The 288,358-nt window shown below is 36.0% G+C and overlaps 1 protein-coding gene, 2 long non-coding RNA genes and 1 pseudogene across 4 annotated transcripts; 3 read left to right on the top strand and 1 right to left on the bottom strand.

Moving 5' to 3' along the window:
- Positions 1 to 57,103: 57,103 nt before the first annotated feature.
- LOC149530872 (uncharacterized) lies at positions 57,104 to 58,240 on the bottom strand (annotated as a pseudogene).
- Positions 58,241 to 78,225: 19,985 nt separating this feature from the next.
- HDA08 (histone deacetylase 8) lies at positions 78,226 to 247,550 on the top strand. Its single transcript, XM_089808878.1, is given in 4 exon segments — positions 78,226 to 78,588; positions 198,616 to 199,196; positions 246,886 to 247,159; positions 247,162 to 247,550. Coding segments are annotated over 4 exon segments (1,128 nt in total). The 5' UTR covers positions 78,226 to 78,350; the 3' UTR covers positions 247,197 to 247,550.
- A 6,176-nt stretch (positions 247,551 to 253,726) lies between these two features.
- On the top strand, positions 253,727 to 260,542 carry LOC149530870 (uncharacterized). Of its 2 annotated transcripts, XR_016359107.1 has the most exons (4): positions 253,727 to 253,785; positions 253,909 to 254,072; positions 260,100 to 260,169; positions 260,268 to 260,542. It is a non-coding gene; the product is annotated as an uncharacterized LOC149530870 (long non-coding RNA). The 2 variants fall into 2 exon arrangements; XR_016359106.1 differs by lacking the exon at positions 253,727 to 253,785 and having other exon boundaries at positions 253,836 to 254,072.
- Positions 260,543 to 260,663: 121 nt separating this feature from the next.
- Positions 260,664 to 261,603, top strand: LOC149530869 (uncharacterized). The gene is made up of 3 exons (XR_016359175.1): positions 260,664 to 260,737; positions 260,845 to 260,984; positions 261,260 to 261,603. It is a non-coding gene; the product is annotated as an uncharacterized LOC149530869 (long non-coding RNA).
- The last annotated feature ends 26,755 nt before the right edge of the window (positions 261,604 to 288,358 follow it).

Below are 288,358 nucleotides of genomic sequence, written 5' to 3'. Positions count from 1 at the left end.
TTTATTATGTAATTTTGTACCTAGATGGACGTGCAACATGTAAAGATTCTCATGGAATATTCTTGATGAGTTGTATTATAACATTATGATAATATTTCATGTAATTATTTAATATTGGGGAAAAGAATTAAATGCCCAATATTAAATGTGGGGTCAATGGCTTAGGTAGCACATGGTTTATGTAATACCACTTAGTGGTTTTGTGGGACTTGCTACTATATAAGCAGCCACAAGGGTAGTTGTTGTAAAGAGTAAGAGTGAGAAAGGCAAGAGTCGAGCGGGACAAGGCTTGACAGGTTAGCCAATGGAGCATTTGTGAATGTTGGAATCATGGCATGGGATGTGTGGATTCATGCTTGTTCACATAGTTTGCTCAGTTGTGGCTATGGCCATGAAGGCTTCCATGGTTGTATGGCAATGGTATTTTTTGCTAAATAATACATGTTGATGGATGCTTTTGGAGGTTGGGTTTTTCCCTCAATGAGGGTTTCCCAGAGTATATCTTGTGTCACAAATTTGTGGGTATGTTGTCTATTCTCTTGCATGTGGATTTTAATTCCGTGTTTATTTCAGATCTATAATGGGTTATGTGGAAATGGTTATATTCTTTATTGTCAAGTTTCCTTACAATTTACCTGCATATTTGAGTTTAAATTTAAAAAGAAAAAAAGTCTTTTAAACCCCAAGGCCACTTACTTATACTCTTCTCTTGTGCCTTTGGGTGATCTTGAGTGCACACGAAATAAGTGGTCTTTTTTTTTTTTAGGAGGCCTACTTGGGGATTTCATCACCTTAAGGAACAACCTCAAGTCCCATATTCTAGTAGAGTATAAATAGTGGGAGGTAAATCAAAAGACACCTCTCTTAGAAGTAGAATCCTATCACTCTTGGCTAAGCCCCAAAGAATATTATACTTTTGGGAAGTGAAGGTGGAGATTTGGGTTACCATATCCTCCTAGCTATATGGAATTATTCTCTTTCATCTATGGATTTGGGCCTCATGTACCTTGCATATATCAAGGACATCCCTTAGTTGAGCTTGTATAATCCTAGTTGAAACATTATAGAATTGTTGGAGTGTTTGATGTGCTTGAGTGTTTATAACCTTTCCCATTTTCAGCCAAAAGGGAACATACCCTCCAAATCAAACCTTAGAAGTGTGTCTTGTATATATTTCATTACGTACTTTTCATTTTAAATTTGAAAAATCCAAAAATGTGATAAAATTTCTAAATATACAAAACATTTCAAAAAAATTAAAATCCAAAAAAAGCATAAAATTTTAAAACTCAAAAACATAAAATCCAAAAACATCATAAACCATTTAAAATTCATTGTTTTTAGTCCACATAGTAAGTTGTCCACATTATTTCCAGTTCTTCTATCTATCATTTTCATCATCTTCATCATACAACTCTTGTCTTAATCATCCTCTTAATTACTAAAATTATTCCTCTAATAATCTCTAATCATTTCATTATTATTGTAATTATTTAATCAATTCCTAATCTTCATCATATGCATATTTTAAAATCTATATGAACATCTAATTCTTCATCCAAACTCATAATTTGTCTTTAATCCATTTTCAAATCATCATCATTCTAATCCAATCCCTTTTCAAATTCATTTATTTCTAATCAATTCCTAATTCAATACATTTACATCTTCATCCAAAATCTCATCTATTCAAATATTCCTCTAATTCAACATCTCATAAAAACAATATGCTTTAGACTTAGGAGCACCATCAAAATCCTTGGACTTCAATCCTAGATTTTTTTATTTATCCACATCCAATCATAGTCAAGCTTAAATCAAATCAAGATCATCAACATTTGTAGTTGCACTCTCTCACTTGGTACCATTTGTCCATCCCCAAGTATTGAGTCATCTATTTTATATCCTATTCCAAATTGGGATCATTTTTCCATCTCCATGTGGAAGAAGACACCATCATCCAAATCCAACATCTAATTTGTTCACAATATCATAATATCTTTATCTACATCAAGGTTATCTCAAACCTTCATCCAATATCAATATCAAATAATAAAATAAAACCCAATCCAATTTAAATAAAATCAACACAAAGTCCAAAATTTCTCCTATTCCTAAGTTCATATTTCATCCATTATCCAATATTTCACTTCCTTCATTTGTGATTCAAATATTTAATTCACACTCATCATCCAAACTTCATGGATCAAAATTGGATTAATCAAATTGTTGGGGACCTTTAAAGGCACTACGAAGTCATACTCCACACCAATACATGTACCAAATAAATCGTCAAAGCTACATGTCCAATCCTATTTCATCTCACATTTCATATGCTTCATCTACACTTGACAAGGGAAATCTATTGAAATTACAATAGGAAAAGTAAAATTTGGGGGGGGGTGGTCAATCAGTAGTTTAACCTTGGACCCATAAAAATTTCACCAACACATCCATCTCATGCATTCAATGAGTAAATTGAAATAAGATATACATCTAAATCATGAAAACATGTAAGCATTCATAGACATAACACCAGATTTGATTATCCATAAACCCTTCAAGTGAGAAGGTAAAACTGGGGTGCAGATGACACCCATAAATCTTCACTACTGTAGCAATAAAGTGTATCCAATCAAGGTTACAATGTTTTCACCATGAAACATGATCTACCCTATGAAAGGTCTGCCATGTTAAAAACTTACAACAACTATTAGGTTTCACCTTGTTAGAGGATTTCAACACCCTGTTAGAAGTGTGCCTTATTAGAGGACTTCAACTTACAACTAAGTAAGTACCCTATTAAAAGATTTCATACAACATGTTAAGACTAATCTGTTAAGAGATTTGACTGAAATCACCTATTAAAATGTCTTGACATAGATCTAGTGGTTAGCACTTGCTTGCCTAATAACAGATCATCTCTATACAATTCTTCTTGATCCTTATTGGTCATATGTCTTAATGTTGTATCCTTTTCTCTCTCCTCTGTTATGCTCTAAATAACTCTATAATTCACTCTCTCTTCATAACTTCTAAGTTACCTTGAATGCTCTATCTGCACATGCAAACTATCCTCTTCACACCTTCAATTCCTTATACACTCGATAGATAGTTTAGGGTTTTCATCCTCCTTAAGAAGGCTTTGGTGGCTTAGGGTTAGGTATGAATCTACAGCCAAGATTCATCAATTTTTCCACTTAATCCTTCCCTTTTTTTTGATTGGCTACATGTAACTGCACAGGGAATCCAATTAGATATTCATCCTTATCTCCAAAATATTGTAATTTACCTTTAAGTTAGCTCAGAAATGGTTTACATAGTTGTTTGTGCCATTACAAACAAATATGTCAAAACTGTGTCACTCAACATTTGAAGTCTCTGATACTCGACATGCACTAATCTTTATACTATGACTCGACATCCACTATTTACTTAGCTCCTAAATCACTTGGCATGGTCTATCTGCTCAACACTTGAGTGACTTAGCACATGAGTGGCTCGACATTCACTATAGCTCAGCATGGTCTAATATTTATATGTTGTTCTTGACATTTATTACTAGTTCAACATGAACTAAGTAAATAACTTAAGTGTGTTGAGACTCACTTGTCAAAACCAATTTGAGATCAACAATCTCCCCCTTTGACATGAGTGTCAAAAACACTTGAATATACATTATTGTCCTTAATTTCTCGAGCATAACATATCCATGAATCAGCTTACATAGAAAACTTCAAAATTTCAAAATTTTACAATAACTTGTATACCTCAAAATTTGATAACTCCCCCTAAGTTGATATGTCTATTCTGTAACCAAAATTTTGTGCTTGTTTTGAGTAAACGTGTCTCTGCCAATACACTTTGACTTCAATGCCCTATTTTACTGATACTCTTTCATCTAATATGATCTCCCTTAGCTGATATATGCCATTTTTCTCTTTCTCTACTTTATTTCTCCCCCAAAAATGTATATCTCCCCCTTTGTTCTTATTCTCCTCAAAAACATTTCTCCCCCTACTACGATGCTCCCCCTTTCTATTTCTCCCCCTTTTTGGCACTTATGTCAAATGGACTATGCACTTATTGTGTATTTTTCTAGAAAGGATTTATGGAGATCCAATATAATCTTGAGGATAGCATCCCAGTTATCACATGCAACATCCAATGACTTGAGTTGAATTGCAAGCTCGGTGGCAAGGTGGACTAGACCATATAAAGTAGAAAGATTGGGGTCTTTCTTCAAAAGAGTTTTAGCATAGCCTAGCTCCTTGTGCAATATTTCCATGTGTGGGGTGAAGGTTGCTCGTATGCTTGTCAGTTTGGCCCTTATGTTAGCTTCATTTGCTGTCAATATAGCTAACTAACTTTCTATGTGAGGTAGTGTCCTAAAATGCTTCTCACTCTAAGCTAGATTTGTTGGTAATCTTGCACCTCATGTAAAAATTTGGCTTTCTAGGCTCAGAATGTGACTCTTGGTCTCTTGGGTGAAGAGTGTTGGATTGCATAGTTTTGTGTACACTGAGAATATGTTCTCAAGTACCTTCTTCACATCCTCAACCTTAGTTGCCAATACAACTTGTGTTAGTGCTATCTCACTAGATATTTTCTCATTGACCTTGCTTTGAAACTTCTCTTCTAACCATTCTAATAATTTGGCATTTGTATAAAGGTCTTCATTATTGACCTTTTCCACTATATATGTCAGTTTTTTCTATTAGTGGCTTGGTCTCTTCAAGAGTTGGCAAACTAAATGCATCTAGAAAGATGTCTTTAATATCTTGAAGTGCTTGCTTTGGCCTATGTTCTCTCCTAAGAATTTCTTGATGCTTTTTCCTTTCTAAGGCATGTCATAATATACTTATTTGTTCTGGTGTCATAGTATCATAATCATACTTTGGTATAATAATTTCTTCATCAAGGCTTATATCTCCATAATGAATTACTTTTTCAACCTTTGATGAGCTTGGGCTTGGCACTAAGATCTGCAATGGAATAGCTTTTGTGCTCGGCTTCTAAGGAGTTTGTGTAGAAGAAGTGTCAAATGCTGGTAAAGCTATGAGTGCTTGAATGGCCACTTATTCCCTTCACCTTAGGTGTTTGATCACTCTCTTCAAGCTTGCCCTAGTTTATCACTATGACTTGACTAGCACCTTGTCCTTGACATGTTTCTTTCTAATCTATAGTGATGGCCTGCTTTGCTGAATTCTTCTCAACAATATCAATTTTGACAATTGTATCAACCTTGGTAGATGTAACTTTAGGCATTTGGACCAAAGGTTGTACATTGGTAACTGAAGGGATGATGGAAGGTGGTTCTTATGGATTCACCTTTTCCCTTGGAACATCAGTTATTGACTTTTGTAATTCATCTACACTTACTAAAATAGGATTGCCATAAAGTTTGGCCTGCAATGTAGATTGATCTAGTATTTTCTTCAAGTCTTCTATAGTAAGAGGATTGATGTTCCAAGCTGATAGATTAGAGACATCCTTGATAGTTATAGTTTTAGTAGTCTTGTTTGTGTCATGGGGAGGATTGGCACTCAAAAATTGTGTATCTTGCACACTCTATTCTTCTTTCTACTTAGGTTCATTTTTTGCCTTGTCATCTTCTTTCATTTCTATCTCTCCTCCAACTATGTTATCTTTGTCATCATCTTTAACCTATGAAGGTTCAGCTTCTCCTTTCTTAACTATGGTTAACCCATAAATGAGTTTCCATAATTGTTTTGATTTCTTTACAACATCCTCAATATTGTTTTGTAGAATGTTAAAGGCTCTGTATTTAGGTGTAAACCTAACTGCATATTTCTTTACAACCTTTGCAATTTGTGTCTTTGTTAGTTTAGGTATCACTTGGGCTAGTGTTGTCTCCCTAATTTGTCTTTCCACATTTAGATAGTGATGCCATTTTTTCTCAACTATGTCTAATAGAATTTTATGTACCAAGTTGGAAAATTCTAAGGGTGTTGTCTTGGATTTTGACATTATGGCATATAGAGCCTCTTCCACTTGGTTTTTCTCTTCTTTACCCAATTTATCAAAATCAACTTGACTAAAACTTGATAGATCTACATTATTGTTAATATTTTCACATAAATTCTCAAGATCTGAGAGAGGATTGTGACTTACCACCTTAAATTGGTTTTTGTCGTCTGACTCTATCTTCTCTTCATCAAAATCTAGTTGTGCCACATATTTCCTTCTCTTTTTTTTCTACTCCTAACCTCCTTGTTCTATTTGCTTTGTCTTTTCTTTGGCCTTTTGTGTTGTAGCATGTGTGTTGGCTCTTGTTGTAGGTGTAGTGGGCTTTGGTTGACTTGGTTTGGCAAATTTCTTTTTCCTTTCCATAGGTTGTGCCTTGGCCTTCCTCTTCTTTTTCTTGGTAGGAGTAGGGCTTTCCTTGGATTTTTCTTCATTGGAACCTTTAGTATCCTCCTCTTCTTAATCTTCTCCCATGCCTTATGTTAGTGCTAGAGGTTCTTGAGCTTGTGTTCCTTCTTCCTCTTCCTCCTTAGCATCCTCTCCAAATTTTGCTTTCAACTTCTTTATGAGATTTTCCTTCTTTTTGATTATAGAGGTAATCTTCAATTCCATGGTAAACTTTAATTTTACCACCTCATAGTTTCCAAAAAAAATTGCAGTCTTATCTACTTCTTCTATTAGTAGAGTTGTTATAGCTATTGAAGCTTCATCTACATTTACCTCATACCCTAAGGGTCTCAAAGATCTTACCCTTGGTGTGCCAGCTTGCACAAATGTATAATCAGCATCCACAAGAAAACATACATCATTATAATGTTTATCAACCAATGATACTAATATCCTTAGTCTTTACTTCATTGACTTTTCCAAATCTTCAAAGTAACTAGTCATTAAGGATTCAAAATTCTCTCCTAGTTGCTCAATGTATTCACCAATCTATACTACAACTAACCTGTTGATCTTCCATCGAATAGTACCAAATGAGGGGAATGTATTTTGTACATAAAATAATATACAAATCAATATCAAACCAGTTTTGCATTGTGTACACTTGGTTTTCCTGATTGCTCCAAGATTCATCATCAGTTGTTGCAATTCTAGTTCTACTAGATTGATAGAACTTGTGTGATATAACCCTTACAAAAAAGTTAATAAGAGGATCAGTGATTGTGTCTATAGTCATACCTCTTTTATTCCAGACAGCTCCAGTATTCTTTTCAATCACTTCCTTGGAATCACTTCTTAGTGTCTTAGTCTGATCTAGGGTTGGGTAGCTAGTAACCCTATGAATTATCCTCTTTATAATTTTGATAGGTCTACCCTCCAGTCATAAGGAAACATCATGAATTTGGCTCAACACTATTTGTATCCACTCTACCTTAAATACATTTGGAAAATCTAGGGCTCGTGTTAAACCCTTTTTCTCAACAATTTTGAATTCTTCCTTCAAAACACCATTTTCACATAACTTTTTGTATGCACCTCTAATTTCCATGTCACCAATGCTTCCTATCTTGCAGTTATAAAATTTTCTCACATCTTGTACCATTATTACATTTGGTGGGATCATAAACAATGCACTAGAAGGGTCCTATTTATATGTGATGTCAAGAATGGCTTTAAAAATGGGTTGTTTAATTTAATTACTCACTAAATGAATGTTTAAAAATTCCTTCCCTTCAACATTTCTTGAAATCGATGCCATTGTGTGAAATTAGGGTTTTCAAAAATTAAATTGCAAAGCTTGGCTCTTGATAAATACCTTAGGAAATCTGATGAACTGGCATGAGCTTACTGCTAGAATCTTTTGCAAATGCTTTGAATAGATTTCTAGATCACCTTCTACTCTACTTTCTCTTGCTCAAATTTTAAATGATGAAGAATGAGCTAAAAATTATCAAATGCCCTTTAAAGCCCTTACATTTAATGCTAAGTTCTTACACAGCTATAAGCTCAACATCAACCAATTTCAAGCTCACTCAGTATCCATTGACATTTCCTCCACTCGGCAACCACTATGAGTATGGAATCAACTAGCTAGAATTCTAGCTTGGCATCTTCTAGCATTCCACTCGACACATAGGAAACTTTTCATGCTCGGCAACAACATGAAAAAATTAAAGATTTATCTTGAATTTCTCACAATATCTTGCATCTTTATTCATGATAATGTAGCATTTTTAGTACTATCTCCCTTTTTGGAACTGATGTATGATATAGCCTTTAAATATCAATCCCACATACCTCTTAATTGTTTAGTTTGATGAGGTGTGATGACCTGACCCATTCGGTGAAGTTCCCTTCTCCATTTGATGTGTTACAATCAACTTTCTTTTTCCATGTCTTATTCATCTCATCTCTGATGTGTTCAAAATCTACCTTGCTTTTGCCTTTATTAAATTCACAACTTGGTGCCTTTGACCTAGTTGGACAATATTTACTGATGTGACCAATCTTCAAACAACTGAAACATGTAGTTTGACTTAACCACCTTTTGCAATTACCACTAAAGTCTATCCTAATATAATTCTTAGGAACATGTCCATATTCTTGACAATAATGATAGCTATATCTTGTTTTATAATCCTAGTTATAAGAGTTACCATTGTTCCTTACCTTTGTTTGCTTTTTTGGTGACCACATGGGTTTGGATCTGCATTCAAAAGCTCTATGTTCATACTTCTGATAGTTGTAGCAATATCCTTCAAATATTTTTGTGTACATGGCCTTGGTTTTGCATTCATGTGCCTAATGACCTTGCTTGTTGCACTTATGACAATGAATCATGTTCTTAGGCTTGACATTTTAATTTGTAATCTTGCTCCTACACACATTACTAGTATGTCCTTTTTTACCACAATTATAACAAGTAGGTTTGGAATTCTTATCTTTGGTGTTCCTTTCTTCTGCACTTTTGGATGACTCTCCTTCTTCAATGCTTGTATATCCTAGTCCAGATGTATCATTCTTGGATTTAGGGGATCTCAATAATTGCTCAAATTATATGATGGCTTCATGGCTTGTTGAAACTTTCAGCAAATTCCTTTTCTCTCTTTAGGTCACTTTGCAATTGTTCATTCTGTAACTTAAATGTAGTTGTCTCAATTTCCTTGACATTTAACTCATAGTTGGCATTCATTATTTGACTTAGAGTATCCAATTGCATGTTGGAAATCTTGGTTAGCTCTAGCTCTATTGACTTCTCTTCTAGTCTATTGGCTAGAATTCTTTTGTCTTCTTCAATCATGGCTTTATCTTCCAAGGCTTTCTTCTTTTGCTCAACCACTTCACATAGTAGTATTGCTTGTGATTCTTGCTCTAACTTGAGATTCTTGAATTCCTCAGCTTGGACTCTATTATTTTCCATTAGATTTGCAACTTCTACATCAAATTCGTTGGAGTTTCCATCTGCAAATAGCTTAGTAGTGTCTATCTCTCTGTATTGTGTGTCATTCTCCACAATAGCAATTTCTTTCCTTCTCTTCAAGGATTTCTTTAGTTCCTCTCTTACTTCATTCAGTTGATGTAGTATGAGATGTATTTCAATTTCTTGGTTCTCAATGGTCTTTCCCAACCTGTAGACTTCCATTTCAAGATCTTTCCTCAAAGCTGCAAAGCTTCTCTTTTAGAGAACAAAGCTTTGATACCAATTGTTGGAATTACAATAGGAAAGGTAAAATTGTGAGGGGGGGTGGGGGGGGGGGGTAAATCAGTAGTTTAACCTTAGACCCATAAAAATTTCACCACACATTAATCTCATGCATTCAATGAGTAAACTAAAATAACATATAAAATGTATACATCTAAATCATGAAAACATGTAATCATTCACACACATAACACCATATATGATTACCCAAAAACCCTCCAAGTGAGAAGGTAAAACTAGGGTGGGGATGACACCCAAAAATCTTCACTACTATACCAATAAAGTGTATCCAATGAAGGTTACAATGTTTTTACCATGAAACATGATCTACCCTATAAAAGGTCTACTCTATTAAAGGCTTACAAAGACTATTAGGTCTCACCTTGTTAGAGGATTTCAACACCCTATTAGAAGTGTGCCTTGTTAGAGGACTTCAACTTACAACTAAGTCAACACCCTGTTAAAGGATTTCATATAGCTTGTTAAGATTACTTTGTTAAGAGATTAGACTAAAATCACCTGTTAAAATGTTTCAACATAGATCATGCGGTTGACACTTTCTTGCCTGATAATAGATCACCTCTATAAAATGTCTTCTTGACCCTTATTGATTAGATGTCTTAATATTGTATCCTTTTCTCTATCCTCTATTTTGCTCTAACTGATTCTACAATTCAATCTCTCTTCATAACTTCTAAGTCACCTTGAATGCTTTGTCTGTGCATGCAAACTATCCTCTTCACTCCTTCAATTCCTTATACACTCGATAAATACTTTAGGGTTTTTTTTTCCTCATTAAGAAGACTTTGGTGGCTTAGGGTTAGGTATAAATCTATGACTAAGATTCATCCATTTTATCGCTTAATCCTTCCCTTTTTCTGATTGGATGTATGTAACTGCATAGGGAATCCAATTAGAGATTCATCCTTATCTCCAAAATATCATAAGTTACTTTTAGTTGGTTCAAAAATGGTTTACATAGTTATTTGTGCTATTCCAAACAAATATGTCAAAACTATGTCACTTGACATCTGAAGTCTTTGATACTTGGCATGCACTAATCTCTATCTCAGCATCCACTATTTAATTAGCTCTTGAATCATTTAGCATGGTCTATCTACTTAGCACTTGAGTGACTCAGCACATGAGTGGCTCGACACTCACTATAGCTCGACATATATATATATATATATATATATATATATATATATATATATATATATATATATATATATATATATATATATATATATATATATATATTGTTCTCTACATGTATTACTAGTTTGGCATGCACTAAGTAAATAGCTTAAGTGTGTTGACACTCACTTGTCAAAACCAGTTTGAGATCAACAAAATCCTCCTCATTATCCTTTATCTAGGTATGATTCACTCCATAACCCACATAATTCCTCAAACATAAACACAATTTTCCAAGTAACTTAGGAACTTAGAGGTTACGTCCTTAGTCTACCCAATGAGGCTCAAAAGAAAACATCCACCTTTTAAAATATATGTCCTCTTCCCCCATGTTTCTAAGATTATAATCATCATATCCAATCTAACCCAAATCCTCCATGCAATTCTCTACACTTTGAGATTAATATCCAAAACCATCATCCCAATCCCCTACCTAATCCTCAACCTCCACATAATACTTATCCTCCAAAATCCATATCATCCCCACTTTGTAACAAGTATGAATTTATCCTAGAATCATTGGTACACAGGTTTTCTAAACCAAAAGCTAAAAATAAAGTAATCCAATCACCTAAAGTCATACACCCACTACCATGTCAAGACCTTGTTCCAAAGTAGGCTACCATGGATTCCTCTTCTCCTCTAGCTACAAGAATTCCTCCATCTCATAATTCCCTTATCCCTCAAGATCTATTTATCCCTCCAAGTCCATCTCATGATCTCCTTCCTAATAAAAACCAAGACATTCACTCTACTACATCCATTATTCATCCCCTTCCATCTCAAGAGTTAACATCCATTGATCCTCCACTTCATTAATATGTTATTTTCACTCCATCCACTAATCCTCTTATAGGTCAAGATCATATTTCTCCATATCATGATATCATTCCCTCTACTCCATTATATGATCCTATTCCAGCTCGTGTTCCTTCTATTCCACCACATAATCCTCTTATAAGTCAAGATCAAAGTACCCCCACATTTTTATTTCATGACCCCAATCCATATCATGATCCTATTATCCCTCATAATTCCCCTCATGATCTTGATCCTTGAAAAGATCCCATAAAACTAATCCAATCCATTCATGAATACCATATACATGGTCTCGCGTCTTGTATTGAAATTAATAAGTATCCTATTGAACAATGAATGTCTCAAGATGTTGGTACACCTTCCACTCCTAAATCCAATATTCCTCCATCCAAACCTAAATGTTCCCCATCATCCATATTGGGCCCTTATATCCATAATTCCCTTCCTTCCTCATTTCAATCCATTTTGGGTCCTTATGTTTCAAAGACAAACCCTTCATCCCTTCCATCCATTTTGGGTCTATACATATATCCATCCACCATATCCATGTTTTCCACCTCATCCCTTCATGTTCCTAATAAAGATCAAAAAAAGCACACATCCTTGAATTTCTTCCAATGTTCACCATCCATAAGGCATCCATGTCATTTATCCTCATGCACCTATACCATCACCAATGGAATCAAATTGGATGAAAAAGTTAAAGTGAATAAAGCCAAAAATCCAAAAAAATACAAGGATCAACATGTCCCCTCTAAAAGACATGTTCAACAAAAGAAAAATATGATCCAAATAAAGGAAAAATACAAAAGACACAAAGGATCAAAATAAAAATTCAAAATTCATGTGGATTCCCAGGCTACTTGATGAAGTAATGACTCTCAAAGAAAAAATAAAAATGGCATCTAATCTTGCTATTATAAAATCTTCCTTTATCCATAAAACCTCCAAGATTCCATCTTATAACTCCATTTTGGGTCCTTATGTACCCAAATCCACTATCCTAAATCCATCATCCACTTTGGATCCTTATATCCTAAAATTCAAAATTTCTCCTTGATATTCTTTGAAATTCCCTTATTTCCATCACCCTTCAATTTGTGTGACAACAGTGATCTTCACACCTCCCTCATCCACTCATTCACAAATCTTCAAGCGTAACATCCATCAACTGCATTTCATTCCCTAACATTCCACCCCATTAGTCCAAACCTTTTCAGATATATTTGTGCTTTATCCCCAAATCCATTTCATCCTTCTTTTCACCATCCTACCAACATCTATGATAAAATAGTATATATCTCTTGAAAAGAAAAAATATCAAGTGATACCATCCATGTAACTAGATGCTTGATTGCTCTCTTCATTTACTTATCATTTATCCATTGTATTCCAAGTACACTTATCCATCTATTCACTTGTTCTCTTCCAATTACACTCTATACTTGGGGGCAAGCTTCATACATCCTTTGACACATTACATATCTTCCATATTGCATATCTGCTTCCACTAATACCATCTATATACGTATTCCTTTTCCATCTTTCATCTTGACTATACTATCATATTCCTTCCATCCATCCATATGCACCTACCATATTCATTATTAGTTATCCACCCATTATCCTACATATTTTCATCTACTTTCACATGATTTATCTTGAAATCCTATACATAGCTTGCATCCCATAGTCCTTGTCATTTTCATTTCATCCATCATCTATCCATAATCCTACATAATTCCATTCTTATTTCCTATGTCCTAATTATCCCATGGATTTCATCTATTTCACATTCCACATTTTATACATATCCTTCATATCATTGTCCCTATCATATTCATTCCCTTCCACTTTCATATTTTTTCTTGTTACCAAAACTAGAGGCATAAAAATAAATAAATAAAATCCATGCATGCTTTGAACAATACACAAGCATTCATTTCCTCTATGTATCCTTATGCCATATTTCCTTCCATTTTCCTACCCTTAGTGTGGGGAATTTCAAATCCTTTGCAAAATGGTCCTTGCCCTCCATCTCCCTATTCCCCATAATTTTTTCTTCCATATCCTTTTGCCATTCCTTCCATTCATCTATCTTTCATCCATCATATCTCCTCGCTTCCTATCCATTTACCATGTCTTGGTTCTCCCTTGTCATTAGTCCCAATCCATTATATCTCCATCCTTTCATATCAAATTCCATCCAGGTCTTCCAATCAATTCAATAAAATCCATTTATTCCCTAATTCAATCAATTTTCCCTTCTTCTAATTCCTTTCACATTAAATCACTTTATCTTCTACTCTAATCAATTTCCATCATATCAAACCATTCTTCCAATCTCAATGAATTTCATTCTTCCAATTGTACTTCAATTAAATATATCCACCAAAACCATCTCCACATAATTTTTAAAAATAATAATATTAGAAAAAAAAAATTCCCATCAAGTGCAATCAATACTAATCCAATCAATCTAATCTTCAAATCTTGCACATTAATCCTTAGTTTCCAAAATTAGTTGATAATCCATTAACCATATTTAAACATAATCATGGGATGTTTCCTTCTCAGTCCTTGGATTTTGGTTATTCTTATTATTGAATTTTCCATCCTTAATAAATCATCATAAATCAATCCATTAATTATTTTTTAGCTTGATTAGGGATAAAATTTTGGTTTATTGTGCATGATTTCTTGTTACTTGTATGCATTAGCATTTTTTGCAGCTATCATGGTCTTTCCATCCTATTGTTCCAAAGCATCATGGTTTTACATATCATGGTATCATGAGAAATATGGATTTACTAAACCATTTTTCTCATTATTTGACACATTGCCATCTTAGTTCCTCATTGGTGCAAAAGTGCCTAGGTAGGGCTACATGGTGACCTAGTGTTCTTAGTCAAATTTTGGCTTGTAGTGGCCTTAGCCAAGCCAGTAGTGTAATAAAGGTTCTAGTGAGTCCTAGAGGGTGATTTAGTAATTATGAGGTCTAATTAGGTCCTTGGAAGCATTCAATGTTATGGCTTTGTCCAATGTTGCTAGGTCTTGTGTAATTTTTGTCATCATTGTTAAAGGTTATATTCGTTCATCTAGAGGGTGAAATTGGACAAAGAAGAGGTGGAATGATGATTTTGTTTCCTAAGGGTCATTTTCAAGAATTTGGTAGAGTTTAATGAGGCTTTGATTAAGTTAAGTATAGTTATGCAAAAAAATTATCAAGTTGCATGACAACTTTGCAAAAATTGCAAAACTTGTCATGACAACTTTTGCTGCAAAAAGTGCAACTTCGAGCATTGGGTGGAATAACCACCTCAAAGTGGTTAGAACATATTTTTTGGTCCCATAGAAGGCATACCTTGACCTATAAAAAAGGTTGGATGGCATTTTGATGAAAGTTTGGTTAATGAATAAGCATTTTTTTGTGTTGTTTTACCACAATCATAACCTTTTTGCTTCATTAGGACACTTAATGGATTGAAATCCATGTGGTAACTTGTGTATAATTTAGTAGATGTATTTAATTAATTTTTTGTGTGATTATATAGGTTTTTGATTCCATTTCATTGCACTTTTGTAAATATTTTGGTTCTTGCCCCGTTGTTGGTCTAAACTAGACAATTTTGGAAGATGGAGTCACAACTCACCTTTCCAATTTGGCATCTATACAATATATTAGAATGTGTGAGATGAATATTTGTAATATATTCATAAAATATCTTGGGCTCTAGAAAGAAAGTTTGGCCTTTTTGCAGTGATTCCTTCGGCAAGCCAAGTGAGCATGGTTAGTAATCACAACATTTAAAACAATAGTTGATGGGGCTAGATGTATTGATTGCTTCAATCCAAGTGGATTGAGAGAAGAAAATGAAGGTGGAAAATTCATATTCCTAAGGAGAAGGTTTGATGACATGTTTTAATAGGTATTTGAGAAAACCCTTGTGAGTTTTGTCAGCATATTGGTGAAACCCTTAATTTTAGGCTTAAAAATAACATCCCATTATACAGACATGTTGAGAAAGTGAGACTAGATGAATCTCAAAGTTTTTCCAAAAGGGTATTAGGATATGGAGTTTTTTTGCTAGTTTGATAAACCTTTTTCTAAATTGTGTGCCAAAAGGTGAGTTTGTAGGCCTAATTCCTTGTAGCCTTATTAGGCTTAGTTTGGAGCAACTTCTTTAAATTGATAGAGATTTCTATGAATTTTTGGTTGATGAACATTATAATGGTCCCAATGCCCAATAAATAAGCCTATCTTACCATTGTGGGGTATTTTTGATCGTGTGTGGTCATTTGGTGTGGGTGATCCAATAATGCACCTAAAGAGCATTGATTGGTAGAGTTGATTTCATCATTAGTGTGGGCAAGTTGAAGAGTAGGAGGATTGGGAATCTGATCCTCTTTAGATAGGGTTAGTGGAAGAACCCTCATAGGCTAGATAAGTGGCCTATAAAAGACCCTAAGGGAAGGTAGGGTTAGAGAACAAGACGTGTGCTTACATCAGAGTGATATCAGAGCCCCAAAAGATTTGGGATTCTGGATAGATGTTTCAAACTACAGAAGAATCAATAGGTGAAACAATAATGGTGAATAATTAATAGTTAACCAAAGAGATGGGTGAGAAAAAGGAGAAAAACAAAATCCTTGAAGAAGCCCTAAAAGAAATGAAGAGAAAACTAGAAGAAGTTGGTGAACCAGACAAGAATAAGATGAAGAATCTGAAAGTGATGATAAAGGGAAAGAAAAGATTGATGAGGAAGAAATGAACTAGACCCTCCATTAAATGAAGAACCATTCTTTGGGCCACCAAGGCCCTAAGAGGAAAATCCCTAAAATGAATTCCATTATTTAGTGGGAGGATGGACACTGATATAGTGATGGAATTGATTGAGGGGATGGAGAATCATTTTGAGTGTGAAGGTGTCATAGAGGCACAAAAGGTAAAGGTTGCAAAATCAAGACTCAGAGGTTCAATGTTGACATGGTGGAAATACTTACAAGATGAAAGGGTCAACATGGTTAAAAAGCCTATCACTAACTAGAATGCCATGGTGACTAAAGTGAAAGAAAATTATTTGCTAGAAGATTATGAGGTACAATTACATAGAAAGAGACAAGGTCTAAAGAAAAAAGACTTGTATGTGGCCTCCTATATAGAATAATTAAAAAAAATTATGCCTAAGGTCTAAGATTCTAGAAGAGGAACCTATTAAGGTAGAAAGATACTTGGGTGGACTAAAGTGGAGCATCCAAGAAGAGCTAAGTCTATGGACCACTAGTACATTTTAGAAGTGTCATTAATTAGATGTTAAGGTGGGAGAAAAGAATAGGAATAAGGAAGACTTAAGTTTGAACTGTAGAGGAAAAGGAAGGGACCAAAAAGGGCATAGAGATGGATACCAAGGCAATGGTAATGATCAAAGAAACCAAGGTGAATCTAAACTAGTTGAACAGGGTAGTGAAGCTAATTCAAGGGGAGGATATACTATAGGAAGAGGCACTAAAGGAAGCTCTAATAGAGGGATATGTGTAGGTAGGAGTAATTCATACTTTGCCAGTATGAAATATTACACTTGTGGTAAGTTGGGTCACCTTGCGTATGGATGTCCTGACAAGCCTACTTCTTCAAACAGTAACAAGAGGGTTGCCTATGCTCATGAGGACACAATGAGTGCTAAAGCATCTAAGGTGGACCATATTGAGTCAAAGAGAGGAGATAGCTTAATGTTAAAGATAGTTTTGATTAGACAACTAGCCAAGGATGAACCCAATCATAGAAGAGCCTTGTTTAGAATTAGGTGCAAGATTTTGGGAAAAGTGTCTAAAGCTATTGTGGACTTAGGATCCATAGATAACATCATATCAACAAAAGTATTGGATAAGCTCAAGTTGGTAAAGGTACCTCTTGTTAATCCATACAAGGTAACATGGTTTAACAAAGGGTAGAGTGTGTTGGTGAATGAGAAAACTTGGGTTGAGTTTTCAATTGCATGCTATAAAGACAAGTTTCTCTGTGATATATTTCCTATGGATGCATGCCACCTACTATTGGGAAAACCTTGGCAATATGACAAAGGTGTTTTCTATGATGGGAATGAGAATTCCATTTCTTTCAAGAAAAATGGGAGAACTTTCAAGATTCAGTCCTTATTAGAGGAGGATGAATCACAACCCAAAACTATTGGTGTATTGTTGAGCAGTGGGAAAGAGTTCATCAATTCCCTTAAGAATGAAGATGATGAGGGGTATACTATTCTTCTTAAGCCTAAGGAAGAAGAGAAATCTAAGAAAGAACCATTAATAACTGAAATCCAAGAGATGTTGTGAAATATAAGGATATTGTCAATGATGGAACTCTTTCAACATTACCTCCTAGAAGAGTAATAAGTCATCAGATTGACTTTGTATCACATGCATCATTAATAAATAAAGTAGCCTATCAGATTACTCTAGAGTAGAACAAAGAATTAGCTAGGCAAGTGCAAGAACTTCTAGGCTAGGGTCTAATAAAGAAGAGCATCAGTCCTTGTGTAGTGCCAATAGTTTTGGCATCTAAGAAAGGAAGAAAATGGAGGCTTTGTTTAGATTCAAGGGCCATAAACAAGATCATTATAAGGTATAGGTTTCCCATACCTAGAACTGAAGACTTGATGGATTATCTTGGAGGAGTTCAATATTTGCCAAAATTGGATCTCAAAAGTGGTTATCATCAGATAAGAATAAAGGAGGGGGATGAGTGGAAGAGAACTTTTAAGACCACAAATGGATTGTATGAATGGATTATGGTTCCATTTGGGCTCTCAAATGATCCTTGCATATTCATGAGACTCACAAATGAAATTTTGAAAGATTACATTGGAAGATTTGTGGTAGTATATTTTGATGATATACTCATCTTTAGTAATACAAGAGAAGAACATCTTAAGCATCTAGAAATAGTACTAAGGAAGTTGCATGAAGAAAAGTTAGCAATAAATTTGGATAAGTGTGAGTTTATGAAGCAAGAACTTGTCTACTTGGGATTTGTACTATCCAAGGGGTCTTTAAATAAGGACCAAGGCAAAGTTGCAACTATCCTAAACTGACCGACACCTACCACAGCTACAGAAGTAAGAAGCTTTTATGGGTTAGCTCAATTTTATAGAAAATTCATTAAAAAAATTAGTGGTATTTGTGCACCATTGCTAGACACCATAAAGGGTGGAATAAAAACCAATTTTAGGTGGACTTCTAAAGTAGGAAATGCATTTGAAAAGTTGAAAGAACAAGTAGCCACACAACCTATCCTTAAACTGCCTAGTTTTGACAAAATGTTTACCCTAGAGTGTGATACAAGTGGGATGGCAATAGGAGGTGTGTTAAACCAAGAAGCTAGGCAATTAGCCTTCTTCAGTGAGAAGCTAAATGAATCCAAGAAGAAATACTCTTCTTATGACCTAGAATTGTATGCTTTAGTTCAATCTCTTAGAAAGTGGAGACATTACCTTCTACCCAAGGAGTTTTTAGTTTTTACTAACAACCAAGCCCTTAGCTATATCAATACACAAGAAAATTTAAGCAATAGACATTTGAAGTGGATGAAATATCTTCAAGCATTCACATTCACCATCAAGCACAAGAAAGGATAGTTAAACAAGGTTACAAATGCACTAAGTAGAAGAATGTTGACCATCCAAGAAGCTCAATTACATAGCATTTCTATAGAGAGTTTAAGGGAACTCTACAAAGATAATAAGGACTTTGTTGAAGCTTATAAGGTATGCTCTAAATTTTATAATCATTTTCATAGTTCCTTTTCTAATTATACTTTACAAAGTGGGCTATTGTTCAAAGGAAACCAATTGTTTGTTCCAAAGGGTTCTATGAGAGAGAACCTTTCCCAAGAAAAGCATAATGGAAGCCTAAGTGGTAATTTTGGCATCAAAAAGACCCTAGAGCTAGTTCAAAGGTTCTACTATTGACAAAAATTATCAAGGGACATGACAAGATATGTGGAACAATGTGTAGTTTGCATGAAGGCAAAAGAGGAGCTAGTAATGCAAGTTTGAACCAACCTTTACTAGTTCCTAATAGGCCTTGGAAGTTTTTTAGTATGGACTTCATCATGGGGTTACCTAAGACAAAACAAGGTTGTGATAACATCTATGTTATGGTGGATAGATTTGGAAAGATGGGTCACTTTATACCTTGTAAGACTACCCATGATGTTAGCCATATAACACATCTATTCTTTAAGGAGATTGTGAGCATCCATGGACTATTCCTAACCATTATGTCAGATAGGGATGTCGAATTTATGAGCCATTTTTGGAAAACCTTTTAGAGTAGGTCAAAAATTAACCTATCTTTTGGTTCAGCTTACCACCCTCAAACTGATGGCCAAACTAATGTAGTCAATAGGGTGTTGGGTAATTTATTGAGATGCCTAACTAAAGAATATGGTCATACATGGTATGTGATTATTCCTCATGTAGAGTATGCATACAATGAAAATGTGAACAAAACAACATGTAGAAGCCCATTTGGGATTATTTATGGGATGCATCCAAGGGGTGTGTGTGAACTTAGAGATCTTGGAGCTATGGAGTATAGGAGTGGTCTGGATGAAGACTTCACTCAAACCATGAAGGAGATTCAAGAATAGGCAAAGAAGACCATATAAGAGACTTCACAAGGATTGAAGGCTAAAGTAGATGAGAAGAGAAAAGATGTTTAATTTGCAGTAGGAGACTATGTCATGGTACATTTAAATAAGTCCAAGTTTTAGAAATGGGTACCTACTAAGCTACAGATGAAGAGAGTGGGATCTTGTAAAATCATAGCTAATTATGGAACTAATGCCTATAAACTAGATCTACTCAGTGATTTGAACATTTCACCTATCTTTATTTTAGAAGATTTGGTAAATTTTAAGGGGCCTTTAACTAAAATAGATGTTAATAAACTGAGGGTTGGAAAAGATATAGAATCTAATGTCTTACCTCCCAAGATGGAACTAGAAGTAGAGAAAGTACTAGATTCAAGGGTCAAGAAGACTACTAAACACAAGGTGTACATGAAACACCTCATCAAGTGGAAAGATAAGCTAGAGTTAGAGGTGACATGGGCAAGAAGTTTGGAATTTTTTAAGAGATCTTTCCTATTGGAGTGACATGATTTGATTTTGTGTGGAGCATGGTGTAGGAGCACCTAGGTAAGACTACATGGTGACCTAGTGTTCCTAGTCAAATTTTAGCTTATAGTGGCCTTAGCCAAACCACTAGTGTAATAAAGGGGCTAGTGAGTCCTAGAGGGTAATTTAGTTATTAGGAGGTCTAAGTAGGTCCTTGGAATCATTCAATGCTATGGCTTTGTCCAATGTTTCCAGGTCTTGTGTAATTATTATCATCATTGTTAAAGGTGAGATTTGTGCATCTAGATGGATAAATTGGACAAAAGAGAGGTGGAATGGTGATTTTATGTCCTAGGGGTTATGTTCAAGAATTTTTTAGAGTTTCATGAGGCTTTGACCAAGTTGAGTACAGTTATGCAAAAAGTTGTCAAGTTGCATGACAACTTTGCAAAAATCATAAAAGTTGTCATTACAACTTTTGTGATTTTTGCAAAAAGTAAAACTTCAAGAATTAGGTGGAATAACCACCTCAAAGAGGTTGGAACATGTGTTTTGGTCCTATATAGGACCTCCCTTGACCTATAACATAGGTTTGGTGGCATTTTGATGAAAGTTTGGTTAATGAACAAGCATTTTTCTATGTTGTTTTACCACAATCATAACATTTTTGCTTTATTAGGACACTTAATGGATTGAAATCTATGTGGTAGCTTGTTTATAAGTTATTATCTGTAGTTAATTAATTCTATGTGTGATTAAATAGGTTTTTTATTCCATTTCATTGCACTTTTGTAAATATTTTGATTCTTACCCTATTATTGGTTTGAGCTGGACTATTTTGGAAGATGGAGTCATAACTCAACTTTCCACCATGGAATTTGTACTGTATCTTGGAATGTGTGAGATGACTCCATTTAATATATGCATACAAGATCTTGGGCCCTAGAAATCAAGTTTGGGCCTTTGCGATGCCCTAGGCAAGGCAAGTGAACATGGTTAGGGATCATAACATTTACAACAACAGTTGATGGGGTTTGATGGATTGATTGTTTCAATCCAAGTGGATGGAGAGAAGGAAATGAAGGTGAAGAAGCATTATGCCAAAGGAGAAGGCCTGATGACATGTTTTAATAAGTATTTGAGCAAACCCTTGTAAGTGTTGTCAGCATATTGGTGAAAGCCTTAATTTTAGGCTTTAAATAACATCCCACTATATAGACAGGTTGGGGAAGTGGGACCAAGTGAATCTCAAAGGTTTCAAAAAGGGTATATGAATATGGAGTTTGTTTCCCACCTTGTTAAGCCTTTTTTGGAATTTTGTGCCAAAAGGTGAGCTTGGAGGCCTAATTCCTTGTAGCCCTATTAAGCCTTGTTTAGAGCAATTTCTTGAAATAGATAGAGATTTCTATAAATTTTTGGTTAATGAGCATTGGAATGGTCCCAATGACCTAGGAATAAACCTCTCTCGCCATTGTGGGATAGTTTTCATAATGTGTGCTCATTTGGTGTGAGTGATCCAATAAGGCACCTAAAGAGAATTGATTGGTAGAGTTGATTTCATCATTGCTATTGGAAAGTTGAAGAGTATGAGGAATGGAAATAAGATCCTCTTGAGATGGGGTTAGTGGAAGAACCTTCATAGGCTAGAGAAGTGGCCTAGAAAAGAACCTAAGGGAAGGTAAGGTTAGAGAGCAAGACTTTTCCTTGCATCACTCATACCTTGGTGCATAGTGTTAACTAAAATATCAAACTTAGGTTATTATTCCATTACAACATAACTTTATCAATCGTATCATTTTCCCCTCCCTTCCATACTCCTATCCATTTTGAGAGAACATTCATGTTCTCCTAACCTGGATGTACTCTTGAGGGGGCATACCTCTCCACCTTCATCATCCTTTTGTAGATGGGCATCATGCTATTAGTCTTATCCCTTTATCCACTATATTTTTATTTTCTTTGATATAACATCAATGATGCTATATCAAAGAGGAGAAAAATGTAGACACCAAAAATTGTCCAATTGAGCACAATTACCCTTATCTTGACAAGTTAATTATATATTTATTATTTATTTGATTTTAGCCTTATCCTATCTTAAATTAAATAAATTTCCATTTATTTAATTACTTTCATCTTTATCCCCTATCCTTAATTTAAATAAATTTACTTTATTTAATTTTATCCTTTTTCCCTTTATCCCTCTTACATCTTAATCCTTCACTTAAATTAAGTAAATTACTTATTTTACATAATTAATTCATTTTTATCCCACTTGGAATTAAATATTAAATTTAATTCTATTTGAGCACATGGATCCTAACTTTAACCCTCACCTATCACTTCCTTAACCTAACTCATCCTTCTAACCTAGGTCAATCGACTTACCTACTAATTAATCCTAGTTTCCCAACTAATCATATCCTTAATCATTTTCACAATCCTAATCAAAGGATTAGCAAACCCTAGTCACATGTGACATGTGACTCTTACACAATTATACATTTGTCCCTCTTCACATGTGAACCAAAGGTGGCTCATACATGTGTGAGAAACCTTGAGCTTCCAACCTCTTACACATGTCATTAATCCTTTACATCAAAGGTTTCTCACACATGTGTGAGCATCTTTCCCCCTTTGAATGGTCAAAACCCTAATCCACATGGAGTCCACTTGGCCTCCACCTCATGGAAACCTCATTAATCCTGAGTAATCCTATCCATTTATCTCAATTTTAATCTCAACCATTAGTTTCATCTTATTTCCTATAAAATAATAACCCTCTCCTCATTTCCATAAGCACTCTTTAGCCCATCGTTATGTTGTGGGATTTGAAAGCAACCACATACCCTCAACAACAACGACATTAATCCTTCTTCATATTGAGAAGGTTTTCATGTGTTGTATTGAGTATATTGTGTTAACTTCTTACTTTTATTTCAATATATTTGCATGCTTTCTCCATGTTTTTCATATTTGAGGTTTTCATGAATATGTAGGAATATGCTTTACTTGCTTATTGTTTATTCCTTAGTTACATTTTTGAATGCTTGGTGGGACCCACTTCATGGGTTCGAAGTAACTTCTAACATTCTTTTGAGTAGTTTTTTGGAGTTATTGAGATTGTATGTTGAAGGCTTGCATTGGGCTATCAAATCCAAAGAAAAGCTTCAAATCAAGACACAGAGCTCATCATTGTACTTAAAGAACTCAAGAGGCACTTAGCTCCTAATTATATTAGCAACCAATAGCTTTGATATCATTTTCAACTCTCTTCCCTCCAACATGTGGTCACATGTGACCTAAGGACCAGCATTTAGGGGCTTAACTTAGCCCCTTTCCTCTTTGCAAGCCATAAAATAACACCTTTACAAAAATGCTTATAATTTTTTCATACAAGCTTTGTTTTGAAAAATTCAAAAAAGTGTCAAAAAGATGGTTCTAAGTTATTTCCATATATGCACTTCATTTTATTAGATTCATTCCCTAAAATGAGGTTCAAGCATTCATAGTCACTGTTTCTTTTGCAACTTCAAATGCTTATAAATTTTGCAAACGCAATCATTTTTCATGAATTTTTTTTAAAAATTTATTAGAAAAATTTAAGGAATATATTTTTGAAGTCAAATTAAGCCTTTGGTGATATGTTTGAATTTTGTTCCACGCATTTTCATATTAAGGCTTAAAATTTACCTGCATATTTGGGTTTGGATTTAAAAAGAACAAATGTCTTTTAAATCCCAAGACCACTAATGTATTCTCCCCTCTTATGCCTTCGGGTGATCTTGAGTGCACAAGAAATAAGTGGTCTTATTTTACCTTTTTAGGAGGTCTTCTTGTGGATTTCATCACATCAAGTGATGACCTCAACTCTCGTGTTCTGACAAAGTCTAAATAACGAAAGGTTGGAAGTAGAATCTTGTTACTCTTGGCTAAGCCCCAAAGAAATTTATACCTTTGGGAAGTGAAGGTAGAGATTTGGGTTACCATTTCCTCCTGATTATGTGGTAATATTCTCTTTCATCTACAGATTTGGGCCTCACGTACCTTATGTATATCAAGGACATCACCTAGTTGAGCTTGTATAATTCTAGTTGAAACATTCTAGGCAAAAGAGGACATACTCCAAATTAAACCTTAGAAGTATGTCTTGTATATATTTCATTTTTTACTTTGCATTCCAAATTTTAAAAATCTAAAAAGATTGTAAAATTTCAAAAAAATTAAAATCCCAAAAAACAAGCAAAAATTTTCAAAACTCAAAAACATTGAAAAATATAAAATTCCAAAAACATCATAAAGAGTTCAAAATTCAAAAACATCAACACATTTCAAAAACAACAAAAACATCTTATTTTAAGACAACTTATTCAGTTGTCTAGATCATTTCCAATTTTTCTATCTATCATTTTCATCATCTTCAACATACAACTCTTGTCTTAATCACCCTCTTAATTATTCAAATTATTCCTCTAATCATCTCTAATTATTTCATCATTCTCATAATTATTTAATCAAGTCCTAATCTTCATCATGTTCATCTTTCAAAATCTACATCAATGTCTAATTCTTCATCCAAACTCATAATTTGTCTTGAATTCTCTTTCAAATCATCATCATTCTAATAAAATCCCTTGTCAATTTCATTTTCTTCTAATCAATTCATAACTCAATCCATTTACATCTTCATCCAAAATCTATCTTTTAAATCCCATCTATTCAAATATTCCTCTAATTCAACTTCTCATAAAAAACAATATACTTTGGAATTAGAAGCACCATCAAAATCCTTGGACTTTAATCCTAGCTATATTGATTGATCCACATCCAATCATAATTAGTATTAACTCAAATGAAGATCATCAATCATATTCCTCCTTCATCATGATTCAATCCAATCTTTAGGCAAAAAATCTTTCCAAAAGTGTGATATTGGACCTTCATCCTTAGCTAACATTTGTAGTTGCACTCTTTCACATGGGATCATTTGTCCATCCCCAAGTATTGAGTCATCTATTTTATATCCTATTCTAACTTAGGATCATTTATACATCACCAAGTGCAAGAAGACATAATCATTCAAATCCAACATCTAATTTATTTTCAATTTCATAAGGTCTTTATCTACATCAAGGTTATCTCAAACCTTCATCCAATATCAATATCAAATAATCAAATCAAATCCAATCCAATCCAAATCAAATCACCACAAAGTCCAAAATTTCTCCTAGTCTAAGTTCATATTTCGTCCATTATCTAATCTTTCACTTCGTCCATTTGCAATTCAAATCTTCAATTCACACTTCTCAGTGGATCAAAATTAGATTAACCAAATTGTTGGGGACCTTCAACGACACTATGGAGTCAAACCTCCAAACCAATCCACATACCAAATCAGTCCTCAAAGCTACATGTCCAATCCTATTTCATCTCACATTTCATATGCTTCCTTTACCCTTGACAGGGGAAATCCTCCTCATTATCCTTCATCCACGTATGATTCCCTCCATAGAACACATAATTCATCAAACATAAACACAATTTTCCAAGAAATTGAGGGACTAGGAAATTATGTCCTTAGTCTACCTAATAGGGGTCAAAAAAAATATCTACCTTTCAAAACATGTGCTCTCTTCCCCCATGTTTCCAAGATCATAATCCTCATATCCAATCCAATGCAAATCCTCCATGCAATTCCCTACACTTTGAGCTTAATATCCAAAACCATCATCCCAGTCCTCTACCTAACCCTCAACCTCCACACAATCCTAATCCTCCAAAATCCACATCATCCCCACTTTTTAATTAGTATATCTTTATCCCATAATCATTGCTAGAAAGTTTTTCTAAATCTAAAACTAAAAATAAAGTGATCCAATCACCCAATGTCATACACCCACTACCATGTCTAGACCTTGTTCCAAAGTAGGCTACCATGGATTCCTCTTCTCCTCTAGATACAAACATTCCTCCATCCTATAATTTATTTATCCCTCAAGATCTATTTGTCCATCTTAGTCCATCTCATGATCCCATTTCTAATCAAAACCAAGAAATTCCCTCTACCACATCCATTATTAATCCTCTTCCATCTCAAGAGTTAACATCCACTGATCCTCCACTTAATGAATATGTTCCTTTCACTCCATCCACTAATCCTCCTCCATGTCAAGATCAAATCACTCCATATCATGATTACATTCCCTCTACTCTATTCTATGATCCTATTCCATCTCATGTTCCTTCCATTCCACCATGTAATCCTCTTATAAGTCAAGATCAAAGTATCCTTGCATTTGTATTTCATGACCCCAATCCATATCATAATCCTATTATCCCTTATAATTCCCCTCATGATCTCAATCCTACACAAGATCCCATAAAAAAAATCCAATCCATTCATTAACCCCATATACATGGACTCACATTTTGTATTGAAAATAATAAGTATCAGATTGAACAAAAAATGTCTCAAGATGTTGGTACACCTTCCACTCCTTCCAAATCCAAAATTCCTCCATCCAAACCTAAATGTTCCCATCATCCATATTCCAAAACCATATTGGGCCCTTATGTTTATAATGCCCTCTCTTCCTCATTTCCATCCATTTTAGGTCCTTATGTTCTAAAGCCAAACCCTTTATCCCTTCCATCCATTTTGCATCCATACATACATCCATCCACCATATCCAAGTTTTCCACCTCATCCCCACATGTTTCTAATAAACATCAACAAAGACACACATCCTTGAATTCCTTCAAATGTTCACCATCCATAATTTTATCCATAATCTCTCCATACCATTTATCCTCATGCACCTATACCATGGCCAATGGAAGAAAATTGCATGCAAAAGATAAAGTGAATAAATCCAAAAATCCAAAAAAAATACGAGGATCAACATGTCCCCTCCAAAAAGACATGTTCAAGAAAAGAAATATATGATCCAAAAGAAAGGAAAAATAAAAAAACCGCAAACGATCACAATTAAATATTCAAAAATCATATGGATTCCCAAGCTACTTTATGAAGTAGCAACTCTCAAAGAAAAATTCAAAATGGCATACAATCTTGCTAATTTAAATATATCATTGATAAATCCTCCAACATTATATCTTCCAACTCCATTTTGGCTCCCTATGTACCCAAATCCACTATCCTAAATCCATCATCCACTTTGGGTCCTTATTTCCAAAAATTCAAATTTTCTCCTCCATATCCTTCGTAATTTCCTTATTTCCATCATCCTTCAAGATGTGTGCCAAAAATGATCTTCACACCTCCTTCACCTACTCTTTCGCATGTCTTCAATCCTAGCATCCATAAACCATGTTTCATTTTGAAATATTCCACCCCCTTACTCAAAACCTTTTCATATGTCTTTGTGCTCTATCCCAAAATCCATTTCATCCTTCTTTTCAAGATCTTATGACCATCTATGAGAAAATAGTAAATATCACTTGTAAAGAAAAAGAAAAAGAAAAAAATATCAAGGGATACCATCCATGTAACTAGATTCTTGAGTCCTCTCTTCATTTACTTATCATGTATGCATTATCTTCCAAGTACACTTATCCATCCATTCACTTGTTCTCTTCCACTTGCACTCTATACTTGGGGGCAAGCTTCATACATCCTTTGATAGATTACATATCTTCCATATTATATATCTACTTCCACTCTCCATCATCCCATCTATGTACATCATCCTTTTCCATATTTGATCTTGACTATACTATCATAGTCCTTCCTTCCATCCATATGCACCTACCATATTCATTTATTAGTTATCCACCCATTATACTACATATCTCAATCCACTTTCACATATTTTATCTTGACATCCTATCCAAAGCTTGCATCCTATAGTCCTTTTCATATTCATTCCATCCATCCTTCATCCATAATCCTACATAATTCCATCTTTATTTCCTTTGTCCTAATTATCCCATGCATTTCCTCCATTTTACGTTCCACATTTTGTCCATATCCTTTATATCATTATCCCTATCATATTCATTCCCTTCCACTTTCATATTTTCGCTTTTGATAAAAACTAGAGGGATACAAATAAAAGAAATCCATGCATGCTTTGAACAATATACAAGCCTTCATTTCCTATATGTATCCTAATGCCATATTTCCATTTTCATGCATCCTTTCGACCATATTTCCTTCCATTTTCCTACCCTTAACATGGGGCATTTAAAATCCTTTACAACATGGTCCTTGTAATCCATCTTCCTATCCCCCATCATTTGGTCTCCCATATCCTTTCACCATTCCTTCCATCTATCTAAATTTCATCCATCGAATCTCCTCACTGCTAATCCATTTTCTATGCCTTGGTTCTCCCTTGTCATTAGTCTCAATCTATTATATCTACATCCTTTCATATCAAATCCAATCCAAGTCTTCCAATCAATTCAATCAAATTCCTTTAACCTCTAATTCAATTAGTTTTCCCTTATTCCAATACTTTCACATCAAATCACTTTATCTTCTACTCCAATCAATTTCCATCCTATAAAATCATTCTTCTAATCTCATTCAGTTCATTCTTCCAATTGTAATTAAATTCAATCGATCCATCAAAAAAATCTCCATCAAAATTTAAAAATAAAAAATAAAAATCAAAAAAATCAAAAACAAATTTCCTATTAAGTGCAATCAATACTAATCCAATCAATCCAATCTTGTAGTCTTGCACATGAATCCTTAATCAGTACATCATTTTGACCTAAATTAGTTGATTTTCCATTAACCATATTTGAACATGATCATGGGATATTTCCTTTCCAATCCTTGGATGTGCATTATTCTTATTATCAACTTTTCCATCCTCAATCAATCATCATCAGTCAATCCATTAATTAGTTTTTAGCTTGACTAGGGGCAAAATTTTGGCTTTCTTTAGGTTTATTGTGCATGATTTCTTGTTACTTGTATACATTTGCATTTTTTGCATTTATCATGGTCTTTCCATCCTATTTTCCTAAGGCATCATGGTTTTCCATATCATGGTGTCATAAGACATATGGATGTACCAGACCCTTTTTCTCAGTGCTTGACACATTGCTATCTTGGTTCATCATACCTTGGTGCATTGTGTTAACTACAATATCAAACTTAGGTTGTTCACACCATTGCAACATAATGTTATCAATATTATAATTTTCCCCTCCCTTCCATACTCCTACCCATTTTGAGAGAACATTCATATTCTCCTAACCTACATGTCCTCTCGAGGGGGCATACCTCTCCACCTTCATCATCCTTCCTCATCCTTTTGTTGACTAGGGCATCATGCTACTAGTCTTATCCCTTTATCTACTATATTTTTATTTTCTTTGATATAACATCACTGATTTTATATCAAAGAGGGGGGAAATGTAGACACCAAAAATTGTCCAATTGAGCAATCACTTTCAAAGGTGGCTCGCACATGTGTGAGAAATCTCGAGCTTCCAACCTCTTACACATGTCATTGACCCATCACATCAAATGTTTCTCACACATGTGTGAGCATCTTTCCCCCTTTTAATAGTCAAAACACTAATCCACATGGAGTCCACCTGACCTCCACCTCATGAACACCTCATTGATCATGAGGAATCCTATCCCTTCATTTCATTTTGAATCTCAACCACTTGTTTCATCTTATTTCCTATAAAATAAGAACCCTCTCCTAATTTTCATAAGTACTATTTAGCCCATTATTATGTTCGAGGATTTGTGAGCAACAACATAGCCTCAACAACAATGTCAACACTTCTGCATATTGGGGAGGTTTGCATGTGTTGTATTGAGTATATTAAGTTAGCTTTTTTTTTTTTTTCAATACATTTGCATTCTTTTGCCATGTATTTCATATTTGAGGTTTGTATGAATATGTAGGAATATGCTTTAGTTACTTATTCTTTATTCCTTAGTTACATCTTATGCAATACAAGGGGATGTCACAAAAGTTAACGAGGAATCACAAGAGAAGAATAAGATGGAGAAATATCTAGAAAGAATAGAAGAGGCATAGATGTTAATTTTATGGCAAGATATATTGTCAATTAGTGCCAAAACACTTAGCCATTATGAGAAGCTAGTAATGACTGAGCTACTAGATAGAAGTGTTAACTAAGTTCATGAATGAACCGAGTTGACAATGTCTACGAAGCTCTAGTGTGAACCAAGTTAGCCTAGCATTCTTGTTTTAGAATTATAACCAAGCAAGCAGAGTAGTGTGAATGTCCCCAACCGAGTTTGCTAAGTGATCAGTATAAACTGAGCATCTAGTATCAATCGAGTGTAAGAGTTAGCCAAGGTGAGAGTGTTTCCTAAGTGTCTATAGTATCACCTAAGTAAGCCTTTGGACCCGAGTCTCAGCCCTGAGCTTACTTGGTAATTATTTTTGGAAGTATTGAAGTTGTAGTTGACATGTGAATGTAATTATTAGGATGGATATAAATATAAGGTACTTTGATTATCCAAATGAAGTACTATGAGTTGAAGAACATTACAAACAAGTGAATATGAAAGAGAAGAGTATTTAGAAGGCTACAAGTAGTTAAGAGGAAAGGAAGAGATTCATCTATAATAGTCAGGTGATCAATTTACTTCAAAGGATCTTCATTAGAAAATAAAGTTGCATAGCAAATATCAATCCACGGATTCATCCTAACATGTACATTAGTCCCAAATCCTTTAATAGGGTGGACCTAATAGTCCTTTATAGAAACTCCTAATAGGTGCATTGGTCCCAAATCCTTTAATACGATGGACCTAACAGTCCTTTGAATAAAAATCCTAAGAAAGTACATACTTAATTATATTGTATAAATCCTTTTACAAGGTGAACCTAATAGTCCTTCTTACTCTTAACAGAGTAGATCACCAGAAGTGATATAGGCCAACTTTATTACTACAATAGTGAAGTATTGTGGGTATCATCCCCACCCTAGTTTTAACTTCTACTTGGAGAGCTTCTGGGTTACCAAATATTCTGTTATGGTGTTGTTACTTTATTGCTTTATGTTATATGCATGGAAGAATATTAGATAACATAAAAAAGTGGATTAAGTGAATGAAGTTTTAAGTGGTTCTTGGTTCACCCCCCACCCCCAACCTCTTAGTAGCCTAGCTTGCATTATATTTCCAACAATTGGTATCATAACAAGGTTCTCTTATCAAAAGTTGAGCAAGTCGAGAGAAAAGATTAGAGACAATGGAAGTATACAAGCTAGAGAAAGCAATTGAAAATGAAAAGTTGGATCTACATGTGGCCATGGAACAAATCAATAAATTGAAGAATCAACTCCCTTAATCCCTAAAAAGAAGAAAAGAATTGGTAGTATAGATGAATGAAAATCTATACAATGAAGAAAGAATTGAAGATATTGGAAGAGAAAGAATTTCAGATGAAGTAGATGAAACTATAGAAGATTTACATGGAAGGAACCTCATTCTACAAGAAGAACTTAGAAATTTGAAAAGAGAACAAGAGATTCATTTAGTCAAGATATGTGAAGTTATGGAAAAGAAGATCAAAGTTAAAAATGATAAAGATATAGTAGAAGAAGACCAAAGACGACTCAACACTAGACTAGAACTAAAGGACAATGAAATCCACCAAATTTCACTACATTAGGAAGATATGATAAATTAGGTGAATAACATAAATCAAGAAGTCATCAATCTAAGGATAGAAAATGAAAGACTCTTAAATGATCTTAGAGCAGAAAAAGAAACCAATGAAAGAATGATGAGATCACAAGAAAGCATGGATTAATTGGCTAAGCTATCTCATAATAGACCCAAAGGGAAGACATGATTTGACTACATTGAACAAGGAGAATCATCACAAAAAGGAGCTCAAAACAACAAAAGACCTACATGCAATTATTGTGGAAAGTTAGGGCATACATCAAACAAATGTTGGAGCAATGGAAAGTCAAAATGTAATGGAAAATGTTATAGTTGTAACAAGCATGGACATAGAGTAAGTGAATGCACAAATAAAACTAAGTTTGAAGGAAAATGCTTCACATGTAACAAACAAGGTCATAAATCTCTAGTGTACAGAACCAAGAAATGGAATCTTGTTGAATAGCTTGCTAAAGAAATCTTTGGTTGGGATTACAACACTTGGTAAAAATGTTATTATGTGGAGAATATGGGCACATTGGAGCTAACTATATGAGGAATCACTTTAGAAAGATGAATCCTACCAAAAGATGCTATGTATGTAAAGAACTTGGTCATCTAGCAAAGAACTATATGAATCGAGATATAGTTGAAGATGAAAAGAAAAAAAAGGCTGATAAGATTAGGACTGAAATGAAGTAGCAATGGGTGAGGAAATCTCTAGAGAGTTCAAGTCAAAAAATCAAGTTATTGAAACCAAAGGCAATGAGTTGGATGATTCAATTACCTCCACATAAGCATGCAAGGAGACCACTGGAGCTATGTAAAAATCATATTCTACATTAGTTCCAATCATCCAAGCAAGAAAGTCCAAATCAACATAACAAATGCACTAGGATAGATGGAAGTTTTAGTTATAACCGAGTTGCAAGTTCTAACTGAGTTACTCCTTCAGGCTTAACTGAGTCATAGACTCAACTGAGTGTGGTCAGCTAGTCCTAACCGATCTTCAAGGCACAATCAAGGTTTGAAGACCTAACTAAGCATCCTTCACCAACTTAAGTATGAAGCATTAATAAGGCCCTAAAACTGAAAATTTGATAAAAAGGAGAAGTTAAAGATTCATTTCTTCATTGTGAATTTAGAACATTTGCAAAGCATAGCATTCTTCAAGCCCCCAAGTGATTCAGAGAGAATTTGTATTGAAGGAAAATTATAGGTGAAGTTACCATCTATAATCCTTCATTAACCAAGTGATATGGCAACCTCTTTGAGTGAAAAGGTTAAAAAAAATTCTAAAATGTTGGTCAAAAACTCAGATTGCATTCCACCAAAGTTCAAGCTTTATCCCATGATTGCTGAAGAAAATGATCCTCAAGGAGCGCATTCAATTATTCCTCCCAAGATACTTCTTATTCATGATATAAGGTCATTTAATCACTGTTTAATTCAAGAATTGAGTAATTTCAAGTTGGATCAAGCATATAGTGCATTGGGTGAAAACGATATGTTGAAACTAGAATACAAGCATCTAGAGTTGAAGGGTTTGACCCACATCATTCATTTACTGAGGAAATTTTGAATTAAGTGGATTAGGTTTATATTGAGATGAGTCCATGACATGACATTTTGGCTTGAACAATCATTTCCCATCACCAAGAATATGATCCATAAAATAATAGGGTACCCAATGTTGGAGAAGTCCAAGGCAACCAAAACCCTAGGATGGGAAGAACTAGTGAAGCTAACCCTAGCTAAATGGGATGACAGAGGCATAGAATTGAATGATGTGATTGACATGGAGATAAAGTTCAACATTCATGGCATAGCTCATAAGATTTATAGTTCAAGATGACCAAACAACGCATCTTGTTAAGCAGTATACTTGGCATACAAGACTATAAAGAAGAACCTATCTTTTTACCTCACTGAGCTCCAATGCATCCAATCAAGAAAGAACATGGAGAGCATCCAAGCCTCTAAGAACACTTCATGTAAGTTTGATTCACTCTTGGTCTATTTGTTCTTTTATGTGCAAAATTTTTTACTATCAAAAGGAATTGTTGTATGGAAGGACACCCTGGTGCTATATCAGATTAATGAGTTCATAGATGAAATGGGTGAGAATTTCGAAGGCATCATGGATGCATATTTGAAAAATTTAAGGAGAGTAGGTTTAGGGTCCCTAAGAAATTAGCAGATGATTATGAGCAAGACATATGCTTCCTAGTTGATTGTGGAAAAGTACATATTCAGGCAGTCAAACCTAAGATTGCATGGGTGAAACCTCTGGCGTATGAGCTGAACATTCATGAAACTAGAGATATCATTGAGGCTCTCATAAATGAGCTTGTAGATCCTAGGGCTACATACTTTGGAACATATGAAAAATCAAAGACCAGAATCTCACTTGAGATTTAGATTCCTCAAATCTTGGAGAGAGGAAAGAAAAGGTTGGAAAACATTGAGAAGAAGCTTGCCAAATCAGATTCCCCTCTCATGCTTACTAAAGGGAAAGATGATGATGCAAAAGATGAAGAAGAAGAGGAAGCTAATTAAGAGGAAGAAGAGGTAGATGAACCTCCAAAGAAGAAGACAAAGAATCCATCAAAGAAACCAACAATATCCTCTACTCCTATGATCACTACCACCAAGCCTAGGAAGCCAAGAAAGAAATTAAGGCTTGAAGATGAGGATAATGATGAAGATGAAGATAAAACCCAATCATCTCTCTAAAAAGGCCCCCATATTCCTTTGAACAAATATTGAAAGCATTAAAGGAAGGTAGTGGGATGGCAAATTTCAGACTCCTCAAATATGAATCCAGAAGCAAGGATGAACAAAGGCAAATTGAAGATGCAATAGTTGAGAAGATAGAAAAATGGAAGTATGATCCTACTGAACTCAAAGAGCAAGCTCCTAAAGCCCTACTAAAGTTTGTATCTCACCATTGGGAAAATTATATCAAGATAGAGAAAGACATCAAAGAGTAGACTGTAAGGAAAATAATGCCAAATCTCTCTCAGAAGGAAATAAAGGAGGAAATGTCTAAACATGAGAGCCAACAAACTCCAAGATTTAAAGCTTTTAAAATTTTAATAAATAAGGTAGGGGATGTTGTGTAGTCCATAACCAATATGTGGAAAATATTTTTTGATATTAAAGAAGAGGGAGACCTACTAGGGGTTCAGACAATTGAAGAGTTTGATCTTGAGAAAATTGTTGCAGAGGTCATGACATCTCTCCCAACCACTCCTCCCAAGGTAGCAATTGAGCTACATTCTACTGAGTTGAACCTAGTTGAACTAAGTAGTGAAGTGAAGACTATTACATCTTCACCAAGTTCTCTTCTAGTGGTAACTAAGAAACCAAATCCCATAGTATCAACCAAGCAGCAACCAAGGAAGGATTTGGTTGACAAAGGAAATCAAATCATACCTTCATCAACTATCATGAGCAAAGGAAAAGGAGGGATTATTGATGATATTAATCTGGATAAAGATATTTCCATCCCAAATTTGGACCAATCTAATTTGTATGCTGAGAAAATGGATATATTGGGAGAACTATGGAAGAAAAGATCAAAGCAACAGATGCCAAGGATAGAAAGAGATAGAAGCAAAGCCCTTGAGGATATCAAGGAAATATTTGTGGATGCACTATCTATTGAGGTAAATGAGAAAGCATCTATCATTGAACAATTGATTAAAATTGTGCATAAGCTTAATGAAGATATAGATGGATAAGACAAACTCCTTGAAAAAGTTGAAAGGAAGTTTGAAAATAAAGTGCTACGAATGTAGCACAGAAAATAAAAATTGATCAAGTAGAATTATCTATTTTAGTTTCTTCTTTAGAAAATGTTGTGAATAATATTGTATCTCTATTTATAAAGTTGAGTGATACAACCAATTTTACCAAGGAAATAAAAGGTAAGCTAGCTAAGATTGATATGGATTTGAAGTCTAATGCAAGTTAGTTGGCACTCAACCCAAGTTCTAGTTCAAATCATTTTGCAAAAGTCAATTCTTTGACAGATCTCTAGGTAGAACTTTTAAGAGAAGAGGCCATAAAAAGGGCAATCTTGATAGATATATAGAGTAAGATGCTTTCCCATATGGACATTATGTAGAAGAGAGTGGATCATGCAAAGACACTAGTTAAGGACACAAACCTTTTAGTGGCAGAACACATGTTAGAGTTATCAACAAAGCTTCAAATTGATCTACACATACTAAAGGTGATACAAGATAACTAGGATAAGACTACGTATTTGATTTTTAAGGTACATCATGGGTTTCTCTCTCATTTTGGCATCACCTTGTAATTTTTTTGGAATTTGTAACAAAAAGAAGGGGATAGCATAAATAAAAAGGGGAAAGTCTATTTACATGTATATATAAAGGGGAGATATGTATAGAATGAAGGAAATATGTACAACAAAAGAAATGTAAAAAGAAGATAAACAAAAACAATTTTGAAAAATTAAAGCCAGATTTTTCAGTTCAAACCGAGTTGTATGTTTTTCAATGCAAACCGATCTACAAAACATAGCACACTCAAAAGGGGAGTTTGACTAAAGAATTTTGATTTCAAATTTTGTGCATGATAAGTGTTTTTGTCACTAATGCCAAAGGGGGAGATTTTTAATCTTATGAAAAGACATATTTTCAATTAGTTCCAAAACACTTAGTCATTATGAGAAGTCAGTAGTAACTGAGCTACCAAATAGAAGTGTTAACCGAGCTCATGAATGAATCAAGTTATAGTGTCAACCGAGTTGACAATGGCTACTGAGCTCCAGTGTAAACTGATTCAGCTTAGCATTCTTGTTTTAGAATGATAACCAAGCAAGCAAAGCAGTGTGAACTGATCCAATCGAATTTGTTGAGTGATTAGTATGAATTAGGCATCCAGTATCAACTGAGTGCTAGAGTTAGACAAGGTGACAGTATTTCCTAAGTGTCTACAATATCACCCGAGTAAGCCTTTGGACCCGAGTCTCAATACTGAGCTAACTTGGTAATTATTTTTGGAACTATAAAAGTTGTAGCTAACTTATTAATGTAAAATTTTGGATGGATATAAATATAAGGTACTTTGGTTATCCAAATGAAGTACTACGAGTTGAAGAACATTGCATACAAGCGAATATGAAAGAGTTGAGTATTTAGAAGGCTACAAGAAGCATAGAGGAAGGGAAGTGACTCATCTATCATAGTAAGGTGATCAGTTTACTTGAAAGGATCTTCGTCAAAAGAAAAAGTTGCATAGTAAAGATCAATCTACTAATTCATCCTAACAGGTGCATCAGTCCCAATTCCTTTAATAGGGTGAACCTAATAGTCCTTTGTTGAAACTCCTAACAAAGTACATAATTATATTGTATAAATCATTTTAAAATTTGGACCTAACTATTCCTTTTTCCTCTTAACTGAGTAGATCACCAGAAGTGATCAATTGTAAGTGTTATCAAGACAACTTTATTACTGTAGTAGTGAATCATTGTGGGTGTGATCCCCACCCTAGTTTTACCTTCTACTTGGAGGGTTTCTAGGTTACCAAATATTATGTTATGGTGTTGTTACTTTATTGCTTTATTTTCCATGCATGCAAGTAGATTAGATAGCCTAACAAAGTGGATTAAGTGAATGAAGTTTTAAGTGGTTCCTAATTTACCCCCCTAAGTCAGCTAGCTTGCATTACATTTCCCACAATTGGTATCAGAGCAAGGTTATCTTATCAAAAGTTTAGTAGATTGAGAGAAAAGATCAGAGACAGTGGAAGTATACAAGTTAGAGAAAGCCATTGAAAATGAAAATTTAGATCTACAAGTGTCCACGAAACAAATCACAAAACTGAAGAATCAACTCTCTCAATCCAAGACATCTAAGGAATAAAATGAAGAAGATATACTGGTAAGTTTTGCCACACCTATCATAGAGGACACTTAAGAGAAGGTGGAAACACCAATAAGGAAAGCCTCATAGGAAAAAGAAAAATCTCTTGAGCTAGAAACATAACTAGACAAAGAAGACACATTTGTCAAAGAGAACACTCCAGTAAAGGAGGTCACACAGGAGAAGGTACAAACTCCTAAGAAAGACTAGGCACCAAATAAGGAAGGAACTCTAGAGATGGAGTATGTACCAACAAGAGAGAAACTCCTAAGAGGTAGAAAATACATAAAAACAAGAAACCTATAGAAAAGGAGAAAACATTAGTAAGGGAAGATACTCTAGAGAAAGAACAAATTCCATAACTAGAGCATGAAGGTTGAAGAAGGGAAGTCAAATTATCTAATAAGGAAAAAACACCAACAAAATCCAAAGTGTTAGGAAGAATTTCCAAAGGATAGAAAAGTGTAAGAAGAACTAAGTCAACCAAGTGAAATTTAAGCTTATAAAAGAAGATAGGAAAGAATAAAATATAGAAGGGCTTACAGGTGACACCTCTAACATCCTCACCATCTAGCTTAAAGGATGAAGGAGAGCTATTTGAATATGATGTTGAAGAAGATATTGAAATGAAGTAAATCAAGAAGGAGATTGAGAAAATAAAGGAGAACTTTTGGAAAATGATTTCAAAAGAACTTAAGAAATACTCCAAATTGGTTCAATAGTATGAACTGTTCAATCAAGAAAGAAAAAGGTAACAATAGGCACATACAGTGGTTGAAAATAGAGATTTGATGATTGAGTTAGTATCAAAAGTTGTATATAGTATAGAAATTGGTCAAATTAATCAACTTGCACAAATAGTTGACAATATTGAAGGATAGGTTGAAGACATAGAAAAGTTTCTAGAGAAGAAAGCTGAAGAAAAGTGATGGGAAAAGCTCATGAATCTTACTCAACTCATAAAGATTACTCTAGCATGAGTAAAGGATGAAATGAATAAGGTTTTAAAATGCATTACCCCTATGCTATAAAAGGTCTTTGACTAAAGTATCTTTACAATCAACCTTGAATAGAAGCATGGAACAAATCAACTAAAGCTTCACAAAGTCATCAAGACTTTTGATCTTCTCATAAGTTCAACATCATAATATACAATAAAGGCTCAAGAAACCACTGACCCGGTTCATAGGCTAAGGGTTGAACAAGACCAAAGATCTCAAGCTCTTAGAAATTGAATGTTTCCTGTCACCCTTGGTAGGTATCATTCAAGAACACATAAAGGATGAAGACATACTATTTGCCAAGCCACTGGTCAGTACCCTAGATGGTATTGAAGAACATATAGTAGACATTCGTAGTGAGATAATTGCTCTCACTGATCTCAAAGAGTCCTAGTAGGTGCAACTTGAAAGTCCTCAAGCTCTATACAAAGAGGTGTTTGATAGGCTACAATGCATCATTTTACCCTTTGTCATTGTTGAAAGAAAGGGGGGAGAAGACATGAATAATAAAGTAAAGGGGTGGAAGATAAAAAGAGAAAAGAAAAAGGAGAAAACATAGAAAGATAAAAGGGGAGAAAAATGTGAGGTAGAAAGGGTGGAGAATTCAAAAAAGATCAAGGAAAGAAAAGGAAATGTTAATCTTAGATTGGTTTTGACATATGAGTTACAATACACTTAAGTCATTTACTAGATAGAACTTAGTTCATGCCAAAAAAGTAATGTATTCCAAGCATAATTTGTCAAATAGTGTATGTCAAGTGAGATATACAATATGTGTTGAGTAAATAGTAAGTGTTGAGTCACTCAAGTGCTGAACAGACAATTGATGCTGAGTGATTCAAATGTCGAGTGATCAAGGGATGCTGAGTCATCCAACGGCTAAGTTACAAAATTGAAGATATAGTGAATTCTGAGCATCAAAGACCTCAAGTGCCAAGTAAAACAATTTTGGACATAGTTGTTTGTAATGGCACAAACTTCTATGCAAACCACTTTTTAGCTAACTTAAGGATTGTTTTGCAATTCTAGATGATAAGAATGAATCTATATTGAGGATCCCTATGTAGTACATGCAACCAATCAATTAAATGGATGGATTAAGTGATAAAATGGATGAATCACCATCATTGATTCATACCTAACCCTAAGTCACCTAGGTCTTCTTAAGGAAGGTAAACCCTAAAACATTGTATGTGTGAAGAGAAAATATTCCATGCACAAATAGAGCATTAATGGTGACTAAGGAATTGTGATAATCATCAAGTTATAAATTGCAAAATGAGTTAGAGGAGAATAGAGGAAAGAAGTTAGAGGACATAAGTGATACATCTGATCATAGACGATCAAAGATACATGAAAAGAGGTGATTTGTTATCTAGTAAGCAAAGTGCTAACTGCAAGATCATTGCTGAGACGTTCTAATAGGTGAATTAGTTAAATCTCTTAATAGAGTAGTCCTAACAAGCTACTGTAAATCCTTTAACAGGGTGCTTACTTCATTGTAAGTTTAAGTCCAGGTTTAATTAAGAATACTTCTAATAGGGTGTTGAAATCCTTTAACAGGGTAAGATCTAACAATCTTGTAAGCCTTTAACAAGGTAGATCTTTTATAGGGTAGATCATAGTTTATGATCAAACATTGTAACCTTCATTAGACACACTTTACAAATGTAGTAATGGAGATTTTTGGGTGTCATCCCCACCCCATTTTTACCTTCTTAGTGGAGGGTTTCTGGGTAACCAAATATCTTGTGTCATAAATGTGTTCAATATCAGTTTGGTATTTCAGTTTACATGCAAATTGTGACATGGATGTGTGGTGAATGTTTTAAAGGGTTAAAGATTTGAAGATCTAACCCCCCCCCCCCCCCACCCCCCTCTTAGAATTTAATTTACCTATTGTATTTCCAACAATTGGTATCAGAGCAATGTTATATGGGAAGGAAAGCTTTGCAACTTTGAGGAAAGATCTTGAAGATGCAAGTCCACAAGTTGGGAAAGACTATTGAGAATCACAAGATTGAAATGCAACTTTCCCTACATCACCTGAATGAAGCAAGAGACGAGTTGAAGTACTCATTAAAGAGAAGGAAAAAGACAAATATTGAGGAGAATGACACACATTACCAAGAGGAAGACACTACTAAATTGTTTGCAGATGGAAACTCAAGTGAATTTGATACAAGAGTTACAAATATGTTGGAAAAGAATAGTACCTTAACCAAAGAGATCATAAATCTCAAGATAGAACTAGAAGTCCAATTAGTATTGCTATGTGAGGTGACCGAACAGAAAAAAGAAAGATGAGGAAGACAAAGTCATGATTGAAGACGAGAAAAGGATATTGACCAACTGAATAGAAGAGAAGACATCAGAGGTAAATAGGATTTCTCACATGCAACTAGAAACAATGAATCAAATGATGAGTACCAATCATGAATTGAATGGAAAGGATGTTGAGATCATAACCCTAAAATTATAGAATGAACAACTAAGGAATGACCTGAAAAGATAAAAAGAATTAATTGAAAGTTTTAACAAACCTAGTGAAGCCATCAAGTATTTTGAGAAACTGATGAGATCTCCTAGATTTAATGATGATACTACTGGATTGGGAGTCACCAACATTGAAGAAGGAGAATCATCTAAAAGTGGTGAACAAAGAAACAAAAAAGGTAAGAACTACAAAATTACTTGTCATAATTGTGGAAAGATGGGTCATACAACAAGTGTTCGTAGGAGCAATACTGCATATCAGAACCTGAAGAAGAAACTCATGGGTAACTGTCATAAGTGCAACAATCAAGGACATTAAGAACATGAATGAAAGAACAAGACTACAAGCACACAAAGATTTGAAAGTTACTACTACAACTGTAAGAAGTATGAACATAAAGCATATGAGTGTAGATCCAAGCCTAATTGGTCATCAAACAAGAAAGCTAAGGTAAACCATACTGAAAGATCCTATAATTGGGATTACAATACAAGGTACAATTGTCACTATTGTCAAGAGTATGGACATGTTGCTGAGAAATGCATTAGAACACATTTCAAAAGTGAGTATAGTAGATGGTTGAGCCAAACTACATGTTTTAGTTGTTTGAAGACTGGTCACATTAGCAAACATTGTCCAACAAGGTCAAAAGCACCTAGAAGTGAATTCAATAAAGGCAAAGGAAAGGCTGATATTGAAGAATTCAAAGTGGAGATGAACAAGACATGGAAGAAAAAGGAAGATTGTAGCACATCAAGTTCAGATGGGATGACTTCATCTAATGGATCAGGTGATCACACCACCCCCAACTAAGTAATCAAGAGGTATGTGTGGGACTAATATTTCAAAGTTCAATTATACATTAGTTCCAAGGATTCAGTTCTGAAAAGATCATATATGCATAAATTAAGATGCAAAGTATTGGTTAGAACCTAGAAGAAATCTATAAGTTTTCATGTTGTTGTTGAACATGAAAAGTTCCATTGTTGCTGCTGAGTAAAAATTTGGTTGATGTCGAGCTACCAAAAGTGATAGTGTTGTTCAATCTCGATGTGGTTGTCGAGCATGATAGAAATTATATGGAATCCAAGTGAGTCAAAATTACTATTGGAGCCAAGCTTACAGCTGTGTAAGAACTGAGGATTTATTGCGAAGTTTCAAGGGTTATATGGTCATTTTTTGACTCATTTGCAATCATTTGAGATTGAAGAGAGTACGAAGAGTATAAGGTGAATTGGAAAAATCAATTCAAGTATTTGTAAACTAGATTCAACTGCTAATTACCACCAAACATCATGTTTTTCAAGGTATTTATTGTGTGTTGAACTACATTGTTTGAATTTACACAAAACCTAGATAGTTGTAATGGTGTCTAGCTCTTCTACTACTATGGTTAAGGAAAGAAAATAGGTTTTAAATGTATAGTTAATTATTAATGAGATTATACAACCATATTTTTGAGCAATTCCTAATATTGCATACAAAGGAGACTGGTTGGTGCATTATCTATGATACCACCACAATTTTTAATGATATAAGATGTAAGGTGTTGCTACACTTGTAAGGTAGGGAGTATAGGAGACATGGAAATCAAAGACTTGAATGGAAAATTGCGTGAAAATAGAGTGCTAAAAGAGGAAAACAAAAGTTTAGAGAGAAAAGGGTTAACTCGTGCCCTAGATTTTCCTAATGTATTCAAGACAAAGTGGATTAAGATAGCTCTCAACATAATACATGACAAGTCTATATGGTTAGAAGATGACCCTATCAAGATCACACAGAGGATTATTCAAAGAGTAACAAGGCATCTTACCCTAGATAGATCAAAGACTATGAGGAGCGATGCAAAAGAGGCAATTGAGAAGAATACAGGGGCAATATGGAATAAGAGAGGGATGGCCATTGACACCTATGGAAGTAGGTGGAGACAAAGTTGAACAAGAGTATAGTTGAGATAACAAAGGAAAAATTTTTAAGGGAAGGACATGAGGAAGGCACTGTGAAAGAAGCAGATGCAAAGGCTACAACTAAGGAAGAGCAGATCAACAAGCAAAAATAGTAAAGATCAAGGATGTCTCTAACAACACCACTCAGAACACAAATCCCTTAATAGAGGAGGATATGAACAAGATATTGATTGATTCCATCACCAAGGCAAAACTATGCAGCCATCCTATATTAGTGAGTGTGGATGAGATTAAGAAGGTAGAATTGGCATCTGTAGGGTAGAAAACTCAAGAATTATCTATTGCCTCCCCTTAATCTACATAAGTACAACCTAAAATTCCTATTGTAGTATATCAAAGTAAGGACATAGTGAAATCACATGTCATCACACTAGTGCAAAATGTTTTAGTACAAATAGTTTCAATAGTTGAGAAAGAGAGGACACAAATCTAAATAGGTCAGGAAGCCAATCCTACACCCACAACACAAGCACAAGGTGAAATAGATATCATAGAAAAGGAGGAGGATAGAACTGAAGATTCAATCTTGACTTTGAAACTAGAGGAACATATAACAATTCAGACATTGGTTACCTTACCAGGTACTGATACTCCTATTCCTAGTCAAGCACTTCATAGGCCAAGTGTAGAAGCTACACCATTACAGTCATCACAGCCTAGTCCTAGTACATCTAAGGTTGATGAAGTTACATATTATGGTGATATAAACTTAGATAAGGTTATTGAACTTCCAAATTTTAATCTTGCATCAATCGCCATAGATAAAATGAGCATATTGCAAGATGCTCTAGCTAGAAAGAAACACCAAGATCTACTCAAAAGGGAGCATAGGCATGAACAGCAAGCACTACATGACATCAAGGACATATTTCTTGATGCATTTAGCCTACTTGTGCCTGATGAAGACTTAGTAGTTGGAAAACATTGTGGATAAGATAAATGATGAAGACCTAGACACAAATGTAAAATTACTAGAATGGTCTGAGAAGAAATTTCAAGCAAAGGTAAATGAAAAGGTATCTAGTACCATTACACTATGTCAGGTTGAGTTAGCAATTAAAATTGATGGTGTGAAGAAGATGTTGGAGAATAGTTTCTCTCTTTACACCAAGTTGTGTGATGTAACTCTATTCACACAAGAAATATAAAGACACATTGACCACTTGGAGGGAGATTTGAAGTCAACAAGTAAAATCCTACAACAATTTCTTTGTCAAAGTTAGTCTCATTTTATAAATTTGCTTTCAACACAAGGTCAGTTAGCAATATTACAAGCTCAAGATGCTAACATTTAGGCTACACTAATCATCATCTAGTCCATGTTGACCCCTTACATGGATGTGTTGCACAAGGAACTAGCCTTTGCAAAAATATTGATGAAGAAAGATCCCCATCTTTCTACTCACGAAGGCCTGGTTAACCTTGCTACTGAGTTAGACATTCAAATCAAATCACAAGAGGTATCATGTGACAACTGGGATGCAACACTAAAGATTATAATGGAGGTCCATAAATCATTCTCGCACAAACACACTATTCATGTGCCACCCATGACATAAGTCTCAAAAAGGGAGAGAATGAATTTTGAAAAAGACAAAAGGGGAGAATGAATAAGTTTTGGGGGAGACCATACTAAGGGGGAGTCAGTACAAAAATAGATACAATAGTACAATAGATTTACTCAACATGAGTATTCAGATTTAGAAAAGAACAATAAACTCATGGAGAGTTATAAAGTTTTAAGGTATGACTGATAAGTCACAAGTTTTGCAAAATTTTGAAGTTTTGAAATTGTGTATGCAAGCTGAGTACTGAATAGAGATTATCTAAGTTATGCTCATAAGTTAAGGTTATTTATGCATGACCAAGTGTTTTTACCACTCATGTTAAAGGGGAAGATTGTTAATCTCAGATTGGTTTTGACATATGAGTAGTAATACACTTAAGTCATTTACTAGATAGAACTTAGTTCATGCCGAACAAGTAATATACATCGAGCATAAGTTGTCAGATAGTGAGATAGTGTAATATATCCTTAACTTTAGTTACAGTCATGATATGGGTGATGCACAACTGCCTCCTGGATTCACGTTCCATCCCACTGATGAAGAGCTCATAACACATTATCTCATTAGAAAGGTTTTCGACAAAAATTTCACCAGAAGGGCCCTTACCAAAGTGGACCTCAACAAGTGTGAGCCTTAGGAAGGGTTCAATTCCCTCCTTTATTATTCACTATGTGTATAATCCCACACACCCATTTGATCTTGAATGATGATATGTACTAAATGCTGAGTGTCTGTGCTGAATGCTCCAAAACCATCCATTTCATGCCTTCAACTATACACAATGTCTTTCTAGTTTCTTTCTACTCACACACCCATTTCATTTCATATGATCATCTAAAAATTGTGTCACTCTAAGCTCTCAACTGTTTCCTCTTGATTGGCCATCTCATAATTGTTGAATGAGAGCTTTGGGATAAGCTATAGACATCCATCAAAGCATAAAGGATTTTGTCAGACGGTATAGATGAAGTAGTGGCATTTGCCTTGGGAGACATGCTTGCAAAATGGAAGCATAGATAAGTCATGTGAACTGTTTGACAGGATGCCTGAACGTAATGTGGTCATCAAAAGCCATGGTTGTTGAATATGCACAAATTAGATATATTGAGAGAATATATCTGTTTAAGTTGCAACTACCCTGGTAGACATGCATGCAAAATGTGGAATCATAGGTAAGGCATTTGAACTATTGTATTGATTGCCTCCATGAAATGTCGTCTAATAGCAAGCCAATATTGCAGGATATGCATATTGATTTTTTGAATATATCCAGATGATGTAGTGACATTCTTGTTACTACAACCAATGCCACATACATATAAAACTGGGATTCCAACTCTTGTTGAGGTTGTAAATTATGTTGAACATAGTCTCAAGCCATAATAGTTTTCTGTCTGCCAAAATTAGAAAGAGAATCATACAAACTTGTGCGAGCTCTTTGTATTTTCTTTGATATGATATTTAGGAAAAGGATGAGAAACAAAACTCTAAATAAGCAAGCAATCTCTCCATGTGCTCTACACCCCACAGGAGGCAATCAAAAACCAGTTCACTTTGCATTTGTAACCTTGGGTAGGCTCTTAGCAACATGCTCACATTGAACCTTTGATGTAAAGGAAAAATAGACAAGCTCGTAACCCTCAGGAAGGCTTTCTTAGATAAGAAGTTTCTAAGCAGACACAAATCCTCAATAATAATGTTGCTACAATTTTCTTGTTTAAATCCAAGCAAAGTTGTATTATCTTGGGTAGAGGAGACTACTATTGTTTGTGGTTAAGGATCCTTTAGGTCAATAGAATCACATGCAAAGTAGATGTGACATTGCAGTAAGTAAACTGTAATAAGAGCTAGGAGCTTTCCTAGTGATTAGGGCTCGAGACTAGACACTGCATGAAGCATTTGTAGGCATTTGAGTCTGAAGTGTCACCAGCACAAAATCAAACTGAAAAGGAAACTTGGCCAATAAAACTAAATAAAAATAGTCCTCTTGAGTAAATATCAACATTGTATGAACAGTACCATTATAGTGCACTATACTTGGTACAAATATATTGTTGGCTGAGTCCCATGACATAATGCCAGTTCCTAGGTATGTCAATATGCCTACTTATCCAGGTATATCATTTTCTTATGGATAAAGGACAATCTACTGAAAAAAGAAAAGACCACTTTTTACAAATTCACACAGGTATAAACCCATTCCTTGTGGGAAATTAGAAAGCAAATCTAAAGTACTAGTGATGCAAAAAAAAGTATCTAGCATCCAATCAGGCAATTCACCTTGAACATCCATCCAAGTTGCTCAACACACTCCATAACAAGTTGTTAGTGTGCTAAAACTTTTCTACTCTTCATAATTCTTACAATTGACGCATCAATTGCATAACGTCTATCTTTATCCACATCCTCAATCACCTTTTTTCCCTCATCCACTAGTTAAGCATTGGCCCTACATCAGAGATTTTGGTGCTTGATCACGAGATTGAGAAGCGTGAAGGCAAGAACAATGAGACTACAAGGTTCTCAAGGTTAAGCACTCGCCACTTGCTGAATAAAAGAAGCACCTTGAGGTCTAGCAACCCATGTGAAGTACCAAATAAAGAGGAACCTACTAGAGAGTTGGTCAACATATTCTTTTTCATTGTTGAGATATTTTAGAAACCCAGAACCCCAAATAGCAAAAGCAAACAAACAAATTCAAGACCGTTTAAGTTTTACCCAATAATAATATCCCAGGAGTCCAAGAACAACATTTGACTACAAGGATGGTAACGAGAAGTGTGGGGCAACATACCTTCAGACCATATAAATTCTTCTACAGTTCATGTTTTGAATGCCATTAAAACCTAGAATTAACATTAGAATCCATGGTTTGAATAATATAAAGTCTTAGAATCAATACAAAATCCATAGTTTGATTGCTATGAAAACTTAGAACCAGTACTAAATTTCATGCTTTGAATGCAATAAAGACTCAGAGTAGTCATATAATGTTTTGTAACTCAACAAATTAAATGTGTTGCAGTAATTACCAATTGTGATGTAGCAAGATGTGCATGAACCTACAATGTTCATCATACCAATGGCAATCATCTCTTTATTGCCATCAATATTGTAGTTCTTGAACAGTGCAAAAGTTCTGCCAACTGCTATTCCTTCCTGCACGGGACTCATTTAAATCAGCTAGAGGTAATAAATTACCAGCCAATGAAAATAATTCAAGGGATTAGCTCTTACAGTGAGTGTGATGATGCCAATTATCAAACCTGCCTTCACAAGGGTCTTTAAATATTTGGCCTCAAAAAAAAAGAATTCAACAGTTAATGGGATCAAACCACTTTTTAAGTGACCAACCTGTTTCAAGCCACCCACAAAAACATTAGCAAAAGAAACATGCATTTTAGGACCAAAAAATCATGTTTAGAATAGCAATTAGACATAATATCAAACAAATTGCTCCATACCCATCGTGTTTCAAACTTGCTAAATAACTAGTATCTTTTGGGTAGTGATACTAAACATGTATAGATCATAATAATAAGTGATTCATTCTACCATACTTAGATGTGAGTGACTTGAACACATTGTGCAGAAATGAATACAAGACAATATAGAATAGTTGGTGATAGAAACTCATACAATCTCAACCCCGTGTTTATCAGCATGTGTAGCGAACACCAGCATGCTACTAAGAATTACACATGTCAGAGGAGTAGCTGTTGATATCCAGATTAGCTTAGAATTTTTCTTACTCCGTCAAATCAACCCACAAGAATGAAAAAATAGATCAACACCATATCAGACATCAGTCATTCCATGTTGTTTCTTCTTGTCATTATAAAGGCTAGGTATTATATGGATAGAAAAATGAAAGAGAATCACGAAGTTATGTTATAATACTAACAATTTGACAAGTGATGAGTAGAAAAGAGAGAAATCATATTCCAAGCACTATGGTCTCCCACCTCCACTGCACATCGATACAATTACAAGAAGACAATAACAATAAGTTGGCAATATAGTTTATTCAAGAACAAATTCTTTACTCCAGATGTATTCAAATCATGAGGTTGCTGATTCATTGCATATAAACATACCTTGTGAGTTTGTCCCCATACTGATCTCATGGTAGACACTATGTCTGTCTCTGTAGTAAAATGTTGAAGACCAAGAATGTCTTTTAGCTATTGGAGAGAAACAATAGTGGCTGCTCCAGCCATGAAACCCACGATAGTTGCATGCAATAGAAAGTCTATAATGAATCCCAACCTGTAGTAGAATCATAAATGATGTGACACATACTATTAGTGACCAAAATCTAGCTGTTTGGCTCCACTGAAAAAAATTCTAGTGTTGTCCATGAACTTTAAATAGTTATATAAATCAGTATGACTTTCTCATGCCATCCCAAATAAGCATAATTACATAACTAAAAATAAAAATATGGGACTTGTTAAAACCATTGAATTACATGAGTTTTTAGTGTAAGCCTCGCACTCAATTATGTACAGTCACATGTATCTTCTCTATAAAAGAAGAATCCTATGAAGGGCAGACATTGAGAGGCTTGCATAGTGACATTATTGCATTATTAGACATGTAAATCATCAACCTAAAAATGCCCATGCTTGCTTGAAAAATCTCAGCAAAGAATGTTGCAGTCAGGGCCAAGTGCAAAGCCAGTTGAGGATTTTGTGTTGGGGAGACCTCCTTGGCAATCAATGATCCTATAAGAAGTGACACAATCACCAATGATCTATAAGATGGTTTATAGCCTCTTCCAAATCACCTGAGAAACTCTGAGATTAGAACAAATGCAAAAGGTAATCTATGTGATACCCTTCTAGAAATAATATATGACAACCACTCTACGAATTCTATTAGCAAAGAGTTATACCATTTGACATTTCCTCCATTGCTTTGCCCTTGGCTTCTTAGGTAGAATCTCATTGCTCTTCAATTACTTCAACCGAGGGATTTCCCATATGTCAGTAACTACATATGTTAATTAAGGAGTTGATGTTAACAACATCAATCATGTAGAAGCTCCAAAAGCAATACTAACTCAGACTCAGAATGTACTATGACATACATATTTTAGTTTTCAATAGAAAATATTATCAATCAAAACCTTACTTTCTGTGGGGGGTCATTGTCTGGTTCATCAACTCCTTCATTGTCAAGTTCAATGTCTGATTCAACAATCTCATCATCACTGATGTTTTCTTCTGGCACTTTTGGTGTAGCGCTTGAAGTACAAATTGTTCATCCAGATCTATATCATCATCACTTTCATCCTTGAAAGTACTTTTTTGGAGCACATTTTATAGAAATTCAGTTAAAAAAACTATAGACATTTTGGATTCTCATGAATGTTATAATTCATATTAGTATAAAACTCCATAGAAACTGATAAAATAGATTCAAAACATGCTTGCTTTGTTACAATTCCTACCTGAAACTCCTTGGAATAACACTAGTGAGTTCTCAGGTGAGAATAAAGTTAAATATGGGAACAGATTTTTATTTAGAAAACCAACTAATACAGCACAAAATGTACACAAAAGAAAACTTCAAAAGCACAAATACCAACAAAGATTTTTGGGACTCAACTTTGGAGTACAAATGTATGATATTAAGATATTTTATAAACTGTAATTCTAATATAAACTTGCCTGCTAAATCATAATATGCTTGTTTGCCTCAAAAACACATAACTGAATCCTAATAGTAAGATCACAATTTGACTTCTTGTGTAAAATATCTCCTACTTATCAAGCTTCAAATATCTTAATCTTTTTCTACTTTACTTCTTCCAGTAATGCTTGAGAATTCAATGGGACTTAAATGTTTCAATTTGAAACAAGTACAAATTTCCTAATATCTAAGTGTCCAAGTCATTTACTATAGTCTACACTAATGTAATGTCTTTCTTCCTCATATATTTTGCCTAAGAAATTAATTAAACTAACTAATTAATATCAAATTGTCTTGATATTACTAATATTCTTTCATTCCATCACTGAGTTTCTTTCATTCCATTCGTCCCATATGATGATTATCAGGAGAATTTTCCAATAGAATTTAAAGGTTTTCTTTCAATTTTCAATGTCTATCCTTCTATAAGGGACTTAGTAAATTTGGACAAGGTCCTTTCTAGGTTCAAGTATTTTCACAAAGAGGAACATGAGAAAAATTTGGTCATTGAGGGGGGGTTCCAGATACTTCTATGCTGTGAAAATAGTATTAACTATTTAAGTTATTACAAGCTCAACACAGTAACCACAAGTACACTTAGCTAGTTTGCTAAAGTCTTGATTCCCAATTAATGGGTTGCATTAAATGCAAGCATGGCACAATTGATCTTAATATTAGCGTTAGTAATGATTTGTTGTATTGAAATCATAGATTGGTGAAGCCAATGGCAAGAGCTATTTATTAATGAATTTTTAACTGAAATCATGTATCACTGAAACCCATGGTAAAAGCATTCAAGTTACTAGATGAAACTTATTCTGTGAGCCTGTATATTTGAGTTGCAGAGTTTTGCCACACAATCTTTCTCCATCATCATATATTGACCATATCAACTTCATGCAAAATTTATACAACTGTGGTACTCGATAAATAACATTCACTCCTTTGCATTTTCTTCATCTTCTGCTTCATTCACATTGACTGTGAAAGTGTACTCTTGATCACACCCAAGCTATCAATCACACATGAAATATAGTGTATATGTCTTCTCTCCAAGCTCTGAAGGTGCAGTAAACCCAAGCTTGACTTTAGTCTTCCTTTGGAGCAATACCCTCTTAATGGCCAATAGTTGATTGCTTTTTAAATCCCCAATTACTAGCCACCATACTTCTTCCTTTGCTTTGGGATACCTTGGTGCATCAACTGGACCCAACTCATGTCTACCTTCAAGATCTCTTTCTAGAGTGGCCTGTACTATTACATTCTCTCCAGCCCTCACATCATCACTATCAACTATGTCATATGCCAAATCAATGTTTGGGAAGTGATTACAAAAATGAGCAATGTCTAATAGCTGTGAATCTATCATTTGTAACAATTCACGCCTTTCATCATCCTCCATCTCAACTAAATCAAAAATAGTTTCAATGTTTTTCCCTATATTTTCATGGCACTTTTTAGCAAGTTCCTTGGTGAAATGTGGAAGCTGTAACAAGACAAAATCACAGTCCCAAAGACCTTGTGTAACCATTTGGCTCAATTCCATTACTACAAGAGCTGGATTGAACCAACCATTACTAGAAATATCATCCACCATAGCTTGAAGAAGCTGGTTAGCAAAAAGAAGCTCGCTGATCTAGTGTTAGGTTGCCAGCTATGACATGCCTTGAAAAGTGAGCTTACAACAATGCATTTTCCTTTACATGTGGATCAGTATATTTTGGTTTGTCAATAGCAAACTTTTGATGATTTATCAATTTTCTTATTGTTTCTTCTTCACCTAGCCGTATGGGAAGCTGTGAATACTTTGACCAATACCCTACGACCAAAATAAAATATGCAATTGACCATTAACCCAAAAAAATTTTGCACCTTGGAACAACAAAGCAACTAAAATCACCATCCAATCTTCTACAACCTCCACAAGGTTATACAAGGCTTGACTCACCTTACAAGGAGGACCTTACTGAGGTTTGTTGCTGCTGCTCTAAGTCACAGACCCAACACTTCATGAAATGTTGCAACTCTTCTTCTTCTCACTTATACAACCGAAGCATCATGCACCAACCTTGGCACAAGGTGATCAAGCAACCCCAACATTCCTAACATCCAAGGGAACCCAAACAAACATTAACACACCCAAAAAAAATTAGGTATATGGCATACCTATTGTTACTAGTCATAAGGTAAATTGCAGCACTTTACTCTTATACCATACACACAACCAAGAATGCAATTGGATCCTCCAGGACTCCCAAGCACCAAGGATAGTTTGGAAAAACTCATATATGAACAAAACAAGGTGTAACAAAGGTTGGAAACCCTGCCAACCACTTACCAAGCAAACTGTTGCAACCAACCAAACAAGCACTTAGGTTTATTAACACTGTTTTCCACCAATAACTCAAAATGTTTACAAAGGACTAGGAAAACAAAAGACAAATTCAAACACCCTTTTCAAAGTGCCAAAAGACTCCAAAGTTTCAAAACTAACTCCACTCCAGCATACCCTAACCTTAATCTTGCACACAAGCCTAATTAGCAACTTTAGGCTTGGTCTAGAATGAAAAGGTTAAAAATATGGGTGCATGGATCAAATTCTTCAATGATAGTGTGTCCTCCTGGTCAAATTTAAGATGCCTTGCCTCCACACCAAGTCCCAAGTTCCTTTTATCACTCTAACTCATCAAATTGCAAAAACAAGGTCTAATACATGAGTCTTATTAGACCTAGGGCTTGCTCTTAAAAATGCTTTCTGCAATCTCCTACCTCCAGGATTTTGATATTTGATAATACAATGCCCTAGTTTGCTCCATACCAAATTGGAGAAAATTCCAACAGTGGGAATTCAAACTAGGGCCATTCCTTTGGCAAAAACCCTTATTTTGAGGGTTTCACAGGCAACAAGGAAGAAAAATATATAACTTGCAAATGAAATCAGATCTCTCCTTGAAACCAATGCCAAAACTCCATAAAATTCAACCTCCAACTTTTCAATGCAAAATAGCCACCGTACAACCTTTAGGAGTCCGTACAGTACAGAAAAAATAGTCAAAAAAGCCCAGAAACAACAGATTTTATTAATTTAAAAGCAAGTACAATGGTTAATAAACTAATACCCTATGACCAAAATTTTGAAGGAACAATAACATGCAATTAGACTTCTTGATGTATAAATTGGGTCTTAAAAAAATCAATTTCCTTTGGGGAAAGTACTTATTTGGTTTTGAATACTAATATCATGGAGTTCATTTCAAATCATATAGTGTCTTTTCAAGTGACATACCATGTGTTCCTTTTCTTTTCTAACAAAATTGGGTTTTTAGATCTTCATTTAGGAATGTACTTCATATCTATTTGGTGGATATTCTAACTATGATTGGAAACAAGCGTTGTTAACATTCTAATCATAATTATCTTTGCAACTAGAGCAAAGATTCCTCAATCTTCAATGTGTTGCTCTTTAGCTCTAATCTTGCTTTGTCCTTGTCAATTAAAACATTATTTTAAAACTTGATCTTAATACTTTTTATAATCAATGGCTTTCTTTCCAATGTCTATCTCTCGACTCAACACATTTTTTCATTTTTCTTTCCTTCTCGCTTCATCATAAATACTTGGTTCACAAGCGCTTATGATGTTCTTCTTGCTAAGATTATGAAGTGGAAAATGACTTTCAATCTAGATAATCCATTTCTTCTCTTCCTTCTATAGATTCAATGGGACTTTCAGAGTTTGGCTCAAATTTTTTGGGTAAGTGTGATGATATGTAGTGCACTATAAATTTTCGCTTCAATGAAAGGATTAACACCTCTAATTTTCAAATGGCAATCAACTAGAACTAGCTGACAATCTAACCTTAAAAATACATTTTATGCCAAATTCCAATCATAGTTAAAGACATTTAGCTATTGGAAAATGGCAAGATTATGTCTTATTTCAGATATGCAATAAAATGGGCAAGAAATGTGGAAGAATGTTAAGTTTTTATCCACCAAAACATGAGTAAAATTGTGTAAACTTAATGTATTTTTAAAAATAATGTCAATTCCCTTCAAAAGAAATATTTTGCATGCAACTTACTTGCTAAAGATGTTTCAAGTTCAGCAACTCTTTAATCACAGGATCCACAATAGTTGGAAGCTTTGACCTGTCTGTCAGCTGTGGCTTGGCCTGCAGCAACAAAAAAATCATTAGTATATGCATCTCAACATTTAAAAAATACATCAAGCAATTCAGGTCAGTTCCAGTCTGTAAATTAACTGGCATTTGTTTCTTCTTTAACATATTCAACAATCAAGTATAAGGTTTTTTAGTTTGGACTCTACCTTGACGAGCATTCCCTTACAATCAAATTTACTTACTTTGGCATTGTAGTTTGCATCAAGGAGAACATTTGATGATTTCAAATCACAGTGAATGATAGATGGATCGCAGTGCTCGTGTAAATGCTTCATTGCTCTGTAATATTTAGGGCATAATGACTTTAGATTCTGTTGCACTATCTTTCTTTTTACAAAAGAAAAACATGGAGAATATGCTCTTGGCTCAAATAATTATCACTATTGACTCAAACCATTTTAACTCAAACTAATTGAATAGGTATTAGAAAAGAGATAGAACAATGCCAAAACAAAGGATGGTCTATTTAGAAGTTTTAACAGCCCATAACCGCTTTAGGAGGCTTATTGAACCTATTTAGAATTAAAAGTGAATAAAAATGGGATAAGGTTAGTAATTGAAAAAGAATAATAAATGAGTATAGAATCTCACTTGAAAACAAATATAACTAAAGATTTAATGTGATGAAGAAGACTGGAAAAGAAAATGCCAATGAATAGAGCAGATCAGGATGTAATGATTGTGTGGACAAAAATACAATTAACCCATTACTCTTCCCATCAGAATAAATTCTGAACAAACCCTTGTAACCGCTTCTCACTATTTTTGTTAACACCACAATGGACAAGAAAATTGACTGTGTGGAAAACAAGAAAACTCTTTGACAGGAATCTGTCTCAAGACAAAAAAACCCAAAGTTGTTATGTGTTTTCCACAGCTGCATATATTTATTATAAGTATATGTTGTTGCATAAAAAAATTGAACTATTAATGTCAGATAGAAATGGTAGATTTATTCCGATCCATGGCATTAGTCTCAAAAGAGGAATTTACTACTAAATCGACAATCTCAACAGTAATTTATTGACAAAAGATGCAGGGATGCAGGGTTTCACAGATGAGAACGAGGGTTTAAATTTGGAGATGGCAGAGGGACAGTGGGTGAACAATGGTGGAGCACTGGTAGGGGTGGTGCTGTTATATAATATAACATCTTTGTGAGTTTTCATGAAGGTGACATTCTTATTAGAAGTGGTTAAATAATGGTACAAATTCTGAGGGAAGTGCTTACCAATTTGTTACCAATCTAGCCTTTGACATTAATCGAAAGGACTCAAATGAGATCGAGCTCTGATACCACTTGTTACAAATTTTGTTGCCATTACACCAAAATATCGACCTATTAGTGCTTGATACAACTAGACTTATAAAATCTACAAGAAGTAGTTAAATTGGATTTTGAAAGAAACATTGACGAATTTGCCTAACAGATTTTTCTAGAGTACACATTGGAACAATAATTTCTTACATATATTCAAAAGTTATTTCAATTGAAATTTGTAGTTAGTGACTCAATGTGGTACATTTGAAGTAACATTCCATTAGAAAAGAAAAATGTTAGCCATGGACAACATGAAAAAAATTAGTAACATAGACACTTCAATACTATTGAAGCATTCAAAGTCGACATGAACAACCAAGTCTGTATATTAAGATATTTGGACAAATGATATAAGAAAAGGGATCCCAGAATTATTAGTCATTAAACCAAAAAGTGAAACAAGAAAAGAGATATCAACATTATTGAATCATCGATTCAAAAGCGAAACAACAAAAGTGACTTTAGTATTATAGAAAAGTTAAGCCGTGTCATGAATCCCAAAGAAAAACATTAATAGAACAGGGCTAATGTAGACAATTAGAATTTTAATTTACATATCTAAAATTCTTCCTTTGCCTGTTGTCTATTGCCATTCAGCTTCTTCATAGCAACACAAAATCCATCATGGAACTGAGCTTGATTTACACAACCAAAGCTGCCCTTTCCCAGAAGATTATAACTACTGAAATTATTTGTTGCCTCATGCAAAGCAAGCTAATCGATTGCTGATGCACATTCTCTCCTCTTTGTAATTTGGAACGAGCTCAATGATTAATCAATGGCCCAAGTGATATTCCCTTACGGCCATCTAAAAAGACAAGTTCGTTCAAAGTTTTATTAGTAAACTACTTTTAATTCCATTTGGGACCAAAAAAGGACTGCAATAAGAATGCCCAAAACGTCCTTAAATGGATGTATCTACGGCCCTGAATCCCATAAAGAGATTATGATGATGCTTATTCGAACTTCACAAATTGTAAGCTTAACGTCTATAGAAGAGGATCCCATAGGAAGTTTTTCAACCATTAAGAAAAGAGAAGAAAACCTGAACCATCAATGTGTACTCGTCTTTCATATGCTTCAACTTGAGATGGTGGATGAACTAGATATGAATTTCTCTTGTGCACCCAACTACAATATGAAAATAGCAAGATGGATCCAATAAGGAATGGTGCAAAGATGATAGCCGCAAGGATTAGAACTCTGAGATGGTGGCTTTCATGGCTTGCTGAATTTTTTTGTTCCATTGATGTTGCTGAAACATTGTTTTGGAATAATAAAAAACATAATATCTATCATATGGCACAAAATGTGTTACTAGATTCAGGTTTCTGTAATATCTACACGACTTGAAATGTTAAAAAAATAGATAAAATTAGAATGCTCCGACTCTTGGAGCACCCATAATTCAATTTCATTAAATGAAAGCTCCTAATAGAGAATGAATATGTAAGTTCATTTACCCATTGTAGAAGAATGGTAAAGAGGGTGTGAACTGGGAGCATGCAATGGTGCATATGACAAGGAATGAGTCCTCTACCTTTGAGGAAGATAAGATTTTCCTGATGATCTCTTGCCATTAACATACTTGAATTGAAATGTTCCAATGACACAACTTCCCCAAAATTAAATAGCCATCAAAGCTAATTTTGCCATCATATCTGATTGAATAAACTAAGTAGAAATAAGATGCATTCAAACAAGTCCAAACACACCTTGAGAAGAAACAAATAATTTCTTGTGCTATAATACCCGCTTCATGCAATCTCTGCACCTTCAAGTACACAATTGAAGTTCTTCAAAGTTGTATCATAAGTTCAGTTCCTTCTAAATTCTTATGCATGGAGATGTGTATGTGTGTAAAAAGATAAAGATATTGTTAAGAAGTGGGGGGCATTGAGAAAGACTGGATGGATAAGTAATGCCTTCATTTTCCCAATCCAAGCATTGTTACAGAAACCGATATGTATGAAAAGTGGCAAATTTGGAGAGGACCCATTTTTGAAACTTCAAGAATTGATTCAGCTCACCATAAAATACCCAATATCTACCATTAAATTTTGGGTTGCCCAATTCAAGCACGCTTATTGAAAGGCATTATATTATCGACATAGGGCTCTCAAATTGCCAAGTCAAATTTTTTATAAAATTTGACTGAACTTTGTTAAACAAAATCAGATTGCACACAACTGTTAAATATTAAGAACTTTTAGTGATGCAAAAATATTTGAAGAAGGTTACATGTATCAATTTATATATGGTCATTGGCAGATGCACAACTATCACTATAGGGACCCCTTCTTAAGCCTGCGTTTCTAGTTGAGCAACAGAAGTCAAGGTACAATCTGGGTATGTCAATTCAAGATGTGGAATAATGGGAATGTACCAAAGAACCTTGTGAGGCACTTTTTTTGTTATTTGATTTGACCGATATCTACTAACATGACAATCAGGGCATTCTGTTGCAAATTCATGTTGTTTATGATATAGAATGTGATCATTAGGACATGCATGTATTGTCTGATACTTCATTTCAATTTGATCCATAATGTTAGATAATTCTCGGTACAAACAAGGCAAAATGTTTGATGGTGGTAACAAAAACTCACTAATCAACCTACAACAACAAATATGCATTGTTAATAGAATAAATAGTAATTGTATGCTAACATTAAAGATGACAAAAATGACATACCTTAGCATACGTGACATTGCTACATTGGATATACTATTCATAACCTTTAAGCTCACCAACAACACTATAGCTGATAGTAGAGTTGTTTGGGAGCCTTCGTATAAGAGCTCGTGTGCCTTCTCAAGTAAAGGTATATCAAGACCATCTTCATCATTATTATCAGATTCACTAGTACCATCATTGTGAGCCTCTTCATCACCTGCCCCAATACCATCTTCTTCAATCACATCCTCTGGTACATTATCATCTTCTTCCATGGGAGTGTTATCCTTAGCTTGGATATTCACACCTCCATGTTCCTCTAGTAGGAAATCCACATTCAGTAATGGACAAAAATCGTGGCCCCCTTCAACATGACCATATTGCCTACAATGACTCTGGGCTGTTGTGATTAGAATTCTTCGATTCTTTAAGCCCTTACACTTTTTGCAAGGACAATAACATTTATCAGGTTTTCTTCGAAACTAAGCCCACAATGCAGCCATTGTCTCATTATTTTGTTCTAGGTTCATATTGTCAGGCGTGGTCTTTCTTCAAAGGAAAATATACCTGCAAATAAATTGGACATGTTGTAGTTAATGTTTATATCTGCACATATGGAAATTGTTGATTAATGTTTTCAAATGTAACTAAAATGATCCTATAATTTCTAGAAGGCCTAGATGTTTGCAAAATGTGGATTTATAGACAATGTATCTTAGTTATTTGCAAAATGGCTCAAAGAGATGTCACAAGCTGAAAGTTACTTAGGTGCTAACATCAGTATGCCATGACTAATCCTGATAGCAATGACTAATTTGATTAATGCATCAACTAATGAAGATGACTAAAAGATTGAAACATATTAATGTAATCTTCAATCAAGAACATGTGAGCTCAAAAGATGGGTAAATCTTAAAAAATCGTGAACCTAAGATCAAAGCGCCATTGTTTGATAAATTGTTGCATTGAAATATGATCTAGAAACGGCCTTTCCACATAGTATGTTGGCACTATTTGGCAATCATCGATCATGTGGTTATTACAAAGAGGCTAAGGACCAAACATGGAATCATGGAGATAGTGCACAGATATACAAAGAAAATGCAAGAAACATCAAAGAGATTGTTAACCGTTCAATGGCCTTAGTAAAGACAAAGCTTGGCACTTGAAATGCATAGTGCAATGGGATTAGTAAGATATCAAATTTTTTGATAGAATACCCAAAATAGAGCTTGGAATGCTGATTGATGGACATGCATATGGGAAAGCATGATATGTAATGTTTTATGTCAAAAAATGGCTTTGACTCTATTGGCTCAGTGCATGAGATACACCTGCAACTTCTCTACACAATCAGCTTGCTATGAAATGTTTTAATCCAGATGGTCAAAACATGTACAAAGAACATGAATTGTTTGACTGAAGGCATTCATGACATTGGTGTCAATGGGTCTCTATGAAAGGCAAAGAAAGGATACCAATTCATTTAACAAAGTGCCAAATATCATACTTCCATCACAATTCAATTATGAAATATAACATGCAACACCATGTCTAATTAGATTGCTTCAAGGAGATATTTGATCAAGGATGAAATGAATGATCACACCTAGTGTGCACCACTTGATGCACTTTACTTCCAAACTTCTCAAATAACCTAGTAACCTCTTCATCTTTTCAAATACCCTTTATTGAGTTCTTCAAATCCTATGAATCTTAGTCCTTCATCCTGTGACTGATGAACCTTTCTATGACTGTTCCTATTTGTAACTAGGCCTAATTAGCCCTCCAATTACAAAGCAACTACATTTTACACTTGCTACCAACATTCCAAACCTTGAAAAAATCTTAAGGAATCTATTAAATAGCAAGATTCCTAAATTTTTTTGAGCATTCTTTCATCAAACCCTCATTTTAAGGGTTTCTAATCTAGGGATCTCTAGAAAAGACCCTTAATAGTTACACAAAACCATTCAGATGGTTTAGACACCTTAAACTATACTCCTCTAAATGTTTCCAATCTTCATTTATCCATTCTAACCCTCAGACCTCTTATATCCACCATGTGGTGCTTCCAAATGCACGCAGGCAGACTGTTTCCAAGCCAGGGGGGGCATGATTACTGACTTGATGTAATACTAAATACAGAAGTGTTTTGAATTAGGAAATATATTTGTTCCTAATTTCTATGCTTTGTCATTTTCTAGTTGTGACCTTCAGCTTTTTGTTGTATGTGCACATTGACAACAAAAACAGAGAAATTTAGTTAATTTGTTTGTCAACTTGTGTGAATTCTGAGTTTAGCTCTAATGTTATGTGAGACATTTATATAATGCATATGATGAATGAATTATTATATAAATACTTGACATTCTAATATTTTAAAATTTTCCTTTTTTTATTGATGTCCCTTGTTGTTCCACACAAAAAAGGCCTCCTGCCCTCTGGAGTCACCAAGGACACGTTCCCACATTTCCTGCCATTCCAATATTAGAAACACCATGGGATGTGGGGAAAAAAACAAAGTCGTGAATAGAGGCTTGGAAGTAGTAGATAGAGGCTTGAAAGCCTGTTAAGGAATATAATCAGAAGATGAACAAAAAATGTGAACAAATCCCAAAATGATGATTAATAATTTTAAAACAATACACCGTTAATCAATTTAGATGACTCCATTCAAAGCGATTGTTGGTTACAATTCTCCTTAACTAGAAGATTTGACCATTGAGTTATAGAAATCTCCAACAACTCAAAATATAATCTAGAAAATTGAAGATATCAATATGTTGAAAGATAACTGAGTTGTAGTCATAAATATAATGAAGGAACCAGTGTACTAGTGTCGAAGTAAAATGAGTTTTGAAGTTACAGTCATATGCCTTGCGTGAATGCCAAAAACTTATATGCAGATAACATTAAAAATAAAAGTTGAAACCTGAACAAAAATTCCTAGATGATGAAACGTGCAACTTATCAACTCCCAATCAGACCTTGTTGATGCTCTGATGCCACCTGATGGATTTATACAAAGTCATGTGTGGTGGCACATGATAAAACAGAGACTAAAAATTATATTCCTACCAGTTTACTGCGAGTGAGCTCAACTGTTGCTTTCACACTACCAAGACGATGAATATTTGAGGCAAATTGTGTAGTAATAACTCTTCCTTTTGCAGAAGCAATCTTTCTCAATAATGCTTTGGCAACATCTGTTTGACTGGTAGTTCTTCCAGGTGAAAGAATGTGTAGTCACTCATCATCTTGCAACAGAAAAAATTTCAGCAAGGAGCATAATCTAACAACTATCAAGTACATTTGATATTCCAAGCACTTTGATGGACCATAGAGAAGCTGATCAATTCCTGAGCATGACAAATAAAATAGCAGTTTTATAATTCACGGATACAGATTAAATAATAATTATCTAAGAAGTATTCAATTATATTAGACAAAAAACCTTAATCCTTGGGAAACAACCATCTATTCATTGATTTTCTGCTAAGACACTAAGTCAAAGGTATTCTATTTCCATTTTTCATTTGACACCCTACTAACAAACAAATAGAAAATATTTTTAAAACTATATCCACAAAAATACTCATCAAATGGGTATATGAAACTTCAATAGAACAAATGCTATGTGAACTGTAGTTAAATAATACATCTCTAGTTTTTTATTAAGATTTGCAACTATTATACCCCATTAAAATTTTATTTTCAAGCTTCTTATGCAAAAGGATTTGCTAGAAAATGGTCAGGGGTCATTCAGTGAACTAGAAATTGAAACCGACCTGAAATCCAGTCAAAAGATTGATGTTAGATATTTTCTAGGGAAATTGAGGGATACGAATCCCTATAATCATCTCAATCCACATATATGATGTGGCTTTGAAGTTTTGAATGGTTCAGAAAGATATATATTTAATAAATAAGCTTCTCAAATACAGAGTAAAGAATTGTTTGGTCTGGCATCTCAAAATTCTCCCTTGATCCCCTAAAATCAACAACATTCTCATCTTCTAGGGAGCATATATGTTGGCAATCATATCAAGCCCTAAAACATAGAAGACAATAGCATAACATTGCTAAGATACATGTCGGTAAGGATAGATGGGAGAAGGGTGTGTAGAGATAACAAGACCTTTTATTAGACTGAGATACAACACCCATCCAGAAAAATGTCGCACTCTTAGAGTGGTGTAGGATATTTGTGGAGTTTTCTACTTGTATAAGATTCCCAAGCTTCACCATTCATGGATTTTGTTATCTTTTCATTGCTAAAACTCATTAGTTGTTTCTAAGATTTTAATGCATTCACCTTCAAGTGCACAATCAAAGTTCTTCAAAGTTGTATCATAAGTTCAGTTCCTTCTGAGGGATTCCTTCTAAATCCTTATGCATGGAGATGTGTATGTGTGTAAAAAGATAAAGATATTGTTAAGAAGTGGGGGGCATTGAGAAAGACTGGATGGATAAGTAATGCCTTCATTTTCCCAATCCAAGCATTGTTATAGAAAATGATTTGTATGAAAAGTGGCAAATTTGGAGAGGACCCATTTCTGAAACTTCAAGAATCGATTCAACTCACCATAAAATACCCAATATCTACCATTAAATTTTGGATTATTAAATTTTGGGTTGCCCAATTCAAGCACGCTTATTGAAACGCGTTATATTATCGACACATGGCTCTCAAATTGCTAAGTCTACAAAAATATTTAGGAGTCTGCAACATAAGAATTCATGCTCAAGATGTTAAATTTTGGATTACCCAATTCAAGCATGCTTATTGAAAGGTGTTACATTATTGACACAGGGCTCTCGAATTGCCAAGTTTGCAAAATATTTAGGGGTCTGCAATATAAGAATTCATGCTCAAGATGTTAATGTTTATACTTCACTTTGATAGCCTCTCTTCAATTTTTATCAACATAAACTAAGGTAGCAAGGGTCTAAACCATGAACAGTCCATGACAAATAAGAGTTTTTCCAAGAGATATTGGGAAGTTTTGGATCTCTACAAGTTGTGTTTCACTGTCCCCGTCTCTTGTTGCACGAAGAAACAATCTTCAAGGCTGCATCATTGGCCCCTCATACAGCCCAAGATCAAGCATCAAAACAACATTTTGTCTCATTGGAAATCCATTTGACAATTACAATGCAGTATATCTCAGATCATATTAAATCCTCCAGCAATCGATAGTTTGGCTTAAAATTAAGTATTGCCTAAATATGAAATGTCAGATACTGGTAAAACCTAAGATTAATTGTTTACGTTTAGCCTACAATAATTTCATTGCAAATGTGGGTTTCATGGAGTAAAATTGATCTTCCTTACCTCCTTAACCATTTGGAAGTATTTGGAAGTAAGAGATATACTGATGAAGAGTTTGTTTGCTTTCATTGTTCTTTAATTAAGACCATTAATGTTTGGTAACTTATGTAGGAGAGAAATAGATTTAGGTCTTATTTTCTCTCTAATCTCTATCTATCGGATGAGGGAAAATTCAATATGACATAGATGGAGGAAAGAAAGATAATGTTGATGAAAGATCAAGTAATACTACCCTTAAGGCAAAACGGGGAAATACTGAAAAGAGAATCTTCCAAGGCTCCATCTACACGTACATAATATAATGGGCATAAAGATACCATAACAACTAAGTTACATATGCACAACTTAACTACCAATCAAGGCATCTTTGATCAATGTCCTTGTTTTTGTATTCATTCTAAGTTACTCTTTGGTCTAAACTAGTTATAGGTGAGTAAATTGCTCCATTTGTAGGGTTATCAAAAAGAGTTATAAAAGTGAATTAAAGATGCATTTAGTGTCTCTGTTAGAAGGTGTTGTGATGATTATGAACTAAAGATAACAGTGGAGCCTCACAGCTAGTGAGCTGAGTTCCCATGAAGACACTAAGAACTCACACCCATGTGACTTAAATAATCAACTCCATATTCATGCATTGTGATCCTCGTGACTGACTTAACTACCATTTGCTACCCAATTTTTCTTATAAAATAAAATTAGGGGCAATAAATGTTCATCATCAGTACAACTATACGTCTAAACTTTTAGGGTTGGAACAAGGGACTAAGTAGTAGAAATTTATGTTACAGAACATAAGTCAAGATTGTTACTAATATTGAGTTGGCTGCATTTTGAACTCTTACAAATTCTGAAAGGTATTCTCCCTCTTATATTGACAACAATTTGAGTTATAGACACATGATAATATCAAGCACACACTACAAATTTTATTTATCTTTTACAAAACTGTTCTATTAACTATTACTTATGCACTAAACTACTACTTTACAGGGTATAGAATTCTGAATCCATTCCCTATATTGATTTCCATTTCTATAAATTGACACAAATAGAACAAAAATGTCCAGCTAACAATCTATGAATTGCAATGTCATAAAATATTTTGAATCTTTGAAAAGGCCTGGGTCAACATACCTATTTTAGCAAATAACCCTTCAACATCTTTAACAGATCTCTCCAAATCAGAGAGAGGTGTACAGGCCTGCTCGGTCAAAGTGTTTCTGCTCACCATACAACATCCCAAATGTAAGTCTCATCTAAGAATATCATGTAAACTACATCTACTAAATAACACTACATGCATACAAACCTACTTTATTATGGTTTGATATTATGTATTCTCTTTCTTTAATTGCAAATTTTGCCTATTTGTAATCTTCCTTTAAAGCTGATATTGTTTTCCTGGATTGCTCAAGAATTTTCTGTACACTTTCAGATACAGTTCAAAAAGGGGATCTTCCAAAACTAAGTTACTACATAGTGAAACACAATCCTCCCTTAATTTATGACCATTCAATTATTAGAAAACTCAAATAATAAGTGTCTTGTAATGACATTAAAAAACACAAACTATATAAAATCACCTTTTTAGCATTACAATAACTATCTTGAGCTCCAATAGATCATACACCTCTACCATAGGTGGAAATTGTCATTAATTGTTGCAAATCAATTTTTATGCAAGCAAAAATGAAGATGGAAAAGTCATATATCATCTAAAACATCATTTAGAATGATTCTGTACTTGCAGAGCTGAGTAAAATGAGATTTATAACAGTGAGAAAGAAATAATCCTCAATGTATCTTTGTCTCGATGATAAAGTAATATTTTTGTCAATCAAATTACCTAATCGGTGCAACTGAACAATTCATTTTGTTGGAAGCTACCAAAGAACTTAAACAAAAAAGAGAGCATAATAGTTGAATATAACTATCCTGCAATGTTGTCATTCTGTCACTATCACTCTCATTCCAATGGTTCATGCCTCCTTCAAGAACTCTCTTAGGATAAATATGAAGATCTCAATAACTTTGAAGCCCATGAAACTTAGAAACCATCTGAACAGTTTTGATCACATTCACATTATCCATGAGCAATGGAGCACACAACTTCATAGAAACTAAACAATAAATCAATACAAGATTTGAGGATTGTACTTCTACAGCTATTAGGAAGTAGTTTATATATGTGAAAGAGAGGGACTTCCAAAAATTGTCATTGATCACGAATCGGAAAATCATAACAACTTTCTACACAACTACTCTCCACACATCGCTGTCGGTACCAGAACACAAGATTTGAAGCAAATATTTAGTATTAAATCTTATTCATCTATTCTACAATTCTTAGTCTTTTAAGAAATAGCTCACAGTGGGCATATGTATCCAAGAAAAGTGCAAATGAAATTTAACAAACAAGAGCAGTAACTGTAAAGATGATAATGCATTTCCAAAAAAATTGATTTTGAGCACACAATAATCCAAGTTTTATCAAACATCAAGAACTCAAGGCATTTGTCTATGGCCAAAACATTAACAATGGAGAAGCTAGCCAAAAACTTTTTGACACTTCACTGTTACAAAAAACAATTTTGTCTTTCAAGTCTTTTCCTACCAAGCAAAGGATGGGATTGCCATCTCTACTTCAAATTTTCATTATAGCTGAAGAATTAATAAAGGAGAAGAAAACCAAAAAATTTCAAGGCTTCACTGGAACAGAAAACTATTTCAGTATTTCAAGACTTTTACCAAGTAAAGTATGTGCTTACTAACTTCTAGATTTGTGAAGCTTGCTAAAAAAAAGTCTATTATCATCCATTAGTATGAATTCAATATTTGGACATAGATCTAAATGGGTGAGAGAAAATCTAAGCCGCAAAAGGGACAGGGCCTTATAGAGAGAATACAAGTGTCCAATGAACTAAACTTTAAGATATAACCAGTGATATCAGAAATATAAATTTTCCAAGCTTTATCCTTGCACTTAAATATATGCTAACCCTGAACCTAAACATCATCTATAAAACAACATTGTGACCTGAAAGAATTAACAGTGGCTCTATTTTTTAAATTGCGATGAGTAGAAGAGAAAGTGAAAATGTAAAGGCATTGAATAGCTTTGGAATCCACCTCTGCAACTTTCTAATAGATAAAAAACTTGGAATAATATCTAATGACTAGATTTAAATATGTGAATATAGTCCTCATTTTGCTGCTAAATTGGACAATGGAGGCTCTTGCTTGAAGAGGCATAATCAGTAATATAGTTTTGGCCTGTTTTGCACTAAAATTATTCCAAAGTGGGGTATAAGGACAACATGACCAGTCAAGGAAGTGTCCATGGAATTATCTTCAGACAGGCCGAGATTGGGATAGAGCAATCTCAGCTAGTGAAAAGTACAGTGCAGTTGATGTTGCACCCACTTACTATACCAATTCTTCCAAGTCAAAACTAATGGATAGTGAGGCAACTGTGGCAAACAAAAAATTACCCCCCATAGAAAATATTAAATCTCTTGAGCCCCGTGAGTGTAAAGTTCCCATTAGATTAAGCAATCATGGCCACACACTTTCTTTTCAGTCACCAACAACAAGATAATACTGGAACTATAGGGTGGTTGATTCTTACCTCCTTCTCCTCTCATGCTGACCTTGCACCAAACTCCTGCCCACTGCAGTCACCGCGCGTGCGAAAAAAAAATTTAACACTACCGTGACCTTTTATTATCACATATGTTCTAAAGGTCGAAATTTAACCAATTTAACCATGGTCAAAATTTCGACCATATTGGGCCTATTTAAAAAAAAAAAATGAAAATAGGCCTTTGGTCAAAAATTTTGGTCGAAAATGGGGGCCTAATGTACTAGTGAGCTATTATCAATCATTGGCTTGTTGATCACTTTAATGTCATAAACATTTTGGGTGCTCCAATCAAAAGGCTCTAGAAGAATACTTCCCATTTTCTTTTTATTGAAGTGTGAATCCAAGATCAATGTGTCGTCGATGTATTTCTTTGAGAAAGTCCTCAACCTAAACAACTTCATGTTTTCTATTTTAATTTGGTAATGCCTCCATAAGAATGCATCAAAGTCATCTTGCCAATCTGCTTATAAAACCTCAAGGCAAGGGAGGTGACCACCATGGCTAGTGATAAATGTCTTGTTTAACTTACCTCTTGGTGTCAAAATTGGGCCTCAACAAGTAGAACTTTCTTAGTTTAAGGATTTCCAATTTGGCACTTGCATCTTTAGAAGTTGCCAAAGTTCACTTGTATCCTCTACATGATAATGAGAACCCCACAACTTTTACCTTTTCTATGGAAAATACATTATGTACATCTAGGATTTACTTGTAGAACTCGAGCATGATGATTTGATCACTATAATGTCGAGGTAGTAGATAGGGATGTCATTAGAACCCAAACACATGGATATAGGTGTGTCACCAACTCTTTATGAACCACATCCCCCATGGCTTGATAAAGGTTTTATCCTTCTTGGACAATTAAAATATGGGGTCCCTTTGTAGGCATATTATTGTGTTGTATAGGAATGTACCATTAGCCTTGCAAAATATTGCAAAACTTATTTCAAAATGGAGCCCCCATGTGGTCTTTAGTCTCCAACGCTTCATACTGTCAACACAAATCTATCATCCAAACTACTTAAGATGTCATATAAAAATTGTGAGTCTGCTACAACTCTTTTAGTTGTCAACCAATATTTTCAAAGATCATTTGTGCCTAGTCAAAAAAGGTAGTAGATTCAATAATGTTGAGATTAGATAATAAATCGTTGGGGAATATTCCTTTACATTTAATTCCATAAATATGCAGCATAAAATAATGATGATCCCTTGGATGGGTAATATGACTTTTTTCCTAGAGATAGTGGGTGAGGAGGATTATCCACTATGTGTTCACTTATTGCTTGCATTCATGCTCCATGGATTGATACTCCCTAAGGGTAAAGATCTTATTGTTCAAAGTCATGTATTTTCTTCTAGGAGTCTGGAAGACTATGGTTGTGTTGATAGAATCAAAGGCAACAATGATAGTATTGTCTGGTAGGGAACAAAAACATGTAGCTGGTGAGTAATTATTGTCCAAGGTGTTGTTGATTTTTGGACAGTGAATGGATGTAGGAAAGAAGCATTTCTAAACTATCCTAGACTAAGAAGGTTGGTATAGTATTCCTATTGAGAAACATTTCCTTGATTTCCTCTTAAGTTGCATTCTTTGATGTCTATGTCCATTAGAAACCAAACCAAGTTCTCTATCTTCAACACTTGGAGCACATCATCCTTCATATATTTCATTGTTAGAACTACCTTTTCAAATTCTTTGATCAACTTTTCTCTTCTTTCCCATGGGTTTCATGATACTTGTGTCGGGTTTTCGCTGGTGTGGATGATGAGGAAGCTATGCTCTCGACTCTATCTTTTCCTACAAGATAATATTTTATTAGTATACAAAGCCAACACAATCTTGGTAAAACCCAAATTGAATTATTACTTGTGTCCAAGCCTCGGGGTTTCTAACTACTCATTCACAAGTTACTTAACGAGGATTAAGGAAACTTGAAGCTTTGATATTGAAATCCATAATATGTTCTTAAGTAATTGATGTTGGAGTAGGATTAAAGACGAAAATATTCCCCCAAAAGATAATCACTTGATGAACATTATAACAAGGGCTTGGGTATGCAAAAATCATTTCTTTAATACCAACTGCGAGAAAAAGAGTAAGTGGTAGAATGAGATCCTAGAACCTAACGATCTAATGTCTAGTTTTGAATAAAGGGTGTCAAACCAAAACTAACAAGGGTACTTCTGATGTGCGACCTGTTATTGGGCCAATGTTAAAGAGGTTTTCAAGGGAAACCCTCTTTTCAACTACAATTTTGGACAATGCACTTGGGGGGGGGGAGTACTTCAAACATCAAGGCAAGGATCATGAAAGGCCAAATTAGGGCATCAAAAGATAAGTTCCAAGGGAACTTCCTTCTACACATTTCTGACACAAAAATTGCTAACCTTTCAAAAACCCTTTCAAAGATATGCCCCAAAGGTGTCTTAGATCCAAGAGGAAGAAGCCCAAAAACAAGACCAAATTTAGGCAAGGTAGAACACTCAACAACCTATGACTAGGATACACACCAAAGGAAAATTGCTTGTGAGTGAGGAAATGGGAGGACATTTTTGCCTTGTAAAAAAGGTGTTCTGTTCAATGTAGTTCTGCAAGCATTGGACATCTGCGGAGCAATCTTCAGGGGGTTCGTGTGTTGAAAGAAAAATGTGAAGCATCTCCTTCAACTGGCCCTCTATAAATGGGTAGTATGGTGCGAGATTGACAAGAGTAGGGGATGCAAATGGCATTTTGTGATAGTAAAATGTGCAACGTAATTTAGTCTAATGACATTACACCAATGGCATTACTGGTGGAAGGCTTTAGGTTTTCAATAAACCTCATGAAAGAAGAGCATGCCATATTTAGTGTAAGCGCCTAAGCGTGAGACAACTCAAACCACTGGAAGAAATGAAATAATCAACCAAACATATGAAAACATAAAAAATGTATGAGGTAAATACCAGTTTAATGCAAAAAGTGCTAGATTTAGAGCTAGATGTGAGAGATGGAGTCCAGTGTTCCAGATGAGAAGCCAGCGACGGGAAAGCAAGCAGCATTGGCATGGGTCGACCCAAGGTTCTGTAGCTCCAGCTACTTCGTGCGCTCAACGTCAATAAAATTGAAAACAATTTTGCATGTTAAAGTTAAGCCCGTGCTTAGATTTTTAAAAATTAGAAAATTTTCTTTCTACAATCGGACCAATCAAAACCTTATTAATTGATGGTCGAAATTTTTGGTCGAAAAATGACCTCAAATGTACTAGTGCTTGAAGTTGAGTGATCAATGGATGTCAAGTCATTCAAAGGCTAAGTTACAACATTGAAGATACAATGAATGCTGAGCATCAGAGACTTCAAATGCCGAGTAATTTTTTTTGGACATAGTTGTTTGTAAAGGCACAAACTTCTATATAAATCATTTTTGAGTTGACTTAAGGATTGTTTTGTGATTCTAGATGATAAGAACAAATCTATATTGAGGATCCCTATGTAGTACATGTAACCAATCATTAAATGGATGGATTAGGAAGAAAAATGGATGAGTTAGAATCGTTGATTCATACCTAACCCTAAGTCACCTAGGTCTTCTTAAGGAAGGCCAACCCTAAAACATTGTGGTAATCATCAAGTTATGAATTATAGAATCAATTAGAGGAGAACAAAGGAATGAAGTTAGACGATAGAAGTGATACATCTAATCCGAGAGGATCAAAGTTACATGCAAAGAGGTGATCAGTTATCTAGCAACAAAGTGCTAACCGCAGGATCATTGCTGAGACATTCTAACAGACGAATCAATTAAATCTCTTAACAGAGTAGTCCTAAAAGGCTGTTGTAAATCTTTTAAAAGGGTGCTTACTTCATTATAAGTTTAAGTCCTTTAATTAGGCAGACTTCTAACAAGGTGTTGAAATCCTATAACAAGGGAAGAAATAACAATATTGTAAGCCTTTAACAAGGTAGACCTTTCACAAGGTAGATCATAGTTTATGATCAAACATTGTAACCTTCATTTGATATACTTTACAACTGCAATAGCGAAGATTTGTGGGTGTCATCCCCACCCCAGTTTTACCTTCTCATTGGAGGATTTTTGGGTAACCAAATATCTTGTGTCATATATGTGTTGAATGTTTATTTGATTTCATGCTATGGATGAACATGCTTAGTTTGGTATTTCAATTTACATGCAAATTGTGAGATGGATGTGTGGCGAATGTTTTAAAGGGTTAAAGATTTGAAGGAATGATTCACCCCCCCTCTCATAATTTAATTTCCCTATTATATTTCCAATAATTGTTGGAATTCTTTAGAATAACTGGGGGGAGGTGGGGTGAATTAGTTATCCAAGGTCCAGATGTACAAATAAAACTTTTTATAGTTTAGTGAACCCATATCCATAAACCATATTCATGCATGCAACCATTAGATCACACAATCACTTAAGCTTGTAGATTACTCTCCTAGGTCAAAATAACTTTGCGCAAATGTAATCTTGAAACATAACAGATTCAATAACACATTTGACACAAGGATTTTATGTGGAAACCCAATTTGGAAAAAACCACTAGTAACATGCTACTCATTCTCACTCTTTTGAAATGATGCCCTGTGAAAGGCCAACCCTGTTAAAGGTTACAATACACATTGTTAAATGTGACCTGGTTAGAGGATTTCAATCACCCTATTAGAAGTGAGCCTTATTAGAGGACTTTAGATCATTCACTTGGAATGTCACCTTAATAAAGGATTTACAAATGACTATTAGGTCAAATTTAATCCAAAGGATTTATCCTATACTAGTACAATGATTAGAAAGTAACACTAAGGCTTGATCTAATAACAAATTACAACTCACTTGTAGATTAAATGGCAAAAGGGGGAGTTGATGTAGAAAAAAATAGGGACATAACACTAAGCCCAACAAGGGGAGATGAATAAAGAAGTTCAAAATGGAAAAGGATGTAGAGACTGCACTTAGGAGTGTTTTATTATTTTTCAACTAGGTCCACACTGACATAAAGACTTCCATTTGTTCACTTAAAGAGAAGGAGAACAAAATAATGCAAAAAGTTATGTCAAAGAAGGTCAAATATGGTCAAAGGTTTTTCCATCAATGCCAAAAGGGGAGATTGTTGGACCTATCAATCAAATTGACATGATGAGAAGAGAAAGGTGATGATTAATACTTTGCATCACACACTTATTGTTGTCATCAATTGGCAACTAGTAGTAGAGAGAGACAAAAGACTTGGAGTTAGAATCACTGTTGGTAGAGTCTCATATTGGTCTAAACAAGTGAGTGTAAGGAAACATGTAACCAAAAATATCACATTTCCTCATAACCCATAATAGATCTTATTAAATAAGCAATTATAATCCACATGCAAGAGAATAGACAACATACCCACAAATTGTGGCATAAGATATACCCTAGGAAACCCTCATTGAGGAGAAAAATCCCAACCTCCAAAAGAAACCATCATCATGTATTATTTAACAACACACCATTGCAATACAACCATGGAAGCCTTCAAAACCATAGCGACAACAAAACAATCTATGTGAACAAGCATGAATCCACACATCCTATGCCATGATTCCAACCTTCGTATAAATGTTCCCTTGGCTAACTTGTCTTGCCTTGTCTTTCTCAACTTTTCTTGCCTATACAACTACCCTTGTGGTTGCTCATATAGTAGCAAGATCTCATAAACCATCAAGCGGTATTACATAAACCATGAGCTAAAACTATGTGCTACCAAACCCCAATTGACACACATTTAATATTGGGCATTTAATTACTTTTTCCCAATATTAAATAATTACATCAAATATTATCACAATGTTACAATACAAATCATCAAATATATTCCATGGGAATCTCTCCATATTGTATGTCCATCTATGTGCTCCTTGGTGCAACATTAAATAATACAATATAAACAATATTATGCAATATGTGCAACACACATAATCTCAATAGTGAGAAGCTATGTCAAGTAACATGAGCACAAAGGTGTAATAAAATACTCATAAAAAAAAAGAAAGTATGACGACTCACCATTGATGTGACATGAAAAAAGGCTAAAGGTGAAATGTATTGTGACAAGCTTCCATGATTAAGTGTTTGCAAATAAAAAGGACTGAAGCTACATCATAAGACCCTAGGTAGATTTGGAAGCCTACCAGTTTATGTATCTACTCATAGGTAGTCATAGGTGTTCTGTGAATATCTTGTATGTGGTATTCAAATTTTTAATACATCATTTGACCAATATTTTTTTTAATTATGGTTTTGGTACCCAGATATTGAAAAGTGTAAATAGGTTTTGTATACCTAATTATTGTGTATTGTTAAGATCCTTTTTGGCAAGCGAGTGAAGAAGTGTAGTCGTAGAGCAAGAAGTTGAACAATAGATAGGTTATATGATACACCAAGGAACATGCAAGAGTGATACGTGACACAACGGTGTTCACAAGGCAAGATAAGGAAGAGGAAGGAGATTAGAAATCTTCAAAGATTGAATAAAATATCTACAAGGCAAGTTTTGTCTCTCACAAGGTAGCTTTCATAGGCTAACTATAATTCTAACATATTGCTAACATTCTTAACATAATGGGTTCTTAGAAAGAACAATTTTAGCCTTTAATCGAGCAACCTTTTATCCACAATAAAAGGCTAGTGGATATATTACCCCCACCATGATTTCATCCTCCCACTAAGAGTTTCCACATATAAAAATCTATGTGTCATTCAAATCTAATTTATTATGTGATCTTGCATGGTTCTATTGTGTTACATTTGTCATTATATTATTGTTTAAGCAAATGCCATTTAAGTTATTTAATACAATGGCTCAGGTAACCAATTTTAAAGTAATTATTGATTCACCCCCTCTCAGTACTGATTTGTGACAATATAATATATCATGAGATCTCAATTTAGAATAAGTAATACAAAATGTGTAAATCAATGGACATTAAAAGTTCAAAGAAAGTAGGATGGAAGGAAGAGAAGGTGAAGTATGGTTTCATTCGTAAAAGTAATAATGATTTGATTAAGGTACGCAATCATAGGGCATGCTTCTAGGGTTATAAGTGATCAAAATAAGAAGGTTCATGCATTTAGGAGCAGTTTTATAAAGAGTGCCGCTATGAAAATCATAATAATGAAAATGAATAATGACCATCATTCACAAAACAATGATAAATTACACAAAGATAGAGGTTAGAGATGTCATGGTTACTAGCAAGAAGACATAGAGAACAGTAAAGGGTTAATAAGGTATGTGACATCAAAAGTTAATGATGATAATGTTCAATTGTGTTCTAAAAGAGATCTTATTGTTCTTTTAAAATGATCGCAGTGAGAAAAAAAACACTACTTTGCACTTGCAACTAAAACAAGAGAATATAAAAAAAAACCTTGTACAATCCTCCATAATGAAATCAAGGAACCAACAATCCAATGCTTGAGAGAACATGACAATAGAGTGGATTTCCTCTAAAAAAAATATATGTATATACTGAAACAAACCACAAATGTAGGAAAATGTTTTAAGGGAAAATGCTTCGTTGCACAACACACATTTTTTGCCTAGGGTAGTTGCAATATCTGTGAACAAAATATACATTTATAAATCAAACCCCAACTTTTGAGCTTCAATAAAGAATCAACAAAAAGACCCCTCAAAAAATTATTAAATACAATGCAGGCACTAAAATAGTAGAGCGACCAAAGGCCTAGCATAATAAGTGAATAGTAATAGTGTTAATCCTTGTGTGACTTACTTGGGTGAAATCTCACTGCCTTTTATTTCTCTTTGGAATAAGAAAGTTAAAAAAACAAATCCTTGACATCACCTTCAACAACTACCAAAACAATTGATATGAGGCAAAAATTATTGGATTAGACTAGTATAATTTAGAATAACTTTGTATACTATTCCTCACATCTATTGATCATGGTATATTCATGCTTTACTCTAAGAAAAAAGAAATCAATGGACAAAAATTTGAAAAAGAGATTAAGGCTGAGAAAAAGTGTAAAAGAATGTGGTAAAGTTTTCAAAACCCTCATTCCATAAGAGGGTCAAGCCTTCATGATGACAACTTACATATAGATAAACTCTTAGTAGCAAATAGAGTTGAAAATGCATTAGAGAAGCATCAATACATTTAAGCAGAGTTCCTCATGAGCAATTTTTTTTTTTGAGTGTTTAAACTTTCAGAAGGAATGTCCATGAGTAGTTACATAATGAATACAATGGGTCACAACTAACATAAACAAAATAAATGGAGAATGCAACCTACATCAGTAGGGTTTTTGTTACATCAAATCTCAAGAATCTAGAAAATATTATTAAAAAATTAGTCATATGGAGGTTGAATGCACATAAATGACAAAAATAGAGAGAAGGTTGGTTTCTTTTAAAATGACTCCATCCCACAGAGTTAGCCATGGTTGTCAAGATTTAATTCATATATTTTTTGCAACTCATTGTGATGAAAATGTAGATGGAAGGCTTCATGGAGAAACATATGAAGCCTTGTTGGAAGTACAAAGCCATAATGTGTTAAAAAGAAACTCCAAGTGATCAATATAGAAGGGACAAGAGGTTTCCTACAATTGCTCAAATGATTGCTTACTTTATTCTTTATTTTAAACATTGAAGGAACCCTCTTCGATCACTAATGTGAATGAATCTTCAACTTTGTTTGCGATAAGTGCAACAAAATATAGATTTGAGTGGGAATTAAAAAAGTGGACCTTTTCTAGACAAAGTATTATATCGCATGAGGTGAGAGATAATTTGGGTGGCTACAAAAGTGGGTTTTTGCTCACTAGGCATAATAACCAACATATACCCCCCCTTGCTTTTCTTCATCAACTACTATGGCCTCAACTTTACCACACTCATCCTATCTTGTACTTTTATTTCCCCCAGTGTGAATATTTGCAAGCCTTAAAGTGGAGGCAAGGTAAGGAATGGAAGCCATAACCTTGAAAAAAGAGAAAAATTGAAGCCCAAAAAACTAAACATGTCTCTTCTTTGCTCAATAGAAGGTTTCTAACATTTTTCCTAACATTCAAACCACAATAGATATTAAATTATTGATTGCCAGATGAGTAATCTCCATCTATTTTTATGGCCATAATACTTTTAATGGGTAGCATTGTGCTTCTAATTTCACTTGACACAAAAATTGAAGGATTTGTAAACAAAATAAAAAACTACAGATAGGGTTGCAGAGGAACGATTAGCCACAACACATTAAAAAACCCTAACCGAATTACAAGGCATTCTAAACCTTATGACCCTACACATCCCAATATATGAAATGGGTATGTCTCAAATAAAACTCGCATACCTAGGAAGAAACTTTGCATCAAACAAAAATTCCAAATTTTTGCAATTTGTACCTAGATGAAATTTCATGAAATTTCAACGTAGGGTAGATAGAACTATTAGAATTGTTGCTTAACAGAGATTTTGTAAACCATAATATCAATTGCATTTCACATTTAAAACAATGAAATAACATGTGAGTCATACATAATATTTATTTAATGTTTCATAAATATAACATATAGATTTTTGGTATCAGCTGTACTTTCATTATTTTTTATTTTTATTTTATAAAAATATATTAAAAATAGAATTTCAAATTATTTACATTATGTTAACTTTTAAATACATTGAAATTAATAAAACTTTGCGAACATAAATAGATCTCTTTTTATATTACAAATAGAATTTTAAATTATTTACATTATCTTTCCTTTTAAATACAGTGAAATTAATAAAACTTTTGCAAGCATAAATGGATCTCTGATAGTTTTTCTAATAGATCTAATGATTCCATTTGTTAGCTACCAAAACATGAACTACTAATAATAATAATTTTTTATTTTTATTTTATAAAAATATATTAAAAATAGAATTTCAAATTATTTACATTATCTTAACTTTTAAATACATTCAAATTAATAAAACTTTTGTAAACATAAATAGATCTCTGATAGTTTTTCTAATGGATCTAATGATTCCATTTGTTAGCTGCCAAAGCATGAACTACTAATAATAATAATTGGAAAAAAAGAGTTGACATCGCAGTTTTCGGAGTAGACCCTGAACTTCTACTCACTGAAACTCAAACAATGGAGAAATTACATGTATTTTGGCATGAAGGAATGCTCAAACATAATCTTGGCCGTGGCGTATTTGATACTCTGCACAATCCTGGATTCTTGGAGGTGCTCGAAAATCATCCCGAGAATTCAGATAGGGTGAGGAATATGATTTCAATCCTCAAAAAAGGACCCATTTGTCCCCACATTCAGTGGCACACTGGCAGACCAGCTATCCTCCATGAATTGCATTTCTTCCATACTCCTGGTATGATCATTGCCTTCATGTTTTTATGTTTACAACCTTCCGAAATGAAGTCATTTGTTGTCTTTCGTCGTTAAATATACTCTTTATGGAGGAACCTGTTACTTAGATGTCATTACCCGCTGTCAAGGATTTTTATTAAGCCCAATTCAATGGAGGCTTGCACTTGGACCTTTTGTTGAAATATTAGACCCCAGCTTGGCCTCTTCTCAACATACCACACCCTATAATTGGACGTGCTATATTACTACGTGGCTCCCAGGATTGTTTTCTATATAACAGAGGTTTACGCCAAGCTGAAGTCTGCTCTTCACTCAATGCAGATGCGTTCAAGCACATTTTGCTTTCAACTTCTCACTGATTCCACACATTCAACTTCTCACTGATTCCACACATTCCACTGATTCTATGAAAATTTTTAATTGGTACATATTTGAAGTATACGATAGGAGTGGCAAAAATTTGAGGTAGCTTTCTGCCGAGATTTCTCTCTCTGTAGGCAGAACCTTTTGCTTTAGATATCTGTAGTGTTAGTGGAAGAGAATCGTTCTGGTTTGATGTACCATCTGGTTTGGTCTTAGGTTCACAAGAGTACACTCCGTAAATACAAGTCGAAGGCTGTATTTTATGTCTGCTGTCCGAATGTCTTCGTGAGGATTTTTGAAGTGGATTTTGTTGCAGCTTCCATTTCGGAAATTAGTATCTCGTAGGGTTTCGTGTTATTTTTCCTTCCACATTCTGCCTATTGTGCCAGTCGCAGGAGGAAGACGGGGGAAATAAAATAACCGCATGGAATAGTAAATAAATGATTGCACTTGGAGCATTGGGTAAAAGGGAAGGATATTCGCCGCGTCATTATTATACGTGATGAAATTGATGAAATGGTAAAGTTTATAGTAATGGGGGTAGAAAAGATAGGGCACTAAGCAGGTAAGGGCACAGTGGGACCAGGACATCACACCGGAGCATCAGAGTGGGACTAGGCAGCAGACAGGCTCGTTTCCAAAGGAAAAACAACGGCTGGGCCCAGCCCACAGCAAAATAGGGGTAGGCTTTTAAGCCAGGGGTTTCCAGGTGCACTTTTCGACTTTTTTTTGTTTTATATATTTGCTCTTGTTAGTTTTGTTTCGTCCTTCTTTCTTTTGATCAATGGAAAAACCAATTGTGGATACACAAACAATGGGAAAACAAACGGTGGATATGCAAGCATTGAGAAAACAAACCATATCATTAATAAAAAACGGTCAAGAAATTCTGGTGCACTTTGAAACTAACCATTTAGGTCAAGTCAAAATGGCATCACTCGGCAAGACAGGGAAATATATTTGGGTCAACATTAAACAGTTCAAGGGCATTTTAAAACGTAGACTTGCTCGCTTGAAAGGGTCACATGAAAAGCAGAAACACAGACAGAGATTGCATAAACCAGAGAAGAAACAAAAAGATGTTGTCAAAATGTACCCCCCTCCACACTTAGATGGTGACAGTCATTTGCGTGGTAGCAACAACTTTGTCGATTCTGTCACTTACAGCCCTACCTCCACACCTCTCGCATGGTGCCCAGATCTTTATGTGCAAGAACTATTGAGGGCCAAGAGGAGGTTGGAATTCCTAGAGGCTAAGGAACAAGAAAGTTATCGTAATATGCAGGGGTTAATTGCAGCAAATAAAACTCTTGCAGATAATAACAACATTTTAAAAGCTCAAATCTCAACGCTGCAAGAAACACTTTTAGCAGAGAAGCTTGAATGGCAGAATATGAAGGATGAATGGAAAAATCTGAATGCTACATTGGAAACAAACAAGGTCACAACAAATATTGAGTCATCTCATTATAAGGAGAGACCGATTTTTCACACTAATTCGTTGGGAAAGGCAGGGGTTGAAGAGGAGAGGAGAAGTTTTTCAGAAGTCACCAAAACTTGGGACAAAAACAGCAAACACCTTGATATGGCAAGAGAAGAGGCAAAGATTCGTGTGAACACACAAGACGGAGAGGTCAAGGAAAGACAGCGTACGGCATCCAATATAATTATCAAAGGGATAAAAGATTATGGGGAAGGCGAACACACCCTCGACTTAACGTGGGATTTCCTACAAGATGTGTTGTTGTGGCAAGGACAAATCTGTCAAGCTTGGAGGGTTGGCAAACCAGAAGCTAAGAGAAATAGGCCAATCAAGGTAGTCATGCCCAGCATTAGCGACAAAAAAAATTTACTTAACAAAAAACAGCTCTTGAGGGGTTCTCGCTTTGTTATAGAGGAGGATTTAACCATGAGACAGCAAGTAGAAAGAAGAATGGAAATGGAAAAAATAAGAACAGCTAGAAATGAAGGCAAAAGAGCTTGGATGTTCAAGGGAAAAGCAATTATTGCTCATTTTGGCTACCGCTCCAATGAAGGGCAGCAAGAAGGCAACAAAGGTGTGACAACAAACACATTAGCATGCAGCGATACAACAAGATCAGCAATCATGCTTAGCGATAATAACTCAACTTCGAGTCTTTCACATCAAAACAAATAGCAATCAAACTTAACCCAGGCGTCCTTAAGTTTAGTTTGTTGGAATTGCAGAGGTTATCCATGGAGACGTGGGCCTGGGTTAGGACCTATTGCGGAAGGCAAAGACATTATTTGTCTCATAGAGACACATGAGCATGAGGGATGTAAGACCCCATTGTTTGAAGGCTACTGGAAGATGGCAGTGTGGAATGAGGTAGTGGGAAATGGTAAAGGTTATGGAGGTATAATGGTTCTAGTAAAAGAAAGGGAAGGTCGTGCCATTCAGTTGGAAAAGACTGATTCTAATAAACAATTCATATGGCTCAAAATTGTGGAAAATAACACTCTTATCAGGATTGTAGCCTGTTACTTTGCTCCACAAGTATCTAAAACTTATAAAAAGTGTGGCTTAGATCACAATGACCCCTATGCTGTGTTAAAGAAAGATGTTGCTATTTTTTCGCAGCATGGGGATGTTCTTCTTGTTGGAGATTTCAATGCTAGGACAGCAAATTGGCAAGCAAGTATTTTCAGCTCCAAAGTAAATGATAACTCTATTTGGCTCATAGAAGAAAGAAATCATCAATGGGAAAGAATATCCAAAGATGCTAAAGGCTGCAATCATTTTAGGGAAGAATTGATCACTCTATGTGGCACATTTGATCTCATAATTTGTAATGGTTTGGCTAGATGGGCTAAGTCAGGCACTTTCACTTGCAACACATACAATGGAGCAAGTGTGGTAGATTATGTAATTTGTTCGCAGAATTTGTATGAAAATATTGAAGAAGTTGCAATTGGAGAACACATTTGGGATCTCAAATCAGATCATAGACCGTTGTACGTAAATTTGTATTGGGCAAAGGATAGGCGGATTGGAGCAAAAACCCAAGGCCCTCAATACCCCCCTTCTCAGGGCAGAATTTTGTTAACTTCAGAAAACAGTAACACTTTTAGAACTACTCTTGAGGAACTTTGTATGGGACACCCTATGTATAAACATGGTGTTAACAGTTATGATTTATCAAATTTGATTCATGAGGCTCTTTCAAAATGCAAAAGAGCAAAAAATAGAAAATCTGAAACTAATTGTTTTCCAGCCAATGCTTGGTTTGATAAGGAATGCAAGAGGGCTAGAAGAAACCTAAGGGAGTCAAATAAAACTAACCTTGACATTAAGGCCTACAAACAGATCCTAAAGAAGAAAAAAACTGATTTTATGTTCACAAGGAGAGAGGAGTTAATTTTCTTGGGTAGAAATAACCCCAAACGTTTTTGGAAAGAACTCCAACCAAGGAGAAAACAAACTGAAAATAATAATATTACTGCCACCCAATGGTTTGAATATGCTAAGAAACTTTATGAACAAGAGGGTGGAGTGGGACAGCCACCTTTGGTCAATGATGATACAAATCTTTTCACTGTGCAAGAGATAGAGGCAGGGATTAAGAAGTTAAGTGGAGGTAAAGCAAAAGACCTTGTTGCGTTCCAAGCAGAATATCTGAAGTGGGGTATGAAAACTCTTGCACCGCACATCACTAAAATTTTCAACAAAATTTGTCAAGAAGGGTTTCCAAAAGATTGGACAATCAGCCTTGCAATACCACTTTTTAAGAGTGGTGATGTTAACAATCCCTCCAACTACAGGACTATAATGATCAATCCCCTCTTTGCTAAACTTTTTGGCAGCATGATAGAAACTAGGATCAGCAAATGGGCAGAAGAAAACCATAAACGTGCTAAAGGGCAAGCTGGTTTTAGGCCAAAGCACTCGACAGTGGATCACTGTGTCACTTTGAGACACATTATTGAAAAAGAATGGGAGAAAAAGGAAGAGGTATTTTGTTGCTTTGTCAACTTTAAAAAGGCTTTTGACACCGTCCCGAGAGACAAGCTTTGGTTTAGGATGGAAGAATTGGGGATTCCTATGCATCTCAGAGCTGCTGTTCATAGGATGTACGAAGAGGTGAAAGTTAAAATCAGAACTTCAGATGGCATTTCAGAATGTTTTAGGAGCGATATCGGGGTCAAACAAGGCTGCCTTTTATCTCCTACTTTGTTTGGTTTATATATTGACAAACTGGAAGAGTGGTTAAACATGCAAAAGGGTGAAGGCATTCAGCTAGGTGAATTTGTTATAAAGCTGCTCCTATATGCGGACGATCTCATTTTAATTGCCAAATCTGCCCATGGTTTGCAAGATCATCTATCTTCTCTTGAGCGCTTTTGCGGAATGGTGGGGATGCAGGTCAATATCAGCAAGACTAAGGTTATGATTTTCTCTAATAATAAAAAACAACACCAACATGAATTTTATTACAATGGAAGTGTTCTTGAAGAAGTTGCGGAGTATAAATACCTTGGCATCGATTTCAACAAAAAACTAAGCTGGTCTAGCTGCAGTTATAAAAGGATATTAGGTGGGTGGAAGGCTTTTTATGCTCTTCAGAATAGGTGCCGTGAAGCAGAGTTGTGGGATTGGAAAACTATTCAAACCTTGTTCGGTCTTCTTGTGCTGCCAGTTGTTCTTTACGGGTGTGAATTATGGGCCAGCAACACTACTATAGCACAATGGAAACAAATCGAAGGAATCCAAAAGCGCTTGATCACAAGCAAGTTTAAAATCAAAAGCACTGTTCCATATGATATCATGCTAAGTGAAATGGGGGCTGCTCCTATTGAGGCACTTGCTATGGTTCGCCTTCTAAGTTATCTAAAGAGAATCGAAAAAATGGAAGAGGATAGATGGCCTAAAGTGGTCTTTAGTGACACACTATGTCAGTGAAAAAGGACATGGATGCAACAAAACATCAAATGGACGAGTAAATGGAATATTCAATTCAATATGTGCCCCACAAATAATAAAGAAATAAAGGTCTTTGTCATGGAGAAATTCTACAAGAGAAATTGGAGAAGCGAGATCGGAAGGAAGAAATTATATTATATAAATGAGTTCAACCCCGCTTGTGATCAACTCCAAAAAGCATACATAGGAGCCAACATTTCTTGGAGGGCTAAAATTCTTATTGCTCAGCTGAGAACCAACTCTCACCAACTTCGTTGTGAGACCGGACATTGGAAGAGGCCAAAGGAGGTTTGAGAAGAAAGAATTTGCAGATTCTGCAATTCTGGGAAAGTGGAAACTGAACAGCACTTTATTTTAGAATATGAAGCCTACAAGAGTAGTAGAGATAAATTTGCGGACACTATATGTGACTGTTCTTGGCATAACCTATTCAACGAAGAGTACATTGAGCAATTGGGTGGACTCATCATCATCCTACACAAGCAACGAACATTGTTACTTAAGTCTGCTTGAGTTGTCTTGCTGTCCCATAGGCTATTTTTAGCCTCGTGGATGTTAAAATTTTATCTATCTATCTATCTATATCAGGGCATCATAATAATACACTGCACCTGGGATCTGAAATTGTTACTAGTACACGACAACCAAGAATGGAAGTGGTACAGTAGTACACAACTCGAAATTGGATGTATTATATTACTCAAATTTTACTTGTGTACACGCCTTTCGGGGATTTAGACGAGGGGCTTCATTGGGCAACCCTTTTGATTTACCAATTTAGTTCATCTCAAGACAGTTTTGGATTGAGTTTGGTATACACGGTCATGCAAATTTCATATTGAAAATACCCATACCCATCAATAAATTTACTCTTGATATTCTTCCTTTGTGTTTTGTTCTCTTTTAATTAGAAATCAGTTTTGAGAAGAATAAGCTGCTAAGCAATGAGGACATGTTTTTCATGGAGTTTACAACTTACTAATTACATTAATACATTTCATGTGCCGATCGCTACCCTCATGTATGAAAATATTATATGCAAACTTGGTCAAGCAATTAAGTGTAAATAAATATTAAAATTCTAAGACATTCCAACACGAAAAAAACCAGTCATTAATTTTTGAAGGCCGCTCTGAAAATCACCACTTTATAACCATAAATGAGAGAATTCAGAATTTGTAATGTAGAATGATAATTTGTTTTAAATTTTGGTAAGTAGGAATATCTTAAAAATGTGCCCTTGTGTCATTTCCATCAACATTCACAAATAACTTGCATTCGGCCTTTTCCACTGATGGTTCATTTAATCACCAAGCATTATAAGAGTCATCATCAGGAAAAGCTGTTCCAAACTTACCACCAGACCATTGCATGAGGCTCGACAGATACTAGGAAATTGGTTTGAATGTTTTGTCAACCCTTTTTCTTAGTTGGGACCTGGAACACAATCCTGGAGGAATATATAAAGACCAAATGAATTTCACCAGTGGATCATAGATCAATTATTAGATAGAAAGTTATATTCAAAGAGTTAGTCACTATTAAATTTTCTGTATAGACACAAGTCTTCCTTTGGAATATATTATTATTTGCTAAACATGTCTTGTCCACTTTCCTAAGAAGGGCTTTGCTGACATGCACTGCCTTCCCCATTTGATTGATCGCTTGATATATGGTGACTGTGATGTTCTTTCATGACATTATGTCGTCATGAGAAATTAGAATTGCAATAGGTTCTGAAGCTGAATTATAATTGTCTTGTCACTTGTGCACTGACATTACATTTTCATGAGAATAACATAACCCAACTTCTGTTAATTCTCCGAATTTGAGCAGCAGGATTGATGATTGTCGAAGTACCGTACCTTGACCAATTTCTGCAGAAGAGGTTGGAAGATTTAGACTTGCAGCATCTTTCGGACAAATGCAATAGGCAGCCTTCCCTTGCAAGTATACCCAAGATTGACTGGAACTTGAGCCAACGACAAGTTTTCAATTATCACAGAGCATTTTCCCTCCTAGAAATAATTCTGTTTTTTTTCATTTCCTCGTTATTTTTTCCTTCATGTTTTTTCTTTTTTTTTTTCAATTATGAATCATACACCATTGAATGATTGCTTGCCTTTGTCGGTAGTGTGGTTCCTGAGCTAGCAGTTTACCTTTTGTTTTCTCACAGAGTATTGACAATTAGCAATGTCAGTGGCTCTGGCAACTGAATATCAAAAGGCATCCGAGCCATGAAGTACAGTTAAGATGGAGATGTATTTGTCAATGTATCCATCCACATCTTAAGGCTGTTTGTTGTTTCTTTAGCTCGTCTTATTATTGTTCATTCGTTCATATAGATGTGAATTTCTGTTTAGATATCTTCTGCATTATGTAGAAGCAGTGGTCTAACAGGAATTACCCTGAGAACTATCGTGAGAAAGCAACACTTGAGCCCCCTTGTTTGTATTTTGGAACTTAATTATTTTAGGAAATATCTTTTCCATTTATAGGTTCTAAAATTAATAAATCCTTTGGCGTTTTACATGACTAGAGACTTTTAAGAATTTGTTACATCTTAAATATTTTCTTAAACGTGACATGAGAAATGGCTTTCTAAACAATTATATATTGCAGAGGTACCCAATAATTTATGCCCTTAGTCACATGATTGTACAGAAGTAACTTTCCTTCACCAATTTAAATAAAAACTACCAATTACATATAATTTTAGCTTGTGCACTAGTCACACAGGACATTCTCTTGTGCATTTGAAATATACCCGGTATTAGTTTTTGGCTAGATAAGATGTGGGATCTATGGGCACACATCCTCTTAGAAGGAAAGTAACTATCTAGCATATTGCTGTAAAGGAATACAAATAAGGAACCTCCACTTTCACGAGCGAAAATCAGTTACAGTGAGAAACATAGCCTCCAAAACCAAAATGCTCAAGAACCAGAGAGAATCCAACTAAAATCTGAGATCTAAAACCACAATTCTTCTCTGATCAGAGGTCTGTTTAACACAGGGCTCTGGGATAGGATGACTGTTGGCTATGATTTAATAGGTGACACTTCCAGATTGCTGATAGAACCCAGAACATCCACTTCCCTTTCCTGTGATCCAGTAAAAAATGCAACAACCCAATTGTTGAGCTTACCTTCAGAACCCTTCACAATGGCCCTCCTATGTTCCACAGTGTTTCGGGGACAGGGGACACATTTCTGGGATGTTTCCTAAAGGGCCAAAAATAGGGGACGGCGGTGTGTGGGTGTGTGTGTATAAAATGTATATGCATATATATGCATATGTATATGTATATGTGTGTGTGTGTGTGTGTTTGGACATACATACATACATATACATATACATACATACATATACATACATACATACATACATACATACATACATACATATATATATATATATATATATATATATATATATATATATTCTAGATAGAGAGAGGGGAAGAGAGATGTCAATATTTTGACAACAACAAGACAACATTGCATATAAATCTTGACTTACAGCAGTAGTATAATAACATAAATGATTATAGCAGCAATATAAATCATGAGCAGTAGTATAATGGCAATATAACAATAGTCCAAGCATCAAATTCATGGTCATTCCATATGAATATCCCAATTAAGATGTCTCAAAACATGTATGAAGAAGTCTCAAACATCAACATATAACAGGCTAAATGCACAATCTATGAAACTAAGCCTCATTATGGCCTGTGAAACACAAATTCAAACCTTGTGACATAGGTAAAATGTAATATGTTTTTGCTTCGATCTCGTTTTATTAATTTAGGGTTAAGAAGACAAACACATGCCCTTGTGGTCCCTTACGGTGCTGCTATTGTGAAATGATTTTTCTACAAAAGTATTTTTTGTTTTGTTTTTTAATGTCCAAAATTGCCCCAAGGCAAAGGGGACAGCAAGTCCTCCTGGGGATGGGTAGGGGACGTTTGAACATTCCCTAGCCATTTTGGGAACAACTAGCCATCCCCAAATGTCAAGGGGTATTTCCTAGCATTGCTGGCAATCAAGAATGTCTAGGAGGTTTTTCATTTATGTCCCCCTGTCCTCAAAATAGGGAGGGGATGGGGGATAGGAGATGCATCACTGCATAACATAGTAGCCCTAGTAGAGCTCCAGAATTTGCTGTGTTTTCCTCACCCAAGGTTGATTTCACAAAGCTCAATATGAAATTATCTCCATAATTAGCTATATTGTTTTCTCCTAAGCCTAATTTCACAAAGTTTAACGTGAAATCATCAGGATAAATGAGGAGTTCCTCAGATGGTGGTTTGAAATAGCACAAGCAAAAGGTGGATCTCTATTAGAGGGAATATGCACGACTAGAAGCTTTTTGGATTCCATAGCTAGATAATATTTGTAATCAAAGTTCCTAGCCTTGCATGGACTCACCCAGACTTTGCGAGTTCTGGGCTGGTTGACCCTGGGGATTTGTAGGGGCTTGGACTCGAATTCAATCAAGTTTGGGGTCTGAATCACCCTGATTCACCAACTCACGAGTCTGCATATGGTCAGCAAGTCTCGATGGTGGGACTCAATCGGCAATGCAAAGGTAATTTGCAAGAAGAAATGTAAAATTAGAAAGTTTTAAGTTATGTTTTTTTGTTCTATTGAAAGGGATCTCATTTCATTCTATTGGCAAAAAAAGAGAAGAGTGAGTTGTGAAGAAAAAAAATAGTCCATAGAAGTGCAACTAGCAAGGAGGAAGAGCAAAAAATCTTCAACAAATCCATACCAAAATTGGAAAGAGCTTTCTTCTCATTTCAAGTTTGTTGTAAGAGTTAAGAGAGAAAATTTATGGATTTTTTGGCTCTACTATTTTGGTATTTTCTAAACTACAATCTTAATTGTTTCTTTTAAACTCACCAATCCTTGAATCTTTTCCTTTCAAATTTAAACTTCAGAGTTCAACAAAAGAACAATCAACAAACCCTACATTTTTTATAATTTCTTCTAAAAAATATAGGGTTTGTTGATTGTTCTTTCTTTGAACTCTCAAGTTTGAATGTGAAAGGAAACGAATCAAAGATTCAATAATTGAAAGATTTTTAAAACCTTACATTTTGTTTTGAGACAAACCCTTTTTTCTATACTAGTATATAAAATACAATGCACAAATGTTAATTTTCTGTAATATTGTCTTATTGCAGCAGCCTTGAGGTTTGGAAATTATATCTTTTCCTATGTTACCCAGGGATGCGTTTCCACCCCTAAGCCCCAAGTTTTGGAAATAGGGACGGTTTTGGGGATGGGGGGATAGCAGGGGATGTTTCCAAGCTGTCTCTTCCAAGCCAAGAAAACCAGAAATGCGACCCCGAAACTTAGGAAACAGTCAACAAGTTTCCAAATCTCATTCACCATTCCGGGGACTGATTTTCTGTTTCCCAGCCATTTGGGGGATTGCTAAAAGTTTCCAATTAAAAAAAAACATTGATCCCAAAAACATTAAAAAATGATTTTTTTCCCCTGTTAGCCCAGGTATTGGAATGAGGACTTGAAGTAATTTATAATTTAAAAAAAAAATATTTTATAAAACTTTAAGCTTATAACTTAGTTTATAGAACATACTTTTAATTTTAATTTTAATTGTTACTTTGCAATCTTGTGTCTGACACAAAGACAGATGACTGTCTTGAAGCATAATGTAGGTGTTAAAAGGTTTTAAATTTTTTAGCGCAGGTTGAAAGGCAACTGTTAAACACTGGCTGAACATAGTTGTTCAACGCTTATCAGGTTGAGGCTTACTATTGGTATTCTTAGATGATGATTGAAAATGATGCTATTTTGTATGATGACTTGATTAGATGCTAATTGTTATGCTCTATGATCATTGACGAATCATTATTTGATGAATGAAATTGATAATTTTAAAGTTTTAAACTATGTTTCTGTGATGAATGTGAAACTGATGAATATATATATATATATATATATATATATATGGTCGTCCCTTGCTCTGGCAAAAAAACTGTCTCTGCAACCTGTTTTCTTGTCCCCCCCAGCTTGGAATCTTGGGGTAACATAGACTTTTCCCAAATGTTTACACTCCTACACCTAAACCTAAGACTAAGAAACCAATTCAAAATGATGAGGCTAACTTGATCTCCACGTGTGACCCATTGCCTTGACCTTGTACTGAAGGATATTGGCAAGCCCAACAAAGTCATGACGTGCATTGATAAGGCTAAAAACTCTTGCAATAATGAGGAAATATACAAAGCAGATTTAGTTGGATTGTTCAGGAATCAAAAGATTTGCCACAAATTTTATCACATTAAAATCTATGATGCGGTCAAAGGCAGCTTTGAGGCCCATGTTTTTTGGTGAGGAGTGGACTTCCTCAACCTATGTTATGATCCCTGCAAGGATTGATGTGGGAGGTTGCATATAACAAGGCAGGTTTTTGGACTCTTTGTTTAGAGATTGTGCAGGCAATTTTTCATAAATTCTACGTTATATTTTGCTTTTAAATTATTTTCATATTTTTCTTTTGCTTGCAATTTTGCTTATTTTTATTTGCACTTCACTATTTTTAATATTTCACAATAATATTGAAGGAAACTGAGCCCCTGGTACTTCTCCTACAAGTTGTTGACGTGGAGAAGCCCACTACAGACTAATATATGAGGGCATAGATAGGGCCAAGGAGGCCATTAGATCTATCTAAGGAGGAGATGAGAGTAAGTTTCATCCTATTTGGGTGATAATTGATAGGAGATGACACCTCTAGCTTCACAAGCCCATCTATGCTGTCACTAATTACCTCATTCCAAAATACCATCACCGCCCTTATTTCAAGGTAAATGAGGAGGTTCTTACAAGGTTCTATTTAGTGTCAGAGAGGATGTCTACTAGTGATACTAATTTCATAATTACATTCTATGAGATAGAGACATTGGATAATGCACAAGGGGAGTTGTTTAGTAGTCAAATGTGCAAAACTGGTTGAGTAGAATTGCAACTAGGTACAAATTTATGTTTAGTACATAATTTGTTATTGTATTTTTAGCCTTAAAGTTGGAAATGAGACTAATTTTTTTCTTTTTTCTTTTCTCAGATAAATGGCAGCTAATGTTTGGTGCTAAAACATCCAACCTTTAGAGAATTTCCACCTGCATATTAAGCCAATTGTGCAGCTTCAGGTTGTGAGCACAACTGGAGTACCTTTGAGAATATTCACTCCCTAAGGAGTAATAGGCTGTCTACGGAGATGTCGAACGATCCAATATTTATTTATTACAACCTTCATCTTCGAACGAAACAAATTTTGGCTAGTGACTCCACCTTGATCATGCTAGAGGAGGTTGATGCAAATTTCAAGTGGATCACTGAGTCTATGAATCCTATCTTTACTAATGAGGACCTTTAGTGGATTGACCGTGTGGATAGAGAGGTTGAGGCTATAGCGATGGTAGAGGATAGAGCACGATCAGATTCGATTTAGCTTGGCAGGTCTTGTCAATTATACTGTTACAGGAGCAAGTTGGTGATCATAGCGACATTACACAATTCTACCTTTGGGATCTAGGTGGGCTGGTGTGTTATCTGTTTCTTAGATTGCTTGGGGACAAGCAATTTCAGGAAGGGTGGACTCTAATGTCCTCTTTTTAGCTCACCTCATAGTGTGGATTAGCTTATCAGTGGCCCTTGAAGGCTGAGTTAGGTGGTTAGGGGGTCCAAGTTGGCAAAACCAGAGGCCAATTCCCTTTTCAGCGAATAGGTTGGTTTAGGAGTGCTCTAGATCAGAGAGTTGGGATTCCTATCATGTTTAGGATTACCACTTTTGGCAGGGTACTCTGGTGTTTGGCTTTGGCAGTGAACATTTGGTTTCAGAGTTGACCTCTTGGAGAAATTTAATGAGCTAATCCCATGATTATTTGATTGTTAATTAAGTCCAATTTAATTAGAATAATGTTAAAAGCTTATTATATAGTTTTGGCGCCAAGTTCATTTAATGATTATTTATGAGTGATGCAGAGGACCTTGAGACTCTAACAAACCTATATCATGATCAAAACTGTATAGAGAACCTTTTTGTATTAATAATAATAGCAGTCCACTTACAATGAATTGAAAGGGTGATTTCATAATTAATAAATAGTAGTGTGTTTCAATTTGGAAGCAGGTTATTGTTCATGTTGCTATTGAAAATGAATTCTAAATTATGTTCTTGGGTACATTTCAAATTTTTATGTTATTATCTTAATATTACATCTACATTTACAATAATTCCAAATTATGAATGCATTATAGCATATTGAGCATTGAGTTTGATTATTGAAATGTTGTATGTTAAGGTTCGATGATGTTTAAATAGCATGGTTTGTCCATGTCTTCATATGAACGTAATATATATATGCAAATTTCCCTATATATTTAATATTTTTGAATTTTCCCTATATATAGTCGTCTCGGCTATCCCTATAACAGCAAAGTTTTTTGCCGTCCCAACAACCCATCCCATTGTCCCCCACTGTCCTCGTTTTGGAAACTCGGGGGATTATAGTATTCATCCATTGAGCAAATGCATATGAAGCAATTGTCAACAAAAGTGACCATTTGATATCAGTGTCACTATTTGGGCAATTATGACTCTCTTATTGTTACATCCCAAAATTGTGACTTAATTAGAATAAGTTATAGTTGTTGAGATGATTAGTTAAAACTGTCACTTTCTTAATCATGTGAAAAGGGAAGTTATAATTAACCGTTTATTTCATGTAGAAGTGGTTGTTATAATGGAATTGGTTATCAGTTATCATGCCTACTTGTTTATGGAAAATGGTAGTTAACCATTGCTACAGTTATTTTGTGAAATGTTCTAATATTGACTTAAATGGGAGAACTTGTTATTATTGTGGAAATGTTGCATTGGTGGTTGTAGGACTAGACGAAGGGGAGAAAGCATTGCTAAATGAGATTTAAGGAATGGGGCACTATTCTAGTCCATTTGTTCGATCACCAGGTATGACCTCTAACTACCTTGGTAAGGATCTAGCGACTTCACAACAGGGTGCACACATTGGACACACATGAGCTACTTGGACAAACGTGTATATATATATATATATATATATATATATATATATATATATATATATAATCATAATCAAAATTCATGTTCCAAACCATTACCTTTGTTGTTTCGTGATGTCACCTCTATTTTTCTTTTATCATCACCTATATATATATATGATACCACCAGGATATTAAAGTAATATCTATAGTTCGTACTTATTAATATAAGTATATATACACATGCATACATCAAGAGGATATGATATTATAATAAACCATATTCTTTGAACTACGCATGTATATAGTTATACATATTTTAATGAGTGTGACTTTAGATACAATAATAGCATGATGCAATCATTAAAAAAAAAATATATATGTATATATATAAATGTTTTTCAATGGAGCTCTTCATTAAATCAACTTATAACTCTTCATGAGAGGCGACCCTATACACTTGGCACCACCTTTTCTGTTAAATTAGTGAACTTGAAACCGATGGTCTTGATCGAAACTACCACCTTGAGCTGTGGCTGGCTTGAGCCTAAAGAATATTTAAAACATTTCATGTTTGGTGGAGATGACACTCTTCTCCTTATCTATGCTCTTACTATTCTATCTATGCACTAAGCATAATGCCTCTGATTCAACATGGGCTTCTCCAAACAGTAATCACATTTCATTCATAGTCAAGTCGGCTTGAGCCACTTGATAGAGGCTTCTATAATCTCACAAAGCATTTGTTCAAATTATCTTGGTGTTTATATTTCTTTTCTTCATACCTCTTAATTGATGCCATTGTAACCTAGAGACTCACACCCCCTCCCAAACCTTGAAGTACCCATCCCCGAGATGTCTTTGCACCGAGTACTTGAGTACCCAAGCACTCCCACCTCCGCCATTCCACAACCATGTCACCACTGGGATGTGTACTTGAATTTCTATTTGAACTTTGATTTTTGAATGTCACTATTGGGTATGTAATATGTTACTATGTTGAATGTCAATGGTTCTAATTCATGTTGAAATTTTGCTATGTTCAAGTATTTTATATTGGTAAGTTCTAGTGAACTACTGAAACATCATTTCATAGCTAGCATTTCAAGTTCTATATGTATACTATACAACACCCCTCTCTGGCCCGTTCTCCCCTTGCCGCCATCCCCTGGCCCTCCCCCCACTGTCTCAAAAATGAGGCTCATTTTCCTTGTGTCTCGGAAACTCGTCCCAGTGTTCCGAAGTACCCCCGTACTGGTGTAACATTGATTGATGCAAATATTTCTTGATGGATAAATCATGCATCCAACTCTTATTAATTATGCATTAGTTGTACGTTCATTGACTATACACTTGGCTTATGTTCTGTCGACCCTTTTTATTTTCATTCAAGATCAATGCAAATTGTCAATATCATATTGGGGCCGATATACTGTATGAGAGATTTTCTTAAAGAACTCTGTGCCTTTTTGTGATACATTTGTGATTTTGTCTTTGTTTAAACAAGTATGGTTCTCAATCATAAGAATGACATGATGCCTGATTTGAAGTACATCTTTCCATTAGTTGTTACTAGCGGTGTGCCCACCAATGGATAGAATTCCATGATTAACAAAGTTGAACAACACTAAGGACTCACCCTAGCTAGAAAGGCCAATGAAAGGGGGCAAAGAGGCAAGGAAATCCTTGCAAAGGAAGAACAAAAATCAGAACTACCATAGATGATAACATGATAACTTTTATAATAAACTTCTACAAATTTCCCAAGTAAACTCGTTTGTCCAATTCATATACCCTATTGTCAAGTTGAGCGGTGGTGATTGAGTATTATAAACCCATCTAAATCCTTGGTCAAGGTCGTTTAGAGGCATGCTTGCCTTCCATTTGATCACATGATGTCGTGCTAGTTAATCAAGCATGCCCACTTATTATTGAGCGAACATTCTAAACATCGATATGCTTAGATGGTTGGACTGATAGTGCCCCAAGCCTAACCCTAGGGTAGGGCCTTTCTTGTCAAAATATTGTTTGGGGATTAAGAAGGTCTGTGGTTGGGAGGTTAAGCCTATGTCAGTGCTTCTCCTCTTACCAGAAAGCTGAGGCTTGCACAATGTCTTCAGATACCTCATCTCTAGATTCTATATGTTTCTTTTTGGATTCTATCTTGCAAGTTCATTTCTTGTAATTATTATATAATTCATTGAATATATGGAAATGATTTAATTTCTCTTGAATTGTTATAGAAATGAGTTAATTAGTTGTTTCAGTTTGAAAGGTTAATTCAATTATTTTCACATGAAATGGATTGTAAGGTGTAAAAGATGTTTACTTTGGTAATATGGTTGTGTTTTTTTCCTAACCATTTTACATTCTTTTGGTTATTTGGTTCTAGTTAGGAATTTCAGAATCAAGCAATATTTTTTCAGTCTATAAATTTGATATGTTACATATGGTATCAGAGCGCTGGGTTCGACATTGAACCTTGGGCACATCACCTAGCAAGATTAGTAATCCTGAGATTTCTTAGATTTAAATGTAACAGGATGTATACACGAAAGACTCCTTGCAAGAAGACACAACATCCCATCTTTCCATACTTGATTAAGAACATGCCAAACTATGATTATTCTTGTTGTTCCATGCCTTGGGACAACGAAACTTTAAAACAAGATCTGTAATGAATGAGAAAGGAAAAGGTCAGATGGACTCCTGCTAGGAAGGCAACTTATAGAAACAAACTCATTCAAGTTTGGGATGCTTGCTAGGCCAACCCTCTTATGCACTTCCATAGATCTTGGATGGTGCAAGATATGTATAAAACCGTAATTGAAATTGAATAAGAAGTCGAAATAAAATTTTAGAGTGATTGAATCTATAATCTAAATGTAACACCCTTAGTAGAGGGAGTTTTGTAAATAAAGGCTATTGTAAATGTAGCTGAAAAGTTTAGTGTTGAATAAATAAAGTAGTCAAAATTCTGTCTATTCTTGTGTATTCCTCCTCTTCTCAATTTTGTTTTTGCTTTTGTATAAATGTGTATAAACCAAAGAATTTGACGTAAAGAACTTTCAATTACTTTTAAGACAAAATAATTAAGAAACATGAACAACAACAGGAATGTCGCAAACCACGAAATGGTCCATGAGAACAATCCACTCCCTCCCATTGATTTGCTACTTCAGGTTTTGCAAGACATGCAAACGAAGTTAGACAATATGGAGAAGCGGATGAACAAATTAGTAGCCTAGATTGGGCAAAGTCAAGAGGAAATGCATTCCTCGGCCCCTCCCAAAACAAGACCTGAAATCTCTGAGCACAGTGAGAGAAATGCTCAAGCCTCACTTACCCAAATTGAGAAACAAAAGAAACTTGAAATAGTTAGCAACTTATCCGTAGACATTAAAAAGATCAAACCACCCAAGTTCTTTGGTTCCAAATTCAGAGAGGATGCAGAGGCCTGGTTAACGGAAATGGAACAATATTTTGAGATTAGTAATTTCTCGGAATCCTCAAAGGTAGTTTGGGGAATATACCATTTTTCAGGAGAAGCTGCTACTTGGTGGGGAAACACCAAGGTTGAACTGAATATTAAAACAACTGAGATTACCTATGAGAAGTTCGTGATCATCTTTAAAAATCATTGGTTACTCCAAACTTTCTACGACCAAAAGCTATTGGACTTCCATCACCTTAGGCAAGGGGATATGTCTATACACAAGTATTGGGAGAAGTTCACCCATCTGCTAAAGTATGTACCTCCATATCAGTAAGATAGAAATCTAAAAGTGAGAAAATTTATCATGGGACTAAATAATAGGATTGGTGGGGCAGTTAATGTTCTCACTCCTCGAACCATGGTAGAAGCCCTAGAAAAAGGTTGTTCGACAAAAATGTAAAATCAAAGAGATGATTCTATTCGAGATAACAAAAGGAAAACGAGTTGGAATTCCGAAGGGGCAAATACTGGATCCCACAAGAAACAATTTAAGGACTACAAACCAAACAAACTAGAATGAAGAGGAAATGGTAACAAGGATCTCAAAAGTAACTCCAATACAAATAAGAATGGCAAGGGAAATGAAAGGAGGGTGCCACCAGTAGGATGCTACAACTGTGGAGGGGATCACTATGCTAACAAATGTCTTGGTAAGACAAACACCAACAAACCATCTCAACGTAACTCCAATACAAATAAGAATGGCAAGGGAAATGGAAGGAGGGTGCCACCAGTAGGATGCTACAACTGTAGAGGGGATCACTATGCTAACAAATGTCTTGGTAAGACAAACACCAACAAACCATCTCAACCACCACTACCACCACAACATGTCTACCAGCATAGGATTCACATAGCACTAGACAATTAGTAGGCTGAACAATAGCTATGCCTAATCAAAATTTCGGGTAAGATCTATGGAAACCCTATTTCTATATTAATTGATATCGGAGCCTCATAATGTTTTACATCTCCAAAATTATTAAGTAAATTTTCAAAGAGATCTAGTTACATGGGAAAACCATGGATTATCGAGTATGCAAACCTATCAAGGGCTAAGGTAGAGCAGTGCTTGTTTGAGGCACGGGTTGACTTCCTTGAATTCTCTACAGAACTAAACCTATATGTAGCACCTCTTGGGTCCTATCCCATCATCATAGGTATTAATTGGCTTAGTGAGCACAAGGCCAAGGTTGATTGTCTTGCGAAAACTGTAGAATGTCTAGATGATGAAGGCAACCTTGTAAGCATCAAGGGAGTTCTGCATGAAATAAAACCATGCCAGATATCTACCATGCAACTCAAGAAATGTGGAAGAAAAGGCTGCGAGATTTTTGCGATTAAGATTGAAAACTTGAGAGAACCTATAGATACTACTTATGGTGATGACTACATCTTTGAACATGTATAATTAGAGAAAAATTGAGGGAATCCTTTGAGGAGAAGTATCCATACCTCAAGAAGTTTCAGGATGTTTTTCTAGAAGAACTTTAAGGACCACCTCCATCTAGAGCTTTTGATTTTGCAATAGATTTAATACTTGGGGTAGAACCTATATCCTGAGCTCCTTATCGGATGACCATGACTGAATTGATGGAACTACAATTGCAGTTGCAAGATATGTTAGATAAGAAACTTATTCAACCCAGTGTTTCACCTTGGGGAGCCCCGATATTGCTTGTCAGGAAGGACAGAACTATGAGACTGTGTATAGAGTCTAGACTATAGGATGCTCAATAAGGTCACCATCAAGAACCGATACCCACTTCCTAGAATCGATGATCTGTTTGATCAAATTAAAGGTGCTACAGTATTCTAAAAAATTGACTTAAGGTCAAGATACCATCAACTCCGCATCAAGGATGAAGATATCCACAAGATTACGTTTAGGACTAGATACAAGCATTATGAGTTTACGGTATTACCCTTCGGGTTAACTAACGCCCCGAGAGCCTTTGTGAACCCGATGAATAATATTTTTCAAGACTATTTGGATAAGTTTGTATTGGTCTTTATAGATGATATCCTGATCTACTGAAGAAATGAAAAAGAACATCAAGAACATCTAGAAAATGTTCTACGGAGGTTGAGAGAACATAAGCTATACGGGAAGTTGTCTAAGTGTACTTTTTATCAAAAGGAGATCCAATATCTAGGACATGTTATATCAGCTAAAGGGATAGCTGTAGATCCTTCAAAAATCAAAGCAATCAAGGAATGACCCATACTTAAGAATGTGATAGAAGTCAAAAGCTTCATGGGGTTAGTGGGATTCTATAGGAAGTATGTTAGAAATTTTTCCAAGATAGCTTACCCGATCACTTCACTGTAGAAGAAGGCAAAGAAATTTATTTGGACCGAGAAATGTCAGAGACCTTTGAGTACCTGAAGGAGAAGTTAACTAATGCACCTATACTAAGAGTACTAGACCCCCAAAAGGAGTTTGTGGTTATAACCGATGCATCCGGGGAGGGATTAGGAGGCGTACTAATGCAAGAAGAGCAAGTTGTTGCATATGAGTCAAGGAAGTTAAAGAACTACGAACAAAACTATGCTCCTCATGATCTAGAATTAGCCGCCATTGTGCATGCCCTTCAAATGTGGAGGCACTACTTGATAGGGAAGCCTTTTGAACTTTGATAAGATCACCGCGGCCTAAAATCATCTTTACTCAACCCAACCTTAATGCCAGGCAGAGTAGATGGTTAGAATTTCTAGTAGATTATGACTTTGACATTAGTTAGATTAAAGGTAAAGAGAATAAGGTAGCAAATGCCTTGAGCTGATAGAGGCATATTTCCGCTATGGCCATCATAAATATTAGATTAAGGGATCAAGTATTACAACATTTAAAGCAAGATGAATTCTATGCAGAGATCAATCACCCACTTCTTAGGGATCCACAGGACCCTAGATACAAGGACTTCAAAATGGAAGTAGATGGATTTTTGAGGTATGGTGGTAGGATGTACATTCCTGAAGCACCAGAAATCCGAAGAATGATTTTAGAAGAATTCCACTCAGCGCCCTATTCAGGACACCCTGGAGTGACCAAAATGATGGCAGATATAAAAACACTATATTTTGGAAAGGGATGAAAAGAGAAATAATAGATTATGTGGTAGGATGTCTAGAATGCCAAAGAGTCAAGGCAAAACACCACTATCCTACTGGCCTCCTATATCCAAATGGAGTATCAGAATGGAAGTGGCAGATAATTACCATGGATTTCATACAAGGACTACCCATGACTCGAAGCAAACACAACACCATTCTAGTAGTGGTAGACAGACTAACCAAGGTGGCTCACTTCATACTTGGTAACCTAATCAATGGAGCACCAGAAATTGCTCACAAATTCATGAGAGAGATTTTTAGACTTCATGGAGTCCCAGAGAAGATTATCTTGGACATGGATGTCGGAATAACCTCCAAATTTTGGCAAACACAATTCTTGGCTTTAGGGACTAACTTAAATATTAGTTTGGCTTATCATCCTGAGATAGATGGTCAAATAGAGAGGGTAAATCAGGTTTTGGAATATCTTCTAAGAGTTTATTGTATGGATCAGCAGTACCAGTGAGAAATGTATCTACCCTTGGTGGAATTTGTTTATAATAATTCCTATCAATTCACCATTAAGATAACACCCTTTGAGGTCCTATATGCCCGCAAATGCAGATCCCATGTAAGTTGGAATCGTGTTGAGGAAAAAATTGTTATTGGACCATAAATGCTGAAAGAAATGGAAGAACAGGTAATTCAAATCCGTCAAATATTGAAAGAAGAAAATGATAGACAGAAAAGTTATGCAGATGCAAAAAGGATACCTAGGGAATTCTCAGTAGGAGAAAAGGTGCTATTAAAAGTAAAACCCCAAAAGAGTACCATCAAGTTTAGTAAGAATGCCAAGTTGGCCTCAAATATGTAAGACCCTTTGAGGTGTTGGAAGTCGTGAACCTGATAGCCTATAGAATCGCACTACCTCCAGCCCTTGCCAGGATGTATGATGTCTTTCATGTGTCATATCTTAAGAAATACATCACTCATCATGAGCATATAATTGATTGGAACCTATTGCAAGTACGAGACCCAGGGGTGGTGGAAATAGAACCACTTAGAATACTCGAGTTGTGTGTAAGCTTTGCTTACGAAATCGAGACATAACTCAATGCAAGGTCCAGTGGGACCAATATGCAGAGTACAATGCTACCTGGGAGGACTATGATGACATCTTTCGAAAATATCTTCATCTTTTCTCTAGGATCGGAGCCTGATCCTTTTCTTTTGTTTCTCTTTTTTCTACAATGATGAAAACATTATGTATTTGCATAAATACTGCTTCAAATTTTTAATTGTCAAATTCATCGAGGCCGATGAAAACATAAGGGGGAGGGTATGTTACATCCCAAAACTTTGACTTAATTAGAATAAGTTATAGCCGTTGAGATGATTAGTTAAAACTATCACTTTTTTGATCATGTGAAAAGGGAAGTTATAATTAACTGTTTGTTTCATGTGGAAGTGGTTGTCTAATGGAATTGGTTATCAGTTATCATGCTTACTTGTTTATGGAAAATAGTAGTTAGCCATTGCTACAGTTATTTTGTGAAATGTTCTAATATTGATTTAAATGGGAGAACTTGTTATTATTGTGGAAATGTTACACTAGTGTTTGTAGGACCAGACGAAGGGGAGAAAGCATTGCTAAACGGGATTTAAGGAATGAGGCACTATTTTAGTCCATTTGCTTGATCGCTAGGTATGACCTCTAACTACCTTGGTAAGGATCTAACAACTTCACAGTAGGGTACACACATTGGACACACATGAGCTACTTGGACAAACATATAAAATATACATATATCTAATCATAATCAAAATTTGTGTTCAGAACCATTACCTTTGTTGTTTTGTGATGTCACCTCCATTTTTCTTTTATCATCACCTATATATATATATATATATATATATATATAAATATATGGTACCACCAAGATATTAAAGTAATATCTATAGTTTGTACTTATTAATATATGTATATATATACACGTGCATACATCATATGATGTTATAATAAACCATATTGTCCGAACTACGCATGTATATAGTTATATGTATTTTAACAAGTGTGACTTTAGATTAGTTTTATAGGACTCGGACTCGCCTCTAACTTAGAAAGTCAAAATTGGGCTCAGACTCAGACTCGACGAACAAACATGGCTAGGACTCGAATATTCAAAAAACCCATGAAATTCAAAGATTTTTTCATGCATCATTTAGTCAATTAACATCAAATACACAATAATTGAGATAAATAGAAGCTACTTGTTAAGAATAAAGGATCTCTGATAGACAAACAGTTACAAAATGTTTGTAGATAAATTCTAATTCAAATATGCAAAATGAAAGTACTTATCTTTCACTGTGATTGCAGCAAGGTCTTTGATAGTCTTCCTTCTTCAACAACGATCATTGTAATACAAATGATGTAAATAATAACAATAATATTCAATAATGTTGATCTTATACTGCAAGTACTCGAATGCCTGTTATTGATGCTTTCACTGCAGTTGAATGAGCGCACACACACACACACACACACACACACACACACACACACACACACACACACATATAAGAGGAGATAGACATGACTTTGAAGAGTCATGTCTCTATGTGGCCCAAAGGCCATGTAGGTACATGCCTCTTCGGAGGCATGTTTAGTTAACATGAAACTGTTTCAACATTTGTTTAAATATTGTTGCCCGATAACAACACAAGAGCACAATAACAATATTCATAATCAAGGTTAGAAACCCGACATAGGCCATGAAACTTGACGCGGGTAATATGGAACTCGACAAAGCAATAATATCTGTCTCAAATAATATGAAACCCGACCAATTAACTTGGTCAATCATTATGCATATTTATTGTCAATTATTCCATATGTATAACAGAGGTATATGCATACGTATATGTATACATAAATAAGTATGAATACATGTACATATAAATATGCCTTTGTGATGCATATTAGACAGTGGCATAGTTATATCTCTGTAATGTATGGCAGATATCAGTGATAGAATACAAATGCTTATATCTTTGAAATTTATTTGCAAATAACAACACATAGAAGATTCAAGTATTGCTTCTCCTGACACTAAACATCAACACTACTTAACACCTATACACAATTTTGCTTAGATTACATAAGTATAAAAGCGAATTTCTTAAGGAAACAAAACTATACAACGTAATATAAAGTTAAACATAATGTCACTGTCAAATGTCTACAATATATGAAATCCACGGAATCAAAAGTTCAAAACATATATCAAAATATCAGCTAGAGTGTAGAAGACTAAGGCTCATAGTAGCGTATGCCCTCCTACAAATACGCCTAAGATAAGTAATGGAAGACTCTAGAGCCATCCTCTCTCCTTGTGTTCAAGGCTGAACCTCAGGGGCATCCTCATCCTCATCCACACCCACATAATCTTCATCATCAGACTTGAATCCATCACTCCTAGCCTCAAGGTCCTGCACTCGGTCTCCTTTCGTTGTAGCCTCCTCAACTGCCATCGCTACTGCCTCTGCCTCCCAATCCACCTAATCAACCCACTCCACGTCTTCATCAATGAAGACAAGATCAACAATCTCTGTGTTCCACTCTGCATGTGGATCAATAATCTCTAATACAATCGGTGATATATCGGTGCCATGGATCTGTCTATGGAGAAGGCGAAGGTTGTAATGAATAAACTACAAAGACAAGATCATTCAATTTTTGCACAAACAATGGAAATGCAAGTAAGTTTGTAGAAACCTCCTCCAATGCTTCCTTTAGCTCCTCTCAATACTTAAGTGCAAGCTACAAAGTTGCACAAACAATCAACTCTTGAAATGAGAGAGCCAACTGGTTTGCTAATTTCTCTCTCAAAACCCCAATACTCTTCTCTAGCTCTTTTTTCTCTATCACATGCATTAGCAAAGGATGGAATGACCTTTTTAGGTAAATTTGATATTATACAAAGCACAAACAATTCACTTAATGCTTTATTTATTATTTTTTGCACCTTATGAGTCATGCTGCCAGAGAGAGTCCAAAGCTCGAGACTCTGCGAGTCAGTCGAGTCCTTGGACTCGGTGAGTCTAAGTTGACTTTGCTAGGACTCTGTTGAGTTCGAGTCCAGAGGCCATTTGCCTCAGAAATGTGGACTCTGGCTTGGACTCACAGAGTCCTGTAACTATGCTTTAGATACAATAATAGCATGATGGAATTATTTAAAAATAATATATAGATATGTATATATGTGTGTGTGTGTGTGTGTATAAATGTTTTCAATGGAGCTCTTTATTAAATCAACTTATAACTCTTCATGAGAGGCAACCATGTACATTTGGCACCACCTTTTCTTTTAAATTAGTGAACTTGAAACTGATGGTCTTGATTGAAACTACCACCTTGAGCCACGACTGCTTGAGCCTAAAGAATATTTAAAACATTTCATGTCTGGTGGAGATGGCACTCTTCTCCTTATCTATGCTCTTATTGTTCTATCCATGCATTGAGCATAATAACTCTGATTCAACATGGGCTTCTCCAAACAGTAATCTCATTTCATTCACAGTCAAGTCGTCTTGAGCCGCATGGCAAAGGCTCCTTTAATCCCACAAAGCATTTGTTTAGGTTATGTTGGTGTTTATACTTTCTTTTCTTCATACCTCTTAATCGATGCAAATATTTCTTGATGGATAAATCATGCATCCGACTCTTATTAATTATGCATCAGCTATACGTTCATTGTCTATACACTCGGCTTATGTACTGTCGACCCTTTTTATTTTCATTCAAGATCAATGCAATCTATCAAATATCATATTGGGGCCGATATACTGTATGAGAGATTTTCTTAAAGATCAAGTCTGTGCCTTTTTGTGATACATTTGTGATTTTGTCTTTTGTTTGAACAAGTATGGTTCTGAATCATAAGAATGACATGATTCCTGATTTGAAGTACATCTTTACATCAGTTGTTACCAGTAGTGTGCCTGCCCATGGATAGAATTCCATGATTAACAAAGTTGAACAACACCAAGGACTCACCCTGGCTGAAAGGCCAATGAAAGGGGGTGAAGAGGTAAGGAAATCCATGCAAGGGAAGAATAGAAATCAGAACTACCATAGATGATAACATGATAAATTTATAATAAACTTCTACAGATTTCCCAAGTAAGCTCATGTTTGTCCAATTTATATACCTTGTTGTCAAGTCAAGCGGTGCTGATCGGGTATTATAAACCCATCTAAATCCTTGGCCAAGGTCGTTTAGAGGCATGCTTGCCTTCCATTTGATCACATGATGTTGGTGGTGCCAGTTAATTAGGCATGTCTTCCTATTACTGAGCGGACATTCTAAACACCTGTATGCTTAGATGGTTGGATTGATGGTGCCCCAAGCCTAACCCCACGGTAGGGAGGGCCTTTGTCAAAAGATTGTGTGGGGATTAATAAGGTCCGTGATTGGGAGGTTAAGCCTATGTCAAGGCTTCTCCTCTTACTAGAAAGCCGAGGCTTGCACAATGTCTTCGGATACCTCAGCTCTAGATTCTGTATGTTTCTTTCTGGATTCTATCTTGCAAGTTCATTTCTTTTAATTATTATATAATTCATGGAATATATGGAAATGATTTAGTTTCTCTTGAATTGTTATAGAAATCAGTTTATTAGTTGTTTCAGTTTGAAAGGTTAATTCAGTTATTTTCACATGAAATGGATTGTAAGGTGTAAAAGATGTTTACTTCGGTAATATGGTTATGTGTTTTTCTTTTCCTAACTGCTTTACATTCTTGCGGTTATTTGGTTCTAGGTACGAATGTCAGAATTAAGCATCCATCTTTCAGTCTAGAAATTTGATATGTTACACTTATGGTGATTTGATCCCAAAAGAACAGTATATGTTTGTTGATCCAAGTCCCTAGAGGATGGTTTGGGTCCTTTTCAACCCCCTTCAATCATATACAATCATTAAAACCTTCTATTAGATCATTCACTTCCAAAACAAAAGGAACTGTAGTCACAGTCATATATTTTCAATTGATTATCATGCTAGGGCTCATTGGTTTTCATTCCATGCTCAACCAATTGATCTCAAACAAATTCCAAGTGAAAGATACCTCAGAGTACAAGCAGAACCTAGAAGATTAGCATTTTTGAACAGTTAAAACTGAGATATCATCCAATCTGTGTTCATACCCTTGACAACGAGGGTTTTGTGACAGTTTTTACAAAATGGAATGGATCTCCCTCTATAAAGAATGGAAGAGCATAAAACTTGAACCAAGGGAAAGGTAATTCATTGGTCTTCATCATCAAATTGGTTTTAAATCAAAATACATCATCATCTTGCAATTGCAGGTGACTGTTCACACAATTTGCAGTAAAAATGTCAGTAAAATGCATTCTCTTCACTAAAACTTTCATTAAATCTCCAGTTCTATATCTCTTCGACCCAAAGAGGGATATTTGAATCATTACAAAGTGGTTGTCAACTATTCTTTACCATATATAACTAATTGGGCGTTCGTTGCTCATTAGACAACTTGTTTTTGCAAATGTTGCAAAAGTTGTCAATGCAACCTTTGCAACATTTTTGCAACTTTTGACATTTCTACAACAATGACTCCTAAAACTCTGCAAACATGGTCAAATTGACCAAAATAAACTAAAAACACTATTTCCATGTCCTATCCACCTATTTTTATTGGTCTGACCAATTTGATCCACCCTTGATCAATAGGGCTTAATAGGCCAAATGGGTACATTATGGCTCAAATGGCCTTACATGTGAAAGCCAAGCCATGAAATAACATCAACTAACCATGAAAATGAAATGAATGGCCTTATCATGGCCTTATTACAAAAGTTTGATCATTCATGGCCATAATTGCATTGGTGCACCTGCACAAATGAATTTGAATTGTGGCGCCTAGCTTTCGAGGGATATATAATTTAATATTGTATTTTAAACTCAACAAAAAAAATACGCTTCTAGTTTATATGAAGTTTATTCATGAAGATTCAAGGTCAGTTTTGACTTGGGAAATATATAAAGCAAAATAGGCTAAAAATTGACCCATTCCATGCATTTGATATTATTGATTTTCTGTGAAGAGAATTTGAGACAAGGGTTTGCAGAGTTTCAGCTGGCAGAATTGGAAATTCTTTATAGTTTTTAGCACTCTGAATTGGTGCGAGATCCGATGAATTCTGCAATTGGCTATGGCTTTACTCAAAATGCCATGATTGGGCCTATTGGTGAAGAATTGGTGTTTGATTCCATAGTTTTCATTAAATAATTGTCTGCAGAGGTTAAAGAAACAGTTGTAATTCAAATCGCTACCCAAGACCAGCATTTTGCATTAAGGCATCCATACGATTCCAAGGAACCGCATGAGACATAAAAAGTGACGTTAGTGTTTGTGGAGGCCATGTTTGGGGTTTTAGGCTTCATTGGCTCATTATAATTTGGCACCAAGGTTCAATTGCTTTCAGATTTAACTTGTGATCTGTTTGGGCCAATAAATTCAGAGCTGCGATATTATTCCAGATTTTTAATTTGCAATAAATTTATCCTTCAATGCATTGTTGATCATTGTAAGTAATTCAATTTTTTGAATTGTATTAACAAGAGTTACTTGTTTATTGTTTGCAAAGATTGTTTGAATTACATGCATTGTATCATAGATTGCAAACTCTCTGAGTACTGTGCTAGGAGATTTGCACAATCCATCAAATAAAGATTACAGTTTTTGGTTTTGATTGTGTGTAAGTTTTTACATCAACATTTCAAATCACACTCCATGATCCATCATCTGAATGTTAAGAGCTGAAGGAACAAAAAATAATAATTATCCTCTACTTTGCATGCTACGGAAAAATACTCATTAGTATAGTTAGTATTAAACATGCATGTAAGATTCCCTGCCAGCTCTAACTCCAAACACCTTGGTGATTGATAGACTTCTTTGGGTATTTTTGCAATGATAAATCTCTCTTTGTGTTTTCTGAATATTTGCTTTTTATATTTATTTGAAAATATAAATATACAATACATAGTTTGCAAACTCAAACTCAAAGAGAATTTTCAACTTGACAAAAACTCGGCAAATACTAGACGAAAACTCGGCAACTTAAAAAGTACTAAAAATTAAAATCTCCTAAAGAAACATTTTTTTGTAAAGTTAAATTACAAAATGTATTTTAAGCTCTCAATTTTTTTTGCTACGCAATTATTCACAAGTTAACTCTCACATTTTTATAGGCACAAAAAATTGTGGGTAAAAAGTCGATGCAAGTAAAACATTGGTTAAAATGCATTTTTCACATGTTTGTTATTCTATAAAACCATGTGTTTTCTCTTTTGGGGTGTTAATATTCAATTTAAATTGCATTTTGTAATTGAACTTTACAAAAATAATGCTTTTATGAGATTTTAATATTCAGTACTTTTTAAGTCACCATGTTTTTGTCTTGTATTTGCCGAGTTTTTGTCAAGTTGAAAATTCTCTTAGTGTCCGAGTTTGTGAAGTATGCATTGTATATATTTATATTTTCAAAAAAAAAAAAAAAGCAGATGTTCAAAAAAATAAATTATCATTGCAAAAAATACCCAAAGATTATCAGTCACCAGGGTATTTTGGAGTCAGATACAGCAAGGCATCTTACATGCATGTTTAATGCTAACTATACAAATGAGTCTTTTGTCTTAGCATGCAAGGTAGAGGAGAAATTGTTATTTCTAGAAAGCAAGGGGCTAGGGGGACCTCATCCTACTAGATTAACACCACAATAAATTGAGGAGAAGACAGCAAAAGGTTTATGCTTTAATTGTGCTAACAAATATGGTTGAGGATATTAATGCAATGAAAAAAAGTTATTATATACTGAAGGTCCAATTGAGGAGGAAGAAAAAGAACTAAGATGAGTAAGTGACAAGGCATCAAATGAGAAATTGCAAGATTCTCAATCAATCATTTCTTGGCATTTACTTGCTAGTTTTACCTCCCTACAAACTCTCAAAGTTGGGGATTTCTTAAAGGATAGAGTAACAATAATGATAGACTCAGGTAGTGCTTACAACCATAGTTGGAAAACTCTCACTCGGCAACAACTCAGCAAGCTCCAAAAATTTATTTGGAAAAAAATCGGCCAATGTAAAAAAAATCTCGGTAAAACTCGAGAACCTAAAAAAAGGCTAAAATTTAATTAAAAATACTTTTTTTTACAAATTTCAATGTGAAGATGCATTTAATGAGTTAATTAAAGAGAACACAAAAGAAACAAGCTTAGCTTATATATATACCTCCTGTGGAATGTTGATGGCGGGAAGTAAAATAGTAAATAGTTTCTATCAAACCAGAATTAAATACTAAATAGTAAATACATCAATACAATCACATCTTCCTCTTCGCAGCTCTACTAGCATAAAAGAGAGGGGGTATAGTCCTCGAAGAGCTGTCCCGCACTAGGAGTGGGCATGAGCTGCATGACTGTGAAGCCTCTAAATGCTGAAATGAAAACTGGTAATGAAAAAAATGATTTTTTTTGCCTATATCTTTGGTCTGTGCACGCGGGCAAGTCGTAGGTAAAAAATTATGAGTTTTTGTTAAAAACTTGCCAAATAGTCTGCCATTAATCGAAAGTTTTTGCAGGGAGGCTATTTTTTGAAATGACAATTTTTTCCAGGAAAAACTTGCTGATGGGAAAAACTTGGCGATTTTTGGCTAATTGTAGAGTAGTCGGTGATATGTCAACTTTGCTTACAACTTCATTAACAAAAAAATGGCTACAAATCTAAATTGGTTTTTATATCTACCTAAAAAGTTTCAAGTGTTAATTGAGATGATAATATGATTAGTTCTTATGGAAAATACCACAACATAAGATTATCCATGGGAGATTATCAACATGATTTCCCAACAGATGCTATCTCCATGGGCACAACAAATATTATTTTGAGAGTACATGGCTTACTACTTTGGGAACAATAGAGATGAATTTTCAAGAACTATTTATGAGAGTTCAGTCAAAAGGAATTATAGTAGAACTAAGAGGGTTGTGTGCAACGTCCCCACAAATGGTAAGCTTTCATTAACTGCAGAAGTTCCTTAAGAAAGAACCCAATGGATTTGTGGGCTGATTATGCTCATTGGAAGCCTCTCAATCAAATGCCCCTACTAGTACATCCCTTCTTTATGAACTTTTCAAGTAATTGTTTTAATTTCTTAATTGGAGATAGGATGTTGATGTTGAACTATGTTTATTGTGGTTATCGATAATATTTATTCAATTTGATGAATATTGAAACTTTGAAACATATTGACGAATATTGATGTATACTGATGAATGTTGATGAATGTTAATGAATTATGCTTGCGATAAATGTTTAGCTTATTTTTACCAAAAAGGTAAGAAGATTTAAGTCTAACTACCTCACAAGTCAACGGATGTAGGAGAATGAATCACCCTTGAAAATGGAGGGAGAGAGTAACATTAGAGAGAAAGGATGTAAAAGCGAGGAAAGGTGAAAGTTTCTATCCAAGCTAGAACCAATGTATAAGTAATTTTGGCCATCTAGTCGTGTAGAGTTGTAGGGTTAAGTGTGGTTGTTAATCCTTAGTTGTCAAGGGTGGGAATAAGAGATCCTTTGCTCATCTTTAAATTAAAATGATTTAATTTTTTCCAATAGGAATATCATCCTCGTGCCCGTGAGTGGGAATAGATAGGTTAATCCATTGACTTTGATTATTAGTGATGTTGTATGGGAAAAACTAAGTGAAGGATGGTGGAAATGTAACTTTGATGGTGCAGAAAAAGGCAACCTAGGGCCTTCAGGAGAAAGATTTATCATTTGAGACCGGGATGGTAATCTAATAGCTTGCGGGAGAAAAAGATTAATAAAGGAACAAATAATGTTGCTAAAGCAGAGGCAGCTTTATTAGTAGTTAGGGCAGCAAAAAGAACGAGGGTCAAAAAACTACATGTAGAGAAAGATACACAAATCGTAATAAATGCAATAATTAAAGGAGCCATGCATTCTTGGCATTTACAAAATTACATAGATCGGATTATTGATGAATTGGAAACCTAGAAGACTTTGAATTAACACATGTTCAAAGACAAGGGAATAAAGAGGTAGGCACACTTTCAAATTGGGCATTAACTTTCAAAATGGAAGAGACCATTATTGAGGATTTTTCAGAATCTAGTAATGGATGAGGAAGGCTAAATTTAATAGTCATCACTCTTTTTTCATTCTTAAGCAACAAGTAACAACATTAAAGGAGAATTTGTGTTTGGCACCAACATACATGGTTGGCAATGTATTTTGGTTGAAGGAGAAAGTGCCATACAAACATTGAACGACATGGCATTTATTGCGGAGGATGGCCGAATGTTTAGCCTCCAGAACATGGCAGTTTTCCATTTAATTCACATATTTTTGAGTAATTTGGAATAAGAGTTTTGGCTGGTGAGAGAAAGGATGGATACAACTTTCACATTCACCTCTCCCAAGCAACAAAACCCTTATCATGGACATATAACCAAGAAAAGGATAGACAAGATGTTTATTTTTGAAGATAAAAGACTTCTTGACAGTGTGATGATCATTTTTGGGGGAATGTTTAACTAGGTGGAGAATTGACATAGAACGAACACATATTCTCAACGATCATAGCACGGGGTTTGTAGTTTAGAGAGGATAAAGACATTATCAGAGTGGTAATGTACACCATTGTGCCAAGTGAATTCCTTGGAGGTATGGAGGAAATCCTGAAGAAATCAATTCCAGGGCTGGGGATAAATTTGGGTGAAAAACAAAGTGGACTGGAGAAAATAGATGTAACTAAGTACACCCCATTTATGTGGAGATTTGAGGAGAGACAAGAGATGACGATTCAAGGAGGTGCGTAATGGATGGATAGCACTAAAAATGGTGGTGATGATTCATTTGCTAGACAAGGACATTGCAGATATGAAATGGGCATCAGAGGATGAGGTGAATATGAATGAGCAGCTCCAGAGGCCCAGAGAGGTGAGTGGTGAAGAAAATGCAGATGGGGAATCCAAATTAAGTAAAGTAAAATTGAATGAGTGGCTCCTAGAATGCATTGGTGGAAGAAATGGGCACTAGGAGGTGCTATTTAGCTAAGAAAGCAAATTGTAAGGCCCCAACGTGGACTCTGGTCTCTGGGTGTAGGGTTAGTTTGTGATTTTTGTTGTTGTTTAAAGAAATGTGTGTAATAACTCTGGTTTTTTTTGTAAAGGCTGCTGTGGTTGGGCTGGACAACATGGAAAATGCCAAATTTATTTTTGAAAACTGTGTAAATCTTTAAGTGTCATGTGAAGACTGTGAAAGGTCTTGAGGGTGGTCAGGTTGGTTAATTTGCAGAGAAATTGTACAACTGACTTTAGAGATGGAAGGTTGGTTAGGGTTTTTTACTCTAGAATGTCCTTATGTTCCACTTTCTATGAAATGAAGTCTATTACTGAGAAGAAAAAAGAATATCATCATTGGGTTATTGAAAATTAAATTCATCATCTAAGTAACTCTTTTAGATTCTATCAATTTTAAGTGTAACAACCTCATGATTACCTTACTATATGTATGTATGTATATGCATATACAACACACACATACATGTATATACATATATGTATATATACACATGAAAAGTACATAATAATACTACTATATGTGTATGAATGCAAATAGATAATTATATATGGACACATATACATATATTTGTGAAATATTATGAACGGATATATGTATGCATTTGCATATATGTAGACATATATGTATACATGGTAATATGAAATTATGCCTTGGATAAACATAAACACACGTAACACATAGAAGTGTGTAATCTTCATATCTTATTAATAATTAAAATTCATGATTTTAATTTCACCTCATATTAATCTCCTTTAGACTGAATATTCCATCGTCAGGATGGCAAGGAGCAACTCTTGCCGCCAAAGTTGACAAGGAATTACCTTGTGTATCGTGGGAGGAGTACATAAAGAAGTCATAGGGAGTTACTTTTTCGTGGGCTGCATAATTCTTGAAAGCTTTTGCTATCACTCCATTGGGTTTCATGCATTTTTCATGCATCTTAGTCATTCTATTCTGTAAGAATATCAAGATGTTTCTGGGATAATTCTACGTACTTATGTGAACCAACATCTGCAAGAGTTATGATCCTCAAGGATCTACTACATTGTTTAAATCTCATTCCTTCGTTAACACAGATGGGGCATCTGAGACAGAGAGAGGATCGCTAAAAGGATCTGATTCTATCACAACCACTTCAAGAAACTTCATTGACTGAAATACTAGACAAGCCGATCCATTTCTATACTTTTATCCAAATGAAAATGTTGGTATGAATTGAGTAAATGATCTTGATTCATTATATTTCTGCATTATCATTGATAAACTGTGTCTTTCTATAATAGGAAAGGGTATGAAAGAATCACTGTCGTGTATATAGGTCTTTTGAATTACACTGTAGAATGTGATACTTGCCATTCGCATTTATTAAAAATTTGCATAGTAGGCAAAAACACTCTCATATTCAGTCATCTATAATCATTTGATATCTGCACAGAACTGTGTGATCACTATCATTTAATGCATTGTTATTTATTAAATCTTCATGTCAGTTGCTATTGTACTCATCTATGACTACTGGCATACATTGAAATCTGCATATCAGAAAGTGATATCTGTATACATAATCTTCATCATTCCAGTAATTCTTCATTTCATGAAAAGAATAATGATATCTATATTCATTGACATCAACTCCACATAAGAATAATGTGAATACCATAAGTTATGGTGGATACCTCAGACTGGAATATACACAAACGGGACCTAGTTATGCCAGCATGTCAATATTGAAGAATCTTTATCTTCGTACTTATGTATCTGTTATCAACTCTTTATGATCAGGAAGTAGTTAAACCTTGATCAGGAAGTAGTTATGATCAGGAAACTGTGAAGGAAATAATCTGTATGAAATAATAAGCCAGAAGCATGCATACGCTTAATCTTTTATTTAAATTCTGTCGATTCTATGTCTGAATCCGAACACAGTACAAGCCTTTAATCTAGACTCTAGAGCCAATGCTAGCTGAAACGACAGCAAGGAAAGAAAAACTATATCATAACCATGCAAGAGTAAGAAAGGTTAATCATTCACATTCTTGGAAAAGAAAAACCAAAAGAATGAAACATATACTGTCAACTCCAAATTGGGATAATGAAAGTAGATGTGTAATGTCCCAATTTTTGAGTTACATCAGAGTTGATGGATTTAGCCTATCATTGGGTCCTTGTCGGCTGATACTGGTATTTAGAGGACCTTGTTGTGGAGTTATTTGGCTTTCCAGTGGCTAGTTGTGAGTTTGGTTCCGTTTCGAGGGACTTACTATTTCAAATGATTTGGAGGAGTTATACGATGCTTCCAGGTGTTATTTCTGACTTTTGGTTTGGGCTCCAAGAATCTTGGAGGGAGCATCTATTTTTAGTAAGTCACCAATCAGGACCATTCATCATATTTTATCATTGGTATCACTTCCTATTCTATCAGATTTTTTATTCTGGTGTTGTTAGACCCTTTTCGCAAGTTGGGTGCACTATTGGTTATAATTAGTTACTTATATTTACTAAGGTTGCTATTTTAGTTGAAATTGTTTAATGGGCAACTTAGTGTTATAGCTCATTGGAATCAGGATGAAAAGTTTCAAATCACAGGCCTATGAAATAAGAACCTTGTGTGTCAGGACACCAATTTATTAGTGAAAAGGCTAATTTTGGAGCAATAGGGGAGTTCAATTAATAAAGTGACTTTATTATTTGTCAACTTTAAATTATAACATAAAGTTGCTGTTGGTGTAAATAGATATTTACTATTTAAACTTACTTTTATATGCATGATGGGTCCTGGCTACGAGGCCATGTAAGGTACCCTTGTACAAAAGTAATACTCTACATATAATGATGCAATGCAATCTCATAAAGTGGAGAAAGAGGGAGAACCTCATGAGAAAAACCCTCCTCCAAAAAGAGAGATAAGTACAATAAAGAAGATGAGAGAGAAAAATACCTCAGATGAGGAAAAGATCCCTCCTAGAAAAAGAAGAAGAGAGAAGTCAAGGGACTCCCCTTTCTGCAACATCCTGCATCCCCAAGAGATCTCGCAAATGAATATACTTGACCTCGGTGAAGGGTTTGGTGAAGATATCGGCGACCTACTTTGCTGTAGGACAATACTATAGTGCAATGATATGCTCATGTATCAGCTCTCTGATGTAGTGCATATGAACCTCTATGTGCTTTGTCCGTTGATGCTAAACTGGATGCTTAGAGATCTCAATAGCACTCTGATTGTCACAATGAATAACTGTAGGTTTAGGTAGATCAAATCCAAACTCTTTTAGGATGTGCTGTAACCAAAGAGCCTGTGTAGCTGCATTGACAACTCCTTGATACTCAGCCTCTGTGGAAGAAAGAGCAATTGAAGTCCTATACCTACTGCATAATGTATCCCATGTGTATGTGTATTCTTTATGTAGTGCAAAATGCACTTGGTGGCCTTCCAATGAAGCTCATGTGGTTCTTGCATAAAGCGTGAAACCATGCCAACTGCAAAAGCTTTATCAGGGCGTGTATGTGTCAAGTAGATAAGGCTCCCAACTAACTCTCTGTATAATGTAGCATCAACAAGTGGAGTGGTGCACTTGGCCTCTAACTTGACACCTGATAGAAAGGGAGTAGGACCAGGCTTGCAGTCACTCATGTGAAACCGAGAAAGCAAGTCAAGAGCATACTTGGGTTGAGAAAGTGTGATCCCTACTGAAGATTGTGTGATCTCAATACCAAGGAAGTAATGTAGCAAACCCAAGTCTGTCATAGCAAATCTGTCCTGTAGAGAGGTCTTGACACTGGTAATGATGGATGAAGTGCTCCCTGTAATGATCAAGTCATCTACATAAAGCACTAGTATCAAGTGTGAGTCATCCTTCTGAAGAATGTAGACATTCGAATCAGAATGACACTAGGTGAATCTTGCTAAGAGTAGGAAAAAATCCATCTTGGCATACCAAGCTTGAGGAGCCTGCTTAAGACCATAAATAGACTTTTTCAATCTGCAAACCATAGTAGAATCTTGTACGAACCCCTGTGGTTGCTCCATATAAATCTCTTCATGAAGATCACCATTCAAAAAAGTGCTCTTTACAACCATCTGGTGTACAACCCAACCATGAGCTACAACAATAGCTAGTGTTAGGCGAATGGAGTTCATCTTGGCAACTGGTGCAAAAGTCTCTGTATAGTCAATACTTGGAACTTGCGAGAAACCTTTGGCTACCAGTCTGGCCTTATGCTTATCTACACTTCCATCCGTTGCAAATTTGGTTTGATAGATCCACTTACATCGAACCACCTTTCTTCCCTTAGGAAGGGGGACTAAGTCCCAAGTGTCGTTCATCAAAGAGTTATATTCTTCCTCCATAGCCTTGTCCCATTCTAGAATCCCTGATGCTTCCTTAAATGACTGCGGATTTGAAGCAATGGCTATATATGCATGTGGAAATGACTTGTGCTATTACCTTGTCCTCCAAGTGTCTGAAGGATTTCCCACCAATGAACCTACTGCATCAAGAGTTTGCTGTGCCCAACGAGGTTTAGTGGAAGAAGAAGGAATGTCCTCAATTGTTTGTGGACCCTACGAGGGTGGTGTCTTGCGAGTCAAAGTTGGAGGAATCTCATCTTCCAAGTCACTATCATCACTATGATCACTGTCCACAAAGAAGGAAGGAGGAGTTGAAGAAGCCAAACTTGGACAAGTTTCTTCAAAGTGAACACTCCTTTCATAGAATATTTCATGAGTCTCTGGATCCATTAGTTTATATGCATTGAGATGGTCAGGATATCCAACAAATATACATGGTTTGCTTTGTGGTTCAAATGCCTTTCCCTTTTGTGGAGGTATCCTTGCCCATGTTGGACAACCAAAAACTTTGAAATGCTTTACACTTGGTTTTCTTCCACACCATGCCTCAAAAGGTGTAATTCCATCTAAGGCCTTATGCGGACTTCTATTTTGGATGTAGTTGGCACAACACATGGCGTCAACCCAGAACACCTGGTCGAGAGACTTATGTTGAAGCATACAAGTGGTCATTTCCTTAAGGGTTCTATTCTTTCTTTCAATGACACCATTCTACTGTGGCGTGTATGCAATTGAATGTTGAAGATCAATACCCTCATGAGTGCAAAAGTCTATGAGCCTAGTGTTGACATATTTCTTGCCATTATTTGTTTGTAGGATCTTGATGGCTTTCCCTGATTTTTTCTCAACTTGAGCTTTGAAGGTGATGAAGTTATCAAATACTTCACTCTTATGAGCAAGAAAAAAGACTCAAGTGTACCGTGAAAAGTCATCAATAAAGGTTAAAACATAGCGGGCCTTACCAAAGGATGGTACTGGAAATGAGCCAGCTACATCACTATGAACCAATTCAAGGACAACAGTTGCCTTCCAAGACTTCCCCTTGTCATATTTCTCTTCGCGATGCTTGCCCGCTTCACAACTTGGACATACACCCTCTGAATACGTGACTTGAGGTAGACCAATGACCATATCCTTGCTGCTGAGTTGTTGAAGGTAGCGATAATTAAGATGTCCAAATCTCTCATGCCATAGTTTACTTTGAGTATTTGAATGAGTTAACAAGGCAAGGGAAGTGGACTTAGGCACAAAATGTGAGAAAGAATAAAGACTTGTCTCATGATTAGCCTTTCCAACCGCCACCATAGAATCATCTTGGAGATTTTTCACCACAACTGTATCGGGGAGGAACTCTACTTTGTTGCCACATCCATAGTGAGTTATTTGATAGATGGAGAGAAGGTTGGTGCTAAGTTTAGGAACATGTAGAACATCCTTGAAGATGCATTTTTCCAACTCAACATTTCCTTTACCTTCTACTTCTACTTGAGTATAATTGCCCACATAGATGTAAGGTACATTAGATGGTTTCAAAGAGGAAAACTACTCCCTTGAGGCACCCATATGATGTGTTGCTCCTGAATCAAGAACCCATTCCTCAGCATTGTTTGTACTTGCTACCAAAGCTTGTCCCTTACCCTTTGAAGTGGTTGAAGATCCCTTATCCTTATATGCATTTGGTACATCAATTTTGTGTTTCCTCATTGTGTTGACCAATTCATCAATCTGCTTATCCTTGCACTCATGTTCATCATGACCATTCCTCTTTCAATAGGAGCAAGTTTTCTTCTCCTTTTTGTTGGAATTGTTCCCCTTTTGATTATTTTTGGAAGAAGATTTTCCTTGTTGTGAAGAAGATTGTTGAGTGGAAGAAGATTGATTTGAGGAAGATTGTTGTTTTGAGGAGGATTGTTGTTTGTCATCTTGTGGCTTAGCCTTCCACTGCTTCTACTTCTTTTTGGAGTTTTTACCACTTGAATTACCTTCATTTGCTACCAAGGCTTTGGTCTTGGAAGACTTGAGAATTCCCATACCTACTAGATTGTCATGTTCTAAGATCAACATTTCTGAAAATTTCTCGAATGAAGGCTTAACATAGGCACTATCCATTGTTAATTTGTGAGTATTAAAACTAGAAACAAAAGGAGCATATTCAGGTGGAAGATGAGTCATTATGTGTTTGATCATCTTTCCATCCGTGATGGGTTCACCACAATCCTTAAGTTGTGCCCTATACATGTCTACTTGGGTAAGATAGTTTTTGATGGTGTTGAAATTCCTAAGATCCAACTTGAGAAGCTTGTCCTCTATGGTGTAAGCCATGTCTTCATCTACTGTCCCATACAATGCTTCAAGTTTAGCCCAAACCTCTATTGGATTGGTAAGCTTCCTAATGTGAAATTTGACAGGATCAGAGATATTTTTCAACAAGGTTCCTAGGGCCATCTCTTGTTTGGATTTCTAGTCTTCTTTCCGAGCTTCATCGACATCAGTAGGAGGTTTCTTTGCTGCACCGGTTACATAATGTAGTAAATCTTTTTCTACCAATGGTTCCTTAATGTTTTCTTTCCAAGTAGCATAATTATGTGGAGTTAACATTAAAAAAAAACCCATAATGCAAGAGCACAAGATCAAGGAGACACAATACACAGTAGACACCCCCCCTTTTCACTCAATCAAAAAATCCTCCCCCCAAATGAATGATTTTGGCATTTTATATATAGTGCATTTACAATAGGCCACTTGTCAAAATGGACTAAGTGGGCTTTTGATTTTGCTGATTACAACCTCTATATAGAGTACAAATCTGGAATTTTACAATGTAGCTCAAAAATACAACAATTATGAAGCAATACAATGCAAAACAGGACCTATTTCTGAAAGTGCTATTTTTGTCCACACAAGCTTATAATTTGACTGCAGATCTGAAAAGTAGACGAAAAAATATGCACTTTAAAAAAAAAAAACTTGAAAAGGAGTCTAGATGAGCCCGTACAATGCGTTTGAAGTTGCAAAATGCAGGATTAGACAGGTACAGTCACCAAAAAATGCTTATTTTGACAAATCTGTGCACCAAAACTAGAAAAAAGCTGCACCACTGAAAAGTTAGGAAAATTTTACTTTAAAAAAATCACATTTGATTTGATTTGGAGTTCAGATGATCGAGTTATGGCCTCTAAAAGTCGGGCTGCCAAATCAAATCTGCATTTGAAGAGGGTTCTGGAGAGGAAAATGCAATGTTAAATTTGATGGTCAAATGGCTGTCGCAGTAGTTCAAAAATGCCTTGGAATGATGGTTAGATGATCATCAAATTTAGGCTAGTTGTTTGTTGATGTTAGCAAAAATGCAAGCCCTTGCTGACGTGGTGACGTCACCTGTATGGCTGATGATGTCAGCACGTATGGAAATGTACGAAAACATCGACATGGACTGCTGACATGGGTACGACAGTCTGAGGATGGGGATGTACAGTTGTTGATGTGGCGTGCCTAGTTAGATGCTGACGTGTACTAATTTGACAATCCATGTGGCATGCGTGCAAGTTTCGGTGGGTGCCATGTGGCGGTTGATTAAGGCCACATTGATAGCTATAAACTCGTCGCATGTCAGCTGATTTGTGTGATATCCCCAATCTCAGAGGTCAAATTAATTAAATGACACAATATTTAAATAATAAATATAATGATTAATAAATAGTACTAATATGATATAATATAATATAATAATATATATTATTAATGTAACAATAATATGTATATCTTAATAACTAAATTTAATTTTTTTTTTTTTGTGACTAACTATTAATAATATATTGCTAAGACAAAATTAGCATATAACAATGATAATGTCTAAAGTAATACAATATTATATTATAAATTGATAAATTATAAGGTATACTTTGTCAGAAATAATATAGATAGATAAATAAATATGATAATATTATAATGTAATTAATATTATTATTTAATAGCCAGACTCATGTTTTGAATACAAATATAAATCATCTCATCATTAACTATATAATCAATCAAAATATCATGGTCGTGAATATCAACTAATTGACTATTCAGGAAATAATTCATCGACACTTGAACAAATGAAATATTCTTCAGATAGGGTGGAATGCGTTTTGAGACAACAAACAAGCCTTTGTTGATGGCAAGTAAACATATGTTGAATGTGGAGGAAGGTTGCGAGCTATATGAGCGATGGTATTTATGGAAGCAATTTGAACAACAAGAGATGGTTCTATCAAATGTTGTCGTCCAATAGTAAAAGGAGTCCATAACTAATACCATTATCAGAAATTATGTGGAGACCATTTTGCAGCAACCACTACCATCAATATAATATTCATTGTGTGCAACAAATAACTATGGAACGGAGAAGGATATGTAATGGTTAAATTAATTAATCAGTGGAAGTAAATTGCGGAAATCAACTAATAGTTATGAAAAGGTACTAACAAAAAATGAAGCTGGATTTGTAATGAAGAGTCACGATTAAGGAAAATGCACGTTCAGTTCTAAGAAAGGAATACTGATATTTAAGAGAACAAAATTATTTTGAAGAGGGGGGAACAACAATATAGAAGATAATAGTGAACAAGTAAACCCATCGGCAGTCAACGATATAAATGAGGGTGGAAGCAACAAACAAATTACATTAAGAGAGGACAAGATTCAGATATTGTTTCCAAGGACGTGAAAAGAAGATACAATAAGCAATCTCGAGCATATAGTCTCCTAGAAAGTTTCTAGTCAGCAAATTAATAGTTAAAGGGGGGAGATATTAAATCGCTAATTCAGAGTGGGCATTATTCTGGAAAAATACTACATTTATATACCACATTGTGCTATTATCACCACATTCATTATCTATATATATATTGAAGGCCTGTATTAAAGAAGGATTAAGATATATATAATATCATCGATTGATAGGAGAAGCATAGAAACTTGTCACAAACAAGTGATCCGTACAGACCATAGATATAATTTTCAGGGTCTATACCATCTGCTTTGGTCAATCACGTCAACCTATTCTGTCAACACAACATATATTGCTTAATATTTTACTTATGTGCAGATTACCTTATCAAGCATAATCGAGGTGGTCCTATTATTGAGCTATTATATAGATTGAGTTGGCATATATTTGACTATTAATATATGTTCTCCTTGTATAATATTATTAATCGACTTATAAAGTTAAGTGTTTTGAAGTCATCATTTATCATTATTTAATAATATAAGAAAGAAGTCCCTTAAAGTGTAATTTTACAAGGATATTGTCATAGACTTAAAGTTATTCTAGAAAGGGACATTACAATTTGTAGTTGCAGAGCGGACGTGTATCAGTCCGCTGTCGGAGGACTTCGCTGAAATAGGAAGTGGGTGCCGGCAAAATTGTTCAGCGGTGCCAGATTAGTTATGACAGTTGCTGGGAAAAGCAGAGTTGCCACTGGGTTGGAGTTTACCTACCGTCGAGAGATCTGAACGTTGCCAACGGTATGTTAACCGCTGGAATCCTCTTTTGTGGGTGGTGAAGTTTTAAAACACGGCGGGGGCTTCAAGATTTAGTCCCACATTCATTGCTAAAACGAATGCTGACGTGTTTAAAATCTTTGGCCCGTGACCTTAAAACAAAGAAGCTTGCTGGGTTTGCTTGGGCTATTGCCAGTGGGTGCTTGTCTGGTTATTTGGTACAGTTTGGTATGGTTGTTGGCCAGATTTTATGTAGTCCGGTCCAGATTTAATTGCATGAATTTGAAATTCTTAGTGCTCGCTGGAAATTGTATGATGCCGCCACTTAGGGAATATTCCTCGAAATATTCTTTGTGAAGGGCTGGGGTGTGACTGCTCGGTGCTTGTGCAAAAACGTTTTCTCTGCATGCCCTACTACGCTAAAAATAATTTCAAAAAAAATATTCCGAAAATACAGAGAAAAATCAGAGATTTGAAAATTAATTAGCAGATCGATAAATGACCATGCCAGATTTGCAAATCAGGCCTTCGGGTTCTGAATTGCAAAATTTTTTTGCCTCAAAATTGACTTTTTCCTAGGGTAGGCAAATTTATAGTTGATTTTCACCGAATCATCGCTCGGGACGCAATGGGGAGGTCTACTTCGGCTCTAGATGCTCCTAATTGCTGCGGATGCTCCAGATCTGAATTGGGTCCCTTTGAGAGATGAAGCAACAAGGTCTCCAATGGCTTTGCAACGAGAATCTCCCTTATCTTTGATACCATATAAGAATTTGCCTTAGGGCAGAATTCACCCAAGACCAAGGAACTCAAATACAAACACAAAATAGACCGGAGTATGATCAGAATAACTATATAGTATTCAATTCAATGTACAAGTACACTAGGAGTGTCTGTATATAAAGGCCCCTGAGATGCATTTAGAATGCCTAGGAATCAACATCATGATAAGTCATACAACCAGGCATATGTCCACCAAATATGGGTTATCCTCCATTAAGCACAGAAGTAAGTGCGATGATGAAAGGATAAGCCTACAATGGTGTAGCACACAAATTTATGTTGTAGACACCATGTGCTGAATTAGGAGTGCAAATAACTGTGTTGTCTACATGACAACTCAGTGAATGATGCATACTCCAGTGTTGTAGATACCATGTGCTGAATTAGAGTTGTGTACTTCTGTGTTGTCAACATGACAACTCATAAAGGTACGCAAACTCCTAAGTGTCTCACAAAATAAATAATAAAATAATGCATTAACCTAAGTAAACTTAGGTAAAGTGTAAATAGTAAATATCTATTTACACCAATAGTTGCTTTATGAGAAATGAAGTTTTTAAAGTGAAAGGTGTAATCAATAAGCTACATGATGTTTGTTGTGAAGGATAAGCTTTGGCTCTAAAATGTTATAGAAGTGAATTCCTTGCAAGAAGTTGATCATTCTATGTTTATGCAAATTCAGAGAGTTCAAGAGTTTGGTGTTGGGGTTTGAGGAATTGGGAAATTCCTCCGGCTGGTTATTCACTTTGAGTTGGCTTTCATTGCCAATGAATTGTGTTTTCTGATTTGATATCTGCTGCAAGTAATTCTGGAACTTTGCAAGGAGTTTGTTGAAAGATTGTGAACATTTACTGCTGGCGTTTGCAATTCTGGAGCAGCTACTTGAGCTAGGCACTAATCTTCTATTACAAACCATATTTTATGGTGTTACAGCATCATACATTGAGGTGGTGACATCGTACCAAGTCTGTGTTACAATATACTGATCTTGCGTTAAGTTTCTTGAGGTGACGTTGGGTAATTAGAGGGCTGCGATCTAGTTCTTGGAGCAGCGATTGAATTGTCTACAATAACATTTAATCATATCTGCCAACAACAAAGACCCATGTTGCGTATTATTGGAGCCAGTTTTTTTTAATATTGCAAACTTGTTGGAAACTCATTGCCATTGTAAACATTTGCTAGTAGAAATAAACAAATGAAAACTGGAGTTAGTTATTATCAATTATGTTTTCCTAAGTTGTTATTTCTACATATTTAAAAAAATCCCAAAAGGCATATATTATCAAAACTAAAAAACTAAAAAACCTCAAAACAAAAAACAGAGGCTTCTCAACATAGGTCAGAGTGAGCCAACAGGGCTCATTACAAGATGTTTGTTGGGAAGGGGTTGGGAAGGTTGTTTTAGTTGGTGGCAGTTTTCAAGTCTCCTAGTCAAGAATGTGAGTTTGTGCAAATTTTGGCCTGCTGGAAGGCCTCTCTGTCTCTGGTGGGAGCAAGAGTTGAGCTAAGTCAGTCAGGAATTTATAGTTGAAACCAAGGGATTTGGGATGGAATTAGTTGAAAGCTTTAAAAATTCTATGTTCTAGCTTCAACTTGATCTTAGGAAGTCAAGATAGGTTGAGGGAGGTTAGAATGCTGAAGGTGTGCTGAATCCTAAAATTTGGTTGTTTGGAATTTTTTGAGAACTCCCAAAATCTAGATTCTTTATTATAACTCCTATGAAGCTGAAACCTATGTCAAACACCCTGACAATATTTATACAAATATAATTTATAGTATAAGAAAGGAAATAAATGAGGTGGCGGAAATCCTCTAATTAGAGGAATTTCACCTCTTAAAATTCCTCTAACCCTCAAGATTCCACCCTCTTTAGAGAGGCCAAAGTTGGATTAAAACTAATGATTAAGGTTGCGAGAAAATAAATCTGCCAATTGTGAGGAAAGGAGGCAAGTTCTTTTGGCTTGCAAAATGAAGTAAAGTACAAGGAGGCAGAAATCCTTGAACTTGAGAAATTCTGCCCAACAAATTCCTTCCAAGCCAGAATTTCTGCTTCATCAATTTTGACCAAAATTGAACTGATGTTGATAACGAAGGCCATGAAGTGAAAATGAGAGAGAGTTCTTTGAGATGCAGCAAGTTTACAAAATCCTAAGACTTAAGAGGTAAAGGCCAGCATAGTGAAGGTGGCAAAAATCCTCAGACTTGAGGAATTCCACAGATTGAATCCTTCGACTCGACACATTGAATCCTCCTACTTGAGGATTTCTGCCCTCCATGTGGCACCATATTTGATTGAGATGGACAATTAAGGGGAGGGCTGAGAGATAAAATGAAGGAAAATGGTGATCAAGGGGCAGATTGAGTAAGTTTTTGGTAAAACATTTGTAAAGAGGAAGGCCAAGGAGTTGGGGGAAATCCTTTGATCAGAGAATTCCCACCACCAAAATCCTCTGATTCTAAAAAGTCCGCACCTTTAGTCCTCTCAAATGCACATTTCCACCTCCCCACATTCAATCCAAATTCAATATAAGGCAATAAAGAGAAATTCTGCCCAACAAATTCCTTCCAAGCCAGAATTTCTGCTTCATCAATTTTGACCAAAATTGAACTGATGTTGATAACGAAGGCCATGAAGTGAAAATGAGAGAGAGTTCTTTGAGATGCAGCAAGTTTACAAAATCCTAAGACTTAAGAGGTAAAGGCCAGCATAGTGAAGGTGGCAAAAATCCTCAGACTTGAGGAATTCCACAGATTGAATCCTTCGACTCGACACATTGAATCCTCCTACTTGAGGATTTCTGCCCTCCATGTGGCACCATATTTGATTGAGATGGACAATTAAGGGGAGGGCTGAGAGATAAAATGAAGGAAAATGGTGATCAAGGGGCAGATTGAGTAAGTTTTTGGTAAAACATTTGTAAAGAGGAAGGCCAAGGAGTTGGGGGAAATCCTTTGATCAGAGAATTCCCACCACCAAAATCCTCTGATTCTAAAAAGTCCGCACCTTTAGTCCTCTCAAATGCACATTTCCACCTCCCCACATTCAATCCAAATTCAATATAAGGCAATAAAGAGGCTGTGAAGGGTGGAAGAAAAGAGAAGAAATGATGTCAAAGAATGATTTTCCAAGTTGCAATGACTCAATATGGTTTGGCAGGAATCCTCAAACTCTAGGATTTACGCCACTTTAATCCTTGCAATTTTAAATCTGCAGCCCTTTAACACCTCAATCTTTCCTTCACCAAATTGAGATGGGGTATAGGTGGGTTGTTGGTTAACAGTTTGTACCTCCTTTTAACTTAGCTTTACCTTGACTCTAGATGCCCAAAATGTGAGGAACAAAAGGATGTTCACCAACAAATGGGTCAGTGTATGTACTCTATCAGTACCCTCTGAATTGATTAGGTACAACTGCCTATGATTTGCAATGACGTACAATGAATATGTTTTTAGGAGATCAGAAGTCTTAACCTGAGAGCAATAAAGTATAACCAAATTGATTTGGACAACCTATCACACCCAATGGAATGACTGTAATAGATTATCAAAAGATTCCTAACTCTTACTTTTAATCTAAATGTAGTGCTAATTATCTAAATGCAAGGAGAAATGGACAAAGAGATGTACATGAGGGCAAATGGAATTGCTTTGACTACCAGACTTTATGAAATGGAATTCGGCAAGTTACTAATAGATTCATACACATCTATCTTTCAAATCCCAATGAAACTTTCTAACATAATATGAAATGAACAGGAGAGGAAACAAAATTATATATGAGAAAAGTAAATGCGGTCACTTCCACTACAAACATCAAAATGAAATAGAATCCACCTCATTATCACAAGTTCACATACAATTGTCCTTCAACTCTTATGGAAAACTGATATAAGAATGGGCAACAAAACATGATCAGTAAACAAAAAGTAAATGGAATTACAAACTCATTCACTCTCAAGTTTGCCGCCTTTGTTATGTTAAAATGAAGTTACATTTATAGTTCTCTATCGTTTCTTAATTCTGGCAGAGCAACAATCACAGAATAAAAAGAAAATCAAATATGAAATTGTCTAGTCATATGAACACGTGAAATCTTCTCTACTACTAATTCTGAATCCATTATGTTTCTAAAACACATGATGACCATTCAGCTTCCTACATCTTTAAAAAATCCTGTGAAAAATAATTGGTTTTGTTTTTTGTTGTTTCGTGCCAAATTCATATATTTCATATTCTAACAGTTATTGCATTTTCGAATTTTCATTGTTGATCTCAAATCGACAGTTGAGATTAAAACATTATGACTTCCTTTATAACTTCGTTTGCGGGTCCCTCCGTATACATGTGTCTTCTCGTCGCTATGACGCATAGAATAATGATCGAACAGCTTCACATAGCGAGATAGCGACATTCGTGGATCTCTCTATGATCTGACGGTGATAACAAATCGATGTTAGGTCTCTTTGCGGCACAGGTCCCTCTTTCCAGCTAGGTATACCGTGGTAGATAGATGACAGAATTTTATTGTTTGACGTCGGACTATTTTGCCTCATTGGCACCTCGTGACTAGACTCTAACGACACTTTGTGAAAGGTGATGGCCTACTAGACACGTCTTTACGTTGCTATGTTGCTATGACTAATTTCTACGCATCTCTCCATAGCGACATAGTGAGAAGTGTTGATCTTTTAAGATTTGATGTTGGAATGCATTCTCTTTTTATTTAATAATTAAATGGGACCCGACTTGACAGGTAAGCATTTGACTTTTCAACTGGCCAATAGTATGCGTTCTTTCGTTCAATTGATTTTTTTTAAACTCGATGATGTGGACAATTACATATGTTTGATTTGTCGAATTGATTCCAACTTTGGTCTTCATCACCTTTGACCATGTTCTCCATTTTTGCATTTTTAAGCGTTCATTCTATATTGAATTCAATTGAACTTGATTCTGAACTATTCTCACGATCTGTATATCAATCTTCAACTTTAGTCTTCAGTGTTCTCTTCTGCATTTGCTTTACATATATCTGTGGAAATGTATACTTCTCTAGATATAGATCTTTGACCATAGAGTTAGAAACTTTCAGAAATGAAGAAATGCTTTCATAAATAACTACTTCTCAACATAAATCTTGTAATCAACATAATTAGGAACAAAGAATATGAATCATTAGAGATATTCAGACCTTCTTCTCATCATGAAAATGCATAACAAAACCCTCCCAAAACCTAATTACCTAGCCAAGAAATAATGTATTGCTCATACGATTTGCCGCATTAGGTTAACTCAAAGGGAGATGAGAAGAAAGACCATTCTAAGGGAAATCTAGACTCAGACTCAAGACTTCAACTTTTGACTTGACTCAAAAACCCTAAAGCAAAGATATAGACTGAAACTTGGGCAACATGGGTCTAGCCTACAAGGGCTAAGTGTTTGGGTCTTTGAAAGTCACAAGAGATGTCAAAATGACAATGGCAGAAATCCTCAAACTCTAGGATTTCTGCCCAATATTTCTATCCTCTAGCACCTCCATAATCTGCACAAGGTTGGGCAATTTTGAGTTCAAAATGCAAAAGGTGCAAGGTCGGCCCCTAGAGGATTTAAATTATTTCATTTTCATTGTTTAAAGGCCAGGTCAGTCCTCTTTGGAGGTTGTGTCTTTTGTCCCCCAAAGTTGCCTATATAAGAAGATTCAAAGGCCCCCATTTCAATGTAATTTAAATTAGATTTTAGCTCTGCATTTAGGAGCAGCAAACTGAGTGCAGGCTGGCAATCTATCCCCCTATATTAGCAGTGAATTTGTTCTATAATTGGTAGCGAATTGCATTTTGGGCCAGCAAATTTCATCTTCAAGTTGCAATTTAATCCTAAGGGGTACCAAATTCCTATAATCTGACTAACGAGGTAAGATCTCAGCACAGTGATACAATTCAAGCCCATCTAATGTCCTGAATTTTGATAAATTAATTTCAGAATTGTAGTTAGATCAAGATTTGGGGAATTTTTGAAGGAAAGGGGGCTTTGATCTTGATTTGGAAGGGTTTCATAGGGGGCCATTTGAAAGTAAAATCTTACAAAATATTTACTTCATAAAATTCTGAGTTTCCTTTCATTATATTTATTTGTCCATCCACTTTTAACAAACTTAGTGTCTCCTCCCCGTTGATGTTTGGCAGGGTGAATTGAAAGGAGAATAATAGCAAGGTGGTGATCAATATATTCAAGGCCATCCAAGTGAGAAGGAAAGGATCAACTTGTGAGTCCAAATCAAGATCAAGGTGCATTCTAGCTACATAAAAATTTCAAGAAAAGTTTGCAATGTCAAAATGCAAATTCAAGTTCGAAATGAAGATTAGAAGGTTCAAGTTTGTAAAATCAAGTCAATGCCATGAGGCAAACTTAGAGGATGGATGAAATTCACGGGAAGCAATTTAGAAACAAGAGCCATATCCGGGAGGCTAACAGTTTCAGAAGAGTTAATCCAAGTTAAAAGGATTGAGCATCAAGATTTTCTTCATCAAGAGTTACTTTCTAACAATCAAGTAAGAAATATTCAGTTTCAAAAGAAATCCTCTCAAACCAGGATTCAAAGCACAAGTTCTTAATAGATCTAGTACATATGGGTGATGAGGCAACACTGAGTTGTCTCCTCCAATAAAAAATTCTTAATTCAAGTTCACACAATCAAATTAAGCCAAGTGTCCTATTTTCTCATTGGTTGGAGAAATGATTGTAATTTTCTTATTGACCCATGATTTGGTGCCTTCATGTAATTGGTTGTAAATTTAGAAAGGGTTTGTAGGGTTAAATCCAGATTCTTGTTTTCCAATCGATCTTGGCCTTCCAATGTAATTGAACAAATTTTAAAGACCAAGGCCTTCTCATTTGTAATTCATTAGTGTAGAGATTGGAGGTAATAGAGAGCTAGGAGATTAGAATAGGGCAGTGTAATGTCCCCGTTTTGAATGTCTTGAAATTTAGGGGCAACTAGCTTGAATCCTTAATAATTTACATTCTTGACTCTGTTATCAATCCTTAAAAGGATAACCAATGCAGTTGTTCTTATGATTTGTATAATCATTACATCTCCTAACAATACTTTTGATATGATTCTTAGATGTGTAATCTTATATCACTCTTCTATGAAATAATTTGATACTATACGATATTCAGTAATTCAACCAGATTGTTTAATAATGATATTTAAAATGGAAATTTCAAATGATCTATGACTTTGTGTTATAGTATTAAAATTAATAGGTGAACTTGTAAGGACCGCATAAGATAGGAATGCTTCAGATATTGTAGGCTAGTGTAATAATTTAAAATTATATCTGACGTGTCGCTCAATCGATTAAATCATGGTGGGACAGAATTGTATTCTATATTTGGTGAAGGGATTCTGATATGATGATATTATAGGGTTTGGGTGTAATGCTTAATGAATTTATGGTATTTTATAATTGCAAATACACTGACTGGTCTTCTTACGATTCTCTAATTTTAAATAAAATGATCATTACTGTCTCTTGTTCTTTCCTTTTGACTACGCTATCTTCTTGTGAATGCTGTACTGGAATTTCTTAAATTACTTTTTTATAGTATCTTTTCTTCTAGAACTACTTACTGTAACATAAGTCTATGATGATCGTCTGCAATCCCCAAACATTTATTATATTATAGCCAAGCTGAATGCCCTCCAGTCTGCCCGATATCCGCTTATTATAGACCTCGTCTCTCACCCATCAAGAGATGCATCTTATCGGCGATCATTTCTTAACCACTAACAAATGAATTATTATTTTCTTAACTTTCATATTATCATGGTTATGTGCTAAAAGCCACTATAATGTTTTAGTTTGTTTACTCTCGAAAGGTATGATTTCCGCCAATTGGAAGTCTCTTTAACTACTTGTAAGTAATCGCCACATACAAACCCCTAATGTCATTTTAGCTAACGCTGAGTCAGCAAATGCATATTTTCTCGTTGCTAGACCATTCTAGCCAAACTCCGACATAACTGATATATTCGCTCGATAATATTTCCCTGTCGCTGCAATAATAGTCTTCGGAAGCTGAAAGGGGAAACTCTTGTTTACTGATAACAATTCTGCTGAATACCAAAGAATCACCTTTACTGAAGATGCCCTATCCACCATGTTTATTTGGTCTGCATATAACGTGGTATTCTGACCGACAATCCAAATTATTTCATAAATGATATCGTGCCTGAAATCCTCAATAAGCGACGGATATGTTGATAAGGGCTGTTTATATCTATGCACTCAGGTTCGGTGAAAATCCATTCGTATGTGCTAGCATCCTAAATTTTTCTTCGGATTGATTTATTCGGTTTAGTCAAATAGAATAATGACTATATTATATTATTTTATTGTAGTTCATTGTTATAGTCGATGATCAATGTCATTTCTAATAAGAGATGCAATGCGTCATAGTTCTTGCCTAACGCATAATGGTTATAAAGGTGTAGATGAGTGGGAATAAGGTTAAATAGTTCTAAATTAACATTGTGAATGCATTAATTTTTGTTTAGAAATGCACTTGTGATCTGATAGGATGGCTCATATTTTGTTGTTAAATTCTCATTCTAGAAATGTAGTTGTGATCTAAAAGGATGGCCCATATTTTGTTGTTAAGTTTCATGTTATATTATTATATGTTTGGGCATTTAACCCTAATAATAAGAGGCCAAAGTCCCCAACTATGTATTATTCTCATATTGATTATCAAATGGAAGTCACACTATTTTTAATCATTAGATAGAGATAAATAACAGTATAGAACAATAACAACATAAACATATATGCAGAAGAAAAAATGATAGATAATATATGGGAGGAAGAGAAAGAGAGGTAAAATAGTAAGATAGAGCAATATGAACATAAAGTGTGAGAGAGAGAGTTAAATATAATTATTTTTCTTAATAAACAAACAGTCAAAATAAAATCATGGTTATAATGAAAAATTAAAATATATTATATTTTAATTAATGAAACTAAGAATTTAATTTTTATATTAAAACTCACATTTGTATAAGAAAAAATGAAATGTATTGAAATATAAAAATATTTTATAAATATAATTAATTGTTTAATTTTACACAGTTAGAGAAGGTTTACTATTTAATGTTTTGTATTTCCAATTTTTTCATAAAATTAAGTAATTTTTAATTATGAAATAGTATCTGTATAATTTAATATGTACATTTGTAAATAATAAATAGATATAATACATATAAACTTGATGTTGATGAATAAATATGATGTAATAAATAAGAAATAGAATATAACTATTTAATTTTAATACATAGTTTATAAAAATTTAATAATAATTTACATATATTTTAGAATTGAATTATTTCTTTTTTGTGGTTATTTTCTTTAGTATTTTTTTTATTGTAAAATATAATTATTAATTTAATACTAAAATATATATTTAAGTTTTAAATATATTTAAACTAAATGATAAATTGTTTAAATATAAAATATTAATAATAATAAATGATATAATTTACAAATTGTAACACTTATCAATTATACATATTACAAATACTATTATAAAATATAATTAAAAAATAATATTGTTTAATTTATTTTTACAAAAGTAAAATAATAGTAATAATTTAACTAATTTTGTTAAAAAATCAAAGTTTTATAAAAATTGTAAATTCAAATACAAAAATACAACATATTGAAATTATATTGCTATTGAGAATTAATATTGATCAGACATGTGTGAGGTGGAAGTTAAAATGATTGAAAAAAAAAAATCTTATCAACTTGTCATAAAGATAAAGTTATAATTAATGAATTCATTAATGCAAGATGAAGTTGTTAGAAAATAAAATTAATTTTGTTCCCCACCAAAAATAGTATGAAGGAATAGAATGAATGAAAAATGTGATTTATAAAATAATGAAAAATTGAAAAAAGATATAAACATTTGGAATTTCATATAATCTTTTAAATTCTTTGATTTGATTGGTTAGTGTTAATGTGATATTAGGATGACATGAATGCATAAGTATTCCTGCCATACACAGGAACTAATAATGTTGTGTTATTATTAGTCCCTGCCTATGTATATAGGCAAGGTACTTATGTTTTGGTTTACCCGCTCTATTTATTTTTGTGCAGATTTTAATGCAAAAGACTTAAGGTTTCGAAAATAAGAATTTAATAAATCAAATATGCTAAGTTGTTTCTTAATTTCTGATTGGTTGAACCAAATTTCCTAGGGTTTATGTCCATTTTTTTTAAATAGTAAAATTGACAAAAATATTAAATGCCATGTCGGTGGTTTGCAAAGTAAAAGAGACAGGCAAATGGCAGCCGTCGGGCAACGACAATGTTGCGAGCAGAAGTGCGGGGTACATAGTGACGATTCTCGTACAAGACTGAAAAGAATCTAGAATATATAATTGAAAATGTGTGACAATTGACGAGTCAATTATATTTTTTTGAGGCATACATTTTTCATATGATTTTTATTCATTTTGTAATGAAGATCGAGAGCTATTTTTCTTTCACGTGATGGGATTGGAGTTGAATAAGCCTACATTCTATTTAATGCTGCATCTAAAATCAAGTCTACCGTGCTAGAAAGAGATTGATTTCCTGCTTATTAGTTTTTATTATTTTATTTTTTCTATTAAGTTAACTTCACTATATTTCTATTCTATTTTTTAAAAATAATGAATATTATATATATATATATATATATATATAATTTTTTTTTCCATTTTCGGACATAATAGTTATTACATTTCTGATACTTTCTATTGGTATTTAAGAGCATTTATTACATTAATGGTTTTAAGATATGGTATTAATTGGTATAGGATGAGAGGATTACGTAGTGTTCAGAAAAATATTTATATTTAAATTATTAAAATTTGGATTACAAATTGAAATGTAAGTGTAAAAAAAAAATGTGTAGTTCAAATTTAAAAATAATAATAATCTTGTTTCAAAAAAAATTAAACAATTTGAACTATAACTATATCTCTATAAAAATGATATTTATTTTACAAAGTCTAATTTTATATTTTCTTTACAACTATTTATTTTATTTATTAAATATTGAAAATTTTGTCATATTTAAAATGATTTTTGATATCTATGTTCCACTATTTTGCCACGATATCAATATTATTTTACTATCAAAATTTTACTATAAAAACTTATATAGATAAATACATTAAAAATGTTACCCGTTGAATCTATAAATTCAAACATTTACTCATCTAAAAAATAATATAAAACTTTTTTCCATTAAAAAAGAATATTATAATTTTTTATACTTACTAATAAATTAATTTTTAACTAAACAAAATATACTTTTACTCATTAAAATTTCAAAATTATTATTCCTTAAATATTTGAACCAATTCTTCACTTCTCATTTATTTAACATTTGTAGTATTTTACTTCTACTTTAAACTAATTGCAAATTTACTATTTAACAAACATTAAAATAATTCTTCACCTTGCTCTTTTGACAATAGGCAAGGAATCCTGCTCGACTAGAGCTCTTGTTATTACTTTTTCCATCATTCAATATTTATTATATCATTATATGTATTTGTGAATCATACTATATCATTATAATAGACTATATTTTATAATAATTCATTTGATAATATATGATTGTATTGATTCATCTATTCATTAATTATAAATAATCATTTTAGATAGGGTGTATTATAGCTTGGTAAGGGAAAGAATTGATCAAATTGTTGCTATGATGCTTTTGAAGTAATGGATGATTCATTGTTGCCGTTGGTTCCCCATGATGAATTACTTAATATTGCTTTGAAGTGTTGCATGGTCACTAGCCTTTTGCTGATAGTAGGAGTGCCTTATGTGGTTAGCCGATGGTGGAATGCACTTAACTTCAATTGGTATTGATTCTTTAGTTTGTATCTGTTTTATTAGCGAACAGATTTGTCCTTCGAAAAGAAATGTAAACAATGACTCAATCTGCTCGGAAAGAAGAACAAAGTGTACTATCAATTTGGATGAGTTATCATTGATTGATAACTCTCCTCTGAATTGAGAGGTACAACTCCCTTGTTGAAAGATTTGCAATAAATTAAACATCTGGATATACCTTTAACTTGAAGATACTAAGGCATAACACTCGCCTATAACCATGAACTGAGTGCAATTATTAGATTTACAAACCAAAGTGAGAGAACAGATAGATAACCATAAGATCATCTATTCGACCCTCCACGCTACAGAAAAACAAGGAGAGTTAAACATATTATCTGTTCCACAAATTGCAAATTTATAAGCTGACTAACTTATAAATATACTCATACTTTACATGGTATCACAGGACTGTATTCAAGAGTGAGAAAGAAATAATCACATGATTGGTTTCAATCGGAAAAATTAATGTTCAGACCTCAAGGTCCAACACACAAATATTCTTTTTATTTCAAGAAAACATGACAAAACAATTATAAAATCGTCATGTCCTTGCTCATACGATCAAGTTGCAGAAAACAAAATCAAAAAAAACTCCTACATTCCCTGTTACATTTAGAAAATATTCTCCTCCCTCTAGAAGCCTCAAGACTTGCCTAAAAAGAAGTCGAACCTTCTCCCTCTTTCGCATATTTAACTCTATTCCTCCCAATAACTTACTCTTCAGTTATGGCAGCCGATTCTTTGAATATCCCGTGTTCCTTTTCTTTGCATCATGTTTGCTATAACCCATTCAATGTGAGACATAAGATAATGTCTTCCTCCTTAGTTTAGCAAACAGTTCTATATAACTTCATTGAGATTTTACTTTGTTTGAAAGTCTATCTGTAATTTGCTAAATCTGACACGTGTCTTCATATTCTATAGACACTTAGAATCTATAAAACCTTTTAATGATCTTTTTCAAAAATGACATATGTCCCAATAGTGACTAGCTGTTTTTTGACGAGGAAGTAGGGGTAGTAACATCCGATTTCATCTGACAATCTTCATCTCCTTTGTATCTGATTACTGTTTAAGACTTTACGTTTCTCTGCAATCCTTATGATAAGATTGGGTTTGACAAGCATCATGTAATTGCCTTGATCCTTTGCATATACGTCCTTTCTGTTTTGAGTGAGAACTTGGTTTACATTTGCATTTGTAACTCTATGGATATTTACCATGCCGCCAAGGCATACCCAATCTTGACTCTTCTACTCATTTACCTCTATGACATCTCTGTTCAGGCATTCCATGTATTTAAAGATGCTAACTAGGATGTTAAAGAGGACTCAACATATCCATTGGAGGTAACCATATTACATTTGTGCACCATGCCCTTCTGTATGTTTATTCATACCTCTTCTCATGAGACATCATACTAGATCCTCCAAACACATTCTTGGTTCTTCCAATATCAATCTATATATGGCATTCTCGACTAGTGATGTTTGAGCGACTCATATTAGAATTTATCTTACCTTTCTATAAAAAGACATCTCTCATCTGAATTGGGCATGGTTAATACTCGACCATTTAATAGGATGAATTCAGACATTTACCACCTCGGTTCTTGGAATCACCTATATTGGTGTTGAAATCTTCAACATACTTCTTTGTCATTTTGAGCTATACATTTTCAACGCCTGTGAGTTAAGAACTTCAAGAGCCTTGGACTTGAGAAAAGTATGGAGAGCGAAGCGATCTTGTGCTTACGTAATGAATCTCTCATCTTTTTGAATGGTTAATTGTGGCTTTCATTGACATACTCGGGCTTCATAGTAGAAGGGCACAGTCGCTCATTGCGGCACTTTCAAGCTGATACATGGTTCTTAACTCACTTTGTCATGGCTCAAATTGTTCAACCAACATGTGTGTGTTATTAGAAAGATAGGTTAATCAAGAATCTCCACTAGCGGATCATATGTGCATTGGACTTGTAGTCGGAAACCTATCAAGTGCTTTGTTGTCATCCTTGCCTACTTGTTGTTTAATTGTTTGACCTCCTATTAGATTTTATAACTTGACTCTTTGATACCCAATGTTTTGGAGAGACAAAAGGATGTTTACCAACAAATGGGTCAGTGTATGTATTCTTCTATCACTGCCCTTTGAATTACTAGGTATAGCTCCCTTATGATTTGCAATGATATGTAATGAATATGTTTTTAAGAGATCAGAAGTTTTGACATTATAAGCACTTAACCTGAGAGCAGTAAAGGATAACCAAATTATTTGTAGGCATAAACAATTCAGGCAAGATGGATTTCAAAAACCTATCACACTCAATAGAATGACTGTAGTAGATTATCTTGATATTTCTAACCCTTACTTCTATTCTAAATTCAAATTAACCATCTAAATGTAGAAGAGGAAGGAAGAAAATATGCACATGAGGGCAAATGGAATTGCTTTCACTATTAGCCTTGAATGAAATGGAATCCAACCAATAACTAATAGATTCATACACATTTATCTTTCATTTCCCAAGGAAACTATCTAACATGTTATGAAACTAACAAGAGAAGAAACGGAACCATATATAAAGAAAGTAAATGGAATCACTATACTGCAAACATCAAAGTGAAATGGAATTCATCTGATTATTCACAGAATCATACATGATTGTCTTTCAACTCTTAATGCAAAAACTACTCTATGCATGGGGCACAAAACATGACAAGCAAATAGGGTGAATGGAATTACAAACCAATTCACTATCAAGTTTGCTGACCTCTATATTATCAAAAGAAATTACATTTATAGTTTGCCGTTATCCCTTAGTTCAGTAGAGCAACAATCGCAAAATAGAAAAAGAAATAAAATGTGAAATCCTCTAATGATATGAACACGTGGCATCTTTTCCATTGATGATTATGAATCCATGGTAATTCTGAAAATACCTAATGATTGTTTAGCTTCATGTAATCTTAGGAATCCTGTAGAAAATCATTGTTTTCTTCATATTCTATTGTTTCCCGCCAAGTCTATATAATTCATATTCCAATAGTCACTGCAGTTTTGAATTCGGGCCGTTGATCTTAAACCAATGATCACGATTAAAACCCAACCATTTTCTTTATGACTTTCTCTCGGGGTCCACCTAGGTACACGTGTTGAGTCGTCATTATGTTGCTAAGATTATTTTCCTTGCAGCTTCTTATAGCGACATAACGATGAGCACTGATTCCTTTTTTATTTGATGACGACAATAAAAGATATTAAGTCTCTGTTTGCTTTGCGATGCGGGTCTACTTTCCAGCTATGCACATCGTGGCAAACAAGTGGCACAATTTCATTGCTTAGAGAATCTGATTGACCTTCCTTGCTTCATGGCACTTCGTGACTAGGTTCTAACTGTGTCTCGTGGAATGTGATGGACCGAGTAGGACACGTGTTGCTTTTTCGCTATGTCGCGATGATTTTCAATCATACAACTTTTTATAACGACATAGCGACAACCATTGATTAGTCCGGAGATCAATAGTGAAAAGACTTTCCTAAGAACTTGGCTCTGTTTTGTATCAAACCAATCAAATGCAGACACTTGGTGCTTTGTTTGACAACCGTATAAGCTGCAAAAGGAAATGGCCCACAGGGACACATGTCGTTTTGTTGCTATGTCGCCAGGATTAGCAATCAAGCAACTTTCGAAAGCGACATAATGACAATCATGGATCTTCTTTTGATCTAATGGTTCAGAGAGAGGTAACCTTTTCTAATAGTCAAACATTCTAACCAACTTGAGCGTGCCATCTGGAGAACTTAATTTGACACATTCCTTTTTGCAGCTTGTAGCTGAGTTAGGTGCCACTATCTACACATGTCATGCTATTGTTATGTCGCTTTGGTTATTCTTCACGCAACTCTCCATAGCAATATCACGACAACCATTGATTTCATGCTTGATCTACAGTGATGATTTCTTCAAGATTTTACCCTCAGTTAGGTCTCGCAGACAGGTGTCGACTTGTTGCTATGTCACCAAGATTATTCTTCATGCAACTTTTTATAACGACATAGCAACAATCGTGGATGTTCTTTGTGAGATTTGATAGCTGAGGAGATGAATTATTAAATACTTATATTTCATCTTTAAAATATCATCTGTCGATCTAGTCTTCATCTGACGATTTGGACTTAATCTTTGAGCCATTTGACTTGTCAGCTTTGAGTGCAGATTAAATATAAGCTGTCGATTTAATTTCAAAGAAAGTCATACCACCTTTGATTGGGTTCTTTCACCAATTCTGAGTATTTATCTGCTTCATTCAGTCCAATTTCTCTGGCTTCCATGATATTCCTGTGATCTGCATATCATCTTTTAGCCTTGGTTCTCATATTCTTTGCTGTCATTTTCTTTGAATATGCCTATGATCTCTCCATTCTATCTGAATTATGCCTTCAACGGAACACTTGATCATAGATTTAGGGTTTCTGAACAACTTCCCTCTCATTTGGGAAATGCATAAACTTACCCTCCCTTTCCTAATCATCTCACATGAACAAATGCATTATATTTCTTTGAATGCCCAGCTAAGTACACACAAAGGGATAGATGAGAGGAGAAATTCCTTGAGGGTAATCTAGATAGACTCAAGACATTGACATTTGACTTGACTCAAAACCCTAGGGCAGAAAGATATGAACTGAAACTTGGGCAACACTACTGATCCTCATTTATTCATGCAAGATTCAGTTGAAGCCTCTGGTGATACTTGGGTACCTTCATTAACACATGCTCATACTCATAGATGGTAGTTAGAGGTGCCTTCAATGTTGATTGCACTTAGTGAGAATGTTTATTGATATGAGTTTTCACAACTCGGTCTGAAGGTATAATCAAGAAAACACAAGTCTCTCCATGATTCATCATATGCCCAATGCCAAGGTGCTCCATAGCTCAAATATGTATAAACTTCACCACATGTTGTCCACAGATTTCATTGACATAATATCAAACACTTTGTGCGCAATCTCATTCTATTGTCCCGACGGTCTTTCTATGGCCTGCCGAGCATTGCCATGTGGTTGCACTTTTGTGTTTCATTATATTTGGCAAAAACAAGAATGTATTTGCCTTTGTCTTTAGTAGGGATTCACTATGGTGAAAAATCCTTGCAGACTAAGCCCGTTGAACATAATCTTTGCTGATGAAATGGATTTATTTACACTTCAACCAATTGAATTAGTCTCCTTCATCTAGTAGTCGGGTTTCCTATTAAGCATTCGATGTCTACAAAGAATATTCTTTTTCACACATGGACATATTATAATGACTTCATCTATATAAACCCAATCTAGTGTTTTGTTAGACATTTTTGCCAAGACATTGATGCGTTGGGTGTGACACTGCCCACCATTCTGCATTTGTGCTAGGCCCAATTCCTTCGACTGTTGATAATGTCATATTCATCTTGTTTCCCTATTGATTCGTGTCCTCTCTGGATCTCCTTATTACCAACTTGAGTCCATGACCTCACATTCATACATAGGTTAATTGTGCTTCAGAAATTTCCATAAGTATGTGTATTGTTGGACTGTTCAAATTAGCACATATTTGTTTGAACCCAGGAAACATGTCCAATACCAAAGAGAAATGGGAAAAATAAAAATGAAAAGGCTTGATGAGTATATCTTTATCCTTTATCAGGTGCTTGGGTGGAGATGAAGATTCCACTATGATTTGGCATCCAACCTCGATAGATCAGCATTCTATCAAATGGTTCACAAGAAATGTTTTTGCTTGTGAGGTGATTGTGGTATATAATTCATTGCTGGAGTTATCAGCCCTAAGCAAAGTGTTGAACTTGCTAAGCTGAGGACTTGGGATGTCTTAACCTTGAGCCTTCAACCCTTGATGAAACCATACTAACACTTTAGACCTTGAATTTGTTGTTATGAACCAATGAGCTCACACTTTGAATTTGATTGAACTAGGTGAACTTGAGCAACCGACACTTTTGAACTTGATCCTTTGAAAAGGGTCTGCAATTTTGAATATTGAACTTAAACCAAGGCATTGACAACTTTGAACCGAATTCTGAATTGAACCTCGAATCTGAAATCTGAACCCCAAACTTGAAATCTTGAAACTTGAAACTAAATCTAAACTCAATTTTGAACTTTGAACTAGAACTTGAATTTGAGGTTGTTGTGAGCTTTTCACACCATCGCCCCAAAAATTTTGGGAACACCTTTTTTTCGGTTGCCTTAGCAAATTTGGAGTTGTCCAAAGGTTTTTGATTTGAAAATTTTACACCTTGGATGCCTTCGGACCAAGAAGGGTTGTAAGATTTTGTACTTGCGATGCTCTCTTAGACCAATGTACAACCCTAAGCTAAGGCTGTATGATGCTGTTAAAGTGATAGTATGGTGAGCAAGAGAGGGGGCCGTACTTGGTATGGTCGTACAGTGGCTGAAACAGTCCGTACGGGTGAGGGTAGCTGGCTTGTTGGGGGGTGTACTAAGCCATACGGTGAGGCCAAATTAGGCCGTATGATGTGGTAGGCTAACCATTGGAGGGCCGTATGGAATGGTCGTATAGGTATGTGACACCAATTGGGAAGGATGTGAGGAGTGTACGGTGGGTGTGGGTCTACGCCTGGAAGGCCATACGGTCAAGAGACCATGCCACAGATTGGCCGTACGGTCAGCTAAAATGTGCAACAGAGAAAGGTTAAGGATGCTGTACAGATGGATTGATCCTGGAGTGAGGAAAGATGAGTGTGAAAGAAAGAAATCAATAACAACTAAACTTACAGACCGAATCAAAGTAGAACACCAGTATCCTTCGATTAATATGTGCCAAAGATGGGACTCTGATTTGCCAGATCAGAGCGAAGTAATACATGCAACAACAGAATAGGGTGAGGGTTGAATCTAGTGTAATGAGACTCGGACTTGGCAAGGGTAACTTGACTCATGACCCGGCTTTGACTCGTGACCCGGCTCGGCGGTGATTCGGCAAAGTGAAAAAACCTCGAAATATTGAGATTTTTTAGGATTTAAAGAACATTCCATGCAGCCATTATTGAATAAAGCGTAAAGACACAATAACATCATTAAATAGAAGATAATTTGATCATAATGCACATACTTAAAGTTAAAACTTAAAAGTCAAACATCGATTACATAAGTACAATACTACAAACTTACAAAGGTAAATTGCTAAAAGTAAATACTATATTACTAGTAATTAAAGTCAAACTAAGATAAATCTATGCAAACCATCAAAATGTATACGTATTATCATTTATGCATTATGAAATCCAACACATCAAGATTCAATAGTCATCATCAAATTCAAATGTTCCAAATGCTGATCATATATTAAGTTAAACTGTTAAACAAAAAGTTAAAACAAGACTATAAGTCTACAGCTATGGCTCCTAGTCGGAGTCCTCATCATCATCCTCATCCTCAGGCTCATCCTCATCGTCATCGTCATCCTCATCTTCATCCCCAACCTCAGCCTCAACCTCAGGCTCAGTATAATCTATAAAATGCCTCTTAGTAAGGCGTCTAAGGTAGGTCCTGGATGTCTCAGTAGCCATAGCATCAGCTTGTGAGGTGCCTCTAGGATCAACTGTACTCTGTGCCTCTAGCTCTGCCAATGTCTGTGAGGTGCCACTAGGAAAAATTGGAGCTCTCTGGTCCTCTGCTACCATAGCCACAGCCTCAGCCTGGCCCTCTCTATCTGCCTAGTCAAGCCACTATAGGTCCTCATCATCAAAGACAGGATTAGTAGCCTCAGTGATCCAATCAGACTCTGGATCAACCTCCTCTAGAGTAATCAGAGAGGTGTCACTATCCAAAATTTCCCTGATCCTAATGCACAGGTTGTAGTGCACAAAGACTAGACTATTCATTTTCTGCACAGACAACCTGTTATGCCTCTTCAAGTGGATGTGCTCAAACATGTTCCAGTTGCGCTCACATCCAGAAGCGCTACTTGGCTAGCTCAAAATGCGAATGGCGATTTGCTGAAGGTTTTTGGTTGAAGGCCCAAACATTTGCCACCATCTATTTGAATTCTGAAAAAAGGAAAATAAAAAAATATTAGTCTCATTTCAAAATTTGAACTTTAAGTTCAAAGCTAGAAATTTAGAAACTAGATTGTATAAGGCTTAAGCTGCAATCTTTATCTGGCTGGAATATTGTACGACCTTCTTTGCAAATTTGACTTGAAAAAATGGGCCCTGATGCATTATTATAGGCATCCATCTCAAGCAATATATCTGTGGGATTAGGGGACATCTTCGATATCACTGTGTATAGGCCACTAAGAACCTCCTCATCTGCCTTGAAATCATCACGGAAACGGTATGCCGGATTGAGGTAATAGGCTGCTGTGTGGATGGGCTTATGAAGCTAATTTTGCCATCTCCTATCAATTATGTCTCAAATAGGGCCATAGTTTTCCTCAACTCCTACATATTTGGCCTTGATAGTCTCCTTGACCCTATCCATGCCCTCATAAATGTAGCCCATAGAGGGCTTCTCGCCATCAGCAACTCGTAGGAGGGCTACAAGGGGCTCGGTATCTACAAAACAATTAAACAAAAAAAAAATTTAGTGAATGATGAAACTTTGCAAAATTGCACAATGAAAATAAAACAAAAATATGTATGAGATAAATTAATTTATAAAATTTTAAGACTTAAGCTTTTAAAATTTAAAATTTAAATTTAAAATTACCTCCACAATCTTCGAACATGGCTCCCAAAAATCATCATCATCATAAATGCATTTTGTTGCATCTATCCTTGCAGGGCTGCTGGCAAAGGAGGAAGAACTCTATTCTGGACCAACAAAACATGCACCTCAACTCTAACCTTGAACTCAGCAAGGATTTTAGTGTGATAAAGTTAGAGGCAAATCTTGTGATACCAGGACGAGCCAACTCCTTTCCCTTCATGTATTTCCTCATAGTGCTGAGGACCAAGGCATGATTATAGATGAACTTACAAAGATTTTTGGCCTTGGTAACACATGATTTCACCCATACAAGCTTGCCAATATCCTCTAACTTGAGGTCAATGCAATGGGCCGCAATGGAGTCCAAATGATTTTTGGGTGTCTCTCCATCAATAGTTTTCTTGCAGCAATTTTAAATTAGTTAGTAAACAATGAAAATTTTTGATGTATTAAAAAACTTTTAATTTTCAAAATTTAATGAAAAACTAAAACAAATTTTTTAGAAGTAGAACTTAGAAAGTTAGAAGTTAAAACTTAAAATTTTACCTGCAGCAACATAATTAGCTACATTATCGGTCACCACTTGGACAACATTGTCTTCCCCCACCTCCCTTATGACCTCAATAGTCTCGCATAAGAATTTTGCATTTTTCACACATGAGGAAGCATCTATGGACCTCAAAAACATGGTGGACCCTAAAAGTGAAAATTAAACAAAATAATTATCATTCAAGAATCAATACTCAATAAAACAAAATTTTCGTTATTCAATAATAGTATACATTAAATTTTAGACTTCAAGAAGTAGAGCATGATGAATTACCTCCACTAGAAACAAGAAAATTTAGGAGGGTTCTGGACCTCCTATCTGTCCATCCATCTGTCATGATGGTACACCCCTTTTGGCTCTAAATCTTTTTGTGGTCCTCCAACTCAAGTTTCATCTCCTCAACCAAATCTAGCAAGAGGAGGCCACTCAACTCATCTTCAGTGGGGGCTTTGAACCCCGCACCACAAATGGAAACTGTATCAATCATCCCTTGCCAATAAGGAGTCCTATTACATTTATAAAAACATTTTAATTAGCATATTTCAAATTTTCAACATCAAGTTAAAAGTATAAAATTGAATATAAATTTTAAAACTTAAAACGTAAAACAATCAAATATAAATGAAGTTGAAAACTTGAAGTACCTGGCTGCTATAAATGGAATGTCGCAGAAAAACCAAAACTTGCAAATTGCTCTTACTCCAGCTTCATGTATGTCCTTATTCCAGCCCATGCTCTCAAGTGAGGGTTGTGCACCAGGAGTGGTACGCGGTACAAAAAAGTTGTCCAACTTACTAAATTTTTTGACTCTAGGACGAAAGGTAAAGCTAGCACTACTAGAAGGGGCAGCAGTAGTAGCATCACTAGAAGTGCAAGGAATATATGTAGAAGAAGCATGAGCAATAGAAGCACTAGGACGATAGGAGGGACGGGAAAAACTTTCTCCAACACAGCCTACTGACTTAGAAACATTTGCAGATGAGTGTGGAAGGGAACTAGAACCAATCTAAGCTAACTCTTCTAATTGTTTTCTTTTTAATTCTTTTTCTTGTTCATATTTTTCCAAGGCTACATAACAAAAACGTTGAGCCTCAATAGTTGCAGCTCCACAAGGCTCAGTATCATGACCACGTATGCTAGCAATATGGTATTTTAATCTATTTATCCCCCCACTATTAATGGTTTTGCAAAATAGGCATTTTGTTTGAGTTCTCTTTCTACCCGGAAATTCTATGGTGAACTTCCAACACTCATCTTTTTTGTTGCCTTTAGAGAGCTTGGGTTTTTGACCTCCAGAATCCATTATGACTTAATTAAGGAAAAATGTAAAGGTTGCTGCAATAAGACATTTTAGACCAAATATTACCATTTCAGCATTGCATTTTATGAAGATCTAAAGTTATAAAAAAACTCATAAACAAACAAAAAAAATTCATGCAAAAAACCTATAAGCATAGACAAAAAAATCATCAAAATCTAAACAATTAAGTCTTACCTCTTTCAAATGCTTTGGGAAGTGCTGAGAAGAGCTCGTATAAACTCCTTGATGATCTAAATGCAAGCTCCAATGTCACAAATGCAAGCTTTTCTCCTCCTTTCAGCTGGTTGCAAAACAAGAAAACTCTATTTGTCTTCTACCTCTCTCTCTCTTTCTTCTTTTCACTATAGACTGTTATGGGAGCCCTTTTAGGGTTATATGAGTGAGAAATGTAAAAAAAAAACATTAAAAAAACTTGTAAAAATTTATATTTTAATAGCTGGATTTAGAGCCTGTCGTGGCCAGATCAAGATGGGCCGGGTCACGCGAGTCACGCGAGTCACTCCTTGTGACTCTTCGCTCGCGGGTCACGAGTCATTGTGACTCGGCGAGGTCAGCGTGGCTCGCTGACTGGCGTGACTGGCGTGACTCGCCGCGAGTCACGTTACCCTAGTTGAATCCCATCGAAACTGCACAAGCCAAATAGGGAAGATCTTTCACTTCCGAAATGGCGAATAATAGAGAAATCCAATGGGAATTCACAGTACATTTAAAATAATCCAAAAAGCCTCCTACAGACTACCTACAAGTCGTGCTTAAATACCCATTGGAAAACTTTCCGAGGGTGTACAAAGATAGCCAACGGCGACACAAACTACGGAAACAAAATAAAAATGGGTCCGAGATACATTAAATCAATCAACCAGTTACAAAAGTTTGATTTATTATTTATTTTACAATAGGAACATTACAGTCTTCCCGTCCCAAATTTTGCTTGTCCTCAAGCAAATGTAGTGCCGAGTGTTGAAGAATGTGCTCGCCTTCCCACGTCGCATTGTCTAATGGCAAGTGTTTCCAATGCACCAGATATTCCTTCATCGTGTGGTTCTGTAGGGTCTTTTCACTCACTTCGATGATTTTGGCCTGTTCCAGAATGAGCTTTCCTTCTTCATTGAGTGGCGGAAGTTCGGTAGCAACCGTGACATTTTTCCCTGCGGCTTTCTTCAGACAAGAAACATGGAAGACATTATGGATACAGCTACCCTCCGGAAGTTCTAGCTCATAGGCAACTTCTCCAATGCGGCGGGTTATATGATAGGGGCCATAGAATCAAGGTTTCAATTTCTCTTTTCCTTTTTCCTTCAATGAGGATTTTTGATAGGCCTGGAGCCGGAGATAGACCAAACCCCCTACTTTGAAACTCCTCTCTATTCTGTGTCTATCGGTGTACATCTTCTATTGATTTTGCACCCTCTGTAGATTGTTTTTCAAGTCTCTTAGAATGTCCTGTCCCTCCTAAAGCCAGTCCCTCGCCCTTGGAGCGCGACTATTACCCAAAATTGTGTCAATGAAGGAAAGGGGTTCGTACCCGTACAAAGCTTTGAATGGTGTCGTTTTGATGGACATGTGGTACGTGGTATTGTAGCAATATTCCCCTAGATGGATCCATTTTACCCACGCTCGTTGTGCTGAAACGTTGTTTTGAAGGTAACCTTCAAGCCATTTGTTAACAATCTTTGTTTGTCCATCTGTTTGCGGGTAGGAACTCGTACTTGGTGTTAATTCTGTCCCTGCCATCCAAAACAATTCTAACCAGAAAATGTTGATGAATTGTCCATCTCGATCATTGACAATGTTTCGGGGTAACCTGTGCAGACGAAAGACTTATCTAAAAAATAGATCGGCAACTTGTGCGGCTTGAAGGTCGGAGGGAATGGCGAAGAAATGTGCATACTTTGTCAATCTGTCAATCAAATACAATACTTTCCGTTCACCTTGGGAAGCACTGTTATGAAATCCATCGATATACTTTCCCACTTATGTTCTGGAATTGGCAAAGGTTGTAGCAGCTTGGCAGGTAGAGTATGTTCGGACTTGTTCTGCTGGCTGACCGTACACTTTCTTACATACTGCAACACATCCCCTCTAAGTCCTTTTCATGAATTCCTCTCCCGAAGACTTCTGTAAGTTTTGAGGAAACTCGGGTGTCCAACTAGGGGTGAGTCGTGTACTTCCTTCAAGATTTTCTGCTTCAATTTGGATTCTAGCACCAAACATATCCGATTTTTATAATAGATGATATCATCCACTACTCTGTACCGATCATCGTGAGTGTGGCCATCCATTATTTCATAGGCAAATGTGTTTTTGGAATATTCCTCTAACAGAAGTGCCTTCCAGTCAGCTAAAATCTGGTCTAGTGAGCAGATGCTGGGTTTTCGAGACAAGGCATCTGCAACCACATTGTTCTTCCCTTTCACATATTCAATGTCAAAACCAAAAGCTTGAACCTTGCTTACCCATTTTTGTTGCCTCTCATTCAAGTCCCATTGCTCTAGAAAATATCTCAAATTGTTGTGATCCATATGGACGACAAACTTGGCACCTACCAGATATTGCCGGAACTTGGTTAATGCATGTACGATGGCCAATATTTCTTTGTCGTAGATGGAATATAGGCGTTCTGCTGGCGTAAGCTTCCTACTTTCATAAGCAATGGGATGTCTATCTTGCATCAGTACCGCTCCAATGCCTTCCTTGGACGTGTCACACTCCAAAATGAACGGTCGAGTGAAATCAGGTAGTGCAAGTACAAGACAAGTGCTCATGGCCTCTTTTCAGCTTATCAAAGGTGAGTTGTGCCTTTTCATTCCACTAGAAAGAACCCTTCTTTGTCAAATCCATTAAGGGTGCACTGACTTGAGAGAATCCTTTAATGAACCTCCTATGGTAACTGCATAGTTTGAAAAATCTCCGCAAATTCGTGAGTGATTTTGGGGGAGGCCAGTCAAGGATAGCATGAATCTTCTCTTGATGCACTTGAACTCCGTATTTATCGACAACATGCCCCAAGTACAATATTTCTGTCATACCAAATTCACATTTGGACTGCTTGACGAACAAAGATTGTTCCTCCATGATACTTAGGACTTCATTCAGATGCTCCTCCCATGTTTTGCTATAAATAAGATCATCAAAGAATACCAATCGGTCGATCAATTCATTGTAGAATTCCAGAGACTCCGTTTTGGTCACAGATATTTTTGAAAGAAGACAGGTAGTGCTCTTCATGGACTGATTGACAGAACCTCTGAAAGGTTGGGTAAAGGGGTCCAATCTTGCCACCCTGTCGGAAGCAAAGAATACCAAATCTTTCATGATGGTCTACAAAGATAGCCAACGACGACACAAACTACGGAAAAAAAATAAAAATGGGTCCGAGATACATTAAATCAATCGACTTGTTACAAAAGTTTGATTTATTATTTATTTTATAACGGGAACATTACAAGGGTTTGGTTTGTTTTCACGTAATGTGAAACTTGATTTTCTGGAACATGTAATTTTATCCTTAGGCCAAACAGGTTTCAACAAAAACATTTTTTCGATGGTTAAAATAATATCTGGCAGGATAAAATTGCAAATTTTGGACTTAGATGGGTTTTTTTGAATAGATGGGTTTTTTTGAAAATTTGATATAATTGTATAAGCTTGAGCATTTTCAAAATGAATTTGTGGATTTAGTTGTTTTGAAAAATCTTGAATTTTTTTCGGTGAAAAGAAATTTTCTAAGTTGCCGGTTTGGGTTCAGTTCCAAGTTCGAAGTTCGAGAACCGGTTTGCTAGTTTGACAAAATTTTGGAAAGGAGTTTGGGTTAGTACAAAAACATGTAAAAATTATTAAAAAAATTAAAAATAAAATTATATATATATATATACATTTTTATGAAGCATGAGTTAAAATTAGAATGTAGCATAGTAGCATAAACACATTTAAACAACAACAACTTTAAAACACCATAAACAATAACGTAGCATAGTAGCATAGTATCATAGTGATCATACTATCATATAGTAACATAGTTCAATCAACTTCAACATCAAAGATTCAAAACATTTAAAATATCAAGTTAAAGTATCATTGTTTCCCATTCATGGTTTAACTCATGGAATGAAAATCTATTAAAATTCAGAATTTTTAATTCTAAGTTCTTCAATCTTCTTCTTCATCTCCTTCTTCTCCGCCTCTGCTATTACTTGCACCAAGGCCAATGGGATGAGTAGTAGAATGAACAATGGTATTGGCATCAAAGTCATCAAAATCATCAATTGTAAGCCCAACAGTGGAAGCATCCAAGTCCGCAATCTCTGCATCTACGTCTCGCTTCTTTGTCTCCTCTTCTTTGTATTCTTGACTCTTGTGCGAAAGAAGGCACAAGTTGTTATGCACAAATACTAGGTTCTCTACTTTTTTTGATTGCAACCTATTGTGCTCCACCAAGTGGATGAAAGAATAGGTGCTCCAATTTCTTTCTGATACAAAAGAACTAGCAACCTATAAAGACAACATAGAGTAAGCAATTAAAAAAAATTTAATTCAATCTTATAAAAAAATTCTTTTGAAGATAAAGTGAGCTAATTTTAAAAAAATAAAACTTACTTGTGATATAACTTTGATTGCAAGGGGCTGCAGTGTTTGGAATTTTTGGCCATGGAGGTACCACCAACCATGAGCATCCTTCTTGAACCGATGACGAAGAGCATCATTAGACCTCTAGCATTGACAAACTCTATGAACTCATCCATGATTACATCTCTTATATCATCATCAAGAAATATTCTTCTAAATGCTGCCTGGTACCCCTCAGACACTTCCATATCTCTATATGGTGGCAACCTTCCTAGTAGATCACAATATTGTGAGCTATAGTATTTGGGGGTCCAGGCATAGGCAAGCAAATGTAATGGAGTGGTCATTTTGTTCCATCTTTCATTAATAATTTTTTGCACTTGTTTGAAAAAGGTCTCTTGCGGATCTTGCTCCTCATTTATAACTTGCCTGATCTTCTCAATATTTGAGTCTATGCCATCATAGATCTCTCCAAGGCAAGGCTTATCCATGTTAGTGTACCTAAGCATGCTAATAATGGGCTCGGTGATCTTAAGGAGATATTCCACACGTTTCCAACATGACTCAGCCAATAGCCTATCCTTTTTTTTGTTTGCCCTTTCAGTGTTCTTTTGCTTCTATACACCCCAATTGTGGCTGATTACCATACTTTGAAGTGCATCTTTCACTTGCACAAGTCGTCATAAGACGATTATATGTGATGCAAAACGGGTCTCAGCAACCTGTGACATAAATTAGAGTAAAAAACAACTATTAGATACATATTTTAGAAAACTAAGAAAAGTTAGACATTGGCAATTGCACAAGTAAAATATGAAAAATCAGAAATAAATATTAAAAATTAAATTACTAACTCGAGTTCAAGTTCATTTACCTTCAATAGCTCCAAATTTAAGTAGTTCCTGAAAAGAGATTGAGTACAATTGTATGTCCTCAGCCTCGTCATACACTGTTTTGATCGGCTCAATTTGGTTCCCAATCTTTTGTAGCATAAGATTGAGTGAATGGACTGCACAAGGTGTGCAAAAGATATGTTGATATCATGATTCAACTAACAAACCTGCTGCTCTACAATTCTTTGCGTTGTCTGTTATGACTTGGACAACGTTTCTTGCACCCACTTGTTCAGTGGCCTCAATTAGGATATCAACAATAAATGGCCCATCTTTTACTTTGCCCTCACAATCTACCCCTTTTAGAAACATTGCGCCTTTAGGGGACACCTCAAGGACATTGATCAAGGGACGGTTCCTGGAATCCTTCCAGCCATTTGAAACAATTGTCACCCCTTTTTCAACCCATGAGTCCCTTATGGGCTTCAATTGATTTTCAACCTATTGGACCTCATCATCCAACAAGGTGGTGTGCACTTTCTCATACCCGAGGCCACAATACCCTTTTGGAGCTTCATTGACACCCTTCAACATGTCCTCCCAAAATGGAGAGCGGACAACATTAAAAGACAACCCATTTGCATACTATTGATGCGAGTTTTGTATCACTTACATAACATATTAGTAATTGAATATTTGATACGGAGTATCAAACATACAATTCCTCTCTTGAAAAGTTATCGCTTATGGGATATGAGAATACCTCCAATGTTCCTTACTCTTGTGGATACTCGCTTAGTTTTATCGATGTGATTCGCTGGTAATCACGTAGGCGGCCTTACACAAATTGTTGAGGATGACTTGGACTTTGGTGGGATGATGGAGATGGTGGTTCAGTGTAATGCTTGATGGTGTTGATGGGAAAGTGATGGTGGTGGAGGGTGAACCGTTCTTACGACTGGTGTTTTTCTAACTTTCTTCTCCTAAATTCTAAGTCCTAAATTATTTGCTATCCTACTCCTACTCCTATAGATGGAAGACTAGCAAGTGGCCTAGGATCAAACCTAGTGAAAGCTAACCAGTGGCCTCACTTCCATAGGTGCAATGATTCAAAGGAATAATAAACTAGTTTGCCACACAAGGCTTCCCAACAAGCCACTAGGATGCTAGTGGTCTAGTAGTGATCCCTATCCAACACCTACTAATGCTACCATGCAACTATCCATCTACTTTACTCTTACTTAGCAACTTGAAATGAAATTTGCTTCAACAACTTGAAAAGAAATCTACTATAACTTTTTGGAAGTAGAAACCATGCAATAATACCAAAGGCCCTTAATCACCATGCAAGTCACAATAATGAGAAAGAAATAGCGAATTTTGGTATTATCTTATGCAACAATTTTCTCCGACCCTTACAAATGAGAGCAAATGGCCTTTTATAGATGCCAAAATTACAACCGACGGTAGAGATCAAAAGTAAAACCGATGATCCAGATTGAATCTTAGAAACCCTAATTAGGGTTGCCACCCCGTTGGCCAATGAAAAGATGCCACCTTGTCAATGGACCAATGAAAAAAGTGTAAAAGTGGCGACCAATGAGAAGGCACCAAAATGACAGCCAATCTGAAATAGAGACTTGTCCTATTCTAGAAGAAAGAGAAATTGCCACTTGGGTTTACATTAAATGATCTTCTAATATGGCTTTTCCCTTTTCTTTTGTTCTTTTAGCTAAGATGATGAACCTAGCTAGCCTTTCGTTGACTTCCTCTATAGGAGGACAAGGTGTGTGTTTCATCTTGAGTTCAGCTGATTTCACCATGTTGCTTGCTACTTGTAGTGTCTTCTCATGATCTTTCTCATATTCCTTTGCAAATCCAATGAAAGCATTTAGGGAGGAAAGGGTGTTCAAATGTTTCTTCTCGATGGCAACCTTTCCTAGCTCATCCAATCTCAATCCAAGTCTTGTTTCATTGATATCCTCTTCTTTGATGTCTTCAAAATCAAGCGCCATCCCGATGTCACTCATCATGGTTGAAATGGAAGTGTCGACGCTTGGGCTGTGTTGTGCAACCACCTTCTGTATCTCTTCGAGTATTCCCAATTTGGTAGTCAAGGTGACAAACCAAGATTCGACCCTACCCAATCCTCTCTCATCAACCAACGCAGCTCTTTGTAAATATGCCTCTTGTAGTCCAATGAATGCCTGTAGCCTGGGAATAGCTAAATCTTTGATGGGAAGGAAATCCTTCCACTCTTCTTCAAATAATCTGAACTTGTTTCTAACAGTTACCAATGACTGGAATGTCGAGATGAAGGCAAGCAAGAAATTTTGCCCATCTTGGATTGTGTCATGGATCCAATCCTTAACTTCATGTAGCTGAGCTGATATCTTTTCGAAGTTGCTCCTGCTATCTTGAGAAAGGGCCACATGGTGCAACTATTGGATGGGCTGGCAATCTCTCCAATATTTGTTCTCGGCCTCCAACTTTATGATTCTTTCATTTGCCTTCCTCAACCTTTCTCTGATTGAAGCTATACCCTCCTGAATCTCTTCACATTCTATATCATCTGTGTTTTTTCCCAAGTTGTGTTCCACTATCTCATATTCCTAGTCCGCAATCTCATCCATTGCCTTATTGACTGTTGGTATAGCAATCTAAACCTTTCGGTGACCATCATTGTCGCTCCTGATTACCTTCGCCACCGTCTTTGCCATTTGTTTCTGGTTCTTGCTATCACCCTTTTCTATTAATCCTTGGATTTCTTCCACCGTTTAGGTAGTTACTACCTCACCTCTTGGCATAAGTATTTTCCTTAACCACAGTGGTGCGGTGCATCTCTCCAAATTTGGATTTGGTTCAACTAACAAAGCATCACCAACGGCTTTGGGCGCCTAACTTATTGCCTCGATGTCAGTCGGCCCATCTTCTTCTCCACTAGTTACTGCCATATCATCTCCTCGTTGGTTTTCTGAGAGAGGGGAGTATTCGGTGCTTTCACTGTAACCACTTGATTCTGAATCAAGGCTTACTTCCACCGTGGCCCCTTTATCACTTGAATTGACCTCTTGGCTTCTAGCCTCAACTATGCTTTCCCTTGATGGAACTATATGCTGTCTCTTGGCCGAGGGTTCCAGATGTTCTTTGCCCTTCTCTACCGCCAAGGTTCTCTTCTTGTCTCTGGTTGTTTCCTGTTGCCAGCTACTTCCTTCATTCCTCTGTTCGATTGATTCTGTTTGCCCCACTTTTTGCTTCATCATCTCATAAGTAAGGGGAATCCTTTGTCTTTGTAGCCTCCTTAATCTTTCATTATACCACGACTTGGTATGCAATTCTATTGCCCTTGTGATTGCTTCCAAGGAAGGATCCTGATGGTCAGTTCCTTCTACCGTATCATAATCTTCTCTCAACACATTTCCATCATCTTCCAGTTGATTGGAAATATCAAGGCCTCTCCATTTGATATCTCTCATCATGTTCACCGACAATCTTGAGAAAGCTAGCTTTCTCACATGAAAGTCATTTTTGGCATTGGCCCAAAAGTCCTCTATAGTGGGAACATGCCTAAATGCATTTCCATGAGATACCTTGATAAGACCATTAGGATTGAATCCTTGCCTTGCTCTGTACCACCCTAGATGATACCACTCCAATTCTTTCTCCGCAGCTACAAAGGCGGCCTGATTGGGGCAACTATCATTGCCAATTACGAGTGAGAAGGTAATGCTTGTTTTACCTTCATTTCTTATTCTATCATAATGCTCAAGTTGCCTAGCCAATTCCATCAAAACTACCTTGTCGGGAGGGTATCTTGGAAGCCTCTTAGGACAGACTGTACTCCCTCCTACTCTAATGTAGGTGAATTGCGGAAATTGGATGAACCAACTTCCAAACTTCTTTATCTTTGCCTCTACTTGTGATGAAAATCTGTTTGTAGGTGTCCCTTGTAGTACCCTTACTGTCTTCATGGAAAAGGCATCACAAAATATCTTGTAATCCTTTTTGCTGTGCAAATGAAGCTGTGGATAGCATTCATGCTCCAAATATTGCCCCGACCCCTTGCCAACTTCGCCTAAAGCCTTAAGTCCCCGACTCTTGTACATCTAGCAATTAGGTAGAATAGATAGGATCCCATGTAGAATTGCTTTTGGTTTTGGATGGTTCTGAGTTGCAATTCTAGGTTCTTACTTATGATCCTAGCCCAATCAAATCTTCTTTTCCCCTTTTTAATTTCAGCAACGAAGAAGCAAATCCAGTTTTCAAATTGCATACCTTGAGCTAGGTCCATGATCCAGCTGAGAAGCACTATGAGATCTCCGTATTTTGATTTGAAGTCTGCCACTGTAAGCCTCGATGATCTGTTGACTCCCTTCTTTCCCTCGTGTAGCCAACTCTGCTTTAGGTGTGTGAAATAGGCCTTCTGGTTATCCTGAAATGATTTAGTTGCTTGATCCATCATCACTACTATCATGTTCTTGTACTGGGGAATGATAAATGTTTCTTCGATTGCTTGTCCACCAATGTTAGCCAACACCCTTTTCCCTTCGCCAAAAATGATGGATTTACTGATTAGATCAAACTGGGATGCACATTCCATAACCAATTTTGGGCAAGGCAATGTAGGAGGGAAAGCCATGGCATGCACAATTCCACTTCTATATATCTTCTTTGCCAAAGGGGATTGTTCTTATTTCAGTCAGTCCTTGACTTGTATCATGTTTACTGTACCGATATTGGTGTCGGTTATTCGCTTCATTTTCGAGAAGAAAGGTGTTTTGGGCATCATATCCTCTTTGTTTTTCTTAGTGTTTGTCCCCTTAGGATTCTTGCTTGTACTAACATCCTCCATCTCATCGCCCTATTACGGGATGGTAAAGTGGTGGACAATCAGACAAGCAGAACCAAGGGAGGCAATTCTTAGACTAGAACGAAAGAAGGAAGTCAGCTTAAGGACCCCTTTCAACTCTAAATGATTAAAAGTCACCTCTACCAATAGCCGGATCTTGACTCTTTTGGAATTTAGGATCAGACCTTGAGAATTTCAAACCCTTTTGCAAATAAAAAATTTACTTCTTTGGAATCGTCCACCTTTGGCCTCAAAAATCATACTTTCACCATGTATCTCCTCTCCAAACCAAAATCGTCTAGGTCTGATAAAAAAATTAAAAAATACAGTCCCAAATGGAGAAAATCAGACCTCCATCATAAATCGTCTATGACACAAAAGTCAGGTCTGCCCTTAAAAATTGCCAAGAGTGGAAAGTTCTGCCATCAAACAAATCCGCCCAAGCATGGGAAGTCTCCAATTTGCCCTCCAAAGTCACCCAGGGCATAAATCGCAGCCCTAATAGGAGGAGAAAATCACCAAATAGTACAAAAAATCTGCCTCCAAGAGAAATCACCAAGGTCTGAAAATGGTTGATTGCAAGCAAAATTGCCCAAAAATGCAAAAAATCTGCCTCCCAAAAGAAATCACCTAGGAAGAGAAGAGCTGCTCCAAGCCTAAATTTGCCCAAAATGGAGAGAGGACTGCTCTTGCTAAAATTGCCAACACCTTGAGGAGGAAAAGTGAGAAGTGAGGAGGAAATGGGAGAGAGGCCTCCTCTTATACCCAACTTTCCTACTCCCTCCAAGCTGGCCGACTTGGACTCTAGGAGAAAGAAGACAATAATTAATGCACAATTATGGCCCACAATTAAATACTTAGGTAAATATTAACTTTGCCAAAATAAAAGTTGATTTTTTAAATTGCCAATTAGATCCAAATTGCAAAAAGAAATTAAATAATGCCTTGGAGATGTTAAATACTTCCATTTAATGAGGATTTAGTAATTAATGTCATTAAAATTGGATTTTGGCTAACCAAAAGCCATTTTTCAATATTAAATTACCAATTTCATTAAAGGCTAAAAAGTATATCCAAATCGATTTTGCTATGCCATTTAAAATTTTTGACGAAAGTAAAATCACTTCTAGAGCCTAAAATCGATTTTGTAATTTGGCTTCATCTCTACAAAATTAATTTTTTTTCAGTAGAGAAAAATTTAAGATTTTCCAAAACTCAAATCTAACAAAATTTCCCATTTGAAAAAAATCCAAATTTACACAGTTATATCCAAATTTTCAAAAGAAAACGTGTAAGTACAAATTTACAATTTTATCTTGCCAAATGTTGTCTCTTAAAATTTTGTCTGGCCTAAGGATGAAATTGGTTGTTTTGGGAAATCAAGTTGAAAGTGGGTGAAACTAAACCTAGCCCTCTCCCCTTTTGGCCTGAAGGTGTCCAAGGCTCAAAATTCTCAAAAAAATCAAAATCGTTGGACAATCCAAAAATTTACCAAGGCGATTGAAAAAAAGGGGGTCCCCAATTTTTTTGGGGCGATGATGTGAGAACCTCACAACATTTGGCGACTCCACGGGTGAAATGTTCCTGAACGTTTCAAGAATAAAATAACTCAAAACAAAAATCTCAAGATGGCTTATCCAAAAATCTACTTAAGGACGAGCACTCAACAAGGGCAAAACTTTCAAGTTGAACCTAAGCATCCTGACCATAAGTTACCCAAGTGTGTGCAAATGATTTATTCCCCGCTCGACAAGAACTTGATAATCTATTAGATCCATTAAACTTAGTTATTATAATATCCTTACTTCAAAAGCAACCTGGATAGAGCCTCGCTGCCAGTCAGGCGTCTATAGCCTTGACGGAGTTATCGTTGTGGCACCACAATCATGGTTCTACCTTTAGTGATTATTTTTATGGCACTGGTAGGGATGATTGCACACCCTTGAACCAAATTTCATCTTTATTTTCACTTTGATACTGCTTTTTTTCTTTTCTCATGATACTTTATCTTTTTTCTTTTCTTTTCAATCTTTTGTTTGGTTTGCAGGCAATGAAGCTTGCGGAGGGTTTGGAAGACCACAGTAGCGCTAAAGCAAGTGTATGATTTTTACTAAGTCCAACTTCTCTTCAAGACACCAAGAACTTAGAGCAATTAAGTGTGAGTAGAATGTTGTAACCATGTCGAAGATAACTTAAGAACCTCCATTGAGTTCGACCCAAATTTAGTACAAGTCCTACCATAGACCAACGACTAAACACATCCTTTAATCTCTGAACCTTGTTAAATATACTCAAGAAATGAACAAGATGGACTTCGTTTTGTCACCAAAAATGTAAAATCTACACACCTCGCCCACGAGTGATAACATGGACCCCTTTTTGCACTTGCAAAAGCCCAAAACCAAAATTACTACCGACTGAGGGAAACTAAAAGATCCCAAGTCAAATGACTTGATGCAAAACAATCTCAAGCTCCCTCACAACCTAAACTGAACATCCGAAAGAAAACTACTCTAAACCTAGGGCCAACAGGTCCAAAACAAACTATCCTCTAAAGAATAGAAAAACAAACAAACAAACTACTAACCAAAAGCACACCCATTCTAACTATGTACAAAAGGGCTTTGGGTGGAGTCCTAGGCTTGGAAATAATGCTTGAGGAATTGCCCATTGACAGGCAATGGGACATCCTCCCCAGTGAGTGTCTTAAGTCTAAATGCATTATCTCCAATGACCTCGGATATTTGGAAAGGACCCTTCCATAGTTTATCAAATTTGTCATGTTGTCATTTCCTCTTATGGGCTTTGTCCCAATATAAGACCAAGTCAGAAATCCTGAAGGCCTTATTCTGGGCTCTCCTATCGAACCAATGTTTAACTACCCCTTGATGTTTTGTAAATTTCTCTAGGGTTTCATCTCTTTTCTCATCTAACTGCATCAGTTGAGCCAACCTAACTTGGACTCGGTCTTCATTCTCATCGTAGTATTCTTGTATGAACCTTAAGTTGGAATTTTCAATTGAATCGAGAATACAGGATCTTGTCCATAAACCAAATGATAAGGTGTGATTCTTATGGATTCTTTCACTCTAGTTCTGTCTTTCCACAAGGCGTATCTCAGTTGTGTGTGCCAATCTCTTGGGTTCCTACCTAAGAGTTTTCCAATCACAGCCAAAAGGTTCTTATTTGTAGATTCTGCTAGGCCATTACCCTGGGGATAGTATCCTGATGAAAATTTTAGTATAATCCCGCGGTGAAATGCCCAAGTATGAAATTTCAAAGAAGTGAAAGCAGAATCATTATCACATACAAAAGCAAAAGGACAACCAAACCCGGTGGTGATCTTTTCTTTTAAGAACTTAATGACAATCTCAGCAGTGCAATTCTTGAAAGCTTGAGCTTTTGACCACCAAGTATAGTAGTCAGTTGCAGTTAGAATATACCTGTGTTGTGCTGAGGAAGGTGGATTGATGGAACCAATGAAGTCAAGTCCCCACATCGCGAAAGGTCTCACCTTAATAATTGGCCGCAAAGGAATTGCTAGGTTCCTTTGTCTCTTCGCCACAGTTTGGAAAACATGACAAGTCTTTACATGCTCGTGAATGTCTTTGAACAAAGTTGGCCAGTAATATCTGGCTCTTAGTATCCAATGTGTTGTGACCAAATCTGATCCATAGCCTGTTCTCCATTTGTCATGAAAATGTTCTAAAATGTTCCTTGCTTCTTCCTTTCCAACACATCGCAAATATACCCCTTCATGATTCTGCTTGTACAACACTGCTCCTTGTAGCATATATCTTCTACTCTTGAATCTTAGTACCCACTTTTGCATCGGGTTCAAATGTGAAGGACATCGGTGATTTCAAAGATAGTTGATTATGTCTTGATACCATTCATCGGGATGCACCTCTTCCAATTCATAAACCTTCTGTACAAGTCCAGGCCCCTCTGATGCCATGGTTTGTGCCAATTGTTGTCCTCTAACCAATTTCATCGGCTGGATCTCTATGTCATATTCCTGAATAGAGGCGACCCACTTGCCCCTTCTTTCTCCAAGCTCACTTTGCATCAAGAGAGTCTTTACTGCTATGTCAGGCACAATTGCATGTACTTTTCTTCTCAAGGTATAATGCCTGAATTTCTTTACCGCTTTCACCAAGGCATAGGCTTGTTTCTCCACATTTTGGTAGTTCAATTCGGCCTCCCCGAAAGGTGCACTCATGAACGCAATCAGATGTTCTTCCCCTTATTTTTTTGTGTTAGAATGGCCACACACGCATGATCAGAGGCAAAAGAATATATGTTGAATGGCCTTTCATAATTTGGGCTTACTAGGATTGGTGCATTGATGATGGCATGTTTTATCTCCTCAAATGCCCTTTTCGCTACTGGAGTCCAATCCACTTTCGCATCCTTCTTCAGCATGACATTCATTGATTTCACAATCTTAGCAAATGCGGATATGAACTTCCTTACAAAGTTGATCTTTCCAAAGAACGATTTGAGCTCCTTTTTGCTACCTGGTATGCCAAGTTTGGAAATTGCTTCCACTCTCTCTGGATCTATCATAATACCCTTCTCTGAAATTACATGTCCCAAAAGTTTTCCTTCGGTAACTCCAAACATTCATTTCTTCGGATTCAAAGAGACTCCAAACCTTCTACATCTTGTGAAAACTTTCCTCAAGTCCATTATGTGATCTTCTCTGTTCTTTGAAAATACCGTTATGTCATCCATGTAAATAATAATGCATTTGTCCTTTAAGTCCTTGAAAGCATAATCCATGGCTCTTTGAAATGTTGCGCTTGCATCGATCAAGCCAAAAGGCATCCTCCTATATGCAAAAGTTCTCCACTTTGTGGTGAAGGCCATTTTCAATGTATCTTCCTCTTCGACTATCACTTGATTGTATCCTGAGTATCCATCCATAAATGACATCATTTTAGCTCCATTCACAATTTGCAAAACCTCGTCCAATGATGGCAATGGGTAATTGTCCTTTTTTGATGCTCTATTCAGATTTCAGAAATCAACAAACAACCTTATCTCTCCGTTCTTCTTGACTGGGACAAGATTGGCGACCCACGTTGAATGCCTTAGTGGGAAGATGAGTCGTGCATCCAACAACGTCTTCACTTCTTGAAATATCAATGGTTCTAATAGAGGGTTGACTGGTTTTTGTCGCTGCCTGAACGACTTACTCCCTTCCTTCAGTGGAATCGTGTGTGTGATGATGGCAGGATCGTATGTTTTCAAATCTTCATATCCCCAAGCAATCACATCAGGGTGTAATGTCCCCTCTTTAGTTCGACATGACATTGATCATGGATTTTGCCTATTCCAGACTCTCGTAGGCAAATGGTGTGGAGAGAGAGTCAATTCTGCGGATCAGATGGTCATATCTTGCTCTTGAAGAAGTGTTAAGAGGTTATATTTTATTATTATGTGTTATTGGGGCCTACATGTTATAATTTTAAGTTGAGTTGCACTTTTTATTTTATAAAATTACTTTATTATAAAAAGTGCATTATAATGAGATTTTATAAAGGATGTTTCTAGAAGTTCTAGAAAAAGTGCATTATAATGAGATTTTATAAAGGATGTTTCTAGAAGTTCTAGCAACTTCTTAGAAAAGTGAATAAATAGAGGGTTGGGCCTCTCATTTTGGGCATGCTTGGATTTGAGATTTCTTCTACTTCTTCCATTGTGGAGCAAATTTGTAGTCTCTTGGGTCTGCAAATTATTATTTGATCTTTGGGAACGAATCACTCCCTTGGATTGGCGACTTTGAGGGTGTGAAATATCACCTGAATTGTTGCATTTGAGGAGTTGGTAATTCAGCCATCTCATTTGGACTTCATTGAGATTCAGTTATAAGGGCTTACTTTGGTTGGAATAAGGGTTTCAGTTGTGCCCTAGCATTTGTGGAATGATTAACAGGGTTTGAAGACACAGTTGTGCATTATTTTCAGACTGCCAGTCCAGGGTTTGGACCCATGTTTTTGCTCATAACTCCTAATTGGTTTGACGGATGAATTTCATATTTTAGGGGGTTATTCAGCAACCCTAGGCGCCCAGATTTATTGCTTTTGGAGTGACAAAAACGCTGCAATATTTTTATCTAGCAGCCGTACCAGGCCATACCTGTACGGCCCTGTCAGTTGGGCAGCAGCAGCTATTTTGTGAGTCGGTTTGGGGGCAGATTGTGAGGTCTTCGTGTGGCATCAATTCAGCTTTCATATCCGGCAAAATTGGAGCTATTCCAGGTGCACAAACTGAAGTTTTGATTGCCAAAATATTGCATGTTATGGATTAGAACAGTCAGCACTGTCATTGCATAAATAGTTATTTCCAGTCATTAATAACTGTTGTAAAAGTTTCATCATTTGCATTCCAAATCTGAACTGGGTTATTGTTCATGTCATAACATTGCATCGTCAAGAGCTTATGATTACAATGAGAGACTGTCACAACTATGCACTTCTAATACATCAAGCTCTTGACAATGCAATGTTATGACATGAACAATAACCCAGTTCAGATTTGGAATGCAAATGACGAAACTTTTACAACAGTTATTAATGATTGGAAATAACTATTTATGCAATGACAGTGCTGACTGTTCTAATCCATAACATGCAATATTTTGGCAATCAAAACTTCAGTTTGTGCACCTGGAATAGCTCCAATTTTGCCGGATATGAATGCTGAATTGATGCCACACGAAGACCTCACAATCTGCCCCCAAACCGACTCACAAAATAGCTGTTGCTGCCCAACTGACAGGGCCGTACAGGTACGGCCTAGTACGGCTGCTAGATAAAAATATTGCAGCGTTTTTGTCACTCCAAAAGCAATAAATCTGGGCGCCTAGGGTTGCTGAATAACCCCCTAAAATATGAAATTCATCCGTCAAACCAATTAGGAGTTATGAGCAAAAACATGGGTCCAAGCCCTGGACTGGCAGTCTGAAAATAATGCACAACTGTGTCTTCAAACCCTGTTAATCATTCCACAAATGCTAGGGCACAACTGAAACCCTTATTCCAACCAAAGTAAGCCCTTATAACTGAATCTCAATGAAGTCCAAATGAGATGGCTGAATTACCAACTCCTCAAATGCAACAATTCAGGTGATATTTCACACACTCAAAGTCGCCAATCCAAGGGAGTGATTCGTTCCCAAAGATCAAATAATAATTTGCAGACCCAAGAGACTACAAATTTGCTCCACAATGGAAGAAGTAGAAGAAATCTCAAATCCAAGCATGCCCAAAATGAGAGGCCCAGCCCTCTATTTATTCACTTTTCTAAGAAGTTGCTAGAACTTCTAGAAACATCCTTTATAAAATCTCATTATAATGCACTTTTTCTAGAACTTCTAGAAACATCCTTTATAAAATCTCATTATAATGCACTTTTTATAATAAAGTAATTTTATAAAATAAAAAGTGCAACTCAACTTAAAATTATAACATGTAGGCCCCAATAACACATAATAATAAAATATAACCTCTTAACACTTCTTCAAGAGCAAGATATGACCATCTGATCCGCAGAATTGACTCTCTCTCCACACCATTTGCCTACGAGAGTCTGGAATAGGCAAAATCCATGATCAATGTCATGTTGAACTAAAGAGGGGACATTACACAGGGAATTCCCTCATCAAATTCAATATGTCCGCCTTCTCTTTAGGTGTGCAAACTTTCCCAATATGGACAATTTTGGGGCAATCCTCTGTTCCCAAATTAACTTTTTCACACTCATCACCTCCTGGAAGTTGGTATTGTGTTTTGGGGAATTGGTCCATGTTGAATATTCTTTCCAATTCAATCATTCCCTTTGGAATAGTGTTGGTCTTTAGGCTCATCACTCCTACGTCGATTTTTGCTGCTTCATCTACCTAACCATCAATGATTTGTGTAGTGAAGACATCTGAGTTAGTCAAGAACTTGAGGATATGTCTATCGTCTTCGAACACCTAGAAGTTCTTGACATTGTTTGGTACTGATGGGACCGATGCCAATTCAACTTTAAACTTCTTCAAGCCATCCAGCTTAATTGGTGCTAGTGAGCTCGCAGTTTGTGCGAGGGCATTTGCTACCCGATTGTTTGCTCTATAGCTGAACTTGATATTGAAGGCATCGAAGCTTTCTATCAAATCCTAGACTTGATTTCTATATCTCTTCAACCTTTTGTCATGGCAAGCGAACTTTTTCTTTATTTGGTCAATTACCAGATACGAGTCCCCGAGTACATGAAGTATTTTGACACCTTTCTTAATAGCACGCAACAAGCCTAGAATCAAAGCTTCGTATTCCACCATATTGTTTGTGCATGGGAATTGCAATCTATGTGCCTCCAAATATGTTGCCCCAGTTGGATTGACTAATTCGAACCCAAGTCTGGCTCCTTGCTTGGTTTTGGAGCCATCAAACCTAGAGTCCATACTCTGTTGCTTTCTTGATACTTCTCCTCTTGGAAATTCTTCGACTCATTCATTTCATCATCTTCTTTTATCTTCTCATTGGGTGGTGTACTTTGGTCTCTCGTTTCACCCATCATGCTACTTTTTGCTTCATCAACTTGTTGAATCTCAACCTTCTATTTGCCATGTTGATCTTCTTGTTTCAAAGCCCTGGGATTCTCTTTTCCACTTGTTCTAAGGCCACTGTACACAAGGAGCAAGATAACTTCGAGTGGCATGCATTGTGAATTCTGCACCACTTGGGTAATAATAAATCTCTTATTGGCATTTGGTTACCCAACTCCATCCTTGCTGCACAGTTCTAATCACAAAGTTCTTGAAGCTCTCAAACATGCCTTCACCCTCATCGGATGAAGCATCTGGATCTGACTCAATCAGGATCTCGGTGGAATCCTTTCCTTCGCTTATGATGTTCATAGTCAACACTTCTGCCTTCTTTGGTCTATAGGTGCTCATATTCGTTTCTACAAACAATACTTCGTTTGGTTCCCCATTTTCTGTGATTGTCAATCTCAACCTTGGGGTGCTATCAATTCTGATTTGATTGGCTAGTCATTTCCACGGGAGCCACATGTGAGAGAAGTTGGTTGCCATATATTCATTCAATCTTCTAGCCCAATCTCTACCTAGGATCAATCCGTAGGTATCAGCCACATCTACCACTGAAATGTCTACCATGTGTTCCATTCTTGGATCAGATGCCAACTGCATGTGTATGTTGTGTAATTCACCCACTACCTTTGTTTTATCCAATTGAGTAACCTTTTTGTTTGATCCCAAAGACGTGATTCCTAAACTTCTGCAAATGTTCAAAGGCATGACACTACTTGATGCTACTGGATTTATCAAGCAATTGTGAAGCAATTTCCCGAACATCCTTACTGATAGCAAGAATGTGGCTGGCTCATCCTTTACTTGATAATACACTACGGGTGTCTTATGTACTTGCTTTGGCTTCACTCCAAAATCTGTTGGCTGAGCAGCCTCTCCTTTCTTCATAGTTTCCTTATTGTTCACCGGGTCTTGACTCCTTTGAGTTTGTCGTTCTACCGATGTTGAGCCTTGAGCCACATAAATTGGTTGAGGCCTTGGCTATCTGTTGAATTCATTGATATCACCATATGCAATCTCTTGTGTAGAACTTCCTATCTCTCTATGTGAAATGTCTTGAGATGAGTTTGTCATATTCGCTCCTGGAGCGTCTTGGATCACATGTATCGAGTTAGGAGGAGGACTCCCTTGAGTATGTGTTGTTGCACCTTGAGTGCGAAATCCTTGTGATTTATTATCCTTCAAACTATCAAGGAACGTATCTCGAATCTTTGCTACCTTCAATAATTCAAACAAAGGGAGATTGATTTTGACCTTCTTCATCTCCTCTGTCACACTTTGTCCTAATCTTTTCAACTCTTCATTGTTCACGGCATTGTTTCTAGTTCTTCCTCTACTGGCTTCTTGTGTTGATTGGACATTTTGCTCTCTTTGAGTACCTTGATTGTTTTGCTGTGTGTTCTGTTGAAAGCTTGCTTGTCCATTTACACTGCCATGGTTACTTTGTCTATATTCAGGTGAATCCCTTGAAGCATTCGGTATATTACTCGCGTTGGGGTATTGAAATTATTTGGGGGTATTGAGGATGTAAAGGGTCCATCATTTCTCTTGTTGTTCCTCTGATAGAACCTTGCATTGCTAGCCGGTTGTTGAAATGTTTGGTTCCCACCTGTTCCTTGAACTAGAACAGTATCTTAGTATCTTCCAAAGGTGGGAAAGAAAAATCCGACCCATTGTTATATCCCTTCTAATCTATTTCCTCATCAACTGGCCCATTTGCTGACTCAAGAGGAAATCTCCCTTGGTGTTCTTCATAAGCTTTAAATTCTGGAGGAAACGAAAACTCCTCAAAAGTCAAACACTAATCATATCCCAAGGATGGGACAATCTCATACCCCGTGACCTTAACATCTTCCTGATTATTCGACTCATCTATTATGTTTTGAAACAGGTTAGATGCCCTCTTGAATTCCGCACATCCTAACTTCGAATGTTGATCAATCTCATGGAATCTGCAATATTTGGACATGGCAGACTCTGCTAAGAATATCCTTTCCTCCTGTCTATTATCTGTTGAAGCTTGATTATCAAGTGGCGGCACCACATTTCCATTGTTTGGGCCTATATTCCAAGTTCTCCTTTGGTTGGATTGATTGTTGTATCCTTGGACTTGTGGCTGGTTGTTACCTTTGATAACCGCTACCTTGGTTACTCCTTTGGTAGTTTTTGTCTTGATATTTCCTCTAGTATCCTCCTTCTTGATGGTTTCTTTGATATCCTCCTTGATAACCTCCACCTTGATTCTGGTAATTATTCCCTTGATTATTTCTTTGGGAACTTTGGAGTTGATTGTTTTGGTTCCTCAAATAGGTGACTTCTGTAGACAGCTTCTTGACTTGGTCAATCAACTCTTTCATCTCATCATTTTCTTCTTGCGTCCTTGTGGAGGAACTTGCACCTTGTAGATAAACTAGCACTGATGGCGGTGCCTGAGATAATGAAGGCCCTGGATGTACTACTAACTGATTTGCAGGTGCCTAGTATGCAAGCTGTGGAACTGGATTGTTTGGATATCTAGCACCTTGGGGTTCCATTCCTTTTTGGCCTAATTGCTTCCCCATCTCAATTGCTTTAGTGTAGGCTTTAGTCAACGTTGTGAGAGTAGGATTTGCCATTCTTGTGAACATAGCAGTCTGGTTGTCTAAGGCACTGTAGTATGCTTCCAATGCACCAGCTTCCATCATTGTGTAAGGGGCTTGCAGTCTCGTGTAAGCCTTATGGAAACGATAGTTGAAAGAACTTATTGTCTCTCTATCATGTCTCTTTATGTCCACAAACTTTCTAAGTAACTCTAGTGGTGTGGTGGGCATACCAAATTTTGCAATAAAGGCTTCTCTGAGCTGGACCCATCCCATTATTGATGATGCCGATAAATTGACAAACTAGTAATAAGGTTCTTCCCCCAATGAATAAGGGAAAAGCCTACATGCGACATCCTCCTTTCGAATTCTTCTGTTGCACAATGCCTCTTCAAATACCTTGATATGCTCCTCTGCTGTACGATTAGGGTCATTGACAAAAAACTTGGAGCAGAAAATCGCCAGATTCTTTGGTGGATCGTGGTATTGTTGGAATGAGATGGGTGAGGCATTGTTTTGAATCCATGGTGGTTGAGCCATCGTTGGTTGGTTGATTTGAGCTTGAACTAGTTGGTTGACTTGAGCCTGAACTGGTGGACTACTTGGGGGGCTAGCTAAATTTGAGGTATCAGCTACCCAACGATTCCTTGATTTCTTGTGAAATTCTAACACAAGTCCTCTTCTTGGTGTGGTGTATTTCTCAGTATCCTCTGCCTCTTATCAGATATCAGTCTCTCAAATCTTTCGGGGGAAAAGACCCAATCTTTCTATCCAGCTTGAAAATAGTCTCAACTTGATTGCCTCTAATTTGAGTTTTTTTTCAACAATAGCTTGAGCTTGTCTTTGTGCTTTCCTTTCTCTCTCAAGCTTCCTTTCCAATTCTCTCTGACGTTCTAAGTTCCTCTGAATTCTCCTTTCAGTAGCTCTTGCTTTCCTTTCTTCTTGATTTAGCACATCAACGGTGTCTCGGTACTCTCTAGTGTTCTCACTTTCTTCCCAAGTAGTTGAGCATAAACTAGCTACAATGTGATCTTGAAGTGTTCTCCAAGTTGCTCTAGGTACCCGTGCAACCTAGGAAATTTTGATAGTGAAATTGGGTTTAGAGTTTGAATTTCAACTGCTGGGAAAAGGATTTATTTTTGTTTAAAAAAAAAATTGAAATTGTATTTGTAAGAATTTGCCTAAGGGCAAAATTCACCCAGGAACTAAGAACTCAAACACAAGCACACAATAGACCAAACAGAGACAGAGTATGATCAGAATAACAATGTATTCAATAACTTGTCTCATGAGAGTACACTAGGAGTGCCTGAATATAAAGGCCTGAGGAGAGCTTCTAGAATGCATAGAAGTTAGCACCATGAAGTGTCATACAACCAAGCACATGTCCACCAGATATGGGTTATCCTCCATTAAGCACGGAAGTAAGTGCGGTGATGAGAGGATAAGTCTACAAGGGTGGGACACGCAAATCAATGTTGTAGACACCATGTGCTCAAATAGAGTTGTTTATTTCTCTGTTGTCAACATGACAACTCACAAGGTGTGCAAACTCCTAAGTGTCTCATAAATAAAAATAATAAAATAATGCAATATGATTAAATAATGCATTAACCTAAGTAAACTTAAGTAAGTGTAAATAGTAAAGTACGTATTTACACCAACACCCCCCCTTAAGTGCAACTTAGGGAAATGCCCTTAAGCTTACAAACTAGGATGAAGATGCATAATGGGTCCCGGCTACTAGGCCATGTTAGGTACCCATGTACATAATGAAAATGCAATCTCCCATAAAGCGGGGAAAGAGGGAAAATCTCATGGGAAAAACCCTCTCCCAAAAAGAGAGATAAAAGAGGATGCGTCAATGGATGGAGTAATCAAGACCCCCCCATTACGACATACATTCAGTATATACAAAAGAGAATGAGAGAAGGAAGAGAGATAGAATAGGCTCCCCCCCCCCAAAAGAAGAATGCCAACAAGTGAAAGCCGCTCCAATGAAGAAGTTGGTCCAAGAATGCAGAATGGTGTTCCTCCCCTTAGGAAGAAACAATGCCAAAGGTACAGTCCTGAAGATGTGTGCTGGCCCGAAAACCTGCTCAAGTATCCCTGTACTGATGCTGAAGTTCACCCCTTCCAACTGTGCTGAAAAGAATGAATGCAGATCTGTCAAAGATGTCTGTTGAACCTGTTCCACTCAACCATCTGTCTCCTTGACTGACAAAGAGACGTCCACTAATTGCTGTTCATAAGGATCCACAATCACACCAACCTGTGCAGATTGATCATGTAGAGAATGGACATGAGGGTCAGAGTGAGCCCTCGCAACAATTGTAGAAGAATCATCATCAATGAGAAGATGTAAGTCCTCAAGTTTGTCTCCCAAGTCAACTGAAGCTGGAGCTGGAAGACGAGATGTACCATGCTGAGATGGACCTTTCACTGTGGCAATGTAAGCACATGGACATCACTGCAACTGTTGACAAAACCCCACATGTTTGAACCTGTTGAAGCACTATCGCTGGTGTCACTATCAGTTTCCACTGTGTATGACGTGCGGAGAGTAGAGGACAAGCTCGGAGAACTTTCCTCAAAGTGAACATCCTTCACAAAAATCTCATGAGTCTCTGGATCCATTAGTCTGTAAGCCTTCACATTGTCTTCATAACCAATAAAGGTACAAGGCCTAGGTGTCGGTGCCTTGCAACTCCTGGAAGATAGGTTTGCCCATGCTGGACAACCAAAGACTCTAAGGTGACTCACAACTGGTTTTCTGCCGCACCATGCCTCAAAAGGAGTCTTGCCATCTAAGGCTGGATGAGGAGACCTATTAAGTATGTGAGTAGCACTGATAATGGCTTCAACTTCAAGTGTAGGATCGAGAGACTTGGCCTTAATCATGCAACTTGCCATGGTCTTGAGAGTCCTAATCTTCATAGTTGCAACGTTGGTCTTGTGTGGACTAAATGCTAGTGAGTTCTGAAGATCAATCCCCTCAATTTTGCAAAAGTTCTTAAGTCGTCTGTCAACATATTTGTTCTCATTGTCCACCCTTAATACTTTGATGGCTTTCCTTGACTTGTGTTCAACATGAGCCTTGGAGTCTTGAAGCTTCTGAACCACTTCATTCTTGTGATGAAGGAAGAAGACCCAAGTGAATCTTGAAAAGTCATCAACAAATGTGATTATGTAGCGGCCTTGGCTGATTGAAGGCACTACAAAGGGTCCTGCTAATACCATGTGAACTAGCTCAAGAACAACTAGAGCTCGAGAAGACTTCCTGTTATCATACTTCTCCTTGAGATTTATATCCACTGAACAAGATGAACATTCTCCCTTAGAAAAGTTGATATTAGGTAGACCTTTCACCATATGTTTTGAGCAAAGTTGCTGAAGAGAGCGGAAGTCAAGGTGACCAAACCGCTCATGCCATAAGTTTTTTGAAGTAGTAGAGTGAGTTAACAAGGCTTGAGAAGGACTCTTAGGCACAAAGTGGGAGGAGTATAACCTCTTGTCATCATTGACTTTCCCAACTGCTACCAATGAATCATCTTTGAGACTACGCACCATTATTGAATCGGGAAGAAACTCAACCTTATGACCATCTCCAAGGTGAGTGATTTGGTAAACTGATAGGAGATTGGAGCTTAGATTTGGAACATAGAGAACATCTTTGAATTCCCCATCTTCCATTTCAACATGTCCTTTCCCTTCAACTTCCATTTTAGCATCATCTCCCACGAAGATGTGTGGTACCCTTGACTGCTTCAATGAAGAAAAGTCTTGCTTTGAAGAACCCATATGGTAAGAGGCACCTGAGTCAAGTATCCATTCCGAAGAAGAACTTGTGTTGGCCATAAGTGCTTGACTTTTACCCTTTGAAGAGTTAGGAGTAGAGTCCTTGGAAGTACCTGGCACTTGAATCTTGTTCTTGAGTAGATTTTCTAACTCATCGATTCTTTTTGTTTTGCAATGATGCTCGTCATGATTGGGCTTTTTGCAATATGCACAAAAGAGTTTGTCCTTCTTTTCATTACTTCCTTTCTTGTTTGAAGAAGAACCGCCTTGTTGAGAGGAGTCATGGTGTGTCTCAGATTGTGTTTTCTGTTTCTACTGCTTCTTGTTGTTGTTGCTTTTTCCCCCTTGACTAGATTTATGATCATCACTAGCCACTAAGGCTTTGGTCTTAGTTGACTTGAGAAGGCCAAAATCCACCAAGTGAGATTGTTCAACAATCAACATGTTTGCAAATCCATCAAAGGAAGGCTTCTAGTAAGCAGATCCCATGGTTAACTTGTGAGTATTAAAACTCGAAACAAAGTTGGCGTACTCAGAAGGTAGCTTCTTCAGGATGTGATGAATCAACTTATCATCCTTAATGGGATTTCCACAATCTTTAAGAAGTGCCCTATACTCATTGACTTTGATGATGTAATCCTGAATTGTGTCATAATTTTTAGAATCCAAGAGAAGTAGATCATCCTCAATCTGAAATCCCTTTTCTTCATCCACTTTACCATACAACTGTTCAAGTTTGTCCTAAGCTTCCTTAGAGTCTGAACAATTTTTAATGTGGAAGAGAAGATCGCTATGTACACAATTTCTAATTACACCTAAAGCTTGATGGTCTTGTCTTTTCCAATCAATGAGTTCTTTAGCATCAGTAGGTTGGGTAATTGTACCATCAACATACAAACTATATCCTTTTTCCATTAATCTACTCCATGTAATATCTTTCCATGTAGAATAGTTGCGTGAAGTTAAAGGAGGACATTTAAAACCCATGATGCAGAAATAAAAAGAGCACAAATTAGAGAGACACAAAAAACACAGTACACCCCCCCCCTTATTCACTCAATCAAAAGACCCCCCCAAAAGAGATGCTGTTGGCACTTTATAAGTAGTGCATTTACAATGTGCCACTTGTCAAAATGAACAAAGTGGACTTTCTGATTTTGCTTTTACAACTACCTTATGAGGTTGAATTCTATCACTTAAGCACTGTAGCTCAGATTTACAACAATTCTTAAAAGAATCAAAGCTTTATAATGCCAAAGAAGGCCTAATTCTGAAAGTGAGAAATTTGTTCACACAACCCTAGAATCTGACTTCAGATCTAGAAAGTAGACGAAAAAACACGCACTTTCAAAAAAAACAGAACTTGAAAAAGTGACCAAATAGTGCCCGTACGGAGCATCTGATGTTGCAAAATGCAAGATTATGCAGGTATAGTCGCCAAAAAATGCAAATTCTACAAAATCTGTGCACCAAAACCAGAAAACAACACTACCACTGGAAAATTCAAGAAATTTTACCTGATTTCAAAAAAAATTGCACCTGAATCGGAGTGCGGATGTCTGAGATATGGGCTCGCAAAGTCAGACTGCCAAACTGAAAAGCAATCTGGAGAGGAGTCTGGAGGAGAAACAGCGAGTCTAAATTTGATGGTCAAACGGCCGTCAACGCAGTTGAAAAAGGCTTGGAAATGATGTTCAGACAGGCGTCAAATTTAACACCTTAAAATGATGACATCAGCAAAAAACCGTGCCTAGGGCTGACATGGCTGCAGACTGGATGTCCGTACTGTACGGACAAAGTACGTGTCGAAATCCGTACGGTGACGTGGCTCGACTCCGGTTCCACGAGTGACGTGGCAATTCGGATGAGTTGTCACAAATGTGCTGTACACATGTCAAAACTGGGTGACGTGTCTTAACGCAAATATACAGTCACTACTGACTGTAATACCAGTTTGGCACAGATGTGGTGGAGGGATGTGGCCACGTGTCGAGGGCGGAGTGGGCAAACCAATCCGCGTGGCACAGAGTTTTAAATGCCGAAATCTTCCGCGATGCCAAAAAAGGTTTGTTAGGGCGCCGAAATCACAAACGCGCGGGCAAGAAATCTTATCGTGTCCTGGGAACCTCCAATGCCGCCCGGAATCCAACTATCCTTGCTGGATGTTCAGAAAACCTGTCGGAATCTTTCAAACCGTGGTCACCGTGAAGGTTCAGCATATGCCACTGCAGAAATTGACGCCGAGAAGTTGTTAGAGGTTGCCGGAAAAACCTCAAATCGCAGTCGCTTGTGACAGAAAACAGGGTGCGGGCGGAAAGTCTGCTGCCTATGCCGGAATCTCGACTCGCTGTGGGCGATGTGCACGATGGGTGGGGAAAAGAGTTTGTGTTCGGAAAAGGTTTGAAACGCCGGAGATTCGAGTATCTTCGCTGGAAATGCGAAACGTAGTGCAGGGTTTAGATTTGCGATGCCGAACTGTTTAGAAATGCTGCCGAGGCCGAAGAAAAGCTCCACGCTGTGCTGGGGGTTATGTGCAGCTGTCGCCGGGCAGCAGGAGTCAGGAATTAAAATCCCACATCGATGATGTGGGTGTTCTGGCGCTGTTTAAAAGACACTTCCCACATTTTATTAAATAAAAGCCCGCAGTGAAGTTTGCAGAGGCCGACGCTTGTGAATGACGCAGTTGGTTGGGGTATTCGGTGTGTAGGCCGCCAGTTGTGTTGAATAAAAGCCGAATTTTATACTATACCCATTGAGAAAACCGCTGATCTGTACAGTACGGCCTCGATTTGGCCGCGCAGTTAATAAAATGCCTTGCAAATAATAATAAAATACCCTATGCAGGCCGGGAGCTCACAGCCCTGTACTGCACAAATATTTTCCTTTGCTACTAGCCCGTAGGGCTAAAAAAAATTTCTGAAAAATTGCAAGAAAAATGACGGAAATACAGGTAATACAGAGAAAATAAATATAGATCCGAAAATAAATTCATATATCTGCGAAAATGGCCATACCCATACTGCAAATCCGGGCCTCTAAGTTCCGATTTGCAAAATTTTTTCTTTGCCTCACAGTCGACTTTGAGCCAAAGTAGGTGTGCTTATAGTCGATTTTCACCGGTTCAGCGTTCCGGACGCAATGGGGAGGTCAGATCTGGTGCTAGATGCTCCCAATTTCTGTAGCACTCCGGATTCAGGCTGAGGTGATGAAGCAAGCAAGAGGTCTCGAATGGCTTGTGATGAGAAAGTCTCCAAGCTCTGATACCATGTAAGAATTTGCCTAAGGGCAAAATTCACCCAGGAACTAAGAACTCAAACACAAGCACACAATAGACCAAACAGAGACAGAGTATGATCAGAATAACAATGTATTCAATAACTTGTCTCATGAGAGTACACTAGGAGTGCCTGAATATAAAGGCCTGAGGAGAGCTTCTAGAATGCATAGAAGTTAGCACCATGAAGTGTCATACAACCAAGCACATGTCCACCAGATATGGGTTATCCTCCATTAAGCACGGAAGTAAGTGCGGTGATGAGAGGATAAGTCTACAAGGGTGGGACACGCAAATCAATGTTGTAGACACCATGTGCTCAAATAGAGTTGTTTATTTCTCTGTTGTCAACATGACAACTCACAAGGTGTGCAAACTCCTAAGTGTCTCATAAATAAAAATAATAAAATAATGCATTAACTTAAGTAAAGTAAGTGTAAATAGTAAAGTACATATTTACACCAACAGTATTGCAAGATTGAAATGCAAAATCTCATTAATTTGGTTGAAATTTTGCCTAGAGGATTTTAGAAATGTTAAAGGAAATTGGTAATTTGGAATTGAAAATTGATTTTGTCTTGCTAGACTTGATTTAATGATATTTTAATTGTCAAAGTGTTGTTAAATGAAAATGTTGGCATCTCTTAGGCTTACCTTGCTTCTATTTTGCAATTTCTGATCAAAATTGGCAATTAAATAGGCCAATATCACCATGGCTAAGTAATTTTAATGTTGCATTTAAATCTGGGCCATTAATTAAGGGACTAACTTAATTTTGGGGACTAACTTAATTTTGTTTTTCCTCCAGGCAGGTCGGCCCACTTGGAGAGGCAAAAAGTTTGGTATAAGAGGGGCTTCCCCCCTCTTATTTCCTCATTCTTTCTCTCCTCCTCCTCCTTGGATGTGTGATTTTTGCCATAGGGCAATTTGGAGGAGCAAATCCAATTTTTTTCAAATTGGGCGATTTCTACCCTAGATCGAATTTGTGGTGAAGGGGCTTGATTTTTGCAAGATTGACAGCAATTTTGAAGTCTGATTTTTTTCCTCCAAGGGCTGTGATTTTCTTCTTCAGCTATGGCAATTTTTATTTGGTTAATACAAGGCAGTTTAAGGTCAAATTCAGTGGCATGAGCAAATTTTTTACAAGCATTTCATTAGCTAGGGCATCACATTTTGAAGGAGGATTGAAATTTCTGAGATCTGATCTGAATGTGAAGAGACCTGATTATTGGTAAAAGCAAATTTAAGGTAAAATTCTCATTCATTTTTAGAGGTGAAGATCGGTTTTAAAGGCAGATTCTATTCCTTGTTCTTGCTTGGTTTGTTTCCCTTATTTTCTTCTTGCACTTATCTACCACTTCATCATTTCCATTGATAGGTTGAAGTGGGGAGATATAAGTGTAGATTTCATGATAGGACACTGGGAGAGTTAAAAATAAGCTAGACCACCTTAGGATTGAAGTTGAGAGATATAAGTGTATTCCATCCTAAGGTAACAAAGAGGCAGAAATAAGTGGTAGTCCCACCCTTAGGATTGAAGTTTGGAGATCGATAAGTGTAGAGATAGGGCTTGAAGAGGCAAAAATAAGCTAGATTCCATCGATAGAAAGAAGGTTGGAGATTGATGACTGTAGTTCGTATCATTTAAAACGAAGGGGTATGAATAAGTGTTTACGATGGTAGATGTTAGTGCAAGCAAGAACTCAAAGGGAACGATTACCAAAAAAGACAAAGAAGACATGATGCCTAAGACCACTTTCTTCTCAAAAGTGAGGCAAATAAGTGATACAAATATCGGCATGGTGAACATGGTATAGTTAAAAGGATAGATTGAAAGGAGGACAATCTCCCATGGTGAAGAAGATCTGCAAGAGCAAAATTGTACACACGATAGCTTTCCCTCCTACCTTGCCTTGTCTGGAATTGGTAATGAAATGTGCATCTTGGTTTGATATTGTTACCAAGTCCATCATTTTTGATGAAGGGAAGAGAGTGTTGTCTAACATCAGCGGACAAGTGGTCAAAGAAGTATTCAATATTCCCCAACATAAAGGCATGATAGTGGTAATGATGGATTAGGCGGCCAAGTTATTTCAGGATAATCAGGAGGCCTACTTCATTCATCTAGAGCAGAATTGGTTACATGAAGGCAAGTGGGAGTCACCAAGTCGTCAAAGCTTACCAGGTTAGATTTCAAACCGGAGTACGACGATCTAATTGTGCTTTTCAGCCGAATCATGGGCATGGCTCAAGGTATGCAATTTGAGAACTGGATGTACTACTTTATTGATGAAATTGAAAGTGGAAAGAGAAAATTTGATTGAGCTAGAATTATAAGTGAAAATCTAGAGTTGCAACTTAGGACAATGCAAAATCAAAAGCAATTCTACATGGGGTCCTATCTTTTCTATCTAATTGCGAGACTATATGAAAGTCCTCGACTTAAGGCCTTAGGAGTGATTGGCAATGGGCCGGGGCAATGTTCGGTGCATGAGTGCTATCCACAACTTCATTTGCACAACACCAAAGATTATAAGATGTTTAATGACGCCTTTGCCATGAAGACGGTAAGGGTATTACAAGGGAAACTTGCTAGGAGGCTTTCATTGAAAGCGAAAGCAAAAGTTAAGAAGTATGGGAGTTGGTTCATCCAATTTCTGCAATTCACATATATTAGAGTAGCAGGAAGTATAGTTTGTTCAAGAGACTTCCAAGGTACCCACCCGACAAGATAGTTTTGATGGAGTTGGCTAGGCAACTTGGGCATTATGACCAGATGATGAAACTTAAGGATGAGATAGGGATTACCTTCTCATTTGGAATAGGCAATGATACTTGCCCCAATCCTGTCGCCTTTGTAGTTGCGGAGAAAGAGCAATATCATCTAGGATGGTATAGAGCAAGACATGGATTCAATCCTAATGCTTTTATCAAGGCATCTCATGAAAACACATTCAAACATATTTCTACTATAGAAGAGTTTTGGGCCAATGCACAAGATGGCTTTCATGTGAGAAAGCTAGCTTTCTCAAGATTGTCAGTAGGCATGATGAGGACAATCAGATGGAGAGGCCTTGATATTCCTGATCAATTGGAAGATGATGAAAATGTGCTAACAGAGGATTATGATACAGTGGATGGAACATAATTGGTTCTAGTGGATTGGGATGATCATCAAGATCCTTCCTTAGAGGCAGTTACAAGGACAGTTTATCTACACATTGAGTTGTGGTACAATGAGAAGTTAAGGCAACTACAAAGTCGGAAGGCATGCCTTACTTATAGGAAGATGAAACCGAAGGAAGAAAGGTGGGGGCAGCATCCAGCAACCAAGAGTAGTTAAGGACAAGAAGAGAAATTTGGAGGTTGAGAAAAGTAAAGAACATCAGGAGCCTCTAGCAAAGAAAAAAATTGCAAAATTTGTCAAGGGAGAGCGTAATTGAGGCTAGGAACCAAGAGGTTAATACAAGTAGACAAAGGGTCTCGGTAGAGGTGAGCTCTGATTCAAAATTCAATGATTACTACGACAGTACCGAATACTATCCTCTCTCAGAGAACCAACATGGAGATGATGTGACAGTCACTAGTAAAGAAGAGGATAGACCAATTGATATTGAGGAAATAAGTTAGATGCCCAAGGCCGTTGGTGATGCTTTGCTAGTCGAACCAAATTTAAATTTGGGGAGATGCACTACACCACTATGGTTAAGGAAAATGCTTGTGTCAAGAGGCAAGGTGGTGATTGTCTAAACAATTGAAGATATTCCAGGGTTAGTGGAAAAGGAGGATAGTGAGAAATAGAAACAAATTGCAAAAATAGTGGCAAAGGTAATCCGGAGTGATGACGAGGGTCACCGAAAAGTTCAGATTACTATACCAAAAGTTAGCAAGGCAATGGATGAAATTGTAGCCTAGAAGTATGAGACAGTAGAGCATAACTTGGGAAGAATCATGGATGACATGGAATATGAGGAGATCTAGGAAGGTATGGTTTCAATTAGAGAAAAGTTGAGGAAGAAAAACGAGAGGATTGTAAAGTTGGAGGCCAAAAACAAGTGTTGGAGAGATTGCTAGCCTATCCAAGAGTTGCATCAGGAAGCCCTTCTGCAAGACAATAGGAGCAACATAGAAGAGATATCGGCTCAGCTGCGATAAATCAATGATTGGATCAATGCTATAATTCAAGATGGGCAAAATTTCTTGCCTTCCTATATCTCAACATTCAGGTCATTGGTGGCTATTAGAGACAAATTCTGAACATTTGAAGGTGAGTGGAAGGATTTCCTTCCAGTCAAGAACTTAGCCATTCCCAAGCTACGGGCATTTATTGAGCTACCAGAGAGATATTTGGAGATAGCCAAGTTGGTAGATGAAGGAGGAATGAGTACGGTGGAGTCTTGGTTTGTTGGCTTGACCATCAGATTGAGATACTTGAAGAGATACAGAATGAGATTGCACAGCATAGCCCAGGCATTGACACTTCCATTTCAACCATGTTGAGTGATCTTGGGGTTGCACTTGATTTTGAAGATATCAAAGAGGAGAACATCAATGAGACAGAGTTTGGATGAGTTAGGGAAGGTTTCCATCAAGAAGAAACATTTGGGCACCCTTGCCTCCCTCAATGCCTCTATCGGATATGCGAAAGAGTATGAGAAGGATCATGAGAAGACACTGCAAGCAACAAGCCACATGATGAATTCAGCTGAGCTCAAAATGAAGCACACACCTTGTCCTCCCATGAAGGAAGTCAACAACAGGCTAGCCAAGTTCGTTGCTTTGGCTAAAAAGATGAAAGAAAAGGGTAGAGTTATATTAGACGATCATTTGATGTAAGCCCAAGTGACAATTTCTCCTTTCTTTTGGCTAGGATAGGTGTCTGATTCTGATTGGCTACTATTTTGGTGACTTCTCATTGATTGCCACTTTTGCTTTATTTTCTTTGGTCCATTGATGGGGCGGTATCTCCTCATTGGCCGATGGGGTGGCAACCCTAATTAGGGTTTATGGGATTTGATCTGGATTATTGATTTTGCCTCTTAATCTCTACCGTTGGTTGTAATTTTGGCCCCTATATAAGGCCATTTGCTCTCATTTGTAAAGGGTTGAAGAAAATTGTTGCTTAAGATAATAACAAAAAATCTTCTTTATCATTGTTGTGTCTTGCATGGTGATTAAGAACACTTGGTGTTATTGCATGGTTTCTACTTCCAAGGGTTGAAGAAAATTGTTGCTTAAGATAATACCAAAATTGCTTCTCTTATCATTGTTGTGTCTTGCATGGTGATTAAGAACACTTGGTGTTATTGCATAGTTTCTACTTCTAATAGTTAGAGTTAAATTTCATTGAAGTTGTTAAAGTAGATTTTATTTCAAGGAAGCTGTTAAGCAAGAGTAGGAATAGATGAATAGTTGTATGGTGATATTAGTGGATGTTTGATAGGGATCCATAAACTAGGCCACCAGCATCCTAGCGGCTTGTTAGGAAGCCTTGCATGGTAATCCAGTCTTTTTTTCTTGAATCATTGCATCTATGGAGGTAGAGCCACTGGTAAGCTTTCATCAGATTTGATCCCCATCCATTTGCTAATCTTTCCATTCATAAGAGTAGAGGTAAAGTAGCAAGTAGTTCAATAGTTGGAGTTCATTTAAGAAGAAAGTTAGAAAAGGAGAAGCATCATTGGCAGACATGCCTTCCATGATCATCACTATCAACATTATTAGGCGCTCATATTCTTTACAAAGTCAAACATCATCACCATCACAATGAGAGTTCGACAATCCTTGAATGAACAACGTAAGGCAAGCTACGTGATTAACCGGCAAATCACATTAATATGAGTTAGGATCCACAGGTGTAAGGAACATTGGAGTTTCTCTCATGTCTTCATGAGTATTTACTTTTCAAGAGAGGGTTGAGTGTTTGATATTCCGTATCAAGTATTCAATTCCTATATGCTATGTAGTGATACAAAATTGACATCAACAAGGTTCAAGTTCAGGTTCAACATTTCTTCAAAACACTGTCTTCTTCACAAGTCACAGTCTACAAAATTATCATTAGCAGTAAAAACCAATCAAAACACTAGGATGATTTAGAGATTCTTCCCATGGGGCCAATTTTCAAAGTTTAAAAAGCGTGTGCTAAAAGCATGCTTACATGTTTGATGGGATTGGAGATGAGATGTTGATTTGAAAAGCATTCGAGTGTTTCTTAGAAGCTTGCACTAAATGGGTGGAGTTACTTGTTAAGATGCATCTAGTAGAGTCCAAGTCATCCATGATTCCTTGCATTCATCGTTAGGAGTAGAAGTAGCATAAGTTAGCTTTAAGTTGAAGTGGGAGTTGGAAAATCTTGAAGTCAAAAGTAAATTTTCATTGCACATTGTGAATCCAAATCTTTAGAAGTGCAAGAGTTGATATCCATTGAATGAATAGCGTAAGTCCCCTAAGTGATTACCAACAAATCGCATAATTTCATTGAGCGAGTATCCACAATTAATTGAACCTTGAAGTCATTTCACGATCTTACTCTGCAAGCTTAGCATGAGAGATGACCTTATTCAAGAGACGATTACATGTTTGATGTTTCAGTCCGAACCATTGAGCATTTGATTCTACATGTTGTAGTGGAGCAAAACTCACGCAAACAGGTTTCTTCCTTAGATAGTTATATGATCATTAAGATTGACAGTATTTAGCAGTTGCTAGTAGAGGTCACCATCTCTTTGATGTTAGCAGACTGTTATTGCTACTAAACTAAGACAATTAGTTTGATATGTGTTGATAAGACCAAGAGAGTTGACTAGAATCAACTATCTAATGACTAATAATAGTGAAATCTGACAAGATGAAATAGTCCTAGCATTTTTAAACTTTTGCCAAGGTGGTGCAATGCAAGAAGTATACGACCATCAGTCAACATAAACGAGAAATACACATCTAGTCAGGAGGGTCATACTAATAAAAGGAGCAACCTAGATGGTGTGACCAACTCAGAATGATGTAGGTTCTAAAGACCAAGATTGGATGACAATGAGACCTGGTTAGTTTGTGCACGTCTCGTGTAGGGTTGGTTACTTCCAAAAGGAAGTTGTGCGGACCATTGCTCAGTAGTTGGGATGTAAAGAACTTGATGATGCTCTCCCTCTCTCAATATGGCGAGAAAGATACAAGATTTCTATAATAGATACAATAACAATAATACTCTTCTCTCCAATGTACATGTTATTTCTTGGAATAAAAGAAGTTGTTTTTGCTTTATACCTCTTTTCAATTTTATACAAAAGCAGTTGAAATATGTTACTAGTTATATTCTTGTTCATGTTAAGGAACTTTTTATTTATTAATGCTTATTGTTTCTGTTCACATGAAAAGTCGTTAATTCAATTATTGATTAGCTTTTCATGATCACTTGAAAGAGAAAACATTTCATTTCTGTTAAGAAATGGTAGAAAATAAAAAAACTAATTGATATGTATTTGTTAAAAATTGTTGTTAGATTTTTTTTAATACTTAGCATGTACACCTACTCATCTAGATTTACAAGAAAATATAGATTGCCTCTCAGAGATACTTGAAGGACTTCCCCTAAAGTGCTTTTTCCCCACTATTTGTAATTACTAATGACACGTAAAACATTATGTATGTGCCTAGACTATAGAGTGCTTAACATGTAAACCATCAAAGATAAGTTTCTCATTCTAGTCATTGATTATTTATTTGATGAATTGAATAGAGCTATGTTTTTTACAAAGTTAGATCTTAGATTTATTGTCACAAATTTTGAATTAAGGAGAAGAGATTCCCAAGACAATATCTTGGACTCATGAGGGTCACTATGAGTTTTGGGTGACACCTTTTGGTGTGATTAGTTTGATGAGCTCTGTCTTTGAGAAAATTTTGAGGGAGTTTGTATTAGTGTTCTTTGACGATATATTAATTTACTGTAAGACATGGAAGGAACATTTACTCATGTTAATATAGCACTACAAGTTCTTCAATATCACCAGCTATATGCTAAGCCTTCCTAGTGGGCTTTTGGTCTCAAGGACATGGGATACTTGGGACATAGTTTCACATGGAGTAAAGCTGGATCCTAACAAACTTAGGGCTTTTGTGGAATGGCCTGTTTCTGAAACCATTAAGAAATTAAGGGGTCTGTATATAGAAGGATTGGATTTTTCTAGTTCAAGTCCAATTAGTGGATGTTTTTGGACAAGTTTACTGGGTTCTCAATTCAATTATGGTGTATCAGTGAGGAAAAGGCTAACCTCTTTTATGGAGCAACTGCAATACTCCAAACAGATAGCATTTGTAATTGTAATGATGGAAGAAGCCTGAATCCTACTGTGGACCTTGGATAGATTGAAGGTACTTTTGTACAAGAAGTTGCGTTCTTCATTACAAAGGAACATGTTGTCAAGAATGGATGCAACAACCAATTTTTTTATCCCTATATTTACCATTTCATTTAATACCAAATCAGCAAGTTTACATATTCACATGCATGGGATTAACAATTTTAACAGATCAACTGATTTTCAGGTATTGCCTTAACTAACAAATGGAATTGAGAAATCATTGTCTAACTAATGCTTTTATAAACTGTCATCATAAGTAACCAATACATAATGTGTGTGTGTGAGAGAGAGAGAGAGAGATCACTTCCTACTCGATACAATTGAGAGAGAGAGAGAGAGATCACTTCCTACTCGATACAATTGAACAATACTTTATGAATCTGAAAGAAAATAAATGCAACTGCCACATAAATAATTTCGTAACTAACTGAACTCGAATAAACATGAAAGGAGAAAAGATACCCGCTAACCATAATCACTAAGAATGCAGTCTTGATATGTATTGTACAAGTCTTGGCATTCAGTGGAGAGGAGAAGCATTGCCAGAGGCTTAACATTCCAACCATGGACCACGCATATCCCCTCTCACTCTCATCTGAGAATGACCCTACCCTGTGCGGAACCAGGCACAAGAACACCACCTCATCCTGCCACTTGAGCATCCTGGTGTTAGTGTTAGCTATATAGATGGCTAGACTGTGGAGTCCTTCCCATCAGCTCATCCATCCAATTGCAAGTTATTCCGATCTCTAGTGATTACAACAGTAAGTTTTCTACTAACCTACCCTGACCAGAGATTTACATGGGTACTTGTACCTGATCACCCACCACTCAACTTGACAAACAAGACTATACCCTACTGCTCACCGTGAGCTGACTCGGTTTACCATTAAAGTTTTCTTATAATTTGTGTAATAATTGATTTGTTACTGACATTCATTTCTTGATGTGCAGATATTTCCAACAACCACATGATATCGGCCCACACTTTCCATCTTGACCATGCTTGGTCGTCCTTGATGATTCACGAGTGAGGTTGTCCTTAAATCTTGGACAATTCTATTTACCACAATCATAAATTCTTTGCCCAACCCGGGCCTTGTATGTATATTAAAGAGTTTCATGGCATACAATAAAAATATCATTTACACATTGTAAAGGTGCTTCATCTTATCTCAGAGGCATATTACTTATACCACTATATAAGAGCGCACAATTTGGGTCTTTTCCAAATTCATTGATGCTTTGAAAGACAAGATAAATAAGCACAGGTAAATCAACTCTTATCTAGACCAACTACATGCACATAAAATTGGTCAGTTCCAATCACAAATTCAAGCTGACTGGAAGGCTTAAGCACATTTAGAGATCATGCATTCTTAGGCCTAATTTGACAATATAGTTCATAATATATTTAAATCCTTATTCAAAACTAGCTCGGTCTCAGAGATGCATAATCATAAGAAATGTAATGGAAAAGTACAAAAAGATGTACAACTTGGCAGACTACAAATGCACAAGTGTGTCAAGTCTTGACTGTTGGATAGATTGATATGTAGCAGATAATTTCCACGACAAGTCAAATTGTGATATTGCTATCAGGATTTAACTGTGTGATTTTGAGTCAAACTCATTGACCCATGTTTCATGAGTAGTGATTCAACATGAATTCATCTCTCATGAGAATAAATGGAACACTTAGCACTCATTGGATCTAGGTGATGCTCACAGGGGTGATGCTCATTGGATAGATTGCTGGAATTTGGCTTGGATTGGTAACTCAGATGTATATACTTAAATCCCTGCTATTGCTATTATAAATCACCAAGTATGAAGAAGAGGAATGTTGTAGCATTTAGAATGGCTTACTTTGCTTTTTCTTTGAGCTATGCTCATTTTTAAAATTATAATTCTTCCAAAGGGAGTTATGTACAAGGTGACTTGAAAGGTGGCACATAAGTTACATTCTTGATTTGTAAGTTCAAAGGGTCAAAAAGAATAAAAGGCCATTGGACTTTAAAATAATAACACATTGACAAGAGATGGAATAATAGTTTACTCCTTATGTTTTAATATAATGGTACTTATTATATTTGTATATGTAAACAGTAACATAGACATATACATATGTATACGTTGTATTTTAAGGATACATATATGTATGCCATGTTTGAATATACACATACATACCTATACATGTACAAATGTATGTAAGTATCATGGGTACCATTATACTAGAACATGTCTTGTCATTACAAGAAGGATTGAAATTGACCCATTCTTAAAGGTGACAATTTTTCTTAATTCATTCAATGCTCAAGTGAATACTTTTATATATCTTATTACATGTGTTGACCTAGTTAGCTCATAATGGACACTTGCTATACCCTTGCTTGCTTAGCTCATTTCCCATGGCCATGGTGGTTAGGATTCATACCTGTTGGCTCAATGGCAAGTTGGTGCCCTAGTGCCTATTACAATAATAGATAAGTCGTCTATTATTAGTTAATGGTTATCTATTGTAAATATCTAGTTAGCTTTAGTTAGCTTTCACTTTTTTAGCTTTATCTGTTAGAATAGAATATTTCTATTCTTTTTGATAGTTTCCTAAGGAAACATCGCTTTATTCTTTTGTATAAATTGACCTCTTGGTCTCTGTTAATAACAAGCAAGTATTTTACCAATTACTTCCGTAATATGGTATCAGAACTAATACTTGAAGTTTTTTCGAAAATTCTATAATTTCTTTTTTGAAATTATTTGCTTCAAAAATTTCGGAATTTTTTCTACGATTTCTCAAAAACCTGTCTAGGGTTTTCCGTTTTTTGAAGAATTTGCGTGTTCACTGTCATTTTTCAGCAGCTGAAAATCGCAGATCTGGAGGTTGTTTTTTTGCAACTCGGATCCTCATCATATCTGAAAATCACGAGCTAGGGTTTCAGTTTTGGCATCTGTTTTTCTGCAGTCAAGGAACAACGTTTTTGAGGGTGAAATCACAGTTTTTTATGCTAAAATCTCTTTGCTTATGCTGTCTCAGGCAAAAACGCCTCTGTTCTAATTAGAATCGTCTTTTTCAGACTTGCAAACACCATTTTTCCGTTGCTTTGACCTTCAAATCCGCCAACTGGTTTTTTGGCTCGAAACCCTAATTTTTTGGGGTCCGAAATTTTTTTTTGTTTGTAAATTCTTGGTGGGTTTTTCGAGAGCTCAACTGGGTTGTCATCCGTTTTTTCTGGGTGCCTCATTTTTCGTGCCTCGATTTTCAAGTCAACGAATTCAGAAAACAGCATATTCCTTTTGGATTTTTCGAGCTCTCTTCTGGGTCACTCTTTGATTCTTCTGGGTCTTCCATATTTTTGCCTCGGAAAATGTGCCTTCACAGATTTTCATTGAAAGACATACCATGGCATCTCTAACAAATATTCTGCTCGAGCATAACTCCAAATTCAATGGTCGCAATTAGGGAACCTGGAAGCAGCGCATAATTGCAATCTTTGAATATCGGAACACTGATCAACTTGTTCTAAGTGTTACGAAGCGTTCGACTTCTCCGGTTCCTGATCAAGATACATGGGATCTGAATAACCGAGAGGCAGTAATGCTTCTCAAGTTATTCATGGCTGATGATCAGCTTTCTTAGATTCCATTCGGCAAGACAGCTGCCGAAATCTGGACACACCTCAAAGGTCTTCATGAGACTTCTGACAAGAGCAGAGCCTTCTTTCTGAAAAACACTATGTTTTCTATTGTCATGGATGAGCGAACCACGCTTTAGGCACACCTGAATCGGATTCAGGAAATCCGTGATCAACTACTTGCCATCGGTCGCAAGATGGAGGAAGAGGATATTGTGGTAATCACTCTTCGGAGTTTACCAAAATCCTATGAGCATTTTATCGAGACTCTCAACATGACATCTACTAGTGTTGATCTAAAGTTCACTGATCTCTGCACCTTGCTGCTTCAGCAAGATCGGTGGAAACAACAGTTCGATAGCAGCTCCAATTCCACCTCCACTGAGCAAGCCTTTGCTACGAAATCTTTTCGGAAGGATAAGGGCAAGTTTCAGCAACCATCTTAGCAAAAGTCTTCTGATGGTACCAAAAAGAAGAACATTCAATGCAACTACTGTCACAAGTTTGGTCCCATGAAAGTTGAATGTCGGAAATGCTTAGCTGCCTAGTCTAAGCAATCCAGTTCGCAACCCAAAGCGAACAGTGCAGAGCACACTGAGCAGGTAGAATTTTCCTTTTACGCCTTTATGGCTAAGAGACCTGTAGATCATGTGAAGTCGTCTGCCTGGTACATTGATTCAGGTGTCTCTCGACATTTCGCTCACCGCAGAGACTGGTTTACTGACTACCAGCCTTATTCAGATTCTGTTATTTTTGGTGGCGGAGAAGAGTACATGGTTGTCGGTAAAGGCAACATTCAGATTCAGTCTGTTGGGAGGAATCTCATATTCCTTGATGTGTACTACGTTCCAGGGATGGAACTAAATCTACTCTCAGTCAGATAGTTGCTGCGACATTCTCCACACTTTGCAGTCACCTTCAATTCACATCAGTGCACCACCACTAATCGGGTGACTAAGTATATTGTTGCAATTGGTCTTGAGGATCATGGTCTTTTCAAACTTACTGATTCTAGTGATTCTCAGGACTTAGCTATGGCTGCTCGGTGATCTTCCATCAGCACAATTTGGCATCAGCGATATGGGCACTTAAATGTGCATTATCTCTCACAACTTGCTCGGGATGAGCTTGTTCTTGGTTTGCTAGAGATTCAAACTCAACACCTTCGAGTTTGTGACGCATGTCAGGTTGGGAAGCAACATTGCACACCTTTCCCCAGTGGCGATTCTTGGTGAGCTTCTCAGGTACTTAAGCTTGTTCATGCTGATATCTGCGGCCCTATGGCCACTCCTTCTGTTCTTGGGTACAGTTATTTCTGTTGTTTGTAGATGATTTCAGTAGAAAAATGTGGGTGTATTTCCTTAAAAAGAAATTCGATGCATTTACTGTATTTCAGAAGTTTAAACCCTTAGTTGAAAAAGAGTCTGGGAGATTTATTATTACTCTTAGATCAGACAATGGGGGAGAATTTTGTTCTAATGTTTTCTCCAGCTTGTTGGATACACATGGCATCCAATGCCAGTTCACCACACCCCACACGCCACAACAAAACAATGTAGTTGAACGTCGGAATATGACAATAACCGTGATGGCTCGTTCCATGCTCGAACATAGACATGTTTCGAAGCAGTTAACACTGTAGTTTATCTGTTGAACCGGTCACCCACAGTGGTGGTCAAAGGTAAAACTCCGGAAGAGGCTTGGTCAGGTTGCAAGCCCAGAATTAGTCACCTGAAGGTTTTTGGCTCTGTTGCTTTTGTTTGGATCCCTGATGCTTCACACACCAAGTTGGATGCCAAGAGTTAGAAACTGATGCTTGCTGGATATAGTAGTCTTAACAAAGCCTACTACCTAATTGATGTTGAGACATCTCATCTTATATACAACCGTGATGTAGTCTTTGATGAGCAGCGAGGACCATTCATGCCTGTTTCTCCTGTTCCTGATCCAGCAGACCAGCCTATGCAGGCTCATGATTTGGGAGTTCGGCTTCCATTAGGTCCACCTGATGGGAGGGCTCTAGTAGCTCCTGCAGCTCCAGTTATTCCAATGATACTTGTACAGGCTCCTTTGGCTTCTCCTATAAGATCACCTCATTTTGAAGATGCTTTACCTGAGCTTGATCCAGCTTCTTCTAATGCGGATCCTGCTGATCAAGCATCTCCTAGTACTATTGTTGGTCCTTCTCCTATCCGGCCTAAGTGGTGGGCTAAGACACTTGCTGATCTTCATGATGATGAGCTCGTAGATGGGAGAACTGCTCGAAAAAAGAGCAATACTACAGATTCTGTTAACTTTGCTCTTATGGCCCACATTCACAATGTGTTTGAACCTCAAACATATTCTGAGGCTAAAGGAATTCCAGAGTGGGAACAAGCCATGACATCTAAACACCAGAGCCTGCTGAAGAACAACACTTGGGTCATTTCTGATCTTCCACCAGGGAAGAAACCCATTGGCTGCAAATGGGTCTACAAAATCAAATACAAATCAGATGGTACTTTGGATAAGTACAAAGCTCATTTAATGGCAAAGGGCTTTTCTCAGTGTCAGGGCATTAATTATGAGGAGACCTTTGCTCCTACTGCAAAGATGAGCACCATCAGATTGGTCCTAGCCATGGCAGCACAGTTTGGCTGGAAGGTCCATCAGATGGATGTAAAGAGTGCTTTCCTGAATGGTGATCTCCATGAAGAGGTCTACATGATGCAGCCTCCTGGTTTCAAAGTTTTTGGTAAAGACCATCAGGTTCTCAAATTAGTAAAAGCTCTCTATGGTTTAAAGCAGGCCCCTTGGGCATGGTACATCAAGATTGATAAGTACCTTAGTGATCAAGGCTTCAAGAGGAGTTCTTCAAACTCAAATTTGTACATCAAGACTACTGACAGTGACATCATCCTTCTGGTTATCTATGTGGACGATCTGATCATCACTGGCAGTTCGGCATTTTTGATTCAAGGAATCAAACAAAACTTATGCCAGTCTTTTGATATGACTGACCTTGGGCTCATGCATTATTGCCTAGGTGTTGAAGTTTGGCAACAATCTTCTGGTATATTCATCTCTCAGTCCAAATATGCCAGGGCCCTGTTAGACAAATTCCGAATGCAGTATTGCAAACTTGCATCTACACCTATGGAGAAAGGTCTCAAGTTATCAGCAAAGTCTGATTCTCTTTCCGTTGATGGTACTACATACAGGCAACTAGTAGGTAGCCTCATCTACCTCTCTGCTACTAGGCCTGATATTAGCTTCGTAGTCAGCTATATTTCACGCTTTATGACAGCTCCTAAGGCTGATCATTGGATGGTAGCAAAGCGTGTGCTTCGTTATGTGAAGGGCACTTTAGATTATGGACTTCTGTACTCTCAAAGTTCTAATCCTAAACTCAATGGGTTCACCGATTCAGATTGGGTAGGCTCTGTTGATGATAAAAAGTCAACATTTGGATGTGTTCAGTGAGGGATCCGGTGCAGTCACATGGACCAGCAAGAAGCAAGAAGCAGTTTCTCTCTCTTCTACAGAGGCTGAATACAGAGGGACTGTTAAGGCAGGATGTGAAGCTGTTTGGCTTCGTCGGATGCTTGGGGATATGCAGATATCACCAACAGGACTAACTACTCTGTTTGTTGATAACGAAGGTGTTATCAAGTTAGCACGGAATCCAGTCTTCCATGAACGAACCAAGCATGTGGATGTTCATTGTCATTACATACAACAGCTGGTTGAATACGGGACTATTGATCTGCAATATGTTCCTACCACAGATCAGACTGCAGACATTCTCACCAAGCCTCTTGGTCCCGATAAGTTTGTCAAATTCAGAGGACAGCTTGGTGTTCTAGATAGATTAACCATTAAGTGAGGGTATTACAATAATAGATAAGTCGTCTATTATTAGTTAATGGTTATCTATTGTAAATATCTAGTTAGCTTTCACTTTTTTAGCTTTATATGTTAGAATAGAATATTTCTATTCTTTTTGATAGTTTCCTAAGGAAACATCGCTTTATTCTTTTGTATAAATTGACCTCTTGATCTCTGTTAATAACAAGCAAGTATTTTACCAATTACTTCCGTAATAGTGCCCAATTCCCTCTCTAGCAATGCTTCACCCCTTCGTCGTGCTCTTGCAAGAAGAAATTCAACATGGTAATAACATATCTCCAAATCATTTAATGCAATCAAAATTACCCTTAGTTACCGAATTTGTGCTTGGATTCGTGCAGATCCGGGTAGGATCCTTGTTTTACACAGTGGATTTGTCCGGATTCATGGCCCATGTACCCGAACAAATCCACTGTGTAAAACAAGGATCTCGCTCGGATCTGCATGAATCCAACGCAAATCCTCAAGGATCCAAGGTGAATCCTCAAGGATCGATGGGTTTAAGTGGGTCTAAGTTATTTAATATGACTTTTTAGAATATTTTTCTTGCTTTCTAGTCCTAAATGACCCTTTTATGCATTATATATACTAAAAACTGAGAGAAATATACATTATATATATTCATGAATCCTCCACAAATCCTAATTGGGAAAAAATCACAAATCCACAAATCCGATTCACTTGCCCAAATCAAATTCGTATCCCGAAACAATAACTAAGAAATTACCATAACAGATAACCATATAAAGTAACCATTTCCAATTCATATAACATCATAATGATTAGCCAATATTTCCAATTCACATGAAACCATAACAAATAACCAATGTACCCAACCATCTCCAATTCACATGAAGTCTCAATAGTTGTATAGAATATTTAAAATTTAACAAAATAGGGGATGTAACAATGGAAGACTTATATTGGTTCTAGATGCTATCATTTACATACAAGAGTGTTGATGTTTGGTAGCTTTAGTCAGATAAACTTATGAGACAATATATATTTATTAAATATGAGATATAAATTTATATACAAGTATTATTATGTGAGAGAAAATAATATAATAATGATTCATGAAAATTATATATATACATAACTATAATTAAATAATTATATTAATTATCTAATAATGAATAGACATGTTCCATGAAGGGGGATGACTCTTCTTGGCTTATTCTCAATATAAACACAAGGGGTTACTACCTTTGGAAAATACATACCAAACAGACAATACTAATACATCAGCAACGATCCTAATAATTCAACATGGTATCAGAAAAGGTTAATTTCTTCAACTATAAATGATGAAAATGGCTTGAAGCAAAGCATAACAATATTGACAATGCTCAATAACTTGTCGTCACGAGTAGCAATCAATTTTGTTGTAGCCAATACTAGCTTGTCGTTTCTGGCATGTCCAACATCTCTATATGTATGGAGCCCGAAGTCTGAAGCCACACCATGGGAATAATATATCATCTGTGAATATAATTCAGCAATCAGCAATACCTTGTCAGACGTAGAGGAGACCACCTTAATTAAATGCAAAAGCAAAGATCAACTGAAATATTTAATAGAGGAAATAATATATTCAACAAGCAAGTCCCCGATAGTAGGAGAATGGGTAGGTTATGTCGTTGATGAAAAGACATGGCATTGTGTAAAAGGAATCTCAACGATATTTGGTGACCTAATTCAATTGAATAAAGGAGACTCCCAAAACAAAAGAAGTTGAATTGCATTAAATGGCAGATGAGACTTCTCATTGGACACACCATGGATGGACAGGCAAAAGGACAAAACAAAATTATATAAAAAGTATTAAAATAAGTGGGCAGTTGTTACATCTCAAATTTTGCCCTAAGTTTTAAATTGATCATAGCTGTTGGTTTAACGAATTATTTCATTCCTGATCATATGAAACAAGTTAGTTAATTATAGACGTTGTATCAATTTATTTCTTTCTAGATCATGTGAAACAAGTTAGTTAATTATAGACGTTGTATCAACTTATTTCCTTCTTGATCAGGTGAAACAAGTTAGTTAATTATAGACGTATCAATTTATTCTTTCTTGATCATGTGAAGTGAGTTAGTTAATTATATACATTGTACCAACTAATACCAAGTTATGTGAAATGAGTTAGTTATTATAGACGTTGATGAAATCTATAACTGTCATTAGATGATCGACAATTGTTTGATTAGAATTAACGATTAATATATCTTTGAATTGATGTCTTGGCAAGAATGCTTTGCTTGGGTGATTGCAGGAAGACTTAAGGGAGGGGAAGCATTGATAAACGGGATCATCGGAAGGGGATGGTCTATTGGTCCAGTCATCAGGATCGACAAGTGTGACCTAAGACTACCTTGGAAAGAATCTAGAGACTTGACAACTTGTTGCATTATAGGACCGCATGAGCTATTAGAAAAACAATATAATAAAAACTTAAAATAATCTAAATTAAAAATATAAAATTCATACCTTTGAAGATTTAATTGGAATTTCTTATTTAATCATTATTATACACCCTTAAAATACGAACACATGTATATAAAAATGAGGTGACACCAATAAACTATAAGTTTATAATCTAATGATGTCACTTCACCAATACGTACACATGAACGTTTATAAGAATGCATAATAATAATAAAATAAAAATTAAAACTCTTCAACTTCTTATTCTTTCTCTCTTTATTTCTTTTAAATTCGATTTGTGAGGCATTCAAATGGCCTTCTTTATAACTGAAGGTAGCCGAAGAGCCAAGCCAACCATTTAATAGTCTCATTGATCGTATTTGATATAACTTTTTCCTCTCTATATTTTTGTGACTCTTCTACTCATCTGCTTATATGTTAAGGCAAAGAGAAGAGATTCTGAGATTAATATCAGCCTCATAAACTTGCCCTCCTGTTTCCTTTCATCTTCATGTCATTACCTATCCGTGAGGACAGAGCAAGGGAAGTGCGGAGTCCATTATTTCCAGCCACAGGAGTAGGAACAATTTGATACAAGTCACGTAAGATATAGTTGAAACGTATTGAATCCATTATTTCTTTTTATTCTTAACGCCATGCTAGTCAGTGTCCTGTATGTTCATCTTTCCATGCATAAGTAAATACTGTTGCCTAAATTATATACAGTTTGAATGAGGTATGCATATTTATATAATCATAGCTTCCTAGTCGGAATTCGTAGGGTGTGATATCATGTTACTTGTTGTTTATTAACCATGAGATTGTCTCAGTCATAGATATGGAAGATGGAAATTATAATGATAACCATGAACTAATGATCCTTTCCAAATTTATTTCTGTTCCTTTTATACATCATGCAGAGATGTAAATAACAACTTGAAGACCAAACACCGAGGAAATCACTGACAAGGATGCCATTAATGGTGATGAGGTGAAGATAACTTGCAAGAATCAAGATTGAAATAAGATAACTATGTAACAAACATATATAATAGCTCATGCATGTCCTAATGATGAAACTAGTTGTCAAGTTGAGTGGTGGAGATCGGGTTTACGAACCCAACTTTGAAATCCTTGGCCAAGGTAGATATAGGTAGATGTGCCAATCATGAGATCTTTTGTATGTCCAAATGCTTCAGCTATTTAGGAAGAACTGATGGGATACTCAAGCCACCAGATTACTCGGATGGCTGGACTTGAGAACATCCCAAGCCCGATCCCGAGGTAGGGAGGGCCGTTCTATTAAGTTAGGATGTGTGGGGATAAGTATGGTCCGTGGTTGGGAGGTTAAGCCTATGTCAATTCTTCTCCTCTCACAAATGCCGAGGCTTGAACAACAAGACAAAGGGAATTCTCCATCATATCTGTATGTTCTTTTGCACTTTTACCTTTGGAATCATGGAAGCATAAATAGATAGTGTAGAATATATGCATGAATATATTAGATGTTTAAAATGGTAGTTGCCACTTTATTTTTCAGTTGAACATGTTAGATTGATTTAAATGATATCAAAGTAATCAATTATTTATTTCCTTTACATTCGTTGAATCTAAAATGCGATTAGATTAGGTAGTAGTTACTTCTTTCTAGTTATAATTAGTTAATGGAAATCATTGTCATGTGAATGGGATTAGTTGATAGTTAAATACTGTTTTAAATTAGTTGGGAAAATTGGTATGTTATAGCAGCCCCTTAATTGGTTCAATCCACTAACCAAGTTCTGTAAACCATGGACAAAGGTGACAACCCATTAACGAGCCCACCAACTTACATAATGTAAATGAGTATGAGTGCATTGATATCGATCGTACTTTTGTTCACTATTATAAACTATGGTCCACGTCAAAGGATTGTAAGGAAAAACAAGCAAGAAATACAGAGTGATAACCCACTACGACAAGTCCACCAATTCAATCCAAAATCACCGACCAATAGGTGTTGTCAAATATTAATCTTGGGAAGGCAGGAAATTATATAAACCAGTTAGCAATAGTAGAATGCTATTGGGGAGAATATCACTGCCAACTCAGCTTATTAACAAATATTAGCTAGACAAAGGAAACTGTAGGGATATTTGGAAACCACAGGTGATGTATATGTCACATATTGATTACACGCCATGTGGAAAGGTGGATCCACCCACAAGCATGGAATGATAAGGAGGTAAGTATTTATCTATTTCATCATGGATATGCATTTAAGTGATTATTGATTGAGAAATGGTTAGGGAGTATATTTGATATAAAAATAAGGAAATAATATGTTGAAAATATAGATTAAAGTATATATATAGAAGATGGAATCTATGCATATATGTTCGAAGTATATATTTAAATTAAATATTTATCTATATTATATTGGAATGATCTTATATAATTATGCAAAATTGTTTATTATCCTTGAGTATTATATTAGTCTCTCTTATTTTTATTTCAATATGTACTATAAGAGTTATTTGCCTTGATTTTTCCTCTCTCCGAGAATGTTATTGCATGAAAAGTAAGATTACTATCAGATTTAGAGGGAGTACAACACTTCATTAGAGGCAACATTGGATGAGGAGCTTAGAAAATTAATATTTAGAGGGAGTCGGAAGATCCATGTGTATGACTACATGGTTTTAACGGGCCTACCCCTTGTATACATCATGAGGAAGCGACGACTCCAAATGATTATCACTTGTATCTGTAGAAATTATTGAAAGGTGACAATCTTTCAGTAACTTAATCTTCTATTATGGACATCTTATGATGTCTAAGCAGATCATGATAGATGATAACTTGCATTGTGGATTAAGGTCCTTAAACAAACCACAAGCTTCTATTGTGATGGACATCTTATGATGTCTAAGCAGATCATGATAGATGATAACTTGCATGGTGGATTAAGGTCCTTAAACAAACCATGGGCTTCTATTGTGATGGACATCTTATGATGTCTAAGCAGATCATGATAGATGATAACTTGCATGGTGGATTAAGTTCCTTAAATAGACCATGGCCTTCTATTATGATGGACATCTTATGATGTCTAAGAAGATCTTGATAGATGGTAACTTGCATGGTGGATTAAGTTCCTTAAATAGACCATGACCTTCTATTGTGATGGACATCTAATGGTGTCTAAGCAGATCACGATAGATGATTATTTGCATGGTGGATTAAGTTCCTTAAATAGACCATGGCTGTTCCTATGGTAAGTATCATTGAGGATATGTGTGCACATGCCTTATGAACATTTTTGAGTACTTGGTGAATGTCATGTGGCTTGACATTCAGGAGGCCAATACTCTTGATATCATGAGATGATATGTAAGTGGTGGATATTTTCTGATCGAAGATATCCTAAAAACTTGCCATGCCTGATTTTACATTGAGGTAATATTATATCTTGTGTTTATCTTCCCTAGTAAGAGGGAGTGTTGAGGTTTGGCAGCTTTAATCAGATAAACCTATGAGACAATACTATTGTGTGTGTGTGTGTATACACACACACATACATATATATTTATTACATATGAGATGATATATATATTCATTATACATGAGATATGAATTTATATATCTAAGTATTATTATGTGAGAGAAATTAATATAATAATGATTCATACAAATTATATATATATATATATATAAAATTAAACTTTATTATTATATTAATTATCTAATAATGAATAGACATGTCCCTTGTTGGCTTATTCTCAATATAAATACAAGTTGTTGCTACCTTTGGAAAACACATACCGAACAAGTAGTGCTAATACATCAGCAGCAATCCTGATAATTTAACAGAGAGAATTAACTGAGGATAGGCCTACTTGGTCCATTGAAGGAACCTATCTTTAGAGGATGCTACTTGGGAGAGGCACCAAAGATAACATTTACCACTGCTTGCGAGCAAGCAATTTTGGCAAGGATAGATTTGTAATATTCTTTTCTAATCCACGGTGCTCAGTTACTTTCAGCATAGCTACTTTTAGCAGTTAGGACTTTTAGCACTTCCAGTTAGTAAAGTGGAGTAATGCAATAAAGTGGGTAGCTGAGTGAGTGTTCTGATAGCATAGGAGTAGAAGTAAGATAAGCAGTGCTATAGCTCTTTGTCTTTCAGTTAGGAATGACTAAGTCTCGTGGTAGGAAGAGTTTGATAATCGATTTCTTCAGTTTTCACTAGTTAACCAGCCACTTCAGACATGAATAATTGTGGATTGCAGGGTTGGCGGGGTATAGGAAGCATTGGAAGGAGGAAAGAAGATGTTTTTTGAAATTAAAAGAGTCGGTTTCTATTTCAAGAAGGTCACACTGCTACAGGTGTTGTGTGTTTTTTACGACCATCCACAGACATGGGATTGAGCTCCCAGGGACAGAAACCCTCAAAAGCAGGACATGATAAAAGGAATCAACAAACTATAGGCAGTTCATCCCGATTTGCAGTCTACAGTTTGTCAGAAACAACAAAGGGATCAAATCTGCATACTGGGTATGTTGGTTAGTCTATAAGTAGGTCCAGTTTGAATGCATGTATGTGTCCAAAAAGAAACATTTAACACACACACATATCCGTTGCTGCAAAACAAAAGAAAAATAAATTTATCTGTTGCTGGAAAAAAATTCTATTTCAGGAAATTTTGTTTTATAATTTTTTGTTTGTTTCAAGCATCATTTCAATATTCTTTGGTGGCATGGCCTAACAGCTTTATCTTTTTAAAAAAAAATTTGATCAATGTATTTAATATAAATTGAAATGGACTTTAGTCACTAGCATGGTTAAAAGGGAGCAACAATATACTTTAATTAACCTCATAGGGCTTTGACATCATTGTTTTAAATTGAACAATAAATATGTATCAAGGCATTAGAGTTTGGCTAATTGACTTTGAACTGTATTCCTGCTTTTAGGCTGCAAATGTGTATATATTTACGATTTTCATGTGCCCTTTGTATAGAAACCCAAAGCCCAATTTTTTTCTGAATCGACGTACCAAACCTGGACTGGAGCCTCAGAGAAAATCCATGGTTGTTAGACACATGGACTGAGCAGATCCAGATTCAAGAACTATATTTTGGCTGCCATAGGTATCACTTTGAGGCATAAGTAAGCTGTGATCTCTTAAAGGAATATATCCAGTTCCAATATCAGTCTTCAGTCAAGATGTCATGCTATATATTCAGTTTCAGATTCCTAGTTTTTAGCTATTGATTTTCAGCGACTGATAGTTTCCTTTTCTAAGGGCTTTCCTGGCCCTAGAATCTAATACTGGGAAATTTTGTGTTAGAACTTCTTGTTTGTTTTAAACTTTTAAGCATCATTTCAATACTCTTGGTGGCATGGCATAGCAGCTTTATCTTTTTTTTTTTTTAATCGCCTAAGTTTTTTAATGTAAATTGAAATGGACTTTAGTCACTAGGATGGTTAAAAGGGATTAGCAATATTCTTTAATTTACCTCATAGGTCTTTGACATTATTGTTTTATATTGAAGAATGAATATGCATTAAGGCATTTAAGTTTGGTTAATTGACTTTGAAGTAGTATTTTTAAGTTTCTATGGTGATCTTGTTCATTATATTATTTTAAGTGGTTTTATGAACTAGATTCCTTCCTTTAGGCTGCATGTATGTATGTTTATTTATGATTTTCATATGTCTTTTGTATGGATGCCGGAAACCCAAAGCCCAATTCTATTTTCTGAATCTATGTATCAAACCTGGATTGGCTACTTAGAGAAAATCCATGGCTGTTAGACACGTGGCCTGAGCAGATCCACATTCAAGATCTATGTTTTGGGTACCACTGCATATCAGTTTGAGGCATGTGTAAAGCTGTGATCTCTTAGAGGAATATATCCAGCTCCACTATCAGTCTTCAGTCGAGTTTTCATGACATACCATTCAGTTTCAGATTCCTAGGTTTCAGTTAATGATTTTCAGCAACTGATAGTTTTCTCTTCTAGATGTTTTTCAGTCCCTACAATCTAATATCTTTGCCTTTGAGAGTTCTTGAATAGTAGATGCTGGTTAAAAGTCTTTCTGCCTGGCTTACATTAGCAACCAGTCTGTCAAATGAACAATATGTTCTGTGTGGCTTAAGGAGAAACATAAGGATAACTTTTGAAAGTGTGTGTTTATTAGGTGGCCGTGGGTTAGTGGTAGGCAATGACTGTTAGATATCTTTCAGTGGTCCACTCATTGGAAGGCATTATCATTCGGCATCTCCCATTTTGTAAACTGTATGGTTGGGCCTCTGAGAATATTATATCAATTGGGCCATCTCTTTTTCGAAGTTATAAGGCTTGATGCACTTAATAAGGGTTTAGAAAAAATTATGTATACTGTTGAATTATTGTTTTTATATTATTTATTGATGATCCAGGTCCTCAGTTTTGGCTAACCTCATAGTTTTTAGAAAATAAAATGTGAAAAGTAGTTAGGAGTGCATTCAAATACGCTTCATCTCTTGTTGGGAAGAAAGAGGTGGTCGTATGGTGCCCTGTTCTTCTTGATGCATTTTTTGTTCACACAATATAAATTTCATTGAATTTGCCAACACAAGGGCTCTATAGTAGTGGAGAATTATTATTAGTGTGTGGCTCCTGTTATTTTTGGCAGTGTGTTACTCTTGAGTTGCATTATAGGAAATTGCAGTTTTTACTAATTCTTGATTCCAAGAGAACTAAGCCATAATGCATATTTTTTCTTAATGTAAAAAGCCTCTGCAACCTTCTGGAATGTCTTTCCTCATTTCCTGACATCATTGATGTAGACTAAGTTGTACTTCTCACTATATACCACTCAAGAGGAAATTTATCTTTCATCATATTTAAATCATGACTGTTTTGGGTTTGATTGCATTGTAGAATATGTAAAAATACTCACCGAAGCTGATGCAGCTGGGGGAAAGACCTTATGTAGTGGAACACGGTTGAATCCTGGTTCCTGGGAAGCTGCACTTCTTGCTGCTGGTACAACACTTGAGGCTATGCAATATATTTTGGATGGACACGGAAAGTTATGCTATGCATTAGTAAGGCCACCAGGGCACCATGCACAACCAAATCAAGCTGATGGATACTGCTTTTTGAACAATGCCGGCCTTGCAGTTCATTTAGCTCTGCAGTCTAGCTGCAAGCGGGTTGCTGTGGTTGACATTGATGTGCATTATGGAAATGGAACTGCAGAAGGGTTCTACGAGAGAGATGATGTTCTCACGATCTCTCTCCATATGAATCATGGTTCTTGGGGGTCATCACATCCTCAAAGTGGTTTGCATGATGAAATTGGTCGGGGAAATGGTAGAGGCTTCAATCTGAACGTACCTTTGCCGAATGGAACAGGAGATAGAGGTTATGAGCATGCCATGCATGAACTCATTGTACCAGCCATCAGCAAATTTAAGCCTGAAATGATAGTCTTTGTTATTGGTCAAGACTCCAGTGCAGTAAGTCCTATTTTGTTTTTATCTTAGAGTCAGCATATGTTTGTTTCATGGCTGTTAGAATGCATAACATAATGAGGTGGTCATGCAAACAGTAAAAATGGAAAATTCAACTGGCCAAGATTGCTTTACAAATTACTAATTGACTACAAGGTCCATTCTGAAAACTCTATGTTACAGATTCGAGTTCAAGTTCTGGTAAGCGGGTTCAAACACATTGATATGACAATTATTTTGAATGGTTAAGTACATTTTGTGTTTGTCCTTATAAAATATCATTGATATAGACACATTTAAGCCTGAAATTAGGAATTAAGTTCAGAATGGTAAAGAAGATGCATATTATAAACAAAACAACCAGGGAAATACTACTTCAATGTCAATTTGCCAAACTCAAAAATAATGATTTATATTCATAATTCAATATTAGGAATGACAATCATTCCCATGTTACATTTCACAACGAGGACCATCACTCCTATTGACATTAGATGATGTAGGCAGATTTGAAGAATTGCAAGGAGTGCCATTGGCACTGAAAATGTGTTAGCTATCCGACTTGTCAAAAATGAAGATTGTTGGTCAGTGGCAGTGTCTAAGTAAAGTTGCTCTGGCTTTACATTCCACAACTTCATTGAACCTTACTTGTAGCTATTTGAATTGCATGGGAGAAGATGCAAGATGGAATGCGTATAAACTAACTCTTTTGCCTTTCTTGATGCCAAGCAGTTACAAGACAGATAGGATTTAAAAATTAGAAATGAAAAATGAAACTTGATTTTTTTATTATTTCAAAAGTCTATAAAGAAAGTCAATTTTGGAGTCTTAGATAGAAATAAAAAACTTGCAATGACTCATTGACTGCAGGAAAGTGTAGGCCTTGGAATGTTTATCCATGGTGGTACCAACAATTGTGGGCATCCTTTTTATATTTATCACAAATAGTAGAGTGACATTGACCACTGGAGTGTATAAAATCAGCAAATTCATTCATAACCACATCCTCCACATCAAGATCAGGGAAGGGTCTTGCAAAGGCTAAGTTTGTACACTTCCCTAATTTCGACATCTCTATGTAGTGCGATCCTTCCTGAAAAATAAAGGATCTTGGTGCTATAATATTTTGGAGTAACACAAAAACAAAAATTTAAAAGTAGGGTGGTCATGTTGTTCCACAATCAAGAATAATTGTTTATCCTTGTTGAAGAAAGTTTATTTCGTATCTTACTCTTCTCATTTATGTTGGTCTGCACTATCTCAATCATTGAATTGATGCGATCATATACATCCCCTAGCATGGTTTATCTATGCTAATAAAATGGATCATACTCAAGATGGCCTCAATAAAACTAAAAGGATATTCCATTTAACCTCACCAAGTGTCATATATGAATTATTTAACATTCATTATCCTTTCACTATCAATTGCCCCCAAATGGACTAAAGTTCATTGATGATCATCCTAGAAATTGCCTTGCACACTTTTACAAGTTGTCTCAAGATGATTGTACTACAGGTGAATTGAGTCAAAACAACCTATTCAAAAATAAAAAATAAGGAATTGAAAATAAAAAAAGAAATAAACAATAAATTATGAAATTATTAAAATAGACCATAAATTTGTATGATTTCACTCATAGTTCAAAATATTGCAAATAACTCGACGATAAGATCTTTTATCATGATAAGTTGGGCATGGCAATAAGTTGCACAACTTTATTGTGAAATTTATCGCCAATAAGTTGTGATTTATCACAAATAAAATCACAATTTATCACCCATAAACCAATAATAAGTTGGTTATTTATCAACCACAGTCTGCTAATAGGGACTGCCAACCCAGTTCCCTATTTTTCAGCAATAAGTTGCCAATTTATGTCCAATATTTTGCCAATATTCTTTTTGGCCTTTGGCAATAAGTTGCCAATAATGATATTTTAAACTATGGTTTCACTTATAGGTTGAAATCTGTAATGTCCCCGCCACGTGGGTTGAGTATTTCTTGATTCCTGAATGAATGAACCTCTTAGTATTTGTAAAAATTAAAGCCTGATCAGACATATATCTATTTGTGACTACTCTTTGATTAGGAAGAGAATAAATTTCCTCTAAATGTTAGGCCTCTTCTCTTAGGTTGTAGTGAATCTTTTATGGGAAATCCTCTTCCTATATGTTTCAGAGTTTGGATTTGAGTTTAACCAATGATAATGACAATCTATTTCCAAGAATCATTACTTTCAATGTTACTGTAGATTAAATTGATATATCTCTCTCCTTAGTTCATTCTGCAATCTCTCTCTTAATTATTTCATTATCTACTTCTTGCCTTGAAGATTGAGGCTAAATAACTCTTCTTTTATCTATGAATGAACAATCTTATTAGTGATCTAAAAGGCATTTGTTTAATTTACTCATGCAATGAGTGAGATGTTGACTAAGGTGAATGAGTTTCTTGACTTGATGATATTATTACATCCTCTCGATAGTGTCTACATGTTCCTTCACTCCTTAAATTTAGTAATATCTAATAGATCCTAGGTAGGTATTTTCCTTAGTCGCCGTCTTCCCACATTTCAACTTCTAATGATATTGATAATGATATTCTATTGTGAATGGATGCAATGCAAAAATTCTTTTACTATTATCAAGATATTGTAGCTTGGGCTCATTTCTGATGCCTTATTGAAAGATGTCTGCAATCATTTATTTAAATATGGTGGAGACCATATATTTGTTGACCCTAAAGGCAATCTAGTATTGTCAGTCAGTGAAAAACACTTAGTCATCAACAAGGCAGAGTTATTCGGTCAACACTGCGACCGAGTGATTCTATACAGCCCGAGTGATGTAAAGGAGAAGTTGTATATAGTTAAGTTGTTACCAACTAGTAGTTACTGCCAAGCAATCCAAGTGTCACCGAGTACTCTATAATAAGCCGAGTTGTTTAGAAGACAACATGTAAGCCGGGTGATACAGTGGCCGAATAGTTTAGTGAAAGATGAGCAAAACAGTCAAAGCCGAGTATAGTTGATGCTGAGGGACATCATGAAGAATTAGTATGCATCGAGCTTCAATAAGCTATTAGTGTGGAGTAACACAGTTTTGTATAAATGTTTGGAATGGCACAAACATTGATGTCATTTTTATCCAGATGGAAGCGTGTTTTATAGATCAAGGTGTTAATCGAGGAGTTACATGTAATTAATGATCATTAATCCCTATAAGAGTTGATTAACCAATCAAAAAATTAGAAGAACTAAGTGTAATGTCCCCATCTTTTTTGCATCTCAGTGGAGTTTTTAGCCTTTACATTCTCCAAAGGTTAAGTGGAGAAATAGGGAGAAATTGATTAAATTAGTTTCTTATAAAGTCATTAAATAAATTAAAATTAAAAGGTGACTTTATATTTCATTAATTAATTACAAGTGACTAAAGTTAAATAAATAAATTAAAAGAATCTTCTAGAAGGATGAATTTAATATTATTTTATTTCTTCTAGAAGGAGGTTCGTCTATTCGAGGAAAAGAATAAATAGGGAGGGCGGCTTCATTGTTGAGTATCAAATGTTTTGTCATCTACTCTTCCGGATAACTTGTGGAGCCAAGGGTTTCTACAGTTGCTATATTGATCGTTGGGAACAAACACTCCCATTGATTTGCATAACTAAGGTGGTGAAATATCTTCCAAAGGGTTGCAACTGTTGGAGAAGACAAATCAGTCTTTTCATTGTGCCAAATTTGTGGCCTAGGGCCAAATTTGTAGGGTAAGGAATAAGTTGGATATTGCTACAGTACCGCTGCTACAGTGTCATCACTATAGTGATTTGCTACAAGAAATTTCATATTTTTGGAGCAATTCTAGGTTTTATTCCACTGCATTTTGCATTGTTTGAGAGTAGATATTTAGGGCATTGGTAGGGTTTGTAAAATCTGTTGTAATCTGATTTATATCAGAGTTATATATCAAAATTTGTTGCCCTAATGTCTTATTAATGTAGATGCACATTTTCCTATTCGTAATCAGTGTTATACAAAAACAATTGCATCTTCATTGTTAGATGTTTGGCATGTTCTTTGCAAGCATATTTATTAAAATTTGGCATTTAGAAAGCAATCAGAATTTAGATATGCATTATATCTTTTGCTTGCAAAGTGTTTGACAAAATGTCAAACAAGTGAATTAGAGAAGACTTTGTGTTTGATGAAGTTATAACCTATTGAGGTTATTACACTAAGTGACAAAAAGGATGAATCTAGATCATTGATCATGCTCTAGAAACTTCACCAAACAACTATTTAAGGAGGGTTCAAGACCTAATTCAAGAGGGTTGCAAATTAGGAGTTTGGATGTGAAGCTGAAGGTGAATTCAATGGAGTTAAGTATTAAGATGAAGTTAGGTGACCGAGCAATGCAAAGAGCAGCTATTGAAGATCTATCATAGAGAGGTGATATCAGATTGGAAGAGGTGATCTATTATAAGCATTTAAAGTGCATACTGAAAGATCAAGGTACTAATACATTTTAATTAGTTTTTCAAGGTAAATTTCTTAACAGAGTGGTCCTAACAAACCTATGTAAATCTCCTAACAGAGTGCTCACTTAATTGTGTAGTTAAAATCCTTTAATCAAGGTAAATTGAATAAGTCTTGTAAGCTCTTAATAGGGATGATCCCTGACATGGTAGATCATCAAAAGTTATCAAACTTTGTAGCTCTAATAGGCACACTTTATTACTGCAGTAGTGAAGATTTTTTGGGTGTCATCCCCACTACAGTTTTACCTTCACTTTGGAGGGTTTCTACATTACCAAATATTTGTGTTATGTGTTGATTCATTGCTTATATGTTTTACTCATGTTATTAAATGTTAGATCTGAAATTACATTATAGTGAATGTTTGATTTGATATAAGGTTAAGTTGAGATAAGGGTTTATGGTGAAGATGTCAAATATGGTTTATGTTTGAAGTTGTTAAAAGTTTTATAGATCCCAATTCACCCCACTTCCCCCCCCCCCCCCCTTCTGCCCTCTCAGCATCTTACTTTCCCTATTAGATTTCGAACAATTGGTGTCAGAGCCGTGTTCTCTAAGAAAAACTCTAACCACTTGAGAGTCAAAGATCTTGGAGATGGAAGCCTACAAGTTTGGAAAGGTTATTGAGAATCAAAAGATTGATTTGTAGCTTGGATTTGAGCAAGTCAAGGCTGCAAAGGAAGAACTAAAGAAGTCCCTAAAGAGAAGGAAGGAGATGGCAATTCAACAATATGACACACAATACAGAGAAGAAAGCATTGAAAACCTATGTGATGAAGGCAGATCCAGTGAAACTGATGCAACAATAGCAGATCTATTGGAGAAGAACAACATCCTGAATGAAGAAGTAAGGGCATTGAAAAGAGAACATGAAATACAATTACTAAGCCTATGTGAAATTACTAAGCAAAAGAAAAAGGTCGAAGAAGACAAGGTAATGGCTGGAAAAGACAAAAGGCAGATGGCTACAAGTTTTTATGAAAGGACCAATGAGGTGCAGAGGTTGGCACACAATCAATTTGACATGGTCAAACATTTACTAACTGCTAATCATGAGATTGCTAGGAAGGTGGAAGAGATTGCAAATTTGAGATCTAAGAACAATCAACTGAAAGCTGAATTGAGAGCTGAGAAAGAGATCATGGAAAGAATGAACAGATCTAAAGAAGGTATGAGACAACTTGATGAACAACTGAGAGCACAAAGGAGACCACATGACACTACTGAAATTGGTTATACGGAGTTCATATCATCGACCAAGCAAGGATAGTTATCCAAGCATGGAGAACAAAGGAATGCCAAGAACAAGAAGCCTACATGTTATCACTATGGAAAACCAAGTCATACAACAAACATTTGGAGGAGCAAAAATTGTTAAGTCAAATTCTAAACCTAAATTCAATGATAGCTGTTTCAATTGTAACAAGCATGGACATCAAGCATATGAATGTAGATCAAAGGCCAGTAAGACACAAGCTACATCTAGATTTGAAGGCTATTGTCACACATGTCAAAAGTATGGTCATAAGGCACAAGATTGCAGATCTAAAGAAAAGAACAATTGGACACCTAAAGGCCAAGACAAAACACCTAGGAAAGGTTATACCATAAATTGGGATTACAATACTTGGGTCAATTGTTAGTTATGTGGAAAGTATGGACACATTGCAGCAAATTTTGCAAGGATACATCTAAGAGGAAGATTAGGAAATTGAAATAATTTTGGACAAGTATGTTTTAGTTGTCAAAAGGTCAGTCACCTAAGCAGGGACTATATGAACCGAGCACCAACACCTAATGTTGAAGAGAATAATGGCAAAGCAAAGGTCAATATATAATTTTTTTTGGTTGGGTTCATGCACACAAAAATATTTAAAATCAGATACTTGCAGCAGTAGTTAAGTTCAAAATACATCACCTTACCAATAGTCAAATAGCATAGCATAATACACCACCATATTAATAGTTAAGTATTAATCAAACTCGAACAACATGATATACATTTAAGTTAAAAACCTTAGTTACCAATTCGTGAAACAAATCTGACTCGGGCACATGAATCAAATCCATGAATTCATAATTTTTTTTCCCCAATTATGATTCGTGTATATTTATATATATATAAATATGTATATGCATTATATATACTAAAAAATGAGAGAAATATACATAATTCTAAAACTAAATCATTTCATAGTATGAATCTATGATTCTAGTATGAATCTATTAATCAAATCCATTATGATTATAAGGATGTAATATCCTCCCCTGATTTGAACTTTGACTTGCAGAAATTTAACTTAAGGAATATTGTCAAACACTTTGTATGCAAACTCATAAAGCTGATTTCCTCAATAAATTGCTTTCCAATGAGTAGATTTACGAACAACTATGAAGTGACATTAAAATGCATAATACACATCATAACATTTTCACAAACACTTGGCACACATTCAATAGTATATGAAAAATTTGGAAACTCTTTCAATCTGCTAATAAAGGGTGATTTTTAAATGTAGATGTGCACTTACAGCTGCCTTAAAGGCTGCAATAACTATTCAGACTTGTATTCAACAATTATTATGCAAAATATCAAAATTTGACAGAAGAAACCTGGAATTAGTTGCCGTAGTATTTTGCAGATGTAGTCAGCCAACCCTCCAAACTTCTAATCAGCCGGAAAAACAAGTAAACTTGATACCAACACTGTTCACGCCGTACTGTAGCAAAATGCTGTTCATGCCGACTGTAGCAAAATATTGTTCATGCGGCACTATAGCAATAACTAACTTCAGATCTGCACCTCAAACCTTTGTAAATTTCTTTATGCAAATGCCCCAAATGAAACCCAGTGTATTTCCTGAAGTGAAAACACCCTTGATCCTCCTGACTGTGTCTTCCAACAGCGAAGAGAATGCTAGCAAAGAGGGATTCCGTCCTCCAAGCCCGATAATTAGATATCCAGCAACATAACATTAATCTTCATCCAAGCATACAAAAAAAAAACTCTTCCATTTCTTATATAGTGTTCTCACAAGAGCTCAACCCTTCGTTTTCTCAATGTGGGATAAAACATGACTCCCTTTATGTACCTTATGTCTCCAATGTGTTATAAAAATAAAGGAAACTCTTTTAATTTAAATATTTCCCACAAACTATAGTCTATGCATTAATAAAGTTAAATATTTAAATTTAACTTTATAAAATGGCTTTATCAATGCATAACAAATCTTATCAATGATAAATAAGTCTTCCTGTCGATTTTAAACAATTACCATCGACATACCACTGTGACTGAATGTCCGGCCATGTCCAAGATGACTTACTATAAATAGTAAGTATGCCCAAAGTTGCCTCAGAACCCCTCAGAAATACCTGCAACTGAAACTGTTTAGGCCAAATGGCCTCTAAGCCCCTTTAATGTCCTAGTTAGCCTACGGGACTGTGGGGAAATAGGCTAACGATAGCATCATGCTATGAATGCTAGAAAGGGGGCATTACGGTCCGCCCTTCCCAAAATTGCTTGTCCTCAAGCAATTTCAGCTCTGGATGCTGCAATATCTACTCATTTTCCCAAGTAGCATCCTCGACAGGTAGGTTCCTCCACTTCACTAGATACTCCCTGATAGTCCTCCTGCGAAGCACCCTCTCCCTGGAGTCAAGTATGGCCTCAGGAACCAAGATAAGCTTTCCCTCATCATCAAGAGGTGGCAATACTACTGAGGGCACCACATTGTGACCCAATGCCTTCTTAAGGCGTGACACATGGAACACATTATGCACTTTACTGTCTGCAGGCAACTCCAACTCATAAGCTACTTCGCCCACCCTCCTGATTACTTTCAACGGTCCATAGTAGCGTGGTTTCAATTTCTCTGCTCCACTCTTCTTGAGAGAGGACTGTCTATACGGCTGTAACATGAGGTACACCATATCTCCCACCTCAAAAGACCTCTCAACCCTGTGCTGATCAGCATATTGCTTCTGCTGATTTTGTGCCTTTTGCAAATTTTCCTTCAAGGATCGCATAATGTCTTGACACTCCTGCAAAGTATCCTTGGGCTTAGGCACCTTGCTGTCCCCAAATAACAAATCCAAAAAATTAGGAGCATCATACCCTTACAGTGCCATAAAAGGGGACATTTGAATAGACATATGGAAAGAGGTATTATAGCAGTACTCCCCTAGATGTAGCCACTTCACCCAAGCCTTCTGCTCTCCTGCAATGTAGTTTCGAAGGTACCCCTCAACCCATTTGTTCACTATCTCTGTCTGCCCATCAGTTTGGGGGTGGTAGCTGGTACTCGGAGTGAGCTCTGTTCCACATAACCTGAACAACTCCTGCCAAAAGTGGCTCATAAATATGCTGTCTCTGTCACTGACTATGCTCCGTGGTATCCCATGTAGTCTGAATACCTCTCGAAAAAATAGTTCTGCTGTTTGTGCTGCTGAATATGTAGACGAAATTGCAAAGAAATGTGCAAATTTTGTCAATCTGTCTACCACAACAAAGATACAATCCCGACCCTGTGCCTTGGGGAGGCCTGTGATAAAATCCATGGAAATGCTATCCCACTTCTTCTCTGGTATGGGTAGGGGCTGTAGTAAACCACCCGGAAAAGAATGTTCCTGTTTGTTCTGCTGACACACAGGGCATTCCCTAACAAACTGAAGTACCTCTGATTTGAGTCCTTTCCAAGTGAAGCGCTCTCTCACCTGCCGATATGTCTTAAAGAATCCGGGATGTCCTGCCATTGGTGAATCATGAAATGCCCTCAAAATCTTCTGCTTCATAGCAGACCCAGGTACTAAATAAATCCTTTCCTTGTAGATGATCAGATCATTTACGACAGTGTATCGACTATCTTGAATAGCTCCCTCAATAATGCTAGATGCCCAACTATCCTTAGCATATTCTGCCAAGATCATCTCTCTCCAATCATCCATGACTATCCCAACAGCAAGCAAATGAGGCCTTCTAGATAAAGCGTCTGCAACAATATTTTTCTTCCCTTTGACATAGGCTATGTCGAAATCATAGGCCTGTAATTTACTCACCCATTTCTGTTGCCTGTCATTAAGGTCCTTTTGTCCAAGGAAATGTTTCAAGCTATTATGATCTGTTTTTACTGTGAATCGGCTTCCCACTAAGTACTGCCTGAACTTAGCTAGCGTGTGCATGATTGCTAGCATCTCTTTGTCGTAGATGCTGTAGGTTCCCTCCACACCTCGTAATTTTCTACTCTCATATGCGATGGGATGTTTGTCTTGCATGAGAACAACTCCTATGCCCTCTCCCGAGGCATCACACTGCAGCTCAAAAGGCCTGGTGAAATCTGGAATGGCTAAAACAGGACATGTACTCATCAGCTCCTTAAACCTGTCAAAACAATCCTGAGCCCTCTCTGACCACTTGAAACTATCTTTCCGTGTCAAATCTGTAAGTGGTGCTGCTATCTGTGAAAATCCCTTCACAAATCTGCGGTAGAACCCACAAAGCCCGAGAAATCCCTTGAGTTGTGAAGTGTTCCTCAGTGGTGGCTAATCCAGAATGGCCCTGATCTTGTCTGGGTCAATCCGAACACTTCCTGCACTAATAATATGCCCTAGATAGAGCAACTCTGTCATCCCAAACTCACATTTACTCATCTTGGCATATAATGACTCCCTCTCTAGAATACTGAGCACTGTATCAATATGCTTCAAATGTTCCTCCCAAGTACGGCTGTATATCAGTATATCATCAAAAAAATATCAACACAAACTTCCTCAACTGATCTCTGAACACTCTATTCATACAGGACTGGAAAGTGGCAGGGGCATTTGTCAACCCAAAGGGCATGACTAAGAACTCAAAATGTCCATAGTGGCATCTAAAAGCTGTCTTCTCCACATCCACCTCTCTAACCCGTATCTGATGGTAGCCGGATCTCAAATCAATCTTGGAGAAGTAGCATGCACCATGCAATTCATCAATAAGCTCATCGATGTGCGGGATAGGGTATCGGTTCTTGATTGTCTTCTTGTTTAGCTCCCTATAATCAATGCACATCCTCATTGTACCATCCTTCTTCTTCACCAATACTACTGAAGAAGCGAAAGGACTTTTGCTTGGCCGTATGTGCCCCATGTCAATCAACTCCTTAATTGCCTTTTCTATTTCATCCTTATATCTCTTCGGATGGCGGTAAGGTGTGATGATAACTGGCTTAGCCCCTTCCTCTAATTCAATAACATGCTCGATTCCCCTATCTGGGGGTATCTCACCAAACACCTTAGTATGTTTGGTTATTATTTTTTGTACATCAGGTGGATCCTCTTGTTTATGTTGCTCTGTCATCTCAGGCATTACTCTAAACTCTGCTGCCCACTGCACCTGATCATGTCTAAAGAAACTCTGCATCCGCTTGAGTGACACCACTCGAAGTCTCCCATCTGACAAACCTCTGAGCACTATCTTCTTACCATTTGCCTCAAACCTCATTTCCATTTTCTCAAGGTTAAATGTAAACTCTACCAGAGACTTCATCCAGTTCATCCCAAGCACCATATCCTGATCACCAATGTTGACCACAAAGAAATCTCCTGTCATGTCATAATCTCCCAAACGAAACTGCAAGTTGGAGATTTTCTTGGTACATTCAATTTTGAAGCCATCGGCAACCATCACCTTAAATCCCCTATGCTCCTCTGTATGTAGCCCTCTGCGTTTCACAAACTTCTCATCAATGAAGTTATGTGTCGCCCCTGTATCAATGAGTGCCACAAATCTCTGTCCATCCAAGGTTCCCCTGACTCTGAAAGTGACAGCCTCCTGTATACTTGACAACTGAGCTATCGTGCTATCACCGCGTGCTTCCTCCTGTGAAGAACTATCATCATCTCCATCTGATTCGGATGACTGCTCTGAATCTCCATCTACTGACTCTTCGGCTGAAAAGTACTCCATCTGCTTAGCTTTTGCTTTCAATGGACACTTATGTGACAAATCCCAAGGCTCCCTGCAATGAAAACAAAGCTTCTTTTTCCTGAGATCATTAAGTGTCTCATTGTCCTCCAACCTCTTACTTTCCTCCTTAGCTGGTTGAACCTCTTTATGAAAAGGTTTCCTGTCCTTATCTTTCCTTGAAGGGAAACTCTTTGCCTGGAATTTATTTTTTGAAGATGAAGAGGAATCCATGTCACGAGCTTTCTTAATGGCTTCCTGCAAAGTGGGAGGGTTGAGAGCTTTAATCCACCCTCTCAATGGATCAGCTAACCCATCCATAAATAGAACTAGTATCCTCCGTTCAGATACATCTGTTACTAACACTGCAAGTTTCTGAAACTCTGAAATGTATGTTTCCAATGATCCCCACTGTTTAAGCTGAGCTAACTCCTTGAAATGGAGTTCTGGATCCTTCCTATCAAAACGTTCAATCAGCCTCTCTGTAAACTCCACATATGAGGTAATGTGTGCATGTCCCATAGTGACCATACCATGATGCCACCACTCGTGTGCTAACCCATCCAGATGAATTGCTGTGTACTTAATAGCTTCTTCCTCGGGCATAGGGTTCAATTGAAAGTATGTGTCAAGCTTTTGAACCCAAGCTCTTGCTGTAGACTTTCCTGAGCCATCATAATATGGTAACTCAAGTCTCCCTACTTTCTTCCGTAGCTCATAGCTCTGGTTCCTGTCATGTCCACGTGGCATATGTTTCATCCGCACATCCATATACTCCCTAAAGGTAATTGCAGTAGTAAAATCTGGCCCTCCGGCTTCCCAATCTCTCCTCAATTGGTCCTGTACATCAGTAATCTGGGGCTCTGGTACGAGCTGCTATGGAGCTCTAGGAGGAAATGTAGGAATCATGGGCCTTGAACTCGCTGTCCTAGCTCGCTGGGGTGCATGACCGAAATTGTTCCCAACTTGTTCATCTCCATTATGTGTCCCATCCTGATCATTTCCATTCTGATTGTTACCATTCTGATTATTTCCTCCACCCATGTTAGCATTCAACCCCATTCGACGAGCCATCATCTGCATCATAAGATCCAATCTCTGATTCTGTTCCTGTGCCCTTTGTTCTGCTACTCTCTGTCCCTGTACCAAGGTCTCTAATAACTGTAAGAATCTTTCCTCTCCAGGCTCTGGACCGGCATTCCCGCCTCCACCTAATCTTGTATTCCTGTCATCTCGGTCACCCATATTGCTGTCTTGATCAAAGAATACCTCCGCTGTGTCTGTATGACTGGATTCTATACCCCCTTGTACGGATGAACTAGACTATTTGCTTTGCAGGTCTGAACTCCTATTTTGTCTTGCTCCGGTATTGCGGAAATTATAAGGCCCCTGTTGCATGCTCAAACATAAATGCTCTGATTTTAGTGTTTTGACATTTCATCAAACACTTTCCCCTCTATCCGCCAGTTCCAAATTTCGTATAAGACCTCCACAGGATGGCAGGACTTATAGCTCTGATACCACTGTAATATCCTCCCCTAATTTGAACTTTGATTTGCAGAAATTTAACTTAAGGAATATTGTCAAACACTTTGTATGCAAACTCATAAAGCTGATTTCCTCAATAAATTGCTTTCCAATGAGTAGATTTGCGAACAACTATGAAGTGACATTAAAATGCATAATACACATCATAACATTTTCACAAACACTTGGCACACATTCAATAGTATATGAAAAATCTGGAAACTCTTTCAATCTACTAATAAAGGGTGATTTTTAAATGTAGATGTGCACTTACAGCTGCCTTAAAGGCTGCAACAACTATTCAGACTTGTATTCAACAATTATTATGCAAAATATCAAAATTTGACAGAAGAAACCTGGAATTAGTTGCCGTAGTATTTTGCAGATGTAGTCGGCCAGCCCTCCAAACTTCTAATCAGCCGAAAAAACAATTAAACTTGATACCAACACTGTTCACGCCGTACTGTAGCAAAATGCTGTTCATGCCGACTGTAGCAAAATACTGTTCATGCGGCACTATAGCAATAACTAACTTCAGATCTGCACCTCAAACCCTTGTAAATTTCTTTATGCAAACGCCCCAAATGAAACCCAGTGTATTTCCTGAAGTGAAAACACCCTTGATCCTCCTGACTGTGTCTTCCAACAGCGAAGAGAATGCTAGCAAAGAGGGATTCCGTCCTCCAAGCCCGATAATCAGATATCCAGCAACATAACATTAATCTTCATCCAAGCATACAAAAAAAAAACTCATCCATTTCTTATATAGTGTTCTCACAAGAGCTCAACCCTTCGTTTTCTCAATGTGGGATAAAACATGACTCCCTTTATGTACCTTATGTCTCCAATGTGTTATAAAAATAAAAGGAACTCTTTTAATTTAAATATTTCCCACAAACTATAGTCTATGCATTAATAAAGTTAAATATTTAAATTTAAGTTTATAAAATGGCTCTATCAATGCATAACAAATCTTATCAATGATAAATAAGTCTTCCTGTCGATTTTAAACAATTACCATCAACATACCACTGTGACTGAATGTCCGGCCATGTCCAAGATGACTTACTATAAATAGTAAGTATGCCCAAAGTTGCCTCAGAACCCCTCAGAAAGACCTGCAACTAAAACTATCTAGGCCAAATGGCCTCTAAGCCCCTTTAATGTCCTAGTTAGCCTACGGGACTGTGGGGAAATAGGCTAACGATAACATCATGCTATGAATGCTAGAAAGGGGACATTACAAAGGAAATAATCGAAAAATAAAAATAAAAATCTAGAAGAATCTAGATGAATCCAACCAGGGATCCAGATCCAGCCTCTAGGGCACAAATCCAGTAACTAAGTTAAAAACTAATAATGTTGAGCATCACCAATCACCCATTATTGATCTAATAACATGTGCACTGTCAAAAACATTTTCATCACCATTTACATTAGATGATGTTCGTAGTGGTAAAAATTAGCAAAGCCACAACTAGCATTGGCACTAGCCCCTAGCACTAATGCTCACTAGTTGGATCATAATCATCGTCAACATCAAGTGCGACAAGGTGGGCAATTAAAATATTTAAGTCAATACAAACCTTAAAGAGTCATATGACCCTTATTAGAGTAAAAAAATAAGTTAATATAAAGGACAATGAAGAATTTATTTAGTTTCATTCAAAAACGGGTTCATCTAGGAGGGACTCATATGCTATGGGCAAGACATTGCCCAAATCCATAGGGGACTAAACCCAAACCTTGAACCTTTTAGGAGAAGACTTTTTTGTTTTTTGTAATACAAGAATTTTAGGAGAAGACATTTTCCCTAACCCCCAACTCTTTAAAAGCATTTCGTAAGAAAAGAATGGAGTCTTTGCTTATAACTTACAAGTTTGTTTACAAAATTTTGAATGGCTTCTTTGTTTCTGTTTTATGGGAATATTCAAGAAAACCTATCCCTAATTTTTAATACATGTCTATTTGCATTTCGTGTCAATCTTCTTGTTCTTTTGAATGTGACTACAATTAGTAATTTGTTTGACACAAAAGTGCCACAATGACCTTTTCTTTATGTAATACATCATTTTCCTTCTTGCAAAAAAGGTAGACATAACTACTTTTGAGTTGATTAACACGGATGAGATTGATCCACATAGCAACTAGATTGAGCAAGAGGAAGGCACACTCATGCTTATAGAAGAGGATATTCATATTGTCAATTTTGAGAGGAAAATAGAGGGAATGACATCAAAAGCAGTGTTCTTGGATTGGATGATATTATGGGAGATGATGTTGTTGAGCTAGAAGAGGATATTCATATTGTCAATTTTGAGAGGAAAATAGAGGGAATGACATCAAAAGCAGTGTTCTTGGATTGGATGATATTATGGGAGATGATGTTGTTGAGCTAGAAGAGGAATCACTTATTTTTAGATTGAATGTAGAGAAACAACCTTTTGCTACCTTCTAGTGTTGAGTAACATGGATCTTTTCTGCAAATGTAATAATATGGGCATTTTTAATTAATATGTTCCAAATGCAGATTTGGATCTCATATAAATAAAAGATGAGGAGACATGTCTCATGAAGAGACATGTCTCTATGTTGTAATCATCAATTAATAATATTATATTAACATAAATAATAATAATATGTATAATAATATATATATAATTATATATATAATTATATATATACTATAATATATAATATAATATAAATATTATATACTATTATATACAATAATATTATTTAACATGGATACATATATATATATATATATATAGGAAAATGATGATTTACCAATAATAATAATGTATCTTAGATGCAAACAATCCGACTAAAGTTACAACCTTAACACTCCCTCTTAGCTAGGGAGGATTTGTAAAACACATTATGTTCTCAAGTATATGAAGAGATATCATCTCAATATTGCATTCAATTTACTATAAGGCTAAATTTCTCAACACTCCCTCTCTAGCTAAAAAGCATTGAAGCAATTATAATACAAGATTTGAACACCATTTTAAGTGTGGTCTATGACAAATTTAAGTTATGTTATTCGACAAAATCTGGCCCAAGGAACCATAACAATTGATTTTCATGGTGTTTGGCAAAAGCCAACCCAAAGAGCCATGAGTTGATTATCAAGGTGTCCAACAACGTCTGACCCAAAGAACCATGATAAGTTAGTTATCAAGGTGTCCGACAAAATCTAGCCTAAAGAACCATGATAGCACTTGCTCCAGCACGTTTTGGTATTAGGAGATAGATCAACTATTGATAAGGTCATCACCTTACAATGGTTGATACGTTTGTTATCATGACTTCTAGCACTCGGGGACAACAACTTAATAAAGTATGTCATGATAACAGGTCTACCATTTATAAGATCGTCACCTTACACTGTTTACCTTCTGATTATATATGTCAATGAAAAATCGTTGCCACCTTTCATTACATATCATATGTGAAATAGTAACCACCACGAACCTAGTTAGAGGGTGGTACAAAGGCTTTCACTACAATTCTCTCTCACAAAAAAATGCATTACAAGGAATTTCACATAGAGCTTTTCCTTATAGAGAAGATATTGTTTACAAAGGATTGCACCTCAAAATTCTTCCTCTAAACAATGATCCTGGGAAGCTAGGTCCTCTAGTTACTCCCTTAGAGTTTGTCTTCTCCCAAGGATTCTTGTTACAATTACCCTGAATTTGATATTAATCTTCTGATTTTCCAGTGATAAGTCAATACTTCCTAATGATGCACTCAAGAGTAGGTCCATCAAACCATGCAGTCACACATGTATTTCTAGACTCCCTTTCAGTATCAATCTTCTAAGCTCCTGCATTGCCTTCGAAGAAGTGTCATACTCCCTCTTAATGAAGAAGGATACTCATAATCTCAATCATCAAAGATGTTTGTTTCAAGAGCTTCAATTTATTCATCTTAATCATCAAGATCTTTGGAGCTACTATCATTAAATTGTGTCTGCACAATATTTGGTAGCATGTGTAAAGAACTAACCTTCTTTTTCTATAAGAACATCCTCAACCATAAAGGAAAAATGATCAAGGCAAATAACTCTTATAGTATGTATAGAATTACAAATAAGAGACAAACTACAATGAGTAGATAAATGTAACAATAAGAATACTTATCTGCACATGAAGATTTAGGAATTGTCTTCGTAGATTATTTGAGAATGGAACATCTCCCCTCTAAAAAAGGTTCAAGTGGGAATGGAACATTGACTATTATTCCCCTCACAATGTAAAATTTTCAGTCATTCTTATATTGTTGACCAATTCTGTATCAAATATGACAACTCCTTTCTAAGTTCTAATTTGCTATTTTCGTCTATTGAAGGTCCAAACATTCATTTAGCTTAACAATAGAAGTGAACATGTCCTTCCATTTTCTCAAACTTGTCCACAATATGCCAATATCTTGATCAAGTATGATTGTGCCACGTGAATGAATCTACAACTCATACGTTGAGTTCCATTCATCAAAGAGAGACTCGTAGATGGTTCAAATGAATTCTTAAAAGCTTCATTAACATTTCACTAACAACTCAAATTTTCTTTGTTCATGCAAAGGTATTTGTTTGATCTTTTGATTAAACATATATTACGCACATCTTGCAATTTGCGAATTCCAAATTTATATCATTAGTGAATCTATCACAATGTGGTTTACTCCCTCTGAGTTAATCTGATCAAGATCACCAAACGTTGACTGTATCATATCCTCTAAATGCTTCCTTTCTTCAAAAGTTGCCTCTAATGAGTTGTTAGTCTCCCTTTGAATCTCAATCTCCCCTCTTTTTCCTACAAGAACATTCTCGGAGGAAAGATCAAGGCACATAGCTCTTATAGTATGTATTGGAAAACTAAGAGAAAGACCTAGATTATATTCAATATAAGATGTTTCCAACAACATGTAGATAATTAGAAACTAATGTGATACTCTATTACTTTTAGAATGATCCCTATTATTCCAATATAATAAATATCTAATTAATTTTATACATGTAGATATTGCATCTTCTATATGCATACTATAATCTATATTTCCAACATATTATTTCCTTATATGATCAATATCTCTATTTATATTCACTTATATTTATAAGAAATTATTTAGAAAATATATATACTTTATAATTACCATATATATAATCCTTTTAAAATTATGTATGAATATTTACATCTCTATAAATAAATGAACATAAGTTCATAAAGAATGAAATAGATTCATAAACATACCTCTTGACTTATTAATAAAGTGAAGAAAGGTTCTATTTGTATAAATTACCTTTTAACTATGTGTGGTGTTGTAACTTGTAACAAATGAATTTTCTAGTCTAGAAAAGAAGAACTATATTTTGAAATAAAGCAAATATGAAAGCAATGCTTGAAACCAAAGTATCGAAGTGAACATCTTTATTCTATTTCATGAGAAATTAACTAAAATAAAAACTAACTAAATAACTGATTTCTATAGTAATTACAAAAGAACTTAAACCATTACCATCAATTCTGTGATGTTTAATAATTACAAGAAAAAGTAATGCATAGTAAAGAATTGAAGAGGAACATACATAATTTAACTGAGGAGTCTCATAATGTTGTGCAAGCCTCGGCTTTCGGATAAGAGGAGAAGCATTAGCTTAGGCTTAACCTCCCAACCATGGACCTTATCAATCCCCACACAATCTTTTAACAAGAAAGGCCCTCCCTACCACGGGGCTAGGCTTCGGGCACTATTAGTCCAGTCATCCAAGCAATACCGGTGTTTAGAATGTCCGCTCAGTAATAGACGGGCATGCCTGATTAATTGGCACCACCGACATCATGTGATCCATAGAAGGCAAGCATGCCTTTAATGACCTTGACCAAGGTTTTGGATAGGTTTATGATATCTAATCACCACCACTCAACTTGACAACAGGGTATATGAATTGGACAAGCATGAGCTTACTGGAAAGTTCTCTAAGTTTGAGTAAATAAGTTAGCATGATAATTCTGATTTCTGTTCTTTCTTTTTGCAGGAATCCCTTTCACCTCTTCACCCCCTTTCATTGGCCATCTAGCTAGGTTGAGTCCTTGGTATTTGATCATTAATGGAATCCTTCCATTAGCAGTTCACTGTTGATACTCAATTGATGCAAAGATGATAATTTATTACTAGCGTTAAGCCATCTTTGTGACTCAAAGACCTCACTCTTGTTTAATCAAAAATTTCTATCTTCAGATGTAAAGGACAAACCGTTCAAAGATAAGAGACGCACATTGCATATTCGATCTGATTCTGATACGAAACAGTTAACCATAGATATTGAATAAAATGAAAAAGTTTGGCCATATTGAACAAAACATTATTTATCGATTTGTATCCTAGATATTCTTTGATGAAGAACACTAGCATATTTAAACCAATACTCGCATCGATTTTTGGACATATATATAAGATAAGAGAAGAGGTATCTACATAACCTAATCAATGATAATATCAATCGGCTAGTCCTAACTGGTGGGCTCACAATTTTCTAAACAGTAGAAGGCCGAAGTGGATGTCTGATATAGAGTTCCTATATGACAGCAATGCTTGGTTTCACATCCAATGATGGGAGCCAAAGAATAAAAAGACGAATAGAAAGAGGGAGCCAGATGGAAAGAAAAAGTTGAATGGAAGAAGAATGGAGTCGGATATATTTCTTGGCAAAGAGAGAAGACTTAAACTTAAGTCGCGGCCCAAGATGGCAGTTAAAACAAGAACATTGGTTTCTTGGTTCACCGATTCAAAAATAAGAAAAGGGGTGCCGAGTGTACTCAACATCTCTCATAGAGACCTATACTTTAAAAGCAAATATCAAAGGGCTCCTTATTAAAAAGAAGAAATTTATAATTATATTTATATATATGCACATATATGTTATTTTCAAAATGATGTCATCATACTATTATTATGTCCAAGGTTATACCTATTAGAATACGCATATCTATATACGTGCATAATTTAGAGAATTATGATTTATCTTAACTTCATATCTTCTTGATGTATATATTGATACATATGTTAATAGAGACGAGCTTGGATATTTAATATCATGGTGGCATCATACCTTTACACATATGTGCATATATATATATATATATAAATGTAAATGATTAAGATGCCAACATAGAACAACAAAGGTACAAATTTTGATTATGTTTAAATATATAAATGTTTTATATGTTGCCTAAGTAGCTCATGCATGTCCAATGTATGTACCTTATTTATGTAGTTGCTAGTTCCTTACCAAGGTAGTTAGAGGCCATACCTGTCGATCGGATCAGTGGACCAAAGTAGTGCCCCATTCCGTAGATCTCGTTTAGCAGTGCTTTCTCCCCTTCGTCTGCTCCTGCAACCACCCATGCAACATTTCCACGATAATAACAAGTTCTCCAATAATAAATCAATACCAACATATAACACAGATAATTGTAAAAATAGTTGACTACCATCATCCAGTAAGCAAGCAATTGCTAACTACCATCATCAAACATATGACAAGTAACGGCTAACTACCATCATCACTAAGCAATTATACATAATAATTATTAACAACCAAGTTCATATGAAACAATGGTTAATTATAAGTACCCTTGCACATGATCAAGGAAAACAATAGTTTTTAACTAATCGTCTCAATGGCTATAATTTATTTTTAATTAGGTCAAAATTTTGGGATGTAACGTACCCTCCCCCTTATGTTTCATCATCCCCGATGAATTCCACAACTAAAATTTAAAAGTAATATCTAATCAAGGTTTTAACATTGTATCTATAGAAGAAAGATGAAAGGAAAAGATCAGGTTCTGGCCCTAGAGAAAAGATGAGGGTATTTCTAAAAAATCTCATTGTAGTCTTCCCAAGTAGCATTATCCTCTGCATATTGATCCCACTAGACCTTGCACTGAGTCATGTCTCAATTTTGTAAGCGAAGCTTACGTACCTCGAGCATTCTGAGTGGTTCTATTTCCACTACCCCTGGGTCCCATACCTATAGTATGTTCCAATCAATTATATGATCATGATGAGTGATATATTTCTTAAGATATGGCACATGAAAGACATCATGCATCTTGGCAAGAGCTAGAGGTAGTGCAGTTTTGTAGGCTACTAGGTTCACGATTTCCAATACCTCAAAGGGTCCCACTTATCTTGGGGCTAACTTGGCATTCTTACCAAACTTGATGGTACTCTTTTGGGGTTTTACCTTTAGTAGCACATTTTCTCCTACTAAGAATTCTCTAGGTATTCTTTTTGTATTTGCATAACTTTTTTGTCTATTGTTTGCTTCTTTCAATCTTTGGCAGATTTGAATTACATGTTCTTCCATCTCCTTGAGCATTTCGGGTCCGATAATAATTCTGTCCTTGGCACTGTTCCAGCTTACAAGGGTTTAGCATTTGCAATCATATAGGGCCTCAAAGGGGGTCATCTTAATGGTGGATTGATAGGAATTATTATAAGAAAATTCCACCAAGGGTAGATACATTTCCCACTGATATTGTCGATCCATACAATAAACTCTTAGAAGATCCTCCAAAATTAGTCTCGGGATGATATGTCGAGCTAATATTTAACTTAGTTCCTAAGGCCGAGAATAATGTTTGCCAAAATCTGGAGGTTATTCTGGCATCCCTGTCCGAGATAATTTTCTCTAGAATTCTATGAAGTCTAAAGATCGCTTTCATGAACTTGTGAGAAATTTCTGGAGCTCCATCGGTTAGGTTGCCAGGTATGAAGTGAGCAACCTTAGTCAATCTATCGACTAGTACTAGGATGGTGTTGTGTTTACTTCATGTCATAGGTAGTCCTTGTACGAAATCCATGGAAATTATCTGTCATTTCCGTTCTAGTACTTCATTTGGGAATAGGAGGTCAGCTGGACAATGATGTTCTGCCTTGACTCTTTGGCATTCCAGACATCCTACCACATAATCCGTTATCTATTTTTTCATTCCCTTCCAAAAATATAGTGGTTTTATATCTATCATCATTTTAGTCACCCTAGGATGTCCTGAATAAGGAGCTGAGTGGAATTCTTCTAAAGTCACTCTTTGGAGTTTTGGTGTCTTGGGTATGTACATCCTATTATGATACCTTAATAATCCATCTTCTGGTCTAAAATCTGTGTACTTGGGATCCTGTGGGTCCCTAAGAAGAGCATGATTGACCTCTATATAGAATTCATCTTGCTTTAGATGTTGCAATACTTGATCCCTTAATCTGAAATTTATGATGACCATTGCGGAAATATGTCTTCGTCTGCTTAAGGCATCTGCTACCTTCTTTTCTTTATCCTTAATGTAATTAATGTCAAAGACGTAATCTGCTAGAAATTCCAATCATCTTCTCTGCTTGATGTCAAGGTTGAGTTGAGTAAAGATATACTTTGGGCCATAGTGGTCGGATCAAAGTTCGAAAGGCTTCCCTATCAAATAGTGCCTCCACATTTGGAGATCATGCACAATAGCTACTAATTCTAGATCATGAGGAGCATAATTTTTCTCGTAGCTCTTTAACTTCCTTGACTCATACACAATCACTTGTTCTTCTTGCATTAGTACACCTAATCCTTCCCCAAATGCATCAATTATAACTACAAATTTCTTCTGAGGGTCAAGTACTTTTAGTATAGGTACAATAGTTAACTTCTCCTTCAAGTACTCAAAAGCTGACTAACATCTTTCAGTCCATATGAATTTCTTCCGCTTCTTTTGAAGTGAAGTGATCGGATAAGCTATTTTGGAGAAATCTCTGACAAATTTCCTATAGAACCCTACCAACCCCATGAAACTTCTGACTTCTGTCACATTCTTAGGTATAGGCCATTCCTTAATTGCTTTGATTTTTGAAGGATCTACGGCTATTCCTTTAGCTGATATAATATGTCCTAAATACTGGATCTCTTTCTGATAAAAGGCACATTTAGACAACTTCCCGTATAGCTTATGTTCTCTCAACCTTTGTAGAAATTTTTCTAGATGCTCTTGATGTTCTTTTTTGTTTTTCAAGTAGATCAGAATATCATCTATGAAGACCAATACAAACTTATCCAAACAGTCTTGAAAAATACTATTCATCAGATTCATGAAAGCTGTCAGAGTGTTTGTTAACCCGAAGGGAAATACGGTGAACTCATAATGCCTATATCTAAACCTGAATGCAGTCTTGTGAATGTCCTCATCCTTGATGTGGAGCTGATGATATCCTGACCTTAAGTCAATCTTTGAAAATATTGTAGCGCCTTTTATTTGATCAAAAAGATTGTCGATTCTAGGAAATGGGTATTGGTTCTTGACAGTGACCTTATTTAGCATCCTATCGTCTATGCACAATCTCATAGTTCTGACTTTCTTTTTGACGAACAATACCAAGGCTCTCTAAGTCAAAACACTAGGTCGAATAAGTTTTTATCTAACATATCATGCAACTGCAATTGTAATTCCATTAATTCAGTGGTGGTCATCTAATAAGGAGCTTGAGAAATAGGTTCTGCACCGGGTACTAAATCTATGGTAAAATCAAAAACTCTGGATGGAGGTAGTACGTGAAGTTCTTTAGGAAACACATCCTGAAATTTCTTAAGGTATGGATACTTCTCCTCGAAGGATTTCTTCATTTTTTCTCTAATTTCTCCATCTTTAAAGATGTAGTCATCACCATATGTGGTATCTATAGGTATTCTGAAATCTTCAATCCTTACTGCAAAAATCTCGCGACCTTTTCTTCCACATTTCTTGAGTTGCATGGCAGATATCTATTCGTGTTTGATTTGTGTACAACTCCCTTAATGCTTACAGGATTGCCTTGGTCATCCAGACATTCTACAGTTTTGGCAAGACAATCAACCTTGGCCCTGTGCTCACTAAACCAATTAATGCCCATAATAATGTTGTAGGACCCGAGAGGTGCTACATATAGGTTCAGATATGTGGAATAGTTTGGAAAGTCAACCCATGCCTCAAATAGACACTGCTCTACCTTAGCCCTTGACTGGTTTGCATACTCAACCATACATGGTTTTGCCATAAAACTAGATCTCTTTGGAAATCTACTTAATAACATAGTTGATATAAAACATTCTGAGGCCCCAATATCAATTAATATAGAAACAAGGTTTCTATAGATCTTATTCGGAGTTTCGATTAGGCCTATCTGTTGTTTTGCTTGCTGATTATCAAGTGCGGCGTGAATATTTTGTTGGTAAACATGTTGTTGTGGTCGAAGGGGTGGTCGAGGTAGTTAGTTGGTGTTTGTCTTACCAGGGCATTTGTTAGCATAGTGATCCCCTCCGCAATTGTAGCATTGGCCCCTTCTTTTCATTTCCCTTCCCATTCTTACTTGTATTGAGGTTACTGTTGAAATCCTTAATACCATTCCCTCTTGGTTCCGATTTGTTGGGTTTGTAGTCCTTAAATTGCTTCTTGTGGGATTCAGTATCTGCACCTTCTCAATCCCAACTTGTTTTCCTTTTGTTATCTTGGATAGAATCATCTCTTTTGATTTTATTTTCCTAACGGACAACCTTTTCTAGGGCTTCTTTCATGGTTCGAGGAATGAGAACATCAACTGCCCCACCAATCCTATTATTTAACCCCATGATAAATTTTCTTACTCTCAGATTCCTATCTTGTTTGTAAAGAGCTACATATTTCAGCAGATGGGTGAATCTCTCCCAGTACTTATCTACGGTCATATCTCCTTGTTTGAGGTTCTAGAAATCCAACGACTTTTGGTTGTAGAAAGTTTGGGGTAACCAACGGTTTTAAAGATGGTTACAAACTTCTCCCAAGTAATTTTAGTTGTTTTTATATTCAGTTCAACATTGGTGTTTCCCCACCAAGTGACAAGTTATCCTGAAAAATGGTATATTCCCCAAACTGCCTTTGAGGTCTTTGAAAATTTTCTAATCTGAAAATATTGTTCCATTTCTGTTAACTAGGCCTCTACATCCTCTCCGGATTCAGAACCAGAGAACTTGGGTGGTTTGATCTTTTTAATGTTTGCGGATAAGTCGTTAACTATTTCAAGTTTTTTCTGTTTCTCAATTTGGGTAAGTGAGGCTGGAGTGTTTCTCTCACTGTGTTCAAAATTTGTGGGTTCCTTTTTGGGAGGGGGTGAGGATTGCATTTCTTTTTGACTCTGTCCAATTTGAGCTGCCATTTCATTCATCCTTTTCTACATGTTGTCTAACTTCCTTTGTGTGTCTTGCAAAACATCAAGTATCAAATCTGTGGGAGGGAGTGGATTGTTCTCATGGACCATCTCATGGTCGGTGGCATTCCCGTTATCGTTCATGTTTCTTAATTACTTGCCCTTAAATAAGTGCAAATTCCTTACATCAATCTTCTGGTTTTATACGCATTTTATGGGGATAAAAAAAATCCACAAGGAAAAGAGGAACAACACAGGTATAAACTAAATCAAGTATGGAAAGATGGGATGTCGTGCTTTCTTGTGAGGTGTCTTTCATGTATACATCCTGTTACATTTAATCTAAAAAATCTTAGGTTTACTAATCTTGTTAGGTGATGTGCGTTCAATGTCGAACTCAACGCTCTGATACCATATGTAACAAACGAATTTTCTAGTCTAGAAAAGAAGAACTATATTCTGAAACAAAGTAGATATGAAAGCAATACTTGAAACCAAAGTACTGAAGTGAACATCTTAATTCCATTTCATGTGAAATTAACTGAAATAACAAGCAACTAAATAATTGATTTCTATAGTAATTACCCAAAAAAAATCATTACCATCAATTCTACGATATTTAATAATTACAAGAAAAAGTAATGCATAGTAAAGAATTGAAGAGGAACATACATAGTCTAACTGAAGGGTCTCATAATGTTGTGCAAGCCTCGGCTTTTGGATGAGAGGAGAAGCATTAGCTTAGGCTTAACCTCCCAACCACGAACCTTATCAATCCTACACAATCTTTTAATAAGAAAGGCCCTCCCTACCCTGGGGTTAGGTTTGGGGCACTATTAGTCTAGTCATCTGAGCAATACTAGTGTTTAGAATGTCTGCTTAGTAATAGATAGGCATGCATGATTAACTAGTGTCGCCAACATCATGTGATCTATAGAAGGCAAGCATGCCTTTAATGACTTTGGCCAAGATTTTTAATGGGTTTATGATACCCGATCACCACCGCTCAACTTGACAACAAGGTATATGAATTGGACAAGCATGAGCTTACTGGAAAGTTCTTTAAGTTTAAGTAAATAAGTTATCATAATAATTGTGATTTGTTCTTTTTTTTACAGGAATCCCTTTCATCTCTTCACCCCCTTTCATTGGCCATCCAGCCAAGGTGAGTCCTTGGTATTTGATCATTAATGGAATCCTTCAATTAGCAGTTCATTGTTGATACTCGGCTGATGCAAAGATGATAATTCATTACTGGTGTTAAGCTGTCTTTGCGACTCAAAGACCTCACTCTTGTTTAATCTGAAATTTGTATCATCAAAGTAAAGGACAAACTATTTAAAGATAAGAGACACACATTGCATATTCAATCTGATTTTGATACGAAACAGTTCACTATAGACATTGAATAAAATGAGAAAGTTTGCTCATATTGAACTGAACATTATTTATCGATTTGTATCATAGATATTCTTTGATGAAGAATACTAGCATATTTAAACCAATACTTGCATTGATTTTTGGACATATATATAAGATAAGAATAGAGGTATCTACGTAACCTGATCAATGATAATATGAATCAGCTAGCCTTGACTAGCCGGCTCACAATGTTCTGAACAGTAGAAGGCCAAAGAGGATGTTTAATATAGAGTTCCTGTATGACAACAATGCTCGGTTTCACATCCAGTGATTGGAGCCAAAGAATAAAAAAAAAATAGAAAGAGTGAGTCGGATGGAAAGAAAAGGCTAAATGGAAGAAGAATGGAGTCGGATATATTTCTTGACAAACAGAGAAGACTTAAACTTAAGCTGCAGCCCAAGATGGTAGTTAAAACAAGATCATTGGTTTCTTGGTTCACCGATTCAAAAAAGAAAAGGGGCGCAAGTGTATTCAATGTCTCTCATAGAGACTTGTAATTTAAAAAAAAATATCGAAGGGCTCCTTATTAAAAAGATAAGATAATAAAATTAATGTCTACGAAAAACCAAAATGGTTTATGGGACTGAGCATACAAACAAAAGAGTCGGCCAAAGTAGAAGCACCAAACGGTGACTGAGAAGAAACAAAAGCAAGAGACAAACATTAAAGAAGACAAGGTAAGGACTAAGAGTCCTTCCTTGCCACAAAGAAATCAGTAATAGAGAGGTAGACCCATGAACTATCCATAGCCTTAGAATGCCGTGAAGAACCACTATAGGACTTTCACTACCTAGAGAGATTGGTACAATGTCTGACTGATCTAGAATGAGAAGTAGTGGAAGGCCTTTTCAAATCCCGTGGAGGAGACAATGGAGAGAAAAAGGCGGTAATGAGCTGATTTGAAGTACGCCCCTGAGGAATAAAAGACTGCAGGGTAATCTCTCGAAGATGGTTGGTCTCTTGAAGAAAAAGTGCAAGACACCACTAATCAATATAGCTGAAGAACATCGAAAGAGAAGAATAGTCTCTGAAAAGGCAATAAAATCTCCCTCTAATCTCATAGTAAAGAGGACAATGAAATGTGAAGTGGATCTCAGTCTCAACTTCTACCAAAGTACATAATTGACATAACCTATCAGCCCAATCCATATGGTGGTCAGTCCGAACCCTGAGGCAATGAGAACGAACTCTGAATGAGCCTAGAGAAAACCGTAAGGCATGATTCTAGCGTCGATAGAGATAAGCAAGGCGAACAACAATACCATTCTGAATCTCAAGAAAATGCTCAGCATAGAAGGCCATCCTAGGTCGTAGACCCCCCGAGGGATTACTCCAGGTAGTGGTAATGTATTGTCTATAAATATCCTGTTGGAAATGCTCATTCAACTCTTGACGTGAGGGGAGAAAATGAGCAGGAGCATCCAGCGAAAACTGATAAGGAGGAAGACGATCAATGTCAATCTCGATCGAACCCAACAAAGAGGTGGTCTGAGTGTACCAGCATCGAGACCTAGTAGAAGTGTCGGATCTCGTAATCTCCACCGAAAAACAATATGCCAGATGAGAGTATCTATGCTGGTCAACACATGTCTCCATAAAACCACGAAGCCGATGAAGAAACCAAATCAAATAAAAAATGACGGCAAGTTTGAGAGGATGAGCACCAAACTCAGCCAAGACAATGTTGTGAGGGGTGAGTCTGTGACATCTAATGATACGTCATAAAAAAATGTTTGAACCCGCTCAATAGAAGTCCAATCAAAAGTAATAAGAGGCCCCCAAACAACTAAACCATAGAGAACTGTCGGACAAACCAAGGAGTCGAAAAGGGACAACTTGGACGAAATATCCTGAAAATGATGCTTGAAGCATTCTCTCCAGCAAAGCTAGGGAACCCACACCCTTACTAACTCTGGAGTGAATTGCAAGTCTCAACCTAAAACGCGGTCCCGAGAACTTCATACCGAGATACATATAAGAGGGAGTAATCTCAACCTCTTGTCCCTGAAAGAGGAAATGAAGATGCGAGGTTTTTAAACAGTCAAAGACTGTAACCTGTGTCTTAGACAAATTGACCACAAGCTACCGCTGAACACAAAATGAAGCCAAACCATCAAGGAGTCTCTGTAAGTTGTCGGGAGAAGAAGCCAAGAGAACCACCTCATCAACAAAGAGGAGAATGGAGATCAAGACCTGATACAAATAACACCCATCTCTCGGTTGGGAGGATTTCAGAAGGAAATCCTCCAACTCATCAATATACAAACCAAACAGTGTAGGAGAAAGAGGACAACCCTGCTTCACCCAATAGTGCTCTAAATTGGATCAAAAAAAGCCCTCCGGAGTCTTGAGCCTACCAGTTACCCTCTCATAAAGCCTCATAATAGCAGTCTCTAACATATTTGGGATCCCAATCTCATGAAGCCACTAAAATAAAGCCAACCTAGGAATACAATCAAAGGCTTTACGAAAGTCCACAAAACAACAATAGACCTTTTGAGAGCAGTGTCTAGCCTTCTCAATGATAGCCTGCAATGTAAACACATGATCCATAGTCTGTTAGTTTGCCCGAAAATCAGCCTGCCCTTTAGCCCTACAACCTCTTCTATCAAGCTCACTAAATAAAATGGTGTTCAGAGCAGTGGCATAAAGTTTGGCAAAAGTATCTCCTATCATAATAGTTTTGTAATTACTCGGATCAAAAGTAGACCTCGACTTGTGAATAGGGTAAACCACATGTCTAGAGCAGGAATCAGGAAACCCAATGCAAACCACTCTATTAAAGAGTGTAGGAAGGTAAGATCCAAGAACTAAAGCACCAAGTTTGAAAAGTTCTGCCTGGAAACCCTCTTCATTTGCTGCATCTCAAAGATCTGATGGCCTCCATAATACTAGAGTAGGTGAACAATGGCAATAAGGAGGTGGAGTGGAGTGGAGAGGTGGCTTCCTAAGAATGTTGTAAAGCGTAGTGATATGGGAGGTTAGAGAGCAATAGTCGAGAGTGGAGGACGGGGGGGAGCAAGAGGGAAAAGGGTACGCCAAAAGATCTGGGGATTTTGAATAAGCGTGGAGCAAAGGGTTCTACAGTTACACTGAATGGAAGCAAAGGAACATTTCGGAGGATTATGACTTATCTTACTTTCATATCCTCCTAATGTGTGCGTGTATATATATATATATATATATATATATATATATATATATATATATATATATATATATATATATATATATATATATATATATGCATGTATATGTTTATACATATGTTAATAGAGACGAGCTTGGATATTTAATATCATGGTGGCATCATACCTTTATACATATGTGCATATGTGTGTGTGTGTGTGTGTGTGTGTGTGTGTGTGTGATGAAGATGCCAATAGAACAACAAAGGTATGAATTTTGTTCATGTTTAAATATATAAATGTTTTATATGGTGCCCAAGTAGCTCATGTGTGTCCAATGTAGGTACCTTGTTATGCAGTCACTAGGTCCTTACCAAGGTAGTTAGAGGCCATACCTATTGATCGGATCAATGGACTAAAGTAGTGCCCCATTCCATAGATCCCGTTTAGTAATGATTTCTCCCCTTCGTTTGCTCCTGCAACCACCCATGCAACATTTCCACAATAATAACAAGTTCTCCCATAATAAATCAATACTAGCAAATAACATAGATAGTTGTAAAAATAGTTAACTACCATCATCCAATAAACAAGCAACTGCTAACTACCATCATCAAACATATGACAAGTAACGGCTAACTTCCATCATTACTAAGCAATTATACATAATAATTGTTAACAACCAAGTTCTTGTTACAAGCTAGAGTTGTTGTTGTACCAAAAGATCAACCTATTAATGCCCGATACAACCACTAGACTTATAGAACATAGGAAGCGGTTAAGCCATGTCATGAACCCTGAAGGTGAAGGTTGGCAGTTAGTCCAACAATTCCCCCTCAACGTTACCTGAGGAGATTTGAACCTATGACCAAGCTCTGATACCACTTGTTACAGGCTAGAGTTGTCGTTGCACCAAAAGATCAACTTGTTAATGCCTGATACAACCACTAGACCTATAGAACACAGGAGGCAGTTAAGCCATGTCACAAATCCTAAAGGTGAAGGTTGGCAGTTAGTCCAACAGTTCATATGAAGCAATGGTTAATTATAATTACCCTTTTCACATGATCAAGGAAAACAATAGTTTTTAACTAATCATCTCAACTGCTATAATTTATTTTTAATTAGGTCAAAATTTTGAGATGTAACAAGTGTCCAATAATCTTCCACCCTTAATGCATGTCCGAAGGCTGATCGTATCATGTGATGACTCAGTCTCATCTTCGTGAATGTTTCCTCGTCATTAGCGGAATACCATTTCAGATTAGTGGACTTGGAAAGTTGGCAAACAAATTGTTTTGAAGATGTGGCCTTGAATCCCATTTTGGATGAGAGAAACAGCGATACGTGGTGAACTTTGATTTCTATTTTGTGCTGAGATTTCCTATTTTCAATGTTACGAAGGGTCTCCTTCTATCTTTTATTAAACTTGCTTCTAAAGTTTCCTTCACTCTTTATTATTTTCATCTTTGGACATATCAAGTTGCTCTAAATATTTCATTATTGTAGATCAATTCTTCTATTACTGCTTAGGTCAAATGTTCGTATATCTTCTACTGTCCCTTGTAGTCTTTGTCATGGCCAACGATACCTGTGTATCCTTCTATCATTTAACATTCATATAGTTCAATACTTAGTTTGCATCAGGAGTTCCCAATGTTCTCATTCATTTGTGTTCCTCCATGCTTGATTAAAGGTAACATTTGATTTAAATCCTGAACTAGAACCAGTCCCGAGCAATTTTAAAAACATTACAGGCTAGGCACCATACAATAAATTGAAATCATCGTCTCTCCAAAAATGATACATGGATATATGGTTATCATTGTGTCAATACATATAATGCTCCTGTGGTATTTATCATCATGATTGTTTCTCCCTAACTGGCTAGTGCTCACCCAAATTTGATTCGTTTGTCTTCTACTGTGCTTACCGGCAGTTACTCCTTACTCAGAAGGCCTAGTCAAGTAGATTCAGAGGTTGTATGCTTCAATCTTCCCCAATCCAAATGGAATTCAGAAATGATCTCTAATACGATGCTATCTTCAAACTTTGTCTATCACGGTGGTTGTATTTTGAATCATATCTTGTTTAATCTTCAAATTGTTATCTCATCTGGTTCACTCCAAATTCAACAATTTTTAATTCTATAGATTTCATCATTCCTATGGATAACCTGGAAAGTATTGAGCTTGTCTCCATACTCAGTTGTTCATCTTTGTGTTGACATATTGCAGTCAGAGGTTTAGATTGACTTCATCATTGAATAACATTGATGCTTCTTTTTCTTTGTATCTCCAATTTCTGAGACCTCCGTGTAGGGTATATGCCATGTTGTTCCTCAATCATGTACATAGACTAATATAATAGAAATGTCATTTCTTTTGAGCATAGTAGGGCAATAGTCTTGGTGTCGAGAACATAGCTATGCTTGTGAGTTTTATTGTTTGAAATCATATGCCAACCTGTGTTGGAGCTTGGGTCAGATTTTCAAAGCTCAAACAATTCTTGCAGATTACTTTCAAACTCTTTATTTCATTTATTGCTGCAAGGTTGCCTTTGACTAAAGGCTTTGGGCCTTGGGATGAACTCCTTATCTAGCAGTCTAATATTGTGATTGATTTGTCAAATCTCTGCCTCTCTATCTGGTCAAATAAGATTGACAAATGTAGTCTAAATATATTTGTTTCATGAGGTGACCATTCTAAAGGATGCAATAAGGTGTCTATTGCCATGATTGTGAGAGCAATCCCTAGTTGATCACACACTCCTCGTTCAATCCAACAACCTCTATCTTCTCTACTTCCCATGTATTTCTGAGATCATATGTAATCTCAAATCTAACCGGATCTTCCTTAACCTTGCTCTGATACCATGTTGAGTAACATGGATTTTTTTTGCAAATGTAATAATATGGCCATTTTTAATTGATATGTTCTAAATGCAAATTTGGATCTCATATAAATAAAAGATGAGGAGACATGTCTCATGAATTGTGTAATCATCATTTAATAATATTATATTAACATAAATAATAATAATATGTATAATAATAATACGCACACACACACACACACGCAAAATTATATACAATAATATCATTTCACATGGATAAGTATATATATAGGAAAATGATGATTTACCAAAAACAATAATGTATCTCAGATCCGAACAATACGACTGAAGCTACAACATTAACATCTAGTCCTAGGGTGGAGTTATTAAAGAATTATTTTAATGATATAGTAATGTTTGTTCACACTTCTAATTACTTAAGTGGTTAATTATAGGTCATTCATACGGTTGTTGAAATTTAATTAATGAGTTGTTTGTAACAAGAGTTTCTTCTAATCTATCTAATACAACTCTCTCAACAGGATGCACAAAAATTTCTTTCAATATCATTTTCAAATTTTAGTAATGTTCGTATGAGAGTCAAATTGTTTTGAGCAAGCTTGGTCAAGTGAGTACAATCTTGATGAAACAAATTTTGACAGTTGGGAATGAGACAAATGTGGAGAATAATCGTACTATAATTTCTTGAGGACACAAGTTGCAATTACATGTGTTTGATTGCATTTACAGGCACAAATTTGAGTTGTAGGCAGTCAAAGATATTGATTTTTGCAAGTTGAAGGGTATCAAACTAGAAGTGTGCACAAGAAAACAGTTTGAAGATTTTATTTTGCATCAATATCATCACACATCTACAAGCATGACTAAGGAAAACCCAGACACGAGAGAGATAGAGGATCACAAGTTTGAAATTCATCCAGTTACAGGCATTTTCAGCTGCATGTGGGAGACACAGAAAAACCTTGAAAACTCGTACAATCATGGGCGTGTATAACTTGTAGGCAGTTGAAAATCACAAGCACAATTACTATTTGGTCATGCAGGACCCTTGAAGGTGTGACATTTACCAGCCATGTTAGTCAAAGGGAGTAGCATTTTGTGGCACAGCCATGAGGGAAGAAGTTTGAGTGGGAGTTTGTGTGGGTATATATATATATATATATATATATATATATATATATATATATATATATATATATATTTTTTTTTTTTTGCAGTTGCCAAATATTTGGACAATATCAATAATTTCAAGTATTCCCAATTTTTAAAAATTTCCTTGCAACAAGCAGTTTCCAGTATACATTAAAAGTCAAGGACTTTGGTCTATGGAACTTGTAAAGCTAGAATTGAAATATTATAGGTTTGTATATTTTTAAGATTTTGGGTCAAATTAAGAGAGTTGTTAGAGTTTGAATCATGTCTATATCTAACACCGTTGTTTTCAATAACAAATGTTAAGAATTTTTTTTTTAGCTTAATAACTACTTTTTGAATGGAAAAAACTAAGTCACAAAATTCCCACTATTGCTTAGTATTAGATATGTGATATAACAATATTAGTATTGAGATTGGGGCTAGCCAGCAATCAGAATAACTTTCACAAATGTCGTATGGAAGCCATATCATTTGCAGAGTTATATGTGCCTGAGTTAAATTTTGAGGTTCATATCCTACATTTGGGAGTGCATTGTGAAAGATTAGTACGAGCTACTAAAAAAGGGTCTTATATTTAACAAAAAAACAAATCTATTAAATTGAATGATGTTGGGTTTGCACTGGAGCATCTTCTATAACTTAATTATTTTAGGGATCATCTTTCAATAGTTAACAAACTAGTGGATGAGGAAGAAATGGTTGCTGTGACCATCAATAATTTGTCGCCCTCATTTGAGACTTGTGTCATCTTTGAACCTATTGGCAGAATCCTAGACTTTGAACTTTGACAAGGTCAATTTATATTTTTTTGTAGATGGAATATGGATAAGAACAAATGAGTGAAGCTTTTTTGGGAGTTTAGAAAGTGCAATTGTTGCATAATTGTAAGGTATAAACTATGATTCTGCTTCCACTTCACCACCATGAAGTAATGCACAATGCCTCTATTATAAAAAAATGTTGTAGGTGTCGTCGGTAGAAATTGTGCATCGGCCGACAGGTCCCTTCGGTAAAAGTCTTGTTATGTAGCCGACAGGAAAACAGTTTGTAACGGGTATAATGTACTTAGCCGACGGATACCTTCGGGAAGGTTCGTCGGAAAGTATTTATAACCCCTTCGGGAAGCATTGTAATCATCTTATCATTATCATATCATATGGGAAAAGCATAAGGTACTGTTGGCATATGCGAATAATAATAGAAGTTCTGCTATTTGTTGTTCGGTGTTCGTATCGATTTCCAGTGTGCGTTGCTTAATTAATCGATACGGTAAACATTTGGCGCCGTTGCCCGATGGATCTGGCACGCAGGCAGGCGGAGATGAATTAAATGCCGAATCAGTTGAACAAAGACAGGAGTAAGCTAAAGGAAAAAGATGACATACGCATTGCGCGGGAGTAAATTTGATTACTGTAGGAACAGAAGAGGAAGAAGTTCTGGCCATCACTCGGAAGCAAGCGAAGCTATATCCTGACCCAGCGGAAGAAAAGAGGAGACTGGAGCAAGCAAGGGCAGAAATCCAAAAAGCAACACAGGCAGATACGGCTCACCTAAAAGACACGCCAATTACTTCCGTACGGAATTGTGCAGAACAGAACATTGTACGGCAAATATTGCATACGGAGATACCTGTCAAGATAAATGATCTCTTGCTCACGATGCCTCAACTCCGTACGACTCTCGCAAATATAGTTCCGAGTGTTAAGCAACCTGTAGAGCAAGCCAATGACAAACAGGTGGGTACCACTGCAGAAGATCCGATGTTGTTAGCCCTTTCATCTGGACGCTATCCAGCCGTTGTGGAAATGGGCCTTCTCGGGACGGTGCTAACAGACACGATCATCGACGGAGGATCCGGTGTCAATGTGTTACCAGAGGATACTTGGAAAAAGTTAGGACGGCCGACATTATGGCCACCTACCTTCCAGCTGTTAACAGCCGATCAACACGGAATCAAGCCCTTGGGCATACTCACAGCGCAACCAGTGACAATCGGAACACAACCATTCCTATTGGACTTCGTTGTGATTCCTCTCAAGCGGAAGGGGTACGACGCCATTTTGGGTCGAGGATGGCTGATACAAGCAAAAGCAAAGCACGATTGGAAGAAAAATACTTTATCACTGGAAAGCAAAGGCCGAAAGTATGTCATTGATTTGCACACTCAGATGGTCGGGGAAGACGGCCCTTCGTCAGATTCTGAAGGAGAAGAGGATGAAAAAGGGCAAATTATGGAACCAGATCAGGAGGGAGTTTTACGGCTGGAAGGAGACGATGATTTGGATTCAGTAAATGGTCTGTACCATTGGCAGATAGAGGATTATGAATTGTTTCCAACCTGCAATGTACTAACAATAGAAGAAAACAAGATCAATGCCTTCCCAAAGGAATTTACTGAAATAAAGGAAGGAGATGCGTCACTCGATGTGACACCGGCACATCAGTTCACTGAAGGAGAACCCATCAAGTATAATGAAGTCGCGTTGCAGACCATGAATTTGGGAGATGAAGCTGAACCACGGACCATATTAGTAGGGGACAATTGGGACCCAGTACTAAAAGCAGCGGCCTTCAAAATATTTTTAGAATATAAGGATGTCTTTGCATGGACATACAAGGACCTGAAGGGCGTACCACCTGAATTATGTGTGCACCGCATTCCATTGATCGAAGGAGCAATACCCGTATGGAAAAGGCCCTACAGAATGAACAAAAATTATGCGGCCCGGGTTACGGAAGAAATCAATCGGATGTTAGAAGCTGGAATTATTTTCAAAGTACAAACCAGTGAATGGGTCTCTCCGATCGTGATCTCCCTGAAGAAGGACTCCATTCAGATACGCATATGTGTTGATTTCCGATGTCTCAATGCGGTCACCATCAAGGATCCGTTCCCGATCCCATTCACGGATAGCATTCTGGAGGAGGTAGCAGGACACGAGACCTACTCATTTATGGATGGTTTTTCCGGCTACAATCAAATCTCAATCGCAGAAGAGGATAAACTGAAGACGACATTTGTCGTAGAAGATGGAGTCTATGCCTACAATCGCATGCCGTTCGGCCTATGCAATGCGCCTGCTACATTTCAGAGGATCATACTACACATTTTTAACAAGATGTCTGTCGGAAACTTTGAGGCGTTTCTGGATGACTGGTCCGTATTCAGTACGGAGGACAAACATCTGGCAGCCCTGGGCGAATGTATGGAAAGGTGCCGTCGTGCACGTTTGGCCCTGAACCCGAAAAAGTGCAGATTTATGGTCCCGCACGGAAGGTTGCTCGGACACATCGTCTGTAAGGAGGGACTAAAGACAGATCCGGACAAAGTACGGGTCATATTGGAGATGCAACTGTCCACCAATGTGACAGAGGTAAAATCTTTCCTTGGACATATAGGGTATTACAGACGGTTCATCAAAATTTTTGCCAAAATAGCATATCCATTGGATAGATTAACTTGCAAGACAGAATCGTTCCGATGGGACAAGGAGCAGGATGAAGCCTTTGAGGGACTTAAGGTACGGCTGGCTACAGCACCTATCTTAATATATCCAGATTGGAAGAAGGAGTTTCACGTGCATGTGGATGCATCGAACTATGCAATTGGAGCAACCCTCGCACAGACGGGAAGCCATGGCTTGGATCATCCGATCTATTTCGCCAGTCGGTTGCTATCAAAAGCTGAACAAAATTATAGCACCACCGAACGGGAAGCCTTGGGGATGGTCTATGCTGTACAGAAATTCCGACATTACTTGCTGGCCACTCCATTTGTGTTCTATGTAGATCATCAGGCCCTATTGTATATGATCAACAAACCAGTCATTCAAGGCAGAATCAGCCGATGGCTACTTCTGTTGCAGGAGTTTACTTTCAAAATCATTGTCCGACCCGGAAGAAAACATGTAAGCGCAGATCATTTATCACGTATCAGAACAGGGGAACCGGCAGACGGTGTAAATGATGACTTCCCTGACGCACAACTATTTCAGATCGCTGCACTACCAGAATGGTATACAAGCATCGGCGAATACTTGTCCACAGGCCAGTTTCCAAATACCATGCCACCTAATGAAAAACGAAAGTTGGTGATCCGAAGTGGAACATTTCAGCTGATTAATGGATTGTTGTACAAAATGGGACCCGATCAGATCCTGAGGCGTTGTGTCCTGAAGGAGGAGATTGCACGGATACTGCAGGAAGCGCACGAAGGACCGGCAGGAGGACACATGGGGCCGGACACAACTGCACGAAAAATACTTTTAGCAGGATTATGGTGGCCAACAGTATACAATGACGCCAGGGAATGGGTTGTCGCATGCGATACATGCCAGCGAGCTGGAAAACCCTTGAAAAGAGATTTCATGCCTCTGAATCCTTCTCATGCTCAGGAACTTTTTGAACGATGGGGTTTGGACTTTATAGGACCCCTAAAGACCAGCCGAACCAGAAGATGCCATTACATTGTGGTTGCCACGGAGTACTTGACTAAATGGGTGGAGGCGCGTGCATTACCAGACAACTCAACGGTAAGTACAGCACAGTTTATTTATGAGCAGATTATTACTAGGTACGGCATTCCATTACAATTAACCAGCGATAGAGGAGGACATTTTGTAAACCATGTGATCCGGCTGCTCACCACGGAGTTCAAAATTTACCATTCGCTGTCAAGTCCGTACTACCCAAGGGCAAACGGACAAGCCGAAGCTACCAACAAAATCCTGGTATCAATTATATACAAATCCTGCGCCATCGAAAGGGAAGATTGGGAGGAGAAATTACCTTCTGCTCTGTGGGCTTACCGCACGGCATACAAAGTCACAACCGGACACACGCCGTTTCAACTGATGTTTGGACAGGAGGCCGTAGTACCAGCGGAATTTATGATACCAAGCTTGCGGATAGCACTAGAAAACAAGTTGGGCGACATGGAAAGTTTAAGAGAGCGGTTGTATAAACTGAACAAGTTAGAGGAAAAGCGATTATTGGCACAGTGGGCGACTGAAGTAACACAGAATAGGCGAAAGGCATGGCACGATAAGCACCTAAAGCTAAACAGGTTTCAGCCCGGACAGTGGGTATTAAATTACGACGGTCGAAATGAGATCAAACCGGGTAAGTTCAAGGTTAAGTGGGTCGGGCCGTACCAAATTCGAGAAGTAGGGGACAATGGAGCAATCAAATTATGGACTTTAGATGGACATGAAGTGCCTCAAGCGGTGAATGGGTCGAAGTTGAAAATCTATTACGACCGGAAGACTTCTGCATCAGGAAATGGCCTTCGCAAGACCCCTCCGTCACTGCAGACTGATGGTGACGACGGTCGAACGGAAAATTAACTGTTTTTTTTTGCAGTTCAAAAAAAAATTAAAAAAAATAAAAAATTAAAAAAAAATAAAGAGCACCGTACGGTTTTTACACCGTATGGATTTCTCAAAGGAAGTACGGTTTTTTTAAAAAGAAAGATACCGTACGGATTTCTGACCGTACGGCTTTTTTGGTACGGGTTTAAAGGTACCGTACGGTTTTTGCACCGTACGGATTTCTGAAAGGGAGCACAGGTTTAAAAGGCGTCGTACGGTTTCTGAGTACGGGAGTTGGGGAATGGTACGGTTTTAAAGAGACCGTACGGAATTCCTAAGTGGAGTACGGTTCACCAAAAACCTTAATTCTCACCGTACGGACTTTCCTGGCACTGTACGGTTTATAACTTTTGTATGCACGGAAATTTCCACAAATTGTACAATTTTAGGCAGTGCGGATTCCATCAGAAATACAGCCCTGTGGTGTACGGATTTCAGGAAGAGAGGAACTGAAAACAACCACCGTACGGACTTGAGGAGGGAAACTTTGGTACGGATTTGTGAGGTCGGCTTCTTATTTCATTCTTCTTCCAACTTCTACCTTGAGCGGATTTCAATCTCTTCCTGCGTGTACGGATGGGGATTTTCCATATCTATTTTTAAAAGAACTCTTCACCGTACGGACTAATTTCTCACTGTACGGATTTGGGGAGACCATTAGAAAGAGATAATGGAGTCTGCAGGTAAACGGCAGTGGAAAAAACAATTAGCGTAGGCCAAACTTGAGGAAGCCAGGAGGAGTATGGCCGGTACAGGCAATTTGAATGAGGAGCAACAAGGAGAAGCGTAAGGCGGTAGCACCTACAGCAGCAGAAGTCACACCACAGACTATACAATTTGAGGGATTAAATGGAACGGATTGCCGGAAATGGTGGCAAGAAACCCCTGAGGACCATCCAGTTAAAGCAAGCATCAGAAAAGCGCAGGTGGAATGGGCCATTCAGATGCCTGATTTTTGCATTCGAGATTATGAAGGGTATCTGCGTACCATGATTGAAACATATGGCAGAACCTCTCGCAGAAGCACATTTTAGTATCTGGGACGGAACTTAGTGGTATCATTCAAAGCAACAGATTTCACACGGGTTTTTGGCATTCCAGGGCAGCAGGGCAGAAAGATTCAGCCGAAAAAAATTCCAAAGGATGGAAAGCTATTTTTAATCAGGTTAGTTTGTGGGGATTTGACTGAAGCAGAACAGGCGGCATTAGCCGAGACATCCAAGGGAAGGGATTTAAAGAAAACTGACATTCAGGAAGGGCCATGGCGGTGTTTAATGGACTTGGTTAAAAGCAGGCTTACGGGATCCTCTAGGGCATCGAATATCACATTTCCGCAAGTATCTATGATGAACGGCATAATGACTGGAAAAGTGTATGATTGGGCGTCTGTGCTAGCTGAACGGATGCATGAATTCATGACTCTCTAGCACAAGACATTCTATATGCCTCATTACGCCATTGGTCTATTTTTGGATGCTATAGCACGGGTGATTCCATCAGAAGAGTTAGAGGCGAAGTCTGGACCATTGGCTCCAGAAGAACCTCCTATCATGCAATGGAAGCACTTGGACACAATCCCTGGGCAGAAGGGTTCGGCAGGTCAAAAGAGGCCACGGGTAGACAGGGCAGGAGATAGTGATAGCGGCCGACAGGAGACATCTTCTGAGCAGGACAGTATGGAAGAAGACGAAGGGGAGGGCGAGGATGATGAAGAGGTTCAGATTGTCACGGCTACTCCCTTGCTATTTCCGCGTACTACAGTCCCTATGACTTCCGAATTGACACCCCGGGGTCTGCACACGGCTCACATTCCAGGGTTTGGACAAACTCGACAACCGATATTGATGACTGGAGGATCCCACCAGGCAGTTACACTAGCCGTACCATGGCAACATGGGGTACGGCCTTCTCCTGTCCGACCAGGGGCAGGATTTGCGGTCGGCTTTGCCCACCTGGCCGCACCCGTGGACCAAGAGACTTCGTCAGCTCCTAAAGCTCTTCCGGTAGCACCACTCGGGGCGTCTGCCCTAAGTCAGCCAGCAGCAGTTGTTACAGTAGCACCGTCAGCAGGAACCCAGACACTCCCAGTAGAGAACGTATCAGACGGAGGAGCACAGGAGTGTACGGACCCAGCACAGCCAGAGGTTAATGATAGAGCCAGTGTTTTTCTGAGGCAGCAGTTCCAACTCGTCCCTGACAAGCGTGGCCCATCCATTCAGTCCCCCAGCTATTCTGAAGTAACACCTATTCCACAGCCCCAGTCTCAGGAGGAGGGAACGCCACATGCCGTGATTGCACCAACAACAGAAGAGGTGGCACCGGATGTGGGCGTGGCTCCCGCTGATAAGGAGGACAATAGTGACTCCGAATGGTCATTCGAGGACTTCGCCAAGGAGGATTATGGGTCAGATGAGGACAGGTGCAGGGACTACCTCAGGACCATGAAGTCTGCATTGAAGAAGGGGCATGATGTGGCCATTCAGGCTCTCACTCGGCGAAGGGAGTGGCATTTGATTCGAACGTATATTCGTAGGATTTGTCCTGAACGATTTCAAACTTGTTTTGTAGATAGAGGTTGGCCGACTGTTGAGACACCAGAGATGTTGGCAGACTGGGCCACTGAGCCAGAGCTGGGACCGAGTGACACTCCAATGATGGAGTTGGCACATGAGATCGTGGGACTGTACAAAGAAGTTTACTATACACGGCAGCGTGCGGAGGCAGATAGGGCCGCAGACAGTGTTGTAGCTCAGAGATCCCTAGCAGTTGAAAAAGAGGCCAGAGAAAAGTTAGCCACTGATTTGGCCGACCAGCAGGCAGCATGGGTCGCAAAGCGGGCAAAACTCTTGAAGGATATGGCTACAGTGGTGCAGGAGAAGGATGCAGCTATCCGAGATAAAGATGCAGCAGAGCATGAATTACAGTTGGCCAAGAGACAAGCCATGGATGCTGCGCTTCTCCTGAAGGAGGCCGTAGAAGTTAATTCACAGATTCAGACAGATCTGCGCATCCGGACTGACCAGGTGTATGAGTTGCATCGTCAACAATACTCTTCTGGGACCCCTCCTTCTCTCTAGTATTTCTTTTATTCTTCATTATGGATTGTCTCGTAATTTTGCTAGTCGTCAGGAGACGACTTTTCTTTTTGGGGGGGATGATGTCGTCGGTAGAAATTGTGCATCGGCCGACAGGTCCCTTCGGTAAAAGTCTTGTTATGTAGCCGACAGGAAAACAATTTGTAACGGGTATAATGTACTTAGCCGACGGATACCTTCGGGAAGGTTCGTCGGAAAGTATTTATAACCCCTTCGGGAAGCATTGTAATCATCTTATCATTATCATATCATATGGGAAAAGCATAAGGTACTGTTGGCATATGCGAATAATAATAGAAGTTCTGCTATTTGTTGTTCGGTGTTCGTATCGATTTTCAGTGTGCGTTGCTTAATTAATCCATACGGTAAACAGTAGGAAGAGATATATGATCATTGTGGCACCGGAGAATGTGTCATATCAATTTTGACAATATGGTGAGGACACAAGCCATAGAACGAAGGTAATGTGGTGGCTAATGTTTAGGAGCTTGCATGGATAGCTATTTCTGCAATTACAAAAGCAGTTGCTAGTTTTCTAATCCTGGCACGCTAGACATTTCGTGTTTTGAAAGGATTGATAAGTCACATTTATTGCTGATTATAGTCACAGATTTTGTATCACTTGACGATGACAAGTCTCATATTGTTGGAGTGATTTGTGATGTGAGAATTGTACTCGAAATGACATCAAATTTTAGTAGAGAATGCTAGGTATGTTCCTGGATTAAAAAGAACTATTTTCTTTTAGCCTGATTACATGAATTTTTAACATTCTAATTCATTTTTGGTGAAATAGAGTTCATTGTATATGCCATGAAATAGGACAAATAACTTCTTTAGGCTAGGAGGTGAGTGCGAAGGTTTGCTGGTCTTGTTTTGCATGCTACATTAAGGAAGATTTGGCCTTGTCATGAATTTATGGAAATCATTTCACAACCTATTCCTGTGGTGTCACTGAAATATGTACCATTCATGGGGTGTTCCAGTACATTAGCTTTTGGGTGATTCTCCACCTATGTATGAGCAACATAGAACTGAAATTGTCTACATTTTGGCTGAGGTTCAACTGATAGTGAATTTGCCTCCAGTTGAGACCGTCTTTGCAACATCTCTCTATTGTGCTTTGGAGGCCCCGGTGGTATTTTGAAGTTCAGCAGAAAGACATTATTCCAAACTCAGCTATATCACCTTGGGGGATGGGCAAACAGATTAAAAGCTTGTAGAAAAGCATATTTGTTCTGTTCTTTTAGGATATCTTTCTCTAGTGCTTTTTTGTCCATTTCTACACATCTTATGAGCCATAGTATAATTCTATAGCTAAAACTCAAGAACCTTCCAGTTTAGCCATAAGGGGTTATTAAATGACTAGTATAATGATATAATACAGTGTATATTTACAATTGTATGTAATAAATAAAGTGGTTAGTTATCGGCCATTGATAATTTTGTAAGGTCATTTAACTTCTATCGATTCAATGAGTTGGTTATAACAATTAGTTTCTTGAATCCATATAATGTGACAGTTTTTTGATTAGATGCATTGTAGCTTCTGTCAATACCATTTATTTATTTATTTTAACTAGTAGAATAAATGAGGAAGAAGAAATTGTAATTTTTTGTAACTAGCATGGCTATTAGAAATTTAGAATATACATTGTACTTATGAAATTTCCAATGATGATGCAATACTGTACTCTTTTTGTATTCAAATTCAATAGAAAGCACTTATAAAATGTTCCACCGATTCATTTTGCATAAAAAATATATTTTAAAGAGTTTAAGAATCATTTGAGTTTGTAAATTGGAGTCTGTTGTGTTTTGTCCACTGAAGTTTTAAACTATGGCTTTATAATTCATTTAGCTTCACAGCTCAAATTCGAGAATTATTTGAATCTGACCTTGAAAATTTGATAGTTGGTGATGAACATTTGGATCTATGCAGCCTTGGGGTACACTCACTTGATCCAATTAATCTCGCAACTCAAATCTTCTAGCACTCAGTTGAGCAAGTGGATGATGTGATGTCCAAAAGTTGTGTGAATAGCATGTTTCAACCAACAAACCAGTTACTCTGCAATTCTTGTATTGTCTATCATGACTTGGAGTCTTGGACGATGTTTTTAGATCAGACTTCACCGATGGTTTATTTAGACACTAAAAATATTCTTCTTAGCATTGATATTAATTTGGCATCATATCATACCATTTTTTAATCATTTAACAAATCATTTATTATTTATTAATAAATTACTATTTCACATTTATCTATTAATTAAGAAAATTTTGTTATTTAATTTATGAGAGCTATTTATCTACTTTTTATATTTAAATAAGATTTTCATTTTTCACCTCACAAAATTAACTCATTCTTCAATTTGGCAACTTCCTCATCAAAAAATCTGTTAAATAAAATAATAAATTCATTATTTACTAAGTTGCTGATTCGGGTTCGGGGATGGATTCGGTTTCGGGGTTCAAGTTCATGGGTTCGGGCAAAAAAAAAATTCTTGGGTGGGTTTGTGGGTGGGTTCGTGAGTATGTGTGTGTGTGTGTGTGCAAAAAAAAGAAAGAGAGAGAGAAACATGCATAGTTGTAAAACTAACTTACGAAGTCATTTCATAGTATGAATATATCAATGTTACTTGACCATTGATTAATGCCAAATGTCAAAGATAAACATTAAATACTTGCTCATTAATCAATGTTAATATTGTTAAGAAAATCATACATTGAAATAATTAAAAAAATGATATTTTAATGTAATTTGAAACACTTTTATGGCCCAAACAGAGACCCTGCCTGGACCTAGATCCAGACCCAAGCACGAATCTGAACCCAGATGAATCTGGATCTGGACCTGAGCTCTAGGGTCCAAACCCGGTAACTAAGATTATTTACCTTCTCACATGTCAATTCTGTTTTTGAACTAGAATTTTTTCCCTAATGAGTGGACTTCATCGTCGAATGGAAATTTCATCCTCCCATCTTTCTATTTATTAAAATTAAAAATATCATTATTATCTTCTCAAGAGTTTGAAATGGTAAATGAGTTGACAACACTGTTAGTCTTGTTAATTTTTGCCTCTGATCTAATCTTCATTTGATTTTTCTTGAATATTCAATTAGTACCCTCTTTCCTTTATCATTTTCATACAACTAGTCTTTATGCAAATCAACTTTGTCAAAATCAATTATCAACCAAATACAGTGTTATGTTGTTGAGTTGCATCCACATTCCTGACAAACAAGTTGACAAAGGAAGCTCAACCTAAGTTTTGCATTTAGATTGGAAAATTAGAAAAAAAAAAAAATTAATGTTTTAAGTTCTTTCTTTTATGCTATTTGAATTTTATTGTTTATAGTTCGTATCAGTGTGTCAACAATAAATTATCCTTCAACTACCCCTCACAATTTTTGACTTCTAAAAACATTTCCCCTTTAGGGAACATTGCAATAAACTGATCAAGGACCAATTTTTTACATCCTTCCATCCATTAGAAACATTGGTCACCCTAATCTTGATTCTTGAATCCAGTGGTCTGCATTAAATCTTCTCCAATTTTCCATTTCTTCCCAAGTAAGATGTTATGTACATTTCAAAATGTAGGCCTGCTTTTGGTCCTTCTTAAATTATGTCATCATTTCTTGCCATTGTGGTGATTGAACTACAAACTGTTTGCATTGACACATCTTGCTTTGTGTTGATCGACAATCTTTTGGAATTCCATTTTGAAATGCCTATTTAATAGCCCTTTTGTATTTTTATGTGCACTGGGCTCTTCTTGTGTAAACAATGTAGTTGGTCTTTACCTCAACTGAAGGAACACTAAGAGATGGGGAAAGAGGGGGCTTCCTTGATCAAGATCCTTTATTTGCCAAATGATGATACAGGGAGGATTTTTGGGTTTGTTTGAAGTGGGACTGGCCCATGAAGCTAGAACTAGGAGCCATTGTGATCCCTATAGAAACAAGTATGGAGAACAGCACATTCCAATCAAATGAAAATAATATATAAAACAAGAGATTTTGTTTATAAAAAGGTAAAAAATGAAGAGAAAAAGCCGGTAAAAGGCCTCAAACCCACCGATCTGCCTCCACAATCCCCTAGGCAATTAATGGGCTCTTGCAGATGTGTAGAAATATCAAAACTACTTTTTTGGAACCTTAAATGGTTAAGCTTCAGCTCTTTGTGTGCAATGACAAGCATAAATGAAAGTTCAGCAAGTGTATATGGTTTTTGTGTTGTCTTGAAAATGAGGTAAATGCATTTCTTTTGTGTTTTAAGTTGTTTTGAGGTCAATTTAAGGTTCATGGTTAGCTTTCCAGGTTGACTGGCCAATCTGTGAGGTTAAAAATGCAGAACAAGATTTTTTTTTTTTAAATCATTGGTTTCTTGCCATTTGACACTAGGAAGTGGCTGTTGGGTCCCAGGATCATCATGGGCATTGGTGGCTGAACCCAGAACCCAAAGAAGTGCCGTGCCCCACACCTACAATGGACAGGGTCATGAATCCAGATTTGGAACGAACTAGATCGGGATCTGAGGATTTGTAGAGTGAACCAATAATGTAGAAAAAAATCTTTAGAAACATTTGTACGAAGAAAAATTGATCATTATTTTTTCCTAATCCAATTAATCAAAGAGAAGAAATTACAAACAGCCTTGAGGTTGGAGGGGCATCTTCAAATGAAGAGGAACAAAGTAAAGTCAAACATCTAGTCTTCAGTCACCATCAGTTCACTTTCTAAATTGCTGATGAAATGATTTCCAATGTTAGGAATAAATAGCTAGGGATTGATGTATATCTTCTTTAGCTCTTAAAAGTTGGTGTGGGATAGAGAGCCCTTATAATCTGATAGACTCTTACTTTTCAGCATTGTGCTTCAAGAACCATGTGTTGAAAAATGTTTTCAAGCTGTATCTGAAACAGAAAATGATCAAATGTGAAGAAAAAGTGGTAGCCCATCAGAAATATGCGGAATAACTAGTATGTTATCAAATTGCAACCTCTGTTCAAGTCTTTAAGTTCAAACTAAATAAAAAAGAACTAGATGGCTTGGACAAGAAAAGATTCGGAACCCTAGGTTGTTACATTAAGGAAAGATTAGCTTGGAAGAACAATTGAAAAACTGTAATAGATTGATGCAAAATCCAATTAATTCATCTTCACTAACAAGAAGGTAGACTTTGCTCTTGGGATATGCAGAGAATAACATTTGCATGTTATTCTTGGAACTTGCAGTAGGTATAGAAATTATAATTGTTTACTGAAGACTACTTTTGTACATTATTCCTGAAAATTGTTCAGTACTTTCAGTGGATGATGATATATCGCTCAATCGTTCTGATATTTATGCACCACAGAGTATATATATTATGTTGTTTACTGTAAATGGTCATTGCATAATGATAATTCTTGGTTTTAGAGTTGATTATTTCATTCACCCTTGCAGTTTGATCCTAATGGAAGGCAATGCTTGACAATGAGTGGTTATAAAAGACTTGGTCAAATAATGCGTCAGCAAGCTGATCAATTTAGTGGTGGATGTCTTCTTGTGGTACAGGAAGGGGGCTATCATGTCACTTATGCATCATATTGTCTTCATGCCATTATTGAGGGTGTTTTAGATCTGCCACAACCACTTTTAACAGATCCAATGGCTTATTATCCAGAAGAAGATACTTATAGTGAGAGGATAGAATTTGTCAAAAAATACTGGCAAGAAGTAGAGAATCATGGTTAAAGGAAAGTAGTGCATCGTGAAGTTGATAAATTTTGTTTGTTGCCTTCACATAGCACATGAAGAAGACATTCATAATACTTATGAATCATACTCTATCATGCCGCTTGCAGATCATATTTTCTTCATGCTACTCTTAGGAGTATTCTGAATCCATCATGACCACATTATTTTAAATTAAAAATTCTACGTGTGCTGGAAGGAAACATCACATCCACATATGAAAGCAACACATAAGTATTCAGGATATTAATTATGCGAATCTCAAGGTCTGTTACAATTGCATGCTGATTGCACTTGCATGTCAGAACTTAGATCCATTTCATATGTAGCAAAATTTCTGGATTTGATGTAATTTATAGGCATTAAATGTTTTATTTCTTGGTTCAATTTGAAATTTCCTTTTCTGTTTGAACCAGCAATTGAATTTAATGACCATCTGAGATTTGTTGGGGATTTCCCTGTTGATTTTTTGAATTATTTAGGTGCACAAATTGCAAAAATTTATTTAGACAACAAGTTTTCCTTTATTGGGGGTTTCCCTTAGATTTATTTATTTACTTGTATGTGGTAAATTACTCTGAATCAGTGTATTCTTCAAGTTGTTTCCATGATCTAGGGTATCTCCAACATCCAGTTCCCCTGAAAATTGCATCCGGCCTCATTCATTGGGGTAGGCAACACCTAGTTATATGGATTACTGCAGCATTATGAAAAACTGGGTGCTTTTATTACTTTATGTATTCGATTTGATCGGGTTTTCCCATCCCATTAGACTTCTTTTGGACTATACTATTGATTAATAAGATCAACTTAGAAACCAGCTAATCCATCATACCACACCAGAGCTTAGATTATTTGGCAACAAACTCCTTTGCCCTGAAAAAGGTAACTCAGTTAAGTTCAAAGAGAACATGGGCTGGAGTTGTAATGTGCAATGTGGCACTCTTGGCTATTTCCAGTATGATTAGTTTGATGCCTATTTCCTTGGCTCGATTCTGTTCTAAAATAGCATCTACTGATGCTCGTGAAAGGTGGATTGGCACCCTTATAATTAGGCATATCAAGAAACCCCTGCACAAAATATTTGAAATCATATGATATGCAACTAAGGAAAAATGGATTTGCTTGCAAGAGTCAAATCACGTAAATATATCTAAAAAATTATCATAGGGTATGGGAAAAGGAAAAATAAATGTGAATCAAAACATGATTTTAACACGGTCCAAGTACATATTCAAATTCAAATGCAGTACTCAAGCTGAAACTATAATACAATGGCTTCTAGAATCAATATAATTAGATTTAGAATATTTTCACAGCACACAAAACCAATAAACAATTTTGAACACATTGTTGTCAGAAAATATGTAAATTGCCATCAATATAATGCTTCATGCCTTGGTTACATCATTGACAATAGAAGACAACAAAGATGTACAACGGTACATAATTAATGCCTCCTATCTCCAAACAGAGTGTACATATAAGACTCGAAGGGGTGCAACTCAACCATCGTGTCATAATAGAACACCCTTCGGTACATATCACTAAGTAACTAATAGTTTATTATTCCGATGGCAATTTACATATTTGTCAACAACACACATAATTACTTAGTTTTGTGATTGCAAATTCAGTGGTGGTTCCTCACGAATGTGCCAAGTTCTATGTGCATGGGAAACAAGAAATGTTTGAACTACTGTCATTATGTCAATTCCCTCACAACTACACAATTTGCTTCAATTGCATAAGATAATTATTTAACCACCCTGATAATTATTTAACCACCCTGCTCAAAACAACATTTCTTGCATTCTAAAAGACAATGCCCCCAATGGATGTAACTTGTTATTGAGAAGTCGATTGAACAAGTGTTGAAGACTGGATTCTGGAGAATGAATTGAAGGCTGAATTATTAATTTTATGCTTCTGCATCCTGGCTGGGAGTTCAATCTGAATGTTACAGAGCTGCCATTTCACTATAGGGCAGCAGTTTATCAATTGCAGGGTCATGTTCACCTAAAGAGGGTTTGTGTGACATTTCTAAGGGGCCGTGTTATAATTTTCAAGAGCTGCACTCAATTTATATGGCCTGTGATGTATATTCTTGGGGCTGCTGTAGATTCACATTGGACTACAAATAAAAGTCAAAGCCAATCCATATTTCCAAATTCTTGGCATTTGAAATATTATTGTTGCTACTATTTGTTTGAAACAGTGTTGGTAATGAATTAAAGCTGGAGTAAATCGTTTGTCTTTTATAATTATATAATTGCACAGTTTGTAGGGCAGAATTATGAATTAATGTTGGCATTCATACAAACTTCTTAGTATTAAATGGATCTGAAATTGTAAGTGTCCGATTGCATTCTCTAGTGTAATTCTGAAAATCAGATTATCAAATTTGCAACAATAATAGTAAGGATTGTCAAATGTTAGAGTATTGATTAGCAAAGGAAAATTGATGATTGTTAACAATATAGCCGGATAGGGGTTATTACACATTATTCTACATTAGCCTTGTAGAGGTTTGTCAATTTACAAGGGACTTATTTGATTATTTGGGGATCAATTTGAAGACATTTAATTGCAGATTGAAAGATTTTTGTGAGCAGTTATTCCCAGATTTTATATCATTCTTCCTTAGCTAGCACACAACTATAATAAGCAAGATTGATAATCATTTTGAGAGCATATGTCAGTGGTGTTTGGGGATTTATTGCGAGCTATCCATTGAATACATAGGGCAATTAGATTATTGTTGTTTGCTGCAAATTGAAAGACTATATCAGACATTCATAGCCACACCCCAACTATCAATGATCCCACGTGCTCATTGTAGGAAGAATCAATCCCTTTAGAAGGTTGTTTGGTGCTTATTTCAAAGGTATTTGACATCTTATATCACTGTTCACTAATTCTGGGCAGAAATTATACATTTTCAGATCTGACTAAACATTCAGTAATCTAGAAAAAGCTACAGCAGTCACCATTTGTGCCCAGATTTAAAAATAAATGGTGTATTCCTTATTTCGGGTATGAATCTTTGGAAAGTATTGTTGTACTTGTCATCTGTAAGTATATTTTGAACAGTTGGGTAAAAAAAAATTACAGTCCATTAAATTTGTAACTATAGTGACATAATTATCATTAATAGTTATATTTCGTTGTACTTGCAATCTGCTTCATTTGTATAACTTTCACATTGCAAAAACTTTAGATTTCAACCCAAACTTAGTCAAAATCAAAGCACACATTCAAATTGAATCCACATCAACAATTTCGATGGTCCATCTTTCAGTGTTTAGAAGTGCTAGTTTGAGTTACGAGCCATTTGGGTTAGTTACAAGCACAAAGCAAGAGGAACTTTGGTAGGGTCCTCTAGACATGGTAAAGCCACACCAGAAATTAGTTTCTCAATATTATCTCGAGAGAAGTTATCTACCGAAGAATCAAGATCAAAGCTACTCAAGTGATCCTATTAGCATACTCCCACCAAGTAGCAAGGCCTTTGTGAAATAGGAGAGAGCAATCCAAAGCCAAGTTATTAGTTGTGAAGCGATAGTGACATCTAAAAGGGAGGCCCTCACAATCAAGTGATTGAGTCCAAGGTCGATCTTCAACAGTCAGAGCCACATCCTGGTCAAGAGGCTTAGAGATATTAGTATCTATTGAAATGCGAGAAAAATTAGAGTATGCCATGTTGGATACACATGGCATATTGGAGGGGGATATTTTGAAATCTAACCCATGTTGGATACACATTGAGTGGCTCAATAAGATAGTTAGAAGTGGTTGCATTAGGTTTGAGCAAGATCAAGTAGTTCCACCAATCCCATAGCTGGCTCAACACCAAGTTTGTGTCTTGGGAAGAGGCAAGGAAGCAATAAAAAACCTTTAGCACAAGGGAACAACTCAATATTACTAGCAATAAGGGGCCTCCAAGAGTCTTAATCCTCTTTTCTCAAGTTAGGACAAGAAAGCCATTTGTGGGAGAATCAACACATCAAACCTTTATCATAGTAGAAACATTTTTCAATGATTGTCAATGAAATGCTCACCACAAATCAACACTGAGGATGGTTAGGCATAGTGGTTCATCTGCAAAGTGCTGGCAGGGTTGGACTTGGTACCTTTAAGCAAAGCATTGTTCAGGGAGTATTGTAAAATGGTTTCATTCACACACCACAAAGGTTTATTGTTTTCAACAGTCCAATCTAGTTTGGCTTTCTGATGCATTTTGAAAACATGAAATGTAGGATATGTCCTTGGTATCTAATCTTTAGCCATAAGAAAAGTGCAACAACAAAAATAAGTTTTAAGAAAAATAAAAACAATATCTGTGGAGTGTAATGGGAGAAACAATTTACATGTTACATTTGGTTCACCACATAAATCAGTATTTTCTTTGTATTTGTATCAATGGATATTGTATACAAAATATTTTACTAAGACTTTCAAGGGTCGATCATGAAGTGTATTTTAGCTTGAGAAACATACCCGTTTCAGAGATTTAGGTGAAATAATATTAAAAATTTATTGTTACAAGGTAGGTTTTTTCATCTTAAAGTGACTTGTGGAACACTAGTTCTAGAGAATAAAGAAATTTAGATGGTCTTAAAATAGATCAACAGTAGATAAGGAAACCTCCAAACCCTATAAGTAGGGTAGAAGCATATGCTCCCCATGAGTTTATACAGATTTTTTTGGGTGTCAAAATTTATGTTTTCCCTCATGTTGAAAAATGGATTAAAAAGAAAACCATCTAAATGTAGTACCATCAAAGTTAACCATGGTTGAATAAACAAGAACATTAGAAGAATCTATAAGCCAACAAGAAATAGTAGCAATAATAACAAATCTTGAGAAACATTGTAATCAACATTTGCAAAATTTGTAAAATGTCTATTCCTATTTGTGATAAGAAATCTTGGTCATATATATTATCAACCTTAATGTCATTATAATAAGAAGCTAATTTAGCCAAAAATATAAATTTGATTTCCTTCCCTTCTAGTATGATTACCCTTAACAACACTGAAACCTTGAATGAAGGTGTCGATGTATTTCTTACATTCATCCTATTGTCATCGCTTGAAGTGAGGACTATCTTTCAAATGATCAAACAAGATCTTATAGTAGATTTAGAATAATATTGATAAAATGTCTTTGCTTAACATGGAAAAAATCTCCATGAATGGCAGGGTCAGCAAAATGGCTAAACCATCACCAAGGTTGTTTGCAAACCAAAACTTAATTTACACCCCACATGCCAACATTTTCAAGAATGTTGTTGGAAGCTTTGTCAACATTAATTTTAACCAAGCCTAGAAGAGGGTGTTTCTATTGGCAATTTGATAATTTGGAGGGTTGTTATTGGAAGAGGCAAAAGAGGGAGATGCAATTAAAATATTGAGTTCACCAAATTTCTATATTACCTCTATGATTTGGCTTAATAATATTGAGTTCAAATGTAGCAAGTTCCTTTAACCTTTACCATTATTCTACCCCATACCTAACTTATATGCCCTATATTATTATGAATCTTATGATTTTACTTCTAGCATATATTCCAACATATCAATTTAGGATGGATATCATACTAAAGAATAATGGCTTTCATCTTGAAAGGAATTTGTGGACGATTCAAAAGAGAGTTTTGGATAGTTTTAACATAATTCCATAAAATTCCCAACAATTCATACCATAAACAATGAAGAAAAGAGGCAAAAGATATCTACTAGATTCTCCATCTTGAAAAAATTAATACATTTTTTTGAAACCAACAATCCTTCTTTCAAAAATCATCTTGGTAAAGAAAAAAACTCTAAAATTGTAAGCCACATCAATTAATCCTCAGCTAACATTAAGTATGTAAGGTCCTACCTTGACCCATTATAGCTTAGTTGATACTTTCATATTTTGACTCTTTTATGATACATTATTTTGATACATTTAGACTTATTAGATAGAGACCTTATATCATTAGAGATTATGTAGTGATTTTGCATTATGATGATTTAGTATCTACGATGAGGACATTAGGATATATTCCTATATGCTTTATTATGATAGATTTAGATGATTATTTGGATGAAGGAAATTGAATTATGGATTTTATGGTTTAATTATAATTGACATGTGAATTATGTTCAGAAGTGGAAAATTGATTGAATATTTTATAATGCTTTGATTTTTGCATATACTTTATATGAAATTAAAGTTTTGAATATTGCCTTGATACCTGATGGATTATGTGAATGCAATTTCTACATGTTTAATGTTGCTTAATTAGGTATGTTGATCCATATGCATGATTTTCTTGGTCAATTGATGTTCCAATATAGTGTGTAGGAAATTAACCATGGAAATAAAATCATAGAGCTAAGGTTAGGCTAATGTGAAACTAATGTTGGAGCATCCTAGGTGTAAGGACAACACTAGTACATCTCCCCTCAATTTTCGACCAAAGGTCATATTTGCCCGATTTGGTCAAAATTTTGACTAAATCAGGTACAATAGCTAAAAGAAAAAAAATGGCAATCATATTTTCTTTTTTTGGCGGTGGAGTTGGTTGGATTTGCTCTGCGTGCACCAGAGCCATTTGAGGTAAGAAGTTTGCATTTTGAGTGGGCAATGTTCCGAGGAGGAGAAATGACTACATAGTTTGAATTATAGTCTCACCTGCCAAATTCTGCCATAATCATTACTAGTTTTTTTCTCTAATGATAGATTGCATTTCTACCTACGCCGATTCACCTATCACTTCTTTTGGGGCCCTTCCGAATGCTTTGATGAATGCGGAGTAGAGTTAGATGGAGAGCTTTTACTAAATTTGGAGGAGAGAATCAATACAAGGTTGTTCTTGCATGATCTCAATATTCTCTAGCGTTTGAGTAAGCATTAGCTCGCTTATTACTCTTTCTGATCTCTTCCTCATTTGTTTCTTTATGTTTGTTTAATCCGTATACCCAATTTTGCTAGATGGTTTGCCTTTGTAGTTGATTTGGAGGTAGATTGTCATTAGAGCTTGTTTTGGAGGTGGGTTTGAGTTCTTCATTGATTTTGTAACGAGTTTATTGTTTGTTAAGTCTCGGATCTTCTCAGCACCGAATTTTGATTGTTCTCATTGTCTAGAATCGAAGTTTCTTAGAGTCTATTTTTCAAGAATACATGTTATTTTTCCTGTCAAACTTTGATCGTAGCTATGAGAAGTAACGAAAGATAAAATGTATTATAAATTAGTGACCATGAAAATTAACAAGAAAACACTTTTAAATTATTTAACTATAATACATATTCATTCCCTGAGTAGTTAAAGATTTTTTTTATAACTATAATAGTTTTATTCAAACTATTTGTTAATTTTTGAACTTTCATTGGAAATGGTTAATAAAAAATTTAAGATCAGCCAAAAAATACCTACAAAATCTCTGTATGAGCCATGTTTCTTCACCTTTGACAGATGTCCACTTAAGGTTCCATTATTGCACAGGTAGCATGTACAGTGACCTTATGAAACATTTCATTACACCTTCCCAGTGCATTTTTCTTGACGATTTCTAAGATTTTTCAAGCAATTTGGTGATTGTATACCTACAGGCTGCAATCATGGCATAACAACCCCCAATTATTATTCGCACAAGAGTATTTTATCTGGGAGAGCTATTCAGTTTGAGTTGATTCCCTCGCTGAGGGTTATTTTGAGAATGAGGTAATGGTGACAGGCATTTTAATGGCTTATGGTAATGGATTCGACCAGCTGGGATTGAGGACTCTGGTGGAAGTTGGCAGTGGACACAGCTCCACAATTTGTATCATTTCTCGTGCTTTCCCCAATATGAAGTGCTATGATTTTGATCTCCCTTGAGAGCCTCCCAGTTATCCTAGTATTTACTTTTACACATGATAATGATCAAACTTTGTTTTCATGTTTCTTCACAGATTTTTGGAAAAACAAAGGCTTACTGTTTATTTATGATTTGTTTGTGGTACAAGTGTGCAACACTTGGGGGTGACATGTTTGTTAGCATTCCGATCAAAGATGTTATGAAGTTAGATTTTTAATCAATGAGAAAAAAATCAATCCAAAATCCATTTCCAACTTACGGTTAGAGCTATTCTCAGTATAGGTGGATATTAAGTACAAAGACTTCTATTTATAGATTTATAAAATACATTTTCTTTAGAAATGCTCAGTATAGGTGGATATTAGGTACAAAGACACAAAGATTTCGACTCATAACATAGTTCATGAAGTATAAGATAATAAAGGCAGGCTTGGGAATTTTTTTAAACAACTAAAGTGACATATAAAGTGATATGACCCTGCCATAGAGGCTCAGATCATAGAGTTAGAATCATTTTGCCGAATATAGAAAACACCAAAGAGGAGTCAGGATAATGTAGAGTTGTTCCCCAAAGGGATGTGTATCTTAACAAAAAAGGTTTAAGCAAACATTGATTGATATAAAGTAGTGATTAGCATCAAGGTATGGTTCACTTGGAGGAGTTTTGTCTCGTGGGGGACTACTATGAACTCGTGACTTTTTGTCTCTTTAAAGGTATTATAAAAGGACAGAACTAGTCTTGGAGAAGGCATCAAATGACCTGACAACAATCAAAAACAAAATTAAGGAAAATTAAGAGGAGAGATAAATATTTATAATATTAGCAACTATATTAAAAGACAAATATATGAATAAAGTAAAATTATAAGCGCGCGCACACACACACACACATAATATGTGTGTGTACATGTCATTGATCTTTGTGAGTATTTAGATGCTTCTCTTATTATAAATATGTTGAGTTACCTAGTTCTTGGGTGCGATTTCTTTTTAGGGGTTTGGGTGCATATGGGAACATGTGTATGTATATATGCACTTTTTTTAACAAAAAAAGAAAGAGAAATATGCAAAATTGTAAAACTAAATAATTTCATTGTATGATACTTGATATTGATCAACGCCAAATGCCAAATATAAATATTAAATGCCAATTGATAGTTGAAAATGATTTATATAAAGCTATCAATTATATCATATATGTGTATGTTCACAACTCCCAATGAATATCATTTCAATTATTGCATTAAAAAATATAGCTCATGAAATATGATTAAGTGTTCATCAATTATCAAATACAAATCACCTTTGAATACAATTACCTTACTTCAAAATGCCAAGATGGAGAGAAAATATTGTGACAACAAAATGAGAGGTAACGATGAAATGAATGAATGTTAAAGGCCGCATATTGGGTCGTTTTAGGGTTAGGAAGAATTTTTGTTTAAAAAGTTTTTTTAGTTAAGTTTGGGCCTACATTTTTTAAGGCAAGCTTGAGAGTTCGCATAGCTGCACCTAGGTTTGTGAAAGTGGGATATTACCCTGACGAGTTTATCCTCGAAAGAGATATTGAAAGTATTATCGAGTGTCAATGCTGACGACTAGAGAGATCTATTTTGGGAATGATCTTTGTTATGAAATTATAGTCTGAATTCTTCTAGTTGTCAGTAGTGAACATGATGAAGTCTATTTTCTATTACAAGTTGTAAAAAATTGACTGCATGGACCATGATTTCTTAAAACATCAGACTTGAATATGCATTAGTATTGGTTTATATTCCAAAGCCTTATCACAAATATAGGATAATAAATGGATATTCCAATCAATAAATGTTTAGCTGGCTACAAGATCAATACATTTGAAGTGGAATGACTAGAATAAGGACCATGTACTCTGCAATAGACAAGGTGTGATTACTCCAAGAGATGATCATCGGCTTAAATGGGAGATCATGCAACATTCTATTATCTTTTGTGTGCTCTGTATAAGGAATCTAAATTACACTTGAGTGCAGATGTATGAACGACCTTGATTAATGTGCATGGAACTCTGTTACCTATGGTGGAGGACTTATAATGAAGGGTGATCGAGCATTGAGTGCAATATATTTTGAGACTTTTGCAAATGGATATTTATATGGATGATCAGATATCTCCATCATCATGACTATACAAGCTTAAGAGCCTTCATTAATTGAATTCCTTATTTTTGTTTGCTTAGTGCTACAACCATAAATACAAGTGGATTATGAGTATGCTCCATGTAAGCTAGGAAAATCGTGTGTATAGTTTTCGCAATGGGTTTCCATCAAGTAATCTCTATGTTGGATAGGATTGTAGGTTAGCCGCAAACTTGGAAGGCAACATTTCATAAAAAAAATGGATTGTCTCCAATGTTCGTCTATATTAGAGTTGATATAACCCTGTGCAATTTGCACATTAACCAATAGCCTTTGCCAAATTTGATATCTTTTTGAAGGGTAGGTTACTTCACTTGGAGATATTAATGTTGGTAGTTTTAGATCTGAGTCTGTTTCTAAAAATCCTGACAAGGAGGTTCCATAAAATTTTCTATGTTAAGTACATGTTTCCACAAGAGTCTCTCTACTTGAGAACCAAATATATTGTCTAAATGATGTTGTAAAGTAGTGAAGAAAACTAAAAATTATGACACAAGATAGTTTAGGCATTCTTATTATGCATATAGGCAAGTTGATTTCATGTTATAATAAGCTTAGAAGCATAGTCAAAGGGTAGTCAACGATTGGTCAAACATTGGGAGTTGACCAAAAATCATCATTTTCAAATTTCTTAAACCTTTTAAGTGTTTTAGTGTAGTTTGGTAGGCATTGTGAATTTTTTGTGATTAGATTATGTAAAATTGTAAAATTGCAAAAAATTGCAATAAAAGTTGTCATGCAACTTTTGTGCAACTTTTCTTGCAAAAATCTGGAAGTCCAACAGTTAGAGTTATGTTTGGATCAAACATGAATAGGTGAAGTTGTGAGGTCGAAGGGGAGGTTATATAAATTGTTTACCTTCCACCTATGAGAGGTTAATGTGATATGTATGGATTTGGAATGTTAATATACAGTTTTTAGGAGGGAATTTATACACAAACATCAATTATGTTTCCATATTTGATTGCAGGTAATAGTAAGTGACTAAGTCCATTCTTAGAAAGTTTTATCTTTTCTCTTAAATGAAGGAAATGATTGTTTTGTTCAAATATGATAAAGCAATAGTTGGTTTTGGATTTTTCCTTATCTGTTGTTTATCCTAGATTGTGATAAGGGTTTGTATGTACATTTTGTATTTCTCTTAATATACATGGTGAAACTTCATGGTGTTTGGTAAAAAGGAAGGTTTTGATTTGTAAGAAACATGCATGGTGAGGTTCCTAGTGTTCTATGCTTGCCTGAGACACAATAGCCATAGTTTGGAACTGGTATTCCTGTTGTTAACGTGTTGATGGATTGAAAACATAGCACAGTGATCATTTTATGAATCTTGGAGGTTGGAGCTTCGATGGAAGGTAAGTAAGGATGATGTTAATGTTGGTGGAGAAATAAAATCCACCTTTGGAATCGAGGTTGTGAGCCTACAAGGCTAAACATTATTTTCAAACCATAAATCCTAGAAACTTGGGCTTGAGAGAAAAGTGCTTTATATTTGAGACCCAGAAACCATCTTTGGGAATTAGATATGGTTTTTCATGTAATAATAGATTCTATAATTTTTTTGGAAGGTTGTTTGCAACTTTGTGGAGTTTAGAGTTATTTTTGGTAAAATAGGGCTATTAAGATTGAGCCCCTTTTAGGCTTCCTAGTGTAACTTGTGGTTTTGGTGTAGTAAGAAGCCCTAGACCTATTGGTTGGCCAAGAATCTTGGTGGAATAGTGGGGAATAATGTATTAGGGTGTATGGAAATTTAAGATCCTGGACGATGCAAGTGAAGTGAGGTTTATGGGTGGATTTGTGCTTTGGAGAAGGTGTTAGACTACTTGGAAGATAGGGTGAACTTGGTGTGTGTATGTGTGTAAGACCATTTCACCTCTGTCCTAGTCTTGAGTTGGTTTTAGGAAAGGATAGTAGGATATCCTAGGAATCTGTGCCTCTTATTTGCATCACTAAGATGTCCATTGCCTCTTCATTTAATGATTTGCAATATTGTGCATCTAGTTCGATGAGTGAATTTAAGGCCTCAAAACCACCATTGAGCATCCTCAAATTTTGGCAACCATCAACATCGAGATATCTCAAAAACTTGAGTTGACCAAATGACTTTAGAAGGCTCTCGAAGTTGGCACAACCACTCAAATCCAATAATCGTGTAAAGTGGAACAAGAATTGGAAAGGAACATAATCAAATATTTCTAGACATCAAATAAAAATAGAAATAAAAAATATTATGACTATTATGGGTATTTTTGTTTTATTTTTTAGCCCGTCCTACTCAATGTTGAAATAGGACATCTAATGTTGAAAGTGAACCTAGTGCAACATTGTTTGTTTTCATCAACATTATAACACTTAACTTCTATTTTTGGATGCTTCTAGCTAGTATCCCATTTTACTTTTATCCATCGTAAATGTCTTTGATAACAATATTGTATTCTTCAGCTCATGATGAAGTGGGGATGCCTCCTTCAGTCATTTCTCTAATATTGCTGAGTCCATTTTTTATAACAAGGAGCATGCGAACATCCTCGACTATGCCAATTACAACTAGTAAAACCTTATTTTTCTATATTTTGTAATGTGCTAATCATGCATTGTTTTTTTGTTGGGTGGATTTTATACTCATGTACCTATTTTGTGCACTAATAGATAGACCCTTAGTTTATAGAGTAACAAAGACTAGTAATGCTGAAGTTGATCAATTTCTTCGAGCAATACATGTGACTAGTACTAGTTCATTTGTGGGGACATTATTGCTGAACAAGAAAACTATGAACATTTCCGTTAAAATTATGAAAGCTTCTAGGTGCTTTAAAATTGTTATTATTTACAATGTAATTGTAGTTTACTTATACATAACTCATTTTGGACCGATTATCCCATGATGTTTTTGTAGGAAATAAAGTTTTCTTTGATCATCTTTTTGATATGACATTGAGGCTACTTGGACCCACCATACATAAAAGGTATGTAGTTTCATATCATTGCTACAATATTTTTCTTTTCTTCCATTTATTGTACTATATTAAAGTTATTGATCTAACAATTTTTTAAATTTTTTTAGAGGTGGAATGACTAGGGTCCTGAAATATAAAAAAATCAGCTCATTACATCTTTTGAGGATCTTTTTGGAAAAAACATTTTTGACACTGCCCTACTTCTCAAAAGAGCATCAAAACATATAAAGATTGTGAGGGACCAATATAGAAGGGGTATAAAGGAGAACCCAAAGTACGACTGTCCTCCTATGATTTCACCGATGGAGTGGAATAAAATAATAGAAGATGCAAAAGAGAAAAGGCTATGTGATAATAAAGGAAATGAACCAGAAGAGGGAAAAAGAAGGTATGTCATGATATTATTAAGTAGAATGTAATAATGCACTAATTAGAGATCTTTGTAAATATATAATCTAACATGTTTCAAATTGTTCATAGGCTATGGGACACATCAGTGGCTACAAAAGCCATACTAGAAAAGGTTGGCCAACACAAACTTGGCTCTAGTGGCTAGATGAATCTTCAATCTCGATTTGTAAGTAGCAATAATGTCATTTCATTTTTATTTTTTATAATATTGCAAACAATTTTGTTTGATCAAATCATACATGCAAAACTGACGATATTAAGAAAAAAATATAGGGCACATAATTCAATGTAGAGCTCATGGATGAAGATTGAAAAAAATTGGCTTGAAGGAAGGCTATAAAGTTGTGGTTGCATGCCTACGCCAAGAATCTGAAAGCCATATCCAAGAATCTAGTGCACCAAATGAGACATAGGTAAATTGGTCAAATGAAAAGTAAGTCAAATTGAATAGTTGGTAAATTTCTTTTTCGGTTTTGGCTTCAAACATAAATTGACTGCATAGAAATACGCATAACATTTCACTGTAGCCTTTGTATTCTATCACAAAACTTGTGTGTGATGAAGGCCATGATGTGCATCATAGTGCTGGAGGTATAAATTTGGTATTGGAAACTAATTACGCAATTATGAATACAATTTAACATCTTCAATTGCAATTTGATGTGTAACCTTTTTTTGAATATTTTAGAGTATGTTGAACATCATGGTGAAGGAGTGGAGCATGTTCCAAGTGTTCAACATGTTGACATGGTGGTGGAACAAAATGTTAATGTACGTGATGTGGCATTGTCAGCTAAGAAAAATGCATGTTATGTTGTACTGGTTAATTAAATACTTGTAACAATTAAAAAAAGAAAAAGAGTATGTCAATTTAACCGATTTACTTGTTCTTGCAACAAAGCCCCCTTTAGTGCAATAGCCTTTTGCTCCTCAAAACAGAAGGAGGCATCATAATTTGACATTACATGTGCCACACGAGAAGGAGAATGAGGAAGATATTGATGCTCCTATCAGCCTTTTTCTTAAGAGAGCTAAGAAAAAAAAAAGAAAAAATGATTTTTTAAAAATGCTCTTTGATAAACTTTGTTGGATAATGAAAGAACGTTGTTTTAAGTAATTATCTATGAATGTTGTGTATTAATATGTATTTTTTATTTCATGTTAATGAATATTGTTATGTGTTAATGAAGTTGTGATTAGTATTGTGTATTAATGAATCTTATATCATATTAATGAATGTTATGTGATTGTATTGATTGAATGTTATAGTTCATAAATGGATGAATGAATGAATGGAGTATGTAATTAGATGATAATGGGGAATTTAGATTGATGTAAGGGGGAGGGGGGGTGAGGCCAAATGAGCTTCCATCTTCATGTGGTTGGCCTTGTTAAGTAGAGAAATTAAAGTATTCTCGAAACCAAGTGAAGCTCAAACTAACATACCAAGGATATCTTCCTAACCACCTAATAGTTTCTTTTCTTTGAGATAGAGTTTTGTGTCCATTCCTTTATCTATCACTACTAATTTAGGCTCCTCAATTTCCTACTCTATTCTTTCTTTTGCTTTAAAACTATTACCAAAGTAGCAATGTATTCTTGATCATCTTTAGCTTAGTTACCAAGCAATATAATTTTGATCCCGATACCTTTTCTTCCTTCAACTATTGTTCTATTGTGTTCATTAGGTTTTCATCCCTCACCCACATTTTTTCAAACTTGAAAGGACATTGTTTTGGGAGTGAATCCTCAGTGATATTTAGTTGAACTGCAAAGTGGTTTGGAACTAGAATGAGGGAGGATATGGGGGAAGATAGTATATTGAAATCAATTGTTATTGAGATTCTTTGATGATTATCCACTATTTTTCTCTAGGATTCATTAGAGCATTGAATTCACCACCTATAATACAAATTTGAATTCATTATAGCATTAAATTTAAAACTCACAATATTTTTGTTAAAAAGCAAAATCATGTCCAACACATGCTTACACCAGCCTTTCATACTACGATCAACATTGATACTAAAAACTATCTCATAGTCTATTCAAGAAGAGAAAATAATTATCTAGTATAGATTGGACAAATTTGATAGACTTTACTAATTAAATCTGATACATATGTGACATGGACAATGATTAATGATAAAGGGGGCGGGATTCATTAGCTTCTAAGATTCATTGTTTCTATATGAAATTTATTCTTTGATTTATTAGTTCTTTCTAATATTTGGTGAAGAGAAGGACTATATATGGATTATAAGGATCTATTGGATCATATGATGATAACTTAGTTGGGTTGTTGATATAGGTCTATCAATGGAAGAACCTAATGGAGATAACAATATGATTCTTTCACATAATAACTATCCATTAAACCTAAATACAGGCAATGATCATGTGTTGCTACTCCAAAATGCTGGTCATTTGAGTACTGCAGTGAGTGGACTAATGACACTACCTGATAATAACAACTATGAGTTAAAATTTTCTAGATTTGATTGTGTGAAGTTTTTTTACCATCAACATTTCAGATCATACTACATGATCCATCATCAGGATGCAAGTGCAAGAGAACATGAAGAACCAAAAATTATGCATCCTTATGATGGATCATGCAGTATGATCCAAAACGTTGATGGTAAAAAAACTTCACACAATCAAATCTAGAAAATTTTAACTCATGTTAATGGATTGTGGAAATCTTATAGATCTGAATAACAACTATTGTAGTCATCTCTATGAGCAATGTGGCAAGCTTCTGTTGGATGTTCAACACATCGCTAAGGAAATAGGGGAGAAATATCCTACAAATGTATTTGTTTATAATGCTCTAAAATCAGCTCAAAAAGATAGTGCATAGAATTTAAAACCAAATCTTGGTTCTTTTATTCAAATAAGATTATATAACTTATCAAGAGAGAGTGATATTGTTTGTGACATGAATCAAAGTGTATTTACTTGGTTGAAACAATGTTTCGATCAATATTGCAATAACTCTTCTTAGATGGTCAGAAAAATGTTTGAATGTGTGTTGAAATGCATGGTTGATCTTGTTCAACATGCTTTTCTTTCTTGTATAATGCACATATTCATATGTAATGTGGTTGTGTTGGCATCCCTATTATCCATGACTTGATAATACTCTATTATATTTACATTGATGTCTACAATATTGAACACTTTTGTAGATCTCTAGAAACCACAGGTGGAACTTGATGGAAAACCATGTGCTACTATTAGGCAAAGTGGTCTCGTGGCTCTATATAGTAGTCTATTTAGTCAAGTTTACAATAGCCTTAATCTTATTTATAATTTTCATATTTCTAATGCCCAATATACTTTCTTAGGAGATAAATAGGAAAGAGAATTTATTTCAATGCATTGCACAAATTAAAGTATGTCTTGCTATCATGCAGCTGGATGTTGCATCAGTTGAACTTCTTGTAACTGATAATGAATTCAAGGATTCAAAGTTCTTAAATCAATTGAGTGAAATTGTAGGTTCTTTGCTAGAGTTGTACGTAGTTCCAATTTTCAATGAAAATGATGCAGTGAGCACAAGAAAAGCACCATACAAGGTATTTATTCCTATAACGAATTTAAACATGCTTTGTTTATATGTATGCCAAATTTTTATTTTCATTCATGATGTAAGATTGTATCTATTTATGTATTCTAAATGTACAATGTGAAGATTGACATCTAATGTATAATCTTAGACAATTATGTATCATGATGTATGGATATTATTGAATTTTGATAATTTGGTCGGCTTCTTGTTTTACCAAGCACATGTTAGTTATGGTGTACATCCTTATATTTCTGGACTGATCGACATTACTTTAGACTAAATTGTTTCCACTAGTGGTTGAATTACATGCTTATTGTATCACTAATTTAATGGAAAAATCATTGTTTTCGACACTTTGTTCATATGAAATCTGACTTTTCAAATGACTCTTTCCTCATTTTGTGGTGTTTTCTTATATGACATTATTATAGAAAATCCAGTGTTTACATGAGAGGAATCTCTTATTAACTTGAATTTGAATATTTACATCATGTCACTTCATCTTATAGAATACGATATGATAATGAAACTCATGAGAATTGAAAAGTCATAACAAATTAGAGAGAAAGATAATAAAATTATGCAAGTTGTACGGCTTTACATATACCCAACATAGCCCGCCTTCTCTATCTATTCATTCAAATCATTTGATTTATTTGTAACATATATAAAGGAGTGTGAGATCAATCCAAACTTTCTTATTTATTCCAAGCTACAAACTCATAAAGCATTCAATAAAATGGTAGAGCAAGGAGCAACTGTTGAGATCATTAATAATGAGGCTATCAAACGCTCGAGTGGAAGAGATGCTCTCAGGCTTTGTTAAGATGTAATGCTCTCCATTGTTATATTGAGATTATTCAACTTCTTACCATGTATTCATAGATAAATAATAAAAGTTAAGACATACTAAAATTGAATTCCTTGTGCACATTCCTGTACTGAGTGGTAAGGTTTCAGTCTTTATATTGCCAGATTTACAAGCTTGATCAATAAGAAATTTTCTCTTCCAACTAGGGTAGATAAATAATATGAGATATACTAAAATGGAAATTCCAAAGAGAAAATTGTATCTTATATATTTTTATACACAAATTTGTAATGTGTGTTTTTTATACACAAATTGGTAACATGTGCAAATTGACCTTCCTAAATACTTTTGGAACTTTGTCAAACCAGGACTTCAATAGAATGAAAATGACAATCTGTGTATATTATAAATTGTTAATGTGAAATGTGAATGCCAAAGAGAAATGTATCTTATATTTTTTAATACACAAATTGGTAAAACATGAGGATTGACCTTCAGTAGAAGCCAGGATCCAAGATTCCAGGATTTCATTAGAATGAAGATGACAGTCTCTCAGTATCTTAAATTGGTCTCTTTGTATCTTTCACAATTTGGGATGATACTCAGTGGTGTCAATGTTGAATCAAATGAAACTCGGTATTGATGATTCTAAAAATTGGGGATTTAGCTATACTACCATCCATCTTTTGCATGTTTTTGAATGAAAGAATCTCTTGGTTATGCATTTGGTTTGATTTTTTAAAACTGGTTATATAGCTACGCTCACATTATTCAATATTGAATCAAATGAAATTGGTATTGATGCACTAATACATTTGGTTTGGTTGTGAAATATTGAGTATTTACTTATATTTTGGTTGCAAATTTTTTGACAAGTAACCAAAATTACATATTTCTTTAATTTAATAAAGAGTGATTTATAGCCACATTTTGATTGTAGATTACTTCTTCATTAATTAGATAGTGGCGGGGTGTGGAAAGAATAAGGTCAGTTAATAAAAAGTGGTATTTTATTCTTGATTGCAGATTGCTTCATTAATTAGATAGTGGTGGGGTGTGGACTTTAATTTTATGGTTATAAGGGAGTAACTTATTTCCTTGCACAGAGCTTTGCAATTATTATTTTGATATGTAACAAATGAATATTTAACATGACATTCAAGTTGACTAATTCATATTGAAATGGTATGTTCAGTTTTTCTTGTAGTTGTGTTGATGCTATAAAGTATTTTGAATTTGAGTTGAAGTTTTGTAAATCAATATTATAAGATGCATAGAAATCTTTTTTGGATAGCTTTCCTGTAATATTGTACAATAGTTATTTTTCTTGACGTTAAACATTTTGTACTTCTAGTCTAGTTTTTGCACGTAATTTGTCCAAGCCGATCATTTATGGATCAATGGAACTCTGGTATTTTTGTTCATTTCTTGTAGTTTTTATGATGGTAACTACACATCATGCATTTCTCATAGTCTCATAAATGCTTTTTATGAAAATCATATTTCTCATTTGCAGATTTCTAAATACTCTATGGAGTGGGGTATTTCTTTAGAAACACTTAGGAGGAATGGTGTTATGCAGATTTCACGTTCTAATAATTTTGACTAAACTCGGGTTGAATCAACTATATTAGTTGATTTTGTATAGTTTAATTTCTAGTTTGGCATACTTGAAATTTACATTTTTTTTCTACAACATGTAATTGCATTTACATATAGAAAGAATGGAATGATTTCAATTGTAAGTACTGGGATTTACAAAAATAAAATAAAAAAATTGTCAGGTTGATTATGAGATTTTAATGCACTTTTAATTATGAACAAAGTAGATTATGAATGTCAGTACTAAGAAACCTCTTGATTTCAATTCAACTTTTTGATATTTATTACTTCTTCTCTATAGAAATCTTATTATTGAGCCACTGAATGACCACAATAGAGTTCTTAAGTAGGAACTTGCATGTTTTGTTCTATGTGCAAGAAAAGTGTGGTCAAAAGATTCCTTATGGGCTATATATATGATATAAAGGGAGCTCAAGACATCATAATTGTACCAATCCAGTTTTAATTTGATTATTTGAAATTCATGTTGATAATCTTTTTGGTAAATAAGCTTGATGTCATGTAGGTTGAAGGGGAAATCGATAAACTTTCCATGGAAGAAGTTGGGTATAAAAATTGCATTAGTGTACCCGGTGGTGCTCCATCCAAGGTTTCATTAAAAGATTTACCACTTCTAGGATAGCTTTGTCCTACCATGTAATCCCCTTGATTACTGAATATTGATAACATATATTTATATGCATCTACTAATAGGTCACCTGAGGAAGTGTTTTCATAATTAGTTCTAGCTAAGATTGTTAAGATAATGAATTTTTGTTGAATAAATTTACATACAACTAGGTGTTATATACAATTTATTTGGTATTAAATTTCAAGTTTTTAACTAATTAGTGATTACAGTTCTTTATATTCATCCCTCAACATGGGCTTTAATGTTATCCTATCGTATCATTGTTATTATCTTATTAGAACATTTGGAAGAAATTTTTGAGGAAACAAATAAGGATGCAAAATTTGGGATATGTAGGACCATGATTGGCTTGTAGCCTATAGAAAATGTGATTGTATTTCTTTTGATTAGGCTTTGAATAACTTTTGACACTGATTTCTTGTTCATTGGACTGAATTCTTCCTTTTGAAGCTACCCTTAGACTAATTTCATGTAATCATATCCTTTTGATCTTCTACTACCATTGTTATGCATCACCTCAAAAACTTGTTAACAACCATAGGATTATCTCTTTATTCTTCACTTATCCACTATGACTGTTGCACACATAGATACTAATTAAGTTTGTCATGCTTTATGACTTTCATTATCGGTATGCTCTAGGTGCTTTATGGCTTCTTTTGATTAGGTTTAGTAATTATAGATTAAGATGCAAATGCTCATGATATTAAATGTTCTAGTCAATAGGTCATTTGACTATTTGTGCTCCCTTACTGCTGCTCAAGATGTGCTAAGAAGCTTCATTGATACTTAACTAGCTTTTGGCAGTCTGCTTATTCATTGGAATAGCTAATATTTTTCTGAGTTCCCTTGCTGCTTAAGATGTGCTAAGAAGCTCCATTGATATATAAAATCAAGAAAAATTAAAATACCAACCCTATTTGCATAACTATAATAAGGAATGATCAATTTGTTTCTATCCTAGGACTTCTGCACTTATTGGAATCTAAACCTAGAGCATGTGGTGTTTTGCAAAGGATAGGTAGAGACATATACCAACTTCTCTTCTAGGAAAACAATAAAGCACTTCTAGAAGGATTAACAATTCCTGAATCATTCCTTGATCTCATTATTGATATGAAGGTGAATCCAGATGATGCCAAGACATTCTCTTTGAAGATGAAAGCAATGGTATGTTTTTAATTATTCTATGTTATTTTTGGAGGTTTTCACATGCATTTTATTTGCTAGGTTTTTGTTCTCTGATACATTCTAATATTAATATTAATGACTAGGATATATTCTATCTTCCCTTTTTTTTAAATTTATGCTTGAGCAATCAACAATTAATTTTGTTTAATTTGTTGGGCCTTAATACTAAACATGGATTGCCAATTTTTTTCTTTGCATATGCAATTGCAAACTTGGAAAAGCTTATGATTTGTCCTCCCTGAATCTATGTTCTCCCCTTTTTCTATTTGTGCCCTCCATCTTTTTGAAGGACCCATCTCCAACATGTATTTTTATTACTTTTGTTACAAAAGCATTAAAGCTTTGTATTATCTTACCTATGTATCATATTCTCTAATATGAAATGCTTCTCTTTTAAAAACCCTACTAGTTACTTGGGAGCCACAGGCTTAACATGTTTTCTCCCTTTATATTTTACCAAGTAACTTTTGAGAGTTTTACTAGACTTTTGAGGGTTTTACTAGACATGAATTTCCCCTAAAAAATTTATCAATTTCTTTGTTTTTTTTTGTTTGTTTGTTTTGTAGCCTATAAGTTCAACCTCCAAATTTAAAATAAAAATGTGGAGTTCTCCTACAACGTATCATTGTAGCTTCATTTGAAGGGGGAGTTAATGGTGAGCCCTGCTATCCAAAAGTACCTCCATTACTTGCATTCCAGCTTTTGAATCCTCTTTCATATGATATAGGTTGAATACAACATTGTATGCTCCAATACATAGTGACAATTAAAACCTCATGGATGTTGTAGCTATTGATCTATACACAGTCATATTGTTTACTCTTGATCTATGGCATCCTTGTATTAGCTCTATATTCCATGGCATGGTCACATTATTATGTCATTTTGAAAAGAAAAGAAAAATTCCTTTTCTTGCATATCATGATATGTTTCCTCTTGTTACTATTCGAAACTCTCTATTTTATTGTTGTCATAATGCTTGATCATGTTGAATCATTTTCACTCAAAACTCTACATATTTTTGAATAGTAAATTGCATTATTCAGTTCCTATAGCAGATGTCCACGTCATGATTTTAACACAAGTAAGACCATTTCAGAACTAAAAATTATTAATTTCTTCATGTTGAATTTTCTCAAGTTTTCTACTTATATCTATGCCTCGATTTCATGCAAGACTTAGGAAACTAATATTGTAGATGGCATTAATTTACTTAGATATTCATGTAATTTTTCTCTGCATTTTAATAGCTATAGCACATGTGAAGTTCTTGAAAGAAAAACTGGTAATCCCTATCCATTTATAGAATAGATTGCTTCTTTCACATGTATATTTTTCACATTATTCATGAAATACTTGACTGCTACATTATTCAGTCATTTCTTTCAAAAGTACAACTTGTTTGCTCTCTTGCTATCTTGTCAAGTTAGATAAACTTTTCTCGATACTAAATTCCAATGCTCTGAGCTGACCCTACATGTATGAATTATGAAATGTGTTGTACCTCTCTACTGAAAACACTCTATCTTTCTCTATAGTAGTTACCCCATATTTTGAGAAGCATGCTTTGTAGTAGTCTCACTATTGATAATTGCTTTTGGACTACTCCACCAAACCCAAGTTTCCACAGCATCTTACATACCTTAAGCTCATGTCTTGCCTAATGCTAGATCCACATCAACATTTGCCATGTTATCAATGCAATGAAAATTCTTTCTTGTTTGAAAAGGAATTGTGTAATATGCTTTGTTACTTTTAGCAAGCTCATAATGGATGCTATTTTCTCTGTTTGGCCTAGTAGTTTTCTTAGTAAAAAAAAATTTCAATTTAAGATGGTAGATGCTCGTGTGAATTTAACATCAAATAGGAATTTTCTTCTACCATCCCTAATTATATGTTCATCTTGAGTTGTATTTTACTTGCCAACTTGGATTTCACCTCTGATCTATATTTTTTTTTTAAACAAATCAGATTGGTTGAAATTTTGACCAATTTTGGTTGACATTTCTACCAAGTATTGGTTAAAATTTTGACCAATTCTTTGGTCATGAGTATGGCATCCTAGTCAGTGATAGAATGAAATTGGTTGAACTTTCGACCATAGCTTGGTGTCCATTTTGACTAATATTGGTTGAAATTTTGACCAATTCTTTGGCCATGAGTATGGCTTCTTAGTCATTGAAAGACCAAAATTGGTCAAACTTTTGACCATAGCTTTGTGTCCATTTCAACTAATATTGGTTGAAATTTACACAATTCTTTGGTTGTGAGTATGGTTTCCTAGTCATTCATAGACCAAAATTGGTCAAACTTTAACCACACTTTGGTGGCCATTTCGACAAAGTTTGGTCAAAAATTTGACCATTGGCCACCAATAATGCTCATACCAAATGTAGCCTACTTCAACCAATTGGAGGGTTCATCAAAAATTTGACAACAAAAATTGTGACGCACCACTTGTTCGCAAATTTGACCAAGTTGGGTCAAAATTTTGACCAATTTTTGTCAAAAAATCGGTCAAAATTTACTAGTGCAATCTTGCATCACCCAAAAACAATTTTTGTTTTGTATTTTCAATAAGGGCTATCTCAGTGCAAAGTTATTATTTCTAGAAGCTTACTATTTTTAGTGAGTTGGTCATTTGAGACCAAAGTGTCCTGATTTCATCCCTAGAGGTTCATTTGAGATGCATGAGCTTGCTAATGAAGTTTCATTACAATATCAAGTTTATTTGTGAAGTTATTAAACAAAATTGATATTGGTAGTAGGGTATAAAAACTTTGAACTAAGTTTTGAAGGCTTTAGGGGCTCCAAAAATGGGGTCAAACCTTGGCTGACTAGAGTGTGCATGATTTCATTGCTATAGATTAGGTCCTGGAATTTACAAAATGGGGTTATAATAGTCAATCAGAACAATTGTTGATGAGTTATGGTCTTCAAAAGTCACACCAGCTGAAATGACAAAAATGAATTTCTTTAAAATTTATTTTGAGTTATGAAAGTTTTCGGGCACCTATTCTAATGTAATAAAATATGAAAAATAATAATTATTTAGGGTTGGTTGACATCAAGGTCTATGGTTAAATTTCTAGAACCTTCTTGGGTGGTGGAAAATTGCCTATATAAAGAAGGCACGTAGGATTTTCTTACAAAATATTGTAAGGAAAATGCCCATGTGGCTTTGCATGTCTGAAATTTTTTATTCCATACTTTTGTAGATTATAAGAAGCCATATTTTTCTTATTGCAAATTATTTTTATTTCTCTATTTTTGTTATGTGGTGTTTTTAAGTGGAGTACCCTTCACCAAGTGGTATGAGGAGTTTCTAAGTGTGTATATAGATCATCAACTATGAGACAATTTACACCAAGACTATGGTTGTGGGTGTTAGTGATAAGCACAAAAATGCCTCCCCGAAGGAACTACAATAATAGAGTTGATGGCATGATAGAAGAGGGTTTTAGATCCCTCTAGAGACAACTACAAGCACTACAAGAGGAGATTTGTAGAGGAATGAATAATGCGGTGAGAAATGAAAGTGAGGATGAATTCAAATAAGAAGGGCTTATTGAATAGGAAGGAGCAAAAGCAGTTAGGGATCTTAAGGAGGATAGGTTTTTTCAAACGGATTTGATTCTAGGAACCAATTTTCTAAATTAGATCCACAACCACCTATGAGAAATATTAGCCATCAAATCCATCTAATTCATTTAGAATGAAATAGAAGAGGAAAGGAGAAAAACACAAGATGGATCCAATGGTGGAGAAATTGAAGAGACAATTCATTCCTATTGATTATGAGCTCTACCTTCTAAAGAAATGTAAGGGTTGAAACAAGTAGGAAGATCAATTTAGGAGTATAAATACAAGTGTTATTGAGTTCTCATTAGAATAGGTCATGCAAAAAATGGCAAGGAGAATATTGTTTATTACCTTAATGAGTTAAGGCCAAGTATTCAAGAGGAGTTGAGTCTAATTAGAATGATCGGTATTGAAGAGGCATACCTATTTCCCTTAAGAGTGGAAGAAAAATTGAACAAGAAGTTTGAAAGAAAGAAAAGTGGAAGAGGTTGTGGTGGAATACCTAGTAGATAATCTTATGGAGGCAAAAATAAAATTAGAAAAAGAATGATGAGGCAAGCAATAGTTAGAATCAAAGGGGGAAATAATTTCAATCATTTTTTTGATCAAAATAATACAGATTAGAAAGGAAGAGCAAGAGAAAGAGGGAAAGGGCCATGAAGAAAGGTTTTTGTGGAACTTGTTTCCATTACAGTGGTGAAGAAGGGCATCGAGCCTATGAATGTCTCCAATGCCAAGGAAAGGAAAATAAGAGAGATGAAGGCCAGATAAGAGTTTCACATGAAGAACAAAAGCCCAATTTGAGCACTCAGATAATATTGTGAGGGGAGAAACCCTCATTAGCAAAATAATCCTGATAAATGAAGGGGAGTTGGATCAAAGGAAGAGTTTGTTTAAAGTAGGTGCAAGTTTGAGGTTAAGTGTTGTGATGTGATTATTTATAGTGGGAGAAGTGGAAATTTGGTGTCAGAGGAGATGGTCACTAAACTAAATTTCAAGAGAGAGAGGTGCCACATGCATATCAGATTGCTTGGGTGTAGGATGATAACAAGGTCATGGCAAAAAAATAGTGTTTGACGAAGTTTAAGATTGGAAGCTACCGTGATGAGGAACAATGTGACATCATACCATGGATGTATGTCATTTTTTGTTGGGGAGGCTATAACAGTTTTATAGACGTCCTATACTTGATGGTCATGCAAATGCCTATTCCCTAACAAAGGATGAAGTTTGATCTAAGCTAAAGCTATTGAAGGAAATAGAAGGAAAGGCATGTAGTAACGCCAAAATATGTTTAGTTGATGGAAGAAAGTTTCTAGGAGGTATGAGGCATGGACACATTTGTTTTTCTTTAATTCCAAAATATGGTAAAGAGGAAGTAGAAGATGTACCTACAATAATTGTAGATTTGTTGGATTAGTTTAAGGATATTATATCTCATAATGTGTCTGATGGATTTTTGCCTATGCAAAATATTAGTCATCGGATGTATTTGATTACAGGAGCTAATTGTTTGAATAAGGCAGCTCACATAATGACTCCAACAGAAAGTGAAGAATTGAATAGAAACGTATACAAATTGTATTAGAAGGGTTTGGTTCAAGAGATTTTGAGTCCATATGTTGTACCAATAATGTTAGCACCAAACAAAAATGAAGAATGGAGGATTGTATAGATTCTCAAGCCATCAATAAGATTACTATCAAGTACATATTTCCCTTGCCAAGGATGAATAATGTTATGGGATGTTTGAGTGGATCAATGTATTTCACAAAGATAGATCTAAAAAGTGAATATCACCAAATCCAAATCGCAAAAGATGAATGGAATACCTTCTTTAAGACAAAGGAGGGGTTGTATGAGTGGTTAGCCATACCTTTTGGGATAACCAATGCACCAAGAACATTCATGTGGGTCATGAATGAGGTACAAAAAAGACTTTCTAGATAAGTTTTTCATTGTTTGCCTAGATGATATTTTGATCTTCAGTAAGACATTGGAAGAGCATGTGATTCATATTTGTAGGGTCTTTGAGAGGCTAAAGGAAGAGAAATTGTTTATTAATCTAAAGAAGTGTAGTTTTGTGAAGAAGATGAAGACTATCTTTGATTGCCATACTCCAAGGAATTATGAGTGAGGTAACATTGTTTCATGGTTTGGCTCTCTTTTATAGAAATTTTATCAGAAGTCTTAACACTTTTTGTGGAAGTTTAACTAAAACAATACGAAGGGATATGGAGTATAAGTGGACTATAAGAGAAGACAAGAGTTTTGAATTTTTGAAATATAAAGTTACAGAACAACCTTTTTTAGAACTTCCAAATTTTAATAAGGTGTTTCAAGTATATTGTAATGCTAGTGGTAATTTCATTGGAGTTGTTTTGAGTCAAGAAGGTAAACCCACAACCTACTTCACTGAGAAGTTAAATGATGTCAAAAGAAAATATTCTATTTATGATCAAGATTTTTATGTTATAGTTTAAGCATTGAAGAAGTGGAGTGATTATATTTTGCGTATGAAGTTATTTTATATACTGGTCATCAAGCTTTGTAATATTTGAACAATCAAGAAAAGTTGAATTGTTAGCATTTGAAATGGGTTAAATTTTATGTAGAGTTATACATTTATTTTGGAACACAAGAGTGTGAAGTATAACACAATTGTAGATGCTCTTAAAAAGAGACAATTTTTGCTAACATAGATGAAGATTGAGATTGTTGGGATCAAGGAACTAAAGAGTTTGTACCTAGAGGATTCTAATTTTTATGAAGCTTGAAAAGGTTGTACAAAACCTATTACTCTAGACAAAACTAAATGGTTGGATATCATCATCCAGGATAGTAGGCTATTCAGAGGAAGTCAATTATGTATTCTGGGGAGTTCTACGAGGGAGAATATCATCAAGGAAAAATATAGTGGAGGGTTGGCTAGACATTTTGGTCTAGATGAATCTATTGCTTTGGTTAGTGAGAATTATTACTAGTCATAGTTGTAACAAGATTTTCAGAAATTTGTATAGAGCTGCAAAGTATGTCAGATGGTAAGAGGAACAAAGTAGAATACAAGGTTATATCATCCATTATTTGTACTAGAAAAGCCATGGGAGGATATGAGTATGGAATTCTTGGCTTACCGAGGACTCAATGATGACATGATTCAATTTTTGTGGTGGTCGATAGTGTAGACACCTAAATCTGATTAAACAATAGGTAACATATGGACATTATTGATTAAATATTTATTATTTAATTAATTAATCCTCATCCCCTAATTAATTAATTAATTAAATTAACTATAGTCCAATTGATAAAATCAAATGATAACCCAAAATTAATTTATCAATTAAATCCCTATTCCTCTATTAAATTAAATAAATTTTCAAATCTATTTAAATTAATCCCATATCCCCATTTTATTAAATAAATCATTTAATAAAATATCTAAACCCCTAAAAAATCTTTAAAACCTACATTTATCCCTAATCCAACCCATCCACCCATACTAACCTCACTTAGCCACCTAACTAACCCATCCCATCAAAGCTAAGCTACTTGCCCTCCTAACCCCCTTTCTAAGATAATCATAATCCCCCTCCTAAACATGTGCCCAACTTTAAGCAACGGTTAAGACTTGCTAACCCAAGCTAAAGTCAAAATATCTCCTCCCCTCACCCTCCAACATTTATGACTCTTACACCCCCCTTATGACTCTTACATGCCTCTTGCATACTCAACCTCCCTCTGTACTCCCTTGACCAACCCTTATCCTGTCCTCTCACACTCATCCTCCTTGTGACAAGTTGATGCGGGAGCATCTTGACCCTTCATACATTATTATGAATTGCATAATATTGTAATATTTAAGTCATTTAGATTTCACATAACCATGTTGAAGAAATGGCTAAAATGCTTAACTTTGCATTGTGATGTATTAAAAAGTAGAAAAAAAAATACATTTTCATTGTAATGGGAGTGCTTCAAAGAGCATTGAAAAATGTACAAGGGTTAAAAGATTGTGTTGGGTTGGTTAAAAAGGTGGTTGAGAAGTTGTAAACCACCAAAGACAATTTAAAATCATTGTATTGGTCATTCCAAATAGAGAGGGGTGAATGGGAACAAAAAAAAGTCATTTTGAAGCAATTGGTTTTCAAGAATTTGCCATTTTGATTGGTTTTAACTATTTTAGTGCTGGTTCCAGGTCTTGTACGGACATGTACAGCTTGAAACCCTTGTATTTTCTATATATTTGAAGAGTAGGATGAATAATATTCTCTCTCCTTTTGGTTTGGAACAATTTTATTAAGTTTTGAAGAAGTTATGCTAGTTTTGGTAAAAGTGGTCATTTGCAGATTTGAGGATGCCCAGCTATAGTCAGATTTATATATTTGGTACAGGCATATTTGGATGAAACAGAAGTTCTAGTTATATTCATTGGAAAGATATATGAATCAAATTTTATTTTCAATTTTTTTGAGTCATTTTCATTCAGATATGTGTCAGTTATAGTCATTTTAATGAAAATTGGTTTTTAAGGATTTGTTTTGAAGTTACAGGCAATGATTGGTGCTTGTAGAACAATTTATGAATTGAAAAATTTAATAGATTATATATTCAGAAGCCAAACTCATATAATGTTTCTTGAAAATTGGTTTGGTTTTATTTAGAGTTGTTTAGAGAAAGTTATTAGGCTCCCAAGGAAGGGTTACTGGTTTTACTTCTGATTTATGACAGAGAAAATGGGTCTACATGTAGAGACTATAACGTCTAATGGATTGAGTTATTTTGGCTCATCTTTTGATATGTTTTAGAATTTATAATTTAGAACAAATAATCCAAAGGGTTTTGCAAGAAAATTTAAGAATTGAAAGTTATGATTAATGTACTCGGGTATAACAGTCAAACCATGTGAATGGCAAAGTATTGTAAACTAATGTTGGAAAGAGTTTTGTTTTGCCTCATGAGATGTCTAAAAATGGAATTTATTTCATGTATTTTTAAAGGATAATCATGTATCCCAACATGTGGTTTACTACATTGCTTCTATTTACATCACAAGTGTCACTTCCTTATTGGCTCTAAACAAGCACAATCCATGTGCTCCTTTTTGAGTGCATCTTGACCCTCCCTTACTACTTTGTCATCCTTGCATCTTGACCATCCATCTCTCTACCCCTTGGCCTATAAATAAAACCCTCTCCCTTAACAAAGATCATCCACCTTTCATGAAAAGTTATAATGTTATTTTGAGAGCCCAAAAACTACCAAAATACCATCATAATATTGAAATCCCTCCATACCTCCATTGTTTGAAACCCTCATCCATACACATACTTGGTAAAAAACCCCATCCTTTGAAGCTTGAGCACAATAGTGAGCACACATCTCCATCTATCAGGGAAACATCCACTTCATCATGGGTTATACCATAAGAAGCCTACCATTCTTGTTTGCCTCCTTTTATGGTGATAACCATTAATCCTATCTTAAGTGTTAACTACTTTAGTTTTGTTAATACTCTCATTTAATAGTTAGTATTCATGATACATTACTAGATTAGGTGATACATTTTGGCACGCTCGGTGGGACCCCACATTTGGGTCATTCTAATCATGTTTTGTACTTATTTTGGTCACTAACCAAACTGATGTTTTGTGGTTTTTTGTGTGTGCAGGTGGTTTGCTAATATTTTTGTAGGTACACAAGTATCTTATTGGAAATCATGCTCCCAACCATATAATCAATTTCCATTTTAAAGCACTTCCAAACAAGCTTTGTTTGCAATCCCGCCACCATGGAATCACATACCTACAGTCGCAGGATTGCTATCATAAATCAGCGGGAATGCGAACCCACGAAGGCAAGATTGTTATTTGCCTCTAGCCACCATCACCACGTGTCATTAATCACATCCCCTACATCCCTGTCGACCCGTTTCCCATGGGAACATCATTTTTGACCAATGGGATTGCTAGAAAAGACTTGCAGGAATGCTTAACCTAGTTAGTCAACCTTTCAAACTCATTTTTCTCTCTCCAATCGAACCCGCTGACCCATCTATCTATGGGAATTCTCACCCAAATACCCATAGGATTGTTGTTTCACAGGATCGCTTTGTAACTTTTAACCCATGGCTCATTTTTTTGCACTTTTTCACCAGTCTCTGTACCACAATCTCCTGCCTCTCCATTGTGTTCTCATGCTGCGAGATCAATTTTTAAACTTGTGAGATCATTGTTTAACTTGCAAGATCATTGTTTAAACCCACGAGGTCATTGTTTAACTCATAGGATCGCTGTTTAAACCCACGAGATCACTATTTTTATTTTTAAGAGTATAAATCAAATTTTGACTTTTGGTGGTTATGTAGGATAGGGGTAATTCTAAGCATTTTTACACCTATAAAAACCAACAAAAAAAGTGAAATTTTTTTCCCATAGTAAAGCATTAATTTTGGAGATTTTTGGGTGACTAATCCAATTGATTTTTTTGTAGCATTGCAGCTTGGAGGATCCTAAAAACCTAACCATATTTTTGTAGGTTTTTCTTAAAATGAACTTGCATGTTTAAACATATCTCTCATTGAATTAATGTCTCTCAAATCAATCTTAAATTCCATGGACTAAAATTAACTTTTTCAATGGAATGCATGCTTAAAACAATAAATACAATCTTGAATGCCAAGGATCAAATAATTATTGCTATACCTCACACTTCAAATTTGGGCATAAAACACTTTAACTCAATGTTGAATGCCTAAAAATCAATGAACATCGCATGATTTTGACACACTTCAACGATGCTTGAATTTTTTATGTTGACAACCTCTCGATCTTTATTATGCTGACGACACTGTCAAGTTGGAATGAACATTGTATGCCATAAACACGAGTGTCTTCAATCATAGCTTACAAAATCTAAATCATCAATTGGAAAAGAACGAGTTTTTTTTAAACCCAAGATCACTTATGTGGTCTTGTTTTACACTCTTTAGAAGGCCTACTTGGGGATTTCATCACCCCTTGGGACGACCTACACTCTAGCATTTTGGCAGAGTATAAATATCAAGAGGTGAATTGAAAGACATCTCTCTTGGAAGCATAATCTTGTCACTCTTGGCTAAGCCCCAAAGAACTTTATACCTTTGGGAAGTGAAGGTGGAGATTTGGGTTACCATCTCCTCTTGGTTGTGTGGCATTATTTTTTTTCATCTACAGATTTAGGCCTCACATACCTTGCATATATCGAGGACACCTATAGCTAATCTTGTATATCCTAGCAAACATTTTATAGGGCTATTGGTGTGTTGGATGTGCTTGAGTTGTCAAAACCTTCCCCATGTTTCAAAAACAATCATGTCCTTTTGCTAAAGAGATCATTTATCTATCCTTTGAGAGGGTTATTAGCAAGTCCATTCGCAACAACTATATGTCTAGTTTGCTCTGCTTTATCCAGTGGTAAATCTTTCAACCCAAATGATAGGCATACTTAGCGTAGTCACTGCCTCATCAGAGATTCATCCAAACTTCCAAAAACATTTTCATCCTAATCATATCCTTTCTTACGTCATTCTATGTCTTCCATCAAGTCTTCCTTATCATGTGCTAGCTAAGCCTTCTTAGTCATTCCCCACCCGATTTCCATATCCTCTGGAGTCAATCTTTCCTCCTATCACGATCTTAATCCAAATCCAAATCTAAACTTACCTACTTATCCTAATCTGCATTTTTGTATTCTTTTGTATTTATCCTTCATCATCAAAACATGATGTCACAATCCTATTATGATGAGTTTCATCATCCCACCTTTTCTTCCACTCCATCCTATTCCAATGATGATGAAGATCTTGTTGATTATGATGGGTATATTGAAAGTCTTAGAGAGATTGTTCCCAACACCCTCCACAATCCAAACATTCCTCCAAACTACTCCATCCTTCCTCTGTGCATACCCACTAGTATTCCTTACCATGCCTTTGATAAGGGAAATCCATTATTATCCTCATCTGCCTCTCCTTCCTATATTGTGCCCACATATTCCTCTTATACATTAGCCATATATCCATCTTCCTCCACCTTCATATCCTAGTCTCCACCATTCCAGAACAATTCTTGTAGCTACATCCCTAGTCCAAATCCAACATCCTAGTATCCTCCAAACCACTTTCTAAATCCTCCAACCAATCATAGTCCTACAATGCATCACCCTAATCCCCTTACTCTTCCCAGTCCCACACACACATCTCCAAGGAATTTTGCAAGGAAACCCAAAGAAAATCCTTCTCCTACACCCATCATTCCTCTTCCATCATCCTATCGCTATCATCCCTATTTCATCCACCTCACTTATCAAACCCCTTCTGTCTCCTACCTCCCATCCATCGAATCCCTCCAAATCCCATCCACATCCCCTCCTCCTAGAATTATCCAAATCTCATGTAATAAACCTAATGAGTCCCTCTCCCATTAGCTCATCCCCATTGAAGAATCTCCCACCCCTCCATCTACCTCACTAAAAGAAACCATCCATGCATATCCTATCATGCCATCCACTCCTATCAAGATCTTGTCCAAAAGCATGTTGAATTATCCCATGACACAAAAGTAGATCCCACCACCACAATTATTCCCCTACATGATCCACTTTTACTATTCACTCCATCAAAAGAGCAATCACTTTCCCTTCCATATCTGAACACTACCATCATACCTGCTCCATCTCAAGATCCATTTCCATCACCCCATCCAAATCAAGATCCTATCAGTCCATCCCTTTTGCTTCATGATCATACATGCCCTATAATTCATGATGATAGATCCATAGAAGAAGAACTACCTATCATATCTAAAGCTTCGACTCCTTTAGCTAATAATGTACTCACATCTTGTGTTCCAAATAATGAACATTATATTGAAGAAATAAATAAAAGTTTATCTCTAGATGTTGGTATCCCTTCTATCCCTGCATGGTCTCAAGTCCTTCAACCTTCACCCTGAAGTTCCCATCCATCTTTTTCTACATCTATTTTGGGTTGTTATCCTACTACGTATTTCCAACCCTCCATTTTGAGTCCATATATCCCTTATCTAAATCCCCCACTCTTTCCATCCATTTTGGGTCCTTATATACCTAATATGAATCCTTTATCTCCTCCATCTATTTTGGGACATGCTCCTTCCCCATTTCCATATGTTTTAGGTCCATATCCTTCATTCCCTCCATCCATTTTGGGCAATTATATACATCCATATCCTGTATTCCAATCCATCCTTCCATCCCCTCAAATCTACAAGCTAGATCATCAAAGGCACTCATCCTTGAATCCCTTCCAACCTTCAACCTCTATCATTCCATCCACAATCCCTCCATATCCCCCATGCTCTTGTTCCCATACCATGGCTAATAAAAGAGTACTGGATGCCAAAATAAAAAAGGATAAATCCACAAATCCACAAAACTCCAAGTTTCAACATGTCCCTTCTAAAATACATGTTGCAAAAGTGAAACATTTAATCCCAATCAAAGAAAAATTCAAGAGGCCACAAAGGCCCAAGCTGTAAAAGTCAACAATCATATGGATAACCAAGATGCTCATAAAAAAAATGCATCTGAAAGAAAAATATCAATTGGTATCCATTCATGCTACTCAAAATGTCTCATCCATTCATACTCTATCCAAATCTCCATATATACATCCTTTGTCCCCCCAACCCACTCTTAGTCCATATGCTTCTTATCCTAAAATTCCCATCCTCCATCTTCCAACTTTATTGTTAGTCCTTATATTTCTCTTCCTTCATTTTCTCCTTAACCTCGGTCAGCACCACCTTTCCTGCTATTTCATCACCTTTCAAGGTGTGTGCCAATGATGATCTTTCCATTTTCTCATTCATTTACCCACAAGCCTCATGTCTTTCCCATCCCTTACTTGCCAACTCTCATCCATCGTTCTGCTTGTATAATCCAATTCTATTTAACTCCCTCCCTTCCTACCAACATCTATGAGTAAAAGTGCATCGAAAAAGTCAAAAAAAAAAAACAAAATAAATAAAAATAAAAAAATCTTCCATTGGTGAAAACCTGGCAATTCAAGCACCATGGATAAGTACCATGATGAAAACTTGGCAAACAAGTGTCATGCGTAATCCCTCCATCCAAATGCTCTGCACACTTGGGGGCACTTTCCATCACCCACCATTCCCATCTTATCCCACCATACCAACCACATCCCATCCATTTCACCCACCGTCTGCCTTCAGATCTTGATACAAATAAAGTCCATCACTAGATACAAGTTTTTGGTCATCCTTTTGACATCCATTTCCCATCACAGTTTGTATCCACCTATCCTTTATCCACCCACCCTTCCATCCATATAAGCCCTCCATCATCCTCATCCACCAATATTATTCTCCCCTATCTTCCTTGCTCATTCACCTTTCTTATCCTAGCTTCCATTTATCTCCCTCATCCTCTTGTTAACAAATCTTCCATCCTATCCCACCCCTTTTGTAACCTCCTCTTGAATAACATATAACTGGGGGCACTATATTCATTGGAGACCATGTTGTGTCCATTTCTGACCACCCCCCCGCCCCCCACTCCTAGCCCTATTTTTATCTTGTCATACCTTTTTCTCCTATCCTTGCACTTCTCCCCATCTCTCCATCTTTCCATTTCCTACTACATCCCTCGTCATTGGTATCTCACTCTAGGCTATCCCCATATACCCCAATGTCATCCATTCATATCCTAATGCTCCTAAAATCTACCATCCACTGCACCATTCCATCACACATCCTGTTAACTCATCCAATCACATTCTTAATCACTTACCCATCCTTGTTGCAAGCCTTGGTCACATCCCAATCATCATCATTGGGATGCATCCTCCCCATTTCTTGAGCTTTTCATACCCTTTATCCCCTCATCCCAAGGTTTCCCACTATCTCCTCACCCCGAGCCTTTTTACTCCTGCTATCTTCCCATCTTGAGCTTTTTATTTGCTATCTTCCCATCCCAAGCTTTTCATTCCCTTTATCTTCTCATCCTATGCTTTCCCTCTATCTCCTCATCTCAATATTTCCTGCTACTATCCTATCATGCTGAGATTTTTTCCAGCAATCCCTTGTAAATGCTTTGATCTATTAGTTTTATATTCCTTGTGTGTTAGCCCTTCGCTAAGTCCCATTGTATATCTCTCATCTCTTTGTGTCAATGCATGCTTGATCACACATTGCAATTATCTTGGTTAGGTTCTTTAGAAAATCCTTGTTGGAGATCCCTTGTCATCAAAATGTTGTCCTAAAGAGTTCTAATTGCCCAGCTCATCCTAGTCCTCGATATTACTGATAGATCCTTGTAGGATGCATCCTTCCTCTCATCTGATCTTGGTCTATCAGTATCTAGTCCTACTGACCTCTTTGGAAAAAGGTTAATTTTTTTATGGATTTACATTTTCTTTCGATTTCTTTTCTTTTTGGGATTTCAAGTTTGGTTCTTAAAGTATCTCTTATAAGTGATTTGAGTTGTCCCCTCCTCAAAGTCACCAGGATCTTTTATATCATAGTGTGCTATGAATGGGGCAATTCAAGAACAAGGTTTTGATTAGGTCTTTTTTGTCTTCTTTTATGCTTGTAAATTAATTAGATATGACCCTTGCATATTACAAACATGTGATCACTTGCGGTTCCATCTTACACTTGGGAAATATCATTTGCTTGTGGGTTAGCCAGTGTCATTTCCACTCTGATTCCTTTGGGATTCATGTGTGATGCTGGGGAAATCCTTGCATGTTTGTTTTACATCAATCCTATATAATATTGTTACAAAGGCCTTGATGTTCCCCGTAACCTTGGCATATCCCCAATATTCCTATATCAAAATAAACTCTCAAATACATGGTGGTGCTCCCCTTTGGAACACCCCCACTCTCAAGCTTCAATGGACTACTTCACACTTCCATCCTATCCAAACCTTTCATCCTCTCAAAGCATCCCATCCTATCCAAGCATTCCATCCTATCCAAACATCCCATCCTATCCAACATCCCATCAACACATCCCATCCTATCTAAGCATCACATTTGATCAATCCTACAATCATGATCCAACCAATCTATCAAACGCATAGTATCCATATCAGAATCATATCTCCTGAATCAATCATAATTATATCTCCTAAATCAATCATAATCATATCTCCTACATCAATCACAATCCTAGCTCCTCCATCAATCATAATCTTAGTCATCACCCATCATAATCCTAGAATCATAATCTCCCCAACCCTAGCATCTTCCAAATCACTTTCATGGGTTCAATTTAAATAGCCAATCACCCCTCCCCACTTGACCCTATAACCAATTTTCTTAACCCTTGGTTATCCTTGTGTTATCCTTGTGCACAAGGTTTTCCTTTTTATCATTCTCGCATAGTGAGAGTATGACCTATCATTTCTACCTTCTTTTAGCCCTTCCCTGTCCTCTTGTAGCCCCCACCTTACTACAATTTTTTCAAGTAGTCATCTTGCCTTGTTTTATTTCTCCACCACCTTCTTGAGGGGACATCACCTAGTCCATTCTCTTCTCTTCTACTCAAAACTAGGGCAGCCATGTTGCTTTAAGTAGTCTTCTTCAGGTCGTTTATATTCAAACTTCTTTGAAATAGTGTTGTTCCAACACTATGTCAAAGAGGGGCAAAATGTAAACACCTAAATTTGATTACAAAATAGGTAACCTATTTAGTCATCTCCTAGGATATTATTGATTAAATATTTATTATTTAATTAATTAATCTTCATCCCCTAGTTAATTAATCTATTTAATTGACTATAGTCCAATTGATAAAATCAAATGATAATCTAAAATCAATTTATCAATTAAATCCCTATTCCTCTATTAAATTAAATAAATTCTCAAATCTATTTAAGTTAATCCCATATCCCTATTTTATTAAATAAATCATTTAATACAATATCTAAACCCCTAAAAAATCTTTAAAACCTACCTTTATCCCTAATCCAATCCATCCACCCATACTAACCTCATTTAGCCACTTAACTAACCCATCCCATCAAAGTTAAGCTACTTGCCCTCCTAACCCCCTTTATAAGCTAATCCTAATCCCCCTCCTAAACATGTGCACAACTTTAAGCAAGGGTTAAGACTTGCTAACCCAAGATAAAGTCAAAATATCTCCTCCCCTCACCCTCCAACATTTATGACTCTTACATCCCCCTTTATGACTCTTACATGCCTCTTAGATACTCAACCTCGCTCTTTACTCCTTTGACCAACCCTTATCCTATCCTCTCACACTCATCCTCCTTGTGACAAGTGTCACTTCCTTATTGGCTCTAAACAAGCACAATCCATGTGCTCCTTTTTGAGTGCATCTTGACTCTCCCTTACTACTTTTTCATCTTTGCACTTGGGTAAAAGCACAAACCTGTGTCACCTTTTATAAAGAAATGTGATATCAGACTGTGACAGTTCAACATTAATGACAAAAAAAATGGTATTTGTGTTTAAAATATGAAGATGATGTAAACTAATGAAATGTGTAGAATTGTATGAATTTTATGCCTATAATTTTTTTAATTTTTTTGACTAAGAATTTATTCATTTTATTTTATTTTGAAGTCCCTTTTTTAACTGTAAAAAATATAGGATGTAGTTCCCGTCAAACAAGTATGTGCAAATCACCTTTTTTTGTTCTAATTTGAAAATATTTTATAGATGACATGTATAGCTAGTGCACAAAAAAAGAAATAATTATTTTTGATGTATATTTTCTTTGTTATAAGTACTCAAGTTTGACCTTGTCAGAATCCAACAGTTTTTTCCTCCGGTCAAAACTTCCCTATCAAATCTATACCTTCTTGAAAATAAATTACATATTCGTGAAGAGAATTCTCTCCTCTAGTGATAAATATGTATTTTTTATTTTTTTGATATGATTTACTATTTTTTATCATTTTTTGAGAGAGCATCTTCTGAAATGTTGAAATATCGACTTATAATATTTTGAGATTATAATATATTATAACTAATCAAAACACTCAAAAATTTATATAATGATGATATTGAATCTAAAATCTATAAAAGGGTATTTTTAGTTTTTTTTTTAAATTGAGTTTTGATAGAGAAATGAGATTTGACCAAAACAGGTTTTTGTATCACAAACGGTGACACAGATCTATGCTTTTACCCACTTGACCATCCATCTCTCTACCCCTTGGCCTATAAATGAAACCCTCTCCCTTCACAAAGATCATTCACCTTTCATGCAAAGTTATAATGCTATTTTGAGAGCCTAAAAAGTACCAAAATACCATCATAATACTAAAATCCATACATACCTCCATTATTTGAAACCCTCATCCATACACATACTCAGTAAAAATGTCCATCCTTTGAAGCTTGATCACAATAGTGAGTACACATCTCCATCTATCAGGGACACATCCACTTCATAATGGGTTGTACTATAAGGAGCCTACCATTCTTGGTTTGCTTCTTTTTGTAGTGATAATCATCAATCCTAAGTGTTAACTACTTTAGTTTTGTTAATACTCTCATTTAATAGTTAGTATTCATGTTACATTACTAGATTAGGTGATACAGATAGGTCTTCACACATGAAATATTTCATTTCCTTCAAGAAAACTAATGATATATTGTTCATGTAGAAAAAATATTTTTTAGAGAAGTGGTGAGACTACATGGTTTATCAAAGATCGTAGTTTTAGATTGAGATACCAAATTTGTTGGGTACTTTTGGAGAGAAATTTGGAAGAAGATAGAGATAGATTTAAAGTTTAGCTCATCACATCATCCATAGATTGGTGGACATATGTAAGTGGTGAATAGGAGTTTGGGAAATTTGTTGTGATTTATGGTTGGAGATAAACCAAAGGGATGAGATTTGATTTTACCACAAGAAGAATTTGTATACAATAAATTTGTTAACAGGGGCACTAGTAAATCACCATTCTAGATAGTTTATGCAAGCAGTCCTAGAAATGATTCTTAATTAAGGAAGATGTACAAAGGGAAGACCAAAGGTTTTTAAACCAAAGATTTTGTAAAACTCTTGAAGAACATTCACAAGAAGATATGGAAACATGTTACCAAAATCAGCACACAATACAAGGCTAATGTAGATGAGAAAATTAGGCATAAGAAGTTTCATATTGGAGATGAAGTCGAGGTTGATTTGGGAAAGGATGATTATGAGTGAGAACATACAATAAGTTAAAGATGTAGAAGTTTGAACTATGCAAGATATTGGAGAAGAATAATTCAAGAAATTCTTATTAAGTAGAGTTACCCAGTTAACTAAATATTTCACTAATGTTTAACATTTTAGATATGATAGAGTATCCTAAAGGAGGTGTTGAAGATGAGATCACAAATCATAGTGGGGTATTCCAGAAACTACATCAACTCCAAAAGAGATTGAAGATAGATTGGACTATCATGTTGGTAGAAGCACAAGAAACAAGATACATGAAGAATATTTGGTCAAATGGAAAGGCAGACATGTTGAAGATTCATCATGGCCAAGAGGGGAGGAGGTTAACTATCTTGATTTTTATTTGAACACCTAAGACATGATAAGGTCAATTCTCAAATTACCATAGGTGTTTAATATAGGAGCATCCTAGGTGTGCAATCTTGCATCACCAAAAATATTTATGTTTTGTCTTTTCAATATTGGTTATCTTGGTGTAGAGTTACTATTTTTGGAAGGTTGCTATTTATAGAAAGTTATTTATTTGAATTCATAATGTTTTGATTTCATCCCTAGAGCTTCATCTTAGATATATTATATTTTTGGTAAATTTTCAATTCAATATCAAGTCTATTTGTGAAGTTGTTGAGAATTTTCAGTATTTGCAATAATGTATAAAAAATTGAAGTTAGTTTTGAAGGTTTTAGGGGCTTTGAAAAGGGATAAAACCACAACTGACTAGAGCTTACGGCAATCAGGCACTATAGATTAGGTTGTGACATTTTTGAAATGGGGTTATAATAGTCAATTAGAGCAAGTGGTGATAAGTTATGGTCTTCAAAGGTCGCACCACCTAAAATATGCAAAAATGGGTTTTTTTCAAAATTTCTTTTTAGTTCTAAAATTTTTTGGGGATACTCGAATGTAACTAAATATGAATAATAATAATAATTTAGGGTTGGTCAGTCTCAAGGTCTAGGGTTAAATTTCTAGAACCTTCTAGGGTGGTGGAAAATTACCTATATAAAGAAGGCTCATAGGCTTGTCTAGGATAGTTCTTGGTTGTTGGTGTGGTTGTGGCTTACAAAATATTGTAAGGAAAATACCCATGTGGCTTTTCATATTTTATTTTAAAAAAAATT

The sequence above is a fragment of the Cupressus sempervirens genome, chromosome 11 (assembly GCF_028749045.1).
Source record: "Cupressus sempervirens isolate cs-2001-9-10 chromosome 11, ASM2874904v1, whole genome shotgun sequence".
NCBI lineage: Eukaryota > Viridiplantae > Streptophyta > Pinopsida > Cupressales > Cupressaceae > Cupressus > Cupressus sempervirens.
The sequence above is the reverse complement of the archived record's forward strand: the minus strand, read 5'-3'. Positions and strand labels throughout refer to the sequence as shown.